The sequence below is a fragment of the Xiphophorus couchianus genome, chromosome 5, assembly GCF_001444195.1.
Source record: "Xiphophorus couchianus chromosome 5, X_couchianus-1.0, whole genome shotgun sequence".
Taxonomy (NCBI): Eukaryota; Metazoa; Chordata; class Actinopteri; order Cyprinodontiformes; family Poeciliidae; genus Xiphophorus; species Xiphophorus couchianus.
Genome location: NC_040232.1, coordinates 4,019,154 through 4,304,668, shown reverse-complemented (window position 1 = coordinate 4,304,668; position 285,515 = coordinate 4,019,154). Strand labels below are relative to the sequence as shown.

The window sequence follows — 285,515 nt, the reverse complement described above, 5'->3', positions numbered from 1 at the left end:
AAGTCGAGGCAATCTCTAAGCTTTCTTTTAACAAAGAGCTGCATTGTCAACGTTTTTTTTTAACTCTGCAGGAATAGCACAACCTGATAATTAAAGTCCCAGACATGGACGAATTACAGCCTAATCTCTCAGACACAATTAAACTGAGACGACCATTCAGAACGATTTCAGTTTATAATTAGGCTGGAAATTTGTGTTTTCAGTTTAAAAAGCCAAACGTCATTTTAGCTCCAGGTTAATTTCACTGTATTACAATCAAACTATTGTTATGTTTACTGTTTCATATCAATTTATTTATCTTGCTAGTTAAGTATTTTTGATAAATTAAGTTAATAAAAAAAGTTCTTCATGTCGGGATTTTTTACTTTTTATTGAGTTTAACTGGTTTTAACTTCTCAACAACAAATAAGATCTATATCTATATTTTCTATATTTTCTTTTGCTTTATATCAGAAAAGATAAAATTCAAACAGTCATTTGGTGATGATGCAATGATCAGGTCAAATTGTTACATATTTAGCTTAACTTTCATTGTTATGATGCTGAAATTACTAGTTTTACTTTATTTATACTGATTTAATCACCAGTATTTTTATTATATTCTTGTCATTAATTTAAAATTATTTAATCAATTCCAATATTAATTTGATCTATATTAATACCTAGCTTATTATACAATAATTAGTTTTTATTTTAACACATTTTATTATCACTATATGAAAGTTAATATTATTATTTTTCTTTATATAAATTTTATAATTCTGTTTAATTTTCTTGAATATTTTTGTAGGGGACTTTAAGAAAATCATGGCTGATTAATTTATCATTGTTTTACTAATCTATTTTTTATTATTAAGATTTTATATTATTTAAGTTTTAATATTTATATTTATTACTAATCCTAATGTTACATTTATTTAATCAGTGTTTAGTAATTTGTCATTTTTCTATTAATATTCTATTATTTTATTTTAAGAAAACAAGGAAAGAGATTTAAAGCTTTGCATACTCACATTTTTATTTATATTTTAAGGAAAAAGGAGAATTTCTTTCTCTAATATTTTGTCATAGTTACATAATTAGGTAGTAAACTGACCTTTTTGTAAAGAGAGTCCGTGACTCGGGTCACATCTTTCCTCTTGGTGACGTTTCTGCTGCACTGACTCACCCTCTCCTGCCTGCAGGTTCTGACTCAGCTGTTTCTAACTCACCAGGAAACTTTCCCCCTCTGTTAGCTCAAAGCTAAGTCAGCTGGAAACGTTTGTCCGTGCTGTCGGCACGGCCGCTTTGCCAAAACTCCAGCAGGTGTTCTGCATAAATCTGAGGGCTGTTTAAGAATATCTGCAACATGATATTTAATTACTGGACGGACATTTACTGGCAGTCTCTCTCGGCTTTTAATGTCATTAACAGATTGGCTGCCATACAAGCAGACGCATAAAAAAAGCATAGATTTACTGGCTGCTATCATGTTAAGCACGAACAGTTGTTCAAATTCAATTCCAGTATGAGATTCTCACCACGACTATTTATATACCACAGTTTCTGGCATCAGGATATTTACAAATTAAGAATATAAATCAGGTTTATTTAGCACATTTCAGGAACAAGGCAGCTCAAACACTACAAAAACATAAAACCTTACCAAGTACTTTTGATCTAGTTTCTGGTGCAAATATCTTATTACACTTGGTATTGAATCAATAACAAAACTAACTTAGAAGTAACTTTTCAGCAAGAAATAGCTGCTTGTTTTGAGTCAATTATTTCTTAATATTGATGAAAAAGTTCTAGTTCTATTGGCAGATTATTTCACTTATAACATGGGGAAAATGTCTTGTCATAAGTGAAATAATCTGCCAATATGGAATATACTTTTTCATCAATATCAAGGAATTATTGACTCAAAACAAGCTAAGTTAGTTTTGTGTTATTTCAAACGCACTAAAATATTTTCACTAGAAACTGGACCAAAATTACTTGATAAGATTTTGTGTTTTTGCAGGATAGTTCTTTCTTTACATCATAAAAATAATAAAACGTCATATACACACCATAAAGTCAACAATTGTGAAAACGGATGACAAGCATTGGATTCTGTCAAATGCTACCATTAAAATCATAAATACACATCAAAATGTTGTTCAATGTTCCAGTTATTATGGTTCCAAAGCAACTAACCAGGTGGGTGTTTCGTCTTGATTTAAAGGAACTCTGTGTTTCGGCTGTTTTGCAGTTTTCTGGAAGTTTGTTCCAGATTTGTGGAGCATAGAAGCTGAATTATTTTTAGTTAAAACATGAAAATTGTCTTGTTATAAGTGAAATAATCCAATATAACTTGTACTTTTTCATCAATATTAAGGACTTATTTCCTAAATCATCCTGAAAAGTTACTGGTAAGCTGGTTTAGTCTATAAATACTTAAGATTTTGTGTTTTTACAGTGCTTCCATTGCATACAGTGTGAATGTATTACTATGTTTCCATTTGAGAGTACAGTACACTACAGGTATAAGCAGGTTGATGAGTCAAAAATACTCGTGTGTTTATTGTAAATGTTTAGAAGCCAAAAAAGATCATAATGTCAGAGTTAAATCTTGGCACCAAGCTCAGTCTGGGTGCTACAAATGTCCTCTAAGGTTTAACACTTGTCGCCTGTTGCCTCCTGTTTTAAATAGATCTTATTATTAATCATCTCATCACTTTTAAAACGTGAGGAGGTCAGATTTACAGATGATTGACCACATTACTGAAACGTTTCTGCCTGGCAGATCTCTTGGCGTTAACATCAAGGCTTCAGTCAACACTGGTGATCCATTAAACCACTTTCTGTTGTTTTAACCTGCTACAGTTTGAGTCGCGGCTATTTTAAGGTTGTTGCCCTGGAAAGGTTCTGGCTCTGACATAATCAGTAAAATCCGCTAACTCTGGAGAAACGTTTTTAACTTTTACGTCTGAATCCAACCTTTATTGACTGTATTTCATCATTTGAATTTGCACATAGATAACAGTCTCAGAAGTTCCTTATCTGGTTATGAGACCACCGGGTTTCTTTAGATCTTCTTCACTGTCTTTGTTTGCAGATTTCAATATGCCAGAAGTCATTTTGCAGAGCTTCACCTGACTAACCTTCAATTGTTCGCTGTCTCCATTATTATCTGTTCTGTTATCGGCGCTGCAGACATGGCCGCCTGCCAAGCCGTGCTATCACTGTCAACACCGCTGTTTATGGAGGCTTTTTGTCCATATCTCTGTATGTTGAGGGACATGTACTCCAGGACAGGCAGACATTAAGGCAGTGAGGAAGTTAAGGACCATTTCTAATAATTTTATATACGTAATATTTGACATTTTCATATATGAGCTAAAAAAAATCTAACAATAAACTCAAAAAATAAACATAATTCTAATGTTTGAGTTTAGTGGAGATCAGATAAAATCAAAAAGTAGTTTTCTGTCTACTTTGGAAAGCTGGAAAGAAACTCTTCAGAGTTTGCAATTCTTATATTTTTGTTATTGATCCAATACCAAGTAAATACAATACTTGGTATCACCAATATCAATACCAAAACCAATAGTTACTATTTAAGTATGACATGTAATCAAACTTCCTACCTTAAGGTTTTTTGGTGGTTTTTCCTTTAAATTATTTTGTTAAAACTTAAGACAGAATTTATATAAAGTTTACAGGAATCTACAAAATATTTTAATAATATCTTTAGATAATAAAACTGAAACAATTGAAAAACAAAACAAATTTTCGTGTATTGATTCTAAATTTAAAAAGTGCAAAAAATTATAATTCGAGAGCAAATCAAAGCAAGATTGTTTTATATAAAATTTAGAGAGGGAATCTGAAACGGAAGTATTGATATTTTTACACTCGTGTCGATGCGATAATCAGTATTGATATTTTTAAATGATTTTCTCACTTCTAGCAGTTAGCTTGACTAATAATGTAGAATAGCGGAGCTGCTGTTTGACAGAGATACCAAAATGAAATAGCAAGCAGAAATTGAGAAAATATTTTTGGTAGCTGAAATAAATAAAAGGTGCTTTTAATGGGGAAAAACTATTACTATCATGTGTTGTGAAACTAACTAAAACATACTGAAATTATAGATGTAATATTCTTTGTTTTTGTGTTTTTGAATCTGTTTTTCAGCCTTCTGAACTGATGTAAAATCATTTTACACAAGCAGTTTACGTCAAATTACGGCGCTCCATACTCCTGCTGGCGGCAAAATGGCAACCGCAAAAGTTGGGAGAAAACGCTAGAGTCAGTTGGTTATTCAACAATAATTGAATAAATTTCTTGAAAATTATATCTTCTGCTGAGTATTCATGACCCAATCGGTGCATAGATAATCACAATGCAATCGTTTTACTTTTGTGAATTTTAATTCTGCACCTAAAAATTAAGTATGAAGAAACAAAAACTACCACTATAACTAATAACTAAACAATATTTAAGTAATAATAACTAATAAAATTTAGCAAGCACACTTTAAAACCTAATTAAAACTAAATGAACTAGATAAGCAAAAAAATCACAACGAAATAAAACTAAACTTTAAAAAAAGCCTAAAACTAATGTTACGCTGCCTCAACGCCAGGATGCATCAAGCGGTTTTGGATGGATGTGAACGTAGTTAAATGTATTATTTATTTTCCTCTGAGCAGAACAAATCCTGTTAATTAATGTTTGTGTTGTGTAACTATTTTCTGAAGCTGGTGCCAGGGTTGTTTTTGTTTTCCTGAGTATAGAAACCTGCTCTCACAGGACCTCCTTAAGCTGAGCTGAAGTTAACACTGGATCACGCAGGGCTCGAACTCGGGCCTCCGGGAGGGTTCAGTGTTGCTCACTGACCTGTTGTGACCATTTGTTTTTGCAGCATTAACTCTCCCCACTTGCTTTCTTTGCAGTAACCACCTCTCTCCTGTCCACTGCAGACCAGATGTGGTGAAGTAAGTCGTCTTTTGCACATAAATTCAATGAAAACATGCAACATATTGCTGTAAATTTAATCATTTTTTAACCGTCTCTTTTTTCTTCCCAGGAGTTTTCTGGATCAGACCATCCGCTCAGCAGTGGAGCAGCATCTTTTTGACGGGACAAATCAGCTTTCGGTGACTTGTGACTTGACCTCGCGACCTTCGAGCCTGACGAGAACGCCAACCGCGCGACAGAGACGTCGACAGCAGAGGGAGCAGCAGGCAGAAGGCCTCAGGCAAAGAAACCGGTACAATCTGCCACTCTGATCCTTCCAGCATGAAATTAGCTTTCATTTCAGTAACATAATTACTTCTGTGCTTTATGTACAGTTCTGTAGAAAAGTATTTTCATTCTTACAGATCAAACTAAATTTATTTTCAACAGCTATGAGTAAACTCAAATAAGTAGTTTTGACTTTTTTTTTTAAGAAAAATTATATCCAATCTGTGTTTTTGTTGCCTGTACACCACTGGTGTCAAACTCAAGGCTCGTGGGCCAAATCTGGACAGCCATAACAGTTTATGTGGCCTTCTAGATACTAAGATGGCAAATAAAGTAAACTTTAATCTAACATTTGTATGCTTAAATATTATTGTATCAGTCAAATAAAATCTTCATTTATATAAGATCAAACTACATCGGTGTGAAAAAATGCTCAAATTTGTTACATTTTAAGAAGTACTAATTGAAATTTTAGCAGATTGATAATTAATTGGTAGTTTTATTAACACATTGTACCACAACTGGCCCCTTCCGGACATTCATGATCTTAATGTGGCCCACAACGAAGTTTGACTCGTCACTTTTAGCATTAAAAATCAGTAGCGGCTGGTGCTAAAAAAACTGAGGGGGGCGCACACAAACAAACAAATGAAAAACAAACAAAACAAATCTTAAAAAATAGCACTATTTGAACATGAATTTTGCCCTCCTTTCCTTCTGCCCTGCAAATTTCTCAATTACATTCTTGTTAAAGTCAGTCATCTCTGTGACTAGTCTTTTCTCCATTGACAACATGGCCAATGCATTCAGCCTGTCCTGAGTCATTGAGTTTCTCAGAAAAGTCTTGATTCTTTTCAGAGTTGAAAAGCACCTTTCAGCTATGCTAAGTTTCCCCCAAAAAACTTAGCTTCATTGCATTGTCTAGGTGGCTGCGGCTGTTTTCGTGTCGTTTGCATTTTTCTGAAAGATGTTTTAAGTTTCTTACCCCAGTTGTTGTCCACATTGCCTCCGTGCCAGAACTTTGAAATAGCAAACACGGAAAGCAGTAAAATGCATTGCTTAATGCAAACGTAACCGTGAATCGACCTAACGAACTGCAGCTGCGCTAATGAGTCGAATCGGGGATTGTCCAATCACACAATGTTTTAAAAAAAATTAGCCAGTACTGACGCTCTACCAGTAATGACACAACAGAATGGGTGTGTCCGGGACGCAGAGCGCTGCGCCCTGTGGAAAAACCTTAAACAACCAATTAAAAGTCAGCCTCAGATCACCTGCTTGCCAAAAGTTGATGCGCCTACATACACACTCATTAGGACGGCGCCCTGCACATAGGAAGTGTGCACAATGTGAGCAATTAGAATTATGTATTTACTATTTTAATAAATTCTAACATGTCTATTGGACACACAGTATGAATAAATACATTTCTAAGTATTTTGCAGTTCAGAATAGAAATCATTTATTATCTAAACAATTTAAAGGGGGCGGCGCCCAAGCGCCCCCTACTGGCCAGCCGTCACTGTTAAAAATCCAACATTAGCTCCCTAAAAAACAGTTTCATTATTTCATTCACCCCCTATTACAGCATAGTAAGATTATATTAGGGACATGAATTCGTCATGTAAAAAAACTCCAAACGTTCTCTAAAACTGATCTCCACTCATAAATACTCTGTCAATGTGATAACCAAACAATTTGGTATTTCATCTATAAACTCAAGGCTCGTGGGCCAAATCTGGACAGCCATAACAGTTTATGTGGCCTTCTAGATACTAAGATGGCAAATAAAGTAAACTTTAATCTAACATTTGTATGCTTAAATATTATTGTATCAGTCAAATAAAATCTTCATTTATATAAGATCAAACTACATCGGTGTGAAAAAATGCTCAAATTTGTTACATTTTAAGAAGTACTAATTGAAATTTTAGCAGATTGATAATTAATTGGTAGTTTTATTAACACATTGTACCACAACTGGCCCCTTCCGGACATTCATGATCTTAATGTGGCCCACAACGAAGTTTGACTCGTCACTTTTAGCATTAAAAATCAGTAGCGGCTGGTGCTAAAAAAACTGAGGGGGGCGCACACAAACAAACAAATGAAAAACAAACAAAACAAATCTTAAAAAATAGCACTATTTGAACATGAATTTTGCCCTCCTTTCCTTCTGCCCTGCAAATTTCTCAATTACATTCTTGTTAAAGTCAGTCATCTCTGTGACTAGTCTTTTCTCCATTGACAACATGGCCAATGCATTCAGCCTGTCCTGAGTCATTGAGTTTCTCAGAAAAGTCTTGATTCTTTTCAGAGTTGAAAAGCACCTTTCAGCTATGCTAAGTTTCCCCCAAAAAACTTAGCTTCATTGCATTGTCTAGGTGGCTGCGGCTGTTTTCGTGTCGTTTGCATTTTTCTGAAAGATGTTTTAAGTTTCTTACCCCAGTTGTTGTCCACATTGCCTCCGTGCCAGAACTTTGAAATAGCAAACACGGAAAGCAGTAAAATGCATTGCTTAATGCAAACGTAACCGTGAATCGACCTAACGAACTGCAGCTGCGCTAATGAGTCGAATCGGGGATTGTCCAATCACACAATGTTTTAAAAAAAATTAGCCAGTACTGACGCTCTACCAGTAATGACACAACAGAATGGGTGTGTCCGGGACGCAGAGCGCTGCGCCCTGTGGAAAAACCTTAAACAACCAATTAAAAGTCAGCCTCAGATCACCTGCTTGCCAAAAGTTGATGCGCCTACATACACACTCATTAGGACGGCGCCCTGCACATAGGAAGTGTGCACAATGTGAGCAATTAGAATTATGTATTTACTATTTTAATAAATTCTAACATGTCTATTGGACACACAGTATGAATAAATACATTTCTAAGTATTTTGCAGTTCAGAATAGAAATCATTTATTATCTAAACAATTTAAAGGGGGCGGCGCCCAAGCGCCCCCTACTGGCCAGCCGTCACTGTTAAAAATCCAACATTAGCTCCCTAAAAAACAGTTTCATTATTTCATTCACCCCCTATTACAGCATAGTAAGATTATATTAGGGACATGAATTCGTCATGTAAAAAAACACCAAACGTTCTCTAAAACTGATCTCCACTCATAAATACTCTGTCAATGTGATAACCAAACAATTTGGTATTTCATCTATATAATATGTAACCACATGACAGCGAAACCTTGAAGGCATATTAAATATTTTTCTCTCGCTTTGGCACAACCTGGAGAACCTGCAAGCTCCATGCAGAGAGACTCCAGGCCAGGATTTGAATCCAATGCCTTCATTCTGCCTCCTTTAATTTTAACTGTTTTTATGTATTTGCTTGGAAATCTAAGATTCCTGCCCTTACTCGAATTACAACATTCAAAAAAATCTAAAACTAGTACGAAACAAAAGTGAACTCAAGTAAACAGTAAATGCATCACAAGATAAAGTCCCAAACTTTAATCCCAAGCGATTAAGACATTTTTCCCAATAAGGTTAACTTAATACTTAATGATTACTTATTACTTCCTTGTACGGGTTAGGATATGTATATGGACTATTTCATTACATTCTTTGCACAAAATCATTCTTAGATAATGAGATTTTAGTCTGACTAGTTTGAGTTCATTTCAGAATAAGATGTTTTAGGTCCTCTGTCACTTTAAAACCAAATAAGTTGTTTACACAAAAGGCTGAAAACTAATGCACAATTATATAACTGTACATCTCTGAAAAGCAAAAGTAGAGCCTCCTGTACAATCAACAGGAGGGCAGGCAGTGGTTTTTGGATGGCAAGTCAACAACAAAACACTTGTCTTTTCCAGCAGCCATTGTACAATGCAGACAGCGATACAACTAGTTGATGAGACATGCCAGAGCTCAACTTAGGTTGCTAGGTGACAGGGTGGAGATGCTAGGTAACGGTGCAGCGTGACTTAACAAACGAAAGGTTTTTGAAAAGGCTCTTTTTCCAGACACCAAAAAAACTTTAACTTATTGCCAAAAAACGACTGGCTATTTTTTATCGTTATTAGTAGAAGCAGTTGAGATCAAAATGAAAGTAAAAAAAATAAATAAATAAAAAAACGTGCAAAACGTGAATTTTGCATAGTAGGTCCCCTAAAACTCTTTAGTTCTATTTTTTATTAGCAAAAACTGACCTCGGAGCTTCTGTTGTCTGTTTTCACCAGCAGAAGGACAGTATAAAATGTTCCTCTGTGTGGCAAGAGACTTTATCCAGTCAAAACAACTGGAATCACACCAGTAAGAAGCTAATCCTTGTTGATGTCTGAGTGATCGCTGACATGTGGATTAGAGGAGTGAAGCAGAAAGTGTCATTAAGATTAAATATACTGTAAATAGAATTAGCACAAAGCTACACAGCAAATTATCTGCTTGAGAGAGTATAAGTAAGCCACCAGGATGACCTTGGTGTTTGTTTTTCATCCGACATCGAGCTGAAAAAAAAAAAACAGGAAGGAGTCAGATGGAAGGCAGATGTCTAATGTCGTAATTCTTTTCGGTTTGATTTTTTTCCATCCGGGAGCAGAGCTGCATCCACCAGAGCCGACACCAACAAGGAGAACATCCCGTCGAGCAGCGGCAGCAGTTCAGGGAGCGCCGGGGAGGAGCCAACCAGCGGCGTGGAGTCGCAGGGCGGCCAGAGCGGCCGGGCCGCCCGGACCTCCAGGAAGTCCAAACACTGCCCGACTCTGGTACAACTCACTGACAACCAGCCTGACCACGCGGTGAGTCACGCCTCGTCTCTGTTTGGAGCTTATAGGAAGATACCGCGCAGTGATGTTAATGTCAGTATAATGAGGCTCAAATTATTTCGTTCTATTTTAACAGTTTCAAGAGCAAGTCATGTTCTCCACTAATGCACCAGTAATGAAGAAGCATTTTACTTTCACCCTGTCATCCTTTTTTCTGCAGAGCAAATAATTGTCAGGTCTTGTTAGTGAGAATCATTACTGGAGGCAAGCTGGTAAATGACAGGAAGTTGTTTAATGGTTTTTCAACCACTGCACAGCATCATGTAATATCCAGCAGACAGTACTAATTGTTCATTTTTCCCCTAGGTAAAGTAGTTCACATTTAGGGAGCGATAAGTGCTCAATTAGAAATTATCCACTTCAAGAGTATCACAAAAGGAAATTATTCAAGTTTTATTCTATGTCGTGTTTCTAACATGAAGGTGGAAAATGTATTATCTTTGAATTAATTATGTTTTTCTCCCAAAAAAAAAACATTAAAAAAGAACATTTAAATAAAATGGCTGCATTAGTGTGCAGATCCTTCAACTTACATAATTTTTTGTTTAACATAAGCCTGGGACTTGAACACATTGATTTCAATTAATTAATTACATAGATTAATCAATAAATTGCTTTGTTTTGTTTCCTTCTACAAACAAAACAGAACAAGCGGAACCTTTGCATTTGCATGTTTCTGGTAAGACTTTAAATCTACCGCACAAGCAACATCCACAAACAACAAAGCCGCTTCTCTTGGCCCACTAAGGGTTAATTTCTGCTTCAGAAAACGATCTGATTGGACGCTGGAAAAGGTTATTGTTGCGTTCAGTTTGTGCTAAAAAGAGTTAGCTTAGCAGTGAAGCAAATCAAGCTCAAAAAGCATCTTTAAGGTTTTATTGGCCTTTATTTGATAGTGAATTGAGGTGAAAGACCTTAATGAGAGAAGGGAGAAGACATGCAGCAAAGGTCACCAGGCAGAGTCGAACCAGCAACCGCCGTGTAAAGGACTAAGGCCTCCAAATGTGGGTTATGGCGCATCATGTCCTGTGCCACCACAGCACCCACAGTCCACATTTCTAAAGAGTTAAATCATTGGAATCTTGAAACACTGGAAAGCTGAATGGATAGAATAGCACTTAGCACCAACCTGATAGCCGTAAAAAAGAACTTTTGAATGGAAAATGTTGCTTGTTTTGTCAGTTTGTGGTTTTCAATTCAAATGCAATTGACTCGTTACAAACCTGCAGTTAACTTTATTAAAAATTTAATTATGTTCCACCACTTGGTCAACTATCTTCTAATTCTACGCATCATGCCAGTTGCTATAAAAAGACTCTGAACCGTATGTTAGCAGTAACACGATGGCCATTTTACGGTCGAACATATTTACATGCATATTTCAAAGATAAAATTATTCACGATTGAACTGCATGATATGCTGTTTGACTGACTCACTGATTTATTTAGCTTCATACACAAGGAATAGGAGTAAAGAGACAATCAGATCACAGTTATTTTTTCTCCCTGCATGCCAATAAGTTACATAACAGCACAGATGACACATGATAGCACCACAGGTTCTAGGTTAGACATGATCTGTGTTAGCTGGTGTGAACAGCTTTCTTTGAGAATGACAGCGTTTTAAGTAAAAAGTTGCAAAAGCTCAACAGCAGCTTTATAATTTTTTAACTTTGTTTTGATTCTGCAGCAAAAAAACATCGGGAAATCTAGCTAGCTAAAGAGCTAGCTAGATGCCATTTAGTGAATTGATTTACTAAAATAAATTATCAGAATCTGGCTGAGTGTATGAATAGCATTGGCTTAACTTTACCTACAGGCCAGCTAGCTTGCAACCTAGATTAGCTAAATAAAACAAAAAACATAACAGGAAAGATAGCAGAGATGGTGTCCAACTAAAATAGCCATGATAGTATAAAGTAACCTAGATAGCCAACATAGCTTATAGACTATATAGCTGAGATAGCACATAGTGTAGGTAGCCAAAATAACCCAACATGATTGCTTATATAGCCAAGATAGCTTTAACCTAGATAGCCAAAATAGACATAATAGACATGCAGCAGAGATAAGTGAGCTAGCTTGTGGCCTAGATAAGCAGGATAGTTTAAAATCTAGACAGTTGGGAAAGTTCAAAAAGCTGGGATCGGCAAGTTAGCTTATAGCCTAAGTGAGTATGGACAGCTTATAACTAAGACACCCTACAGGCAAGATCTCCAACAAAGCCTGCTGAGTTTACAGTCAAGATAACTCATAAAACTAGATAGTGAGTTAGCCTAGGTAGCCTAGCTAGCAACATTCCCTACATAGCCTTCCTAACCGAGATGCTTACAGCAAGAACCTATAGCATGGTTAGCCAAGGCATTCCAGAGCAGAGATAAGAAAATGTTATTATACTTAGCTAATATATCAAAGTGTAATAATCTATCAGCATTTTTTATTTGACAGCATCTGAGAGTTTTCCAACACCAATTCACACAAGCATTAACTTCAATACTTAACTAATAATGCATACTAGCTAATTTATATTGTTATTCCTTCTTTAGCTTAGCATATACAAGAATCATACTTTTATATCTGTTAGGTTTGTTTTGATTTAAAACGACCGTAACATATTGGCTGTTGTGAGACGTATCAACTTTACTGAACCTAAAAGTGTAAGAAATGGTTAACATTAGTTTTATTTTTTTCTTATTCGTCTTCTTCAAATTGCTTCTTCTTGGTAACTAGGGACTATTTTAGGTCACGTCCATACTGAGAGAATTTTAGGTGTGTCCACAAAGGTTTTTGGTCATTTAGGTTGACCAAAAACAATCTTTTTGAACCCGGGTAAAAGAGCCTATAAATTTCGAATCGGCAGTTTCATGTTTCCATGTTGTCATGCGAGCCGCATTTATTTTTAAACAATGAGGTTTAAAAATAGCTCCATTTGTCTCTCTATAACAAACGTGGCACATTTTGGTGGTTTTTTTGTATTGTTCTGTGGCGATGTTACAGCGCCACCAATTGGCCTGGCATACTTACAACAGAATTTGTGAACCGAAGAGAATAATTCAGCGGACCGTGTTTATTTTTTATTTTTTTATCATGTCTTATTATCAATGACTAACAATCATTGAGACAATCATAAGTCAGGTTTTATCAAAATAAACATGGTGGGTCGGAAGAACGGACTTAGAAACTTTTCTAGCTTGATTTTTACCATTTGCTCCATGTTAGCATCAAAATTATGAATAAGATTTGTTGATTAAATAATTTTAGTTCTAAATGGGTTTAATTTTTTGCAGATTAAAGAATGTTTTGGTGAAAGACCTGGAGAAACCCACATGGACCCACTTCATAAAGGGTAAACCCAAATCTCAACTCTTTTGTACACAGTTTGTCAAACCTGTTAACCAGGTGATGGTTTCTCACTGATAAGTTACCTGCTCAGAATGACAACCGTGTTTTTATCTAATGAGATGCTTTGACACTTGACCTGATAAGAACAGAGATACATGTGAATGTATTTACTGCCTGGGGTTTCCTGAGGTTTTTAGGCTAAAGTGCACAGGAGTGCACGAAGACCCCAATGATGAGTAAAAACATTGGACTTGGTGTTCCCTCGCCCGGACGCGGGTCACCGGGGCCCCACTCTGGAGCCAGGCCTGGAGGGGGGGCACGATGGCGAGCGTCTGGTGGCCGGGCTTTTACCCATGGAGCCCGGCCGGGCTCAGCCCGAAGAGGAAACATGGGCCCCCCCTCCCATGGGCCCACCACCCGTGGGAGGGGCCAAAGGGGTCGGGTGCACTGTGTGATGGGTGGCGGCCAAGGGAGGGGACCCTGGCGGTCCGATCCTCGGTTGCAGAAACTGGCTCTTGGGACGTGGAATGTCACCTCTCTGGTGGGGAAGGAGCCGGAGCTAGTGCGTGAGGTCGAGAGGTTCCGGCTAGAAATAGTCGGTCTCACCTCGACGCATGGCTCTGGTTCTGGAACCAGTCTCCTTGAGAGGGGCTGGACATACTTCCACTCTGGAGTTGCCCAGGGAGAGAGACGTCGGGCAGGAGTGGGCATACTTGTTGCTCCCCATCTCGGCGCCTGTACGTTGGGGTTTACCCCGGTGAACGAGAGGGTAGCATCCCTCCGCCTACGGGTGGGGGGACGGGTCCTGACTGTCGTTTGAACGACAGTTCAGATTACCCACCCTTTTTGGAGTCCTTAGAGGGGGTACTGGAGAGTGCTCCTCCTGGGGACTCCCTTGTTCTGCTGGGGGACTTCAACGCTCAGGTGGGCAACGACAGTGAGACTGGAGGGGCGTGGTTGGGAGGAACGGCCCGCCCGACCTGAACTCGAGCGGTGTTCTGTTGCTGGACTTCTGTGCTCGCCATGGATTGTCCATAACGAACACCATGTTCAAGCATAAGGGTGTCCATATGTGCACTTGGCACCAGGACACCCTAGGCCGCAGTTCGATGATCGACTTTGTCATCGTTTCATCGGATCTGCGGCCGTATGTCTTGGACACTCGGGTGAAGAGAGGTGCGGAGCTGTCCACTGACCACTACCTGGTGGTGAGTTGGCTCCGGTGGTGGGGGCGAAAGCCGGTCAGACCTGGCAGGCCCAAACGTGTTGTGAGGGTCTGCTGGGAACGTCTGGCGGAATCCCCTGTGAGACGGAGCTTTAACTCCCATCTCCGGCAAAACTTCGAACACGTCCCGGGGGAGGTGGGGGACATGGAGTCTGAGTGGACCGTGTTCCGTGCCTCCATTGTCGAGGCGGCCGATCGGAGCTGTGGCCGCAAGGTTGTCGGTGCCTGTCGCGGCGGCAACCCTCGAACCCGTTGGTGGACACCTTCGGTGAGGGATGCCGTCAGGCTGAAGAAGGAGTCCTATCGGGCCTTTTTGGCCTGTGGGACTCCGGAAGCAGCTGATGGGTACCGGCGGGCGAAGCGGCATGCGGCTCGGGCGGTTGCTGAGGCAAAAACTCGGGCGTGGGAGGAGTTTGGAGAGGCCATGGAGAAAGACTTCCGCACGGCTTCGAGGCGATTCTGGTCCACCATCCGGCGTCTCGGGGGGGGAAGCGGTGCAGCACAAACACTGTTTATAGTGGGGATGGTGTGCTGCTGACCTCTACTCGGGACGTTGTGGGTCGGTGGGCAGAGTACTTCGAAGACCTCCTCAATCCCACCAACATGCCTTCCACTGAGGAAGCGGAGCCTGGGGACTCTGGGTTGGGCTCTCCAATCTCTGGGGGAGAGGTCGCCGAGGTGGTTAAAAAGCTCCTCGGTGGCAAGGCCCCGGGGGTGGATGAGATCCGCCCGGAGTTCCTTAAGGCTCTGGATGTTGTAGGGTTGTGTTGGTTGACGCGACTCTGCAATATTGCATGGACATCGGGGGCAGTTCCCCTGGATTGGCAGACTGGGGTGGTGGTCCCCCTGTTCAAAAAGGGGGACCGGAGGGTGTGCTCCAATTATAGAGGGGTCACACTCTTAAGCCTCCCTGGCAAGGTCTATTCAGGGGTCCTGGAGAGGAGGGTCCGTCGGATAGTCGAACCTCGGATTCAGGAAAAGCAGTGTGGTTTTCGTCCTGGTCGTGGAACACTGGACCAGCTCTACACCCTCGGCAGGGTCCTGGAGGGTGCATGGGAGTTCGCCCAACCAGTCTACATGTGTTTTGTGGACTTGGAGAAGGCGTTCGACCGTGTCCCTCGGGGAGCCCTGTGGGGGGTTCTCCGGGAGTATGGGGTACCGGGCCCTTTGATACGGGCTGTCAGGTCCCTGTATGACCGGTGTCAGAGTCTGGTCCGCATTGCCGGCAGTAAGTCGGGCTCGTTTCCGGTGAGAGTTGGACTCTGCCAGGGCTGCCCTTTGTCACCGATTCTGTTCATCACTTTTATGGACAGAATTTCTAGGCGCAGCCAAGGTGTTGAGGGGATCCGATTTGGTGGCCTTAGGATCTCATCTCTGCTTTTCGCAGACGATGTGGTCCTTTTGGCTTCATCAGATCGTGATCTGCAGCTCTCGCTCGAGCGGTTCGCAGCCGAGTGTGAAGCGGCCGGGATGGGGATCAGTGCCTCCAAATCCGAGGCCATGGTCTTGAGCCGGAAAAGGGTAGAGTGCCTTCTCCGGGTCAGGGGGGGTGTCCTGCCCCAAGTGGAGGAATTTAAGTATCTCGGGATCTTGTTCACGAATGGGGGAAGAAGGGAGCGGGAGATCGACAGGCGGATTGGCGCAGCGTCTGCTGTCAAGCGGGCGCTGTACCGGTCCGTCGTGGTGAAGAGAGAGCTGAGCCAAAAAGCGAAGCTCTCGATTTACCGGTCGATCTACGTTCCCACCCTCATCTATGGTCATGAGCTTTGGGTCATGACCGAAAGAACGAGATCGCGGATACAAGCGGCCGAAATGGGTTTTCTCCGTAGGGTGGCTGGGCTCTCCCTTAGAGATAGGGTGAGAAGCTCAGTCATCCGGGAGGGACTCAGGGTAGAGCCGCTGCTCCTTCACATCGAGAGGAGCCAGTTGAGGTGGCTTGGGCATCTGGTCAGGATGCCTCCTGGACGCCTCCCTGGTGAGGTGTTCCGGGCACGTCCCACCGGGAGGAGGCCCCGGGGAAGACCCAGGACACGCTGGAGAGACTATGTCTCTCGGCTGGCCTGGGAACGCCTCGGGATTCCCCCGGAAGAGCTAGAAGAAGTGGCTGGGGAGAGGGAAGTCTGGGCCTCCCTTCTGAAGCTGCTACCCCCGCGACCCGATCTCGGATAAGCGGAAGAAGATGGATGGATGGATGGATGGATGCACAGGAGTTTATTGTTCACATCCAGAGATTTAACCTTTGCTGAAACGGTTTTCCTATCGCCCTCACCAGGAATGAGATTTTAAGGAAAGACGAGCCTGGATCTGCTTCACAGGTTGGTTCTTTTGCTCTTAACTTTATTCAACTTTCTTGTTGAAAATGTAAAAACTAGTGTCTTAAAATGCACAGCGAGTAATACAGACAAGAACATTTACTGTGGAATAAAAGAAGGTCTCAAAAAATTAGAAATGTGTGTAGCCGAATAACAAAAAGTCCCCAAAAAGGCAGAATAATGTTGTGTGGTACAGTTCGTTCTCAGGATCCAACCAGCAAAGAATCAACATGTGACAATTTAAAGAATAAAAGGTCATGCAGGTTCAGGTGAGAATGACTGGAGATGAGGGTGGAGAAACACTAGTCAAGCAGAAACAGTGAATGAATGAAATCCAAGACACGGTTGAAAGTGTCATTCTGAAGATTCAAGAGTTTTTTCCAAGAAGTTGATATTAAAAACAAAATGTGTTTGATAATCGGCGGATTAATTTAGAGTATTTAGAAAGACAGAAGGCGCATAAGGAAGAGTTTACAACTCTTTTGCTATACATAAACATACACTGATCTGAAGATTACCGTATTTTATTCTCTATAAGTCACACTTTTTTCATAGTTTGGCTGGAACTTCATCTTGTATTCAGAAGCAACTTGTACGTGTTTATTTTTCCTAGGATAAAGTGCACAGGATTGTCGTGCATTTTCATTATACGTACGTGAACTAGTTGAATAAGTTGTTGACATGAGAATACCCTATTTCATTTTTTGCACTTTGTTTATTTAGAAACAATTCACAAACATTGTTCTGTTTCTAAATATGTTATATGTTAGTATTTTGAAGACACAAATTAACTAAATTTTGTCCTCAGTGTTCACAAAATAATTCAAAGAAAAAACAAAACACAAAAATACCTAAAGGTCAGAAATTTTATGATATACTTAAAATAATATGTATTGGTATCTGCAGTACCAATACATATTACCAAAATATAGCCACTACCAAAATATGCAGGCACTGTTTCCTAGCAACCCCAGAAGAGTTCCGCCTATCATCTAGCAACCAGCACATGCAGCTGGTTTTATTGTTACATTTGCTGCACAGTGGCTACAGGAAAAGTGTTTTATTGTTGATTTACTACTCCGAAGGAACTTGTTGCTTTCCTGTTGCTTGTGCAGAAGGCTCTACTACTGCTTTTCAAAGATGCACAGTTGTATAATTGCGCATCTGTTTGCAGCCATTCAAAATTGGAAGAACTGATTAGACTAAAATCTCATTATCTAAGAATCATTTTGTGCACAAAATATAATGAATATGACTTATCCTAAGTCATGCTATGCTGTTTGAGGAAGCATAGTAGGTCACCTTTAAGTGGCTGTTTGTTGTTGCCAAAGGCGTGTGGGTCTGAGGAGCTAAGCGGCCACCTTCTCCATCTGCCTGTGTCCAGTTTTAATCCAGACTGACACCGTTGAACGGAGCCAAGCGCTGCTCGGCTCGTTCAGTGAGTCGTTTTTCCAGGCAGATGGATCTTAGCGGCAGGTCAGGCAGCAGCTCGACCACCACGCCCACACGCTGCCTCCGAGCCGCCATCTGGATCTCTGACAGAGGGCCGGGCCTCCTCTCTCCCAGCTCCTCATAAACGACCCATTTTCAACACAAGCCGTGACATTTATCTGCTCCCATCAGGGTGGCTTTTTCTGCTTACTGATGCTGCAGTTGTATATTTTCTTTAATTCAAAGTATTTTGTATGACCTCGTAGAAATCATAAGTAAACTAATTCATTACTTGCATCATTATGTCTAGCTGGTCACAAAAACACTATCAAATTTTAATTAACAATAAAATATACAGAGTAACATCCTACAACACCAGTAAGATTAAACTGTTTGTAGGATTATGTAAAAATTATGGATTTGATCTGCATGAAGCCTTAAATTATTGTGTGGGCTGACGTTATTTGGATGCCTAAGCTTCCTTTTTTCCACCGTTTGCACAAACAGTTCTTAATCTTTAAACACACAAACAGCTGTTGTGTAGCTTTTGTTTCACTACATCGATGTCAGTAAACGGATCCTGAACAACAGCAAACATGTTGTACTTGCAATGCCAGAAAACCGATAGTGGGAAGTGATAGCAGCGCTGCTCACGTGTGCGTCAAAACAAAAAGTCATGAGGATATTATTTCAGCAACGTACACTGACTGGCAAATTCATTCATGCTTTTTTTTATTTTGCAGATTTCTTTACAGATTAATTCTCATTTTTTTCTAACCTGGTGCGGCTATCTCCGATTCTCTTTGTATTAAACTGTAAAAAGTAAATCTGGCAAGTCATACTGATAAACCGTTTATCGTCAGATTTTAGGGAGCCTTTTTAGGTTTCTGGTAACAATTTATGGTTTTTGACTAATCTAGTGTGAATGCACTTGAAAGTCTTCTACAATTTTATATTTTGTCAAGTTATACCCTAAATTTCAGTGTGATATATAAGGATTTTATGCAATATGTCTTCAAAAGCTTTGCATAACTTTATTTAGTTTTATTTCATCAGCTTTAACTAGCCTTCTTATCCCTATTAAAGTTACATTATGTAATTTTTATTTTTTTAAAATCATTTTTTACATATTTGTTAAAATTATCTTTATATTGTGACAGTATAAAACGGATAATATGTGAAAAAAATCTCGCTCGTTTGCCTTCTCCCAGTGTTCCCAGTCCTAACTGCAGAAATACACCAGTCAGAAACAACCAATCAGAGCCAGGAGGAGGGTCTTACCGCTGTCAATCACTCTCCTGCTAGGAGAACCTGCTACCTGAACTCAATTTGATTATTTGTAATAAATTAACTCAGTTTTTTAAGTTTGATCACCTGTTTTCTTTTTTCAGTGTACAAAAACAAGCCTCTTCTTTCATTTCCAATAATAAGCAACCAGATGGCTTTGTTATTGATTATTCAGCATTATTTCAGTGGCTGGGTGAGGCACAATGAACGTCATGAATTTAATGATCAAAAAGCTAAAAACAAGTTATTTAAGTCTTAGTCTCAGAGTAATGAATCCCTGGAATGTTTTGTGGAAGAGGTTCACTAAATAATATTCACCCAGTATCAATATTTCAAGATTTGATTTCAGTTCTGCTTTAAACGTTGGTCTCATCTAACCCAGACATTTTCTTCCCTGCTGTTTCCTGTGCCTGCATGTCTTATTGCAAAATGAAAACGGGACGCTTAAAAACTTCCATGCAAATGCAAACCACAATTTTCAGGTTTTTCATTGGTAAGCAATTTCAAATCCATGTTTTCCTTCCACTACAAGTATGCACATTAACCCCCAGTGAAATACAATCAAATTTGTGGATGTAACATGACAAAATGTGGAAAAGTTTAAGGTGCAAGGATACTTCTGAGAGGCATTGCATGTGTGCTATGTTTCTGTAGGAAAATGAAACATGAAAATGTGAGAATATGAGATAAGTGTCTGCAGGCGCAGTCAGGTGGCAGTTTGGGTGCATCAGGTCAACGGCTGGTCCCCTCAAAGATACCAAGACAAGAATGAGCGCTTCTTATTTTTGCCACGTCAGCAAAATTCCTGTTAAATTTCACCACGTTTCTGTTTGTAGAGTTTGCACATGTAAACTCGCAGCTTAATCATTTACTAATACGTCCCCTCAACATACACACACACACACACACACACACATGCACAAATCTCTCTCTTTCTTTCTCTCTCTCTCTTCTGTCAGTTTAAGCTGTATTTTCTTCATCAGCTTTATCTCTGCTGATGATGTAACGCTGGCTCTGGAGGGCGAACACATGGTGGAGTTTGGTGGGTGTGTGTAGGCGTGTGCGGGTGCAAGTGTGTGTGTGTATCTAAATTATATCAGGATGATGTGAGGTGTAACATCTGCGCTGGAGTTAATCCACGGCGGCTCTCTCCAGAGCGCACATCGGGCCGGTTTGTGTTTACGTCGCTGATCCTTCACAGCAGCTCTTCTTCTACTATTTATTATCAGTGGAATGATTCGTCAGTCTACGGGATTTACAGGATAACGTAATCAAGTAAAAGTGAGCCGTCAGTCCACAGCTTTTATCTGCTTAATGAGTCATTTGTTTCTGTAAGGACAGAAAAACGGCTCACTGGTCAGATTTTCTGGCCATAAAAGGCGTTAATGCTTGTGTGTAAGGACATTATGCGATAATCTGATTTAAAATGCATCTAACCGTTGAATTCGTCCAATAGAAAACCCAATAAGTGTGAAGAAGATGGAGGCAATGAATAAAATGCAACGTTAGTGATGAGAGAAAAAAAACACAAAGTGTCTGAAAGAGGAGAAATGAGAGAAGCAACATTCAAGAAGCATGTAAGCAGTAAAATAACAGCAAAATGAGAAAAAACAATTACTTCTTTTAAAAAGAGTGCAATTATTGCAAATATTATTGTAAAAAACAGGTTGCTTTTGCAAAATGTTTCTGCTGTTTAGTTTGAGACTGAAACCTCCAAACACTAAAGTAAAAAACGGTTTTTTACTTCATCAAGACATTTACACAAATATTAAATATAAAAATGTAGATTATGATCTAATGTCTTACATTTGAAACAAAAAATTATACTTTTTTTCTATGCATCTAAAAATATTGTAACACATTGATTATTACACTTATAATATTAATTATGATATTTTAAAATATTGTATAGTTATTTCTCCTTGGAAACCTGGAGTAGATGAATTACTTTACTTTCCATTGTTTTCAATGGAGAAACATGTTTCTAAAGGCAAATTTTCAAGATACAAACTCCCTGTTTGAATTTATCAAATGAAGCTCAGAGGCTTCATTGAAAATTTTGTTTATGCTCCCTGCTTAATTTATATAAACTGAATTTAACTGAATTTCATTCTTACTTTCATATCTGTGAAATAAGAAGAATAAGGAAACATTTTATGGACTTTGAAACTCAACAGACAAACCGCAACTCAGCAAGTTCTAGTTTCAGCGTATGAAGGAATAATTATCCATCTTTGCTAAAAAAAAAAACAAAAAAACTCGCAGATTAACTTTTAAACATTAATCTCACTTCATACTACATCCTGTTTGGACATAAACAAGCTAAAAATAAAGAAATGACTAATGTCAGGTGTCTGCTGGGAAGAAACTCTCTTTAAAGAACATCTGACATTAAAAGATAAAACAAAAAAGTAACAACATATTGTAAACACAATCAATCAATCAATCAAATTTTATTTGTATAGCTTTCAGCAACACAGCATTTCAAAGTGCTTTACATCATAAAAACACAAAAATACAAAGTCATAGAACACACAGCCAACAACATTACATTTTGCACATCAGATTATTGATTAATGTTTCATGATTAGGTTTCAAAGGCAACTCTAAACAGCAGAGTTTTTAATCTAGATTTAAAGGAACTCAGAGTTTCATCTGTTTTCTGGAGGTTTGTTCCAGATTTGTGGTGCATAGAAGCTGAATGCTTTAAAAACTGAAGAAATGATCATTTTTAAAACAACAGTATGACCTGAACATGTAAAGTCCAACCAACCCAACAGCTAAGTGATTAAATTATAGATGAATAGTCGTTAAACAGATCACTGCTCCGTTAATCAACAGGTGAAACATGATCAGGTTTAAGGAATGTGTGAATGGTTTTGATAAGGTTTCCTTTTTGACCGGGCATTCATCTTAGACTCAATCAAAAAGTGATGGCATCTATTTAATTGCATCAAAAGATGCTAACAGATAATACAAATTTACTCAACTGACTGCTGTAGTCTCTTTTTAACATTAAAATGGAAAAAAAACCTGCTGTTGTCTAAGGAACATCTCTAATAGTTAACCAGGCTGATGGTTGTTATGGTCCAATTTGATCAGGCAGAGGAAAATAAAAACTTTACCAGATGTTCTTTGATTTAAGTGAGAAGTGGTGTTGTTAGATTGTGTTTTAACAAAACAGGTTTCATAGAAGCAAAACGTCCAAGATTTAACAGCTCTGAAAGTGACAAAATATTAGCAATAACATTTTTTATTAAAGTTTTCATGTAGTTTCCCAATTAAAATACGAATTGTTTATTTAATGCATCTTACCAGGGAGAAGATGAGGAATTCACAGTAATATTTGTGCTTTAAACTGGGGAGAAAAAGCTAATTTTGGCCCCTCAGGATTTTTGACTCAGGGATTTTGGCGTAATTTGGGGTCTAATAGTTGTTAACATAACCACCTGTACAAAAGCCACAGTGCTGTTTTTCCCACCAGGTGAGCTGGAACAAGATGAACAGTGTTTATTCAAATTACCTGAGTGTGTCTTTTGATAAGGCGATACTGATTGTTGACAGAGCGAGTTCAGTTTGTGCTTGTACAGGACGAAAGGAGGGGATCCTGACCGTAACACCACGTGGGGGAAATGTTACAGTTAATCTGTCCCAGTCTGCACGTTCACACAAGGCCTGCAGTTCCACTTTGTATGCTGTATGATTCACATCACAGTTATTTCCCATGCAACAGCTGAGGAGACGTGATAAGTGCCTGGTTCTGGCCCTGTGCCCCACACCGCAGCAACTACTGATGCTAATCATTCTGCTCTGCCATTATGGGTCAGAACATTTGGGTAACATTACCAAAACATGTCCTGTAAACCAATCAGTTTGGTTTGTTTTGACCTGCTTTTCTGTAACCACAAGGGATTTTATACTAAAACTATATGGTTTCCTCGCCACATTATTACTGTTTTTAATAAGCAAATTGAGATTTGAAGACAATCTAAAATAATATTCCAGATTCAAAAGCATTCTGCAGCAAACGTGGAAAAAAATAAGAGAGGCGTGCAGATGCAGGGAGGAGGTTTTCATGCTTTGAGGAGAGCGTTTCCACGGTAGCTGCGTTATGGAGGGAAAGCAGAAATCATCCAGTCAGCCTACGTGTAACAGATCACATTCTCTGTGCCTTTTCGTGTCCTCTTCTCTCGCCCCTCCTCCATCTTTCTCCCCAGCGTCCCTCCGCCCGTCCCTGCAGAAACAAACAAGCCCACGACTTCTACCTTTATGGCAAACTGTTGTGTCATATAATTAAAGCGCGCCCTTTTCAGACGTAAACAAAAACTGCATCCCTCGTTGTCTACTGAGGCGTAGAAACTTCTAGAACCTATTCAATAAATTAGAATAATTTTGAAACGTTCATTTATTTCAGTAAATCATTAAATAAAAAAACATTAGATAGTGTGGAGAAGAAAAACAGAATTATTTATTCTCAACAATAGATAGATAGATAGATAGATCTATCTATCTATCTATAGATCTATCTATAGATCTATCTATCTAGATAGATAGATCAATCTATATCTAGATAGATAGATAGATAGATAGATACTGTTTTATAATGGCTTTTCACTTTAAAAACTGTTTTCAAGCCTTAATTTCTGCCAATGATGATTTTCAGCTTACAGCCAATTTGAGTAGAATACAACATTAGAATAATAAAATAAAATAAAGTGTGTCTAATACCTCCTGAAATGTTATTTTCAAACGGTACATTTAATCTAACATGAGCTTTCTATGTTGACGTGTATTATATTTCATCTCGGCTTGCCATACATATGGGAGCAAAGGAAAACTATTACGGCGAAGGAGGAGATAACGGGTCGAATAAAAGGCGGGGCTAAGTCAGTGCTGTCCAATCAGAGCTAGGGACGCTCCAGCGGGCGTACGTTTTCACGTTTTCCCCAGCAGCCAATCAGATTGGAGGACCAGCCCCTCTCTGAAGGGCGGGGCCTCACCGAGTCTAGGCTCAACTTAAAGAGTCCCCCCCCCTCCGCCAGGCTGCAAGTTGTTGTTGTTGTTGGACTGAGGACGCGTTGCTTTTACTCTCATGGTTGTTCAGACGTTAAGGATGAAGATCCAGGAGTCGCCCGCCGCCTGTGACGCGGGGAGGATCGGAGGCGGGGAGATGCGCGCCTCGGAACCGGACCGAGAGGACGTTCCGCGGCTGGACCTGACAGCTCTGACCGAGGACAGCAGCTGGGGAGGTGAGCGCTGCACGCCTCATTCTTCACTCACACGCTGCTTCCGAATGTAAACACGCTTTAATTAATGACGTCCATTTGGATTTGCACAGACATTCTGCTGCAACTGCGCCTCCACTGCTGAATTAATCATAAGAAAAATCCTCTTAAAGTCTCCAGTCACCTTGTTCGCGTCGGACCAGTCTCCTTTCCTGCAGGATTTTTGCAGCTGAATTTGGTTTAAACACTTTAATATTGCATTTCTTGTTTGTTTGTTTCTGGGGTTTTTAGCTAGTTGTGATGCAAACCGCCTGCAGCTGTAATTTCCAACCAGAATCGATTGATAGTGGTGACCTTATTGAAGTAGTCATAATTGGGTTGCATTTAGAAGAATAGTCGATCTTTTTTTTTTTTACTCATGTGTTGGTAAATAATATAAGTTAAGGCATCAGAGAGGAGCAGTGACCCGTAGTCATTTCACGATAATATTTTTGCTGGAGGATAATTATTGCAATATAAATGATAATATTGTTGTTTGGAGACAATTTTCTAGTAGTTTAGTAGTAACAGCATGTAATAACAAGATGCATTCTCAAAGATGAATAAAGTTGAAATTCTAATGACTATTTAACTCTGGAACCGGGAGATATTTTAAATATCCTAAATAAATCAACAAAAACAACTGAAACAACAAATAAATGTTTGGTTTTTTTAAGTCTCTATAAACAAAATTGCCCTAAAAAGGCCTACTTTCATTATCCAGATTTTGGTAGAAAGAAAGAGAAAAATATTAAAACGATAAATAATGAAAACGGAAATGATTGATTTTGTTTTAATTTAGGATGAAATGAGTTATTGCCTATTGTGACAGGCCCGGTAAAGCGTTGCGTCACTCACACACCTCCTCATTATTTCCTCCGAGTGATCTTGAATTTCTTGTTTCTCTGTTCTCCTCTGTGCAAAAAAAAGGAAACAACTCACACTTTGTCTTGTGCTACTGATTGTTAAGATAGGAGGAACCTGCAACACACCCAAACTTTCCAGTTTTGTTTTTTGATCATAGTGCCACGCATTTGCACAGATGAATGAAGAAAGTAAACAAACGTGCAGAGTACATATCAGAGAACACGCTGTCCTGAAACCGTCCTTTTGTTCCGGTTTTGCTCCAAACCGGCGCAGTTTCCTGTTTGATGTGATGAAAACTGTGCAGCAGAATAAAACGTGTCAGCTGCAGCATGCGTGCCTCATGCCCGTGGAGCCCCCTAGTGGTCAAAGATTGCATTTGGAAAAATACTGGCGCTCTGAGAAGGAGAGGAAGAGAGAGAGAGGTTGTTGTTGCCATGCAGCCAGCCCTCCTCCTTCCCTGCACACATGGAGGACGGATGTGGTTTCTCTCCAGAGCTGCAGAACATGATAGGAAAACATTCAGTTGTGATGTTAGTATAAGATGACCGCCATTTTTATTCACCGTTATATCGTCCCAAAAGATTCAGGTGAGGTCAGAATATTTGCAGAAAGCTAAATTTGTCTTTGCTGTAAGTGAGAGAAACACTCATCTGAGCGGTGGGCAGCAACATGTGGGGGCAGGGCGCATCACTTAAAGAACAGATTTTCATGCTGTGGAGTTAAACAGCCTGGAAATCAGAATGGAAGAAGAAGAAAGTGTAGAAAAATTATCTTCTTCCTTGCCTCCAACCGTCTTTCCTTTTGTCCTTCATCCTTCATTTGTCTTTCCTTCCTTCCCTTTTAGTTATCCTCTTTCCTTTCTTTTTTGTATCCTTTCTTCTGTGTCTTCCAAGCTTTTTTTGTCTTTCCTTCATTCAGTTTCTCATCTTTTTTCTTCCATCCTACCTTACGTCCTTCCTTCATCCTTTTCCTCTTTACCTGGTCTTTCTTTCCCTCCTTTTCCTGCCCTGTGTTCATTATACTTTATTGCTTCCCTCCTGTCTTGCTGTTTTCCTTCCATCCATCCATCAATCCATCCATCCATCCATCCATCCATCCATCCATCCATCCAGTCAGTACCCCTGGAGGAACCGGTCCATGTATTTTTCAGGTCCGGCTCGGTTCTGTTGGTACATTTTGTGCTGAACACAGAATATTCCGTTTCCACAGACACACTGATTGACTCCAGTTATTCTCCAGCATTGACGCCCTAAAGAGGATTTATGTTGCTATATTCAGATAATAAAGCCATTCTGCAGAAACGGGCCTGTGGACGTGGATCTGTGACCTTTGCCCCCGCCCGCTGCGGTCCGCTGTGACCTGATATTCTCTGCTGGCAGGAAGTGACGCAGTTGCGTTCACTTTCACTCCTTCACCTTCTGCTTTCTGTCTCTGTTCCTGTAGATTCCCCCTTTCCTAACTCCTGTTTCCTCGATTTCAAAAGCGTTTTCCACGCTGCTCGTTGCGACGGTAAGTCCTGTCCGCATCGGAGTGGCTAATATGTCAAAGTAATTAAAAAGGAGAGAATGAAGCAGCTGTCTGTCTTGACCTTTTCCTTCTGCATGGCGACATGCTTGAGCGCTCCGGAACATAACCACCGAGTATCTGGGCGCAGCGGCGCACAGGCCGGTGTTTTGTTTCATTAATCTAGTTAATCCACAGCCATCAGTGTTCAGTTGATTTAAAGGATTAATTTAAAATGCCATGGAGCCTTAGCGGCGGGCTGACCGGAGCCTGGAAAGAAAAACATGGATGTGGTGGAGTTTAAAAACCCTCTGACGCGCCGCAGGGTCGCCGCTGGATGAGCTGAGCGACCCGAGCCGCCATAGCGCCGCTGTGCAGATAAAAATTTTAAAAAGGAGTACTTTTCTGCCAAAAAAAACCCCACAAAATTTGAGATTAATCTCAGAAATTTCAAAAACTTCCAAAAGTTTAGCATTTTTGACTTTTGGAGCTCAGAATTTTATTATATTTTTTCTAGAAAATTTCTGAGATTAATCTCAAAAAAGTTGAAAATTTGTGAGAAAATACTTTCAGAAATTTTGTGATTAATCTGTTCTTGAATATTTTTACTTTCATTAATATAACATCTTGTGATTTGGCATCCATGAGGTTTTTGAAACGACTCGTTTTCCAGATTCCTAAAAATATGAACTTTTTACCAAACAACAGCTGGATGGTTTTTTAAGCGCTTGGGTTTCTTTTAGAAGCAGTAGAAACCAAAATGTAAATTACTCAAACTATTTGATGCAGAGAACTGGTTGCAGAGAAGATCGCTCTTTTAACTGCATGTTCATGTCTGTTTGTGCCTGCACATGGAAACGGCCGTTTATTAACCATTAATTACTCAAAAATAGTCCATATAGTTTTTCTTTCCTCCTTACTTAAAGTTTCTGTCATGTTTGTATTTTAGAAAAGGAATGAAAAGTCATGTTTGACCTGTTTGGCACATAAGTTTGTGATGCTTTTTCACAAACAAAATTTCATGGAAACGTCGTAAAATTAACTTTGTATTGTAGCAGAAACACTTTAATGCTAAAGATGGCGCATGAACTGCCTACTGAAATTGCAGTGGAACGCCAAACTCATTGCGTGGGAATGCAAAACCTTGGCAAGCTAACGCCAAAGACAAAATCCCCGTAAATCCCCTACGGGGCTCCATAAAGGACAAAAACCTGCAGGGTTCTGGAGCTGGAATCTGAGCTAACTCTCCTCCAGTTTGGCCCAAATGTTCCCCCAGCGTAGAAAAACATGCAAACCGGCCGCGCACCGTCGGCTTGTTTTCATTCCCCGCGTCGCTCGGTTTGTTCGGTACGTTTCCACGGTATCCGCCGAGTCTCTGCAGCTTCAGCACTAACATTTCCCAAACAGCCTGATATTTTCCCCAGCTTGTGTGTCTTGTCTTTTTCTCATGCACACACACCTGAACAGATGCAAGTTTTTGTCTGTGGAAACTGGATAAACACAAGCTCATCACAAAGGCTCCCAGCGGGGATTGCGGCCTGACATTATCCCGCAGAGATCTGCTCTCTTATTAATAGCTCTGGCATCGTCAGGGGTGTTCCTCTGCAGACATAATTATTACCAGAGCGGCGGCAGCAGCCGGGGGGACTGCGCAGAGTCAGGGTGGGTGTGGTTTACCCACACTTTCACAACAACATCAAACCCCAGAGGAAAATTTTCTTTACTGCTGTGGTCGGAGGAATTTTACTCCCTCAGAAAAGATCCAAATTTTGCTTCAAATTAGCTTTTTTTTACATTTAAACTTGGAGTTTAGTTCAAAATACTACTATTATTTTGAAAAGTCTAACTAATTCCTCTCATTTTAGAGGAAAATTGCTTTGCAGCAACAAATGCAACTCTGTGAAATTTGGTGTTTTCCTCTCCTAAAGTCATGTAAACAATTTAATAATTCATTTAAAAAAATGCATGATGTGTGTTAGCATAGCTGGTCACTAAGGGGAGGCTGACCGTTTTTCACCATTTTGTGATTGAAATAGTTGGTTTAAAGTCAAATTAACATATTAGGTGTCATTTTTACATTTTTTTATGTAAAGTTGCATAGAGAATTAAAAGTTCTTGTTTTCGCATTTGTATAGAAAGTACCAAATTATTCATTTTCTACCTTTTTAAAATCACCACTATGACTTTGAAACAAATTAAACGGTATAAATTCAGCCTTTATTGACCCGTGGATCCCTCTGTGTGCAGATTAAATCGGATCCTGCGTGTTTTAACTGCACCTCCAGCTCGTTGTCTTCGCGCTGCACGTTTTGACCCAACAGTCTGTTGTCGTTTCTCCTCAGAGCCGATCCTGGCGTGCCCCCTGCAAAGGGAGAGCATGGACCGCGAGGAAGCCCGGCTGTCCCCCCACGCCAGCGGCCGCCTGATCCGCCAGCTGCTGGAGGAGGACAGCGACCCCATGGTGTCGCCCCGATTCTACGCCTACGGTCACAGCCAGCAGTACCTGGACGACACCGAAGTGCCGCCTTCGCCGCCAAACGCTCACTCCTTCATCAGGTGCGCCCACGTTCTTTCCGTTTTTTTCTTCCTGTCTGCATGTGGGGCAAAAAGGAGAAAAAGTTTGAGTTAAACGTTTTGTGTTGTCTCTTCAGTCGCAGGCGGAGCTCATCCCTCGGCTCCTGCGACGACGAGAGAGAGGAGCTGACCTCCGCCCAGCTCACTAAGAGGATTCATGTTCTCAAGAAGAAGATCCAGAGATTTGAGGAGAAGTTTGAAGACGACAGGAAATACAGGGTATTTACAGCAGCTGTTATAAAATAAGCCCTGATTCACTCTGATTATTACTAGAAAAGCTCATTATTTTCTGTATTCCAGCCTTCACACAGTGATAAAGCTGCAAACCCAGAAGTGCTGAGATGGCTCAACGAACTGGCCAGACTACGGAAAGAGCTAAAAGGTAAAAAAAAAAAAAAAAATCAATCACTATTTTCTCAAACTTTTCTTTCATACCTGATCCGATTTTCACATTTTGTCGTTCTTTCTTTTCTAAAAAAAATAATTACAAACCACAGAAAATATTTTCAAAAGTGTATAATGGAGTATTGGGGCAAGGCAACGAGAATCTTTATTAAATTACATGAATATAATCATAATATTAGCAAAATAAAGACTAACTTTTTCAAGAAGAATATATTAAAGTCATCAATTAATTTTGTGTTGGAGTTATTATAAAATTGCTACTTCTAATATTACGACTTTATTCTTGTTTTTATTCTCATATTACTTGTAACATTATGACTTCAGCTTTGTAAAAGGTAAAACAATACTTGTCCGACTCTTATATTTTCTTGTAGAGTTGACCTGAATTCAAAGTAAAAATAAAAAGAAATTGTAAAATATGTTTGTCAAACAAGATGGCACAAAGTGATAATCTTTTCAGGTGTTCAGGTTTCCTTCTACTTTCACGGTAAATAAAGTAACTTTAGTTACTCTAAAGTGAAACTTTTTTGCTCCCAAATCTGCTTTTAGTTGCTGTATTAGAATTTGGCTAAAAACAGGAAGAGTTTTCAAACTAAAACCGACCAAGTTCCTGTTTTTATTTCCGAGAATAGACAAAATATTGTTTTAACTTTCTTCAATTAAGACCAAAAATCATAAGCAAACTGGAAGCATTTAATTTAAAAGGGAAAAACAATTCAGTACATTTATGTCCGTGTTTAAAAAAAATAAACATTTAAGTCGTATCAGATGTTTTTCTATATCGGAAGTGAAAGAATTGGATCGGTGCATCGCTGTAGATTTACCCCGACGTGTTTCTGCAGAGCGGAAGCTGATGAAGTCGGAGGAAGACCTCCCGCCGGTGACCCGCCAGCGCAGCAACACGCTGCCCAAAAGCTTCGGCTCCCAGCTGGACAAGAAGCCGCAGCAGGAGAAGGCGCCCAAGCCGCCGGTGGAGAGCACTCTGGAGTCCGTCCTGAAGAAGCTGCAAGAGAAGAGACAGGAGGTGAACCGGCCCGAGGACATCAAGGTAAAAACAAAAACCTGCTGAACAAAAGGATCCAGAGGTCCAAATTAAAGCAAACGTTGACGTTCCTCCTGTTCTCCTGCTGCAGGATATGACACGGGATCAGATCGGAGCGGAGAAAGTCGCCCTGCAGAAAGCGCTGCTGCATTATGAGAGCATCCACGGCCGACCGGTGAGTCTGCGGCAGCTTCGCCTCCGCAAATATCAACCAGATTCACCAGGTTTTTGAGTTATAAACAATTGAAAAGCAGAAAAAATTATACAGTGGAGACGAAAATGATGCATTCAGCAAACAGGTCAGAGTTCAGTTCCAAAACGATTCGTCTCCTTCTGGGAGGGAGGGAAATGAAAAGAGTTAAAAGTGAGAAAAAACTCGTAATAATACGAGAAATATGTAAAGATACGCGACAAAAAAGTAACAAAAAGGAGAAAACAGTCTCTACCATAATTCAAGAGTAAATTAAATCAATTAAAACTAAAGTGGCACTTTTAAATTAAAATCTACTCTAAATGTTAGATTAAACACAAAGTGATCATCATTTCAAAGCTTTCAGATTTTCTTCAATTTTCAAGGTGAACAGTATCATTGACTTGTTGATTTGAGTTTTTTAAAATGATATTTTTTGAGACTTTTTGAGCTATAATAGTGCAAATAGCCTCCATGTCGTTTTTTGTGCTCTTCCTGCTGCGATTTACTAAGCAAGAAATGCTTTTCTTGCTTCAGGTGACCAAGAGCGAGAGGCAAATCATGAAGCCGCTGTACGACAGATACCGCCTGGTGAAGCAGATCCTCTGCAGAGCCTCCACCATCCCCGTCATCGTAAGTACCGCATCCTAATTCCCTCGCGCCACACGTTCGGCACGTCCGCAGCGCTTAATCCCGGACGGCGCCTTGCTGCGAGAACACGCGGCGGTCACGCCACAGACCTGTTGTTGCCCTCTCAAGACTTTAAGTCCAGACTTAGCAGATCAAAGGATCACAGACGGGATCCTTCACAGAAACGTCACAGCAAGGAGGGGCTGGATTATTCTACGAAACAAAGCAGACAAAATTATTAGGAGTAAATTTCAGCCAAAAAAGCCTGGAAAAAAAATTTTATTAATTAAATTTCAGAGTTTGAAAAGTCTGAAATTTGCCAAAAAATCTGGAATTTTTGAAAAAAGAAAGAGAAAATTTCTGAGTTTCAAAAGTTTAACGTTTTCAATCAATATAAAATGTTTTGACGTATAAACTGATAAGATTTATTTCAACAAAGTGGATAACCAAAACTACACTGGTGTACTAGAAGAGAAGGAGTAAATTGCCGCTAAAGAATCTCAGACATTTTCTAGAAAAAAACTTGGAAATTTGAAAAGTCCAAAATTTGCCAGAAAATTTTTTTTCAAGAATTTGAGGGGAAAAATTCAAACATTTTTGACTTTGGAAATTCTGAAATTTCAGAAGTTTTTTTTTCCAAGTTTTTTTTCTAGAAAATTTCTGATTTTTTTTTGGCAGACATTTACCATTTACATTTACCACTCCTTTTTCATTTCTTTTCTATCTACAGTGACCTTAATACTCCATCGTATAAAATTAGTGCTTTTATTGCATATGCTCATTGTTTACATGCATGTGTTAATTCCACGCAATGACATTTAATTTAAAAAGACATGCAGGCGCCGGGGTGCGCCTCCTCCTCCGTGTGGCCGTGCTGTAGATGCATCCTGGTGTGGTTAATTCCTCCCTTCTTGACCGTCACCACAGGGCTCCCCCTCCAGCAAGCGCAGAGGGCCCCTCCTTCAGCCCATAATCGAGGGTGAAACCGCTCTCTTCTTCGACGACATCAAGGTGAAGAGCTGCTGCTGTTGTTGCTGTTTCCCTCAGACCCCTCATCCTTCTTATTTGCAACCATTTCCCCCTCTGATGGAGCTAGTTGGTGCCTGTTGATTGGGCAGCTGCCTGCTTCCTGCCTCAGCATCAGTACAGCTGTTAAATTAAATCAGCAGCTGTTGATGTTTAAAACACCGTGTCGCGTGGATGCTCCTTTATGTTGGGTGATGAGAAACTTAAACAATGTTCTCCTCTTCCATTTGTCAACACTAATGGGTGTAAGCAGTGATTTAAGTACTAACCCTGCACGACCCTCTGTGACTAAACCCCCCAATCCGGTTTGGTTTTAACCCTTTGTGCTGCTCGTCTTCTGCTGCTCTTTTTTATTAATCCTGTCCTGTCCTCTACTTTCTGTCAGGAGGAGGAGGACGGCTCGGAGGACGACGGAGATACAAAGACTCAGTTCACAGAAAACATTCAGCCTGAGCTCAGCGTTTTCAGCTTCATGGACGAGGAAGTGGACGGTTTCATTTCTCCCGTGGACGAACTTTCACCCTCCAAAACCACGGCAGACATGGGGCTGTCCAACCTGCACTCGGCCACCATGTAAGTACATGAAGAAGAAAAACACGCCCTCTTGTGTTCTGTGGTGTTCAGAGCTTATCAGACTTTTTGAAACTGAATAAATAACAGTTAATGAAGCAAGGTTAAGATCTATTGCAGTCAATGGCTACGTATTTTAAGCAGTATTTATGTTACAACTGGTTATTCTAACATGGGTTAGTTAGCCTCAGCGCTAAACAAGCTAATAAATTGCTATTCAGTGTAACAGTTACTCAAGCTTTTCAAAACTCACAGCTAGCTAATCATGCTGGTAGCTATTTGGACTAACAACTGCTAAAGTTAATAGCTACTCAAACAAATAGCTACTTAGGCTAACAGCTGCCCAACCTGCCAGTAGCTCAGGCTAATGGCACGCAAGCTAACAGCTACACAAGCAAACAGCTACTGAAGGCAAGAGTTAGTTAAGCTAGCATCTACTCAAATTACTGATGCTAACAACAGCTAGTCATAGTGTTTAGCTTCAGATCTGAACAAGCTAACAGTAACATAAATTAACTGCTATTCAGAGTAATAGTTACTCAAGCTTTTCAAAACTAATTAGGCTGATTGCTATTTGGATTTACAATCACTAAGGACAACACATACTTAAACAAATGGCTGCTTAAGCTAACAGCTACACAAAGAAACGGTTAGTTAAGCTAACATCTCAAATTACTCATGCTAACATGAATTAGTTATTGAGCTTAGCCTCTCAGCTAATCAATAGATTAGTTAGTCATTCTAAAACTACTTAAGCTAATGGCTATTTTAGCTCGCAGCTATTCTGATTAACAGGTAATGGCTACTGAAGCCATTACCTGGCTTCAGTAATGGCTTCATTACTGAAGCCATTAGTAATGATGGCTTCCTGTTAACCAGGAAGCCATCATTCCTGGTTAACGTTGCAGGTAGCAACTCTGACATCATAACCTGTTAATCAGCCATTACCTGTGTGTAATAACACAAGGAGCTAGAGTCTATAGAAGTTAACTTCTATAGGCTAACAGCAATAGAAATGAATTGCTACTTAGGCTAATACCTACTCCTCAGCCAAACATCCAAACTTTTATTGTTCTGCTTTCTGTTTACTATAAAGAAAAACAAAAAAATAAACTATTTGTGGGATTAGGTCAGATGTTTAATTTAAATGTTTTGTTTTTCCTCTCGATCGCAGGCAGGAACTTGTGGAGCAACTTCAAGAGACAAGAGAGGAAAAGAAAAGGATCCGCAAGAACCTGAAGGAGTTTGAGGACCAATTCTTCAGACAAAATGGAAGGTATGAAGGAGCCATGTTTAAGCGTCTACTCCTTCATGTTGGAGCTTCTCTCCAGATTCATTTGCTGATTTTTACTGTCTTGTTTTTTCACAGAACTGTCCAGAAGGAGGACCGCTCCCCGCTTGCAGACGAATATCACGAATACAAACACGTGAAGGCCAAACTGCGACTGCTGGAAGTTCTCATCAGCAAGAGAGACTCGACTAAGCTCATCTGAGTTGATGTGGATTTTTTTTAAAAAACTGTATTGAGACTGGTGCTCAGTTTCCTGTGATTCAAACATCTCTTGTCTGTTGGACTAAACTGGGAACAAACTGCTGCTCTGGGAACACAAAGCCACCCGTTTCGTCATCAGAACTCAACTTTGAAGCAAGAACTTTCTTCAGACGAAGCAGCACACGCACAAATAAACCTAAATCACTGATAATTTATTTCTATCAATTTGAAAGTTTTAAGAGAATTTATTTCCTATGTTAAACTGTAGAAATTGTTAAAGTTAAATCCTAATATTATTTAGAAGAAATTAGTCATGAAATTGTTATTTTTGAAGGATTTTGTGATGAAGATGTGTATTTATGCGTATTTTTCTAAGGGAGATGTTACTGTTTGTATCAGTTTTCATCAAAATGAATAGCTTCTGTTATTTCAGTTTTGGCCACCATGTTCTGTCTGAAATAATCTTTTAGTTTTGCATCTTTAGAAGTTTAATAATCAAGCACTTGCTCACTACAACCCTCACAGGCACCAATCTCATCCAATCAAAATTGCCCATTTTTGTGACCACTTCCAGACTTTTGTGGGATTTTATGTTCATGCTTCTTACTTTATGCCAGATAAGCTGATCTGTAAGTCACTGTTTGGTGTTTTCTGTTCAAAGCAGACCAGGCCGGGCCAGAACACGGCCGCCCGTTTGTTTCTCTGTAAATACAGATCACGAAGTTTGTTTACGTTTCTGTGAGCGAGTACTTTTCTCCTTTCCTTCTCCAAAATGGATGATTACCTGCGTGAATTTTGTTTTCACTTAGTGTAAACACTGGCCAGGCTTAACAAATCCTGAGTGTGTACATTTTAGTACATAAAATTGTATTTTGTATATAATATGAATTAAATCATATTTTTACGGAGATTGGGTTGCCTTTGTGCTTTGTTTTTTGTTGTTTTGCATAAAATAAGGTTGAGCTTAAGTTTCAGAGATCAAGAGGCAGATGAAGAGAAACGTTTTTTAGAAATTACATTCTATAAAGTGCCATACAAGGTTCGATTTAAATTACTCGTTATTTGAAATAAAAGTGTTTAAAATTATGGAAAATGAAAGGAAACAATGTTTTCCAACAGTGTCAGACTTACAACAGCGTATTAGGACCAAGGGGGTGGAGAGAAGAGTCTTACTGCTGTATGCGCTGTTCAACTTCTGAGTTTCAACTTTTGAAACTCCGAAATTTCTGAGTTTCCTCTAAAGAATTTATGACAATGTCAACTTTTCTCAAAAGTGTCGTCTCAAATTTTTTACTTTCTCTCACAAAGACCAAGAAAATATCTAGATTTCAAAAATCATAAAATTTAAACTTGTGGGAATTTTTTGAAACTCAGAATAAGCGTTTTAAAACGTTTGGAGATCCGAAGTTTCCTCATTTTTCTAGAAAAAAGATCTCAGATTAATTTCCTAGAAAAATATCAAATTCCTAAAAATAAGGAAAAGTAAAACTTTCTAGAAAAAAATGCAATTTTTGAATTTCAAAAGTCAAATTTCAACTTTTGAAACTTTTTTACATTTCCTAGTTTTTCTAAAAGATTTCTGAGATTTTAGCAGAAATTTGCTCCTTATTTCTATCCACAATGGCCTCAATACGGCAGTGTACTACAACTTTGTATTTGGGCCTTTGGAGATAGAAAAAAAAAGTGAAAAATCTGCTAGAATAAAAACGACATTTTTGAGATGATCAGAACATTGAGAAAACAAATCAAGGAAATTTCTGAGTTTGGAAAAAAAGCAATGCTAGAAAAAAAATGAATCTCAAATTTAGATCTTTTTTGTAGCATTTTTTTAATTTATTTTTTAAACTCAGAAATTTCCTTGATTTTTTTTCCTCAATGTTCTGACAATCTCTAAAATGTCTGCTGAGCTCAGGCTGAATGTTTTCTGTGAAATGAGTCTTTGTGTCTCTGTCATCCTCGGATGTTTCTTTTGTTTTTTTTAGAAAACCTTTGGAAAACCACCTGGAGTTTCAAAAGTTGAAAATTCACAAGAAAATTACTGACCTAAAAAAATTAATATTAATCTTGGAAAGATTATATTTTCAACTTTTGAAACTCAAATTTTCATTTGATTTTAAATTTAGATTTTAAATTCTCAACTTTTCAAGAAATTAAAAAAAGAAATCACAAATATTTCTGATCTTTCATCTGAAAGAAACTTCATTCTTTTTCTAAAAATCTTTTGGACAGAAATGTAATTTTTTTCCCTCTATAATGATAAGCCATTATACAAAACAGGTTTCAGGAAAGAAACATGTTTGAACCAGATTTGTTAAAAAACGACTGAAAAACAGCCATGAACTCCTACAGCATCTTTTCCAATATATTTTATTTCAAACCGTGGCTTGAACAGAGCGCTTCCTGTAGATTTCAGACAAATCACATCCTCTGTAAGCACAATAAAAGGTGCAGAAAAGTCAAGGGCTGCACAAACCTTTGCATAGGACTAAAGTCTGTAGGAAAACCAGCCTGAACGGAGGAAATGACAACCTGTCGAATGTGAGAACATGCAGCGTCAGCAGAACAGCTTCAGGCGCTTCATAGGTAAACCCAGAGACTCTTTTACATCACAACTTTTCTGATTCAAGTTATTGCTGAGCGGATCAAGTGGCTCTACTTTGAGATTGTTAAGATATGCAAGACGACTCCACTCACTTCACACCAAGAGGTCGGACCTCAGGAATAAATGGATATCAGAGCAAGCTCTACAACAAATTTATATATATATTTATATATGCCAAGTACTCAGTATGCATACATCATTAAAATATGTATTTATTCAATTAGCAGCAAATTAGCTGCTGCTAACCTATAATACAGTAGCTAATAATTACACGTACTAATGCTAAGATCTGATTATTTTTCCATTATGTGACATTTTTGGGAAATACTTCAAAAGTTGCCTTGAACATGAAGTAATTTTTTTTTTTCAATCCTCAGAATTACTGGGAACTGGAGCGAAAATATCGAGTTCATTCATCACTGCAACGCATGAGAGCGAGTCGTCGCTGGAATCTGTTTCACCCAACAACATGCACACAGACAACAACCAGGGACTGAAAGTCAGCTTCATGTCCTTACGTAAAGAAGGCAGCGCCGTTAAATGCGAGTTAAAATGCGTCGGATGAGCGATGAGCGGCCAGAGACTCCTTCCTTTTCCCCAGAAGGAAATCCTGCTGTTCGGACTTTAAAGGATCAGCGTGACTGTCGCCCTCCCAAAGATCAGGGCTTTTTTTTTAGATTTGATTCAAAGTCCTGTTTGCACACATTTATACATGTTCATCAAAATATAAAAACACTCCATTTCATAAATTAAAACAACAAAAACAAATATAGTGTCTCAAGGTGAGTCTTTAGAGGTGAAAAATATAATTTAAGGAATAGAAAATACACGACTTTGCAAAAGGAAACAAAATAATTCAGAAAAAAAATTCAACTGGTACTGATTCTTCTGAGCTCACTCTGGAAATACAATAAATTTTATTATTTTTGATCTACTTTCTAGTGCAAATATCTTAACACACATGAAATAAGACAAAACTAATTTGCAGAGAACATTTTAGAAAGATATAGGAGCTTATTTCAAGTCAATATTTCTTAATATTGCTGAAAACTTTCTGGTTCGATGGTTAAAATCTAATTGAAAGTCTTCAGGAGCCAAAATTATCTTTCTTCTCCCCAATTAAAAAAGCAAAACTAGCATTACTGTAAATTCTTTATTCTTTATCTGCACAACAATAAATGAAACGTGTAAAATTTAGATTAAAACAGACACTAGTATGAGGTTTGCCTTAATGTTTACACTGATTTAACTTGTTGAGACAATTATTTTCTGTTTTGTCGACCTATAAAATGTTTTGGGTTTTTACCTCCAGGAAATAAAAAAAATTAAATTTTCTTCTAGAGCATTCGCTGTGATTGTAAAATATAATGGAAGGGTGTGCCCAAGTTTCTGAGTATAAACAAATAAAAGAAAACTGTAAGTAGATATAAACTTGCCTTATTACAAAAAGTGTGCATCTATGCACGAGAACCAGATTTGTACTATTCTTGAACTTCAATTATGGCCAAACAAAATTATTCCAAGAACCAGAAATGGCCCTCGGGCCGCACTTTGGACACATCTGCATTATAACGTGGAAAAAATGTCTTCTTATAGGTAAATTTATCTAGAACTTTTCAATCAATATTAAGGAATTATTAACTTAAAACAAGCTCCTATATCTTTCTGAAAAGTTACTTGTAAGTTAGCTTTGTCTTTTTCAAGTGAACTCAGACATTTCCACTAGAAACTAGACAAAAAATACTTGGTAAGATTTTGTGTCTTTTTTTTTTTTTTTTTGTGCAAATTTCAGGAAGCAATCTCTTTATCTGAATGACTTATTTCCAAATATCAACGTCGGCTGATCAAACCTTTATAGTTTCAAACATTTTCCAGCCGTAAAACCGATATAAAAACATCATTTATACAGATAGACCTTTGTAGATTTAAGATATTAATCAACATGGAGTGCGTCCAGCATCCTCCTGCTGATACTCGCGTTAAAGTGCGTGAAAGCCCCCGGAGGAGCGGCGGCGCCTCAGACCAGGCTGAAGCCCTCGTACTGCTCCACGGCCTGAGTCAGGCGGCGGCGCAGCGTCTCTTTGGTCTGGTAGCGCGGCATGTCCAGCAGGTTGTAGCAGGTGTGAGCCACGGGCAGGTAGTGTTCCTCCGCCGTGGTGGACTGGATGACGATGCGGAGGCTCTCCATGCCGTGGATGGGGATGCGGTCGCTTCCCGTCAGGAACACTGGAAGAGGAGAACGACGCTTCAATTCAACACCGACAGATCCAAAACATATTACTGAACGAGCAGTTTTATGTGTTTTAATGCCATTTTATAGCTGAATAAAGTAACTATGTTACCTCTAGTTGTTATACATCAAATATCACTTGAAAGAAATTCGACTTTGTAATTTATCGCCTTGAATTGGGTCTCTGTCTCTCCTGCTCTTTCTGAAACTCCGCCTTCAGGAAGTCATCACAACATGGCTCCTCTATTAACCCTTGAATAATGTTTTAACCAGCATTACTCTGAGCTCTTTAATGAGCTCAGCAGTTCCACCAGGTGTTTGCTAATTCATGCTGGCTAGTCTGAAGGGGCAGGGGGAGAGCTGCTCTGTGAGACAGAAGCTCTGAAACTTCGAAACTACAGATCTGAGGAGGAGCTGTGCCTCAAAGGCGGGGCTAGGTCCACCCAGGCATTTTCCACAGCTAAATGGTTGCCATAGAGATTAAAGGATTTCTCAAACATGCATGAAAGAATCAAGGCAACACTCCTGGTTTGTTTTGATGAGGGAATAAATTCATAACACAAAGTAAATCTCAAAAAAGGCGGTTTTACATGACTTTAAGATCTACAATGGAGGTTATTTCTGTCTAAAAATTACATTTAGGGTGTTTTCACACCGGATAGAGGGGAAATTGCAAAATTTGTTATATTTTCCACGGCTGCAGTTGACTTTCACACTGCATTGTGTAAAACAGAACAAACTTTTGAAAAACGTGTTCCCCTCCTAGCCTGTGGGGGCGCTGCAGCAAAAACCATTGAAGGAAACGACGTGAAAACTTCTGAAATAGAAGCAGAGCACAACTTCCTTCTTTACAAAATGTAAACAGGTGTCAGATTTTAGTGGTTGTAGTATTTCTCTTTAGTCTTTAGTTAAAGACCGGGAGACATTTTTCCTACTTTTTTAATGATTTTTAAACATATCTGTGGTTTCATTTCTGTAATTGCATTTTTTTTTTTTTACATTTGTTTGGTAGATTGCTGGGTTTTTTCTTCTGTTTTCTGCGATTGCAGCTGCAAAAATTTGGCTGAATGGTTATAATTTTTTATGATTTTATGTCGAGTGCAGGACAAATTAAACTGCAAAAACAGCCAAGAGGTCTACAGTAAAATTATTTTAAAACAGATTTTAAAGTGTTTTACCTGAAAAGAAGGCACATTCATACAAAAACATCAACATGGGATGAAACAAAAAGCCTGCAGTCGTGTATTTATATCCTCCAGCAGCCATCCAGCATGAACCAATGAAAAATTTAAATGCTTACATAAGAACTGCTTCTTCTTCTCCAGCGGGAATTCGTGGAAAACCTCCCAGAAAAGTCGGACTGTCGGGTGAGTGGCGGTATACTCCCCTTTGTAAACAGCGTTCTGTAAAGAGACAGGAGAAGAAGAAGAAAACATCTCACTTTGTATTCATGGAAACCTGAATGTGTCATGTTAGATTCTCTCCTCAGTCAAAAGATCAGAGTGAGGTTTCTTCCTCCCTACATAAATATAAGATTTATAGCATTATGTTGAAAGCTTGACAGCTAAAACTAATGGTAGTCATCGCCAGCGAGGGCGGGATCTTATGCGCATGATGTCACGTTGCTACGTATCTATAGCCATTAGAAATACTTTTTTTAGTTGCTTTAATCAAATTTTTTTTTAGATTTCACCCATAAAATGCTCCAGTGTAAATCAAATGGCAATAACATATAGAAGTGAATCACTTCCACCTGTTTCTAAAACCAAACTGGGTTTTGTTTCTAATTTTAAATGATGAATCTGGGTCAGACCAGAACCAGTCGGCAGACGTGTTCAGGCTGTCTTAATGACTGTTATGACTGGTGCCGTAAAGTTAATTATGCAAACATAAGTGTGCAGGTGCCCGTCCCTGATTGGCTCCCAGAAGACGCCAGAGACGTCCAATTGGTGGCTTCCTGGAGGTGACGGATATAAAAGCTGCAGACCTGGACTTCCTGCCATCCATCCTCAGCTCATCTCAAACAGCCACTCAGTTTGTCTGTTAACACCTTGTAAAGTTCTTGGAGTTGTGGGAATGAGCTGCCATTTATGTTTCCTTAGTTTTCTCATGTTTTTCTTCATTAGGGAGGTAAGCTTTTGTCATTTGGTTTATTTACTTTCAATTAGGTAAGTTGGGTAATATTCAGATAGTTTCCATTTATTTGTCGTTTTCGGCATTATAGCTCACTCTGAAGCCATATGCTCCAATTCTTGTAACATATCAATCAAAAATACATCTTTTTAAAATAAATAACATTATAAAATGCTCAACTTCGTGTGTGTCGGCTGCTTGGGATCTGAAGAGGATGGATCCTTCATGTTGCGATCTGGTATCACTAGACAGGTCGTAACACTGACCTTTTCCAGCTCCTCCCAGTTGTAATTGTTGTTCCCGACCACCATGGCCATCAGCTCAGAGGGCTGGAACAGCAACAGGATCTCCCCTCCGCACACTTTCAGGAAGCCGGCGGAGAAGGCCGAGTACTGTTCGCTCACCGAGTCGGAGAACACGTAGCGCAGGTAGGCCTCCACAAACTCCTTCCTGAAACACAATCAGGGCGAGTCGTTCAGCTGCCTGAAGCTTCTGCTTCACAGTAACAGAGCGTTTACAAACCATAAACGCTCTGTTCCTCCGTCATGGTGTCTGTATCTGGGTGTTCATATTGTTTTCATAGTTTTCTGCAGAAGAACATTAATAATAAGCTCAAGGTGAAGCTGTTTACATCTGAGTGGCGTTCTTTAAGCAGATTAAATCTGTAATCTGTTAGGCTGAAACACTGCATTAAATTCAATGTTTACCTGCGACTCTCTAAACTCAAGTCGTAAGACCTCGGAGTAAAACGGCCAGACTAAGATTAAGAGAATAAAGTCAAAATTAGCTAAAGATGCAAAATTACCAGAAGTCGTAAAATTTTAAGGAAAAAAGTTGTTTTAATGAGGAAAAAAAAAAACTTTGAGTTATTAAGATCTGACATGACCAGTTCTCATAATATTACCACTTTATTTTGGTAAGTACATAAATACGGTGGTTTGATTCTTCTAAATATAATTGAAAAGACCTAATGCCAATAATAATTTGATAATATGACTGTTGTCCCATTAGTTCAACTTGATTCTTCTATTATTTTTGATTCTATTCTTGAAATATTGCGACTATTCTCACAATATGATAACTCCGTCCTTGTATTATTGCCACTATCTTACATTATAACCAATATTCTCACATTATTTTGACTATAGTGGTTTTATTCAGACTATTCTCAAATTATTCTGATTAACCTCGCAATATTACAACTGTATTTTTGTATTATTACAACTTCTCTCGCATTATTTCAACTCTATTGTTCTTATTCCTACTATTATTACGACAACCCTTGTATTATTATGACTAGTCTTGTAATAATATTCTTGTAATTTCAAAATTTCAAAAACCAACATTCTTAGTCTGGCCATTGTGAAACTAGCAGCGGTTTGAGTCGAAATGACAGAGAGAAGTGGACCTTTCACTTCTGAATGATGTAAAACGAAATAAAATAAAGTTTTGGAGTGGCCTAGCCAAAGTCCAATTCTGTATTGTGACACATCATTCATACTGAATATGGGGCAATTATTATTCACACAGATGATCCAGGTAGGTTTGGATAGATTTTTTCTAATAATAAATAAAATATTTTAGAAGTTCTTTTTGTATTTACTCAGGTTATTTTTCTCCAAAAGTAAGATTCGTTTTATCAGAAACATTGAAATCTGTGAAAAAAAAGCATAAATAGAAGAAAACAACATTTTTACAGCGCTTTTACTTCTTAAACCTGAAAAGCTTGAGCTAACGTCTCCTTCTGTTCAAACTAATAAAAAAATCTCTGACAAAGACTCAGGGATATTTTTGAAGAGGTCACAGTGACCCTAACGTTCGATTCAATTGTTCCTGAGTTTAACACTCAGCGGCTTCACATCATAGGAGAAAATGTCACTGTGACCCATCAGAGACGAAAAAGTAATGTTTTTATTTAACTGCATTGGAGATAATTTTAAAAAATATATTCTTGATATGATATGAAACAGAGCTTCTAATTTTAAAACGGACTGAACTGAATTCATGCATAACTAAAAATTATGTTATCTTTTTTCAAAATGTTAGGTAACGTTTGTGGCTCTGGCTGGACTAAGAAGAAAAAGGTATTTCTGACAACTGAAAGCAAAAGCATGCAGGTTGCCAGATGGACCATATGGACTGTTTGGGCTGAAATATTAATATTTATTTATTAATAAAGCTGTTAGTTAGCAGAGTTGTGAAACCTGTTGTTTTTGTCCACAGCGATGCTCTCTCCTCCAGGAATCAGCTCCTTGACTTCTGTCATCCCGTAGTTTTCCCTGGTGATCTACGATGGAAAGCAACATTGATTCATCATCAATGAATTTGAGAATACTCTGACCTACACAGAACCCGTATAGTGATTTCGAGGTAGAATGTAATCAGAAAATAAAAGGGAGGTAATGATCGATCCCTGAGGAACACCACAACTAAGTTAAGCTACTAAGAGTGTCAACAATTGTCTGTGGCAGCAGCAACAAACCCAAACATGTCTGCTACACCTCTAACCCACAGAACTAAATCAGCCAACACAAAAACAAGAAAGTAATTCTCTTGTCTAAAAAAAATCTTAAAGCTGTATTTTATACATTCATGCTCACATAAATGCATGCCTACACACATAAATACATAAAATGCATGTATAAAATGCCTACTTCTTTCACTAAAGTATTTTGTATAAATTGACTGTTGCAAAATCAAAGACAACTGTATTTTACACAACAGAGAGAAATTTAAAAAAAACATAATTATTCTTTTTCCAATACCAAAATCAGCTAAAATATTTATGAGAAGTTACACACAGCAAAGCTGAGAAGAAACGTCTCTTCTACGTCTCCTCCTTCATAGTCTAGAAGTTGCTGAAGACTCCTGGAAAACAGAAAAATAGTTATTAAGGACAAAAAAAAGAAAACAAACACAGGCCATGAAACATATAAATAACAATTTAACATGTGGCTGATTATAACCAACAGTAGCAAGCAGGATATAACGCAAAGGGAGTGTGCTCTTTAGTTTTCCTGCGAGCAACACGTAGGAGATTTATTTCCAAAACACAGGAGACACGGAAAGAGGTCAAACAGTCTGACAACAAAGAGGCTAATTAGCAAAATGGGACGGATGTTTATTCCTACTGAGGTCATCATGAGCAGGAACTGCAGCTGCTGTGCCGCATTGATTCTGGAACATTTCCACCATCTACGTCCTCCAAAATGACGTTTCTGTGGCGCTGAAGGCTGTGCAGGTCTTCTCCACGCAGATAACGTCAAAATCAATAGTTATATGAGGAGAATTATGCTCTACAGAAACACAGACATCAGTCCTCCCAGAGCAACATCCACTTTCTTACTTTAATATAAATAAAGAAATGAATGTACGCATCTGTAACATGGTTTTATTTTAACAATATTTAGGTGTGAAGTTTTGTCAAAATGTGTTTTTTCTTTGAATTTATTTTGTTTAGTCAAGAAGTTGTTTGATTGGTGTATCAAGTTCTGCTCTTGACGGTTGCATAGCAACCACCAACCGTCAGCTCCTCCACCTTTTTTCTGTTGCCGTTGGTAACTGTGGTATGTATTGGGATCAGTTCTGCGTTTTTCTTTACAAGTATTATATTTTGACATATATATTAGATAAATTTAATCATATACAGTGCGCCATGTGAAATTTTGTAATGTTTTGTGTATGTTTATATCTCGTTTTAATATTGTGCATTTTAGCTATGTTTAATTTTACAACTCTCATCTGCTGCTACCTGCGGTTAACTGCTTATGTGGAGCCACTGCTCAGTTTAGGGTTATTTATTGTATTTTTTTTATAATATGGGGCAGAAGCTAAATACAGTGAACCCAAGTGAGTCTGTCGTGAAATCAACTTACTGGTACCGAGACACAGAAGTTTTACACAATAAGCCGGGACTGTCGAACCATTTTCATTTTCATTATGAAGATCATGTTCTCAAAGGGCTGATTGTTCCAGAATATATTGAAAAAACCTATTAAACTGTTAAAATATTAATAAAGTACTTCTTAAAATAAAATAATATTGAGCATATTCTCACACTGATCAGTTTGCAATTGTTTTTGTTATTTTTTGCAATACACAGAATTTGTGGTGCTAACTTAGAAATATTTGCATTTCTGGATAACAGTACGTGTAACTTTTTGACACTCACCCTGGGATAGCGATATGAAATACTGCATCACTTAAAGTTAGCATCACTTGAACCCGATGTTTTTGACCATTTTTGTGGGAAATTTACAATGAACTCACAATAAAAAAATAAAAGCATCTCAGGATCTCTGGATAAATTTTCAAAATATCGGAGACAAAAACAGCAAAAAGCTAAAAATTGCTCTAATATTTAACCACAGATCTGTTATCTGAAAGGCTCTATTCATGTGTTTCTGTGGAGTCTAGATGGCCACATTTGGCCCCCGTGCCTTGAGTTTGACACGTGTAACAAACCGTGTACAGTGGGAGCTGTGTCTCGGTTTGAAGCATAAAAAGTGGAGCGAACCTGGCTTCTGTTGGCGAGAGCTCTTTGAAATCGTCCAGTGAAGGCGTCACGTCCAGCAGCTTCTTGTAGAGCGCCAGAGGAAAGTGCAGATCCACCACAGTGGAGTTATAGATGGCCAGACCGCAGACGATCCCGATCAGATGAAACCAGTTCTGCTCCACAAAACACTGGGAATGCAAACACATTTACACAATACTGAAGCTCACAGACTTGTTTTCAGCTGAACGAATGTGAGAAAAACAAAACATCTGGAAACTTCCTCTTATTTCACATCATCAGATTTGAAATGTTTTTCTTTTTCCATATTTCTGTCTGAACACTAGAAAACCTGTCAGAATTGATTCAAATTTAAATCAGTCAGTTGGAGAGTGAATTTATTGTATTGTTTATCATTTATGGTGATAAATTTCTTCTGATAATAATTCTGATTTATAGTTGTCATAATAAATTCCCGTTGAAAAACAAAAAACAGCTGCCGTAATGTCAGGATTGTTAGTTATTATGTTTCCCACCGTTTGTTCAATGAAAGCATAAAAAAAATATATGATTCAATGTTAGGTTGGAATATATGGGCTTAAAGGTTTTGTTACATTATTTTGTGGTACTATTGTGATAAAATACAAAAGTGACGATATGAACTACTTATTGCTCCTTTATTTTAGGTAACCGTACGGCTGTTACTGCATGTTGCAGCAATTTCAGCCCCACAAACCCAAATACTGCCCTTCAGAAACATTCCCATTTTAAATACATTTTTTAGGGCACCTGTCACATAAAGCAGTGCGATTTGAATCACTAAACTGCACATGGTAGCTTCACAGCTTTACCTCAAGATCTAATAAGGGTCAAAGTTCAGGGACATGTTCCCTCATGGAGGCGCTTGTTTTGTTCCCACAGATCACCTCAAATAACAGCAAACATCTGCCTGCATCAAGGTTATTATAGTTAAATAAAACAAGCAAAATAATGAAAACTGAAATTCAGAAAACATTTTTGTTAACTGAAATAAATAAAAACGGTTATTAATAGGGGGAAAACTATAACTAACTGGAACTATATTGTGTGTTTATAAACTTAATTGAGACATACTAAAATTATAGACATGATATTTTTAATTTTTGTGCTCATGAATCCATTTATTAGTCTTTCGAACTGATGTGAAAAGGATTTTTCTTCCACCTCCACACCTCAAACAAGCAGTTTATGTCAGCTGTGGGCAAAACGTGGAAATCCTTTCTCCTACTGGTGGCAAAATGGTGACAGCAAAAGTTTGGAGAAAATCTCAGTCAGTTGCTTATTCAACTGAATAAATTTTTTTTTTATTGTATCTTCTGTACAGTTTTGTCTACCTACACAATGTATTCACAATACAATACTTTGACATTTTTTAATTCTGCACCTAAAAATTAACCAAAAAATGAAGAAAAAAACTAATACACACTAAACAATATTTGACTAATAACAACTGAAAAAACTAGCAGACACACTCTAAAAAATAACTGAATTAGACAAACAGAAAGACAAAATGAAATAAAACTACAATGAAAACCTAAAACTATTATAAACCTGGCATGTATGAATCATTTCAAGGATCAACAAAAGTTTAAAGCTGCAAAAATTGAACATAAAGTCTAAAAACGAATTCAACTTTATTCTGTCCACTCGATCCACCTGGCCTTGTTGTAACGCAAATTATAAAACTTTTATATATTATAAAACGTGAATTACAACAGAAAAGGCGGAGTGTGACTAACCCACACAGCCGTGGTAAACCCTCTGCTGTCATTTTAATCTAAAGTCCAAAGTTTGCATGTGTGTAAAATCAGGTTGATTCCTGCTTACTTTGTCAGAGAACCACAGCAGGTTGGAGTCTTTATAATGAGTGAACATCCCATAAACAGGATCCAGAAGCTCCTTTAGCAGCAGCAGGAAGAACTCTTTAGTTACGCCGCCTGCGTCTACGGCTTCCTCGCCATCAAAGATCACCTGGAGGGAGCAGATAATGAAAGAAAGTGCATGTAGAAAGGGTTGCTACACACTTTCTATGTATTAATTCAACACTTCAATTTTCAGTTTTCTCTTTAAACAAGTACAGCTTTAAAAATTTGGAACATTGTGAAAAAGTTTAGTTTTTGGCTCTGCAGGAAATGGCCCTTGTAAAAAAAATTTAAAACATTATTTTTATTTTCTTTTGTTACATAATACAGAACAAAAAAAGAACATGCACATAGAAAAGGAACAGAACAGTGACAGGTGACTTCTTAATACAATTTTAAGGTGTTTAGTTATTCTAAAGGTTTCTAAATAATGTCCATTTTTCCTGCAGTTCTTCACCGTTTGATTGTTGTTGTCTTAGAATGCATGTAAAACAATTTAATGTAATTTGACCGATTATTTTAGTAATTGATTATTCTGACGATTAATTAAGTGATGGAAAAAAAATTGGTTCACTGTGTAGATTTTTCATTGAATCACTTAAGCGTAATTTATACAACACCTGAAATACATGATACAAATAAACAAATGATTCAGTTACTTTTTCAGTGAATGCCAAAAAAATGTCTAACATAAATTTTTTTTTTCTTTTATTAAACTTGAATTTGGTGAAGCTAAAACGCCACTTGGGTAGAAAATATTCACAGCAATAGAAAGGTTTTTATTTATCGGAAATGCAAAATGTATCGATTCTTTGGTACAATTTTGGTGTAATTACTGCTCTAAGTATGTTGTTCTTTCAGTAATTTGCCTGTTTTAATCTGTATACTCCATTTAACAATTAATAAAATACTTCATTAGCTAATGATTATTTCAATAATTGATTAATTGTTTCCACCCAACTTACAGTTAATGAAAGAGCAAAATTAAGTGTCTCAGAAGATTAGAACGTACTGAAAAGGCTGTAGTATATTCACAGAAAGTTGAGTGGAGGGAAAAAGTGCCATAGGAAAAAATGCAATAAGAACAGTGATAGCAGAAGACTGGAGAGAAATTCTGTCAAGAATTTAAAATTGTCATGAATCTGTATGAGTTTCACTTTCTGAAATGAATTGACAAAAAATATCGGACTTTTCCATGATGTTCTAATTTCTGAAGCTGTATTTGTACTTTGGGAAAACACAGAAGTAAATAAGGAAGGATCAAAATGAAGACTGGAAGCAACTTTTAAACAATCAAATGTTGAACAAAGTCTGCTAAAAAGGAACATTTTCCAAACTTATTCCCGTATTTTTATACCACTGAGATGCAAGAATCAGGGATCTGCTCACCTTGAGGGGCTTCTTGAGATCCACATCAGAGTACATGGTGAGCTCTCGCAGCGTGTCACTGACTAAATGGTTCCTGCGCACATGCAGCACCAGATATGGGTTCCTAGCGAGGTGGGGCTCCAGCGTGAGCAGCATGAAGACGTTGTGCAGATTTGCACCGCTGACGGCCATCTTGGCAAAAGAAGAGATGAATAATTAGAACAGCAGATTGGAAAACAGACCTGCACTAAAGTATTAAGTTGTTTTTTTTCTCTCATTGAATTTCAAAGCAGATAAAGATTCTTTCTCCCAACTAATTTTCTTCATTTTATACAAACCTGTAAGAGTGTGACTATAAAGGCTGAGTTATGGATGCACTTTTAGAGGTTTGCAGTCAAACTGATGTGACCCCATATATATTTATGAACAAAGAATAGCATGTGGTGTGTGTGCATTTACATCTCAAACTCGCTCGATGTGTGTTCAGACAACGCTTGGCTCTGTGTGTGTGCTTGTAACTTAACAAATTAATGTAAATGAAACATCAACCAGCAAAGCAAAACATTACTAAACAAATCAGAAGGATTTAGGAAAACAAAGTAAACTTAATTCAATAACCTTCTGAATTTTGTATCTTAATAATATTTAGTTAAACATACAAATATGCTGACTCAACACTGTCGATTGTAAGTAATACGTTTTTAATTTAGTTTACCTATAAATGTGACAAGCATTACATGGCTTGTCTTCTGTAATTACATTTTTAACTGAAACAGAAAAAAAACCCATTTATTTAACTTTGCATGTTTGCTGTTTTAAAGGAAAGGCTTCTATTTTCTGGGCTTGGTTAACAAATTTATTCTCAGTATAAGATGATGATTTGGGTCGCTTTCTTTCAAAACACTATATTCAGCCAAGTTGGCTTTTCAGTAAAAGTCTGAGCAGACGTGGCTCTAATTACTAAAAAAGACGAAGACTCTCTGTTGTACTTAACATTTTCCATTGCAATAAATATTTGTAATAATTTTGCCATGATTACAAATAAAAAATCTATCTGCTTCAGCCAAATTTGGACGGGTCAAATTTGCATCTTTTGAATTACAGTTTGGCGGCCACACAAATCAATCCAAGGGCCAAAAATGGCCCCCGAGCCACACTTTGGAGACCCCTGGATTAAGTATTGTCAGTAATGTCTTTGAATAAAATTAAATTTTCTAGTCATATTTCCAAATTCCTGTCAACTTTTAAGATTTAACACAAAACCACGTACTGCCCTAGCTTAGCAAGTTTTCTGGGGGACAACCCGTCATAAAAAAGTCTGATTATTTGGTGCTTGAAAACTTTTGCACAGACTTAAGAGGCTCTTACCTGCATTTGCAGTTCAGCATCTGTTTGCAGCATTGTCGTCTTGGCTTGGGCGTTCAGGATGAACGGGAAGGCACAGAGGTTCACTGAGGGAAAGTCGTTCTGCTGGGATCACAACATTCACAGCGTTACAAACCCAGCATGAACACGACTGATTTAAGGTTTTTAATGTTCAAAATCAAAATACCTGTGAGGGGGAGGAGCCCATTTTCTAAGAATCGAAATAAAACGGGACAGAAAAATGTCAGGATTATGCATACTTTGCGAATAATCTGCGTCAGACAACACAGAAATGCGACGCTGCGCTCACAATCTCAGCTTTAGTCAGAAACCATTTGAGGTAGTCCTCCTGGATGTCCACCAGGCTGCTGATGTCTGGGATATAAAAGCGACTGTACTCCACATGATTCGCCCTTAAGTTTACCTGGCAACACAAAACGGGTCTGGGCCTCAGAGCGGTAAAACATTTTCTCCTCAGCTCAGGCAGAACGTAGGACAATAAATCAACAACAATATACAATCACAGAAGACATATGATCAATATCAATAGATGGAAGACAGAATATTCAATAATGTAATACTATATACTTTTAGATGATCATATTGTATTATGACTTTATTACCAAATAATAACATTTTTCATTACAATCTCCTCTTTTGATTGTAAGAAAATATGTAACATTTTATTAATCACATCAAATTTGATCTGATTCAAATATTTCTTATGGTTTGCAGCAATTCCTTTGGGATTTTTTATGTCAGAAACTTTTCTATTTGTTCAACTTGTATTTATATTTTTTAAATGAAAAACAGAACACATAAATTATGATGAAAAATTTAAGATGAATATTTTTTGGGACTCTGGGATTCTTTTCCCTCATCAGCCGATCCGTACCTTGTGGAGTTTCTCCAGCAGCTGCAGCGTGGCCAGGAAGTAGTTATCGTAGAAGACGGGCACCAGGATCGTCTTGCCGCCCGTCAGCATGAACACAACGATGTGTTTGTACATGTCAACCATTCTGGTGAAGAAGCTGCCGTCCATAAAGCACCACCAGTTATCTACGGGAAGAAAAGATGACCAAAAAGCAGGAACACACTTCAGCTTTGCCCGTTAAAGCCGTTCAAATGACTTCACAGATTACCCTAAAAGAAATTTGGGATTATTTGGTCGCAGTGTGTGCATGGAAATATGATACCCAATACTTTGCTGGGGTTGGCGTCTAGTCGGAGAATAGCCATTGCCAGGGGAATAGTGAGACGGATGTAGTTCTTGGAGTCCTGCAGGGCAGGGTACTCGGACAAGATGAGGTAGATCCTCATGGCCTCAACGTCCGGTGGCGAGCGGGGTAGTTGGGGGATCAGCAGGCTCTCAAAACTCTTGGAGGCCTCAAAAACACACATTTATTACTTTTAATTTATAAATCAGACTTTTAAAAAGCTGCAGAGGGAACAGGAAACACTTTTAAGGCAGCAGGACTTTAATGGTTCTGGACTTTTGCCTCTTACCACTGATTGCAAAGTCATCTTGACATCATTCAAACAATCCCCAACCTACAATTACTAAACCATAACCGGCAGTGATGAGTCAGAGCTGCCGTTTCTTTTTTAAGAGCGGCGGCAGAACTTGATCCAAAAACAAACTCTATACACATGCAGAGGAACCCTGGGAATGATGCGCTACATAGAAATGGTTCTTCTCCAGCTTCCAGTAGGGAAACAGGAAAACTTCTACCTCCAGAAATCAGTGAGTGAAACATTAATGGATGCACAAGCTGAAACAATTAATTGGATCAATTGATTATTGAAATAATCTTCAACTCATCAAGTAATTGATTAACTGTTAACTGGAGTGTACAGACTCAAAATAAGGCAAATTACTGAAACAACATAGTAATAAAGTAAAAAAAACCAAAACTGTACAAATATACATTTTGCATTAAATGTAAACTTTAATAGACAAAAAAAATATTGAAAGTCACTAAAACATTTAAATACAAACTTATAATAGCCTGTGCAGAGAATTAAATGTGTATTTCATTATTTCATGATTCCTGAAGTGAATAATTTTATCTGTCAAACTTACCAATGAAAGTCAAACATTCAACTAAACCTTTATATCTTTTACTGTACATTTAGTTCATAACTTTATTATGTATTTTTATGTAACTTTGTTCCTTTTGGCCCTCCATAACATTTAGACACTGTTAAGTGGAACATTTTTCTGGGCATTTCCTTGTCAAGGGAATTATTTTCTTGTAAATAAGTCGACTTTTTAATTAAAATTCTGCTTTTGTACAAACCAAACAACCTCAATGACAGACAAAGGAATTTTAGGGTGACATCATCACCAGATAATCAAACTGAGATCAATGTGATCCAACAGAAAAACAAACATTTTTTATTCAGTCAATTATTTAAAGCTGCATGTTGATCTGTGGTTTATTACCTGTTCCAGGAGTCCAGAGAAGGCCGGTTTGCAGAGAACCTCAAACAGCGTTCTGACCGAGTTCAGATCAATACCCGGGATCTTTGGGTTGGTCTTGAAGTGAGTGTCATCACTGCGAAGACAAAAACAGAAACAACTGATACCACTGTAATTCAGAAGCAATTTTTCAAGAAAAGAAAAACAGAAAAGCTGTTGAAACTATAAACAAAAGGATGTAATTTAATATATTTGTCACCTGAGAGTTAAGTTCCCTAAATGTTTCTGCAGTTAGATTTTTAAATTCTTAATAAGTATAATAAAATAAAAAGCAACCAAAACTTTCTACTTGACAGTGGAGAAGCCATTTACAGTAAAAACCTTCTAAACGCGTTCAGAGTAAAGGTTGAATTTATCCTCAACACATCAGATGTCATCCTGTTGAGACCAAACACAAAGCAGATGCAGCAACAGCAGCAATCCGGGTCGGACCAACAAGCCACGACTTAACGACTCTCCGTTTAACGAGGAAACACCAGCAGGTCAGGCTGCCAAATACCACAAAAAGGCTGTTTTTCTCCACAACGTCACTCTAATGACGTAATTTTCAACTTATTGGGGCCGCTGTAGAAAGAAAAAAAAGGAGGATAAAATTTCTGCCAAAATCTTGAGAAATTAATCTATGAAATTTTCTAGAAAAAACTTGGAAATTTCTCAGTTTTAATGTAGACAAAAAATCCACTTTTGAAACTCCAAGGTTTTTCTTTAAAAAATTCTGAGATTAATCTAAAAAATTCAAACTTTTCAAGCTCAGAAATTTCCACCTTTTTATAAGAAAAGTTCTCAGATTAATCTACAATTTTTGAGCTTCTTTTCATGCAAATCTTTTACTTTTGAAGCTCAGAAACTCTTTTGTTTTTTCTAGAAAATTTCTGAGATTGATCTTGCAAATTTTCCAATTTTGAACAAAGAAATTTCCATGTTTTTCTAAAAAAGATTCTCAGATTAATCTCTAAATTTCTTTGGTTTTTGGCATAAATTTACTCCTTTTTTTCTAAGTACAATGGCCTTATTAAACCATCACAGTAATAGGACTTTTTTTTAAAATAAGGAGTGAATTAAAAGTGCCAGGTGAAAAATTGGGCAAACTCTTAGCCAATAAATGAACAGCTTTAAAGCAAATTCTGGGTAAAACTAATACAATAATAAGAAGGCTGAAGGGTTTCACAGATAGTGCTATTTGAAGTTCTACTCTTCTGAATCCCCTGCAGGTAATACCATAATGTATTCTTTTCCTCACAATTTAGATTTTCCAAAACTTTGCAATTAACCTTCAGAAAGTTGAGTGATGTACCAACTACCAAAAACAGAGTATTAATAATAAAATTGTTAAAGAATGCAAAATTTGTGAAATAATTAAGTGTAGATGAGCCGGATGTGTGAAGCAACCGGCTGGTGTCCATCTTTTATAAACCAGCTGTGAATCAGCAGAGAAACCCGACCTGTAATCCCTGCAGAGTATTGTTGGCCTCATGAACCCGCAGAGGTCTGCTTTCCACCCTGCTGACCTCCTGAGCTCTTTCCCAGAACTTGATAAGTAAACTGCTGGTAGGTCAGCCTTAGAGAACCATGACCTCCACTCAGGTTCACAGGGAAGAAGGAGCACAAATCGTCCTCGAACTAAACCAGATAACATCTTTCCCCGACTACATTCTCACTTTTTCTTTGCTGAATAAGGTTCTGTAAGAGGAGTAAAAGTATGCAGTGTTCAGTCCAATGAACAGCTGTTTTGTTTACACATAATAAGAAGAAATGCATTGACCCCAGTGATCTGTGGGGAAGCAGAACGTAGCGTTTCAGGTTCTAATTTAGCTTGCAACACAGAAACAAACAGCATAAATAACTCTCACATCTAAGGGCAATGTAGAAACCAATAAACCTAAAAGTTATGGTTTGAGACTGTGGGAGTGAACTTGTGTACTTGTGCACCCACAAGTGCTTGAAGAGAACATAAAAACTTGAGATTCGAACCCAAAACCTCCTTATCTTTCTCAATAAACAATAAATCAATTAATTGCATTTAAACAAGCTCGGTTTATCATTTCTCTCTTTCTACCAAAAACTGGATGATAAAATCTTCAATCTGTTACTTTGGTCTCATCTAGCTTATCTTTTTAATATAAAATTTTGCTTGCACAGACTTACTGATCCCTTTTATTTGTCATTTCTGTTGTTTTGCTCATTTATTTTGGATATATATAAAATGCTTTCCAGTTCCAGTGTTTATTTATCTTTGAGGAGGTATACCTTTGTATTACTTTAAAATGGTCTGAAAACAACAATATTATCATTTATCACAATAACTTCTGGGACAATTTATCAGCAGTGCCACCAATCGAAATCCAATTTGGTGAGATTCTTCACTAACCGTATTTGTAAGGAAACACATGTTAAAGTAATAATGTAGTTTTTATTTATCAGTTTAAAAGGATTTTACAGTAGTAAACAAGTGGAAGAAGCTATTATATGTTTGCAATAATGCACCTCCTAAAAACATAACGGACTTTAATTAGGGCACTTAGAAACGAGTAAAGTGAGTAAAGCGGTGAAGAGCAGCAGGGAATACCAGCAGATTCAGCCCAATCTAAAAGCTATTTTTATACAAATAAAGAAACAGCAATGAAACTAATCTCTGTTTAATATAAGATAAAATAACTTGAGTTTGGAATAAATACTTTGTCAATTTAGTAACTAACATGTAATTCTTCCAACATGGACAAGAAACTGGATGGAACACCTCAGCATAAAAACTTTCAACTGCAAATAAAAGTATTTGCTTTTTAATTTATCTGATGTAGGACCGTTGAGTTTTATATAAACATCAAGAAAATCTGTACCGAATTTAACTCTATTCTATTCTTGCTGTAAGAATCTTGAGATTATGAAGATATTCATATGCAGTAAAGTGAAGCGAGTGTTTGTCTTTTATAAAAAGTGGTAAACTGAGTCGCCTTGTTCCAGATAAAGTTAGTTTACCTTTGGTCCAGGAAGCTGGCGTTCCAACAGGCTGTGGAGGAGAGCTGGATCACAATGTCACTGCAGAAACAGACAAATACGCTTTTTTAAATGATGTGTACAAAAAAAACTACAATTTAGTCAAATCACAAATAAAATGTTTCTTTTTTATAAGGAGATTTGCAACCTTTACAACCTAAGGATTAACTTTTATTCTCAGGCCATCCAAAAACAACTCGCTTAGTCACAAATGTCAAACAACTTTTTTGAATAAATAAATAAATGAAAGAGAGCTTCTAATTTAAGATAAATGCCTACTTTCTGACATTTGTTATCATTTTAAAGAACCATCATTTATTTCTATTTTTAGGATTTAAAATAAAGATGAATATAACATTTAGCAAAAAGAAAATAGCAAGAGCAACCTGACAAAGAAAGTCACTGTGAACTAAGAGCTCTGCAAAAGAGCTTTAACTGCCACTGCTTTTGATAGTCATGCTTTTAGTATTTTATGCCTTGGTGTTTTAAAAACTGAAATCTATTTCCCTGGTTGAATTCAAATGTTGATACTTGTAAACGATGCTGCTATACTGACAAAGACTGTAGATCTCAACAAGTTTTTTATTGTAAATCTAGTTACAGATTATTATTTCTGTGGGACGGAAAGTTATGTAAAAAATAAAAATAAACAAAAGCACATAGATTCCAACATAAACACATGAAAAACAGATCTAAAGAACGTATTGTTTGCCCTTAACGTCCTTCTTTGTGGAAACTGAATGCAAATATTGCAGGAATAAAACTTAAAAAATGCAAAACATGCCTTTGTTATTTAATATAAATTAAAATATAAGTTGGCTGCACTTTTAAGAAATTTTCAAGCAGTTAGCCGTTCATATTCCCACTTACTTTGCAACAGCAGAGTCTGTGCTGTACATCATTTTTAATCTCCATGAGTTTAACTGTTCGTAGTTGATCGGGGCGAGGCTTTTACTGACATTAACCACTCTGAAGTCCTCTGTGGCAGCAGAACTCTGCCGAGAACAAGAAGAAGAAAAACCGTATTAAACACAACAAAAGGGAAACAGGAGCCTGATGAGCTCTAACCAGGTAACAGTGAAAATATCTGATCATTTTTTCAAAGAACATACTGCATAGTTCATGCAAATGACAAAGTTAAGTCATAGAGACTACTACCACCTTGTGGTGAAACACTGAACATAAAAATGTTCACTGAGGAAAAGGAGACCCACTCCTGTCTGAAAAGCTTAAATAGGATGCATCTAAACTTGGTTATAAAAACATATTGTCATATTTCAGGACCAACATACATTTTTTCAATGTTTTTGAGGGCTCTCAAGAAATGTATTATCTGCACTACCATGTTTATACATAATGGTGTGAAATATTTATGGCCTTAAATACAAACAGAAACCGGACTGTTTTGTCTGCACAGTAACCAACATACTGATAATACAGTATATTGTAAGTTCATCATGGAATTCATTAAATTGTGTGAGTGAATAAACAAAATAAACTGAAAGTGTTCAGCTTTAGTTTTTTTTTTTTTATGTCTGCCAAAATCTGCAGATTATTTTATTAAATCAAATTAATAACCAGCCAAATTTCTCCTATGTGTGATTTTATCCAGAATAATTAGTTAAAAAGTTTGGGGGGGGGGGTTCTGGGTGTCTAAGCCAAATGAATAAGAATGTGTTTCACTGAAGATTCTGCTTGGTTGTGTATCACCATCTGAACTTCATCCACCCACCAAATCTATAGAACTGAAGTAACCTTTTAGACCCACAAACCCAGTTGCTCTGATTATTTATAGAAAACATCACTGCTGTTATGTTCTACACGGCTCAATAATACAAAATATTCTTTGGACACAGTTGTTGAGGGAAAGGTTGGTGCCGACACCTGAATAAAAATAAGCTAGAGCTGAAATTCAAACATTTCCTTTTTCTGAATGAGAATATTTATCACAAACGATCATTTGCGCTTTTAAATGCCTGGATAGGACACCGGACTGCTGGATCTCCAACTGTCTGTTCTCAGATGTTTCTTCTGACTTTATTCTCCTCACTGGACAAACTGCGATTTATATCTTAGTCTTTTGAACTCACATTTGAGCAACAAGAAGTATAAACATCATGAAACATGCTTTTTATGTTACACAGGATTGAACCAACTCACAGTATCAATAATTACAGATGAAAGAGTTATTTTTTGAAGAAACAAGTTTGAGGAGAAATGAGATCTGAAATGGCATACCTGTTCATTGGAGTACAATAAGAAACTGTGGTCTCCTCCACATATGATTTTTACAACTGTATATTGCTTTGAATCTGATGGAAAAAAGAAACAAAAGAGAAACTTAACATTTGATAAGAGTGATTCAAACTACTAAAATAAACCAAAATTAAATCTGATGAGTTTCTTTAAAGGTTTGTCCATTTAAAAAAATATATTTTCTTGAGTCTCAAATCTTCCAGAAATCATTCTTTGCAAACAATGTGATATTTTTAGTTCATTTCAGATAAATCAAACAGGCAAAGGGAGGCTTTGTTTGTGTAGTAACAATTTCCTCAAAACGAAAGACTGTTTAGCAAACAGTTTGGAAATCTGTCTTTGTAAACAACCCATATCAGAAAAGTCGAGGTGAAAGTAAATTAGAGAAGTCAGCGTTTCCATTCAACCTGAATGTTAAAAAATAAAACTTTTTTACTACTTTAAAGGCCTTCAGAAAACCTAGAGAACTATTGATAGAAACAACTTTAGAGCTTCTTGTAAAACTATTTGTTTGGAAGGAAAATATACTGCAAAGAAATTAGGAACAAATCCAGACTTAAAGTGTTTGCAAAAGAAAAAGAAAAGAAGTGGATTTTCTCTTCACTTTCCTCGTCGCTATGGCAACCATCCGTAAGCACACGAAAGTGTTCAGCAGAGCAGTTTGTCTGAGAATAGAGACAAACCTCGTGTTTTCTCACCTCTTCTCTGCAGGTTTCCAGTCAGGAAACTGGACTTGACGGGAAACGGGCTTCTTGAATCCCCCAGGATTCCCGTGCCCAGCTGGCCGTGGCTGTTGCAGCCGAATGCATAAACCATGCTAGACGACGGGACTAAGGCCAGAGTGTGGTGCCTGAACAAAAGAATTTAAATATCAGCTTCAATATTCAGAAAAAGAAAAAGAAAATCCCTTAAGAGGTGACAGAAAATCCCTTAAGAAAATCCCCTAAGATGTAAAGCAGTTGAAACGCTTTACATACTAATAGAATGCTAGTAAAACCACTGTGATTACTAACGTAAATTATCATTACAAATAATGATGCAATGATATTAAAATTTTGGCAAATATCAAAATCCAATGTTAGCACATCCATACTTGTAATAATAAATGACCAAGCCTGTCAAAATGTAAAATCACAGATAACTAGATGGAAAACTACTCGTTATTTCTGGTCTATGTTTGTTATTATTTATTTCTGCTCTACAATCAACGATGTTTGCTTATTTGTTTGTGTATCGCAAGACATCTTTAACCAATATTCACACATTATCACACATTTTTCTATAAATGTGCTGCCCTAAACATAAGTAGAAATCTATAAAAGCTTATATGAGATAATTCACAATAATTAAAAAAAATCTAAAGTTAAATTTTCTTTGGCTATAGTGTTCTTTAGTAAAGTTTTATTGTGAGGTGTCTATTATTTCATAATAATAGACAATAATAGACACAATAAATAATTAAAACAAATCTACTTAAACAGTAAAATAAGCAATCCTAAAGAAGATTTAATTTATAATTATTGTTTTATTTTTTGTGTAGATGTACAGAGTGGTGGAAGACTCTGTGGTGGAAGCTAGCCGGTGTTACGGCTAGCTTGGAGCTAGCTTGAAGCCAGTTCACAGCGCCACCCAGTACGGTTGGATGATTCTAATCATTTATCAGGGTCAGATTTCTCTGTTGCTGATTTTTCTTGAGATGGACACTGAGAAGTTTGGGAAACACGTATAATGACAATATAAGCTGAACAGCTTAATCTCTGGTTGTTCTGTCTGGTGGCAACAGATTTACACTCATAACTGATGAAAACCCTGAAGTGGTTTTAAACTGACAGTACCTGCCACAGGCGATCTGGGAAACCTCAGTGCCCATCAGCTCCAGAACCCGCCTCGGTAGAAGCTCAATGTTGGTGGAGCCGTGACCCAGCTGACCCCATGAGCCGTCGCCAAACGTAAACAGGCCTCCGTCCTGCCAAGAACAGAATGAACAGAAAGAACAGATTTTTTTTATTGCTGTTTGAAAAACACAGAAATCCTGAACTAGACTATTTAGTCAAAGTCTGTGAGTGAGTGAGTGAGTGAGTGAGTGAGTGAGTGAGTGAGTGAGTGAGTGAGTGAGTGAGTGAGTGAGTGAGTGAGTGAGTGAGTGAGTGAGTGAGTGAGGGAGGGAGGGAGGGAGGGAGGGAGGGAGGGATGGAAGGTTGGATGGATGGATGGTTGGATGGATGGATAGATGGATGGATGGATGGTTGGATGGATGGACAGATGGTTTAGACAAAGTCTAAGTCTGGGAACCAAAGTATTTCATTTTCGCCATTTCTCTTCTTTTATTTGTGAAACATTTGAGTTTCTGGACATGTGAGGGATTTTATACCTTTGTGAGGGCAGCGGTGTGCTCATCTCCACAGCTGATATAAACAACTTTTTGTGATCTCAGAAACTTGATGTGACACGGGACGGCTCGATCTGGAGAAACGGTACAGTTGTGAAAAGTTAGCAGACAGCAGAAAAGGAAATCAAAGGAAGAGAAATCTGATTCTCCATCTTAGCTTCAGGACCAAAAACACTCCACTGTCTGGTTCACTCATCTGTTTTCATCAATGGCTTTTTGTAACCAGCTGATTAATACCTTGTTTGTCATTCAGTCCAAGTTGCCCCGCCCTGTTTTTGCCCCATCCGAAGACGGCTCCCGACAGGGAGAGGGCAAAACTGTGGTCTCCTCCAGCAGTTATCTGAGCCAGAGGAATCCCTGCCAGGGACTTTAGGGGATGAGGCGTCAGTTTGCTTGGCTCTCCTTTACCCAGACCCAGCTGGCCGCTGGTGTTCTGACCCCAAGTGAACAGCTGACCATCTGATGAGGAAAACACAACAATTTCATCAATGTAAACATTAAGGCAGGACTTTAACGCATTCATTTTCATTAATTAGTTACACAGATACGTACAAATGTTCCAGCCTGAACTTTTTTGTTTGCGTGTTTCTGGTACTCCAGGAAATCGGACGCACAAGCGACATCTGCTAACAGCAGCGATGGATGACAAAGCCACTTCGCTTGGGAGTTAATTTCTGCTTCTAAGAAGAATCTGATTGGATGCTGGAAAAGGCTATTGTTGTGTTCAGGTTGTGCTAAAAAGAATTAGCCGACTGAAGCTACTCAAGCCTAAAAGAGCATCTCAATGCTAAACATGTAGCAGCAGCGCATGTTTAGCGCATGGACGCTAACGTGGATGCTAATGCTAACGTTAGCGTCCACAGTCCACATTTCTAAAGAAGTTCCTTTGCACCATTCTGATGGTTAAATAACCTAAATTACAGATTCAAAACATTAAAAAATTTTGGTTTTTTAGCTCATATCTTATTAAATTATTAAATGATTTAGCAGTAGAAAGAGCTTTTGAATTAAAAATGTTGCTTATTTTGTCAATATAGGGCTTAGATTAAAATGTGATTAATTGCAATTAATGAATTACACAACCTGCAATTAATTCAATTAAATTTTTTGTCAAGTCCTACTAGCAGAAAACATTAAAACAACTAATTTATACAGTTATGGTGCAAGAGAACATATATTCTACTTTATAGAATATCATAAAAAATAATGTAGCTTTTGCTAGTTTCTAAAGTTATCAGTGTCCAAAAACACCAAATACCAAACCTTTTTATTCCTGAACTGCTCTAAAGCTCCCACCACATTTATGCCAAGGCCTGGGCTTTGACTGGGCCATTACCAAAACATTCATTCGTGTCTTTTTCAGCCATTTTGTTGTGGATTTGCTGTGTTTTGACAACTTAAGCTGTTTTTGCTGATATGCTGTTTGGTTTTCTGGTCAAATTCAAATCCCAACATTACATCATGCAAATCTCTCTCTTTGTCGATGACACCATCAATAATTTGGAAATTACTCTGACAAATGTGCTAAAAATACATTTGGGAGGTAATTTGACAACAAGCAGTAGGAATATGCAGGTTTTGCTGCTATGGAGACACATTTTTTCCCACCTCTAGAAAGTGCGATACAGTGCTGGTTCCCACACATCACTTGGGAGATGCTGTGGTCACAAAGCCTTTTGACCAACCTGGAACAAACAAGGACAAAAATACAATTCATATCTTTTGCTTCATATTTTTTTTTTAAGAGTGAAAATAAAGGCAAGTGAAAGAATGTCAGTAAAACAATTCAACACTAAAAATAGGGGTGTTAAAAGATGAAATAACTCAAAACCCAAATCAATAAAAACACACAAATAAAGCAGTAACAACTAAGTGCAAAGTAAAAATTTCCAAATGAAGAAGGAATTGTTCAACTCTATAACCAGTGTTCACATCCTTTCTGTTATTTGCACAGTTTTATTGTCACTTATTGTAAATAATCCCTTTTAAAGCACAAATACACTTGCAACGTTTTGTACATTTTTTAAAATTATCCTACTAATTTGCACATTTCTATAGTATGAAATATTATTTTTAAGAGCTAAGCAGTATTTTATGTTTAAATTTTGCCTTTTTGTACAGTATGAGATTCTAAATAATGATTTTTATATATTTATCTTTGCGTGAATCTACATGCTTCAATTACCTGTCACTTTGCTGCTGTTACACCAGAATTTCCTCACTACATGACGATGAACAGATGTTTCTGTTCTACTCTTTGTGTCCTTTACAAGATATTCTCTTAAATAGAAAGATTTAAACTGTAAATTTGAGCTTTTAAACAGCTCAAAATTAGGTTGTTTTTTTTAAAGATTTCTGATATTAAACAACAAAATGATTAAGTTAATGTACATTTCAGTTATTACAGCTAAAAACAAGAAACCAGACCCAAAACCAGGGTGTAGTGATGGACTCGGACCTGAACTTTCAGAGACACATAAAGACAGTTACAAAGTCAGTTTATAAGTTACTGAACAGTTTAGCTAGCACCACAATGCATTAAAGATCTTCTATTGTATCAACCTCTCAGACCATTTAGGTCTGTTGGTTCTGGTTCTGCTCTGCATCCCCAGAACCAAAACCAAACATGGAGAACCAGCATTCAGCTTCTATGCAATACAAATCTAGAACAAACTTACAGAAAACTGCAAAACACTGGTTAGAGTTGGTTTTGAACCTTAATAAAACCAATCATCAAATCATTGACGGTTTTGGTGACGGCACGCATCAAAGTCCAATGTTTGTTCCTGGTTTTCTGAATCATTAGCTGTATGGGTTTTTCTGTTTTTATGATGGAAGGCACTTTGAACTGCCACGTTGATGAAATGTTCTATAAAACAAACTTGATTAATTGATTGATTGATTTTTGTTTTGCAGAAGCTTCAGTCTGTCACTGATGTGCCACCGGGTCACCTCGGGATTCGAACGGCCGCCTCCACTGTCCCCAGGCCGAGCTGCCCGCCTTCTCCGGCTCCCCATGCAAACACCTGACCCTGCTCACTGATGGCCATCGAATGCGCCCGGCCACACGACACCATCGTTATCTTCTGGGTATCCAGAGCCCCAACCAGCTCTGTGGGGAGAACAGAGTCTCATCAGACTATAAGCAACCTACAGTCATGGTCTGGGCACTACTTATATGATTACATTCTGAAATTGTGGCTTAGGTTTTTTTTTATTCAGTAATTGAAAAAAATTTAAAAAGCAAAATATTCCTAATTAGCTGTGATGGAGGAGCCGTCACAAGCAGGGGCTTAGTTATGAGTCCGTGTCAGCATGCGAGCACACGCACACGCATACATGCACAATCGCTAACTTACTTTTTTTTGCAGCTTATACTGGCGCGGTTCATCGTGGGTGCAAATGCGGTGTTCCTGCTTCAGTTAACATATCCATCCTAACTTATTATTTTCAGATTCAAACATTTTCCCGGGTCTATTTTCAAGGAGGGACATCACTACGTCACATGATGACGTAGTGATGTCATCGGAACGTACTGTTTTCTATTAAATTGAATGTTGTATTGTTGATCACAAGTTTATTTATTTATATATTTTCTCTCTTTTTTCCCTTGGTATTTATTACTTTGTTTAATTTAAGAGTTTACTTGAGTTAGAAGTAATTATTAATTGTTTTTGCTTGTTTGGTCTTTCTGTGGGCCGAGCTTGTGGCTTTAAGCAGGGCTCTACGCCACAGGGAGTCAGTCTGTGGCTAGACTCCTCAGAAGTCACACTGAAGGTGATGGACTCTTGCATTTAGAGACTCTTGCAACAGGTACTGCTGTTAGTCTGTTTTTTAACCTGCCTTGAACGTACTTTGTACATGTTCTGCACCTCTTCGATTTGTTCACCTGAAGAAAAGCTTAATAAATTTCACTAAAGTGATCTACGGCCTTGGCCAGCCATTTATGTTTGACCAAGTCATAATAGAACCCCGTCACATTAGTGTTGGCCTACATAGACTTAAAATTTTGTCTATCTTATGAGCTAATGTGATAACAATAAAAATGATTTTAAAAATGATTTAATATTTCTTTTTTAGGTAATTGTATGGCAGTCACAGCAATGCAGCAGTCAGCTCCTCTGCTTTCTCCCAGCGCTATCTAGAAACAATCAATCAGGGCCAGGAGACGTAGCGCTGTCAATCATGCTCATGTGCGTTAAAGCTAGCTAGCATAGCCACCAATGACAGCAGATAAATTGTTTTTCCTCGAACAGTAAGTTGTTTCTCCACAATTACCACATTTAGCAGCGTGTCCACCGTGATGATTGACAGCGCTAAGACCCACCTTCTGACTGATTGGTTGCTTTTGACTGGGAGCGGTGAATTTCTTCAAATGGCAATAGTAGCTCAGAGAGGACGTGGAGGAGATCAATCTTTAGACAGATTATCTGTTCATATTTTGATTTCACGACATGGTGACAGTTTTAAAAATAAATCTTTTTATAAAAGCTACATTCTGCAGCTTTAAAGAAACTCAAGAACTGTGAAATCAGAAGTCCTGTGAAATCTCTTCAGTGTAAACAAAGAATTACAAAAGTTAAAAAGACAAAAATTTAACACTATAAATTCCATACAGTTAAAGTCTTTGGAAAATGTAGAAGTATTTTAATTTGAACTTGAAGAACAATAAATAGACATGCTAAATCCTCCCAAACAAACCAAAACGTTAAGCCTGTCCAACAGCCCTTTTGGGCTCCCTCATAAACCCAACCCATGTGAGGAATTTAGAAATCCTGCTGCTAGAAGATTGTTCTATAAAAACTATGATGGATGCATTTAAACTGTTCCAGAGCGTTGCTATTCACTCAGAAGTAGAAGCAGGACGTTCAGGAAATGAGAAGAAAAGCAGAACAGATAATTACAAGCAGTTACTCTGTGTTTCCTGTGTGGTTTTCAGCTGCAGACTTTAACAAAGACGTTTAGCAGAAATGGATGAATCCTAAATATGTAATAGCTTCTGATGTTCAAAAAGAAATTTTGTGTAATTTATAATGATAATAATGTACTACTATTATAATACAGCCTACCACTCTAGTTTCTGCAGTAGATAGGAAAGCTTTCACTGATTCCAGCCTGGATTGCCTAAGAGGCTCTCCGACATGCCTGTACACATAGTGCTTCAGGGTTCCTTCACAGTTTTCATGGAAATTTCCAAACTTTCTCAGTAGTCTGCAGCACTAACTAAAGTCTACTGCGAGTTTGGGTGTGGCTTTAAATACACCTACATTCCCAGGAGGTAAATTATATATGAAAGAATTTTTTAGTTTGCACCACACACTTTCATCCATGACTAGGCCTAGTTGTCCACAAATTTTGCAGGACTAAAGATTTTCCCAGACGTTATTACGGTAAACAATAATGTTGTTGTTTTGAGACCATTTTCATGTAACATGATGATCATGGCATAGTAATGCAAGTACACCGTCTCAAACTTTAACTCCTAACAAACATTTAACAATGGAACTTTTTAAATATCCAAAAATTAACAAAACAACAAATAAAGTGAATTATGAACTTTCTGTAAACAAAATTGTCCTTCAAAAAAAGGACCAGTTGAGACCAAACTGAAGACTTAGGTAATCCAGATTTTGGTAGAAATAAAGGGGAAAAAAGAAAGCTGATAAATCGTTCAAATGGAGATTATTGAGCTTGTTTTAAGTTATTATGCAATTAATTGATTTACAGTTTATTGTGACAGGCTCATGAATAAATAAAAATCTTTGCTTCTCTCCATGTTTTCCCACATTCTTCAGATTGCTTTGCTGCCTCTCCACAGTTTCTCTCTGCAGGATGATGCACCTTAAAGCACTGAAGCTGCAGAACAAAAGCTTACCTGGGGACGTCCCATCTCTGTTGTGGCCCAGCTGTCCGCAACTGTTGGAGCCACACGTGTAAACGCTGCCGTCGTGCAGCAGGAACAGCGTGTGCTGCCCTCCGCACACGACCTCCTTCAGTCCCCGCCCGCTGAACACATGGCAGCTCCTGGGCTCAAACGCGGGGTTCCTCTCCGCGCCGATGCCCAGCTGCCCATCCCTGGCGTTCCCCCAGCACAGCATGCTGAAGAAAGGAGAGGAAATGAGCAGCAGTCTGAAGAGGCGTAGAGAGCGAGGGCCAGATGGAGGGAGACGATTCTGTTGAAGCCTCAGATCAGCCCCGCTTTCTCCTCTTCATGTAAACTCCAACCCTGGGAAAACAGCAGGAACGACTCATCATCTTCAGTGAAATATCGCCTGCTAGTTAACGACGGCTCTTCAGCTAGAAAGCAGGGATTTGATTTAGGAATGCTTGTTGATAGAATAAAGCAAGTAGAGAGACTGAACATCAGTTTTAAATGAATGAAACCAGAATGAATCATGATTTCAACCCCATTTCTACATTGTCACCAGATGTTTAGTTAAAAGCTCTTAATGTCATAATGTTCAGTTGTTGTGACTGTTTATTGTTTATTAGCAAATATTGGGGATAGAAACATCAATGCAAAATACAAGAGCTTTACTTCTAGTTTCTATTGCAAATATAGGAGCTTGTTTTAAGTCAATAATTCCCTAATAATTCAATTAATCAATAATTCCCTAATGTTGATGGTAAATTATTTCACTTATAATATATATAGGCCTGTCATGATAACAAATTTTGCTCAACGATCAATTGTCTCAAAAATTATTGCGATAAACGATAATATTGTTTGAAGACCTTTTTACACTGATTTAATGGAAATGATGTAATAATGCATGCGATTTCCTGCCAAAGTTAGGTACACTTTATTTTCAAAAGAACACTAAACACTGGAACTGATAAACAAAATAAACAAAACAACCAAAAACAAAAATAAAATGGATTCTCAGTCTCCATTAACAAAAAATGTACTTGAATAAAAACTAAACAACATAAAGCCAAAGTGGAAATAAATACTGCATTCAACCAAAAGAGTGCAGATTATGAAGTCTGTATATTATGTTGCCCTTCAGTAATAATTAGATTTAAATAGAGAAAATGGGCACATCGACTACCTGATGCAATAGTTCACACTACATGATTTTTTGCCCTTATTTTTCCCCTTAAGACAATGTTAGAACGCCGGCCGTTCTAAGATGATCGCTTACGATTTCGTAACCGATCATCCTGTAGTGTTTGGTGTGTTACGGTAGACCAGGGGGCTCAGTACGTCGATCTCGGGAAGGTTTTCAGTTGATCTCGGCAGCAGGTGACAAACTGAACGCCGCCAGGACGATGAGACCAGAACTTCCTCTTCTGACGCGCTTATCAAAATATTCACTAAGATCCTAAACGTTTGTAGCTTCATTAAAGAATTATAATAATAAAAAAAAACTGTTAAAATTTATATTCTCAGTAATTATTGTTTCAACAAGGTGTTGCGCAATTCAGTGCGTTTCAGTTCCATTAAAAAAAAGGCGACAAAGACCGACTGACTAGCAGAGCAGGAGTTGCATTAGCTAATCAACCATCGCTGTGATCAGGGGGCTGATTAATAATCGACAAATAAATATCAAGCCTGGAAACTTGACTGGATTTTTTTTGTTTTTACTTGACTGGACGTAATCGCTGCTCCGCTTGCAGGGCGCAGGCGGTTGCCACGGCAACGGGTGTGCTTAACGAGAGAGAGTAAAACGGTAGGAGAATCTCACTGAAGAAGAAATATACTGCATTAGGTTTTCTATCACTTTATTGTTTCTGCTATAACTGATGTATATTTGCATATAAAATAAGTCAATAGAGTTTAATTTACAATTTTTATGTCTTCGTGTCATGAGGTAGATCTCAGCCGGCTGGTGAGAGAAAAAGTAGATCTTGGTATCAAAAAGTTTGAGCACCCTGCGGTAGATCATCGTCGTTGCCGCTCCTATCTAAATCAGGGGTTTTCCCCGACTGGGAGCTTAACGCAGCCTGTTCAATGTGACAGGTAGCCAATCAGAAAGCAGGATTCTCCTCCGCGCTTTCTCAGTGGAAATTACGGAGGGGAATCCCAAACAGCTGATACGGCGCAACCCAAAGTCCAGCAAAACAACATTAATGTTTATTCAACATTTCGTGCAAAGAATATAGAAATGACAAGGGGAGGAGTTGGAGCGAAATTGCTACCGCAGTTGCAACCCGGTAACTTTTCAGCTGTTCTTCGTTAACGTGACGTAAATAGGTTCTAATGATTTTCATTCAGTCAGGACTGACTCTAGCCACATGCATTGCAGGTAGATTGTAGTAAAGCATTGATTAATGCCTGGTTTTAAAATTAGTTAACTGAACTTGTAGCCATTATTTTGTGCCCATTGTTGGACACCACATGACAGGACCCAACCCGATCGAACCGTTATACCTAGGATTTCTGTCGGCTAATGTGTGGCCTGTCAGGTTTTAAAAATGGGCCGACTATCAACTCTAAGATCGTGTCGTGTGCGCTGGGCATTACACTAAGGAAATGGGGAAGGGAAGAGTCAGTGGAGAGCACCGGAGTTGAGCCTTTTTTCATTCAGTGTCATTAACAGAAAGAGAAAAAGGCCGGAAGAGACGATAATGCCGATAATTAAAATGACGTCGATAGTTTTAATTTATCGTACGATTAATTGATTTATCGTTTATGGCAACAGGCCTAAATATAGAAAAAATATATTGTTATTGATGAAAATATAGTAGAAATAATACTTTTTAAAGTCAATATTAGATAATTACTGACTTCAAACAAGTTTCTATATCTTGCTGAGAAGTTACTTGTAAGACAGTTTTGTCTTGTTTCAAGTGGATTAAGATACTTGCACTAGAAACTGGACCAAAAATACTTTGTAAGATATTGTGTTTTTACAGTGTACACAAAACTAGAAGTGCATCAATTGTAATTATCTGGCTGAATACAATGTTCACATTCTTGCAGAGGTAGGTAAGTATCAGCCGATCTCCCAGAATGAAGGAAATCTGGGCCATTTATTTTCCTTGGTGCTGGTTGGCTGTACTCCCAACAGTGTCTATGACTGGATGACTGAGGGTGTGCTTCTGTATTGTCCTAAAATAGTTTCCACTGAGAATATATTTAGTGTTTGAGGCAATTGTAGGAATAACTGTAGTTTTTTTTTAAATAAAAGCACTTAAATAATTTATTACATGTTATATCTTTTGGTTTTGACTCTTTGTATACAATAAAACTTTTTTTTTACTCAATCACACAATGAAAACTTGGTTCTGGGAGTTTCCTAAAGCAAACAGTGTAGCTTTCTGCTCATATCTACTGTAATTTAAGATATGAAATTATGGATTCTGATAGGTTTAATGGCATGAATGATTTGTTAACCAACCAAAACAAATGCAAAATTTTTATTCTTTTGATATAAAGAAAATTTCTGGAGGCATTTTGGCTAACTTTTTGGTAACCAATCATTGAGATTATCAAAATATACCAAAAACAGAAGCTACATTTCCTGGCGCAACCGTCACGGGTTCAATTCCCTGCATGTGCTCCACTTCCTGAAAAGCTATGTAGTAAGTGCCAAAAAAATCTTTTAAAAAATTATCAAAAAAATAAATGAGAGATCAATTTCTCTGTAATTTTCAACATGATTTAAATGCTTTGATTTCACATTTAACTGCATTAAAATCGATCCATAAAAAATAGCAACTGCCACTAGTTTCAGTTATATTCTTATAGAAACCGTCCTCAAAAAACAAGCCTCTCCAACATCAATCTGTGTCTCAGTTCATGTTTATTAAGTCAAAGGATTATCAGAAAACTCCGCTCGGCTAGCTGCTAACTTTAGCTCTTTTCCTGTGCATTATAACCCCTCCAACTCTCAGTCATAACAGATTTTACGCTAACAAATAAATTATAAACAACTATATTATACTATAATGACTATAATGAACTATAATGAACACATGCTTATGCCCACCGATATCGCTTTATTTTAGTAGTAAAACCTCAAACAGAACCAGCTAAAAAAAACAGCTAACTGAGCTGCGAGCTACAGCCGCGCTGGAAACCAGCACAAATCTTAATATCGCTTCTGTTTGAAACGTCACCTGGACGGTTGCTATGGGAAAAATAATGTTTTTTAAATCGCACAATCGGTGGTCTCACCTTGACAAATGCATGTTGAGGAAGGGGCGTTTGGCTTCTGGTGTGCAGCTCAGAAAACAAACGAGGAAGTGCTATAGCTGCTTACGTCACCAAACGCCTCAGAGGTAGGAATGATGTGATTGGTCCGCTGAACCGGAAGTTCAAGTGTTATTAAAAACTGAAATCTTGTGGCCCGTATATTGATTTCAATTCTGCTTTACTCAAATTCAAAAACAGTTTTATTTGTCACGTAGCGAGATTATATGTTGTTATATAATCCGAGAAGTGATGCCTTCTTTTTTGGGACTTGGGGTCATAGTTCAGGTATTATTTTATTTAATTTTTTTAATGCTAATTTGCTGCTCCCCGTTGTAAAAACAGGGTGGGTAATGTTTCCACAGTTACTCATTGAAGCAACCAAAATATGTCACAGATATTTGTAATATTTTATTTTATTCAAAATGCTGCTTCATAAATTGTAATTAAAGCTCCAAACTAGGATGTGTACTACTTGCTAAATATTACATTTGTGTTGTGAATTTAAGAAAAAAGTTTATAACACTTAAAATATATTAACCACTAACTACTGCACTCCATATAGTATGACTATTTCACACAATGATACTGCCATGACTATATTTGCAATATATTTTGCAGCACACTAGAAGCAATTGGGGCTTAGCTACGTCCCCCCAATAGGTATTGGGAATATCAGTCCAACAGTGTGCAACAGATTTAGGACCCATATGGGTCCCACTTTTTACCCAAAGTCTTCTCTCGCTCAACATACTGTGGATATAAAATGCCACATTCTGCAGAAAGTTTTCAAAGCAGAACAATGTCAATGTGAAAAAGCTTCAGTCAGGAGGCGGGTACAAAAGACAAGCCATTAGATGTACAATGGAAAATAGTGAAGATAATTACAACGTATGGGACAACAGAGCAGGATTTTGCTTCAAAGTAGAAGAAAACACCAAAAAGAAACTGGGCAAGAGGTCTGCAGCAACAAAAACACATAGCAATGTCTGGAAAGTACTGACTGCATATTACAAAAGTTTCCTATAGACATCATGCATAATCTATGAAGTACGGTGTCATGACATAATACTAGTAAATATGACCACAAATAAGTGTTGGAACGTAGACCAACCAGTAAACCAATAGCCAAGCTCTCTTTTCACTGCAACAGACTGCTACATAACTGCAGACATCCCTGTCCTCCCTATATAAAGTGACTATGTTAGTGACTAACCCAGGACTGCCTTACAGTACCAACAAATGTGCCACTTTAATTCAAAATAGACATTTCTTAAATTAATGCACTTAAATCACATCTTAAATATATCAAAACGTTTTCAGAATGAGATTATGCTACTGCAGTAGAAGATGACTAACTTCTACACATTTTAACTGAGCGGTTTCAAGAAATTTGAGGAACTTGACAAAAAGCCTCAAAACCACAGGGTAGTTTTGCATAGTAAAACGAAAATGCAGAAACAAGTTTGGTTTGGTTTAACCTTAAATTCCTGCAGGGTAAAAGGAGAACTAAGGCAAACAGTAAACTCTCAAATTACATAAAAAGGTATTTAGGCAGTTCTGGATAGTAAATACAGGGAGCTGGTCCACATTGGGACTGCTAACAAACTCAAAATAGAGTCAGGTAAATAAAGATACATACACAGGACAACCTTTTGCTGTCACATAAACTCAATTATTTATTCACTCATGCTACAAAGCCCCATTTGTTGACTTTCTGCAACATACACCAGACGCGGCCTTTTGATTTGTGGATGCCCGTTGCAGTCATAACTTGATGGACCAATCGGAAGCGCTGTTTGCGGGGCGTGAGACGAACTAAAAGCTGATTGGTGCGGTCACATCAGAGAGGCTTTGTTTGATAATACCGAGAAGAGGGCGGAGGTGGTTTTTCACTCTGTTTTCATTCAGTCGCTCGTTTGGAAGTAAACGCAGGGATTCGACACTACAGTTATATTTTTAAATAAATCCAAGGTATGACTTTTTAATACACAATACGAGACTTTAAGTAGTGGTGTTATTATGTTTTTATAAACTGCGTATCTCAAGCTAAAGTTAGCCACGTAGCTTGTTCGCTAAGCTAGCTAACTCGCAAGACTAAAAATGACGACAGATCCTTTTTATTGACGCACCTCACTATTGTAGTTGATTTTATTTGCTGTTATATTAAGGGCATTATAATTTTATCAAAGGCATGAAATAATACTATTACGTAGTAATCAGGCAACGTTTATACTGCAAATAATAGCAGCTAGCGAGAGAACAAAGTTAGCTACAACGAAGTCAGCTTCTGATTCGACGCTTAAGTAAAGAGGTATTTAAGGAATTTCGGCTCCGGTTGAAAAGCTAAAATATCTAAAATGTTAAAACTTGGACTCAACAATTCCACACTTACGGAAGGTTCACTGGAAAAACGTTTAGGTTTCGCGGTGCTTTAGTTCTCTTCGCGAAAGCTAAAACAAAGTAGAAATTTCATAAAATACATATTCGTAAAACTTAATCTTCTGATTAGGTTTTACGAATATAGTTTTTATCAATCTTCAGTGGGGTTTGTCCAGTTTTGAGTTATTTGGCGATATTAAATGGTTAAGTACAGCTGAAAACATCGTATTTGACAGCAGTTTGTCATATCTGTATGTTATTGCATCATTTTGAGGCGTTCATTTACAAGTGGTGAATTTAAATTTAGACTATTTAGTTTGCACGTGGTAATGTTTTCCCACTAATATTAAGAGTCTTTCTTGTGTTAATTGTAATCAGTATAACTACACTCAGATATAAATGTAAAAGAAATCATGTTCATCATTCACATTTATATAGTACACTCTAATACTACAAATAAGTGGAGGTGCAACTTGCCCTGCCTCAATGTATAGGAAGTTGAGAAAGCATCTGATAAAAATTAAGACGCATAGACTGGTGCTGTTTAATAAGTTTCTGTCAGTTGGCACATTCATATCAGGAGTTTTTACTTTACTAAGTATTGTTTTTTCCTGCTCCACTGGTTGCTTTGGGTTAAAGGAGCTGCTGAGTGTATATTTTAAATTTACACAAGCAAGCATACTTTCTGGAAAAGTAAATAACCCTAAATCAACAACATCAGTTCATAATTTTTACCACTGACTGCTGCTCCGGTCATTTAAAGTTGTTGGGTTTTTGTGGCTGCAGAAATGTTTTGCTCTGAGTCAATTATTTACCTTTTCTCTGCTCACAGGCAGGTATTTGTGTTTCCTTTTTGACCTTGCTTTCATTCCCATATTTTACTCTATTTTTGCTCCAGATAGTAAAAACAAGATTGAGTTTCCGTCTTTAGCAGAAGTAGTTTCTTGGATAAAATCTTGTTTTTGTTTTTTTTTTGTAGATATGCACCAATACACTTTTATTCACTTCTGATACTGATATAGATATCTGAGGTTTAGTATCATCCAACTCTGATCTGATGCAGAAAAACTGAGCTGATTATACTTGAAATGTGTCTTTTTTTAAAACACATACATAAATGTACTGAAATACAAGTTTATTTGATAACTCTACACCAGTAAAGCACACTTCCATCCACCATACCTTCACAATTTTGGACAAACATATAAAAACAACTTTAACTTGTTCAGTCAGTGCAATTTAGAATATAACAGCCAATGTAAAGCAAATAATAAAGAAACTGAAACTGACAAAAAGTAAAAAGTTGTTTGACTACTTCGGGCTGCACTGTGGCGCAGTTGGTAAAACTGTTATCTACAACTTTTAGATGTGCCTCTGCTGCACCACACCTGAATAGAACAACTGGGTCGTTAGCAAGGCTCTGGAGAACTAATCTAAATGAAGAGGAGGTAATTAAGCCATTTCATTCCAGTGTTTTGTACCTGTGGCTCATCTAAAAACTGAAGCACACCGGCCCTTGAGGACTGGAGTTTGATACTTGTGTCTTGCAGCAAGAAGGTCCTGGGTTCGATTCCCAGCCCAGAGTCTTTCTGCATGGAGTTTGCATGTTCTCCCTGTGCATGCGTGGGTTCTCTCTGGGTACTCCGGCTTCCTCCCACAGTCCAAAAACATGACAGTCAGGTTAATTGGTCTCTCTAAATTCTCCCTAGGTGTGAGTGTGTGTGCATGGATGTTTGTCCTGTCTGTCTCTGTGTTGCCCTGCGACAGACTGGCAACCTGTCCAGGGTGAACCCGCCTCTCGCCCGAAACGTTCGCTGGAGATAAGCACCAGCACCCCTCCCGATCCCACTAGGGACAAGGGTGTAAGAAAATAGATGGATGGTAGACTACTTTGGTCAAACATGTAGCAAACCTTTCAAATGGTTCAGAAAGTACAGTTAGGAATTCTAAATAATGGAAAGTAAATAAAGCATCACATCTCTCACAAAGCGTAGAATTAGACTGAATAGATCTGTCCTTAGGGATCTGGAACATTGTCACAATACCTGTTCTAGAATTTTATTTTCAATTTGGAACCTATACAGATATTGGATATTTTTTTGTAAAGATCTGCACATTTGTGACTTGACAGATTTTATATACTTGTATTTTCCTAAATTGGTAGCAAAGTGCACATGCTACATCTTTCAATAACATTGCCAGATGAAACAGTTTTATTTTTAATTGTGCAAAATGTTATACCGATGATATTAACATTTCAGTTAATTTACAGCCCTAATAAGATTTTTATGTCCTTTTCATTCCTGTTTCTCTTCAGTTTTTGAACGTTGTGAACACCTCCACCCCTCCTCCTTCCTCTGTGAGTATCTGCAGGGTGATGTCGGCTTCCTGTCTTGTGCGCCTGATCAGGTGCAGCGGTTCTAACATTGGTCGCAGTGGTTTGCTACAGAAGGCTTTCGATCCCCTGCCCTTTCAGCTCGATAGCCACAAAACAAAGTTACCATTGTTCTGCAGACAAGTTTATGGACCTTCTGGGAGGCAATACAGCAACACGCGCTTCGATCCAGACGGCAGCGGCCGCCTTACAACCTGGGACTCCTTTGGGATTTGGGATGATCGCATCGACGAGCCCATTATGCTCCCCCCTAGCATTCGCTACGGCAAACCCATTCCCAAAGTTAGCCTATCTAAGATAGGGTGTGCATCTCTGATCGGCCAACGCAAGGAGAATGAGGACCGGTTCCAGGTCTCCCAGTTGAATGAAAACACCCTGTACTTTGCTGTGTTTGACGGCCACGGCGGCTCAGAAGCAGCCGACTTCTGCGAAAAATACATGAAGAAATTCATCCAGTAAGGGAATCGTACATATAGACACGTTGCATGTTATAGTCTATATCTGGAAATCTTTTCACATGCACACAACGCTGGAGGGCAAAAAGGTGATTCTTTTACCGGCCATCCATAGCTGTGGTGCCTTTGTAGAACAATCCCTTTAACTAAATGAAACCTGGAGATGCAGGTATTAATCATTTAGTACAATGCGCCACAGCAAAGGGAAAATAGCGAAAACATTGAAGAACATCTCAAAACCACTGATATTCTTTTTTCTCATTCGCTTTGTCAGCTACACCACACACAGGCTGGTTGCCATAGCAACTGACAACAACACCAACACATTTGTCAGGATTCAACACCAAAAAACATGCAAAGAACAGAACATTCAGTCCATTATAAACATAGTATTATGTTTTTAAGCTTGATGTTTATCTTGAGATTATTAATAAGTGATTGCTGTGGTAGTTTAGCCAACGCTGCTCTCTTAGCTAATCTAACACGGCGGTGGTTGATTTACTGATTTAAACAACTACTCTACTGATGATTTTTAGCGCATTATATTCATAACTTAACAGCTAAAACCAACGGTAGTCGTCGTCAGTGAGCAGTTTTTTGCCCTCCAGTAGGGAGTTGCAGGTGGGATCTCGCACTGCAACGTATAGTTTTACACCCAAATATCATTGGAAATAATCGAGGAATTAAAATTTTTGGTGATAATATTTCTAATCTTTTTTCAGGGACATTCTGGCAGAAGACAACAATCTGGAATCGGCTTTAAAGAAAGCTTTCCTAGAAGTAGACAAAGCTTTGGCAAAGCACTTGCACTTCTATCCAAATGGTAGGTACTGTTATTTGAATATCCCTTTAACTATTTTTTGTACACTGTATTAAAACACATGTATTGATTTTTAAACATAGATTGTGCTTTTTTCCTCCTCCTGTATTTAAACCAAATGTACCTGTTCTACATATTTGATGAGGTTTTAGATTTTAATTAGAGGTCTGTCTTTCCTAATTTTTATTTAATAACAAACAAGCTATAAAAAGAAGAAACAGGCGAAATTCAGTAAATATCAAATAATTCAAATATGCATATAGGCAGCAACTTAAAGGAAAACCTAGGTAGTTAAATTGATGGACATTAAAAATGATGATCTAATTAGCTTGATAAGTAATTGCATGTTAATCTATTGCTGCAGTCACTAGATAATAACATTTTAAAGATTTTAAAAAGTGAGAATTTTAAAACAGTTTTTACTCTCCATCATACAAACGACCTGCAAAGCTTTGTGCAAATTTTGTTTAAAATAAATGTTTATTTTCTCTTAATTTATCTGATTTTCAGGATTAGTTGGTATTCATCCGATCCTCAGCAAGTCTTGAATAAATGCAAAGAAAGTTAAACAGCAGAACATAAAATATTTAATTTTTGTTCCTGGGAAGAAACTAAATCAAAACGCAGAGCACAGTGTTGAAAATGGCAGTCGCTGCAGATGAAATCAGTTTAATTAAATGATCATTAGTGCTTGTGAGTCTATCTGTGAAAGCAGATCATGGATGTTTTTCTTGACAATTTTTAAGGTAATTAATTTTCCATTCTATTGGATAATGGGAAAAATATTTAAGATGTTGCAGCAAATTTGCCTTCAGGTTGAAGAATCAATTAGAAAACGATTTTAGGGATGCAGATGATTATTTTTGTAATTGATTACTCTGGCGATTAATCAAGTAATCAGTCATACATATTCATAGTGGCTAAAATGCAATAAAAAGGCATTAATTGAAAGCTGAAACTTTGCCACTTGATTTCCAGGTAGAATATATTTACAGACAATGAAGGGTTTTTTTTATCTTAAACGCGAAATGTAAAAATATTTTGTACAGTTTTGGTTTAAATCCTGCCCTGAGTATGTTTTTCTTTCATTGAATTGTCTTTTTCGAGTCTGTATACTCCAGTTAACAATTGAATCAATTACTAAATTAGTTGACGATTATTTCAATTAGCAGTTCATCTCGATTAAAACAAATGAAGAGATTTAAAAATATGGGCTGCACCAAAAAGCCTCCAATATGATTGAATAGCTACAGTTTCCAAAGCTGCAGCTGAGCCAATCATCAACTATAGATCAAAATATTGTGTGATCAGATGAGGCTCGGCCCAAAATCATGAACAAGATGATGATCCGTGATAAAGTGGTAAACAACAGCTAACTAATAACTTTTAAAAAGTATTTTATCATTAAAGCTGCCGTATGAAACTGTCATCATGTTAGTAACAATATGTTATGAAACAGATAATCTGTGAAAAAAAATCGAGCTTCTCTGTTTTCTCACAGTGCTAGCTAGAAACAAGCAGAGCTAGGAGGCGAATCTTAGTGCTGTCAATCATTCTTGTGTACATGTCGCTCTTCCCCTGTTGCCTCTCTAATAGCAGGATCTGTAGTGAATGCGAAGGCTAGTTGGCTAACTTCATGTTCACTAACTTCATGAACAGTGCCATTTGTCTACTGATGATGGCAGATAAATGGTTTTTCTTCCATTGGCACATTAAGCAGCACGAACGTAAGTGCGATTGACAGTGCTAAGACCCGCCTCCTGGCTCTGATTGGTTGTTTTCGGTGCTTTTCTTCAGACAGCAATAGCAGCTTATGGAGGAGGGTTTTTCCCCCACATATTATCTGTCTCTCATTATATTGACACGACTTGGTGACTGATTAGAAAAAATAAAAACTTGCATACAGCAGCTTTGAGATGTATTTAAACGTTTCACCCACTTTCTGGATACTGGTTTATTTTTCTTTCTATCCTGGAAAAGAAAAAACAAACAATTGTGTTTAAGTTTTACCAGACTTTATTTTATTTTGTTTTGTCTTCTGGCTTTATTATTTATCTTGTAGGACTTTATTATTTCTTTTTAATGTACAAAGCATCAAATGTAAAATTAAATAAATAAATAAAAAATTTCAATGTAAATTTGACCAGATACTGATTTTTTTTTTTCCAATCTGTCAAATAATCCAGTGCAAGAAAACAACAGACTTTCTCTTGAAACACTAAATTGCACATTTGCCGCATGAAGTTAGTTTTTCTCAGTTACTATTCAGTTTGAGAGAGAGATTATATCTTACAGTGAAAGCCAGTAAACGTGTTATGTGGCCTGATTTGGGCCACGCTGTGTGAAATGTCCCAATATGCCTGTGTGTGTGTGTGCATGTTATCTACGGCAGCTGCTGACCCAGCTCAGAGCTGGAGGCCCTTGGTACCAGTGTGGATGACGAGAGGATAGATATTGAAGGAGAGTCCAGCGGGTCCTAAATCCTGGACTACTGGAAGGTTCCCTATCTTTCTCTAAATCCTCTTTCTTTCTCTTCTCTTACCAAGTGTATGCTTCCTGTGAGACAATGCATCTGTTTGACCAGCTGTACGACATGTTCGGTAGCTCATTAGTGAAAGACCTTCAATAAATGCAGCATGTTTAACACACTGTGCACTCCACATTTAAAGACGCTGCTGGTAAAAACATGCAGGAGCAAAATATGAGCTGGTAGGGTAGAAGTTTTACCACATTTTCATTTAAAAATCTAAATTTTTCAATAAATTGATGATGTCACGCTATACCAACATGAGTATTTGAATTAATTGGAAGTGTTTGTGGTTAAAATTCTCAGTTCTGTAAAATTTTTACAACGTGGATCGATGAGCCGTAGCAAAAGTCTCATAATTAAGCTTTTTTTGAGCAAAAGAAACATGAAAATAAGCAAAACAAACAAACTGACAGCCATATTTCAAAAGTTTCCACCTAATTGGACGAGGACAAAACAGCTTTAGGGAGGTTGTTAAAATTTGCACAACTTTTTGAAACATTTGGTGGGTTTTTATCAAAATTTTATTAACATGGCTGTCGTGTGGCAGAAAAAAACCCTCAAAACCTGTACAGTTTCATAAAATGTGCCCCTTTACTCATTAGATAATTTTGAAATGTCTAGAATCTGTCGAATGTGACATCATCAATGATTAACAGTCATCAGATTGAAAATTTTATATATGCTGTATATACACTTGTTATAGAAAGAATTCACTTTCTTGAATGTTTTCCCCTTTTTGCTTCTTTTACAAATCAGTTGTGATCAAGAAAATGTGACTTTTTTGGACAAACCCTTTTGACTTTAAGGGTCTGAATATTTACATAACCAGTTATTTTATGTTACATATTTTTATTTAATTGTGATTATTTGGTAGAAATTAGTTTTCACTTTGACATTAAAAGGATCTTTTCTTTTTCTTGTATTTTATTCAGTCAAAAAAGCCAAATTTTGTTGATCGTGACTGATTTGCACAAGCAATAAAGGAGTAAAACATCCAAGAGGGGATAACTCTGTAATGGGAAACGTATGTGAGTTTTGGAAATCCCAATTAAAGTTTGAATCTCTACATATTTTCCATCACCTTATTATTATTGTTGTAGAGAAATTTGTGAGAAACATAAAAAAAATGGCATTACAGAAAAACCTAAGGAAAAATAGATTAAAATGAAATTTAAAATGTGACTACTTTGTGATGATTTTAAGTTGTTTCTGTAAAAGATGAAATTTTACCAGGGGTGCCGGTAACTGTGGAGGGCGCTGTGAGATATTATTATTTAGCAGATTTCAATAGTTTTCCCTTAAGGAATTAGACATCACTGCTGTTTATTTGCACTTTTTTTGTTTTTCAGATTAAATGCCTATAAAAGGAGTTGATGTGTACCTTTTTATACTTAATAATAATTTAATAATTCCTGCAGAAAATAGACATTTAAGGTTAGCTTGTTTGTTATTATACAAGTCTGGACTCTTAATAAATATGTTGTGTGCCATTTGTTTTTAAGGTTTATTTTTGCTATGACTCTTACTCTGGATCTCAACTTTGTGCTGCAGCAGTTCTACCTGCATGTGTGATTTACATCCTGTTTACTGTGTAAACCGTAGTTTTTTCTGAGTCTAAAACAACCTCAGCCCGTTTGTTTACGTTCTGCTCTGTGGATGTGCGACACGCCATGTGACTGTTGACCTTCTGTGTGTTTCTGAATCGGCTCGTTCTGCCTCCGACGGTTCCTGCTTTGTCTTTGTAGGGCCGGGAACGAACGCGGGAACCACCGCCACCGTGGCGCTGCTGAGGGACGGCATCGAGCTGGTGGTGGCCAGCGTGGGGGACAGTCGCGCCATGTTGTGCCGCAAAGGCAAGGCTCTTAAGCTGACTGTTGACCACACACCTGAAAGAAGGGATGAGAAGGAGAGGTAAGACTTGCTGGATGATAAATTATCCCAGACGTCATTGCGATACACGGTAATATTTGTTGTTTTGAGAGTATTTTCGAGTAATATAATGGAAATAATGCAAGAACACGTTCTCAAACATCCGTAAACTTTAAATTCTGATGAACGTTTAACACTGGAACTGGAAAACATTTTGGGTATCCAAAATAAATAAAACAACAAATCAATAAGTTCATTCAGTCAATTTAACTAATTTCATCATTAATAAACAAACACATTCTCTTATAACACTTCCTCTACATGAGTGGCAAAGGAGCAGGAAAAAGAAAATGTATGTAGAAACTTTCCTCTTTTCCAATAATTACAAATATTTTTCATGTCCACATACTTTAAATGCAAACATTATTCTCCTCATTGTTAACTCAAAAGCGTTTAAGACTTGATCTTTTTTTCTTATAAAGTATTTTGAATTGGTTTAAAGTAGAGCATTTTCATCCGAAATATTCCATAATTTTACTCCACGATGCACCAAAATGGACATTAGCTTTAAAATATTACGCACAGTTTAACTTTTGAAATCCAGTTATTTCTCTCATTTGAGCTTAAGGCAAAAGGTTTTTGTAAATTAATAGGCAATAATGTATTTCTAGCTTTAAACATAATTATGGTAATACATTTTTTTAAGTTAAACAAATCACTTAATTTCAAGATGTGACTGAATAAAAAAATATTTGTATGTTCTCTAGCATTCACCTTATATAGAGCTTACTATATAAGGTGAATGCTTTTATATGTGTTGTTCCATACTATACAATAAGTCATATATGGAGCAAAATTAATTATGAAGTCTGTAAATAAAATTGTCCTTAAAAGAAAATGACTAACTGACACCAAAGCAGCAGACTTGAAACCTTTTTTCATCCAGTTTTTGGCAGAAAGAGCTGCCATGATGGCTTTCATTTTCCTATAACCACAATGGTCTGAGAGACAAATGCGTTTAACAATAGTAAGTCACTGTTGCCAACTTTGCGATTTTTAATGCTGTATTTAGTAGAGACCTTTTGTGTTTACATCAGGATAAAGAAAAGCGGGGGTTACATCACCTGGAACAGTCTGGGGCAGCCCAACGTCAACGGCCGGCTGGCGATGACACGCAGCATCGGAGACTTTGATCTGAAGAAGATGGGAGTCATTGCTGAGCCAGAAACCAAAAGACTCACAGTAAGTTTAAAACCGGTTTGTTGAAACCAGAACACAAGTTTATTTGACCCGTTTTCTTTCACATATAGACGTGCTGTAGCCTGACGTTGCCCAGCTCCTTCTGGTGGGCAGAAAACTGTGCACGGATGATGACTATCATTGATTTTGGCTAACAAGTTGTCAACAAGACATGCTAAATATTAATGTACATGTGATATATTAACAAAAAAAAAGGGAAGCAGAGTTTTACTACCAATCATCAACACTACGATAATTAGATAACAATGTCAGAAAAAGTTTTAATTTTTAAAAAAAAAGCACGCGAGAGGTAAGTAGGTCAGTTATGCTAGCTTGACTTTGACAACCTTGACACGTAGACGTGCTGTGGAGTGCGGTGCGTTTCAGTTCAGTGAAAGAAACTTATATGTAAGTTGACCCACACACAAACCTTCTGACATTGTCAGTAGGGCATGTGTTTAAATGAGCTAATCAAGCACTGCTGTTGTTAGAAAAATTATCTAAGTTCATTTACTTGTGAGTTTATTTGAAAGGTTATGTTTTCATATTATTTTGTGTGTTGTTTGCTTGACTACTTTTCTCTTGTGGTATATTATTAACTGTTTCTTGGGTGTTTGCTCGGGGGTTGGAAACGTTTACACATTCCTGTGTTATCAGCTGCTTTGGTCATTAGCTGCCTGTGTTATCAGCTGCCTGTGAAACCGATTGGTAACGGTCAGCCTCCTGCCTTGTAAGGGCATGTCCACAGAAGGTTCCAGAACATCCTGTAGTAAAGGTCTTTGGTCCATTCTTTGTGTGACTGTGTGAAAAAGCCCAGCCTCCTTCCTTGTAATCATAATAAAAGGCAGTTGGGGACTGAGAGCCGGCGGAGTTGATCACAGACAGTGTTTGATTCTCCGCGTCTGGCTCTGCTCCCCTCTTCTGCAGAAAAGCAATTTGTGTTTTTGGTTGATTCCTTGCAGGTTAGGAACTAAAATAGACCCAACAGCTGTGTTCAGACGATGACTTATCAATAATCGCAAAGTAAACATCAAGCCTGAAAACATAAAACTGTTACCGACTGAATGTTCTGTTCTTTGTGTGGGAAATGTTTGGGTGTCAAATCCTGACACATTAGTAGAGCTATTGTTAGTCAGTTGCCACGGCAACAAGTCTGTGTGTAGCGTAGCCAACGCGAAGAGCGAGAGAGAAAAAAAAAATGGTTTAGATTTTTTTTACGTCTTTTCTGTGTTATTGTTCCCTTTGCTCTGATGCACTGCACTGAATTAATCATACCTACATCTCTAGATTTCATTTGTCAACAAAATTGTTTTATTTTGATGGTTTGTGACAGAATCGCCTTTTGCCCTCCAGTGTTATACACATGGAAATTTCTGGATGTAAACAATAATATGCAACGTATCTGTAGGTAACGACAAGTTGACCTTAAGTCTTATTAAAGTGTTTCCTGGCCAAACTGCTGAAGTGTGTTTCCGTTTTCTGCAGCTGCATCATGTCCATGACTCCTTTCTGGCTCTGACCACAGACGGCATCAACTTCATCATGAACAGCCAGGAGATCTGCAACGTCATCAACCAGTGTCACGACCCCAAAGAGGCAGCGCAGAGAATATCTGACCAGGTGAGAAATACTTCAAACTTGGAAAGAAATCCTCCTGAATGGTTTTGCATTTTATCTGCAAGCCTTAGGATGTTTTATTAGGATTTCATGTTATCGACAAACACAAAGATGAATATAACGTAGAAGTGAGGGAATAGGAAGTGTGTAAATGCAACTCAGAGCACATTTGAAGGAAAAAGGTTTTTAATTAGGGCTCGATTACATCTTTAATCAAACTCTAGTTTATTTGGCGGAGAGTCCGGTTCGTTTTCGGAGGTTTGAATTTGCAATCAGACCAAAAACACAAACTCTGGTCCGCCTACAAACCCATTTCTTGGTTGAGTTGAAATGAACTCTGCGGCGGTTCGAATCCAAACGTTTCACATCTAGTTGACCGATCGTCCAAAAGCAGGAAGTGGACTGCAGCGCAGGGCATTGTGGGTAAATAAAAAAACCAAAAAAAAACATGCTAGGCTGATGCTAGAGGGAGAAATAACTTCTGGTCTTTTGCTAAAGATAAAGAGAAATCAATAATCTTCTGAGACTCGAATATTTTATTGAACCCAAAGGGTAATTAAATGTTGTTGTAACTCATATTAATTAAAATTCTTGTAGATTGTTGATGGTGATAGCTGTTGGAGGAAGGATCTGCTGTCGCCGACTGTATTACAGTGAATTTGAAGAAGCCTCTGACTAAAGACAGTCTCGCAAACAGGATTGTCCGTAATTTACTTGATTTTATGTCTTTGCATTATTAACCATCACATTTGGAAATGACTAAAAACTAAAACTAAAATTGCTGCCAAAAACAACAATGCTCCCAAGCTGGAATTTCTTTCTAATATTTAAAATTTGCTCCATGGGGGAAAAAAAGTACTGAATTACGACTTGATGGAGGTCTGTTACACTTTTTTATTTAATTATTTTTTATGTATTTTATTTATTTGAATAATCAACACTTGAATATATGTAAATTGATTTATAGTTACACATAAGATAAGAGATAACATAAGATAAATCTTTATTGTCATTGTCACAAGAACAATGAAATATAAAAAGTGCCATCAGTCAGTGCATATGCTTAAAAACAAAAAATAACTGTCTCACAATTCACACACAATGTAAGAAATAACAAATAACTGGTAAAAAAAAACAAAAAAATTGTAATAGTAGTAAAAAAATTGTTTTTCAGTATTTATTTTCCAGTTTGTTGCAAAATTCACTGTTGTGTCTTTGTGCACTATCAATTAAGTACGTTTGAGTAATTTATCTAATGAAACTGTTAAAGAAGACCTTTGATATATGACTTACAAAACCAGCATTTACAATTTCTTTCTTATTTAATCTCTGTTCTCGTCTGTGTCAGGCTCTTCACTACGGTACGGAGGACAACAGCACAATCATCGTAGTGCCTTTTGGCGCCTGGGGGAAACACAAGAGTTCAGACGTCAGTTTCTCCTTCAGCAGGAGCTTCGTGTCCAGCGGCCGCTGGGCGTAGCCTGACGCCGCCCGCATCGACGAGCTGCTTCCTGCAGACTTCGCTAACATGTGCAATACAGGCTGTGCTCCCTGGATGAATACAGAGTTCAGTTTGTCCTGATGTTTTTAGAGCAGCTCGATGTGCAGTTCCCATGGAAACCGGGGCTGCGAGTTCATGATGTGCACTAGATATGAAGTAATCCCTTGTTATATAAGGTTTTGTACACAAATAATGCAGCAACGTTGTGGTGCTAAAAACAAAGAAATATTTGAACGACGGGAAGAAAGTCATCAGCAAATTTGTAGTTATGATGGACTATAAAACATGGGAAAGTCCAGCACTTAAACTTTGATGCTTGATAATCAGTGGAATAAATTCTAACCAACTTATAAACACTTGAAAAGAAAGATTTAACAATATAACATCTTGTCCATCGGTTTGCTAAGTGTCTCGTTTTAAACAAGGAGACTTCATACACAAAACTGTGACCTTAAACCTTCAATTAACCACCTTCTGGAGCTTTTAAATATAATTTTTCTGTTTATGTCCAAATTCCTAACTTAAAATACTTTGGAGCTAATTACCACCAGCAGCATTGCAACACACAAAACCTTGCCAACTTAATTTAACTAGTTTCTAGAGCAAATATCTTAGTAAACTTAAAATAAGATAAAACTAACTTACAAGTAACTTTTCAGCAAAGAATAGGAGCCTTTTAAAGTCAATAATTCCTTAATATTGATGAAAAAGTAACAGTTCCACTTGCAGATTATTTTACCAGGTACAATATATTTTTCCCATGTTTGAGGGAAATAATCTGCCAGAGGAACTAGCACTTCTTCATCAATATTACAGAACTATTGACTTAAAACAAGCTCTTATATGCTGCTGAAAAGTTACTTGTAAATTAGTTTTATTTCTTCCAAGTGTACTTCGATATTTGCACTAGAAACTAGACAAAAATACTTTGTAAGATTTGTTGTTTTTGCAGTGTGTCGATACTATTTGATCGTATGAAAGCCAAGATTTCTACAGTAAATTGGGATGCATTAATTAAAACAAACAAGCAAAAAAAACCACAATCCTTATCATTGAGGTCTGTTTTTTCTTTCTAAGGAATATAACAAACATATTTTTTAAAACATTAGCATAAAAAATGAATAAAATATGCTGCAGGTTTGTTGGCCAAAAATAAAAGTTTAAAATCCGACGAAAAACAAATAATTCCTATTTTCCGTGCATGTTGTTTAATGATGCATTTAAGGACTTAAAAATAGTGTGAATTTCTGGTTTTACTCCATTCATCAAAGAGTAAAATTATCAGTTTTCTTTCCATATTCTTCTAGTCTTCATTTTGAGCCGGTCAAAGGGAAATCGTCTGATTTTGTTGACAATCTGATTGGTTGTTGGCTCCAGTTTAACCAGTATGAGTTTAAAAAAAGCCTCCCGTTGTTTAAAAGTTCAAATTTCTTCAAATTTCCTACAGTCCAACTTGAAGAATGCACTGAGAAGGCTTTGTAGTTTCAATCCTCCTTAAATGTTTGCAGAACATTAAGATTTTGCTTGTTTTGCTGTTAAAATGTGTAAGTTTAGATTCGTTTTTAAGGGTCCAAGCTTCTAATTTTAAGGATTTTATCAACAAATTCATCTGACCTGTCCACAACTGCAAAAATTCACATTTTAATGATATTTGTGTCACCAAACCGTCACTGAAAACATCACTTATCACCATTCTGGAGATTATAGTTGGAGAAAATTAAAAGTTGCTGCACATTCCTACAAAGATGTGTTTAGGGTACAGGAATATATAGTTTCTATGTTTTGTAAATAGTTATATTTATGTACCTCTGTAAGACTGATCATATATATTAAATAAATGTCATATTTATCTTGGATCCCACATATCTGAATATTTCACATGTGCAGGTTCTGTCTCGGAACAAAATGGCTGTTCAGCTGGGAAAAAAGCTGTATAATGAAACCTGCCTCACTAATTAGTCAGTAGAAGAAGACTTGAACTAAAACGGTTGGATCATTTGGTGAACGGTTTTCTTCATGTTCTATGTACGCAGGATGTCTGTAAATACTATCTTTACGTGATGAGGCTGCGATTTGTTGTTAAATATGTGATTTATTGTATTTCCAGTAACCTCCACCCACAGCCTTGAGTTGTCTCCTGCAGTATGTTCAGTGTTTTACTGTCTGGTATTAAACCCTGAGTAGATTCCTCATCATAACTGGGAACTAAATGTGACGCATCGACGACACGGTTACTGTGATTGTTTTGTTTTATCTTTTTTATTATTATGATTTTTGCTCCAACTTCCAACTACTTGTCAATCATTAAAAAACTAAATGAAAAAAGTTTTATTTTCTGTTCTGTTCTGGTTGATTAAGAGACGCTCCATGAACTATTACCTAGCAACCCCAGCAGAGTTCCGCCCGTTACCTAGCAACGAAAGTGGCGCTCCAGCACATTTGGTTAGCTAGTTTTACAGAGTAGGAGACAAAATCTACCGGTTTCTTGTTAAATAGTGCGGCCAGTTTGTTCACCTATTTATTTTATCTAGAGTTTTTACGCTAAATGTTTCAGACGACCTTGTAAGCACAGTAAGCTTTTGTAAATTTTGTTTTCTAGTATATAGTCTCCTTCTCACCCTTAATTAATGCATAATTAACAGTTAATGATTTATAAAGTGTTTATAGATGAAAGGGTAACCTTTTATAAACTATTAGCCTTTTTGTAATGTAGTGACTAAACTAACTTACAAAAAAATTTTCATCAAGAATTGAGTCTTGTTTTATGTCAATAAAATAAAAAAATTTGTTCCACTGGCAGATTATTTCATTCATAAAAATACATTTTTCCATAATTTGCCAGTGGAACTAGTACTTTTTCATCCATATTAAGGAATTAATGACTTAAGCTCTGATATGTTGCTGAAAAGTTACTTGTAAATTAGTTTTGTCTTATTTCAAGTGTGCTGAGATATTTTCACTAGAAATGGGACCAAAAATACTCTAAAATTTTGTGTTTCTATACTTTCCCAAAGCATCAGGTTGGTTTGGCGTTTGCCCCTTAATAAATAAATTGGAAATAGCTTCTTTATATTTACTCAGGTTCCCTTTATGAATCGAAACGGTTAGATAAGTGGAAAAAAGCAAAACAGTGACATGTTTGATAAAAGAATAAGAATAAAAAGTTGCAGTGAATCGTTATGAAAAGTGAAAGTTTGAGCATCCAGCTGAAGGGAGCTAAAGGGTTACTCCCCCATGCAGGGTGGTGGGGGTCGCAGTTAAACCTGTCGGCCCCTAATGAGTTGATGTTATTCAGCCCGAACTCTTCCTCTCAGTCTGCAGCCGCCATCGCTCCTCTTCATCAATTGGTGAGTAGCTGAAAAAATAAACCTCTTACTTCTCCAGCAGCATTGTGGCGCTGATCATTTTCCTCAGGTTTCACAAACCAACGCCTGATTTGGAAAAAAAGATACTTAGATGTATTGTGAGGTGATTTTATTTACTGTATTATTGTAGAAAACTGTGACCGTTTTCTACAATAATATGTTTTATTAATGTATTTTCATTCATCAAAACCCTTGTTCTGTTTTCCCATCTTCTTAAAATACATTTGAATTCCTTGCAGAAATACAGAAATCCTCACAGATAAGGAAATAAAAAGAAATGAGGATGTTTTGTATGTTAAATAAGAACTGAGGGCTAATTGCTTTATATGTTTGCTCATTTGAAGGAGTTTAATTTCAGCTGCATTTATAACAGAGTGATGCCAAAACATGCCTAATAGGAGCATGTTTTTAATTATTCAATTATCAGGTTATGTTCCTGTCAGTAAAGAAAGTTTCCCTGACGGAAAAACAATGCAAATCTCTGAAAATATATTTTACATTTCAAAGTATCTCAAAGAAAGGTATAAGAGTAACTTTTCTCCACATTTTTAGATAAAATAAGCCTGGTTATCTTAAAATGAAAACTTAATATCTTGTGTTACAGGAAATGACTAAGAAGAAAGTTATTCATTTTTATAGAAATCAAAATTCCTCAAAAATAATCCAGATGTTGAGTCAGTTTAAAAAGTTTTATTAATTTAGTTATTCATCACTTCTTTGAATTAACTGTGCAGGTCTCTAATAATATGAAATTGATATGTTAATAATAATTTAACATAATAAATTATTATTATTATTACTAAATAGTAATACTGTTTAGGGAATAAACAGTAACAGAGCAGTCGAAAAAATAAAGGAAAAGGGAAAAATTAATCCCAAATTATAATGAAAAACATACAAGTGAAAGAAGACAAGAGAACAATAAAATGAAACAAAAACAATGATAAAAGTAAATTGTTAGATTAAGGCAAAAATAATGAGAACATATAAAAATTAAGTGAAAAAACAGAAGTGAAGTGAATAAATTAAGAAATAAAAAGAAAATGTGGGGAAATTTTAAAACATTTGTACTTTCTCCAGTATAATTTAGATAAAAACTTTATTTATTTGCTTCTTCATTTGGAACATTTTAAATATTGTATCTGACTAAATAAAGTCTAAAAGAACAAAAACAATTAAAATATGCACAAAAACATTGAATCGACTTGATCAAGATGATTCTGAGGTATTAATGTTTTGCAGCTTTTGTGTCATTTCGTTTTTGTATTTTAGGTGGAAATATCATTAAATAACTTCTTAATATTAATAATGATGATGAATTTAAAATCTAAAGTGGCATCTTCACACACCTATTTGATAACTTTAGTGTGACACAGATCAATAAACTGCCAATAAACTGTTTTCCACTCACAATCTTTAGTTTATACCATTTATGATTCTGACATCAGAAATCTTTGACTTATATTTCATTACCAGGTGATAAATCAAAAGTCTCTTTGCATTTTCAGGGTTCTTGGTTCTGTTCGGACTGATGGAGGGCGCCGGTCACATCAACATTGCGATGATAGAAGATATCGGCACCAATGGGACGTCGCCATCAAAGACGAGTCCGGACTTTAACAGAACCAACCAGGCTTGTGGTTCCACTGTCAGCTTCCACAGCATCCAGTATAAAGTCCAAATGAGGAGCGGCTTCTTCTGCAAAGCCAAACCAAACCCAAAGGAGGTTCTGACGGACCTCAAGTAAGTTTGTTTATTAAATTAAATCATCATCAGAATGGTAAAGTAGGAACAAAGCTTTTTTTGCTTTGTTTTTAGTCAATACATCCATAGTTTAGTTTAAATTTGTGACATTTCAGGTTTTTTTCAGTCATGTGTTTGTTAGCATATTTGGCAACATTTTATTTGAACCGTTTTAATGCAAAGCTGACAGTTTTAATGAAACTTTTAATGCAACTTTGCTTTAAAAGTGTCGTTATTTAGAGAATAATTATTATTCTCTAAATAATAACGACTGCAAAATCCCAATCCTGCAATTGGGATTATTTAATAATCATTAAATAACAATGATTATTATTTAGAGAATAATCATTACTCAGTAAACAATGACACTTTTAAAACAAAATTGCATTAAAAGTTGCATTAATGGTCAACTTTGAGTTAAAAGTATGAACTTTTCATTATTTTTTACATAAAAACTTTTCAAGCTGACATTTTTAATGCAGCTTTGCTTTAAAAATGTTATTATTTAGTGAATGATGGAAAGTTGACACTTTTTATTCACTTTTAATCCAACTTTTAATGCAACTATTCTTTGAAAGTTTTATTATGTACCAAATAATGCAAGGTTGACACTTTTAATGGACTTTTAATGCAACGTTGCATTAAAAGTGTCATTATTTACTGAATGACACTTTGTGACATAAACATTCATGAAGACGTCTTCGTGTTTATGACAATATCATGTCAGTCTTATGCACACAACTCCAAATAAAGTGTTACCAAATATCTAACAGTAGATATTTTTCGTAAACCGTTGAGGTCACAGGAGTCGTCTTTCTGTTAGTCTGTCAAATTCGGGAGAAAAATTTCAGCTAATTATTTCTGACTAGACGTAGCAGCGTATTTTAATAACCCTTTCAAGTCAGAGAAATTATGGAGAACTTTAAGAACATTGTTCATGTCAATTCTGCAGGATTTGGCTCATTGTGTTGCTGAACAATAGTGAATGGACTCTTACAGTGGTTCCTCTCAGATGGTATTAACGGTTACTGACATTTCCCATGGAAGAATGAATAATTTCATAAGTGTTTTGACCTCCACCTGCCTCTCTGTTAATTATATTATATTAAGCATGGGTTCTTGCATATAATCTCTCTAATGCAGTAAAGAGCAGACTGCCAGGGAAACGAATTAAACAGCATCACGTGATTCATCTCCGGAGTTTGATTCAGCCTTATTTTTCTTTTTGTTTCACTGATTCTTTGTGACTTTTCTTTAAGAGCTTCAAAGGATTTGCTCTAGACTTTCTTCCCCCTCGATTGTTGCTCAGTAGGTTTTGCTTCCACCTTTCATGAGATATTGTTGCTTTTTGTAATCTTGAAAAAATGCCTCAATGGAGATTATTTATCTGCTTGTGAAGTTTCAGCAAAATGAATGAATCTACTTCTGTTAGTCGCTGTTAGAGTGTTTTTTATTTCATTTTCTTCCACCTGTTTGTTTGTGTTTCAGTGGGATTATGAGGCCTGGCTTAAATGCTATTCTTGGACCAACTGGAAGTGGAAAATCTTCGTAAGCATTGATCGCTACTCTACGTTTAAAACGTTTACAGCAACTCTGAAAGGTGTCCTGGCAAAAGTCAGGTTTATTTTAGCTCATCAATATGGATTAAGAATAAAATCTCAGGTTGTTTCATACAAAGTCTGACATTCCAGTTTTAATTACTTTTTTCCTCGCTTTCTTTTGTTAAAAAGAAATTTGAAATGGCAGAAAATATTTTGAAAAAATTGCTTTTATTTTAATTTAACTGACCTGAATTCAATGTCCAAATAAATACAAGCTGTAAAACATCTAAGGTTATAAAACAAGATGGTGAGCAATCTGATATCACTGAACTAAGGAAGCCCAAAGAGTGCAACAGTGAAAAAAACTATTAAAATCTTTCAATTTCTACACCAAATGTTTAGTAAAACGTGTGATATTAACATGTTATAACAATACATACTTTTCCTAAAGTTTTTTGGATATTCTGGCCGGGAGAAAAGATCCTTTGGGTTTATTAGGGGAAGTTCTTATCGACGAAGCGCCACAGCCTCCAAACTTCAAGTGTCTCTCTGGCTATGTGGTCCAGGTGAGTTAATCAAACACCTGCGCTTGCTTGTAAACTCAAAATAAACTTGGTGTTTATCGCTATGTGGATGATGGTGTCTTGTTTCTAGGAAGATGTAGTCATGGGGACTCTCACCGTGAGGCAGAATCTAAGTTTCTCTGCAGCGCTTCGGCTTCCCGCCTCTGTGCCACAACGTGAGAAAGAAGCTCGAGTCGATCATCTTCTTAGGGAGCTGTGTCTCACCAAAGTGGCCGACGCTAAGGTAGAACATCAGAACCTCCTCAAATGAGTTATTAAAGCTGCAGAATGTAACTTTTAATTTTTTAAAAATAGATGTTTTTTACATATCTGTTGAAAATATCTCCATGTTGTGACGTCACCTTCCTAAAATAATGGCCTAAATCAAGTCACCACCTCTTTTTTCCAAACAATGATTTAGGCAAAAAAGAAGAAGAAAGGATGCCATTATTTTAGGAAGGCGCTGATAAAACACAGATAATTTGTGAAAAGATTGATCTCTTCCAGCTACTATTATTGTCTGAAGAACTGCATCGCTCCCAACCAAAAGTAACCAATCAGAGCCAGGAGGAGGATCTTAGCGCTGTCAATCATCCTGATGAACGCACTGTTAAATGTGCGAATGGTGGAGAAACAACTTACGGTTACTGGAAAACCATTTTCCCACCACCATCAGTGGAAAGAGCAGCGTAAACATGATTGATAGCGCTAAGACCCGCCTCCTGGATCTCATTGGTTGCTTCTAGTTAACATTGGGAGAAGTGGAAGAAGGCAGAGGAGCTTGATATTTTCAAAGATTATCTTTCTCATACTGTCACCATGTCGGGATAGTTTCAACAAATATGTAAAAATAATTTTTTATAAAAGTTGCAGACTGCAGTTTTAAGTGTTAATCTGTTTTTGCAGGTGGGCTCACAGCTGACCCGGGGAATCTCAGGAGGTGAGAGAAAGAGAACCAGCATTGGGATGGAGCTGATCATCGATCCTGCGGTTCTGTTTCTGGACGAACCGACCACAGGACTCGACGCCAGCACAGCCAACTCTGTCCTGCTGCTGCTCAAAAGGTGAACAAACCCACGTCTCCATTAATCACAGAACTGCGCAAACTGGAATTACAAAAAACATATTCTAGTCATAAAATTTTGACACATTTGGCAAAAAAATATGGCTGTTAAATAAGTAGATTTTAACTTATTTAACAATTCATAAAGCAAATAAGCTGCTTTATGAATTGTTTGTTAGCTGACGTAAACTGCTTGTGTCGAGGCTGGCGGGGAGGGAAATAAATATCACATCGAAAGGCTACTAAATATATTCATAAACACAAAAACAAAAGATATTATATCTATAATTTCAGTATGTTTTAATTAGTTTTATAATGCAGTTCCAATTAGTAATAGTTTTCCCCATTAATTGCTGTTTTTATTTATTTCAGTTAATAATAATGTTTTCTCAGTTTCAGTTATTTTGTTAGTTTTCGTTAACTATAAAAACATTGGTTGTACATTGTCACTGTAACGGTAAACTTTGAAATTTGACGCCTTGATATTGGGCCTCTGTCTCTTTAAGCAGGGCAGATGTCACTGTCAGCAGCGGGGTGGAGGAAGGGGTGGTCCCGTCAGACCGTCAGTTCCCGAAACCACCCAAAATAAGTTTGAGTAAAAAGCTTGTAAAATGACCCCGTTTGTTGAGACCGTGGGAGGGTTAAGAAACTCCTGCTCTTTCTGCCGTCAGCACATCATCACAACAACGTTCACTTTTACAAACTACTGAAGTAGTTTTTATATCAGGATGCCACTATGTGTGTTTGCTTCTGTTTATGGGAATGGAGAGTAATATGCTTGTGTTTATATTGCAGTGTGTGTTTACTGTGTGTACTCAGGATGGCCAGTCATGGTCGAACTATAATCATGTCCATCCACCAGCCGCGCTACTCCATCTACCGGCTGTTTGACACCCTGACTCTGTTGGTTGGTGGGAGAATGGTGTACCATGGACCAGCCTCCAACGCTTTGGACTACTTTACCAACATTGGTGACAATAGCTGCAATTCCATTACTAATCTTTGTCTATATTCTGATGATGTAAAAAAAAAAAAAAAAAAAAAAAATCAGAATTTTTCAATTCTGGTGTTTCCATTAAATGAGAAATTAAATGAAAATCACAAGTGATTAAGCTTGTTCACGTGATAAGTCATTAAAAATCATATTACATGATTTTTTAAAATATTCATAATTCAGCCATGCCGCTAGAGCTCATCTTCTACCAGCCAATCAGAGGAGACGTCGCCGTCTTATTCAGCCGTTGGAGCAACAAGCCCCGCCTACTTGGAAGACGGCTACGTATGCGCCATTTTGGGGAAATTGTAGTCACCTATTTTACAGAAGAGTTATGGATCAAACATGTTGGAATGAGACACAACTTTTTATGAACTGTGTGACGCTGTAAGAGCTCTGGTGGATCCAGGTGTCCCAAAAAAAAAAACAGTCAACATCCTACTACTTCCTGTCGTTTTCTTTGGCGTTTCCGCCAGTAGTAACATCCAGCTGTTGATCATGTGACTCGTGTTTCCATCGCTGTTTTGCAAAATACATCCACTTCGATACCCCCCAAAAAAACATTTAATGTAGTGCAATTTATTTTAAAATCCAAAATCTTGAGTCTTTTCTTGTTGTGTTTCCATTAAGCAAATTTATTTTCGTAATTTTAATTTGTGCGATTTTATAGTTAGTTGAAATGCAGCTAGTGATCTTGATGGAATCTCATCATATCTTTGTGGATTTGTTGCTGTTTTTGATTGATTCTATTGGGTTTGTTTTAATGTTGCAGGCTATCCATGTGAGCCTCACAACAACCCAGCCGACTTTTTCCTGGATGTCATAAATGGAGACTTCACGAAGCCAACAAAAGTTCACGACACAGCAGGTAAATTCATGTGAAAAAAACTTTATGTCTATGACAGCTGTCATTTTTAAGGACTTTCTTTTTGTATCCGTTCCTCTGTCAATAGTGAGCCAGAACTAATTACAGTCTTATTGTGAGTGTCTGTTTAAAAAATTCAGAGCAAAATGAAAACATCAGATTAAGGACAAATATCTCCAGGAGATGGATTATGTCTGAAAGACGACTCTTTAAGAAATCATTATTTTCCAAGTTTGTTAACAAAAACAAGAAATTTGACTTTGGTTCCACTTTTCTCCCAATAAAGATATTCAAAATGTAGATATATGTAGAAAATGGTGTCTTCATCTGCTGTGATGCAGTCTGATTCTGACTCTCGTCAGGAGATATTTTCAATACTTCAAAGCTTTTTTGCCTTGTGTACTCATGAATAGATCTGACTTTTGAGGAACTTGGTTCTACCAGGCAGAACATCGAGGAACGCCTTGTAGAAGAGTTCAAGAACAGCAGCTACTCTAGCGAAACACGAGCCGAGTTAAGGCGTATTCTCCAAACCAAGGAATGCGCATCACAGATGAAGCCTTGCAGCATCACCTACCACACCTCCTTCCTTCACCAACTCCAATGGGTTTTTCAGAGAACCTTCCAGAACCTCATGTTGACTCCACAAACGTCTGTGGCACAGGTGAACCTATTGGTGAACCTATTGATTCATAGTAATCTTCTCATTTTTGTTTTTAAAACACCTTTAAAGAAAAAGAGTGCATAATGTGTTTATCTCTTTTTATATCGTAATAATAAACTATGGGTTTTTCAGAGAAAGTTAGTTAGTCAAAGTTAGTTTTAAAAAAAACAGCAATAATTTGGGCTATTTAGTCTGTCAAGAAAGCAATAAAATGGAAATTAATTTTTCAAAGTATTCATTAATTAATTAATGTAAGTCTCAAATTAAATATTGAATTAAAAAGCAAAATATTTATTTTACAAACTTAATATTTATGCCTAAGCTATATTTGAAGCTAAATATTTAGCATCATGGTTAGCAAGCTAAATATTTCGTTTGAAGCTAAATTTTTGGTTTACAAATTACATAAATAGCTTCAAAAAATATTTAGCTTGCTAACTAAATATTTCATTTGATCTTCAAAGAAAATATTTAGCTAGAAAGGTAATTATTTTTGTTTGGAGGTAAATATGTGATTTAAAACCAAAAATATTTAGCTTCACATATTTAGCTCAGAGCTAAGTATTTAGCTAACATGCAGATTCTCTTAGGATGAGCTATTTAGGGGCAAAACAGATGTTTATCTTTGGATTTACAACTTCGGTGACTGCGTCAGCTCACTAGCATAAGCGCAAGTTTCAGGTTCGCACGACCCCGCTTTTATTTTGATAGCCCACTTCCTGTTATCGACAAACTTTCAGCTAAGAGGTGAATATTTAGCTTCAAGCTAATTATTTAATTCGCCAATAAAATATTTAGTTTGAAGATAAATGTTTAGTTTAGCTTGCAAGTTAAATCTATAGTTTGGAGCTAAATATTTAGCTTGCTAATTAAAATTTAGTTTGAAATTGTGACATTTATAAATACTTGAATAATGTAATGAAAATATGACTGAAAAATGAGCCCCCATTTTTCTCATTAACATTTTTATTGCTCTCGTTAGTCATTCTAGGGCAGTGAATTGCTGATAAAAGTCTCCTCACTTTAAGAATTATTAACAGCTAATTGGCCCTAAAGGAGTCAAAATAATCCCACCAGAGGTGCTCCAGGAGGCATGGGTGCTCTAATCGGCTTTGGCGACTGTTGTGACCCTGCTCCTGCCTCTTTGGGCTTGGATCTGAAGTGATATCATATCAGGCAAAAGCCCCTTTGGCCCGGATCTGGGAGTCGTCACATGATGGTGCCATGACCCGTCGCTCTACGCCGCCCTTGATTCCACATGAGGGACTGAGGAGAATGAGGTCAAAAAGCCTCAACCTCACTGACTTATCCGCTCACCCTGGGAACCTCTCGGTCCTGTCATGACCCGTAACTTGTTAGGCTTAAACTTGTATTGCTGTTAGCTCTTTTTGGTCATCTTTTACTCATTCTACACTTAAATTTAAATACCAGACAAAAGTAATCTGAGTAATTACAAAACACAGTTTTCAGGTGATTTAATTTATTATTGGAAAAATACTATCTGAACGAACCTTGCCCTATATAAAGCAGCTATACCCCTCACTTCTAAAGTTATGAATAAATTGATCGCTTTGATTTTTGGCTCAAATTCACTGGCCACATCCAAGCCTGATTACTTTTAGAGCAAGAAATAACTTGAAAAGAACCCGTCTGACAAGATGAAGTAGGATCAAATTGACACATTGATTTTACAGAATTATAAAGAAAACCAAATGAAAGTCTTTTAAATATTTTGACCTGGAAGCAGATATAAACCAACTGCTAAATCTTTAAAGCCTCCAGAAAAACCCTGTCTACAGAAATAACCTTCACTCTAGAACAGGTTCGGATGAATAGAACATTTAGCTTCCCCTAAACTAATTATTCTGTATAAATTATAAAACGCTAACTTACTTGACTGTTTGGTAAACGTTGAGTTGAATAAAGTTTTACATCTGTGTTGAGGTTTTGGTTATCAGCTGTTAAGAATTCAAACAATATATTCATGCTCTTATTTTGAAGTCAGTTTATGTAGGAGTTCTATTTCCTCTCTTCTTTTTCCTGTAGCCTACAGGCAGTAGTAGTGTGATAGTAAACAGTTTAGAATCTACTGATGTCCTCTCAATATTCAGCTAATGTAAACAAAATATAATTTTGTAATTGCGGTGTTTCCATCAAAGCAACTCAATTAAAATCAGACGAGTAAGTTTGTTCTGCAATAAGTCATTAAAAAAACATACCATGTCATGATCCTCCAACTACTTCCTGTTGTCTTCTTCGTGGTTTGTCCAGTAGTAGCAGCCGGCTGTTGATCATATGATTCCCGTGATGGAAAAATGTTTCCATTCCAAATTTTGATACGGCCAAAAAAATAAATAAGTAAAAATAATTTTAAAAAAAACACCTCACCATAGTGCCAAAATGTTATTGAATTTATTTTTGAAATATCAAATTATGCAATTATGTGGTCAATGGAAACGCAGCTAAAGATGCTCAGTTAGTTTCAGGTTGGTTGAAATTAGCGCTTTAGCATTAGCTTCCACTACTTACTATGTTGCCATTGTGTTCATGATCCAACAATAAGAAAGACTGACTGGACAAAATAGCACTGACTGTAGAGAGTTCTAAGACCAAAACCACTTCTGAGAAACATAAAGATCTGTTTCATATTTCCCAGAAGACACCATGATGGTCACAGAACTTTAGCGGAAATATTCTGTGGACTCCTGAGACAAAAGTGGGACTTTCTGGAAGGTCTTGGTCTCATCTGGTGTAAAACTAACACATGATGTTCTTTCAGAACAGTCATGTTCTGGGGCTTTTCTGCTTTCAGTAGCTGATGGAACCATGGATTTTGGTCTCTTTCTGTTTTCAGGTGGGAGTCAACATTTTTCTTGCCCTCGTTGTAGGAGCCATTTTCTTTGCAGTCCAAGATGATCAGAGTGGTCTTCAAAACAGGTCAGAAAAGCACATAACTTCAAGAGAGTCTGCAGAGAATCAGGTTTAGACTTTCCTCACGATTCCTATTTACAGAGACTCTTCACAGTCACACTCAGACATGCAGAAAAGGCAGTTCATGGAGAGGATTCACTCTGGATTTATAGTAACTGTTTTGCACCAGATATGTTAAATCAGCAAATAAGTATTTAAAACTGCAGTTGCAATAAACACAAGACATATAAATAATGTAATACTTGTTTAAAGTTTTCACATATGGTTTTTGACTCTGATAAAGTAGAAATGTCCAAGTTAGTTTCTAATTGTGACATCCCATTTGGTGCCCCCTTGTGGTCACAGCACATTATTTTCTGCAAATTTAATAGATTTAAAAGATTAAAACTGCAAACAATGCTACAAAATATGTAACGAAATATTAAATTTTATATTATTTTTCTCACTTCTATTTACTATTGATTTACTATTGAATAATTATAGCATTCATTTTGAATAAATGCTGATTTTTTAAATTTTAATAGGCAATGAGTTCTGTTGCGGAAAATTTATCTAATGTTGAATATACTATTGGATAAAAATATTCCACCACAATCCCTTTTTTTGATAAGAAAATATGCAATTTTTAAAAATATTCCATCAAATGTTATTTTATCTTCAGAGTTAAGGTTTTGAGCAGCAGGAAGTCTCTTTCTGTCTTTTTCTCATCAGAAACTTTTCCATTTCTTGCTAGAGGAGCAAAAATAACTTGATAACTTTTACCAGCAGCCAATCAGAAAAGACGAGCATGGCTAATAAAGTTTTCTTGAATTTCCTCTCTGTGGGGCAATAAAGGCTACTTCTATTTTCTGTCTCTATCTTCAATAGGTTATTTTAACTTTTATTTTATAATAATAACTGAGAAATAGATTACATTCATAAAAAAATATTTTCCATTTTCTTCCTCATCTTTCCCCCGATCCTAGCGCTTCCTGGCGGCCCTCACTATGAAAAACTCTGACCTAGACAATAAAACCTTTGGAAAAGTATAGAGATTTGTTCCAGAAAGAGATCCGTTCTGGTTTGTTGTTCCCTGCAGGATGGGCGCGCTCTTCTTCATCACGACCAACCAGTGTTTCAGCACCGTGTCTGCAGCCGAGCTCTTCATCACAGAGAGGAACCTGTTTGTGTATGTCGTCCTGCAGGAAGACAAAATGTCTGTGGCTGAAAGTTTTGGACTCTTAAAATCTGCCATCTTGTCACAGGCATGAGTACATCAGTGGCTACTACAGAGTATCTGTGTACTTCCTATCTAAAATCCTCTGTGACCTCGCCATGCGAACCGTCACCTCTGTTATCTTCAGCGCCGTCGTCTACTTTTTGATTGGTAAAAATGTTCTTGATCAGCAGATCCCTGTTGTTTCTGAAGGAAAACTTAGACGATGTCCTGTCTCCTCAGGGCTGAAGTCCACAGTGGAAGCTTTTCTCATCTTCACGTTCACAGTGACCCTGGTGGCCTACACGGCCACAGCCATGACCATGGCCATCTCAGCCGATCAGAGCGTCGTCGCTCTCGCCAACATCTTCATGACCATAACGTTTGTCTTCATGATGGTGAGAATACTGTCAATGTTTGATTAAAACAAGCCACTGTTTAACCACTTTCCTGAAAATTTGAGGGCTGGAACTAAGAAATATTTTAGTAATTGATTATTGACCATTAATCATACGTATATTCGGGTAAAAACTTGCACATTCTACATATTTTTAATTTTATCACTTATGCTTATTTATGCATAATGTAACTCAATCCCTTTAAAAATAAAAAACACTTTCCTGAAAACTTTAGGGCTGCAACTAACGATTGTTTTAGCGTTTGATTAATCAGTTATTCTGACGATTAATCACATTTTAAAAATGGCACATTGAACATATTTTTCATTTAACCACTTGAGCCATTTTTATAAAGTACTAGAAATACATCAATAGATGCACATACAATAACTAAATTCTTTAAAAAAACACTTTCCTGAAAGTTTTAGGGCCGCATCTAATGATTATTTTGGTAATTGATTAATCCATTATTTTTGACAATTAGTCGGATACAAAATGGCACATTCCACATATTTTTCAATAAAACAATTAAAACTTTTTCTACCTGGTCTGCAGGTACCAAGTTGTGTCCAAATTGGGCCGTTACTATTTTATAGAACTCTGTCAGGATTTGGGTGACTTATTGAGAAAATGAGGATATTTTAGAGGAGCTTCAGCCTGTCTGCTGTGGAAAAGCGTCCTGAAAGTCTCTGCATGTTGATCTGTGTTTGCAGATTTTCTCCGGTCTGCTGGTGAACCTTCCCAGCGTTGTGGACTGGCTGGCTTGGCTGAAGTACTTCAGCATTCCTCGATACGGCTTCGCAGTAAGTGTGAACAGAGGAAACCCAATTTTAAACATTTTCATGTTTGACACGTTTACTAAGTGTAGTGTTGCTCAGAGTTAATCAGAGTGAAGTACACACGTTATATAATCATGTTAATATATCGCTGTATAGAGAAACTGTCAATCATTTGCATATTTTGCTAAATATTTAAATATATTTCATGAATATATATTGTATAATACATGTATCATATATGTAATGTGTAAACACATACATGAGCTATGCTTATGTAGAAAAATATAAACACTATATATTTTCCAATATAATGCAATGTTTTTGTTTTGTATAGGCAGTTACATCTCAACTGTGAGACAGAAATCTAAGATTAAATCTGGAAAATTACCTTGTATGATTTTTAATAATTAATTTAGTTTTGGGGGGTTTTTTGCTAGAAATAAATGCTTGATACAATTCTGGTTCTGGTTTTCATACACTCCTTCATACAGATGTTCATCAGCTGTGTTTCCATTTACCATAAAACTGTGTAAATTGGAATTACGGAAATAAGTTAGCTTTTAAGGAAGCAAGCCAATTTTGAAAAACAAAATAACACCTTGTTTTTAGATTAAATGTTTTGGCGCTAGAATGAAATGGTTTTTCAGCCGTGTTGAAATGTATTTCACAAAACTGCAATGGCAGCAATTTTTTAGCGTCACGAGTCACATGATTGACAGCCAGATGTTACTACTGGCAGAAACGAGAAAGAAAGGAAGGAAGGAAGAACGAAAGAAAGACAACAGGAAGTAGTAGGAGAATGATGGTTTGTTTATGTTTTCTTTATTTTCCACCAGAGCTCTCACAGTTCATAAAAAGTTTTATATCATTCTAACGTGTTGAATCCATAGCTCTTCTGTAAAATCACCATCTACAATTTCCCCAAAACGCCACAATAATGGCCGCTCCCAAGTAAGCAGGACTTGTTGCTCCAGCCCCTGAATAAGCCACAGACATCTCCTCTGATTGGCTGATAAATGAAAGCTCAAGTAACTGTTTACATCCATCGCCACCATGATTTTTAATAAGTGAACAAACGTATTTTAATTTCATTTCTTATATAACGCAAACACCGCAGTTGCAAAATGGTGTTTCTTCAACATTAGAAGAATATTGTCTAAGATTTGCTCACATTTGTAATGAAAACTCAGCCAGTTTCCAGTACAAGGAGCTCCCACAGTTAGAGCTTCCCTCAGTTCATGTCTAACTGAGGGAAGGAGGTTGTTGAGCAAAATCTTATGTTCAACTACAACAGAAAAAATAAAAAATAAAAATCAGGAAGGAGCCAAACCCCTTTTCACACCTCTGTATGATATATAAGTGTGTTTGAGGTTTTTTTTTCTTGAGTTTTCTTTTTTCTTGATATCAATGTCATCCACATTCAGGCCTTGAAGATCAACGAGTTTGTGGGTTTGAATTTCTGCGAGGAGCCGCCGATCCGGAACGCCAACATGTCTGCAACAACGGCGGGCTGCGGTGTGAGCGCAGCGGGCCAGATGTGAGTAAACCTTCCTGCATCACGAATCCATCAAGGATTACTGATCCTTCCTGGATCACAAATCCTCTTCTGATCTAGTTACCAAGCAGAGCTGTGTTCCTCCAGGTGTACAGGTGAGCAGTACCTGGACTACCTGGGGATAGAGTACAGCTCCTGGGGATTGTGGGAAAACCACGTGGCGTTGACTGTTATGATGGTCGTGTTCCTCTTCGTCGCCTACCTGAAACTGCGCTACATCAGGAAGTTCACCTGAATTAATCTGTAACATTTTAAGATTTATACTCTCTTATATGTGAGCATCCCTTTCCCATAAAGAAACGATAAATAAAATGCTTGGCTCTGTCCGAATGTCTGGAAAGCTAGAAATTACATCTAAAGAGAATAATGTGTCAACATGGAGGAAAACTACTCATAATTTAAACTAAACAAACACTGCTGGATTTCACTCTGACCAGCAGATTCTGGAAAATCGTAGATTTTAGGAGATCTGCATTTTTTCTGGCTATAAAGTTCTGTGAAAAAATATTTGCATCCTTTTCTGCTTCTGATTTTTTTATGTTGCAGTTTTTCTTTTTAAGATAATCAATTGAATAATGACAGAGTGTTATGAAAAAAATGTAACTCTTAGAGTTGCTTTTGAACCATAATAAATGGGACATTGACCAACATATTTGATGTGTATTGATGATTTTGATGATGGAACTCCATAAAATGTAATGTTACTGGTTTCTCTAATTAGTGACTGTATTGTGTTTTTATGACTTTTATTTTTGTGTTTTATGATGTAAAGCACTTTGAACTGCCTTGTTGCTATAAAAATAAACTTGATTGATTGACTGATTGAAATCACAAGAATAAAGCCATGATACTGGACGAGAATGAAGTGATATTATAAGAATAAAGTCATAACATTACGAGCATAAAGTCGTAATAATACGAAAGTAAAGTCGTATGACAAATCCATCACATAAAGGCGATGAAAAATGATATGATTAGCTTTCTAACTCCAGTTTGAATCATTCCAAAGAAATAAAAGTTATGAGCTTGTTGAACATGAATAAAAATCAGATTTTTTTTTCTTATTAAGATTTATTTGGCAATACAGATTAAAAACAAAAAGATTGTCAATCAAGAGAGATTTTAAGGCAATAAAAATAAATGCACAGGCTTCCTGTGAACACTGTTCGCACTCCAAGTTGAAGTTTGTTTTAAGTTACAATATGTATCATAATGAAATCATAAGCTGATTAACTCAAAGCTTAGGTGATGAGCAGAGGCTGAGTAAATATGACATGTTGTGTAACTGTGATGTGTGGCCGCAGCATTAAAAAGCAGGTGGGTATTTTCCATACACAGAATATGCCAGCAGTTAAACTTCATCATCTTCTCTCATCAGGATAAAGCTTTTTGATTGGACAAATTCTGTCTCTAGCAAATTAAACACCTTCAGGAGCAAATTTTCTCTGAAAACTCTCCATGTTTTTTTTGTTGTTTTTTTTTACTATTCCAGGAGTTTTCCCAGTAGTGTCTTTCCGGATCGGGGTAATTCTGAACTTGTCGGGTGTTTAGACGTGGACGGCTCCGTTTGAGCTGACATCGAGGCCGTCCACGGACAGGGAGGATGGAGGACGGGCCCGCGGGCCGACCGGAGTGTGGCTGACCTGTGAACCCAAGTCGTCTGACTCCCAGCGCTCCAGCTCCTCCCTCACCAGTCGCTCCGTCTGCTCCCTGTGGACGTCCGTGTCGCGGCCCAAACGCTCGTCCTGATAGGAAAATTCCGTTAAGTATGGCTGAAATGATTAATCAAATGAATCATGATTAATTGACTATTGGAATAATTGTCTGTAATAATTAGCCTGTAAATATATTCTAAACAGAACTCGTCAAGTGGCAGTTTTAGCTTCACCTGGTTCAATTTCTGTAAAAAAAAAAAAGTCTATTGAGTAGAGCTAAGACGATTAATCATGATTAATTGTTTATTGAAATAATCGTCGATTAATTGTTAACTGCATAGACTCAGAAAAAGGACATTTGCTGAAAGAACAACACACATAGAGCTGTAAAAAGAGGAGCTGAATTGTTTATTTACTTGTATATTTACATTATTTTTAACATTTTACAAAATAGGATTAAGTGATTAAATAAAAAAATCTGCAGAATGTGCCAGTTTAAAAAAAATCAAATTACTTAATAAATTAATTACAAAAATAATCATTTACTGCAGCTCTACTATGACGTTGTACATTTTCTGTTCAAAGCTCCCATTTGTACCCGATCTAAGACATTTATACGTTTCAGGAAAATAAATTAAAAGCCGAACTTAAAGTTTACAAAACAACCAAGTAAGGTAGTGCTTCAGAATTTATCCAAAAAAATAATTTAAGGGAAGCTAAGAGTGCAAAATGTTTACAGAGTTAGCAAAAATGCTCAAATGAAAGCAAAAAAATGTAGTTCCGCTATCAACGCATTAGCATAAGATTTGTTTGTCAAAAGGTTTGTTTTTTGGGGCTATTTTTCTAAAATGAGGAGCCTGAAGTATCCAACATAATCTGGGGCTTCTCACCTCCATGACTCCGTCCAGCAGCCGGCCCAACACGTCTTTTCTTTTCAGCTTAGCTCGCTCCATTCCCTCCAGCTTCACTATGACGGCGTCGATCTTCGACACGATGCTGCCGATGGAGTGCTCCATCCGGTCCACTCGCCTCACCAGACTGGCACAAAGAAAACAGAGACGTCTAGAAAACCCAAAGGATCCAGATTCCGTTTGTGTTTTTATGAAACGGCATCAAGACTCTGACGTAATCAAATGGTTTTAGTTTTAGGAAACACGCTTGTCACCATTATCACTATCAATACCAATCAATAAAGGAGTACCTCAGGGCTCCGTTGTTGGATAACTCCGACTTGGTCAAATCATCTCCTCATATCCACCTGTATTACATTTCTATGTTGATGACACAAATCTATTTCAACTCTAAAGACTGATTTAAAGCCTGAATGTGTGCAACTCTTCTTTAAAACTCTTTGATCTGGTTCCAAAAGGACTGAGAATCTTTTAGAAACAGGCAGGCGATCCTTCTGTCGAAGCCTTGCTTTCATCTCTGGTTTGTCTTCTGATTCTTCACTAAATTCAAGTTTTTTCCCCCCAAAAACCAACTCTGGATCCCCTCATGAATGCCTTCTTTAGGGTTGAAACGATTAATCAGATTTATCATGATGAATCAATTAGTGAAATAATCATCAACTAATTTTCTAATCGATTCATCATTAACCGGAGTATAAAGCCATTTGCTTAAAGAACAATGTCACTCAGAGCAGTGTTTAAGCCAGCGGGAGGACTGATGTGCATACACTTGAAGCTCTTCGTTTGAGACGCCGCCTGAGCTGCTGCCGCGCCGACGGGAACTGTGACCCGAGTCTTCGTCATCGTCCTCCTCCGAGTCGTCCTGCGTGCGAGGGAAGCTGCGCCCGCTGCTGGGTCGGGTCAGCGAATTTCGCTCCAGCTCCAAGTCCTCCTAGCATATGAGCAGAAACACACTGAGCGTCTGCATGACAAAAACACAAAATCTTACCAGGTACTTTTGGTCTAGTTTCTGCTGCAAATACACTTGAAATGAGGCAAAACTAACTTACCAGTAACTGTTCAGTAACATATAGGAACTTGTCTTAAGTCAAGTAATTTCTTAATGTTGATGAAAAACTACTGGTACTATGGCAGATTATTTCACTTATATCATGGGAAAAATATCTTGTTATAAACTAAATAATCTCCCAACGGAACAAGAATTTTTTCATCAATACAAAGAATTATTTACTTAAGCCTAGCTTGCTGAAAAGTTACTTGTTAGTTTTTTTCTAATTTCAAGTGTAATAAGATATTTGCACTTGAAACTAGACCAAAACTACTTGATAAGATTTTGTGTTTATGCAGTGTGTTTTTGTTTTTCCTCATCCCAAAGGAAGGAGTCGTGCGCTTCATCACTCACTCTCTCTTTCTCCAAGTCGTCTCTCATCTGCTGGTGTTCGTGCTCCGTCAGCTCCGGGTCGCCGTCCTGATCGTATTTAGCAAAGATGGCCTGAATCTCTGCGTCTGTGTGGCCTTTTCTGAACCAGATAAAAACACAGAACACGAGTGACAAGCTGTATGCATGCAGAACCTAGCGTCACTGATGTGAGGTTCTCAGTCACCCTTTCAGATCCTGACGCAGCTCATCAAAGTTCATTTTACTGCTCGCTTGTTGCAAACCACTGGAGATTTCGTCCACCGGCGTTTTCTTCAGTCTTAACTTCATCAAAGCTTTGTTGCAGCCCTGCAGGGAGGAAACAAACTGAATTACATCTTTAAATAAGATGTAATTCTACAAAAATAACCTACAAGTTTTTTTGTAGTTTGTAACTTTCCATTAACCTCACCGGTTCCTTTTCATCTTCAGTGTCCCACTTATTCAGCATTTCAGTCATTAGCCTTCCATTGACCATAGAATTGCACAAATTGGAATTATGAAATTAAATTTGCTTAATGGAAGCACGTCAATTTTGAAAAGACTCACATTTTTTGGCGCTAATATGAAGTGGTTCTTCGGATGCATTAAAATGATTGAATTCTGCAAAACTGCAATGGAAATTTTTTTCACATCACACGAGTCACATGTGTAACAGTCACATGTAGTAATAGGATGTTTCTACTGGTGGAAATGACAAAGAAGATGACAGGAAGTAGTTGGGGGATCATGGCACAGAATGTTTTTTAATGACTTATTATATTCACGTGTAAATTTAATTGCATTTCTTACTTAATGAAAACACTGCAATCATAAAATTAGGTTTTTTCCAACATTAGCGGAATATCAACAAAGTTATGCACACATTTGTAGAGGAAATGCAGATAATGTTCTCATTATCTATGTCACTCTGTGTCGTATTTAGTTTATTAGTATTGTTGCAAAGGTCTTGCCATATCTGTTAATTCCTTTGTATGTATTATTTTTTCAGTAATTCTTTTACCTTTCCATACACAAGTAAAAAAACAAAACAAACAAAAACCCACAATTCTGAAAAAACAAAAGACAAACATCATGATAAAACTAATACAAAGATACTGTATCTTGCATTTGTGCTAGAAACAGGTACTTAAAATAAAACATTCCTTTAAATAATGAAATAAATGTGTGTTTTCCTTTGATACCTTCTTGATGAGGTCAGTCATTTCCATCTCACACCTCTGCTGGGACATGTCTGCCTTCACCTCAGAGTAGGTGTCATTGATGATAGCCAGGAACATGTTCTGTACGGACAAAAATGTTTTGGTTTTGCCGCTCTTACAGTAATATGTTAAAGCCATGGGTAACCTTCACTTACCATTAATATAAAGAAAATAAAGAAGACAAATGTTGTAAAGTAAACAGGTCCGAGCACTGGGTTTGACTCTTCAATCTCTGAGAAGCCAAAGTCTCCCAGAATGATGCGGAACTGAGTGAATCTACGCAAAACACAAAACATCACACCTTAATAAAACATAAACATATCTCAAATGAAATGTAGGCTGGATTTGTGAGATGAAACTGTTTTTCTTACACGCTGGCTTGGAAAGTGCTGAAATCATTGACTTGTGTCCCAAACACCAAGTAGGCGAGCTGAGCATACGCCAGGAAGATGATGAAGAACATGATGGCGAACCCTGTGAGGTCTTTGGCGCAGCGGGACATGGTGGTGGACAGCTGACTCATGGTCTTATTGAAGTTGATGAACTTAAACAGCTGGTGGAGGTGAAGAACGTGACGTTAGAATAAGAAAAGCACTGATCAACCTTTTTCACTTCCGATACCGATATCTGTGGTTTGGTATATCAGTCAATACAGATCCAATACAGAAAAACAGTGTTGAATTAATCTAAAGTGTTTCTGTTTTTAATGCAGACGTAAATGTACTGACTTACAAATTTATTTGATAACTCTGTACACTTAAATAAACAAATAACTTAAGTTTGGTCAAACATGTAAAAACAAAACAACTTTAATTTGTTCAGACAAAAACAGCCGATCTAAAATAAATAATAAAGAAAATGGCAAAAACAACAGGTTTTTGGTCAAACAAGTAAAATATAAACTGCAACAAAAAAATTTCCAAAAGGTGCAGAAAATGCAATTAGGTACTCTAATTAAAATAAATCAGACGCGCAGCATAAAAATTTATTCAAAATTCCTAGTCCTAAGAATCTGAAATAATTAAAAATGCCCAAAAATCATTTTTAGTCTGCTTTTTTTTTTTTTTGTAAATTTATATTTTGAATAGTTATTTTTAATTTTAAAAAAGTCAGGCAGCTAAGCTGGCCTCAGAATTCAAATTTGAGAATTTTATGCACAAACCTATTTTTGTTTAAATATAAACTGATGGAATTTGATGCAGTATGGATCCTTATAAAAAATTTTAAATAAATGTTTGATTAGTTTACACTGTATTTCTTCTAGTCTCATAATTTAAACAAAATCTCTGGACTGAACAGAAAAACTGGTTATTTGATCAAATCATGACCCTAAAAATTGGACACACATTGTCACTGATACTCAATCCCTCACATTTTTTAACAATAAATATGGGGACTGGTACAGATACTAACATCAAATCAAGTGTATTTTCAGTTAATATGGACATTTTTAGAGTAAAACTGAATTGCAGGAGGAGGATTTGTACCTTGACCCAAGAGAAAAACACAATAACAGCTGCCAGGTTGTTGAACTGGACCTGGAGGCTGGCCAGAGGCTCAAAGCTGGGATGAGCTGTGTAGTTCTCCAACAGCCCACTCAGCAAGTTTCGGGCCATGGCTGTTCTGGTTATGTTCATAATAATAGCCACAACGCTCAACTACAATGAAAATAAAATAATAAAATCGCATTAATATGATTTCAACTGGATTCATTTCTAAGATGAACCTTTGATACGCACCACTACGATCAGAACGTCAAGACAGTTCCACATGCTCTTGAAGTAGTGCAGCCGGTGGATGTGGACTTCCAGCACTTCCTCCACAACGTAATAGAGGATGAAGAGGCAGAAGGCCACCTCACACATGCCCACAAAGTAGTCCCAGCTGGACACGTATCGGATCAGACGCACCGTCTGGAAGTGCCAGGAGGTCACAGCCCCTCCGGTAGCCGGGAACTCCACCAGCAACCTGATGGACCCGGACATTCAGGTTCATTTCATGTTGGATAATTCTAGACACACTGCAAAACCATCTATTGAGCTTCTATATGTTACTGAACATTTATTTGTAAGTTAGTTTTATCTTATTTCATGTATACTAATATACTTGCACTAGTCTAGACCATCAATACTTGGTAAGATTTTGTGTTTTTGCAGTGTAGATACAAATAAACTTGATTGACTGATTGATTGACAGGCCTGGACATTATGACTGAAAAACTTATCATGAAATAAGCATTTCACATCAGTCGATATTGTTAATTGTTGATTATTTTTTCTGTTGGAGATATCTGAATTTCTACCAGACTGGTGGCATGACCCTTCCTGTTTGATCCAGTTTTCATTCCACGCTATTGTTTTTTTATTTTTAAGCAGGTATGAGGCACAGTGGTGAAACCTGAAACTGCTGCTGCGCAAGTTACCCAACAGGTTGTGGCTTGGTAACCAAAGAATGAGGGAGTTGCTTGGCAACCAAAGAATGAGTGAGTTGCTAGGTAACCAAAGAATAAGGGAGTTAGTTGATGCCACCAACTTTGCTTACCTCGCTTTAGTCGTTAAGCAAAGTCTGCCTACATCTCCCAGAATGCTGCGCAGTTCTGGATCAAAGTTCAGTGAATATTCCATATACTGAATACTGAATATACTATTGGAAGTATTATCTATTTATACTGATCATGTGTCTATCATGATATATATTGCCATTGATTTATTGTACAGCCCTACTTCTATACAGATACAAATATAACGCAACCTAAGAGTGCAACTCTAAACATTTTTATAATATGTAGATTTTAGCATAAATTCCCTTTAATGGGGTTCATTTTTACAGGGTTTCTGTAGGTTTCACCAACTCAAACTTAAGACTTTTTAACACCTTTTTAAGAGCACTATGAATGCAATTTAAGACCTGTATTCATGCAGTCTGATAGCACTTTGTATGATGCATTCATTGATTGGAAAAAGGATTACATATTTGCATTTCTGACCGACAAGTCACCTGTCTGGAGCACTCAAGCTGAAAATCGGGGAATTCTGATCAGTTTTCTCTGTGTATCTCTAGTTCAGACTGATGACTGTTACCTGCCAATGCAGAATAGATTTATATTTCCATTGTAGACTGAGAAGTCAAGGAAGACGGCTCTGGTGCCTCTGTCCAGCCATAGGTGGTCTTTCAGGAACTGCAGACGGTTGGATGACTCCTCTTTTGTTTGAGACAAGTCCAGGTAGTAGCCTCCACCTCCATACTTAGACACCTGCCCCCAGTGACTGCTGCTATTCATCTCACTCTCTGTGGTGTACATCCACCTGTCACACATCCAGAAAAAAAAATATTTAGGACACAGTCATGCATTCAAAAGTCTAAATTTGCACAAATTTTTAATTTTAGTGCAGTATTTTGCATTAACTAACGCTGTTCCATTCTTTGGACCAAAGGGGGCGGTGTCCTCGTTGCTGGGGGTGTATATGTTATAGCAGTCCTGGACCTCGTCCCTCAGGTCCTCGTGGACAGAACAGGACTCATTGCGGACCTTGACCTGCCGGAGCCGCGGTACGCCGAGGAGGAGATTCTCATAGAAGATGAAGCTCTGATTCTCTGGCAGGCTGTTGTTGTTGTACCAAACGTCCCAGTACATCCCACCAAGGAAGGGCCCCTGTGTGAACTGGAAGGGCAAAATCCCAGTTTTTAATGCACACTGTGTCAGAAAGGGTAGTTTAGATACATAACTTGGTGGAAAAATATTTACTTATTTATTAAATTACTTTAAAAAATAAAAATGAAATGTAAAATATAAAGATAATTCAATGAAATAAAATTTTAAATAGAAAAAAAAATTTAATTATAACAAATAAACACAAATATCTATAAAAATAACATGTAAAATAAGATGAAAACATAAAAAAATGGAAAATGATTTCAGTAAAAAAAAGACAATTTTCAAAAATTTTAAAACATTTATTTATTTAATCAGAAGAATAAATTAAAAAAATATAAAAAATTAAAACAACAAAATAAAAAATTCAAATAGGGAAAAATATGTGATTATTTAATTTAAAAATTCAATATAAAAAACATTAATTTTATTGTAAAAAAGAAAGAAAATATAAAATAAAAAGATAAAACACCATTTCAAACATAATGGAAAAGGATTGATTTATTTAATTATATAAAATTCAAAAATAATGACAAATTTAAATAAAATATAAGATAACAAGATAAAAAAAATTAAATATCATTTTAAAAACTTGAAAAAACATTTACTTAATTATAAAGAGTAGAAAAAATAAAAACTGTAAAATAAAATAAATTAAAAAGATTAATTAAATTTTTTTTTAAGATTTTGAAAATACATTCCAGAGTATGGAGAAACATTTATTTATTGCGTTATTAAAAAATAAAGATGTAAAGAAATGAAAATAAAATAAATGATTTTAAAAAAACCTTCCAGAAGTCCTCCATGGTGGAGAGGCTCCTAAATGTAGTTTGGTCCCCAGGAGACAGCGGCGTGTCCAGGAATAGCTGAGACATAACTTTGGTGTAATAGTACATGTTGGAGTTCACCATCCCATACGTCACTGCAGAGCACAATCCAGACAAACAGCAATGATGGCACAAGTTAGCATGTTGTTAATCACGTTAGCTTTACACACCGGGAATTAAAACACAGGACATTTTCTTCCAGTTTTAGGTTTTTATGTTTTCGGACGGAACAAAAACAAAACATGAAAAACATCAGGGAAGAAAATTATGTGGCAATATTTAACAAGTGTCATATCATGCAAAGGCAAGTACTGAAGGAATGTAAACTTCTGATTCTGAAGATGTCAGTTAATAAATCTAAAATAAACTCTCTCTCTCAGTTTTGTTGCATTTAGTAAATATGAATAATTTTGGTAATTCTAATTGACTTAAAACGAGAGAAGTTATTCTGAATTAACTTCAGACAGGGAGAAAAAATGGTGTTTGTGTCTCTTTATTTGCTGCATGTAAAGTTCTGGTTTCAAACTGAGTAAAATCTCGAATCTAAGCTTTGATGCAGTGAGAGTCTGACAGCAGCGTTCAGAGTCGGAGAAAACTAAATGGTCCAGTTCATTTCCTGATCCACCCAAAACCACAGAGTGAGACTTTTTCACTGCAGTAAAAAGAAAAAAAACGAACATTAGCATTATCTTTTTATTCACACGTTATTCACCAATGATATTTTTCCCCATCTAATAACTAAGTACTTTGGTTTTTGCACTGTTGTTGAAATTGAATCCCCCTGAAAAACGTTGGAAACTGGATAAATTCCTGCCAAACTAATTAGAGTAACAGCTGGAAAAATGTTGGGGGTTTTTCAGCTTCAGGGGCAGAGCCAGAGTTTAAGAAGCCTAAGAGAGGAATCTCTGCAGCAAAGTTTGAAATTTGAAAGATTGTGTTTTGTTTACTTACAAACGCAAACAGTGATGAGGAAGCCAACATATGTGAGCATTTCCCTCAAGACGTTTCTGAGGTAGCGTTCTCTGCTGCTGTCGCTGTCCTCCATCAGCTCAGTTCCCCACAGAACTGCAGAGGAGATGATTAAAACGTACATCACCACATTAACAGAGAATAATATACAATATGTTCTGCTTTAACATATTATTGTAAAGCTCCAGGTTTCCAAAAATGTGATTATTACACCACAGATTTGGCATTTTACTCTCAACACACCTAAAGTAAATCACTATTGGCACCTTGGTAAAATAAAACTTTTGTCTGACAAAGACTAACGAAAAAACAACTGAAACTGAGAAAACATTTTCGTTAACTGAAATAAATAAAATATGCAATTAATGGGAAAGAACTACCTAACTGGAACTATATCATGCATTTAGAAAACTAACTAAAACATACTGAAATTGTAGATGTAATATTCTTTGTTTTTGTTTACTATTTATTAGCCTTGTGAGCTGATGTGAAAGTTATTTTATTTTTTTCCCCGCACAAGCCATTTACATCGCTGTCGGCAAAAAAAATGGCAACAGCAAAAGTTGGTATAAAACACCAGAGTCAGTTGGTTGTTCAACAATAACTAAATATACTAACTAATAAATACTAGCAAACACACTCTAATTAAAACTAACTGAATGAGGTGGATTAGCAATGCTTGCTAACAGTTGATGTTGTCAACTAGAACATTTGACTTATTGTCTCTGCTTCCTGGATATTGAGCTGTTAGCATGTTGTGACAGTAATTAGACTGCCATACAGTAGTCTTTAGTCAGAGGCCTCTGGATTCATTGCAACACTGACTGCTACTGGACATTCTTCCTACCAACAGCATCACCATCCAGATACTTGGATGAAATACGTTATGCCAAAATTTAATTTCCCTTTGGGGAAAATAAACTATTTTTGAATTGAATTGAATTTGAATATTCCAACTTAAAAGACTTGAAATGTTTCTGTAATGTGCCTTGAGATGACAATTGAGATGACATTTATATTTAATGCTATATAAATTAACTGAATTGAATTGAACTGTCAAAATACCAGAGGAAACATACAAAAAGTTGTTTAGCAACTAAAAGAAATTTATTTGCTGTAACACCAACAAAGAATTTTTGATTAAATACTTGGAATGGTGTAAATATTCTTTACAAGCCATTTTTATTACAATATAATAAAATGCATGCTCCTTTTACATTCTTCTGTTATATTTTCAGACATGCCTGTCTCCTTTCTTTTTATAAATAAACTTGTTGGTTAAATAAAAAATTAATTTAATGTAAGAAAATGCAATGGCAAATAACAATGGAGCCTCAGGTTGCGTCATAAAAAACACTTACAATAAGAGATAATGATTGACATTTCTGATGTTTTAAACTGTAGTATGCATGTTAAAATAACAAGAAGATCCTTAAAATGTTTATTTTTATTATCTTTATAAACTTTAAATCTCATTTTCAACAGCTTAAACATTTTTAAGCTGCAGAAAATGTTACTTTTTTTAAAAAGTTCATCATGACTTACTTCTGATTTTCTGCAGAATCTGCTTCAGACAGCTGCGGTGCTCATGTCTGTCCTGCTGCCGGGCGTTGATGGTTGGGGTCGGGGTCGGGTAGAGTCCTCCTCGGGGGATCTGGGCGCTGCTGCCCCCGCGGTTGTAGCTGCTGCTGCTGCCGCTGGAGGCCGTGGACACCGACCTTCTCCCGGGACTCGCTTGAGGCCAGTCCGCCTCCATGATCTCTTCCTCCGGCTCGAACACCGGGTTGTCGCGGCTCCACGCCTGCCTGGACTGTGGAGACGGGGTGCCTATCACCCCTCCGAGACCCAGGTCTTGGTGCTGGATGTTCTCCATCTCTATCCCCTCGCTGGAGTCCGGTCCTTGGGCCGACCTGCCGGACTGGCTCTGGGGTCTGACTCGAGACGAACTCATGGTGGTCCGGTTATCTGCTCCGAACGGTTCCGACCATCGGAAAGTGAACGGTTATCCCCCAAAACGAGGATAAAAATCTAAAACTACAAGGACTGATAGATTAGGAGTATCTGACATAAAATTAAGGAATTTATCTATAAAATATACCGATTCTTAGACGAGTTTAAGTAAAGACTTTACATCGCTGCTGGTCCAGTAAGAACCGTTTGAAAACTTTCTTCAACCCAGTCTCAGAGAAACAATATATTTGGTTTAAAATAGTTCCCAAAAAGTGGATAAAGTAGTTTAAAAGAACCGCGAAACTGGTCCCAATAATTAAAACGTCGTGTTTAAGTGAAAAAGCGGAGATGGTTTTTCTTGTCCGGGGACAGCCATCTTGTTCTTCTTGGACTGTTCCCCCAAAATTTCTCCTCTGTTTTTCCGCCTCTCCTTCGTCCCGGACTCAGATTTCACATGAAGTCATGGCGTCGAAGAGGAGGATGGAAAAACTCTCAGCGGAAAAGCCTTTTTAAATATATTATCCGTTTAAAACATCTGGAATTAATAACTACAGTATTGTATGATTATTTATCCCGTCTATGAACGTTGAGCTGTTTTTTTTGGATCTTGCGGGCCAAAATACTGTTGAAAAAAAGGAATACAAATCAAATGCATTTACATTCTTCCGGATTTTATTGTATAAGTTTAAAACTACTTTAAAACTTGATAGAAATACATCCTTAACATCTGTTTTGGTTAGGCGTTGCCCTGGTAACAGGCTCATTTTAATGTTAAAGCAGTGGTGTTCAAACTTTCAATTGAAATTCAGTTCATTTCAAAAATAATTTTAAAATTAAATATCAAAACTCATTTCATTGACATATCTTCAAAGAGCCATTGTGGGTAGTGATGCTGAGGAAAGGAAAGACTTCCAGTAGCAGTCAGTCTTGCAATGAATCTGCAGAGGCCTCTGACTGAAGACTGTTTCTCTTTCCAATTTGCTCTTTTTGTTGACGTTTGTTCAGCTTTCTTTCTGGGCTAAAGACATTACATGTTTGGACAATTGTTCCTTATGTTTTTGAATGATGTATATGTCTTTGCTACTACTTTTTTGTACTTTTCAGATAGTTGTTAGGATGCGTAACTATGGCAATGAGGTCTGTTTTTGCTTTTTACAACTGGGGGGCAGTTGAAAGCTCAAATAATACCTAGACTTTAACACCAAATCCCATCAGAGTTAAAAAGGGGGGTTCATATAAGAGGAGAGAGAAAAGGATGAAGTTCGAACCATCTCTTCCATCTTACTCCATCATCTCTCTGCCTGGCTTTCTAATCATGACAGTCATGAGACCATCATGCAGCAACAGTCTTCAGCCAGAGACCTCTTCAGATTCATTGCAACACTGACTGCTACTGGAGAGCCTTCCTATCCACAGCATCACCATCCTAAACGACTCTGAAGATACTTGAGCGATTTGTGTTACAACAACATTTAGATACCCTTTGGGATAAATAAAATATTTTTGAATTGAACTGAATGTCAATTTTACATTAGATTAAAATGTACTTATTTATGACATTGTTTATGCTCAGCAGCTGTATTTTTTGACAGCATTGGCAACCTATAATTTGTTTTTATACCATTTTTAGTGGTTTTCATGGCATGAATTCCCCTAAATTCCCACTGCTTTTTTTGTTTGTTTGTCTTTAAATGAAATAGAGCGGCTCATCTTGACTGAAAGTAAAATCTGATGCGCTGAAAACATAGTCAGTGCATAGCCAGTTTTTTTCCCCACAGTTGGGGGAGAAAAATATTTTTTACAGCATTGGCAACCTATATAGTTGTTTTTGTACCATTTCACTGGTTTTCATGGCATTAATTCAAGTAAATTCCTGTTGTTTCTGGTTTAAACAAAGTGTGAAAAAGAATGTTGACTTGATGCTAGTGATTTTTTATCCCAAAGATTCATCACAAAGTTTATGAGGCTAGAAAAAGTATCAAGAAGCATGGATGTTGTTTCCATTAAATCCACTGGGAAAGGTTTGGCTGCAAATCTAACAAAATTTGTAAATCCTAATCTAATGTAAGGGCTATATTTATTTTCTGTGAATTTTATTTTTGTTCATTGCTTTTAAATTTCTGTAAACTTCATTTCTTGCTCCTTGCGTCTGTTTATTTTATAGTTTTAAAAATTCACCTGCACTAGATGTGCAGATTTCCTCAGTTCTTTCTTGAAACAGGTTCTGCTGATTAGTCATCCTTCCAGGTATTTCTGTTTCTTAGTCGCTCCAGTTCTTCAGTATAACCTGATTCTTGTTTTCATGCCTGGTTTCTTTTTGCCGATAAACTAGAAGGTGGTTGCTGAGTTCTTCAGAGAAATTAATTTGGCTGCACTTTTTCTGGAGTCAACCATTTTTTGCTGTAAGTTGTTTACTTCTCTGATGCTCATTCTTGTCTTAGCTCTGAATCTGTGAGTTTGATTTTCTTCACATGACCTTCTGACTTTTCTATAGCTCACCGAAACATCTTCATTAGATTATTAGGTTAAGATTGGAACTTTGATTTGGCCATTACAAATAATTACCTTTGATCTCAGACATTCTTTGATTAAACTACTTATCTATCCGTGCTCCTGTTTAAATCCAGTTTGCAGAATAACACACCACCATCTTTCTCACTCCTGTTGCTGTTTACTGATGGTCAACTGACCGAAAACATATATTATACTTTCCCCTTACTGACTGAATAGCAAAAAAGACGTACTGTAATATGTCAACAACCGGCAACTAAATTTAATATTTATTTTATGTGTTGGTGGAATTCTATATATCACAATACAAATAAAACAGTGTTACAGATAACTTTACTAGAATTGCAATAATAGTTCATATAGTTGTTAACTTTTTGTTTTTACACTCATATGCTGTAGTATTTTATTCATAATTGTCATGCTGTCACAATCTCACACTCACCCATGTATGGAAGAAATATAGTCTTACTAGAATCAGCAGTATGATAATCTTAACTGGGGGTATTATGTATTTTCCAGGCACATATATTGTCATTTTATAGCACAATCAATTAGCTATGTTACCTTCAGTTTTTATGTAAAAAAAAGAAAGTTGTATCTTTAAGACGCTTTTACTCTTTCTGAGACTCCACCTTCAGCACATCACAACGATGTTCATCCGTTATGCTGTTATTAAGATAGGATGGGATAGGATTAAACTTTACTATCCACCAAAGTGCACATTTTTCTTTCGCTCTCCAACCATAAAATAAAACACTTTCATACACAATATCAACAATTTGTTCATAAAATAAAACACTTTGCAGGTAGATGTTGTCCTTTAGTTTGGTTAAGAATGATATTTATTTATCTTCCAGTTCTAGTGTTAAGTGTCCTATACAAAATTAAAGTTTATTGGTCTTTTAGAGGGCAAACTTGCATTGTTTTGCCATTATCAATATATCACTTGAAAATGGTCTCAAAATAATATTATCATTTATTCTCAATAATGACTGGGACAATTTATTATCCAATAAAATTTATCACTGTGACATGCCTAGTACTTCCTCCCAGCAGCTGTTAGATTCTATAATTATCACTGCTTTCAACAAACTGTTGTTTGCACAGTTCTTCAATTTTTTGCAAATATTTTATTATTCTTTTGATGCACAATTATAGAAGCACATTTTGTAAGTTTTTCGATAGTCCTACTCAAGATGCCCATTCATTTGAATCAGAGTAAGACATTTTTAATAACAGCAAAGTATTCGTTTCCTTATAGGTACTGTCAATTCACCCTTACTGTACAGTCTGCTATTCTTAGTTTCTGTTTTGATTTTTTTTTTTCTTCATGTACACATTCATGCTTGTCTTTACTGCTACCACTTTACTGCTGGCACATCTGAACTTCCACATGGAGGGACATTATTCTATTCTATTCTATTCTATTCTATTCTATTCTATTCTATGTCCTTTATCAGGAAAGAGAGAAAACGTTCCTGGAGAAAGTTTTTCATGGGCAGGGCTAATCGTTTAACGTCACATTTTATACCGCCTAGTGTAAGCAGCCCATTGGCTGAATCAGTGCACCGGGGTTCCCAGGTCCAGATTGCAGGGGTAAAAAAATAAACGGAACGTATCACTTTAAAAATCTGCAATCTGTGGTTCAGTAGGGACCACACTGGCACTCAGAGAGCAGTGTGGGAAATATTGAATATTTCGCCTGGGATACTTTGTATTTCAGAGCAGTTTACAGCCGGTTACTTGTACTTATTTATTATATTTACTTCTGTCTGCATAGATAGGTCCCTCAAAAGGTAAGTTAGCTCTGCTACAGGACGACCCGGCGAGCTAGCAGTGTTAACTAGCTTAATGTTAGCTGCATTGTCTGGTCCAAATCACAACTGCTCGATTACTAACAGCTATCGTTCGAAGTTTAAAAGTCAGTGTGTTACTGTTTATATGAAACGCATAATTATGTATTTATATGGGCATTTTGAGTAGCTTTGTCAGTCTGCCTTCCTTTGTTGTCTTCAAGCAAGATAGCGTACAACTTGTTCCATTGTGGCGTTTCGTGTAAAGAGCACATATTTGATGCCGTTTTTCAGTGTTATTTTGCGAACCTTTAAAGTTTAAAGTTTAACCCTTCCTTTGACTATAAAAAATACCCACCGTTGGAGGAAATGCGACGACGCCACAAGTTGGCGAGCGCCAGTGTTAGCTTGCCAAGTAGCAACCTCAGAGTTGCTGTTGTTTCGACAGTGAAAAGGCCGATTTATTAGCACCAACAGTTTCCCTGTATGCCATCTGGATGATGTAGGGTTACCACGCAGTGTTGCCACTCTTCACCTGAAATCTCTCCTACCTGAGGACACTCGTGAAAGACGTGAATCTGTCACGTCATGTCGTCTGTGAACATGCGACAAATGTGCGAGATGTGCCAAAGTGTTGTCAGGCGAATACATGAAAGGCCTCAAGCACCAGGCCATTTATTTATACATAAAAATGCTGCACAGGTGTGTGACGCAGCTTTAAAAACGATGTTTTAATTATAGTACAGATCGTTGTACCTACTTAAGAACATGAACGACTGCACAGGTCGCTTCCTCTTTTCATCTACAGCCGGTTTCCCCTCTTTGTCTTCTAGCCTGAATCTGATGGCGCAGTTCAATGATGGCTAACATGTTAGCCACTGTGAAGAAATTTTACGTGACCGTTCAGTTTTGGATGTTTAAATTATGTTCTATTTGATTTTTCTCATCTTTTTATTCAGTAAGCTTCCAGTTATTGTAATGCAGGGTTGATTTATAGTCAGAATTATAATTGTACCTGTCTCTCAAAAGTTATGACCTGTAAGCCCTAAATTAAATTGTCTACAAATGACATATAAACTTTAGAATCTTGCTATATAGCTTTTAAGGTGTATTAAAATTTAATATTTTAGGGGGTCAGCTTTTCTTTCAAAGCCATTAGTACTGGAAAACAATTCTTAGATTCCACTACCTATTTGGTAAATTAGGTCACAGACAAAAAGGAAAAAAGTGAAAGTGTTTTTGTTGGAAGAAAACACCTGATGTGATCCTTTACTGGCTGGAAAATGTATTCCTGTTATCCCAGACACAACTGAGAAAGCTTTCATGATGTAGATTCACAAAGATTTATTATTCTATATTGCGTGTTCATTTAAACTGTAGTACCAACAACTCTTATCGGATGTTGTCAATTGACTTGCCATTAAGTTATAGCTAGTAAAATTTATCAGTTATTTATTTTGAAGGTCATTGTTTTTCGTTAAATGCTACAAGTTGACAGTTGACATGTAATTTTTTTAATGTTATAGTATGAAACTGTAAATGATGCATGCTTAATAGCTATTTTGATTTAAATTGGGTCAGATGTTGTTGCCTGTATGTGGTATTACAGGTAAAACCTGGTTTAAAAACGAAAACAGAACCGGACAAAAAAATATTTTTCTTATTAATAGGACACATCTGGAATACCCGATCCTGTACTTTCTTTTGCTAGATGGGCAAACACACCCTTGTTGATGGTTTGCTTGATGTAGATTAATTCACCTGAAAGTTCAATTATAAACAGACCTTGATTAAAAACGAGTTTTCTGTTTTTCCAGCTGCTCTGGGTTACTTCACTCTTTCATTTCAAGTTACCATTTTTCTCACATTTTACTGCTGGTTTGTCCCCTGTATCCAATAGTGAATTAATGTTTATCTTGGTATTGGTTAAAATGTTCAGGATTGACAAGTGATTCATTTTTTTTAGATTACATGTTCTGCATAATATTATGAACATTTAATGTTGCCATAATCTCTATTGTGATGACTATACAGGTTGAGATAAACCCATATTTTCCTCGTTTTTTTCCAACACCAATGTTTCTACGACTCTCTGAACTTTAGAATCTAGACCAGGTTCTCTAACCAGCCACATATAACATTTTTGTCCAGAGTAAATGCTTAATGAATGAAAAATCGAATATTGTGGAGCCATTTCCTGTATGGAGAAACATTTTATTGGTGTCCCAGTACCACCAATAAAAACCCAGCCCCTCTGTCTAGCATCTAGCTACAACTTAAATTGTTTTTGAAACATTCAGAATGTGAATAATCAAATCCAAGTTTTTCAGACCAGAACATCAAAGTCTACTGTAATGAATCTTTTTCACTGGACAGCAATTAAATTTTGCTCCTTTTTTTCTGTTTCAGCACTTAATATTGTTTACCAAAGAAATGGTGATGGAGAAGCCAAGTCCCCTGCTTGTAGGGCGGGAGTTTGTGAGGCAGTATTACACACTTTTGAACAAGGCACCCGATTTTCTGCACAGGTAATTGCTTCAATGTAATGTGTGAGTTTTTGTGAACATGTACTCCATAAGTGTTGTGTATACTCTTAACTGTTTGTCATTAGGTTTTATGGGAGGAACTCTTCATACGTTCATGGAGGAATTGATCCAAGTGGGAAGCTGGCAGAGGCTGTGTATGGGCAAGCGGTAAGAACCACAGTCCAGTGATTTTATTTTAAAGTGCTTGATGCATTGAGATTTGGCTTTGGGAAATGTTATTCTACGTTTGAATAATGAACACTATGCTAAAAAAACTTATTACTATTAAATGAATTGTTGTGAACAGAATATTCTCAGCATTCTCTGGCATTGAATGATAATGTTTTTAGTAGCCATTTTGTCTCAATTTTTTTTTTCTTCTCTTTATGCGGTTTTAGGAAATCCACAAGAAGGTCATGTCATTGCAGTTCAGTGAATGCCACACAAAAATCAGGCATGTTGACGCTCACGCCACGCTGAGTGATGGAGTCGTGGTGCAGGTGCTTGGAGAATTGTCCAACAACGGCCAACCGATGAGGAAATTCATGCAAACATTCGTACTTGCTCCAGAGGTGAGTGGCTCAATCATACAGGACAATTTACATGTTCAAGACTGAGTTGAAAGAGTGATTATAGATTACTTGCAGTCATTACTGATGATAAAATAACATGGAAACCTCAAATTAGATATAAAATAAAGCCAAACATGTCCTGGCTTGTTCCCTAGTTTGAACTTATTTGAGTTATTGTGCAACAATACAGAGCTTGATTTCAATCATTAATAACATTGCAATAATAGTAATTGATAAGTGTGGTTATTTGGATTATACAAATACCCTATTCATAAAATCTAAACTGTTAATATTTGCTGACATAGTGAAATATCAGTTATCTTGCTGAAAGCCAAAAATAATTTAATTCAAAAGCTTTCCTTAAAAAAGGAAAGTGTTTATTATTTAAGGAAAAATGTGAATTTAAAAGTTCAAAAATCATAACTACAAGACATAGATTTTATGTCAGGCAATCAACCAGTGTCCAAACAAACAGTTTAAAATGTCATTTAAGAGGCGTGCCGCGGTGATGTAGCGGTTAGCGCGACCCGTATTTGAATGCCTTCAGTCCTCGACGCGGCCGTCGCGGGTTCGACTCCCGGACCCGACGACATTTGCTGCATGTCTTCCTCCCTCTCCTTCCCCATTTCCTGTCAGCCTACTGTCGTATAAGGGACACTAGAGCCCACAAAAAAGACCCCCTGGAGAGGTTAAAAAAAAAGAAATGTCATTTAAGATGACCCTCACTGAGTATCAATATGAGAAGTAATTACTTATTACTGCTTTTATCAATGTATTGTAACTATTGAAACTGTCAGTTATTATTGTAGTATTGTATATTGATTTAGAAAGATTTTAACATATTAAAAATGATGCTTGCTTATTCTGGCATGCAAATATGAATACATTAATTATAGGTATGGACATAGAAAATACTAAGAATGTTAAAACCAAGTTGATGTGAATAGTAGTTTATTGGATGATGCTAAAGATATGAGGGGTGAGTGTAAAAATAAGTTCATACTTCTACCCTCTCATTTGAACATGTCAATACACCTTGCTATTGTTCCTCTTTTGTTTGTGTTTGTTTTAAATTTATTTTCTTTGTATATAACTTGGTTTGTTTTTTTATTACTCTATGTTCAGTAAAGTCAAGCTCAAGAGATTATTTCCCGAGATCGCTTGCTTAACCAAACAAATTCCGAAAAATATTTTCTGTTGCTAGGGTTCAGTGGCGAACAAGTTCTACGTCCACAACGACATCTTCTGCTATGAGGACGAAGTCTTTGGAGACTCCGAGGCTGAGCTTGATGAAGGTAAAGTTGTTTTGAATGATTATTGCATGATGGAAAATTAATTTACATCCGTACAATGTTTATAAAAGTGAATAAATAAAAACATCCAGTCATTGATTCATTTTCTTTGACTCATCTAGAATCAGAGGAAGAGGTTGAGGAGGAGCCGGAGGAGAGGCAGGCGTCCCCCGAGCCGCTTCAGGAAAGTCCCAACAGCACCACCTACTATGAAGCTCACCCTGTTGCGTAAGAAAGTACCATATATCTGAGCAACTAAAGTTGCCAACTCTACCATTATTTATTCAATTAGCTACAGGAACAAGTCTTAAAGTCATTATGAGAGTCAGAGTGGAAGAAGATTGTTTTTTTTTTTTCTTTGTTTTCTGGTTAAGAAATATTTATTTTCCTTTATTCCATTTTATAATTCAGTTTAAATATTTAACACCAGTGTAAATATAATTTCAAGGTACTACAATGACAAAGTAGTCAAATTTATATAGAATCTAAAATGAATTCATATCCAGTTGTCTCTTAATTCAGTCTAAATTATAATTTCGAAATAATTGATACGTTAATACTTATTGGTACAAGGTGGTTTAAAGAAGCCTTGTATTGGGTTTTTGTCTCTTCAAATCAGCTATAACTATTGATTATTTCAAGTCAAAATTTATCCAAAAGGGAAATTAAATGTTGTGCTAACTCATATCATCCAAGTATTTTTAACGATATGCTGTGGGTACGAAGGGCCTCCAGTAGCAGTCAGTCTCACAACACACCTAACAAGGCCTCTGACTGTATACTGTTGCTGTCTGACAGTCTCATTATGCTAATAGCTCATTTTCTGGGCAGCAGAGACGATCTTCCACAGTAACATGTCCTTGATGACAATGTCTGTTGTAGTGAATTACTGCTATTCCACCTCATTTGCTTTTGCTGCTCCTCTTTATTGATAATATCCTTAATATTGGCATCGTTGCTGCTATTTTTTATTTATTTTTTAAGATTTGGTGCCATTCAGGACAAACATTGGGAAAGCATGGCTGCTGCTCTATTTAATGACAACTTGACAGAGTTTTAAATGAATGAACACTTAATGCAACAGGATGGATCTAGAAACACTTTCCACAGCTTTCAGACGCAGGTCTCCAGTCAATAAGGGGAACATTTTGTAACAAATCTGACTGGAATGATTCACTCAGTTAATGTGGCGTTGAAAGAGAGAGGAAATGTGCAGCATTAGCTGCTCCCTGAGAGGCCAATCATTTGCATGGAAAACTAGTTTACCAGCCTGATGAATACCAGCTAGGTTTAATTATGGCAGGTCTGTCTGCAGGAACTTTACAGCAGAAATTAAAATTTAGTATTGGGTTAATAATCATTCTACAAAAATATGTGGTAATAAATATGATTGATGTGGTTAGAATGTAGTTTTCATTTGTTTATTTGAGAGTAAATGGTGAATATTTGTAATTAAACTTATTGGCCAGTATATAGGACACATCTCGATTGGCCAATCAGATGGCTGCAGCTTAAAACATTTAGGCATCTAGACGTGATGAAGACGACTTATAAGGTTCAAATTATCAGAATAAGGAAAGTTAAGCGGCTTTCAATGTGGCTTAGTGGTGGCAGATGGGCTGTTTTTTCAGAATAAAAGCACCAAGGGGCCATGTAGGAATTTCTTTTCTGTTGCGTTTCCTCGCAATAAATTAACAAATATACCCTGATCTAAATGTCAATTTGAAATTGCAAATATCTTTTAAGAGCCTCAGTGGAAATGTGTTTATACATTCTTAACTCTTTGGTGCAAAAAACTGATTGAAAATGGATGTATTAGTGTATGTTCAAGATATTGACATACACAGAATATTCTTAAAAAAAAACCTTATATGAGCCATCAGGCGCATTATTAAGAAAGAATGCCAAATCTATCACAAAGGAAACGCAAAACCTTTGCAAGATAACTCAAGAAAAAGCCACCTTTGTCCCACAATGGACTCTGTATAAAAGCACCACAAAGATGTATGTATTAAAAATGTCTTACTGATGTCTGAGGAGAAGGTTCAAACAGGCTATGAAACCAATCTGGCTGTCATTGCTGTGAGTTTGGAACAGGAAGCTGAGGCCACATTTCACACAAGCTCATAAAAATTAAACAAAAACAGGTTGGAAGAATGTTGCCTGGGCGGATGAGCCTCGATTTCAGTTTCAGATTTCAGGAATTCAATTCTTTAATTACGGCACTTATAGTGGCAGGATGTTGGAGCAGCTCTGATTTATTCCTTCATTTGAGGCGATGCATGTTTGGACAATTATTCCCTTTCGTTTTGGATGCCGTGCGTTTACCTTCTGAAATTTGAACAGTTGCTGTGATGCGTTAAGGCGACAACAAAGTGGGAGCAGCTGATTAGCATCTCGAAAGTTAAAGAAAATGCCTGAAACTCAAAATGATTGACCAGAGTTTAAAAAGAGGCTTCATGGATGTAGAGAGAGGAAGAGGAAGTTCAGTCCATCTCTTCTATGCATCATAACGGCAAGGCTCTTATCCCCTACTCCAACATCTCTCTCTACTCCACTTTCTAACCTCATGGCCAGACAAAGGTTTAAAGAAAAAGGACGTATTAATTTACAAGTTTTTTATTTTTGTTGTTTTTTATACAAATTCCCAGATTGCAGTTATGCCTTTTTTTCCATGTTGGAGATCAATGATAAATATTGAAGGGCAATTTTGCATAAAGAGATTTCATAATTCATTGTATTTATTGTTTCAGTTGTTTGGAGGATTTTATTTTATTTATTGTTTTTGTTTTTTGTTCTTTTAGATATTTAATACGTTGTCCAGTTTCAATGTTATACGTTATCTTTATATAGGTTGGAAATGGTCTCAAAATGACAATATTATGGTAATTTCAAGTTTTTGTCAAAACGTTTGATTGTTATAGACAACGTCCACAAAGACTGTTTGAAGATACTTGGATGATATGAGTTATAATATTCAATTTATGATATTTCTTGGGGGGGACTTGGGATTTTTAGTTTTAAAATATATTTTTGACAATTTTGACTATTTGACCACTTTCTGAATTGTTCCCTGTAGTAATGGTGTGGAGGAGCCCATGGAGGAGCCAGCACCAGAACCGGAACCAGAACCTGAGCAGGAGCCAAAGGTCGAGGAGGTTAAACCTGAGGTAGAAGAAAAGGCGATAGAAGAAATGGAGGAGAAGACGCCTTCACCGGCACCAGTGGAGTCTCCACCGAACGCTCAGGAGCCCGCCAAGGTTGGTTGATTTGCCTCATTCAAACCGCACCACATCAGAATTTACTGGGATTTACTGTAAATGTTATGTCTTCCTAAGCAAATATTTAAAAAAATACAAATCTAATTAATCAGTTGTATGTAGGTCTGAAAGGATTAATTGTGATTAATCAATTATTGGAATGGTTAACTAATTATTAACTGACATATACAGACCAACAGTCGGTCATCTGGTGGGGAAAACAAAACCCTATTAAGAACAGTAGTTAAGCCAAAGCTACAAAAAATATACACATTTTAAATTTAAAGAGGTAGTATTATGTAAGATTGATATTTTTTAGCTTTACATCATGCTATAATGCTTTTCCTTCATCAAAAACATACTTGAAGTGTTGCCTTGATTCTTTCATACATGTTGGAGAAATCCTTTAATATCCATGGCATCTATTCAGCTGTGCAAAACACCTGGACTTAGCTCTGCCTTTGAGGCATAACTCCTCCCCTGAGCAGCAGATTACAAGTTAACAAGCTTCCACTTCCCAGAACAACCCCTTAACTTACTCACTCAGCTCCTTCAAACTGGCCAGCAGCAATTAGCAAACACCTGGTGGAACTATGTATCTGCTGAGCTCATTATAGGAGGTACTTCCCAGTGAAACGCTGGTTTAAAAAAAAACGGGGGAATGGGGAGTTTCAGAAAGAGCAGGAGTTTTTAAAGAGACAGAAGTCCAACTTCAAGGCTTCAAATGTCAAGTTTCTTCTGTCATATTTGATATATACAGCATTTTTATAACAACTGAAGGTAACGTAGTTACTAGACTGTGCTACAAAATGGCACTATAACAGATAACACTGCCCCTTTAAGGTAAAAACACCTTTTCTATAATTATGTTTTAACCAAAACCCTTAAGGTGGAATAGTTTAACTTCACCCAGTTCAGATTCAATAAAGGAATGTTGTTGCATTTTAGACAATAAAATGTTTATTTTCTTATTTTATAAAAGAAATGTAATTAATTTTTTCATCTGTTAATGTATTTTTAATCTAGTATTGAAAAGGCTTAAGTAGTTAAATGAAAAACTTGTAGAATATCTCTTTTTTTAAATCCAGTTGATCGATTACTAAAATAATCGTTACTTGCAGCTGAGAAGAAGGACTTCTAGTTTACAAGAAAGCGTTGAGGAAACATCCTTGTTTTTTCATTAGTCTCATTCAGGAGTTAAACTACATTTCTCGAGGGCCAGGATCCTGCATACTTGAATTAAATGGCGACACTGCCTTACTAGCATGCAGTTCAGCGCTACATAGTTCTGCTAACTAGACAGTATTACAGCCAGGTGTGCTGAAGCAAAGACATGTCTAACAGTTGCAGGACACCAACCCTGGAAAAATGGAGTTTTAGACCACTGGTATAATTATAATGTAGTGAATTTATACCGACGTTACGATGTAACAGCTGAGCTGAACGGTCCAGCAGTTGAAGTTGTGTTACGGCGCATGGTTGGTGCAGCCTTAACGATGCGTCGTTGCATTTATTGCAGCCGTTCTCCTGGGCTTCGGTGACCAGTAAAAACCTGCCTCCTTCTGGCACAGTCACCTCCTCTGGACACTCTCCACATGTTCTTAAAGCTACAAGCTCACAGGTAAACATCTGGCCCAGAGTCTTGTTAATCATTGTAAAACTAGATTTGCTATTTTCTGTTTTTTTTTGTTGTTTGTTTTTTTGTTTTTCTGTACAAAAGGGTGGCGTGTGGAGCCGTGTTCATGTCAACCCAGCATTTATCATTTGATCAAAAATTATGATTATCTCCTGGATTTGGTTTTGATAGAGCTGAAGATTAAAGTAAATAATTTAGATTGTCACTAAGGGTTTGTATGTTTAAATAGCTTACCCTGGTCATCTAAATTGATTAAAAAGAACCCTTGCTGAAGTCGGATCAATTATAGATTTAGCAATTTAGTGACAAAAGACTGTTTTCTTTTTTCTTTTCAATTTGATACAGTGGCAGTAAAAAGTATTTACCCACTTGGATGTTTGTGCAACTTAATCATGATTAACACAATTTGGCGTTTTTGATCAAATTGACAAAATCTGTCTTTCAGGTCAAAGAGAACTGATTTTCCACAAAATAATAATTAAATATAAATATTTAGCATAAAATTAGTGACTGCATAAATATTCGCCTCCTTTTAAGTGACAGATCTAATTCAGCAGAGGTCCAGCCAATTGGTGGTACTTGTCTCACAAAGGAGAACATAATCATGTGGTGTTGTTTGGGGTTTGTTTTTTTTTTTTTTTGTAAATTTGGTGAATTTGATATTATGTTTATCACAAAATAAATTGTCATTTAGAAAAAAGTTAAATGAATAAAATTTAGGCATTTTTTATCTGTCTTGTGTATGGAAGGGTTGAAAATGACTCAAGAAAATAAACTTATTGCATCTGTTTAGATGCTACAAAAGAACCATTTTAGTTGAGTCAATCACACAACTGTGGAGACAAAAATCAAGGAAATCTCTTCGTAGATTTAAAATCCCCAAGCATAGCCTGATCTTTATCTTTAAATGAAAGTTGGTAATGTCATGTTTATTTATTTTAACGTTATGTTTGTTCAGCCCCGGGTTGAAGCCAAGCAGGAGACGCAGGCAACTCCTCTCCGCCCCAGAGACCAACGGACCCGTGACAGACCGACCTTCACCCAACGAGGTCCCCGACCCGGTAATGACCTCTCTACCCACTTCCTTTCTCTTCCTCTCTATTTCTTCTTTTCACTATCCGCACGTCTCTGTCACTATCAGACGGTGTTCCATCTTCAGAGTCACAAACGGGGAAACCACACCTAAGTTTTGTCAACAAAGGTATAGAAATCCGCTGCTTGCTCTGCTTTTATCTGACTTCACACCATTTACACTGCAAAAAAACTAAGTCTAAAGTATTTTTCTCTAGTTTCTAATACAAATACTGTAGAAAACTTGAAATAAGACAAACTAACTTACAAGTCATTTTTCAGTAAGAAATTTGAGCTTGGTTTAAGTCAATAATTCCTAAATATTAATGAAAAAGTACTAGTTCCACAGGCAGATTGTTTCACTTATAACATGGGAAAAATGTCTTGTTATAAGTGAAGTAATCTGGCAGTCAAATAAAATTAATACCAAGAAATTATACTTAAAATTAGTTCTTATTTCTTGCTGAAAAGTTAATTGTAAGTTAGTGTATTAAGATGTTTCCACTAGAATCTAGACAAAAATACTCGGTAAGACTGTGTTTTTTGCAGTGTATAAAGAGGATTAGTTTGTGACGAGGATGATTTGCTGAGTTGCAGGTGGAAGAGATGTTGAATCTGGAGACATGGACGGCAGACGGATCGTGCGGTACCCTGACAGCCATCAGCTTTTTGTCGGCAACCTCCCGCACGACATCGACGAGGCCGAGCTCAAAGAGTTCTTCATGAGTACGCTTATTTTTATCCTCCTCATCCTCAGTTTCTGTAGCGCTCATCCGGCACTTCCGACTGAAACATTTTGGTCTGTCTTGTCGTAGCGTATGGCAACGTGGTGGAGCTGCGAATCAACACCAAGGGGGTCGGTGGAAAGCTGCCCAACTTTGGATTTGTGGTCTTTGACGACTCTGATCCTGTGCAGAGAATCCTGGGGGCCAAGGTAGAAGGGGCATGTATCAACATTTCATTACCCACTTTCATTTGGTGGTGGTGTGGTGACATATTTAAGTAGCTGAACTCTTCGTTGTCTCTTCATATCCATTACCTGTTAGTGTTTGTGTGTAGATTATTCACTGCTTTCATACTGAATGTTGTGCTTGAATCATTTGTGAACTTTGCTGTTTCCAGATTTTATTTCATTTTTCACTGCTACAGCTGTCCCTAAAACCAGTTCAAGAGAAGAAGAAAACTAGGGGTGCACTGATTCCAGTTTTCTGGCAGATTGCCAATTACTGATCTTTAAAAAGCCCGACCTGCCAATACTGAGTTTGGCAGATAACACTTTTTTGTTTGAAATGTTGCTAACCATGGCAAGAAAGATACTTAGTTGGCAACAGTGGGATGACTATAGTTAACTGCAAATGTGCAGACATGACCCAGTGGGCCGGTCCGTCAGTCAGACTCTCACTGAGGAGCAGAAGATTTTTAGACCTTTGCTGATGTAGAGAAGATCGGCTTCACATGTCAGTATTGGCCGACCACCGATCTCCCAAAAATAAGGAAATCGGAGCAGATAAATTTGGTGCACCCTTTAATAAACATCACAAAGCAGCATAAGCCGTTATAAACCACTGTTGCCAAGCAAAATCAATGTCAGTTTGCATAGTTTTTGTCCGGTTCTCCCACTAACAGTGAAGTTTAAATTTCTAGAAAACATTTTGTGGTTCTCAAAACTTCAGATTAAAGCCTGAAATTTTAATGTGAAGGATTGGTTCCTTAGACTAGGTTCACACAGCAGGTGTTGATGCTCTATTGTGATTTTTTTTTTTCTTCTCCTTAGTACTTCTAATTAAATGAAACCTGAATCGGACTTCTGTGTGAACAGCTTACAACCTCAAAGCGACCCGAATACACAGAAGAATGTAGACGTCACACAGCAGCACACGGTTTACAGAAGTAATGATGGACGCCTTGGTCTATGGACTCGCTTTAAAGTCTATTCAGAAAGGGAGCTGACAGTATTGTTGCATGATCATAAGACAAAGAAAGTTAATAAAAATAAAACACGAATAATAGAAATAGCCTTTTGTGGACCTTTGACTTCAACTTCTGTTTGGATGTGAAGTCGCAATAGAAACATTTGTTTCTATTATAAATGTGAGCAAATCTTTTTTCATATTACAATAATGTCCAAAAAACACATTTTTGCAATTGCTGAGTTTCTATCAAATAAGAAATTAAGTTGAAGACATGTGAATAAGTTTGTTCACACAATAAGCTACTGTCACATTTTCATATTTATAATGTTCAGCCGTTGTTTATATCCAGATTTACAGGGTTTGGCTTATCCTGATTAATACTTTCATGTAGAAAAATGCATTCTCAAAGATGAATAAACTTTAAATTCTAATGTACGTTTAAAACTGGAACTGGAAGACATGTCAAATATATAAAATAAACAAAATAGAAACAAAAAATAAAATAACTTATGAAGTGTCTGTAAACAAAATTCTTAATTTAAAAAAGAAAGAATAGTTGAACCAAAGCATCAGATTCAAGACTTCTGTCGTCCAGTTTTTGGTAGAAAAAACGATAAATCATCCAAATGAAAATGATTGAATTTGTTTTATCATGCAATAAGTTGATTTATTGTGACTGTCCTAGACAGAAATCGGCTTTCTTTTGGGGGGGGGAGTTGGATCTGAGTCGCATTTGCCTGCTGTGTGAACAAAAGCGCCACATTTGGGCCTTGAAGATTTGCATCTCCTGTAATAAGATTTAGTGATGCAGCTTAAACTGAGTTTGAGACCAACCTGTGTGCAAACCCAGTTCCAGTGTAGTGACTGCCCCCCTCTTTCTGCAGCCCATCATGTTTCGAGGTGAGGTGCGTCTGAACGTGGAGGAGAAGAAGACGAGGGCCGTGCGCGAGCGGGAGACCCGAGGCGGAGACGACCGTCGGGACATGCGGCGCAGCGACCGGGGCCCGGGAGGTCCGCGAGGCATCGTGGGACCCGGAATGATGCGCGACGGGAGGGGCCCGCCGCCCCGAGGCGGCATGGCCCCCAAACCCAGCATGGGTCCCGGAAGAGGCTCTGGCGGGCAAGGGGAGAATCGCTTCACCCCACAGCGCCGCTGAGAAGAGCGCCACCTGTAGGGTGGAAGTAGTATCGTGTTCCTCATCCTCAGCCGTACTCATAAATGTATAAAGTATATATTTGGTGGTGTATTCTTTTTCTTTTGGCTTTTTTTTCCTCTTCTTGCTTTGGAATGTGACAGTCTGTCAGCCACTTTGTGAAATAGACAAAACAAGCAAACAGAAAAAAAAAATTGTTCGCTGATTAGTTGTGAGCTGAGCATCCTTTTTGGGGGGTATTTCAAGAGTTCAAACTTGAATTTGTCAATTTGTGAATAAAGGCAACCCAAGCAGGACTAATCTGCCACATTTAGGAGGGACTGATGAGACTTTTAATCTACAGCAGTGCAGCCCATCACTTTCAGAGATTATAAACCTTGACTTAAACTTGAGGTGTTGATTCATGAAATTCCTCAATTGCACATTTTATATTGTAGTTTTCTGCCCATTGTCGAGGAATAGTGAGGTGCAGAATTGGTTGCAGTTTCAGAGGAAAAGCCTTTCATCGTTTCCTGTTTTCAGAGAAATAGAGGCCACTGCTACAGAATTGCATAATGCACTAAAGGTACTTCTGTCTCGTTATGTTGTCGTTCTCGTTGGACTGCGGCTGGAGAGAAGCGAAACAGCCTGGCTGCTGTGACCGATGTATTTCTCCAATGTTTGACCCAAAACTACTCTGCAGTCGCTGCTGGATGGACAAGCAAATCTACAACATTATTTTTATTTATTTTTTTGTCATTTGTAAATTAAGTTCATTCTGGACTTGCCCTTTTACCAAATGAGTGAGTGGGGCAGGGAGGACAGAGGAGCAACAGATTGATGATGGCGGCTTGCTGTTTATATTTTGATTCCAGCTTTTTGTTTTTCTTGACTGCAAATCGGGGATGAGCGAAACCTTTCCTCCCTTTCTGTCATGAGTGCGGAGTAACCGAATAAATGTACAGCAAAAATCACGGTTTACTGTATGCTTTGCTTTTCTGTGTATAATTTTTATTTTCTCTCGACTCAATTTTAATGAAAAGTTAAAAAGCATGATGGTGCCTTCTAGTTCACCTTTTCAAGTCTTACTGAAGAGCAAAGCAGTTCGGGGTGAAAAGAGCTGCTCCTTTTTGAACTATTCTCTGCTGGGAGCAGAAGGAAATAACAGTATTCATAGAATATGCCTTCTTCAGGGGCAGATTTCACTCTTTCTGTACTGTTCGACTAAGATGATCTGCTGTGAGCTTTGTACATTTTTCTTTGCTGTAATTTGTATTCTTTTGGGTTTTGTAGAGACAACCGGTGCCTGCAGTTTTGTTAAATGGTTAGTAAATGCATCTAAGGAACTTTCTCCCCTCTCCCAACAACAAAAGGTACAGTAACAACGGTGACGATGAAATGTTTAATCCCTGGTTTACCAGATCGGGCTCGACGTGGGCTTGGTTTACTGTTAAACCTTTTAATTTTTGCACCTCATGGCAGCACTTTGGATAATCCTTGGACTCACAAGTTTCCCAACAATTTTGTACCTGCAGCCTTCAGTCGAGTAAATAATTGTGGACATTTTTCTATTGTCAATGCATTTGTATTTTCATATGCTGATCATTCACTGTGCTCATTTGTAGTCGTTTTGTGTTTTGTTTTTCCTGCTTACGGCCAAATTCGTCAGCGCTACGCTCATCTGAACGGGATCAATTTATTGCTTTTGAATCATCCAGTAGGGAGGGAAGACTTCGGTTTCCGATGGGGAAAGGAAGACGTGAGCGTTTAATTTCTTTATGTTTTTGTGATTATTTTGTGTTGCACTGAAATGGAAAAGTTAAATGATGTAGCATTTTTCTTTTCTTTTTTTTTTTTCTTATTCTTTGACAAATATACTTTGGTCTTCCTCGTCTGGCTGGTGTTGCACTAATTCTAAGGTTCTTGGGACAATCTGAACAACAGGACTTTCAAGAAAATTTCTCCAGCAATGGAAAAGGCAAAATGCGGAAATGATTGCTCTCACTTGTGGCATAACTCTCAATATTTGAAGTGGCTGTAAGCTAATTGAACTTTACATCTGTCATTAGATCACAACTTTCAACTGATTTGATTTTACAGCTGTCAATTTTACAGCTGGACTTGTTTAAACTCTCATAATAGCTTACAGATGTGGCTGTAAGCTAATTGGATTTTACATCTGTCATAGTTGCTCACAGCCGTTTCTGTAAGCTGATCAGACTTTACAGGTGTAAATTTTACAGACAACTGTACTTATTCAACTTACTGTTGCTTACAGCCATGGCTGTAACACAGTCACACTCAGTCATTGGTTTAAGCTAATTGGCTTGTACGTCTGTCATAGTAGCTTAAAACCATGGTTGTAAGCTAATTGGACTTTACAGCTGTCAGTTTTACAGCTGGACATGTTGCAGTTGTCACAACAGGCTTTAAGCTAATTGGACTTTACAGTTGTCATCATAGCAGCGTCCAATCATGGCTGTTAGCATTACAGCAGTGGTCCATGAGGAGAGAGGGTGAAGAAGAGCCATCATGCTTTCAGAACAATACATATTACTAATGGAAAAGTTGTTAAAAGTTCCAGTCTGTAGATTTCCCAGATTATTCTTTTGTGTCCAAATCCAGTCCAAGATAAAAGTGAATCTGAATTTATAACCCCTTAATTAAAACGAACCATTCCAGCCCTTTCTGAGTGAAAATAGAAATGCCTTGCCGGCATTAGCAGTTGTGGTGAACAGCTGGCTGCCATCATAGTTTTACTGTATTTACCCTTTAACTTTCATTCTAGTGCAAGTGGAGAGTCTTTTGTTGTTTTTAGTTTAGATTTTCATTTATTTTCCCGCTTTTGCAATCCCGAATGTGTTGGATTTAAATACAATAAACTACTGATAACAGCTCTGCTCACATTGTCGTGTTTACAGCTAATTTAGAGGTGGTGCTGAAGTTTTAAAAATTAAATGAGTGAGTGACATCTGCAGGTCGTACAATGTTAAAATGTTTCTTTTTTTTTCTCCTTCTTGTGATGTAATAAATGTATTTGATTCGCCTGTATGAAAGATACACAGCATTCCTAAATTTTATGCTTACTTTGCCTTTTTTCACATTATAACCACAAACTTCAAAGCATTTTGTTGGGCTTTCATGTGATAAACAGTTTATAATTGTGAAGAAAAATGATACCTTGTTTTCTTTTATAGCAATTAAAAATGTAAAAATCTGAAAAATGTGGCGTGCATTTGTATTCTGAAGTCTTTTGCAGACTTGACAAGTTTTAATCAGTTCTTCTGATAAAAAGCATCCTAAGAACAAAGAGTACAGCCAGGTTGATGTTTATAATTTGTATTTATCAAATAAAATGAATAGAATTTTGTGGTTGTAATGTTCTGGATGCCTTTGCAAGGTTTGTCCCATCAGTCATCCTGTGTCACATCTTAGATCCAGGATTGCTGTGAACTCTGAGATAATGTATACAAATCAGTTAAAAACATACTTTATTGATCCCAGTGAAATTAAATGTAACCAATTTTATCCAAGATTTTTTTTTTAAGTTGAAGAACTTGGAAGGATCTCCTGCAGCAGTCTGTATTCCAGGGAGTCTGAAGAAGCTTCTGACTGAAGAAGCTCTGTTGTAGAACAGTCTCATGAAGAGGTTGCTCAGGGTTTTCTTGATTTTATAAAGAATCTTTTATACTTATAGAAGATCTGCAATACCTTTAAAGGAGGCAGAACATATTAATAAAACTACCTGTTAAACTTTTAAAATCTGAATAAATATGTGCGTCTGTATTTGTTGAAAACATCTTGAAATTCAATATTAAGCATCTTTTCACATAAATGTAAATTGGCCAGATACAAATAAAACTACGATTACTTGACTGATAAAATAATATTCTAAGATTTTGATTAAAGTATGATTAATCTATGGCCTACCTGAATAATTTGTGCATGTTGTTAGGACTGTTATTTTGCATATGATTGTGATTGTGAGCGGGAATAAAACTACCAATAGGCATTTCGTTCCATATAACACAGTAAACCTTTTATGGATGCAAAAGCAAGAACCCCCCACTTGCTGACTTTGTGTTTCTGTGGTTGATATGATGTAAAGCACTTTGAAATGCCTTGCTGCTGAAATGTGCTATACAAATAAAATTTGATTGATTGATATGAAGAGTTAGGGTAAACCATTGTGATAAATATCAGTTCCTAAAATAGAAACGACAGAATGTTAAGATATGACATTTATGTCTTCTGGTATCTTTTTCTGAACTTAAAACCCAAATTTCACTATCATTGGTAAAATAATTGCGTTTGTTTATTCGTCCACTTTTAAATGCTTCACTGGACCTGCATCTAAACAAAAGTTCTGATATTATCTCATTGTTTAGTGCTGGAACGTGATGCAAGATTCATAGTCAGTTTTATTTGCATGGGAGTTAAGATGCTGTCTGAAATTAGTAACTCTACTTTCTTGGCAATTTCTTTCTACTAATTTAGAAAACAATTAGTCTGACCTGAGGAGTTATTAGGGAAACAAAAGTTTCTCAACCAGTGTCATTAGACGCTAACGGAGAAATAATTTTAATTTGGATCATTACAAATTTTGTTACTGGTTCACTTCACAATATTCGTTAGGACTGGTAAGAAAATTAGTTCAATACCAGCACTAATGTTTTCTGGAGAGGCTTTACTCTTTGATCATATTATAAATGAATGGGAGTTGGTTTAAAATATTTATTTCATAGCATATAAGTCAAAAGAAACAATATTAACTCTAAAGATTGCAATACTTTTTAAAACCAATCCAGGTAGGAATAGCTTTTTAAAAATTGATGAGTGTACTGGCCCTTTAAATAATTAGCTCCTTCAGCCTCTGATCCGCCACGTATCGCCACGTCTGCGCGCATGCGCACTAGCCTCATTTGTGTTCCGGGGCTCGGTCAGTAAAGGAAATTCGACCAAAGCCCTTCTTTTCTCGTTTTTATAAACGCTTTCTTGTCACTGAGGCACAAGGTTCTTCCTTTAAACACTTAGAAACGTTGGATATTTAATATTCAGGATGAATTTCTTCAGGGGAGTGATGGGAGGGCAGACTGCCGGGCCGCAACCGTCAGGAGCGGAGACGGTAGGGATGCTAATCAATTAGCTGCTTGTCCGGTCTGTGGCTCATACATTTCACCTAAAGTAAAAACACATTGCTCAATAATGTATGCACACTAACGTACACTTGTCTTTTAATGTTAATCTCCATTTATTTTTCCTTATAGCGTTTAAATTACTTATGAGAGACAGACCTTTCTGAATCAGAAAGCTAGCCATGCTAAATAGCTAAGATAGCAAATCTGTCAGTTAGCTGTTGATGGGTGAAATTTACCTGCTAACTGACTTCAAACTGTTTAAAGCTGTGTCGAAGAAAATGGCCAAAAGAAGTTTCCTATCACCAGTGTTTAATTTCTAATTCTTCATCCAAAATTCATTTGAATCAAAAACTGTATGACCAGCAGGAAAAACGTTACTAAGAACTTTGATCAGATGGATCAACTGGTAATTCCGCTTTGTAAACCTAAAAACATAACCAGCAGCTTGTTCCCTGCGGGTCTACAGCAAAGTATTGATGTGTGTTGCTACCATAGTCTGTTCAAAGTACTGAAACTTTTTGCTCTACATGTGCTTCTGATTTCAAAACCAATAATTGTTTGCGATATCTACCATAATTATCATGTAATTATCAGATTTTATTTACAGAGCGCTTCTCATACGAACAAGGGTATAAATTCTAAACAGAATTTAGTCAAATAATAAATAGTTGTAAACACAGAGGTGGGAGCTAGCAATCTAAATCTATAAACAAGATTTAACAAAAATAGTAAATATAATTAAATAAGAGTGTATTTCTTGAAGTTCTTAAGGCTTAGACTAAGAAAATACACCCATACTTTATCAACTGGGTCCAAAAGTTATTTAAATATAACACCAATACCCAAAACTACACTGTTGTAGAAGAAATTCATTTATTTCACAAATCATTAGATGTTGTTTTTTTCTCCCTGTGACCAGATTCAGAAACTGTGTGACCGGGTCGCCTCCTCAACACTACTAGAAGACCGCAGAGATGCCGTCCGAGCACTTAAGTCCCTCTCAAAGGTAAAAATAAAGAAAGAGATGGTTATCTTTCTGAAAGGTACGACGGAGTACTATTTCCAGAAACTGAAATTTTGACCTTTTTGCAGAAATATCGCATGGAAGTTGGCACACAGGCGATGGATCACTTGATAAACATTCTGCACACCGACAGGTATGCAAAGGTTCTGCAATATTACCATGCATTTCAAAATGACAGATTTTGCAGGAGGGAGGAAATAAGTGTTTGATCCAAGCTGCCTTTTTTAAGGTTGTTCACACAAAACCAAGCAGTCTCAATCTGTAGGGTAGATTCATTTTAATGTGGAGAATGATTGTCAAATGGCCTGTACTTGTATAGTGTTTTATCAAGTCCACAGGCCTCCAAAGTGCTTCACGCTACATTCAGTCATTCACACGCTGATGGTGGCAAGCTACTGGATAGTAGCTGCCCCAGCTAGGCTTCCTTTTTGCTCTTCTTTTCCCATTTTGAACCTTATTTAGTAAAAAAAAAAAAAAATTCTGCTGACCAAACAATGATTTTACCTACAGGCTCTTTGTAGGTTAAATGTTGACCTATAGAAAGCCTGCTTCTGGAGTTTTAGTGCAGTGTGTTGCAGCAGTTGTTTATATTTGCTTGTTTTCACAATTTAGAAATGAAATGCATTTAGTAAATGATGTTGCTCTTTTAAATTCAACAGATCAGACTCAGAAATCCTGGGATATGCTTTGGACACACTCTACAATGTAATCAGCAATGATGAGGAGGAAGAACAAGGTACTACTGGTTTTATCTCATCAAATGAGGCATAAATTACTGCAAAGTTTTACTATTAAAATAGGAGAATATTGTTCCTCCTCAGTGTTTGGCAGCTGCAGATTCAGTTTTATGTTTGCATGTGTAAAAGTGTTGAGTTGGACCACATTCAGTCTGCATCCTCTCCACCATATATGGATCGTGACTGCGTCATGTAAAGACTCGTGTCTCTCTCTTCTCTTTCATGTGTTAACCCTACAGATGAATCAGAAGGTAAAAATCTTTTACTGTGCATGATGCAAACACTTTTAACCACCAACTCCTGCCAGTTATACATGCTCCTTTTTATTTGGATGTGGAAGGGAGTTCATTATTATTTTTGTTGGGTTTTTTTTTTTACACTTTGAGCATCCTAAAAAAACATTTGAATTACTCGGATGTGTTTTTATGGCATGTCTTCATGAGAATCTGTCAGCTGTGGCTTAAATTAAAAGCATTTCCTCCCTCTCATCCTTCCCTCTCTGTCACAGGAAACCATGTTATTATGTTTGTTCATTACTGAAATAAAGGCAACTTTGCTGTTGATAAATTACTAAAAACATAACCAAGTTTGCTAAAATCCAGGAAGGTGTTTGAGTTGCAACACCAATGCTTTGCTAACCCCACAGTTCTCTCTGCTGAATCTTTCCTCAAAGTTCTCAGTCTTTCTTTGTTTTTCCCAGTAAATGCTTATATTTTATGTAGTTTATATTTTATTTATTCTCTGGCTTTGTCAAGTATTTACTTTTTCAGATCATCTACGTTCTAAATATGTTTCCATTTTTAAGTTATTAAAATCTGTGGATTTACAGGCGCTCCTTGATTGGCTGCTTTCTAAAGACCAGCCAATAGCATGTGAAGTAGCGTTGCACCTAAATATTTTAACTTCCCAAACTACATTTTTTCAGGTACGCTCTACTTACCTGAAAAAAAATCCATGAATAACTTCATTACATTCCTTAGAAAAAAATCAGCGAATACTGAACCTTGTAAAGTTGCTAGTACAGTGGAGTGTAAATTTCGTCCCGTATCGTCTTGGCTCAGCCACACAGTTTATGACAGATCAGCACAGATCAGAACTGATATAGTTGTTCATAATTGTGGAAGAAACCTTTTTTACGATGCATTTCCATCATGAAACCCGCAAAGACGAGCTGCTTTTTATAAACTACCACCATATTCCTTAAAGATGGGAGCTTCCAGAAAGTGTGCTTCCTGTTGGAGTATTTAAATAAAATCTTATGTGAGATGGTGAATTTCCTTTTGCCAGATGAAAACGCTCAGAAGCAGGCCGACGACCTTGGAACCCAATTCACAGAGAAATTCATCCAGGACCCAGAGCACATAACCCTGCTCCTCACCCTGCTGGAGGTACTGCAGTAGCAACACACCGGCCATGTCTGAGCTGCAGAGGTGTCTGCACTTCAGTGCACTGATTTTATTGTTTTTTTTTGTTTGTTTTTTTTTGTTTGTTTTAAAGGAGTTTGACTTCCATGTGCGCTGGCCCGCGGTAAAGCTGCTTACTGCTCTCCTAAAGAGCCAGGGTGTCCAGGTGCAGGGGATTATTCTCGTCAGCCCGATGGGTGAGTTTCCTCCCAATGCTTCATGCTTTCTCTCCCTTTAGGTGTCACTCTTATGTTAACAAATTCCTCCTTATTTCACTTTGATTATGGCGATTAATCAATCGCCATAAGTATTTTGCCGATTAATAGATTGGTCTGGCGATTAATTGGATTCAAAAAAGGCATATACTACAGATTTTTTTTATTTAACCACGCAAGCCTTTTTTATACAGTAATAGAGGTGCATTAAAAGATGCAAATTAATAATTCAATACCTTTTTAAATAAGAAAACAAACATTTTAATACTGAAAATGGAATACCATGCCATTCCTTTAGTAAATAGGAACTGTGTGAAGCTAAAACTGTGCCACTCGAGGATGTTTTGCTAAAACATATTTGCAGACAAAGATGATTTTATCTTAAATGTGCAGTTTTGGATTAATTACTGCTCTAGATATGTTTTTCCACCAAATTGCTGATTTTGGGTTTGTTTTTTCCAGTAAGTGATTAATCATATCCATCCATCCATCCATCCATTTTCTGTTCACCCTTGTCCCTAATGGGGTCGGGAGGGTAATTAATCATAGATTGCTAAATTAGTTGACGATTATTTCAATAATCGATTCATCACAATTAATCCTTTTAATTGTTTCAGCTTTACTTGAAAGATGTTTTTTCATTCATATTTGATTGAGAAATACATTTATTTCCTTTCATAGGTGTTTCCAGGCTAATGGACCTTTTGGCAGACTCAAGGGAAGTAATTCGTAATGATGTGAGTATATTTGTGAAGTTCTTCAGAAAGTGGATGTCTGAACTGATCTGCGACAGACGCTAAATGTTGTTTGCTTTCCGTTTCCTACAGGGCTTATTGCTGCTTCAGCAGCTGACCAAAGGCAACGCAGCCATTCAGAAGATCGTGGCGTTTGAGAACGCCTTCGAGCGTCTGCTGGATATCATCACAGAAGAAGGCAGCAGTGATGGAGGTGAAAAGACCCCTGAACAGTTAAAGTTGGTTTTTGTTCCATATAATGACATATTTACAGGAGAAATACATCATTGGTAGGCACAAGTAGACATATGCAAAAATGAATGTTTCATGGTGACTTGTTCTCTGCTTTCACCAGTAATGTCTCACAAACATTTAGGAGAGGGATCTTTGAATTATAATAATAATAAAAATCGTTCCTCTACAACTTCAATTAAAAGCAACCATTTAAAAACTTGAGATTTATTTTGACTCACTGATGAAATCTACTTGCATTTAGGGCTGCAGCCAACTATAATTTTATTAATCATTTACTCTATTGATTATTCTGTTGGTTAATCTGATAAAAAATGATGACATTCTGAAGATTTTGTATTTACCACCTAGACTTATTTTATATCTTGGATGTTATCCTTTTATTTGTTTTTATAGATCAATCTTGAGCATAAGAATTTGGCTTTTTTCACCAAGATAGTTTACAAAAATAAACAATTTAAAGGGACAGCATATTGTTCTTCCAATGAGCATCAGTTTTATATTTTAAAATGGTTTTGCTTTTTGCACACATTCAAACCAGCATCTAGTGATTTTCAATGGATGTTTTTTGTTTTACTCTGGTTCTGAATCAGTAATTCAAGGATTTGCCAGTGTTGTAAACACACCAAACAATTTAGCAAAGAACCAATTTTAAATTGTATTTTTGGGCACAATTTGTGTAGCTAAATCTTTAAAATCTCACCAAATTGACTCATGCTAATTTTACAGCTGGAAATGAGGGGGCGAATGTCAAACAGGAAATTAGAATTTTCCTCAGAAAGCCCAGAAACTGTTGATAATACAACTTAAAGCCAGACATCTTGGAGGCTCCTCGTCATTTCCTGATCTGTTGGCGTCTCTGTGTCCAGGCATCGTGGTTGAGGATTGTTTGCTGTTGCTTCTGAACCTGCTGAAGAACAACAGCTCCAACCAGAACTTTTTCAAGGAGGGTTCCTACATCCAGAGGATGAAGCCGTGGTTCGAAGTCGGGGACGATAACTCCGGCTGGTCAGCACAGAAAGTCACAAACCTCCACCTCATGTTGCAGGTAGCACACAAACTGTTACTTTTAATCTAAATTAGCAACCAGATTAGATTTAGCAGCAAGTATGACTGTTTTTTTGTTGTATTTTTTTTTTTTAACATTACTCCAGTTGGTGCGAGTGATGGTGTCACCTGTGAACTCACCTGGAGCCACAGCCAGCTGTCAGAAGTGCATGTATCAGTGTGGCCTGTTGCAGCAGCTGTGTACCATCCTCATGGCAACCGGTGTCCCTGCTGACATCCTCACAGAGGTAATAATCCCAACAGGATTCTCAGATTATACCTTCATAACCCCACCTGGCAAAACTATGTGACATTTATCATGTTGTGACAAGGCCTGCAAAGAAAAATTACTTTAGTAACTGATTTCAAATATTTCTAAAGTAGCACAACAAAATCTGTGTTTTTGATTGTAAAAATATCACAAAAATAGTTGCAAAATCCTGGAGGGACAGATGGATGGTGATAAATTATAATATTGTTTTTCGACCATTTTCTATTAATTTATTGGTAATGGCATGTTAATGTAAGTACACCCTCTCAAAGACCAATAAACTTTCATATTGTAAAGAACACTTACTGTATGACTGGAGCTGGAAGGTATTTTAAATATTTAAAATACAACACAACCAAAAACGATAACTTAAATGGGAGAAAAAACCTACTTAAAACCAAAACCATAAATAAAATTAATTACAAACAAAATTATTCTTCAAGAAATATTAATCATCAATATTTTAATTTAATATGCGATTAATTGATTAATTGCGACAGTCTTAACTGTGCTTTGATATTTTGTGTCTGTAGATGTGCAAGGTTGCAGCTATAACTAGTTCTGTTTATTCTAGGCTGTGAATGCACATGCTTGCCACACTTTTCAGATCCAAGTTGGTCCTTTGCATCAAATCCCAATAAAATACCTTGAATTTTCCATTAATAACATGACTGAAATGTGAAGACGTTCCAAAATGTTTCCAAGTTCTGATTCGTCTGTTTTTCCTCCCAGACAATAAACACAGTTTCAGAGGTCATCAGGGGGTCACAGGTCAACCAGGACTACTTTACTTCTGTCAACGCCCCGTCGAACCCTCCGAGGTAAACGCGGCCGCCATGTTTTGAAGCTTCCACCCACTCCTGACTGGTTTTCCTTCATGGATGTGTTGGGATGTTTGGGTTTCAGGCCGGCCATCGTGGTTCTGCTTATGTCCATGGTGAACGAGAGGCAGCCGTTCGTGCTGCGCTGCGCCGTCCTCTACTGCTTCCAGTGTTTCCTTTACAAGAACCAGAAAGGTCAGGGGGAGATTGTCGCAACCCTGCTGCCCTCCACCATTGACGGTATGTTTCCTGTTCACATCCTTTATGGGTTGACTTATTCTTTGTGTTTGGTATGTTTAGTAAACAATTATGATACAAGCAAAAAACATTAAATTTGATCAAATGCCATCATAGAACAAATACATGAAAAATGTTGATCAATGTTCCATTTACTGCCAATCAAAGGCAGCTTCAACCAGGTGTGTTTTAGCCTCAATTTAAAGGATCTCAGTGTTTCAGCTGTTTTACAGTTTTCTGGAAGTTCGTTCCAAATGTATTTGTATAGGATATTTTAGCAACACGGCAGTTCAGTGTATTGAACTGCAGTTTTTTGGCTGGTTCCTGATTACTGATCTTTAACAATCCTAACCTGCCGATTCCCATTTTGGTCGATACCATTTTTTTGTCTGAAATGCTGCAAAATATAACAAGCAAGTTGCAGAGTTGGCATAGGTGGGGTGACTGTCATTAACAGATGAGACCTGGTGGGCCGGTCTGTCAGTCAAGCCTCTCTAAAGACAGAGCAGAAAAGGACAGTGGTTTATTGTCTGACTTTTTCTGAAGTAGATATGATTGGTGAAGAAGATCGGCTTCACATGTAAATACAGACCATCACTGATCTCCCAAAATTAAGGAAATCAAAGGCCGATGAATTGGTGCACTACTAGTTCAAAGTCCTTTACATCATAAAAACATGAAACATTTTAAACACATCATATAGTCAACAATTGAGAAAAGCCAGTAACACACGTTACATTTAGTCAAATGCTGTTGTTAAAATCATCAATACTTTGGTAAAAGACCAAAGATCCATTTTTCCCGCTATCGCCAGACTCTTGAGTTTGTTTTGGTTGTATTTACCTAGAATTCCCTGCGCTTTAGTCCGTTTCCTGTTTTTCAAGCTGTCTCCGGTCCACTTGTATTCACATATGCATTCAAAGTTCACCAAAGTTCACTTCAGCCAAACTGAGATTGAGGGTTTAAAGGCTAACCAGAATTAATATTTTTGGTCGATTGGGGATTCACACCCCCCCATCTGAACCAGACTTCCAAGACAAACAGACTGGAGTTTGAGTAAAGTGGACCAAACAGGGCTGGTGTTTGGGTGAACGCACCCTTACTCATTCTTCCTCTTTGTTTCCTGCAGCTAACTCCATCTCAGCGGGCCAGCTGCTGTGCGGCGGCCTTTTCTCGGCGGACTCTCTATCTAACTGGTGTGCGGCCGTGGCTGTGGCTCACACGCTGCAGGACAACCTGACCCAGAAGGAGCAGCTGCTCAGGGTGCAGCTCGCCACCAGCCTGGGCAAGCCGCCTGTCTCGCTGCTGCAGCAGTGCACCAACATTCTGTCTCAGGTAGAGAACGCCTCCTGCCTTCGCCTCTTTCAGGCTGGGTGCTTCTGGGTAGCGTAGCTGTAACTCTGAAATACAAAGCTCAATGAAGTTGTGGTTTTTCAGGGTGATAAGATCGTCCGGCGGGTGAGTAAAGTGCCTCTGTAGTGTGTATGTGTGTGTTTTTGAATCTTTGGGTGGTCGTTTTTGGCTTGGCCGAACAGTAGGGGTCTCTGTGTCCCACATGTTGGTGAAACTTGCTTCCCTTTAACCTTTTAGCGCCCTGCTTTGCCCCTAATGTAAAGCCTCGGTAGTGTAACAGACATTTTGGTTGCATCGACTGACCACAGAAACGCACAGAGAACGGCAAGAGAGGTAGAGAGGAGAGCAACAGAAACGGCTTCTGGTGGTTGTTGTCGTCCTGATAGCTGAATTGAAAGGACGCCGATTCCGTCCTCATGCGAACGTAGAGCAATCCTCCATCAATCATTCCAGGCCGTTTTTCACCAACTGACCAATTGGCGGTCCCAATTTGCCCAGAAGTAGATGGGCCGCTTATCTGAAGGAGCTGACCTAAAATAACTTTGCTAGTGTTTATCATAGCAAACACGCTGCGGTTAGAGACAATTCGAGGAAAATAGTAGGAAATCATGGCCAATTAGAGGGCGGATTGCCATTTCTTACGTTTCAAAAACCCAAACGGAGTCTGGAATAACACCAGAAATGGATCAAGGCCTGTATCCGACCTCATGTCCAATTGAATGAAGCTGTGATGAACAGCAACTACCACATGTTCATCCGAATGAAGGTAACTGGGAGTAGACATCCATTTATTTATTTTTTGTCTTGGCGACACTTATTGATAGCCAAATCAAAGATTAATAAGCGAAGGTAGTTATGCTTGATTTTATGTGTGTAGATTCCAATGTTATCTCTATGGCAGCATGTATACGTGCTGCAGTAACTGCGGTATTTACATTTAAGCACCGTTTTATGCTACAGATTATTTTTGAGCATTTTCCTGAAGGCAGATTTTCACAAGCCAGTTTTATTTGAGTCATTACTCACCCGTTTTGTAAAATGTACGCATTTTACACGTACATCCAATGAGGCTTTATGTCCCTCATCATTTTTCCTCTTTGGCTTTATCATTGATTTCTCCGTTATTTCCCGATAATAACATTATAGACCTGATATATGACTTTTTTTTAACAATTATTTTCTTGGGCGCCACCTTTGCCTCAGTGTTGACTGATAAGGCAAAAAATACTCAAAATGTCTTTGGTAACACATTAAGATCCACTATCTCTGCTACTACAACACTGTTTGTTGGGGGTTTGCTTTACTTTCTCATGGGGGCGGAGCCGGCATCATGTCAATTGTCTCTGTGCTACCAGCTCTGAGGAAGTTTGTGCTGTGGCTAATCTGGGGTCTTTTCCTCTTCAGGTTAGGAGCTTTTACTGTTATTGTTCTTAATCATTTAAGTCTTTAGATTCCAATAGGGTCCAACAGAACATTTGTGGGAGGAAGCGCTTCTCTTCATTAACTTGATTATGACTGTTATGCAACTTAGTTTGATAGTAAATTTTTATGTTGTTGACTTTACTTGAACTCCAAATAGTTCAGCAGGTAACCAAACAAAGCTGGTGTATAAACAAGAGGTCTCACTTTCACATAAACTGTATGTCTTTGTCTCTGATGCATTTTTGGTTAAAACCAACCGATTTTATTCTGAGAAACACGATGGTTCAAAAAGTCAGATTAGCTGCAATATTAGCTGACCGTTCTGACTGCAGACACTTTGAAAATAATTGGACACATATCAGAATTAATACCACTATGGAAGTGGCACAAATCTTTCTCTTTTTTTGTGGTGAAAAGAGCAGCATTGGGTCATTCAAACTGCCGTGACAAAAACTTATTTTGGATGGATTTGCGTAACCTTGATTCTGTAAATTAAAAAAACAAACAAACAATATTTTGCTGCTATTTTGATGGAAAATAAAAGTTAATTCTGATCGTCCACATAAAATAAACTGATTTGAGTTTTTGGCCTTTAAACTTGGAACACGTTATAGTTTGCTTATTTGATTCTTGTTTTCATTTTTCTGTTTCCTCATTTTTTGCATTTCGTCACATTTGGAGACAAAAGCTGAGAAGGTGACTTTTCTGAGTTGTTGTATTACTAAAAGCAGATAAGTTTTATTTTTCCCTCTGCTCTTCCGTTGCTCAGATTTTCGTTAAACACGCTCTTTTACCATTGTTTTCAAGCAGGAAACATGTTTCTCCTCGTCTTAAGCATGCCTGGGCGTTTTTAATGCATCAGGATGCAGCTTATACAACATTTTTTATTTTTACATCACAGCACCTTTTTCACTACGGCTTCTTTTCTGCTTAAAATTTACTACTTTTTAGGGGAAACTGATTTTAATGGGATTGAATTTATTTTTTTCTGAAAAGCATATTTAGTTGATTTTGTTTTGCATGTTTTGCTACAAATTAAGCAATTAAACATTCAGCTTTAATTTGCAAAACAATTAAATTTTGAATTTGTGATCCTTTTTGAACTAGTTTTACCCTGTAGGCCTGCATGCTAACCTGTTTTAACAAGTTTAACCATATTAACAGTGGATGCCTTTTGAAGCATTGCTTTAATACATTAACCCAACCCAAACTGAAAAAAACCCCCCAAAAAACCTTTTTGTTCATTTAGTCACATTGGTTTTACCTTCTTTATGTCAGGATAATAAATTGGATAAAATTTTCTTTTTTTTTTTAAATATATACTTTTTTTCTTGTTTTTGAGGCTTATTTTGCTACTTGTCCATTTTTAAAGAAATATATCCGACTACTACTTGAAAACCTTCAATTTTGTCACATTTCCTTTTTTTTTTAAAAACGATGGCGGGGTTCTTCGGCAGCTCACTGATATTTGTAAACGTTTGTTTCCTCTTTCTCTCTTTCTGCAGGGCAGCAAAGTACAGACCAGAGTGGGACTTCTCATGCTGCTCTGCACGTGGATCAGCAACTGTCCCATCGCTGTCACACACTTCCTGCACAACCAGGATAATGTTCCCTTCGTATCCTTCATTTCAAACCTCTGAGGCGCCTTTGCTTCTTTACACACGGATCTGCTGCTCAGTCTGTGGCATGTTAGGTTCATCCTGGACAGGTTGCTTTGGTTTTCACCCTTAATAAGTGCCAATTTTAAAAGTCTCAGTCTTTCTTTTAGTTAAAATCATAAATCTGTGGGTATTATCTAAGCCTAGGAATGTAAAAAAAATTGGTAGCAACCCTGATTCTACAAAATTATATTTATAAAAAGCTATCAGTCATTATCTTCCGCTGGACTGGAAGAGTTTAGCAGGAAGAATGGAGGAAAAATGCCCAGTTTTCACTTTGACACTAAAGGAGATTGTTTTGTAATTTTTTATTAGAAAACAAAATTCTGGTGCTAATGATTGATTTATATAATCAATAAAAAGAGTAAAACATTGAGGGAGGTGAATACTTTTTATAGTCACTGTAAAATAACAGGGATTGTTGAAACATGACTGGTAGTGTTCATGCAGAGCTTCTGAATTAGGAAAAATGTATCTGTTAATCCAAGTAGGGCTGAAACAATCTGATCAATCATGATGAATCAATTACTGAAATAACCGTTAACTAATTTAGTAACCCAGACTCTAAAAAGGCCATTTGCTGAAAGAAAACGTATTCAGAGAAGTAATTAAGCCAAAATTGTACAAAAATATTTACACATTTTGTATTTAAGATGTAAAAAAAACCTAATCAGAAATCTTCAAGTGGCAGTTTTAGCTTCACCTGGTTCAATTTCTGTAAAAAAAAAAAACTTTAAAGAATCTCCTGTTAAGCACCTTTTGCTATCCATTTATTAATCTGTTCATCCCAAATGAATCACCAGATTATTCCTACACTGTATTAATGTTAAGTCAAGCAGAAATGACTGAACCTTTCACACGTTGATGTTAGAAGTATTTCATTTGCTGCAGATGAATCCTTTGCTACAAATCATCAAGCATAAAGGAATGCTGTTGTTGCATTTTAGGCAGTAAAATGTTTATTGTATTTAAATAGGAATTTAAGTCATTTGGATTTTTTAATATATTTCTAATAATGTATAAAAAGTCTTATGTAGTAAAATGAAAAAAACTGCAGGATATACCAGATTTTAAAATCTAATTAATGGTCAGAATACTTGATAAAATAATTCTTTGCAGCATTAATTTCTACAAGAAAATACATTTTAATAGACTTAACGGAGACCTGGCTGCATAAATGATGTCAAAGCTTCACTTGTTGCTCTTAAAAAATAAAAACAAACAGAAAATGCCTCCAAAATACTTAACATGGACAAATTATCCAAAGTTATGCAAGAATAAGTTTCATTTCTGTCAAATTTCCCCGTTAACCTGCGGCAGAGCTCATCCTGAGGATGATGGTTGGTCCTTGACGTTGGGGCTCCTGTAGCTGACGGCTCAGATCTCAGAGAATCTGGGAGAAGACGAGCGGCTCGTCCAGGGTCTCTGCGCTCTCCTGCTTGGGATCTGCATCTATTATAACGACAACTCACTGGAAAACTACACCAAGTAAGTGTCCCTGTGTCAGAGAACGAACACGATAAGCTGTCTTCTTAGGAAGACCGAATGCAAATGTTATCTTTTCCATGTCTATTGTCGGCTATTGACAGTCCAGAAAGTTACTGGTTAGCAAGTTTGTCCCATTTTAACTTGTAATTGACTATCCCTGATGTAAATATTCAACTAAACTCCATCCACACTTAGAAGATAAATTATCCCAGACATTATAGCGATAAACAATAATATTGTTGTTTTGAGACCATAATGTAATGGAATAAAAATACATGAAGACATTCTCAAAGGTCAATAAACTTTTAAATTCTAATGAACATTTACACTGCAAAAACACAAAATCTTACCAAGTATTTTTGGCTGAAAAGTTATTTGGAAATTAGTTTTATCTCCAGTGTAGTAAAATATTTGCAGTAGAAACTAGACCAAAAATAACCTGGTAAGGTTTTTTTGTTTTTGCAGTGGAAATGGAAGACATTTAAAAATATCCCAAATAAATAAACAAAACAGATAAAACAACTAAAATGAATAATGAAGTCTTTGTAAACAAAATTGCCCTTCAAAATAAGTAGCCAGTTGAGACCAAAGCACCAGACTGAAGTGTTTTATCATCCAGTTTTTGGTAGAAAGAGAAAAAACTATAAATGATAAATGCAGATAGAAATTACCGAATTTGTTTTAATTCATCATGCAATTAATGAATTTCTTATTTCAACAGGCCTCCTACACTAAAGATTGGATAGAAAAAGTACCACGTCCCGAGCACAGACTGAGTTTATAATAGATCAGCGTCAAGAGGCTTTATAAAAGACAGTCTGAAAACTGGTGTGTTCCTTTAAAACAATCTTTTCAGAGTTTTCATTTTCTTGTTCAGGGAAAAGCTAAAGCAGCTGATCGAGAAGCGCATCGGGAAGGAGAACTTTGTGGAGAAGCTCGGCTCCATCACCAAACATGAGCTGTATTCGCGGGCGGCGCTGAAGCCGCAGCCCATTTTCCCGTCTCCCGAACAGATGCTGTTCGACCACGAGTTCACCAGGCTGGTCAAAGAGCTGGAAGGTCCATCCTCACTACAGATAGGCTCTTGTGGAAGGTTTTTAATTCAACCAGACATAGAAGAGATGCAGTGTTCTCTTTCTGCTGCACACAGGTCTGATAACCAAAGCTGTCCACAAGTCCAGTGAGGAGGAGAAGAAGGAAGAAGAGGTGAAGAAGACGTTGGAGCAACATGATAACATTGTAACTCAGTACAAAGAGTTGATCAGAGAACAGGTAACTCCTGACGCAGAAATCTATAAATAATTCACTGCAAAAATACAAAATCTTACCAAGTAATTTTGGTCTAGTTTCTTAGCACACTTTAAATAAGACAAAACTAAGTTATAAATTACTTTTCAGCTAGAAATAGGAGCTTGGTTTAAGTCAATAATTCCGTATATTTGAGAAAAAAATACTTAAAAGTACTTGTTCCATTGGTAGATTATTTCACTTTTGGGAAAAATGTTTTGCTATAAGTGAAATAATCAGCCATTGGAACTACAACTTCATCAATATCAAGTAATTATTGACTTCAAGCTCCTATAGGCCGTTTGCATGTTATTGTTTACATCCGGAAACGTTGCGTATGCTCACAGCACTGGAGGGCAAGAAGACGATTCTTTTCCCATCCGTAGCCGCGCTGCTGCAGGAGAACAATCCCATTAACAAGATGAAGCTTGGAAATGTAAATATTATTAATTTAGTGCAGTACGCCACAACAAAGGGAAAATTAACGCAGAAAAACCATTGGAAGAACAACTCAAAACTGAACCGAAACACACCGAATTCCACATCACGTCTACATGTTAAGGTTGTCAAAGTCAAGCTAGCACAAATGACCCACTTCCTTCTCCCTCACTATTTTTTTCTTAAAACCTTTTCCTATTAGCTAGTTGGCATTATGTTAATAAGTAGCAAAGCACTGGATCCCTTTTTCTTTTATATATTAGACGTAAATTTAATATTTAACGTGTTGACAACGCAACAGCTCGATGCAGTGCTATTCATCGTTAGCCAGCAGCGTTTTGCCCTCCAGCAGCGAGCTGGGGCCGGGATCTTGCACTTGTGATGTCACGCTGCCAGGGATCTATATCTTGCTGAAAAGTTACTTGTAAGTTAATTTTGTCTTATTTCAACTGTACTAAAATATTTTCACTAGAAACTAGATGAAAAATACTTGGTAAGATTTATTGTTTTTGTTTCAGATATTTTCTCTTTGCCAGCATGTTGAGTCTCTTTGTGTTTGATCAGGACGTTCAGATTCAGGAGCTGAAGGAGAAAGTTTCATCGATGACGACTCAGACTGAACAGCTGCAGGCTACAGTCAGTCAGCAGCAGTCTCAGATTCAGCAGCACAAAGACCAGTACAACATCCTGAAACTCAAGCTAGGTGGGTCCGTCTGTTGGTGTCTAAATGAATGTTGAGGAGGATGATGGTCTGTCTCTACCTGGCAGCGATTTTATTCAGAATTAGTTTAATTCATGCTCCTGAACATAAAATCAAAATTTTCATCTAAAGGAACATAATTTGATAGTTTTTGGTCTTTGTGTTCAGGTAAGGAAAACCAGAGTCAGTCTAGCCAGGGGGACACTCAGGTGAACGGGCTGCAGACGGAGGAGCTTGCTCAGCTCAGGGAGGAGCTGGAGGAGCTCCGCAGGCAACAGAAGCTCCTGCAGACGCAGCTCAGCGAGAAAGATGTGCAAATCGACAGCCTGGTCAGTAGCATGGAGATGCTCAGCTGTTCTAATGACTTTAATTTTTACTTTTTGCGTCCTCTGTTTGTGTTATTTCATTACACCATTAGCAGTAACTGATGTCATTGTGAGGATCTAACACCTTTAGCAGTGGCTGTCAACGTTATCAGGCTAACGCCATTAGCTATGGCCATTAGCTAGAGTTAACGCAAAATCAAAACAAATTGGAAGGTAATGAGTGTGTGTTTAAGTGATACTGAAGCATTCTTTAAGTCCCCATTTTAAATTATGAGAGAAAATGCTTTGATCCCGATGCTAACCGTAAACGCTTTGAGTTAGAAACTGGAGCTTCAAACTATTGGATTGCCATTTCCAAGCAGCAGCTCCACAAATGCTGGATTTTTCAGCTGAATCTCTCCTCTTTTTCTGTTTGGTCCTCCTCAATTTCTATGTCTCCTTCTCATTTCTGCTTTTCCTTTATTTCTGTCTGAAGGAAATTCATTATCAGAAATGACTGCTCTGACTGGACGGAGCTAGCGCCGTAGCACCTAGCATACGCCATCTATACAGAATGAATTTCAGTCTAAACACAAAGACTATTTTTTATTTATAAAAACTAAATAGCCTACAGTAGTTTTTACTGTACTGTTTTTACTGAAATTTTAATGTTAAAACTAATCATGGATCCTTTAAAAGCTGTACCAGCAACTAGGCAACAGTAATTCGTTTAAAATAGGATTTACATAATTTCCCAACCTGGATGTGTATTAAAAAGAAACATCTTTACATTTGCATCAGATTATTTGTGTACAGCTCTGCATGTAGAGTTAACATGATTTTTAAATGTTTTTTTGTGTGTCTAATACAGAAGTCAGCAGCACAAGCAGCCGAGGGTCCAGCAGGATCAGACAACACCGAGATTCTCCAGGTGGGATTCATGACCTCAACTTTAACCTCTCCCCAAACTTCAGCTTTACTTTAGAAAGAAAAACTTAATCTGAGGAAGTGAAAGACGCTTTTATGAACTTTCTTTCTTTATCTTATCCACACTAGTTGCAGTTCCCTGCATTTAATTGTCTTCTGGTTGAAACATTCAACAAAAACAACTGAAAATACATAACACAGATTCATCACATACGTTCAAAATAAACTAAAGTTCAAAACAAACGAATAATACTGTCATGAAAACCATTCTACGAAAGGACATTTACTTCCATATGTTAAGAAACACCAATACGGGAAAAACGCACAACATAAGATTAATAAGTCATTCAGTATCATTGGTAAGCAATTAATCAATCACATTATAGCAATTAATCAATCACATTATAAATATACATGAAGAATGAAACTGAATAATTTTGAATTACTGAGTTACGTCATTTAATTTCCTTTTAGGATCAATAAAGTATTTTGGAATTGAATTTGACATTTTCTGAAGTGAAATTTTGTTTAGACAGACTTCGTACTCCATTTTATTCATGTTTTTGTTTGTTTTATTTTGGGTGTTTAAAATATTTTCCTGTTCCAGTGTTTAAATGTTCTTTACAAAATTAAAGTTTATGAGTCTTTGAGAGGCAAATTTGCATGATTATACCATTATTTATATATTCCTTTTAAAAATCACGACAACAATATTATTGTTTTTCACAATAATCACTGGAACAATTTATCATCATAAAATTTATCATCGTGACAGGCCTAATAGTTGTTTTTTTTCTAAATACTTTCTTAAAGGTGTTTGAAAATCTTTCTGATGTATCTCTAACACATTTTCAGTAAATTATTCCATCTACAGAAAATTTGATTGAACTTCTGGAAATATAAATCTACCTTTGATTGTATGTCTAGTTTGATAGTCATATACACTAGTACTACAAAACAAATTACAATATATAATCTTTGACTATTTTGAGCTTATGTTTCTTTTGAGTGACGTTTTAAAAATAAACCTGAGTTTTGTTTTTATTTCTGTGTTGCAGGAACTGGAGGGATTGAAGAACCAGGTTCAGACCCATTTGGCAGAAATCAGCCACCTGAAGGCTGAGAGGCAGGAGCTGCTGAGGAGAGCGGAGGCAGGGGTAAAGGTCATTAAAAATTATAATGATGTGATGTTTAGGATGCAAAAACACCAAATCACCAAAAGTATTTCTGTCTAGACTCTAGTGCAAATATCTTAACATACTTTAAATAAGACAAAACTAACTTGCAAGTAACTTTTCAACCAGATATAGGAGCTGGTTGTAAGTAAACAATACTTGAATATTGATTAAAAGTTTCCACTCATAGTAAGACATTTTTCACAGTGGATTCAGTGGAACTAGTACTTTTTAATTAACATTCAAGGATTATTTACTTAAAATACTCTCTCATTTCTTGCTAAAAAGTTACTTTTAAATTAGTTTGATCTTATTCCAAATATAATAAGATATTTACACTAAAAACTAGACAGAAATACTTTTGCTGTTGGAGTGTTAATCCCAGATGTTTAATTTCTGGTGTCGTCTTTCAGCCCTCTGACACAGCGCCCCCTAGTGACAGCTCCTCAGACGCAGCCAAGGCAGAACTGGAGAACCGACTGGCGGCTCAGACAGCGGAGATGGAGCGGCTGAAGGTGTGACGATCGGATCGTTTTCTTTCTCTCCGTATAAATCAGCCGCTGCGTCTCTCCTACCGTCACTCTCTCTCTTTTTCTCTCTCGTCCTTGGTGTTTATTCAGGAAAGTCGATCAGGACTGGAGCAGCAGCTGGCGGCGGCCACCAGCACGGCGGCCATCTTGCAGACGGAGAAGTCCAAGCTGCAGACGGAAGTCCAGGAGTCCAAGAAGGAGCAGGACGACCTGCTGATGCTGCTGGCGGACCAGGACCAGAAGATCCACAGCCTCAAGCAGAAACTCAAAGACCTGGGAGAGATGGTACGAAAACATTCACTGGAGGTCAAACAAGGTCAAAAAAACGTCACTGTCTATCAAACAGGGTCAAACCTTTACTTTGATCCTTCCTCTCTGCCTTCCTATTTTCATTCCTTCCTTCCCTTCCTTGATTCCTTTCTCCTCCTCTCCTCATTTTCTTCCTTTCCATTCTTCCTTCCTCCATTCCTTACATGTTTTCTTGGTTTTTGTCTCTTTTTTCTTTCCTTCCCTCTTTTTGTTAGTTTCTTTCCTAGTTTTGTTAGTTCCTTCTTCACTTCCCTTTGTTGATTCCTTCTTTTTTCCTTCCTTAGTTTGTTTCTTCCCTCCCTTTCTTCCTTCCTTTACATCCTTCCTTGTTTTTGTTCCTCCCTCCTTTCCTTCCTGTCTTCCTTAGTCCCTTCTTTCCTTTTTTGTCTTTCTTCCCTTTGTTCCTCCCTTCTTTCCTTCTGTCATTCCTTCCTTTCTTTTCTCTTCCTCTTTAATCCTTTGATCATTCTCTGTATTTTAAACCTAAAAATCTGAAATTTGAGTTTATCAGATTAAATTTAAACTTCACCCATTCTAAAGTCAAATCAAATTTATTTAGGCCACATTTCAGATAAAAATTAAAACAAAATACAAACACAGTAAACAACCATCATCCCGTTTTAATTTTCTGAGAAGTTTCTCCATCAGCGTCTTTAACCAGAAACATGAATCTCTGTCACGGCCTCCCAGGGGTCAGAGGTCGCCGTCTGACTCGGCTCTGTTCTGTCTGTTTGCTCTAGTTAGACTGTGGCCCTTCCCTTACAGGTGGAAGATGAAGACGACCTGCGGGACCAGACCTCCGACGAAGACGACGAAGACGAGGATTAGAGAGGAAACACTACAGAGAGAAGAAGAAGAGACTTCCTGCCTTAGAACCGAAGGACCGGCTTCGCGCTCGCCGATCCGGTTTCTCCTCCCGGCCGCCATGTTGTCTTCGTTTCCCCGCGTGTTGAGTTTCTGGACGTTTCTGTGTTCAAGCTGAGGTTCTTCTCAGAGGTTTAAGCTCGTCAGCGCGTTCATCTCCACAATGTTCTCCCGTCGGTATTTTATTTTATTCTGCTGTTCTACGTTTTCTAATCACAAAACCGAGTCTAGGTTGATTTTAAGATCATTAAAGTGGAAAATCGGCTGTGGAGGATTTTGGAAAGTAGCACATTTCACCTGGATGTCCTCCTCGACGGCTGAACCGCTCTACGATATGCTGCAAAACACTGAAAAACATGTAAAGACCGCAGAAAATAAGACGTATTTTTTCAACTTTTTGTGCAGTTCTGGCATCCAGCTTCTGTATGATACTGTGTAACTTATCAATTTAAGAGCCACATTGAAATGAATTAATAATCTATCTGTATGCCGTATGGAAAAATATTTGTAGATAAATTAAATTTTACTAAATCTACAACCCAAGACTTTTTGTGGGTTTTGTTTTTTTTCACTGACTTTTCTGGGAAGGTAAATTTATTTACAAGGCACCTTTACAGAAAATTAGAATAGAAAAATTCTTATTAGTTGCATTTCCATTACAAACATCCTCAAGACTTTGTCAATAAACATAATTTACTTTAAATAAGAAACGCAATTAAAGCCACTTTTACGGTAGTCAGAAGTAAAAATGCATTTGGTGAAAAGTTTAGTCAAGTACTGAGTAACTCAAAGACCTGGGAGAGACGGTACGAAAACTTAAATGATCAATTATTTAGTATTTATAAATTACATAATCAACAGACCAACATATGAAATTAAGTAGAAATTTAGGTATTCCAAGGACCAAAATAACAATAATTCATATAAAAAATAATAAAATCAGACGAATTTTTTCTCAATTAGTTGCTTTCAATAAAAAAACTTATGAAACACTAATAAAAACATCAAGTGTGTCTGAGTCTGGTGAATTTTTGGTTACAACATGTTTGTTTTTTATTCAGTGGGCAGAAAATCCAGAACTTTTACTCAAGTAAGAGTAGAGATACTTTATAATAAAATTACACAAGTTAAAGTAAGAAGTACAGAGTAGTAAAAATACTCCTAAGTTTTTGTTTTTTCCCAAAACAATGTTGCTCAAGTAAACCAGTAACTGGTTAATACCCCGCTCTTCCGGTAGTTTATTACAAAGACACAACTTCTTCCCATTTTGTCACTTAAATCTACTAAAAACATCAAATATAAACAGAAAATATGGCTTGAGCTGCAACAAGATGGTTCCCAAAGAGGTTTTAAATACATGCTTGGTATAAAGAAAGTAATGCCACAATACTAGAAAATTGGTATGTTATGTTTAACTCTGTTGAATACAGTCACAAAATCCAGCAAACCAGCAGTTAATACTTTATTAAATCAGAAATTAATGTTTTTATGTCAATATTAAAAACTGCAACAGAATGCCCCTTAAATTTAAAATATTTTACTTAAAAGGCGTCTTTTCTAGATTAATTCTGTAATTGCGTTATTTGGTCAGAAGGGGGCGTCAAATATCCTGACATCCCCAAAACACCCAACATGACTTCATATGTTGTTCACAATAATATGAACGTTCAAAACAACACTAATGATAAACTGGTTCCACCTACAGTTAAGAGTCAAACATCCTGGCTCTACATTACGTCATCGTCACGTGACCGTCTCCGTCCATTCAGGTCTCTGATTAAAAGGTGAACCAGCTGGAAGGTACAATATTATCCATGCAAATAATGTGACTCGACACGTCTCCGCTCTGTTCTGCACACGTCAGCATTTCATCACCGATCGGCTGAACGTGAAAGATCCAGATCCCATTCATTAAAACGGAACCAGTTCACAACACACTGAATAAAATAAACACATCCATAGCCACTTTTATAGAATCAAATTCTAACTAATCACAGTCTGATTAATTTAAGATCCAAAACAATGGATCGATCAGCCGACTGCAGTCGAGTCGAGGTGTAAATTTTGCAACAATCACTGTTTTCTGTTGACTTGTCTCGGTTTGATGGAAGTCGCAACATTTGTTATATTTTAGCTATTGCGTTCACTTTCACAAACCTAGCTAATTGAAATAACCTGCTGCCCTCCCCGCCTGTGGTGGCGCTGCACCAAGAACTGCTCAAGGAAACAACACAAAAAGAAGACACTGAGCGCATCTTCCTCCTTCACAAAATGGAAAGAAAAATGGAGTATGTCTGAGTTTAGCGATTGTAGGATTTCTCTTTTGTCCTTGGTACAAGAGCAGAAGCGATTTCTCTCTCTAGCGCTAGGCTAGCGCGTTTGTTTTGGTTGTATTTACCCAGAATGCTGTTCGCTTTCTGGCCGCCTCCTCCTTTTGGAGTGGTTTCCGGTCCGCTTGGCGTTACCAGAGTTCACTTAAACCGATCTGAGACTGAGGTTTGTAGGCGGACCAGAGTCCACTTGCACATTCACACCTCCCTAAACGAACCGGACTTTATAGGCAATGATTAAACTGGGCTGGTGTGAATAAACTGTATAGCCTCATGAAGGGCCTTATGTAGGCTAAAGGTCTAGATCTTAACACTGGGGCGGGCAGGGGCGTGACAAGGTTTTAAGGACAAGGGGGGCTTAGGCCCCAGGAGATGCAGGTCAGAGAAGAAGACTAAGAAGTAAATCTTCACTTGTTATAGTGTATAAGCTCATTTTAGCACTGCAGCACAGCTAGCTCCAAAAGGAAGTAACAAAAGCAGTTTTTTTCTAAATGTAAAACTGTGACTGTGCAAAAAAATATTTCTCTCATCTAGTATTTTAAAATTACTGTGGGGGGCTATGAGTGTGAAACTAACTACTATTACTCCCTCGACCTGATTTTGGAGGAACATAAGACGATGGATGGATGGTTTCTAATCATCATTTGTTTATTATGCAAAGGCATATTTAAATAAATTGTTCCACCTGGTTCCTTATTTTGCAACAATCACTGTTTTCTGTTGACTGTCCGGTGCGCTCGGTTTGATCGAAGTTGCAACAATTCACAATTGACCAAAAAGTTATGAATTTTCTGAAATGTAACTCTTTTTGAGTCAGTTTGAGTTGTTCTTACCTTTGGACCCATTGGAAATATAGCTTTGACACTGACTGAGCATTATTTTTAGCCCTTTGTACAAAATTAACGATTCAAGAAAGTAGCTTTCCCCCACTCATATTTCAATTTTTGGGAAATTTTGTGGAAAACAGCCAAACATAGTGTCCTAAAAAATAATCTTGTCAAAAGGATGCAGACTGTTCTATTTAGTTTAAATGTACATAAAGAGGGTGGGGAATGGACAAAATAACAAAATAAATTCATCACAAAATGCACAACCTGGCAAAACTTAGGCTATTTGCATCAACACAACCAAAGTTATGCAAAAATAAAAAATAACAGAAAGAACAGGAGGCCCAGCAGGGTTAGGAGCGCCCCTGAACCCAGAGAGTTTAGGGTCGCACCTGGACCTTTGTTAAACTCGCTCAGTAATCAAGCCGACACACCCGTTTCAGCTCTCATCAACCAAAAACTCACTAATGGAGTCAAAATAATTCACCACTTTCCCTGATAATTACCTTTTTTAATCACTTTATTCATTTTTTGACGTATTTTTAAGATGAAACGTGTTTGTTTTTCTTGCAGAATGGACTTTATTCCATTTATAGCAGCTGTTTCTAATCCTAATTTCCTGGAGTTGCACCTGATGCCCTCGCCCCTCCCTCCTCTTCCTCCTGCCGTCGTCGCATCATCCTCCTCCTCTTCCTCTCCGGACTCCAGCAGTCTGTCAGGACGCCGAACCGTCCTGTCTTCCAGTTTCTGCAGATTTTTAGTTGTTTTTCCCCCCCAGTTTTCCAGACAGACTTGTGGGTCTCACAAGGTGAAGCCGGACATTGTGACTTTTCCAGCGGCCGCCATGCAGCTGCCACCGATGATCTAACGACGCCGCAAAGTGCCACCGGATCCGAGTCCAGCAGCGCCAGCAGAGTCCTCTTCCAGGAGAAACCAACACATGACCGTCTCAAAGGTGTGTTCGCTGAGGTTTTTATTTATATTTCTGTCATTTAAAGTTGCAGATGTGTTTCTGTGGAGGGATTATTTCTGGAGCTTTGCAGAGTCTGAGCTGCAGAGCTGCCATGCGGCTGCGGGAATAACAGGCTTTAACATCAGGATGAGTGTTTTTAACCTTCACACTGTTGCACGGTGGATGAACGCGGTCAGTCATGCTGGTGCATCATCGACAAAATAAAGTAAATGTATAATTCAAGGGTCTATTTTCTGTAAAACTTTCTTTTTTTGTTGGAGCTAATGAAAAATGTATCTGAAAATTAGAGTTAAAAAATAATTTTCACAGCAGAATTGTTTTGCCCAGTTTCAGCGATGTGATTAAGCTGATTAATGTAAAGTTAAGTGGAAGAAAAAAGTGTGAGGGTAAAAAGTGTGAAAGTGACACACTTTCACATATCCTCAGGTAACTGTACCTGTGTGACTTCATCAGATCCAGTCATCAGTTTTAAGGATATTAACAAAACGTACACACATTTGCTGCGTTTCCACGACAAATGAGCGTAAATCTTTATCTGTATTTTGCTAATCAAAAAAAATAAACACAATTTTGCGATTGCTGTGTTTCCAGTAAATGAAGAACTCAATTAAAATCACACATGAAAAAGTTTGTTTACATGAAAAGTCATTAAAAAACATGCAGCACCACCACGGTTCTCCTACTTCCTGTTGACATCTTCTTTGTGGTTTCCACCAGGAGTAACATCCGGTTGTTGGTCAGGTTGTTCGTTGGTGTGTGTGTGTGTGTGTGTGGAAGAAGTGTTTTTCCATTGCAATTCTGCAAAGTAAACCAATTTTAGATACGGTCAACCACCTCATCCTAGAGTCAAAACGTTTTTATATTAAAAAAGAGTTTTTATTTTAATTGCTGTTTCCATTCAGCAAATTTATTTTCAAAATGTCAAATTGTGCAACTAAATGGTCAATGGAAACGCAGCGCATTCAGTTCGGTTCATAGATTTTTTAAATTGCCGTGGTCTGACCTAAGTGTCTCTAATCTACTGAGAACCTGAATATTTGTTTTAATTTGTTTTATAAGGCCATTTCCACTGAAAATGATGAACACTTGGATTTTTTTTCCTTTTCTGCATAATACATTTCCACAAGAAATGATCAAACTGGCACATCAGGTTCAACGTCTGCAGTTTTTCAGTTGCAGATGAAATGTTTTTGTTTTATTGTTGCATGCGTTTAAAGGTTAAGTATTAAATGTGTGACAGTTTTGGAAATTAAAGCAACTCTACTGTTGGACTGTGCAACTGTTTTAAACCAAGTACTTTAGACTTTGACAGCTTTGACTCTCCTGGGCATTGATTTTTAAAAATTTTTTTAGTTAGTTTTTTTCTCTTGATTTTTCTTGTCTTTAAGCTGTCCTGGTATTTTCTCATATTTGGCTGCCCAGATTAGACTGAAAGTTTGCAAAAAAGAGGCTGAACGCCAAAGAAAATCAGGAAAGAACTTCAGAAAGTCGGCTTGAAAGTAGAAAGACATGCAGTCACGTAGATCTCCTGTACTCACAAAAATGCACATTAACTGGTTAATATTGACATTTTTTAATCTATCTTACAGCTTAAACAGTCAGAAATATCAACATGTTGGTCATGGGGAATAAAAATCTGCATCATCAGTGTCTCTGCTCATAAACAGTTACAATTCCTGGGTTACAGTAAGCCGTATGTGGCTGAACTTTGACCCCCCACTGGGTCACTGTATGCTTCCCATCCATTGTTTCACTCTGCGGTCTGAATGTAAACAAACTGGAGACAATAGACAAAACCAGTGGAAAGATCTGTGCTTAATGAGCCGAGTGTAACGGTGCTCAGCCACAATTTAAAGACGATTTGCTCGTCTTCTGCTCTCTTTCTGCAATTCACCATGGAAAAATGTACATACCGTGATATTTTCAGGGTTAACTCTTTGTAATTTACATTTTTAGAATCTTTGGCAAAATACTTCTGCAGTATTTTATATTTACTTGCAGCATATTTGAGGTTAGGCTTACGCTAGCTCCTGTGGTAACAATAAGATGGTTTCCTATGACGACGTTTTACAGCCAATGTAGACGGAAAGGAGGAATTTTTTGTCAAATTAAAAATTGTGGGATTAATCTCAGAAATTTTCTATAAAAACATGGAAGGTTCTGAGCTTTAAAAGTTGAAAACATGCAGGAAAAAAACTCAAATGTTTGAGATTAATCTAAGAATTTCAAAGTTTTCCAGCAAATTGTCGACTTTTGGAGCTCAGAAATTTCCTTGTTCAAAACAATGTTGATCATTTTCTTTTCTTTTCTTTTTTTTTTTTTAAGCAAATTTTCAACTTTAGGAGCTCAAACTTGTTTTTTTTTATTTAGAAAATTCCTGCAGATTAATTTCATTGGATTTTTTTCTAGCAAATTTTCCACTTTTCAAGCTCAAAGGTCCATATTTTTCTGGAATATTTCTAAGACTAATCCTAATTTCTAAGTTTTTTTTGTTTTGTTTTTTTTTCACAAATTTTTGGAACTCAGAAATATCCTTGTTTTTGTAGAAAATTATGAGATTAATCTAAAGTTTTAAGTTTTTTATTTTTTTTATTTTAGATTTTTCAAAAAGTTTAGATTTTCCAAGATCAGAAATATATTTTTTGTCTTTTCTGTCTGCAGCGGTTCTAACACACAGTCGTAGTTTCCACTGTTGATGCATATTAAGGTATATTTGGTGTGTGAACTATTGAAATGGGAAGTTATAAAAGTTTTTGGAGGGAGTTAAAATTATTCACGCATCTTTAGTTGCTCCCACTCAGAACACCGGCTTTACAATTTATTTGAATCTCTTGCTCAGGTTTTGAGTTTTTAAGAAGTTTTATTAATTGCAAAAATGTGCACAAGTGAGGAAACTTTAGAAGGCATTAGCATAGAAATTAAGAAATGGATGCTGCCTGCATTAATTGGTGAGCAGGTTTTAAGTCAGGAGGTGGAACAAGAGGTCGGTTGCTGCTCAGTTGTGGTCGAATGCAAATTTTCACGCCGGCCAGAACAAAGACAAACTTCAGTGTGTTTCACTGTGTTTATGATAAACCAACAGGTTTGAAACGTGATCAGCTCAGATGTTCTCCATCCAGTCTGACCGGCAGGAAGGGACAAAAAGCTGGCAGTATTAATTAACATTGACTTTTTCTTTTTTAGCGTTACTTAATTTTTTTAATGTTATTTCCTCAACAAAAACAAACCTGGAGTGTTTCATTGATTCTTTCATGCATTTTTGAGAAGTCCTTTAATCTCCATGGCAACCATTTAGCTGGGCAAAACGCTGGGTTGGACCTAGCTCCGCCTTCGAGGTGCAGCTCCTCCCGCACTCTGCTCCTTCAGACTAGCCAGCAGCAATTAGCAAACACCTGGTGGAACTGCTGAGCTTATAACGGCTAAACGAGGCAAAAACGTAATGAAAGGGTTAATAGAGGAGTGACGATGTGATGACTTCCTGAAGGCGGAGTTTCAGAAAGGGCAGAAGGTTTTAAAGAGACAGAGGCCCAATTTCAAGGCATTAAATCAGGAAGTAAAATTTCTTTAAAATAATATTTGATATATTCAGTTTTTTTTAAACTGAAGGTAATATAATTATTTAATTATGCTATAAAATGGCAGTATGTGCCTGGAAAACAAAGTTTATGCTGCCCTTTAAGACTTTCATTTGTAATTTCTTCAAAATGTGGTTCTGCTACGTATCAAGTTATTGAACATAAATGCCTGCCACACTTTCCAGATTATCTATGAATCAGAATTTGAATCTTATACAACATTTTTACACCCAGTTTACAATAATTCACTCCTTTTGTTTATTATGTAGAATCCTGGCTACGTTTTCCTGGTCTTACTGCGTTTAAATGCAGAAAACTTGCAGTCGGTGTAAATACTTTAGCGTGGCGCTGTAGTCCTCGGGGGTCTATTATCCTCCTGCCTTTTATTATCCAACCTGAGCAGCTCTGAGTAACTCGAATCATTATATAGTTCAGGAGGTGTCGGGCCAACACTTTCTGTCCAAGTTGGCGCAACACCAGAACTCCCGACTGTCTGCCAAACACTAATGGCCTGGCTGCTTATCTCCGCTGCTCTGAATAACCCGAATATTAAACTGTTTTCCAGGAAGTCTTGTGGTGAAAGAGGAGTTTTTGTAGAATTTCTAATAAAATCTTGTTGCACTGCTACGTTACGTCGTAAAACATCAACTTGCAATTCTGGCACGCCATCATACACATTCCTCAGATTCCCAGTCTCTGTCCAGTCGGTGATCTGGGCGGTTTGCTATGTTCAGGATCGTTTCTTCAGAATGCCAGATCGAATGTTTTCTCTTTTGACGTGAAAAGGAAGTTTTTATCTTATCTTGACTTCTGTCCGTCACTCAGATCATTTATTCACCTGATGGCTCCTATAATAGCTACAGGAATGCTGCTGAGCGAATATTCAGCTGCGGCCTTGAGACGCTGAAACGTGTCTGTCAGGCTGATGTGAAGTTAAATCATCGATCGGCCGGTGATCAGCTGGTCAAATGCAGAAAAATCTGATTGATTATGGATTGCAGAATAAAAAATTAAGTGATATTTTGTTATTTAGCCTGAAGAAAAGTGTTAGGGATAATCATATTTTCATCATTTCATTCATGTGTTAAACTAAATATTTAATTCACCATCTAAATATTTAAATAATTGGCAAGAAAGCAAGACATTTATTTTGAAGTTAAATGTTTTGTTTGGTTGCTAGTATTGGTTCTTAGCCAATATTAGCAACCAAATATTGACTTGGTAAATATTTAGCTGAATATTCCAACCAACATGTTGCTAATACATGTTGGTCAGTAAAATATTTAGCTACATATTTAGCAACCAGGCTAAACACTTAGCACGGTTGCTAAATATTGCCAACACGTGCTGGTTAGCAAAAATATTTATCAATATATTTAGCAACTAAGCTGAACAAAATATTTATCTAACAAAAGCATTTAGCTCCGAGGTACAGTAGATACTTTGACTACTTTTTACTTCTCATACTCATTTCAAAACTTGTACTTTTCTACTTTTATTTCAGTAAAACAGTTCAACTTGTACTCTTAACTTTGCTACGGTATTTTTTCATACAAATATCTGTATTTCTGCTTACGTAGAGAATGTGAGTTCTTTTCCACTCGCATTGTTTTTAACGTCTCAGTTGTTTTATTGCATCTGTCTTGTCGTCTTTTAAAGTGATTTGGATCAATAAATCTTCAGGAATTTGTCTCGGATACATAAAGCAATAAAGGAGAACCGATTTATGTAATCAGGATGAGGTCGGATTGCGTTCAAATAAAAGAAACGTAGATTTTTATTACCTGAGCATCAGATTTATTATCCCTCACATTAAAGCGCTTGTTTGGTTTAGCGAGTTGCAGCAGGGCTCTGATTATGAGGTCATCCGTGTTGCGCAGCGATCGACGGGGAAATGATCATTTAATTGCGTTCAGAGCCTCGGCACGCCTCGCTACACCACACAAACCCGACGGGGATCGGTTCAGCGAACAAACTGACCCGCAGCCGGAGGTCAGGTCAAATCGGACGCAGCAGCGGCCGGACAGCGTCCCGGGGAAACCCTTCAGTTTGCAACGACGGCACTATTCCCACAATTAACCCGGTTTTTAAATGGGACGATATTCCAATTATGATGTTTGCACAACAGGGAGCAGCATTGGCTTCATGCCTGAACTGTTCAGAGTCGAACTGCTCGGTCAGACAGACAAAAGCTGGAGGAGGCCATGAGGTTTTGACGCGTTTCACAGCAAAGTCAAATGAATCTTTATTGACTGCAAGTTTTTCCTTACAGCCTGCGTGTGTTTGAATTGTAGTGCAGATTTAATTAGAAACTGCCTGCAGGTGAATGAGGTAATCTCATGTTTCTGCGTTGCCTTGGTTTCCCAGACTTCCACAGCCTCATGTCGATAAAAGACACAGAGATGAGAATTACTGGAGTAACTTTTTGATAAAGTTTACTTTTAGGAGTACTGTACTTTTTACTTCAGTAATATTATTATGAACTATTGGTACTCTTTTGTGTAAAATTTCTGGATTCTCAATCCAACACAAGTAACTTCAGTGAAGAAAGAGTAATCGTTATTTAACCCTCAGACCTCTTATACCAACTTTGTTCTTCTGATATTTTCAATTCGCAAAATCTGTTGGGCCATTTGGTACAACTAAAAAAAAAAATAAAAACTTTAAAAAAAAGATTTCTGATCTCCAAAACTAAAAAATTTGCAAAAAAAAACCTCTGAAATTTTGTACTTTTAAAAATTCCTGACCTTGGAAAGTCAAGAAAAAAAACCTCAGAACTTTTTAGATTAATCTCAAACTTTCAAGAAATTTTCTGTTTGAAAACAGAAATTTGACTTTAGGGTCAGAAATGTGAAAATCTTTGACCCTAAAGTAAAATATTTACCAGAAAAAAAATCTAAAGTTGAGATGAATCTTAAATTTGGGAAAAATTAAATGTCTGAACTCAAAAAGTTGAAAACTTACTAAAATAGTTTTTAGAAATTTTGAGTTTGAAATTAATCTCAGATTTTTTTCAAGGAAAAATGAGATTTCTGAGCTAGAAAAGTCAGAAAAAAAACCCAAATTTTTTTTTAGATTAATTTCAGAAATGTTCTAGAAAAAACAGGAACATTTCTCTGAGACTGACTTGTCAAAATTGTCAAGAAGAAACTCAGAAGATTTTCAGATTTAACTCAGAAATTTTGACCGTGACCTTACTGAGGTAAAGTTTACGTTTGAAACTCAGAAATAAATTTTTTCCAGCAGCACATCAGTGTTTGGATGCATCTGGACTTTTCTTATAGATGAGAAGCTGCTTGCAGTTTAATCTTGTCAAATTAGTCATTTCATTTTTTAATGTGAATAAAGTTGTTTTTTTTAGCCAATATGCTGATGGATGTAAAGGATGATTTCTTTAATATCCTGACGATGGACTGAAATCCTAAAATGCTGTTGCGTAACGACCGGATTTGCACGCGACCTTTGAACCTGGTTATTTTCCTGAAAACAGATTTTTGTCAATAAACGGCTCCATGCCTCTGCAGGCCTCATCGTCTGGATTAACAACCTTTTAACACCGAGACTCGCCGGAGTTTCATGACCAGCCTTTGGTTTTCGGCACCGCCCTGCAGCGGGTTGGTTCTGACGTGACGTCTGCCCGACCGTCTGAGGATAATCTGCGGCCGCGCCCACGTGGGCTTAGATGGAGGGATTACTTTAAAAATGGATCTGAGCAGAAAGCCGGCGTCCTCTGGTGAATCAAACGTCTTTAAATCTGATTTGATCAGATTTTAAATCTTTCATGCATTTTGTGTGTTTTTTTTATTTACTTCAATCTGTTTGTAGTTTTTCTTCCTTCCTTTTTGTCCAGCGTCTGTTAATTCACAGTTTAACATAAAATGCATCAACAAATGAATGTTACAGCTGCAGGAATAAATATAAAAATGGGGGAAAATCCCTGAAGAGGAATGTATTGCGTAGGAATGGGTTCTTGACTAGCCGCCAAAAATGTCTCTTAATTTAGGAAAATTGCTCCATTTACACCCTATAATTCTCCAAGCCAACAAATGTGTATAAAAATTTTGAACCATAAACTTTACATGAGTGAGATGCAAATTAATGTGTGAAAGTCAATCCTTTTAGTTTTCATACTGAAGTTATTTGTCCTTAACAGTTACAGTAAGAAAATCACAGCTTGGTGAAAAAGATGAGGAATATTTCAAATTCGAAGTCGGCAGAAATCAATAAAAAATAGCTTAAATTGCTGATTCCTACAAAATATTTAAAGATTCGTGCTGAAGTGCCCCCAGACGTGGCGACAGCTGTGAACATGTTGTTTGTGTCTTAATTATGCAGCAGAGTCTGATCCATTATTAATGAGTGTTGGTGTTCAACCTGCTCCACTGTTGTTTTAACTTATTGATTGTTTACCTGCAGCGATGATGGCTGAAAAACCCTCAGACCAAATGTTGGACCGGTCCTGTTGGACTTTGGTGGGTTTTTTAATTTACTACAGAAAATCAGAAACTGATCAGAAAAGTTTCGCAGGTTTTATGTTCATGCTTGTTAACGGACCGACCCAGAGGATTGGGTTAAAATCAGAAGTTTATTCTGGCAACACTGCAACTCTGCAGCTAAAATAAAAGATTTGATATTGTTTGAATACTTTAATTAAAACTCTGCTGTCTAACTTCTGCAGTTTATGATCTCATAAAATGACATAGTGTCTAATGAAAGATGCTGGAAGCTAAATGAGCAGAACGAGAGCCAAAAAATATTAAATAATGTAAAAAGTTTAACATTTCTCTTATAAGAAAGGGAAACTTTTATATATATATCCATTGCTAGAGGTGGGTAGGGTAACCAGAAATTTTACTTAAGTAAAAAGTAGCCGTCCAAGAAATTACCAAAAAAATATTTGGTAAAAAATCTACTTAAAGACTCAGTAACTGATCAGAACGGCAATCATTTCATATTTAAAAATGGCATCACCAGACAGACCAAAATATAAAGTTATGTGGAAATTTTGGTATTTTAAGAACCGCAATGACAATATTTCATTTTTAGAACAAGATCTTGTATCATATTGCAAAGGTTTGTCTTATTTGAAGTGTACTAGGATATTTGTAGTAGCAACTAGACCACATTGAAGCTGCGAGCAGCATTAGAGGCCGCTTGGATGACGTCAGACAATGATGACAAAGGACCGTCAGGGATCCAACCAGGATCACTCGTGCCAAGTTTGGTGCCAATTGACCTTTTTATGTGAAAGTTATAGCGTTTCGTTTGTTTTTGCGAGTACACCAAGTTCGCCGCTCTGCCACGCCCCCTAAACGTGTACGAAAAGTCTGTTTTTTCAATAACTTTTAAAGCCCCATGCCTTAACTGCATTCTGACCAAGAATGAAGCCGATCGGTCGAAATCTCTAGGAGGAGTTCGTCAAAGTTCGACGTGAGTAAAAGTGAAAAATAGCCAAAATTTGACCTTTGACCCAAAATGGCCGCCTCCCTGTGCATTTTAGGGGGGACCTCCAAGAGACGTTTTTTCTTGATTCTGGGGGCTCTACCTACGCACTGAGTTTCAGATCTCTTCAACCTACGGTTTCCCCTATCTCACGTTAGGGGGCGCTGTAGAGCAGTTTGGCCACGCCCATGTGCGATTCCACCAGAATCCAAAACCTTTCCTCAGGGGACAATTTTGGGTCAAGTTTGGTGAGTTTTTGAATATGATGAAGCCTCCAAAAGGCCACGTAAAGTGGCAAAAAAAAAAAAGATGATTGAGAAACCTTGCGATTTCAATAGTCCCTGCGCCGCCAGCGCTTCGTTGCTCGGGCCTAATAAATAAACGGTATGAAAACAATAGACCTTCGCAGCGCTTCGTTGCTCGGGCCTAATAAATAAACGGTATGAAAACAATAGGCCTTCGCAGCGCTTCGTTGCTCGGGCCTAATTACTTGGTAGGATTTTGTGTTTTTAAGCGAATAATGGGCAGAGAGGATGGTTTTGAAGAGATGTCAATGATTCATGTTGTTTGTTTAGCTGATTTTGCTTCGTTGAATCAGATTTTATTTTTGCGAAGGCCTGAATTAAACCTGTGTGCGGAAGTCTCTGCATGTTAATGCGGTTAAATAATGGGAGCGTTCTGCTGTGTGCTGTTTATATAAAAGCTAAGCTAATCCCCTCGAGTTCCTCACCTTGACTACAGTCGCTACTTATGACCCACTGATATGGTTTTAGACCAGCGGGAGAAACTCTCTGGATAATTACTAATTCATCAGGTTTTCTGTCATTTATTATGCATATGTTGGAGCCGGTTATGTCTGCAGTAAAAACAGCTGAGCTAAATTTATACCCACAGACCTAATTCCTTCCTGCAGCAGCATGATTTTATTTATTTTTTTACCTTTTTCTCTGATGCTGGATATTTTTATCGTTTTGTGCAGAGCGCCGTCGCTGTCAGGGGAGCAGCTTTATGCAGACGTGATTAACTCGAGATTACAGAAACCCAGCCATTATTGTTCTCTCTCTGGAGCAAAGAAGTGACGCGATCTGGAAAATCTTATCGCAAGCTTTTCTCCTTAACTTGGTTTATTCTGCACACCACATAAGAAACGATTAATTGGGAACAAAATAATGTATATTAGTCTATCTGGGTCAGATTTACACACATCAGTGAAGAATTTTGATGTTTAGCATAAAAAAAACATTTATTTGTCCATAAACTGGGAAATTCAAAGAAATTCAACTAGAAAGCAGCTAGAAATTGGTAATGATAATAAAAATATACAGTTATATACAATTATGTTGTGAAAAACCCAACTACTTTACAAGAATGTGGAAAATGGGAGTAGAGAAAGCTCACCGTTTATTGGGACAGTGATTAAATTGTAATAACTTCAGGGAGGAAGGACCTATTTTATCACTACTTTGTGAACCAAGGATGCAGAACTTTGTCACTTCTATGGTGCTTTTTAAGCTTTCTATTCTTAAAGATTCACATTTTGCACTTTCTTATGCTTCCATTTGAGTTTCTACTGCTGCTAAAAACAGCCAAAGCGCTTAAAAAAACAATTTTTTGGAAAACGAGCCATTTCAAAATCCTAACAGTCACATTCAACAGACGCTGCACTGCAAGCTAACTATTTATTTTGGAGCTAAGAACTTGACTTCCTAATAAAATATTTAATTTAAAACTGAATATTTATCTTCCCAAATAAATGATGAGCTAGGTGGCTAGCTAAATAGTCTGAAACTAAATATTTAGCTTTCTAGCTATTTTAGTTTGGAGCCAAGTAGTTAGCTTCCTCATGAAATATCTTGCTTCAAACTAAATATTTAGTCTGCACCTAAATATCTAGCTGTCAAAATATTTAGTTGAGAACCAGTTTGCAAACTAAATACTTAACTTTCTAACTGAATAATTAGCTAGCTAAATAGCTTAAACTAAATATTAAGCATTCTTTCCATTTTAGTTTGGAGCTAGTTAGCTTCCTAAATAAATATATTGCTTCAAACCAAATATTTAGTCTGCTAAATACTTAATATTTAGTCTGAAAAAACTCAACAATTTAAAATAGACATTTGGCTTTCTAACTAAATAATTAGCTATCTTACTAGTCTGAAACTAAATAGTTAACATGTCAACATGTAGTTTGGAGCTAAATATGTGGCTTCTAAATATTTAGTTTGTGAACTAAATATTTAGCTTGCTAAATAAATATTTACTTTAAAACTTAAATTTATCAATAACATGATTTTTCTTATGAAACAGGCTATATAACGCAACTTATTTCTTATCTATTTTTCACAAACTTTACAGATGGAAACTCCGAGTAAATGTTTGAGTTTATTTTAATTTTTTTGTGTTTTATCCATTTCCTCCCAGGCAGGTAGATCTTGTTTCCATGAATCATGTTTTTGCACTCAGCAGCGTATTATTTCTGTATTACAGAAACTCTGACGACACGTCCGTCCGTCTGTCTGCTTCCTCCTGAAAACAAAACGTATTTTACAAGCAGCAGCATTCCTAAGCAACGGATGGTTTGGTTGGAGACGGATTTCTACAAGTCGTCATCACCCAAATGTTCCCAGGTTTAGACTTCTGGAGAAAAAACGTCACGATTTCAGATTTTTATCAGTGGAAGGCTCTTGACTCATGCATAGATTTTGCTTTTGGTTTCAGCTGTTGCAGTTTGAGAAAAGGTGACGATGGCTTGGTTTTTGTTTTGTTTTGTTTTTTTACTCATCAGGATATTTGAGATTATAAAGCAGCAAAATAGAGAAAATAAAAAAAATGTACATATCCAGTAGAACGTTTTTGGGGTTAAATGGGAGATTTTACAAACTGAAGATGCAGCTGATGAGCAGGCAGAGAAAAGAAAGGAAAGGTGATGATGGGTTGTTGTCTCATATGTGTGTTTTTTTTAAATAAAGTTTATTTGTGTAGAAAATGTCAGAAACAAGGCAGTTCAAAGTGTTTTACACCATAAAACAAAGAAAATCATAACCAATTATGAAACAAGCAAACATTTAGATTTTGTCCAGAACCATCATGAAACAAAAACACATCAAATATTTTGATCAATATTTAATTTATGTTTTAAAAACAACTCTAAGCAGCTGGGTCTTGATTTAAAGGAACTCGGTGTTTCGGCTGTTTTGCAGTTTTCAGGAAGTTTGTTCCAGATTTGTGGTGCACAGAAGCTGAATGCTGCTTCTCTGTGTTTGGTTCTGGTTCTGGATGCAGAGCAGAACCAGAACCAGAAGACCTGAGAGGTCTGGAACGTTGATACAACAGCAGCAGATCTTTAATGTATTCTGGTCCTAAATCATTCAGTGATTTATGAACCAACAGTTTTTAAAGTTTATTCTCAGAGGAAGGACTGAAGAACTGGGTGATGTTCACTAGCTTCCTGGTTTTAGTCAGAATGCCAGCAGCAGCATTCTGGATCATGTCTTTTTTTTTTTGTTTATTTTTTTTATAACAGACCTGTGAAGAAAGAAGCTGTGTTTCCATTGGCTAGATAATTGTGGAATTTGACATTTTGAAAAATAAGTGCTTAATGGAGACATGCCAATTAAAGAAACAACAATCCTAAATTTTCGACAAAAGGTGTTTGTGCTAGCATCGGCTGATTGGCTGATAGATGAGCACTGAATTAACGGTTTACATCTGTTGCTGCCAGGATTTTTAATAACTTATTGTGTGAGCAAACTTATTCACAAATGACTTTGTTTCTTATTTAATGAAAACACCGGATCTGTTTTGCAGATTTTTTGTTTTGTTTGTCTTTACATTAGCTGAATACTGACAAAGATTTCCACACATTTGTAAAGGAAGCACAGCTAATACTGCAATATTCAAAGATAAACCCTGGATGAGTTCCTGTGTTGTTGGGACATTGAACCTCTAATCCTGGAAATGTTCTTCAGGTGACAGAAGGCCGACTTTGTAACGGTTTTTATGTGGCTCTGAAGGTTCAGGTCAGAGTTCATCATTACTCCCAGATTTCTGGCTTGATCTCTAGTTTCCATCTGAAATAACTGAAGCTGATTTAATCTAATGCGGTTCCTTTGAGAGCTGTCATTTTGAAATTTCATTGTTTTCTTGTGCAATAACAATAAATGACTAATTCCATCAGTTTTTGACGTGTTGTTGCTTGTCGAACTCTTCAGATGCAGATCTGTGTTTCATGCTGGTAAAATGCTGCTTTGCTTTCCGTTCCTGTTTGGCCTGAAACCATGTTTCAGCTTTAAAGGGAGTCGAGTCGATTTCTGGCTCTGGTGTGCGTCTCGTTTTGACTTTTTAAAGTCTCCTCTGGTGTTTGGGTTTATTGGCTGCCACAGTTGATGTAATCAGGTGGGTGAAGGTGTGATGATGATGATGAAGAATGAGAATGCGTTTCAAAGGAAATGAATCAAACGTGACGGAACAAAGTGTGCTGCACGGACACGCAGACATGTGAGTCATGTTGAATGTAAGCTGAGAGTGAGATCTACAGTTAAGCATTTGTTTTAAGCGTCCATATCATGAAATATTTTGACCATAAAATATCCGATCAGGTGATCTGCTTCCCTCATGTCTACGGATTTGCATCTCGACTCGCTTCAGTGAACAGTGGAAGAGCAGAAAGTTTACCCAGAGTTCGTCCGTCTGCTTCCTCCTAAAACCTAAACATATTTTACGAGCAGCAGCGTTCCCATCCAGCTGGTTTGTGTGTCGGAAACGGATTTGATAACTGACCTGTTTTCAGGTTTTACGCGACTGGAGCAAAACGGTCTCCGTCTCTTGAGTCATGCGTAGATTTTGTTTATGGTTTCTGATGATGTAATTCATAAAGAAGTGATGATCTCTTCGTTTTTCGTGTGCAGGCTTGCTTGCTCAATGCGACTGAAAATATTTCATCAAAAATACTATTGCTATTGTGTGTTTTCTTGGTTTGTGTGACAACCGATCTCAGATTTCCTCTTTTGTTTCAGGGGGAATTTGTTCTGTTCTGTTCAGGCTTAGAGGAAATTTAGCTAAATTTGTCCAGTAAAAAAGGGAAAACGGATCATGAAGCACAGTACAACCTTCTGACCTCAACTGTAAAAAGTACATTTGATGAAACTTTGTAAGTTTCTTAACATTTAATTTTGCCTAACACTTATTTGCTCAATTAGGTTCTTGAGGGGAAATAATCCTCTAAATGTGTCCTACTTTCCTTTTAGTTTTGTTTTTTTTGCCATTTTTAATGAAGAGATGAAAACATTTGGACTAACTACAACCATGACAACCACCAGACACATTTTCTCACCTTACAAAACCCTGAAACTGATATTTTAAGTATTGATGCAGCGCTGTGGAACTAGAAGCATTTTTATAGAATGATTTCAGACGCTCTGAAAACGTAACTCTTTAACCTTTCCTGTTTCTTAAAGCGAATAATTTCAGAAAGTGTTTGTCTCTTTGACTTCTTTCCTTATTTTTAATCGCACTCCACATGTTCACTTTGAGAAAATGCAAATAACTCTTTATTGTAAACATATGAAAATATTACAATACATTTGTTTTGCCTGGAGGGGAAACAAAAGAAATGAGCCTTGATCCCCTCCAGGCGGGACTCACACCTCGGTTTGGGAACTGTTAACATTATGACATAATGTCCACAAAACATTCCCAGAACTGATCAGAACGTGTAAATCGTTTAATAACCTCAAGGTTAGGTGGTTGTTTATGTAAGCCGTCAGAATAAATCACATGTTTTCCATATCCTCTGCTCAGGTTTGCGCTGTTTGCTTCTGGACGGGTGCGGCTCCTGATTTGCACAGTGGTGCAATAAAACCACAGCTCAGGTAAAACCATGCAAATGTATGTTAAACAGAAAAAAGCACGCTGCCCTGCAAACTCTCAGTAACGTCAAATTAGAAAAACTGTCTCAGCCTCGTAAAATTCACGTTTTTCATGGAGCTTCCTGTGTAAACTGCAGCAGCTTCACCTGCTGACCGCTGCACCTGTTCAGATAAACGTGTATTTGAACGGCGGCGCGTTGTTTGCGCTGACGGACCGCAGAGCGCGTGCAGAACAAAAGGAGAAGCAGAGCTGAAACCCGACGGCCTCGAGGGGAAACCAGGTGCTGCCCAGTCAAAACACGGACACGACTGAAGGACGCCGTCAAAATCTCCGTCCTGCTTTCTCCCAGAGAAGAGAAGAGAACTGGATCTCCAGGATCAAACAGTTTTATTCGTAATATCGTCTTATTTTAAATCATTTCGAGGGTGAAGCTTGCAAAACGTCTGCATTAAGTAAATAACCGCAGTATGTTCTAGCAGAAAAATGTATAAAGTATTACATTCCTCGCAATAAATTATTAAAAACACCCTTTATTATAACTATATGAAAATGGTTATAATAAAGTCTATTTTATTCAGTAACGACGATAAAAGTTTGAAAAAAAATTGAAGTTCTAAATACTTTTAAAGAACCTCAGTGAAAACATGTTTATATGTTACCTCCGATTAAAAATCAGCTGATTACGTTTGTGTAAAGTTGAGACTGCATGAAAACGGCCTTTTTTTTACCGCGTGAAAATAACTCCAAAATCAAATTCAAGATGCCGCATTGACATTATTGCAAGAGAACGCGAAATAAATAAAAAAATCCCCACACCACAGGGGGTTCTGTACGTTTAAGTGCCATTTGTAAAAATTTAACAAACCGAAGAGGAAATAAGTGGATTAAAGTTGCTTAAAATCCTCTTCTGCACTTAATATAACAAATAAGACACTAAAGAACTAATGGTAGAACTGTAAACAACCAAAAAGCAAGAAGGGGCGCACAGCGCTGCCGCGACGCATAACATATCATGTTCTTTTCTATTTGTCGTAGAATAAAGTTGTCATTCACAGAAAAGAACTGTTCAAAGGAATCTAATCATTTGTGAATGTCTCATCAATAGTTGGAAGCTTATGGGACTCCTGACCCGTTTTTATCGGTAATGATACCCAGATTGGTTCTGGATGGAAAAAAAACATTGGCCATAAATTCTTGTCTGCTCAGATAATTTATCATCTATTTATTTGAACCTTTGACTGAACGCTTCTGTTTCCTGGTTGAAAGCTCGGGCGTGTTTATTGGATGTTGTGATTTTAAAAATGAGTCAAACTGATAGCGGAGGCCACTTTCTGTCTTATCTCAGAGACGCTTTATGACCGACGGACTTTGTATGTTTTTATGTGAAATTTGTTGTTATTTTCAGCTCGCATGCTCTTCTTTTCTTCCGTTTTTGCAGCGTGTGTGTGTTTCTGTAAAGCTCCTGATGCAACTGGTCCTCAGTTTGTTGGTCGTCTGCTGCTGTGCTGACGGCAGCTGGGCGGGAATGATGCGCCGTCGTTGCTAGGCCGCATGCTGTTTGCAAACACTGAGGCATAAATGTGAAATGGAAGCTGAGTTGGCAACGCAGTGCATGTACTGGATCAGAACCTGTCAGAACATGGCCGGGTCTGGACTAACGACTAATAACACAATCGGTTTGGCATTTATTGCATTCCAAGAGGATAGAAATGTTGAATATAAGGAGACTGAACTGGGAACAAATAAAAGTATACTTCATTTTGTTCATGAACGCAAGTACAAACATAAAATTTTCAGTTTCTATTAGAGCTTCTAGATCAATCCAATCACTGAGTTACCATCCTGCAGCTTTTAGATGCATTAAAGGTGACCTATTATTCATCATTGAACAGGTTATAATAGATCTGTGGCTTATAAAAATCATGTTCATTACAGTTTTTGCACAAAATATTCTTAGATAATGAGATTTCAGTCTCCTCGGTTCTGTCCTTGTTGAGCCGTTTCAGGACGTCTTGTCACTTTAAATTCACATAAGCTGCTGCTGGCTAAACATTTACACTTGTGCATGAAAAAAGCTGCAATCAGATGTGCATTAATACAACTGTACATCTTTGAAAAGCAGATGTGGAGCCTCCTGCATAACCAACAGGAATGCAGAAAATGGTTTCTGGATAGTGAGTCAACAACAAAACACTCGTCTTTTCCAGCAGCCATTGTACGGCACATACAGAGGTAAAACCAGTCGACCAAACATCCTGGTATGCTACTTGAGTTGCTAGATAACTGGCTTGGCTTGGCTGGGGTTGCTAGGTAACGGTGCAGTGTGACTGAACAATCCGAATGTTTTTGAATCAACTCATTTTCCAGACACCAAAATACATGAACTTATTGCCAAAAAACCCTCTGGGTGGTTTGTTTTCTTTTGATTTGTTTTAAAGCATCTCGCCTTTATTCAGAAGCAGTTCAGACCCAAATGGAAGCATAAAAATGGGTAAAATGTGAATTTTGCATAATGGGTCCGCTTTAAATGAATAGTTGGCTACCAGACCTCTGCAGAGCTGGATGATGCATCCGGAGGACTTGGGCGCTTCTGTTGGGTCGAAAACTTTTGTGATCTTCATTAGGCCCGTCACAATAACAAGTTCTCCTGGACATTTAATTGCCCCAGACGTTACATTTGCGATAAACTGTAATATTATTGTTTTTGAGACCATTTTTATGTAATATAATGGTAATGACATAATAATGCAAGTATGCCCTTCCAGAGACCAATAAGCTTAACATTGTAATAAACATTTAACCCTGGAACTGGAAGACATATAATCATCCAAAAAAAACCACAACAAACGACAAAGTGAATTATGAAGTCCCTGTAAATTAAATTGTCCTTTAGAAAAACACTGGTTGAAACCAAAACACCAGATTAAGTTTTATCACCTAGTTTTTGGTAGAAAGAGAGAAAAATCATGCAAATGGGAATTATTGATCTCATTTTGACTTATCATTTTTATTTATTGCTTATTGGCCTAATCTTCATTGATATTTAGCTTTAGCTGCTTCTCCACTTTATTTCATTTCCATTTACTCTGTGCAAACGTCCCGGTACCAAATAAAGTCCAAATAAAACCATCTTTTCTCTGCAACAAACAGTTCAAACCTTTTACTTTATAATAAAATGCAGACACATTTGATCAAAACTAAAGCAGCTGCGTTGTTTGACAGACTTGCTTCTTATTTTCACATTCCCAGCAGCAGCTGCAGCCGTCGCGCCAAAGCGAACGGACTCGTTATGTAACGGCGCGTTAGCTTTAGCGGCTAACCAGGTCGATACGAGTGAGTGGGAGAGCTGGATGTTGACGTGCTGCCTGACAAAGAGGATCAATGATCGCTGCGGCACAAACGTGACCTCCTGCACGCCAACAGAGGCCCAGATCGGCTTCAGCTAGTTACATTCACTTGAGTGATTGTTTTTGGAAAACTGTACTTTCAGTTCTTAATACACTGTACTTTTTACTTTTGAGTAATTTTATTATGAAGTATTTCTACTCTTAAGTAAAATTTCTTGATTTTTCTGCCCACCAAATGAAACGTGTTTTAACCAAAGATGTGCCCGCAGTGTCTGTTAAAGTTTCATACATTTTTTTATTGAAAGAAACTGTTATTTTTTTGTTACTTGTATGAATTATTGTCTTTTTCATCCTTAAAGTACCAAACATTTCCACTTAAATTTATATTTTGGTCCATCTGATGATGTAATTTTACTCAGTAAAATTTCAGTTACTCAGTAATTGAGCAGAATATTCACCAAATCCATTTTTCTCAAGTAATTTTTTGGATGACTACTTTTTACTTTTACTTGAGTAAAAGCTTGTGAAATACTGGCGTTAAATTTTTGGATTCTCTGGTGGTCTCCATTGGAAATATTCAGACCAAAATTCTCCCAAATGCAGGAAAATCTTCTGAAAATAATGCAAAATATCCGAAAACACAAAGATTTTTTTTCGCAGCCTTTCAGTCATTATTATTTGTAAGCTTTGCTTGTTGCTGGTAGCTGGAAGGCGACTGTATGAGGATTTGTTTACAAGTTTATCTTGCAGATAGAAACATGATATGGGAGACGTTTCACCAAACAAGTCCCTGACAGACGTTTACAGATGTTCCCTCAGGACATGAGAAACAAACAGGCTGAAACTGAACACAGATGTTCAGGTTTACAGGTATTTACTTTTACATCCCAGGTGATCTGTCTGGAAATGCTGTGAGAAATTTTTCCGATGGAAGGACATTTCTGCAAACCTTTTCTGTAGTTACCATCTTACAGCAGCCTCTCAAGCCTGAGCCCCGGATTCAGACCGAACAACAAGTCGATCCGGACTGAATCAAAAGAGTAAAAAAAAACAAAAGGTGGAATAAACATGTTGCAGCGTGAAGTCACACACGCAAGATCCCGCCTTCATTTCTCTGCTGGAGGCCAAAAGCCGCTGGCCGCCACCGACTACTACTGCTTTTAGCTGTTAAGTTATCAACGTGGCGTGCTAAATCTTAAATCTATAATTTATTATATAATAGGAAAAGGGACGGAGTGCTTTGCTACTAATCGTCAACTCTGTGACAAGTAGATAAGATCAGGAAATGGTTTTAGTTTTAAAAAACGGTGAGGTAAGTGGGTCAGTTATGCTAGCTTGACTTTGACAACCTTAGCATGTAGATGTGCTGCAGAATTCAGTCTTTTTTTTATTTTTAAAGTTGACCTCTCTGACACCAACTCTGACAGATCATCAGTAGAGCAGGTGTTTAAATTAACTAATCAACCACCGCTGTGTTCAGACGATCATCTATTTCATAAACATCAAGCCTGAAAACAGAAAACTGTAACCGTCTGAATGTTCTGCCGTTTGTGTGGGAAATGTTTCCCTGTTTTTTTTTTTTTTGTGTGTGTTGAATCCTGATGTGCTAGTGAAGCTGTTGTCAGTCAGTTGCTATGGCAACAGGTCTCTGTATGGCTTAGCTGACATAGTGATAATTTTTTTTTGTTAGCTACTCCAGTAAGGTTAAATTGAACTGCAATCATAAAACTTGTACGGTGTAAGCTAATTATAAATGGTGCTAATGGTAGCGGGTATGTTGCACACGGAGTAGCTTAGGAATGAAGAGTCATGTTGGTGCGCGGGCCCCAAATGAAAATCAGCTAAGGGCCTCAAAAAAACTTTGGGCAGCCCTGCCATTAATCTCTTCAGCCTGGTTATAACTAAATGCACAAAAGATAAAGGGGGTTTGAATATTTTAGCAAAACTAAAGTTTGTATTTATTTATTTTTTTTACCTTTTTAACACAGAAGAGATGAAACATCTCAACGTTTTTTACTCAAATATTTCACACAAGGGAATGTTTGATTTTTGTGCAACAAGAGCAAAGAGGAATGTCTGCCTCTTTCTTTCTTTCTTTTTCTCTTTTCTCTCCTTTTTTCTCTCAATTTCTCCCTCTCTCTCTCTCCCTCAGATTAGGTAAATGGTTGAGTAAACTCTGCGGCGGAGTGACGGAGTGTGATTACCTGCTGCTCCTCTCAGTCGCCTCCCTCTCTGGGAGTGTACATATCCTGCTCACTCCCTTTGCTTGTTCACACATGCACTCTGCCTCCCGCTGCACACACACACACACACCCACACACACACGCTGACCTTCTCTCCTGGTTTTAACCTGGACTAACGGGGGAGTTTTTTTTACTGGAGAGTCTGAGTTTTTGGCAGCAGCGTCGATCCGTTAGCCGAGCCGCTGCCAGTCGTTTAGTTTTCATTTTGATTTTGCTGCTTGGACAATCGGAGTGAGTTTTTCTAACCTCAGGACGCGCCGCTGCTTCTCCGGTCGCTGACGACTCGCTCGGCAGGGTGAGTGCTGCAGGAAATTCATCTTTCACTCTTCAGACCTTTTTAATCTGAGTGTTGTCTCCGTTTTTATTTATTTTCCCTCAGGATTAAAAATTTAGAGCATATCTGAAATGAGCTGAAGGCTTCATTTTTATTCTTTTTAGATTCAACTTCTATTTTCAGTTTTTTTTTTATGATAAATAACAAAAATATGAAGCCTAGACTAAATGACCTTATGATCAAACAACTTGGTCAAGTCAGCGGCTGTTTCCTTCACTGCAAAAACACAGTTTGGTTTAGTTTCTACTGCAAATATCTTGGTAAATTTGAAATAAAATAAAACTGAATTAGAAGTAACTTTTCAGCAAGATATAGGAACTTGTTTAAGTCATGAATTCCATAATATACTGATGAAAAAGTGACAGATTATTTCGCTTATAACATGGGAAAAATTGGCAGATGTTAAATAATCTGCCAATTGATCTAGTACTTCATCAGTTTTAAGGAATTATTGGCTTAAAACAAGCTCATATGTTGCTGAAAGGTTAATTTTATCTTATTTCAAGTGTACTACGATATTTGCACTAGAAACTAGACTAAAATTACCTGCTAAAATTTTGTGTTTTTGCAGTGTTCAAAATGCAGGCGGTGGTTTAGACGAGGTGTGCACCGATTTATCAGCCAGCTGATTTATCGGCGCCGATTTCCTTCATTTTGGGAGATTGTTGATCAGCTGATTCTTACATGTGAAGCCGATCGTATCTCCCTCAGCAAAGGTCTAAAAATCAACCACTGTCCTCTTCTGCTCTGCCTGTTTTAGAGGTTTGACTGATGGACCGGCCCATCAGTTCATGTCTGCACGTTGCAGTTAAGTGACCAAGTCAGCGACTTCCTTAGCTTCCTTTAGCAGCAAAAAAAAAATTATCGGCCAAAATCGGAATCAGAAAGCATTTTAAAGATTGATGATCAGCAATTGGCCAGAAAACTGTAATCAGTGCATCACTAGTTTGAACTGCTGTCATTTTTTCGTGATCAGGAATTGGCTAATTTCTCCAACTCGCCTCCATCTGTTGTCGGGTGTCTGAGTTGGTTTTTTTTTCACGTCTTGTTGACTTTCGGTAAAACAGCTTCAGTGGAATCGCTTTCATAAACATCAGTGATGAGATTCAGCAGCTAATGGCCTGAAAGCTTGTGCAGAGACGGCTAATGGAGGAGTAAACTCATGATCTGCACTTTAGACCTTTAAGATCCAGAGAGACGTTTTTACCTTCAGTCCAACTGAATAAAACACGTTTAGGATCGCTGCTATCTTACCCGTTAAAAAACGATAAATATGAAAACCTGTTTTTGTTTTTTGATATTTAGTTATTTATCTTTTTAGTTAAGGGCCACTGCGAAAAAACGACAGTTTGCAGATGATTTCTGATTCCTCGTTCTCCTTTGTTCATTTGAATTATTTTTAAAATCCCAACCACAAAGCATCTGATTTCTGAAGATTCCTGCTTTCTGATTTGCAAAAAATCTTTAATTTAGCTCTGATTTCAATGTCACAGAAAGTCCAGCTGTCACTGAAGTTTTCAAATGTAGGGCTGCCCCTCCTCCACATGTTGCTGAGCACTGCAGGTCAGCTAAACTAAAAGATTACGATTACACTAAGCTAGCAGTGGTTGACTGCAGGCTGCACCGGAGCAGATAGCCCAACTAAGTCATCTTTAAACTCCCAAAAAGGCAGATTTTTTTGCTCTGTCAAGACTTCTACTAAATATTTCCCCTCCCACACCTGTTGCTGCATACTGACAGTTGGCTCCAGTTTGGTTAAAAGAAAATGTGACTGGGAGAGAAAAGCTTTTTGTTCTGATAATATTTGAATAAGTTAAGAAAATTTATGACCGAATAGGGCAAAGATTTCTTTTTATAAAATTATGAAGAAGTCATGACAAAGGATCAATATTACCAGACGAGAGACATAAAAGTACAAGAAAAAAAAACTTTGATAGTTAATATCTGACTTACTTTGATACTTTATTCTTGCAATATTATAACAAATTTCCATGTATAATCACGACTTTACTCTTATATTATTCCGCCATACAAACGACTTATTTGTCTGGTATTATGACTTCATCTTGTAGAATTACAACTTTATTCTTTTATATTTCGACTTACTGTCATACAACTTCATGCTCGTATTTCTATAAGTCTGTTCTTGTATTACAACTTTATTTTCATATTTTTTCTCGAATTATGATTTTATTGTCATAATTTAATGATCTTTTCTTAACTCGGCCCTAATGCTATGTTGTAACAAATTAGATTCTCTTCCCCCTGAAGTGTTGGTCAAACATGGTGCTAACGTTGAGTGGGGCGATTTCCACATCACTCAGGACGTGAATGACGAGTCGCTGCTGTGCTACAAGTCGCTGGGAGTAAAACAGAGCAAAGTCGCTGGCGATCTTCAAACATTCATAGGCGTGTTTCTTTGAGTTAGATAAGAGAAGTGGGGCAACTTAAAAATGGACTCAGTTTCCTGAAAATAGATGTTTGCAGATGGTGGATGAGGGTTAAAAACGCGTTGAAAAGGTGGGAAGCTGTTAATCGAACATAAATAAAAGCTTGAAATGAGGAAGTTTGTGTCCCTGCTGTGCGCCCACTCATCCTCCTCAGATCCTCCACGCCCCGTCCAGCAGACGGCTGCGCTCGCTAATCATTACCCTGCTTTGTCTTGTCAGTAAATCACTCTGCTGTAAAACAGCCAGAAGAGAGAGAGACATAAAAGTACAAGAAAACAAATCTTTGATAATTAATATGACACGTCTTATTTTGACTTTCTTTGATACTTTAGTCTTGCAATATTACAACTAATTTTCATGTATAATCATGACTTTACTCTTATATTATTCCACCATACGTACGACTTATTTGACTGGTATTATGACTTCATCTTGTAGAATTACGACTTTATTCTTTTATCTGCGACGAGCCGACCTGAAGAAATGGAGCATAAATGCAGGAAGGCAGAGGACCTGAGAGTGGAGTTAATCTGCGTTTCCAGGGGTTTTATTGAAACAGAAAGTGGGATTTCTGCGATTGTTTTGTGCATGCCTGAGCTTTAAGATGTTTTCTGTCGGGTACATGCAGACATTTAACCCGTCTCATCCCCTCAAATGTGTTCCCTGCTGTAATGAAGCAGCTTGGGATTATCGCCTGTTATCCTATTACCGCTCAGTTTGTAAGCTGTCAGGTGTGGACGACATCAGGCAGTGGCAGCCATTCATACCTGTGTGCAGATACGCCACGACATGCGTTCACACCTGTGCATTCCTCGTCTTGGATTTCACCCTGAGAGTTGGGAAAACATCCCACCTCCACTCAGGAGGGGCACAGCCACAGCGGCGCTTTAGGGCCAATTGAGGAATTGTACATTTCTGCCAAAAACTTAGGAAAAAAACAAGAAAATTTGTGAGTTTGAAAATTTGCTAGAAAAAAATCTGAAGATTTTGAGATTAATCTCAAAATTTTCTAGAGAAACAAGGAGGTTTCTAATTTTGAAAAGTTGAAAATGTACAAGAAATCTCAGAAATTTTGGAGAAAAAACATGAAAATATGAATTTGAAAAGATGAAAATGTGCTAGAAAACAACTAAGAATTTGAGAATAATCTCAGAAATGTATATTTTCTAGATCATTTCTGAGTTTGAAAACTCAAATGTCGAGGTTAATCTCGGAAATCTTTTAGCAAAAAATGTGGAGAGTTCAGAGTTTGAAGTTGTCAATTGTTAGAAAAAAATAATTTTCAGATTAATCTTGGAAATTCTTTGAGGAAAAAGTTGGAAATTTGAGTTTGAAAAGTCAAAAACTGTTGAGAAAAAATTCTCAGATATTTTTTTTGAGAAAATACTTTCTAGAACATCTGAGTTTTCTAATTTTATTTATTTATTTTTTTAGAAAATGTCCTTACTTTATTCTAGAAAAATTAGTAGGTTTACTCCTCTTGTTTCTCTCTTTAATGGCCCTAATATGCCGTCATAACATGGCTCCTGTCACGAGTTTCAGGAACGTTTCCTGCAGACGGCTGTATGGACGAATTGATGCTGTTTGGACTTTGGCTTTAAAGGTTTTGATTGTACTTTCAGATCTGCAATAGACCAGAATAGAAAACCCTTCTGCTCTAAGATCGCTGTTTTTCAGCCATGTTGAAACACACAAGTCACAATACAAACTGCTGGATGTTACTACTGGCAGAAACGCCGCAGAAGAAAACTGGAAGTGGTAGGAAAATGATGTTTTTATTATTATTATTCAGGCAATGTGCTGCTGGCTTCTCCACCAATTGTGTCATTCAAAAGTGTTTAATGTACAATTTACTCAAAATGCTGCATATGTGCATTTTTTTTGTCAGCATTGGCAGAGTATAGACAAAGTTTTACACATTTTTGTAAAGTTACCTTTGATTGCTGAGATTTAAAGTTAGTTCTTCAACCTGATAGATCATGGGGTGTACTTACTTTTTCCATTGGAACAAACAAAGATGGGAAAGATGGCGTTCTTTCTTAACGCCTGTACTTTGTTGACTGAGTCTGGAATCCTAATCAAGACCTCTTTCACAGATTTTAGGAACGTTTTACTAAAATCAGTTTGTTTTAAAGTATTTTTTCACCATTCTGTAAATCCACTGTTTTCAGTTCAGTTTTACGACTGCATGCTGTGGTTTTTTTACAGCCCCGTAACACGACTAAAATACATTTCCCTCCGGCAGAGCGGACAGCGTCTCCGTTTCTTCAGAGAAACTCTTGGGAATAAAACAAATTTTCTGCTGTCACCGAGCGCGCCTCGCCGGCGTTTGATCAGCAAGACGTCGGTGTATAAATAGGCAGGATGGTGTTTTGGTCGTCAGCAGCGGCCTGGACCTGCAGCTGCCAATGGCCTGATTTCAACCACGAGACGATCGGCTTCTGCTCCTGTAAGCCTCAGCAGGACATGACTGCTGATTAGAGCAGATCTGACCCGATGCAGCAAACTGAGCGTTTATCTGACACGGATCATCAGATGGAGCCGTCCAGAACAGAATCTGGAGATGCTAAATGTGTTAGCTTAGCTTCAGTGTTGGTTCCCTCCATCAGGGTTTGTTAGTTAGGCTGGAGCGCAGCAGATGGAAATATGTGACCATTTCATGATTTTTCTGCCTGATATTTTCTTTCATCCTCCAAAGTTGAGTTGAAGTTGTTACTTTATTGATTAATAATCTAGTTAATCTGTGTTTATAGCAGATTATTGGCTAATGAAGCTCCATATGTTTATATAAGATGATGAAGGATTTCTGTAAAGACGTTTCCCTTATTCTGTCCGTCCAATCGTTCATTGGATGGACAGAATTTGGTTGGTTGTTTGTTCATCCATCCACCTGGTTGTTTATCCATCCATCCATTTTGTCATCCATGCATCCATCCGTCCACTTGTTATTACATCTATTTGTCTATTTGGTTGGATGTTCATTCATCTATCCATCCATCCGGTTGTCCATGCATCCATTTCGTTCATCTATTCATCCGTCCATTAATTCATTCACCTGTCCGTCCATTTGATCATCTGTTCATTCATCCATCTGTGCATCCTTCAACTTGGTTCTTTGTTTATTCATCCATCATCTACCCTCTATTCATAAAATAACCCTTGTCATCCGTTCATCCTTCATGGCAGTTTCATGGTTTCACTTTGAACTGGGATCTCACTGGTTTTTAACCAGTTAAACTGGACTCTGAACCCTTTCAGATCCAAATTCCAACTTCATAAGCAAACAACGGTTCTCCGTTTTAAATCTCTGTTTCTGGTGGAAATGACCTTTCCTCCTCCTCTGATGGATCAGTCTGCTTTAACTCAGCTTTTTATTAGGCAGGAATCTTCATTTCTGTACATTTATTATTTTAAATAATGAGGATTTTCTTGCCAAAGTCTTTCTGTAATTGTTTAAAATGGTCAATAGAGTTCTCAGATCAGCATCTGTACAAGCAGAAGGCTGTTTTTATTCCAGCGCTGTGTATGCTGAGGGGAACAGAAGAGATGCCACACCCATCAAAAACAAAGATGTGAAAGATGCATCACTTTTAACCATTTAAATTTATTCTGCCAACACAATAGCTGCTCATCCGTTGAGCTTAGCAGCCATTTCACGCCTGAAGTAAATGAGAAGAAGTCCAAATAACCTTAAAGACCTGGAGAAGAATCCATCAGAACAACTTCTGAAGATTACACAATCTGGCCAAAATGTAGAGATTATTTTAGACTTTTTGATCAAACTAAATGTGATAAGAATGTTACTTAAGCTTTTATTTTATAAAACCAAGCCAGATTCATAACCCTCATGAGATCAAAAATGTTTGCTGCTGTTCATCAACAGTTTTATCTGTGTTTATGTCGGTGCTGCCGGTCCGGTTGTGTTTGCAGCGGTTGATTGTGTTAAAGCTGCAGGTTTAGCCGACAGGAACGTTCTTGTGCAGCTCTCTGTCAGGTATGGAGGCGTAGCGTTAGCGGTTAGCTCGTTTTGACGCCCTCAGGCCAGAAGGTGAGAAGTTGGAAACCTAAACTGAGACATGAAGTCACGACTGCGTCTCTTTTCCTTTAACTGGACTCCTTCCTGTTGGTACCACCAGCATCAGGCTAACCTTTATTAATTTGGCCATCATCAGAGTCACTCATTAGAATTAGGTCGTAGTTTTATGTTGGATCTGTCTGAAAACAGAAACTTGTGATGAGTTCACACCTTGTGTTGTCTGTTTCTGCAGCAGGTTGTTTTTTTTAAGCCGTAGCATCTCGTTAGTGTCGGCCTCCACCCTTTATTCATAAGTAATGAGCTTGCAGCAGGCAGCTGAGCAGACATGCCGGCTGGCCGAGGCTCGTCCCGGTGGACCGCAGCCTCTTATCTCTCTCTGTAACGACATATGCATCGACCAGCAAGTCGAGGAAATGGGCTAAAAAGAGATTCAGGATTCAGGAAGGCTTTTTCTGCCATGATGGTTTAAGTGTTGAGTTATTTGTTTGATTGCAAATGATCTGAAGTATACGGAAGAGGATTAGGGCCACCGAAAAAATAAAAAAAATAATTCTGACTTTAATCTCAGAATTATTATTTTTATTTTTTCGGTGGCATTAATCCTCTTCCGTAGAAGTAAAACAAGATTACCCCAAAATTTATACATTTTTAGAATCACATTATTTGTAATTAAAATTATTTAATTTATTTATTTTAAAAATATTTTTTTTATATTTCAGATTATTTTACATTTAAAATCAGTTGAAGAAATTCCTAATTCTTCTTTCTGAACCATTTAAATTCAGGTTTGTTGCAGTTTATTTTACCAAACTAGCCAACCTATTATTTTTGTCAGCTTCTTGATTTATTTTACATTTTCTGTTTGACTCCTAATTGCAATGTTAGGACAACTAACTGATTAGTTGTTTTTTAAACATGTTTAGTAAATGAGTAGTAAACCATATTTTTAAAGATTTAATTTAATCAATAAATTGATTTATCAGTCAGTCATAGATGTACTTATTTTTTGTTCAATTCCTGAACATTTTCATTCTTTACTGATGTAATTGACTAAAAAAATTCAGAAAAAGATATTTAACTTGGTTAAATTGAATCCTTTCTTTAGAATTGAGTATTTTCCTAAATTCCATCTAAAGCAATAAATTATCCAACATCTATTGTCAGAATCTCTTAGTAAGAGTTCAAACTTTAATAAATGGCACGTTTGAATTTGTGGTGAATGTCTTTGTAGACGCCTGGTTTAGTTGTGTTTACCAGAGAAGCAGACGCGGCGCCTTTTCTCCTTCGCTGACCTCCATGTTTCTCCTTCCTCTTCCTCCTCTCAGATGACATGGCGTCCTCAGTACCGCAGCTCCAAGTTTCGCCACGTGTTCGGGAAAGCTGCCACTAAGGAGAACTGCTTCGATGGCGTGCCGATCACACGCAGCGTCCAGGACAACCACTTCTGCGCAGTCAACCCTCGCTTCGTCGCCGTCATCACGGAGTGCGCCGGGGGCGGAGCCTTCCTGGTTCTGTCGGTCCATCATGTGAGTTTGCGCTGATTTTCCAGGGAAGTACAAGTCATGGAACACGATGAATTTAATCACAGTATTGATGCAGTCTTCAATAAATGCTGGAGGTTTGTTTGAGAATAAATTTTAGAAGATGGCCTTTATGGGACAGTGGCATGGAGATAGTTGGGCATTAACTGGTTGCATTTACTCAAGTAGCTTTTTTTTTTTTAAAGTACTTTTATTAGCATTTTTACCATGCTGTACGTATGACCTTTTCTTGAGTAATATATCACTACTCTTACTTGAGTAATATTTCTAGATTTTCTTCCCACTTTGAGTAACTTCACTGAATCAAGACCAAACATACTTTAACCAAAAACTTACAAGACACAAACACATTCTGCAATTTTTTTTAAATAAGTTTTTTAATGAAAGAAACTGATTTGGAAAAATCTTTATTTTGCTTGTGATTTGTTTATGTGAATTATTTTCATTTTGGTCTTTTAAAAATACAAAATTGCAAGCGCTAAGCCGTTATCACATAGTGACAGTTTAAAGTAAAACGTTTCTATGAAAGTTTTATGCGCCACTGTGGGATGCACAGTTGCCTTGCAGCAAGAAGGTCCTGGAGTTTGCATGTTCTCCCTGTGCATGGTGGGTTCTCTCCGGGTACTCCGGCTTCCTCCCACAGTTCAAAAACATGACTGTCAGGTTAATTAGTCTCTATAAATTGGCCCCAGGTGTGTGCATGGTTGGTTGTCCTTCTGTCTCTGTGATGGACTGGCGACCTGTTCAGGGTGACCACGCCTCTCGCCCCAAGCGTTCGATGGACATGGGCACCAGCACCCCTCCCGACCTCCACTTGGGACCAGAGTGTACAGAAAATGGATGGATGGATGAAAGTTGTATACCACAGCTTTAAAGAAATACTCTCTATGTGACATTAGACTATGTGACATAATTTATCAATTTATATTCAAAAATGTGGAAAAACCATATTCCCCATGTGATTATATTCCCCAGATGCCTGTCGTAGCTGGAGGCAATGGAGTTCAAAATGTATTTTTAATCATTAACTAACTCCCCTTTTGTGTTGAGATATTTTATGATCAGTTTGATCAGCGTTTTTATCGACGACTCTTTGTAGAAGAGAAGAGGTGGAGCTCCTCTCAGGTTAGGTTGTGGCCCCTTTTGCACTTTTTTCCCAGCGAGATTCATCATTCATTATTACAAAATATCAAGAAAAAAAAACTGAGATAACTTGGGGAGTTTTCGATTTATCTCCAGATTAGAGGGATTTATGGTGCTGAGCTCTTCTTTCTTTCTTCCTGTCAGTTTGCACCAGCCTCCTGGCACGGCTCACAGTTGCATAGGAGCTCAGGAATGACTTATCTCATCTCTCGACCCTCCCTAATGTCTCGAGGAGGTGAAACTTTCTCTCTTCACCATCCGTGCGATCAGTGTGCAGATAGAAACAAACATGTAAGCCACATAAACTGATCATCTGAAGGCTGACTCTACCTGCTGGGGTCCAGGGAACGCTCTGTTCCCACATAAATACCAGTTTCAGACTCTCAGTTTGATCTGATATGAAGGGAGATGTCAAAAAGTTTTGTTTTGGTGTCAAAACAGGAATCCATGTGATCAGTCTGACACCTTCATTCTTCCTGTGCATCAAGCTGACTGGCTTTTCAGTTATAATTATCTTATTTTTTTATTTTAATTTCTCCCAAAAGGATTTTTGGATGATTTATGTGCAATAAGGCAGCAGGAAGCCGTGTTACGTGTCTGGATCTGTCAAGTCTGGTGAAGTCTAATAAATGCCTTGCAGGAACATTAATCTGGGCAATGCTGCATGGAGCTTACAATACATTTTTTTTTTAAAAACCTGGCAGATGTTTTAGAGTTGGAAAGGAGTTTTTTCTTTTACCTGCGTTTACCTCCAAACCAAACCGTATATCTGTGTGAACATGTGTGAGATTTCTCTGGAGGTGCAAACAGAAAAGAAAATCCACAAATCAAAACATGGATCGTTGTTGGGTTGTGGAAAAACTGGCTGAATTTGGTAACATAATCCAAAACTGGCCATCTATTACTAAATGTCATGAATGCGTCACTGTGCAGATTAGCTGCTTTGACTTTGACCTGTTTCTGAATTTAAACTAATTTGTCAAATCAAACTTTGCAAACCAGATCAGACTCTTACAGATGTCAGGTGTTTCTTCTGTTTGACGTACTCAGCACAGAAACTTGTGTGTAAAAGTTAAATTAGTTTTATTGCCACAACTATGTGAAATAATCCAACATTTTTAAAAGGGAAATCGCCATATTTGAGTTAGTTATTTTTGTTATAAATTAAATTACATATATTCAGATTGGACCTTGTGTATGAAATGATTCAGATAGCCACTGATTAATGGCATCCAGTCTCTGGCTTTGCAGCAATCTCTCCTCCAAAAACCAAGGAATTACAGGAATCTCATGACTCTTGTTGTTTTTCATAGAAAGAGGGAATTTCCAGTTTTTGTGCATTTCATGAACAGAAACTAGTTTACCTTACAGTATTTGACTTGAAGATTAATAATCAAAGCCATTCAAGGACTTCAATTATTAAATCAAAGTCCTTGATTGGCTGACAAATTGAGATTTATCCAATTCCAGCTGTCTTTTTTTCATTTAATCAATCAATCAAGTTTATTTGTATAACACATTTGGCTTTAGGGTTAGGATTATGGTTAGTCGGAGACGACTAAAACATCTGAAACTTTCGCACAGTGCTGTAACATGGAGCAGGAAGTGGCTCAGCAGATTAGTTTACATTACACAGGCTCACATGGAAATCAACCTTGTTCTGCGCTTTGCATTGTGGGGCTTTATTAGCTCGTGTTACCTTTGGACACAAACACTCAGACTCCTGATTGCTGCTTATCCATGAGGGATATTATTGATTTTCTTCACAAGAGAGTAAATAACAATCATTTCCAGACTGACGGGGTGTTTTTTTTGTGTGTTTGTGTTTTGCCAGACAGGTAAAGTGGACCCTCACCACCCTCGAGTGTCGGGCCACAGAGGAAACGTTCTGGACATCAAATGGAATCCGTTTAACGATTACTGCATCGCCTCCTGCTCCGAGGACACCACGGTGTGTGAACTGGCCTAGTCCAATCAGACCCATATGTCTGGGAAACCAACTGGATCTTTATGCAATTTGGCTTTTCATCCACACTCAGTTTAATATCACTGAATAGAGCAGTTCATGTTATACTTCGTTGTAAAATCACAGGTGTTTATACTTGAACACCTGTAATTTTATGTCAAAATATATTCTTTAGTCAAAATACAGACTTTCATTTCACTAGACGTTCTCTTAAAAAAGATTTATTTTACAGAAAGTTAGAACTAATGCACAAAAATAACTTGTATGGTGAGCAACTCTGAAATTCAATGCCAGCTGTTGTTATATTTAATGCTAGTGAAAAAATTTTGAAGAACAGGTTAAACAACATTTTAGTAAATTGTGAACAATGTAAGCTGGTTGTGTTTAACTATAATCATTAGTTGCAGCTTGAGGTTCAGAAAAAAATCGATTTCATAGAAAATCGGAAATCCTAATTCTGGGAACTCTGAATCGATTCAAAATGCTCAAATCAATTTTAAAATACATTTAAGTTGTGTGTCTTATTTGCAGCTACAATGCATTTTGCATTGAACGTCCTTTCAGCCACTGTATGTATTTTGAATATTTCTTTGATATTTTTTATTTACAAAAAAGCCACGCAGCTAAGCTAACAGAATTTTATCTATCAGATATTATCTTTTGCTTGAATATAAACTGATGGAAAATAATTGTCTTAAATAAATTTTCTATTTATTTACACTCTTTTCCGCTTGTCAGTCACACAATTTAAACAAAATCTCTAAACCATTTGAATAGAAAAATCGGTTTCTGTATTAAAATTTGTTTCTGAATCGAATTGTGGCACTAAAATCCGAATTACTAGACAATACAAGATTTAGCTTTGTGCTACACTGCCCCCTATGGGTCTGGCATGTTTAAAACAACGCTCACTGGAGTAATTCAGCAGGTTTGTGCTGATGAACATTTCTTAAATGAATCCCGTGTGTACAGTACTTTTTTAAGCAATGTGTTATTTGTTTTTATAAATGATATTTGTTTTTATAAATGAGGCCTCCGTGAGACTGAAAGGACATGTTACTGCATTCCTGGAATATGAGCATGTCGCTGTAGGGAGATGATTTTATTGCCTCGCTTGTTAAGCCGAGGCGGCCCAGAACAAAGCCCTGCAGAGGAAGAGGCATCCATGAACTTTGCCTCAGGTCAGAGTCTTTTTACCCTCTGCTAAAGGTTCTCCGGTTATTTATCGTCATTTATGTGCGTGCAGGTGAAAGTTTGGGAAATCCCGCCTCACGGCGTGCTGAAGACCCTGACGGTGCCGTGGAAAGAGCTGCAGGGTCACAGCCGCAGGGTGGGCGTCATCGAGTGGCATCCGACGGCTAACAACATCCTCTTCAGCACAGCCTACGACTACCAGGTAACAAAACGCCGTCCGAGGCGATAAGGATAACAAAAAGCTGATTGTGAAATATATTACAGAACGTTTATAACAACGCAGCCAAACAGGTTTCAGGAATTAGATCTTTAAGGTGATTGTTGCCGGGTGACTTTATGAGGACTCAGTGTTCCTGGCTGGAAAAACTGGAGTTTTAATGTGTTTTTAAAATGAATAAAGGAAAAAAAAACATTATTTTGTAATTCAATTCCTTATCTGGCTGTTTCATTCATCTATCCATCCATCCCTTCCAGCCTCCCTTCCTTTTAAGAGTTTATCTCCCATAAACTTGAAAGTTTGTATTTAATCTGTAAAACTTTAAAGTCCTGAGAGAACAGTGGAGACTGAGAAACAACCGTGTGTGTAACTATCCAGCACTATTCTCTGACGTTTCTGAGCAGGTCGGATCGGAGATAAATACTTTTATCTGGATTTCTGAAATTCTTTGGAGAAAACACATTGTTTCAGCTTTTAGTCCAGATAACAAAGCGAAGTTCAAATAAAACGCGGTCCAGCATGTTCCTTCCAGCTAAGTCACCTTTAGTGCAACTCTTTTAAGCTTTGGCACGACTGCATCTCATCTTCTGACACAAACTCAGGCATGTGAAGATATTTCTCTTCACTTTAGGTTTTAACTTGTACTGACTGGCTTTCTGCCTAACCTTAATTTAGATCAATTAAATACTTGGTTTTATCTGAACCACAGAGAATCAGCTCTTCCCTTTAGCGTTGTAGCCTCTAAACTGTGTAAAAAAACGGTACTAAACACATCAATAATTTTTATTATGAATGCATCACATATCTGCATTCACAACCAATGTTATTTTTTAACATATTGTTCCATAAAGATGGGCTGACATTGACAACTGAAAAAAACCCAGGCGATTTAGTCAGAGTGTTCAGACTTTTTGTATTTGCTGGTGTACATCGGAAACTGGGTGTTGAAGTGTAACTAATCCCACCTGCAGATATATTTCAGCAGCAAAAAGTGACTTGCAACTTTTCTTTCCTGTTATTGTGTCTGAACCTGGAGCTGTGACATAAACATCAACCTTTACTCTTGTGACCAATAGGAAAATTAAGCTGCAGTAGCCTTTGTTCGACCCAAAGAGGGCAGCACTGAGACAATTTTTTAATTTTTAGGCAAAATATTGTAGAATTAAACAAGTTTACTAAAACAATGTCCCAATTTCTCCAGAAACATAAAGAAAGATTTTTCTAATGAATGTGCATCTATTCCTCCAGGTGATGATCTGGAACCTGGACTCTCCAGAGCAGGTGATAAAGAACCCCGTCCGGACCATCAAGCACCACACAGACGTCGTCTTGTCCATGTCTTTCAACACGGATGGGAGCCTCCTGGCCACCACCTGCAGGGACAGGAAGATCCGGCTGATGGAGGCGCGCTCAGGGAATATGCTGCAGGTAAAATATTATTCATTTAGCATTTTTAAAAGGTCTTTACTGTACAAAACATCTATGAAAATAATGGAATGTGAAAGTGGACCGGGGTGGCTCTGCTCCGTATTTCATACAGCTTCATGTCATCAGTATAGACTGATGATGACATAACCACTCTCAGTTTTCACTAAATCCTGTTTGATTAAACTTCCTTCCTCGATGCATCCACAGCGCCGCGTTAAACATTTCAAACAATCAGCCTCCTCCCCAGATTTCACTGAGGTTTATGAAATTTGGTGCAGACCTGTAATCTCTCGAAACAACTGCTTTGGGTCCAATTCAGCATTTCTGGGGAGTGACGTAGAGAGGGCCATGCAAGTGTCATGTTAAATCTTTTTGCTCCTTAAATGTAGAAAATACACATTTTTTAGAAGTCTCTGAGACAAGAAGAAGAGCCTAAAATTATTTCAGAAAAGCCGCATCATTTCAGCCCAGTTTCAACCAGCCACAGCAGACACTATCAGAACCGCTTTGTATCCTTTTTCTGCAGCCGCTCCTCCTGTGTCGGATCTGATCGGTTTCCTACGATCTACTCATGTACCCGACATTTCCCTACACAGAGGAGGGGAAATCCCACACCTTATTTGAATTATCTCTTGCTCTTTCCCACCACTGGCGGTATCTTTCACTCGTTTCTCTCACACCCGTTGTAAATGGTTCTTCTGAGCAGGTTTGTTTGGCTGCAGAATATTTTTTTTAACGTGTAGAACTATGGCTCTTTATTTTGCTGTGTGGTGACCTCACAGCTGAGCCAAAGCGGGAGATTCCCCTCCTTTCTTTTCCCTTCCTCCCAGCAGTTTCAGCACCACGCGGCCAAAACTGACACCTTTTGTCCTGGGCCGGATCCCAACTCGGCGCCACAGACCTCGGGCTCACCAGCAGGAGTCAAATAGATATTAGTTGTTTTTTTACATAAGCCGTATTGTTCTGAATGTTGGTGTCGATTGAAAAAGAACTTTCTCATTTTACTTTGAAATTAAGGAATTTTTAGTGTGTTTTTGACTAAAACTGGGCTTTATATTCAGATCTGCCTAAATGCCTATTTTAATAGTCCAAACAACAAATATACCTAAATATGCATTAAGACACACAGTGGAGACCATTTTAGCATTACAGCAGAAGCTAGCATCCTCAGTCTTCCTTATTTCCACTCTTGATGGTTCAGTCAATCAACGCCAAGGAAAATAAATGCCGCTCCTGGATTGGCTGCTTTGCAAACACCAGCAAACAGCAAACAGCGTTTCAAGTAGCGTTGCAGGAATTTCAGCTTCCCAAGCTCTGGAGTTGCGTTCAACAGAAAAATCCATGACTACTGAACCACGAACAGGCAAAGGTCCACTGTCACGCAGTTTTGCAAGCTGTGCAAACCAAACTGTTTGCACAATTGTGATTTTTAAAAACTGGCTGCATAAAGCTGATTCTTATCATTTCAAAATACCTAGACTTGGGACTCTTTATCACTAACCTGTTCCAGTTTCTTCATCCGTATCAAATAAAAATAATAAAGATGGTAAGGTTTCACAGAGAGGAAACTGTATTTTAGCTGCATGAAGGCGATTCCTAAAAAAGCCAAAAGCCGAGTGCTGCAAGCAGCTGCAGGATTATGCATCTAAATTCATGGATTTTGTATCATATTTCAAATACATGTGATTATTTTCAAGGACTGGGCAAACAAGTGATCTAAAAGAAGCAACCAAAGTCTAAAGGATTGAAAGAAAGTGTTGCTTTGACACAAACAAAGATATAAGCTTTGGCTTAAGAGTTTTGCACCGTGCTGTCTCTATTTAAATATATAAAAATATGTATAAATGTAAAGTAATGACATTGAGTTTTAAATGCAACTGAATTTCCTACTTTTGATTTACCCTGAGCTTTGTGTTTATTTGCAGGAAGGAAGCTGCAAGACACACAAAGCCAGTAAGGTGCTGATTTTAGGAAACATGAAGATGATCTTCACATCAGGCACGTCACGCTACAACAGTCGACAGATTGTCCTGTGGGATCAGGTGAGTGAAACTGAAATGGTACAAAAATAAATCAAACATTAATGCAGAACATGCACTTTTTTCTCTTCTAATAATAAACTCTCTGGGATCTAGATTTATTTAGCATTTTTCTTCTGAAGATGCAGATTTAGTTTGTTTTAAAATCCTTAATGTGGAGCTGCTGTGTTAAACACAACTCTGCCATCTAGTGGCCAAACTAATGCTGTGCACAGGCAAAGTGTGGATTAGGGATTGAGCTCTTTGTTTTTAATTCCATGGATTAAATTGGTCGTGTTTTGATATCAGAGTGGATTTTCCTGTCTGTTTACATGACTTTCATGTTGGGTTTTTTTAATCGATATTTTAATCTTTGTTGGTTTCCAGGACGACCTGTCGACGCCTTTATTGGAGGAGAACCTGGATGGCTCCTCAGGTCTTCTGTTCCCATTCTACGATCCTGACACACACATGCTCTACCTTGCTGGGAAGGTAAGACTCATAAATCCAGACAAAAATCACATCTAGTGTTAAATTCCTTAAAAAGTTGCAAGTTTTCTGTTGTTTTTAGGGGGACGGAAGCATCAGGTACTATGAGATCAGCTCAGAAAAACCGTACATCCAGTACCTGATGGAGTACCGCTCACACACGCCTCAGAAAGGAATGGGTAAGGAACACATTCCAACTTCTCAAGCCTCGCAGTTTCCAGGCGGTGTTGACTCTTTGGCACCTGTAAGCAAAGCTGCTGTGCAAATGAAGCTGCTTATTTGAATAACCAAATCAGGTCGTGCTGTAAACAGGCTCACGTTGGGAGACGTAAATCTTTACCAGTAAACTGTCAGAGTTCGCTGCCAAGCATAAGGATATTTATTAAATTCACCTTTGACAGGTGGTTGGAAAAGAAAAAACATTGCTTGGTCCAATAAGAGTCATATTGGGTGCCATCGTTTGTTACAAAGTAAAAGATTATCAGCAATAATTGGCTTTATTTAGCAGGTTGAAAAACATATGGATGGAAAATGGAGGAAGTAAATATTTTAAAAATGTTTTTTCAAAACTAAATATTTAATTCACAAGCTAAATATTTAAACTTCAAATTCAATATTTAGTTAAGTGCCAAGTAAAGATGAAAGTTGACAAATTGTAATGTTTACTGATTTTCTCAATTGTTGAGTGTGTGGTGTCTTGTATGATTTTGTGAATTTGAATTTTTATGATATCACTTCGAACTGCCTTGTGCTGAAATCTGCTACACAAATAAACTTGATCGATTATTTCTTTCCCAACTAAATGTTTGTCTGAGCTAAATATTTATTTTTCAAATTAAATACTTAGGTTGCTTGCTAAATATTTAGCAAGCAAGCTAAATATGCATATAAGTAACTGAATTCCTTTATTTTTAAAAATTAAGCATTTTATTCCCTAAAATGGAATAATAACAACGGATTCCTTTAGTGAATGTAGCAAAGGATGCATCTTCAACTAAATAAAATACTTCTAACAAATACTTAATATCAGTACAGTGTAAGGCTGATCTGTTGATTATTTTTTGGTTAACTGATTAATAATTGAATAGAAAAAGGTGCTAAACATGAGCAAAATGTATATATTTTGTATAGTATTGGTTTAATTACTTCTCAGTGTGTTCTTTCAGCAAATGGCCTTTTTTCTGTATATTCCAGTTAACAATTAATCGATTACAAAATTAGTTGATTATTTCAATCATCAATTCATCATGATTGATCGCTTCAGCACTAATCTAAATTAATGAGCAGATGTTATTGGGAGTAAAGCTGCTGTCCTGAATTTGTTAGTGTTTTTGTTGTTCTGCAGGTGTGATGCCTAAGAGAGGCCTGGATGTCAGCTCATGTGAGGTTTTCAGGTTCTACAAAGTGGTGACAGTCAAGAGTCTCATTGAGCCCGTTTCCATGATTGTACCCCGCAGGGTGAGAGCGCTCAGATTTACACAGACCTCAAATGCATCACATAAATTATCAGAGAAACATCCGTGTTTTGGGTTTCATTTATTCTGCCTGTTTTGTTGTTTTAGTCTGAGTCGTACCAGGAAGACATCTATCCGATGACGGCAAGTAACAGACCAGCTCTGACTGCAGACGAGTGGCTCAGTGGGGTCGATAAAGGTCAGCCTCATTCTTATTCAGCTAATTATCTAATCAGATCAATGCTCATAGTTCTCCTGGTCTTAACCGTTTAGGCCCGATTCTCATGTCTCTGAAGCCCGGGAGTGAACTGATGGAGCCTCCGTCAGAGACGAAGGCGCTGGCCAACTCGGTGGACGCTCGCAGGTCCCGGAGCCGGCCGGGGGTGCTGCAGCTCTCCTACATTCAGGACCAACAGGAAGCCAAAGAAACGAGCGACCAGGTTGAAGACGACCGCAGTCAAATGCCTGTGATCAACGGGGAGGACCTGGCACTTTGCTCGCCTCCCAGGACAGAAAGCGAGGTGCGTTTAATATCCAAACACACTTAGAACCAGCCTGAAAACACATAGTTATACTTCACTTTACATTTCTAAATGTTGAGCATTCATCTGCACCGATTATAGTTTTTGTAGTGCTGTACAGCTAATCTCGTAAAAAATGTGATTATTATAAAAATAGTTTTTCTCTTATTCGTGATGAGTCCACCAGAGGGCACATTAAGGAGTAAATGTACCTTACAATCCCATCAGTCCAGTACACAGTTTTCTACAGAATCTTCAAACTAAATCATAATAAATAATGTTAATTAAGGGAATTATGACATTGTCTGGGAAAACAAGTTCTCTTATAGCAAGTAGTAAGAGTATTTAAGCTACACTAAGAAAATTAAGAAGTATAAAGTCCTAAAATTGAGAATAGTCATTTGAGAATAAAGTTATAATTTTGAGAATAAAGTGATATTATGAGAATAGTCTTATGACTAATATAAAAATATGAGAATGGTCATATTGTAAGGAGTATACATAATATATCATGACTATTCTTGTAATACTACGAATTCATTCTCGTTCAACGTTCTCGTAATATCACATAATTTTATGACTTTCTTGTCATTTTTTCCTTAGGATAAACTTAATACTCTGTTGCCTAATTAATATAAAGAATAAATGTTATGCTTTGTAAACCTACATTTTCAGAATGACATGGAAGTATTTAACATTTTGTAGCGCATGCAGAAATGATACAGGTGTCAGTGCTAAAACAGAAGTCATGCTAGCAACTTTAGCATAACTTCCACTATGCTGGCAGTTTTAGCATAACGTCCGTTTTAGCATCACATGTTGGCATAACTTTTGCTGTGGCTTTTTTGCCTTTTGTTGACACTTGATTTACTCGAAATCTTTCAACTTCAGATATTCACTTCATTCCCACTGTGGGTAAAACATCCTTTCCCCTCGTGTTTTCTGTGTACCTGCAGCTGCGTCTGAAGTTCCTGAAGCAGCAGGAGGAGATCCGGCGGCTGAGGGAGCTCCTCAACCAGAGGGAGGTGCGCGTCAAGCAGCTCGAGCTGGAGATTAAGAACATCAAGAACTCCCAGACGCAGAGCTAACTTTTACGAGCGTCCCGGTTTCCCCACGGCGCTGAGCGGGACACTCCGGCTCAGATCTCGGAATCAGAAAGGCCTCGTTCTTTAAAACTTCCTGGCTCTCCCGAGACTCAAACCTCGACTTGCAGCCAACACTTGGTGCACATATTCTTTGTTTGTGTACATAAACTTTTTACCTTTGCCCCGTTTCTTTTATACACTTCACTGCTATGCAAGTTTACTGTAATATTTTTAGCTTTTTTTTAACAGATGTTTGAGCCTGAGCCGAAAACGCTGAATTTATTTTTTGTGCTTGATTTAAAAAACTTTTCTCCTGTATTTAAACTGCTGTAAGTGAATGAATGTGAAAGAGCTAAACGAATGACCTGCCTGTTGAACCCGAGCTCTGCCTTTCTATAAGCCGCAGATCGCTTTATTCCAGCTTTTATTTTGAAATCGTCTGGAAGCAGATTCATTTTAATGTGTACACAAAATCTGAAACTGATGCCATGTATGAGTTTTAACCCTAATTTTTATATTTATTTCAAAATGTGGGCAGGGAATACACATTTTAATCAGGAATTTGAATCCCCGGATGTGATTTATTTGGCAAATATATGAAGATGAAAATGAACCAAATGCTGTTTTTATTTTTTTGCTGTGAAAAAGTTAATGACTTATGATTGTCTCCTTTCATTTTTGCTTGGTATCTTTTTTATTTTGAGAGTTTTAAGGTAAAACACTAAATCTGCAAAGAACAATAAGCTCCTGATGAGGTTTAAGTAAGATTAGCAGGGATGTCTCAATCATGATTTTCTGCTTACAGCCAATGAAAACACAAATTTTTAGGATTAGAAAATTACATCAGACCAATTAAAAAACAATTTTAATACAGAAATGTGAGCTAAAACTGCTTAATATAATTTTAAATGTAATTTAAGATTTTAATCTAGTAAATGAGGAATACATAATCTGCTCTAATTTATTTAATATACCGTAACTATATTTTTTGTCATCCTTGGTAATTTTCTTACATGTTTTAAGACACTGGATTGCAGCAAATTCATACAAAACAAATATTCTAAGTTTGTCTGGTTTTAACTGATTTTTATTCAAGGAATTGATTACTAAATGGCACCAAACAAAAGTTTTAAACCACAAAAATAAGAGTAATAAAATGATTTTTCCTGTAATCTTTTTTAAATTTGTTAGACTTTGGTTGCTTTTAACTAATTTTATGTCCTGTTTATTCCGACCCATTTATTGATTTAAATTCTCAGGTTCAACCTTTTTTAGGACACTCAATGCAATACTTGATTATCCATGCAGGCTATAAGAAGACTGTTTCTCTCTTTATTTTCATGCAGAGAATCATGTATGGTCAGCAAAGGGTTACATGTGCTGCTAAACTCAACGAATGAGCCAGTGTCCCGTCAGCACATAGCAGGATGTTGCAACAAAACAGTTAAAATGTGATCTTTATCCTCTGTGGCCAACATTTTTGTTTTAATGAATCAGTTTATATCTTGAATAATCCGTCACGTTTTGCTGGATTCTTGTGTCCCATTTCATGGACAAAACCTTCACACTCGTCTGCTTCGATTGATTTTATGGCTCTGACAAACAATTCCTACATATTGTCATAATCTCATACTTTTCCGCAATTTACGGTGTTTTTGCAGCCCTTTCTTAAAGTACACTTGTAAAAAGTTAACATATTAGGCTCTTTCTCAGCATGAAAATGACCAAAATGCTAAACTTTTATTTATAAATATGTTAACTCTGTTACATTCCGTTTGAAAGTGATACATTTTTGTCTTCTTATTTGGTACAGCCCCCTTACTTTTTATACCCTTTTTTTACGTTTAAGAGAAAATCTAAGGCTAAAAATTGGAGGTAACTCGCTACCTAGCTACTTTTGCTGCACTTAGCGCCGTTGTTTGCGCATGCGCACTGACAAGTGCTAGGAAAGTCCCTTGGTTATAATGGCGGCTGGTAAACGAGTAAAGAAAACACCAACTGGTAAGGCCGCTGACGGGACAAATGAAGGGCTAATGTCTATTTTTTTATATCATGCGATTTACCCACACCATCTTTGATCATCTAGTAGATCTCAATCACCTCTGGTTTAGTATCATCAGCAGGACTTGAAGAATGCCGAGAAGCCATAGAAAAGGACGTTTATCGGCCACTTGCCACACTGATGTCAGCTTAGCCTGACCAACGCCTTTCCATGCACTCCCGCTCCCTGAATGGTTGCTATGGCAGATTAAAGGATTTGTCCAAGATGCACGAGATAATCAAAGTAACTTCAGGTATGTTTCTGGTCAGGGAATAACATTGATTTAATGCTTTTAAAAATATCATTTGAATTACACCCCCACCTTTTAAAAATGTATTTAAACGCTTTTCTATCTTTTCATTCAATAACATTGAATGAAAACTGATCCTATCTGTAATCTTTTTAATTTTAAAGACAGCAGAAAAGTAAAGCAGGGAGCAAGAAAAGCCAAAAATGTTAACATTTTATTTACAAAGTTGTTTTTTTGTCATACAGAAAGTAAAAATGTAGCTACAACCTTGATTTGTGCAACAGGCCACCACACTAAAAACCATGGCCTGCTGGTTGCACAGCTGCTATAGCAATAATTTTATTGGGAAAAAATAACAGAAAAAAAATAGGGAAATAATAAACCCAACAACAACAAAAAAAAAATAGAAGGAAAAAAATTAATCCAACAAAATATTAAAAACACAGACCCAAAACTAGATACCAGTCCCAAAGTCCTCACACGGGAATACATAAAGAGGGATGGACAGTGGAAATGTGGAATGCTGAGTGGTCGGCTGCCTGAGAACCTCTAGGGTTGCGGGTGGGAGCGAAGTGGGGGCGTTAGGTGGCTCTCAGTTCCTTGGTGTGGGAGGAAGGAGAAGAAGAAAAAAAAATTAAAGATGGGGATTGTGGAAGGGGGCAGCTCCACTCGGCCCACCCGTCGGTACAGTCTTGCTCGTAAAAAGAGCGCAGTGCTGGGGGGAGGAACAGGAAGGGCAAGTTGACACGGTTTAAAAAGGCGGTGCGAGTTGTTGGAGGGTGGACGTTCGGGTTTGTGAGGGGGTCAAAGAGGGAAAAACTCGGTAGGCTCTTGTTTTCAGTTTAATCGTCATCTTCGTCATCCTCATCGTCGTCTTCGTCCTCCGCATCTCGCTTTCTCTTCTGGCCTTTCCCGGCGTCTGCTTCTGGGTTGAACATACACAGAACAAAAACTTCATCAAACTAATGCAAAAAAAACTATAATTAATTATGCAAAAAAATCTGCCTAAACCAATTCCTGTGGTCATATACTAGGATTATGGCCACATGTTTGCGTATATATTCCATATTCAGGCAACACTCTGTTCTTAATTAGCGCCCTCTACTGTTCAAACTGTGTCACACCAGGAGAGTAAAGTTTTATAATTTTGTAGAAGTCATCCACTGGGGTTTGGTAAAACTTTATATTTTGCATAAAGTGAAGACAAACTGAATTCCATAAACAAAACTTTCCAATGGGCGGAGCCAATAGACACCGGGGGCGTGGTCACGTTAATATGCGTTTCTTGGCTCCAGTTTTTTGTTTTTTTTTTCTTTTCAGAATTTGATTATTGAAAGAAAATCCTCTTTGCCTTTCAGAAACAATCTAGACTTGGGATTTCCCAAAACACAAATTAAATATTTCCAGCTCTTTGACGTACATCATTTATTAAGAGTAATTAATTAATATTATCAGTTTATCTGCAATTTCAGATGTTATTTTCTATTTTAAATCCAGATAGGAAGAAGAGCTTCTGTTAGGTTCAGACTAAAATTTGGAATATATTTAGAATATAAAAGAGTTTTGTTTCGATTAGTAAATATTTATTAAAACTCATGTTTGCTTAATGCAGATTTTATCATCCATCTGTGTAAATAGGAGCTTTAAATAGATACTCACCCTCTTCGTCTTCATCCTCATCTTCATCCTCATCCTCCACCTCTCCATCCTGACCGAACTCGTCGTCCTTCATCAAAAACATTTACAAGTTAAAAAAAAAAAAAAAAAAGCAGCACACTTTATGTAAACAATCCATCAGGATTGTTTGGGTTTTCTTACCTCCTCTTCACCACTAACTTCCTCGTCATCCTCTTCTCCTTCTACTTCCTCTTCATCTTCCTCATCATCATCCTCCTCGTCAAAGTCTTCCTCCTCCCCATCTTCGTCTTCCTCCTCCTCTCCCTCTGTAAAAATAAAACAAAAGAAATAAGTAAAACTCAGATTCTCCAAAACCTGATTTTTCCCTTCAGTCAGTGAATGCACCATGCAGTAGCAAACAAAAAACATCTGCCACATAAAAAAAAAAAGTACAAGATGTTTTTATAACTTCTCCCTTATTTTGAATGTAATTTTTCTGTAATTAAACAACCAATGGTCACGTTAAAGATATTAGCAGGAGTAAAGATGCAGGTTCATCCCTTTTCCATATAATGTCCAATGATGGCTTATTTTATTTACAAAATTAAAATATTTTATCCCCTTTTAATTAAATGATTAACATGACAAATCTGAGATTTATAAAAGCTCATTTTGTACATACTGACCTTCAGTATCATTCTGCATGCAGTAATACTGTATTACAGAATAAATGCTGTCGGTGCTAAATTTCAACCGGCCCCCAAGTGGAAAGCAGGGGAAAACCCCCCGAAACCTTCTGGGAAATCTAGATTAAAGATTTTCCTCATCTATTGAATGCAACTCTGTAAAACAGAGACGTTATATACTTTTATTTTATTTTTTTCGATGACCAAGACCAAACTGCCTTCAAGCTTTATGTCTGCACAGATGCATAAAGTTATTCTGTCATTTTATAAACAGGCAACATTTTCTACATCTGAGCTGAATAAATGTTTTCCAAACAAAAAGTTCATATTTAAAAACAGTTTCTACAAGTTTCAGATATATTCATAGAAAAAACAATATTTAGGCAAATTACCTTAAGCTGTTTTCACTTAACTTTAGGTAGGATAAATATAATTGTCAATTTAAGCTGGAGTAGATGCAATGTAGTTTCAGAGGCAATCTTAATAAATAAAACAATCTTCAGGCTCTCCATCAGTTCTACTAAAATTTAAGAAGTATGTATAAACAGAAAAAAAGTCACTTTGACTATATGGTAGACATTCCTACAGAAATAGATATGGAAACAAAAATGGGATTGACGATCATAAGATTAGATGGATGTTATAAGTAAATGGGATGTGGAGAAACGTCTGGAACAGAAATGTTTTCTAGACTGCAGAGAAATCCTGGCTGATCTATCAAGTTTGAAAAATAAGAGCGTTTCATATATAAAGTTTTAATTCACACTAAATATCATAAATTATATGCCTAAAGTAAATATAGGATATATATTTTATTTTGGCTGATTTTTTTAGCTAATTTTGTGTTGATGTCAACAATCCATGTTTTTTTCTATCTTGTTTATGTTTCTGGAATGGAAGGATGTTGGTCATGTGGTATTTGTTTGGTCATGTGAGTCAGTGATGCAGCACAGGATTGTGGGTATCTAACTGAAGCAGAGAAACAATGTCAGCAACATATAAGATATTGCTACATTTTGGTAGCGATATCTACCGAAATGTAGCGATATTTTCAATCGCTACATTTACCGATATTTATATTGGCCAATAAAGAAGTCCGATATAAATATCGGACTTCTTTATTGGCCCAAATATTTATATCAGCGCATTCCTATGCAACACCTTTGTGTTTTAATTTCTTTCTATCTTAATTGCATCCCATTTGACTCTTCAACAATGATGATCATCAGATAAGCAAGTTATTAAGCTGACAAAAAAAATATTTCCAAACTGGAGCCTGTAACAGCCACTACCAAGTGTGTGTTCACACCAGCCCTGTTTAATCCGCTTCAATTAAACTCCAGTCTATTTGTCTACAAAGTCCGGTTTGTTTGGGAAGATTTGAACCCGAAATCGAAACTCCGCCGCCGACCAAAACAGCAAACACTAGTCCGCCTAAAAACCAAAGATTTGGTTCAGTTTAAGTGAACTCTAGTTTGATTGGAATATGTATATATATATATATATATATATATGTGAATGCCAAGCAGACCGGAAACTGCTTCAATTAGGAAGTGGACTATAGTGCAGTGCATTTTGGGTAAATACAACCAAAACAAACATGCGTTTCTATCACTAGCGCTTTTTTACCAATGACAAATCCTACAGCCACTAAAATCTGACGCTACTCCATTTTTGTTCATATTTTGTGAAGAAGGAAGTTGGAAGCCACGTGATCAACAGCTGGAAATTACTACTGGCGAAAAAGACAGAGATGACAGGAAGTGGTAGGAAGATGATGGCACAGCATATTTTTTAAATGACTTATCGTGTGAGCAAACTTATTCACATGTGACTTTAATTGTATTTTTTTTAATGTTAGCAAAATATCGACAAAGTTTTTGGCACATTTGAAATGGAAACACAGCTACAGTCTTCTTCAGAGGTTTGCATATTTCCTTCAGTGGTTCCTGGTGCAGCGCCCCTATGGGCGAGGAGTGGAGCAGCTTTTTCAAACGGTTTGGTTTGTTTGACACAGTGCAGTGTGAAAGCAAACCGCATCGACTGAAAATGTAGCAGTATTGCAATTTTGGTCCCCAAACAAACCGAGTCTACCGAACTATCCGGTGCCAAAACACCATAAGAGACTCGAACTTTGTTTGAACACAAATTTTAAAACTTCATACCTTCGTCCTCGTCATCATCCACGCCGTCTCCGTCCACCTCTCCGTCAGAGTCGGAGGCTTCCCTGTCCTCCATGTCGTAGCCATCCAGGTAGGTGAGCTGAGGCAGCAGCTTGAAGACGCTCTCTCTGTAGTCGTTCAGGTTCGTTACTTCACAGTTGAACAGGTCCAAACTCTTCAGGTTTTCCAGCTTTTTCTGCAGACACAGGACACAAATCAAAACAATAAGTTTATAAACATGTAATGTGAAATGTGTAGAGTGGAGTAAAGCTCTATGCGAACAGAAACATACCAACGGTTCCAACGTGCTGATGTCTTTCAATTTGTTTCCGCTGAGGTTTAGATGTGTGAGGTTAGGGAGTTTCTCTGCTAAAACGTCGAGGCCGCCACTGATTCTGTTGTCACTCAACTCCAGCTGGAAGGTAAGCAGACGGAGACGTCAACACCAGCTGGCGGCCAATCTCACGTTAAGGAGCTGCGATGGTGAAATCTTACCTTTTTCAGTTTCGCTAGTTTAGGCAGGTTGGACACTGAGATTAGGCCGACATTTATCAAACTGAGGAATTCAAGGTTGACGAACTCGGCTGTGAGGCCTTCGATTTTCCCTTCAACCGACCGACAATTATCGAGGACGAGTTCTCGTACCTGAAATTAGATTTTTAAAAATTTTATTAATCAATTTTATTACTGAATTCTACCAAAGTCAATCATTAGGAATAAAAAAAAAGAGATTTAAGAGTAAAACATTAATTTACATGTTTTTGTTATTAAATAGTGAAGCATTACAGACTAACACATCCAACATCTAATATAATGCAGTTCGCATCACTCAGGTGACTTGTCTTTATTTTTTAAAAAAGAAAGAAATATTAAAAAGGCCAGATATGTCTAAGCAAGATATATTGTTAAGCCACAAAGACTCAAAATACAACAAATTAAATGTTTAATTTTTACCATAATTTCTATTTTAGATGCCAGAATATGTTGGCATAAAAACATGTTTACGGTCAAATCATTCAATGCAGGTAGTTACTCAACAAGCCCACAGCTTGACACCTCCACCACTGTGCATGGTAGTTGGTATATAGCATTTCTGTGTTGCAGAGACGCACTGATTGCAGTTTTTTGGCCGATCATTGTTTTTTCACCATGTTGTTTCATTATTCAACAACATAACTGAGGCCTGTAGAGTCTGAGGTAAAGCTCCTGGGTTTTTGGCAATTTCTGTGAGCTCACTGTAGATTGATGAACTTCAAATAGTTTGGAAAAACATTTTGGCCCTTCCCAGATCGAGGGGCAGCAACTCCTTCTCTACATTTGCTGCTGACATTTCTCCACTTTGCCAACACACAGATCTATTCCCTCTAGACCAGAAACTAACAAAATTGCTGCTTTTATAGAAGGTAGTCGCACTAAAGATGATTAAAGTCAAATCTATTTGATAATAAGCAACTGATTGCCAATTCTCTATCCAAGCCTATAGAAATAGGATGCAGTTTTAGTTGTAAAATTTGATTTTTACTTGAATGTTGTACAAAATTTCTAACCTACATCCGACTATTGAATCTAATTCATTTGTTCATTTAAATTGATATAAATTTGACCCATTATTGATTCTATATTGCATTGTGTTTCTGTGTTTGTAATGATGTAAAGCACTTTGAAATGTCTTGCTGCTGAAATGTGCTATACAAATAAAATTTGATTGATTGATTGATTTGTCAGGTAAAGTGTTAATCTTGATGCCACATTTTAATGTTTTATTTAGTCTTGATTAGATGTAATTTAGTTTTAGTCACAATTTAGCCATCTGTAGTAATTTCAGTTAATTCTTGAAAGAAAATTACAGAAATGATCAAGAAATAACCTTTCAAAGCAGAGAAATGCATTTTTCCATACACCGGAATTAGATCTGACTGACAGTTTTCATTCATTTATGCCTTGTTTGGGGGGAAAAAGATTGAAAAAAGTATGGTTACATTGTTTGTTTATAAAATAACCCCGTAATAAAGTGCCTAAAGATTAACTGTCACTAAATAAGCTTAATTTATTCATTCTATTAATCTAATTGTTTTTTTAATATAAAAACTTTTTAATGGCATCTTCAAATTTGATTATTGAACAATAATAATGTGGGATCTTTTGAAGTTTTTAACATCTGAGAACAGATTTAATTATTTTTTTGTCTTGGGAGGACCCAGATTTACTTATTTGTTTCACTATAATTTTCAATCATCAAGACATGCACTTTTCAACGTATTTTGCTTTCACAATAGGATATGGATAAAGCTTAAAAACATGTTTTTGTTCATGAAATACTTTTCAAAGCGGCCTACAGACAGGGTAGATGAGAATTAAAAAAAAAAAAAAAAAAACAAAACTTTATTCATGTGTAGTTCATTATTCTTTCAGGGACATTTTGTAACGTTAAATATGAGAAAAACAACTCCAAAGGCGGAGTTTGACTGAGTCAGCTTGAACTCACACTGGTTGCGCAATTAAATGTTGGACAAAAACAATGAAAAGCAGGACTAGCAGAGGGGAAAAACGTCGAAATGAATGGCGTTTCTGGTACTAAAAGGACTTTTTGTGAGTGTCCTTCACCAAGCCGACACAGATAACCGTCTGCTTTCTTAAAACCCAAGCAGAGCAAAGCAGTAGCTTGCTATGGCTTCGCTAATGCAGCCACTAATGACAAATGCAATGATTTTTGTAAGCTAGCTGGCTACAGCTAGCCATTGCCCCCTTTTATAAACGCTGCGGAGCGGCAGAGCAGCTGCTACAGACCGCCCGCCATTAGACAGCACCACAGCAACGGAAAAGGACTGCCAACACACCCCAGAAAAGATTCACCCCTTTTCGATAAAACCAGCTTTGAATAAGAGGGTAAAAGTGGAATATTCATCGTCGTCGAGTGAACGACCGAGGTTGTTTAACGACTCGCTTTGAGGTAGAAGTTGCGAAGGAGAGAGAACGGAAAATTAGTGAGGAAAAAAAAAACAAAGATGGAGACGGTTCCTTTCTGCCAGGGCTTCAAAGACGACAGAGCGACAACATGGCGACTCCAAAGCTACAGTATGCAGCTCTCCCAACACTTCAATGGCGGAAAGGGATGTTTAGAACGACTTATTACAGATATTTAAACCTCAAAACAACACTTTTTATGTCTGAAAAATGTCTTTAGTGCAAGCGTGGCTTGAGTCGAAACGCCGACCGTTGAGTTTTTCGGTTGCCCACGCATGAAACGCGGAGCACCGGATCTCCGTGTCACGCAGACAGGCTGACTCGGTCTATGGGGCGGCCACCAAGCCAACACGTCAAATTTGATTAGCTGCGTACGCGAAGTTTAGCTTTAATATTCATCGACACAACAGCTAATCGTGTAATTTTAAGTGTATGAGTGGATAAAATTATACTGTCTTTGGGTAATGTAGAAAAGGGGCAATATGGCGACCACTGAAGTTCGCTTCCGAATTGTAGTTTCGTTGAGTAAAGGGCTGTTTCACTGCTTTAGATGTAACCTGGAATAGTACATTTGATGGCCTAAAAATATAGCTGGCAATCTTTGAAGCTTTTATTCCATTTGCGAAATAAAAATTATTTACCTTTATCAGAAATAGAGCGTCAACCCTGTTTAAGTATTGTATTCTTTGATCAATAGGTAAATTAAACAATTTTAAATGGGGGGGGGGCGATTTTTGAAATTTCACAAATTGAATACAGGTTTCAGATGTTATAAGATTTGTTAAGAATCCATATCTAGATAGCCAGCCATAGTTTAAATCAATCTAAGTTCTATTTTTGGATGTGAACATGATGTGGTCTGCCCTACACAGCAAGAAAATAAGCCATGTGCATAATCGTCTCACAATCTATATGCAAGACCTAAAAACAAATTTGTATGTTTAAAGCCTGTTAAAACATATCCATTTGATTCATATTTAAAAATCAAAATGCAATTTTTCTCAATTCAGATTTCAAAGATGATGTGCTTTAAATTTTCCTTAAATGTAAGAAACTCCAGTGTAATTTAAATTGATACAGTCAGATTAACAAGAGTGTAATGTAAATTAAATGTGAAAACAAGAAAGCACTGATGAATGATTGCAGCTTCATAGGTCAAAAGATCAGTTTCAACGAGTCTGGCTTTTGTGTGGAATAATCTAATCTATGTTTGACTTGAAATGTTTTGGTTTTTAATCTAAAAACTCTCTGAGATGGTCTACATGCCAAAAATGTAAAACTGAATCTGCGTTTCAGGGTTTCATATACTAGTCTGTTGTTCTAATGCTTCAAACTAATTTCAAAGATTATGTGAAATAAGCTTTATACTGCCCTTGTTTGTGTTTTCTCAAATGAATTACTTCCAAGTATGCTATAACATCCTAAACTATCTTTACAAGATTTTTAATCCATTTGTACAATGGATTAATAAACAATCCATTGTAGAACTGATTAATTTAACTCATGCAGTTTGTAAAATGGATCCCATCCTGAATGTACATGTATAAAAATACATTGAGTTTTTAACAAATCATGAATTCTGTTTAGTGTGGAATAATTCAACCCAGGTTTGGTTAAAATTAGCATTTTAGATTGAAAACTAAAACTCATCCAATGTGGCCTTAACTGAAGTGAAATGGCCCTTTACGAGAGGGATCTCCGAATCACGAGCGAACTTCGGCGTTGTGGTAATATGGCGGGAACAAATTCCTAAGTTAGCTGGCTGGGTTGCGAATAATGGCAGCGCCTGATTCCATTTAAAACACGGGCAGTTTTCTGAGTCTCGCGGCGAAATACAGTTTGTGTGACCACAAAAGCCTGTAACATGAGTTGATTTTGTAGATTTACGTTAAAGCATAGTAACGGCGTAAGCTTTTTTAACGCATGTTTAATAAAAATCAGAAATAGGAGTGGTTATGTATTTGGTATAAACTGTATTTACTGTGTGAGGAGAGTATCATTCCACAGTCGAGGTATAAGTGGGTTTTTTTGTTATTTTCGCTGGTTAAATGTAACATTAAGTGCCGCGACTCTCGATTTCGCCGATAATTAAACTCGTTTTAAACATCCAGGCTCCTGAAATCTGAATTAATGTGTGCTTAAAGAGCGCCGATTTCTTTCTCTCTCTCTTTTTTAGCAGTTGAGCTAGCAGCAAACATGGCTTCCGACGAGTGTATAAAATACAGCGCCGTGTGCATGCCAAACGGCGGCGGAGGAAGCAGCAGAAATAAGTTTACAGATTGTGCTTAGAGCCGTGTGTGTGCAGCGGCGACCGAAGAGGCTGCGAAACGGTTAAAGCACTGCAATAATAATGTCAGCAAACTGGGGGGGAACCGCCGTTTCAAAGTGACCATTGAATCAAGCTTTTCTCGTCTCGTTGCCCCCCTGAATAATACGCCCAATCCGCAACAGTATCGAGGGATTAATGCTTGTTATGCGACTGTTTTTACTCTCTGCTACAAAGGAGAAAACACAGCCTGAAAACCCATGTGGTCACCATTAGCGAGGGGCTAGCCAGAAAACTAAAGGGTTGGTTTTAAAAAAAGCACGACTCACATCAGACGGTGTCCTGTTTCTTAGCTCCAAGTGGATCCTCTTTTTCATGTCCATCTTTTCCCCCCGTGGAAGTGAAACTTTTTCCTCTCTCTCGGGTTCTGCTGGGATCTTCAGTCCAAAACGGCAGAGATGCCCCTTATGGAGGGAGAATATAGGGCTGTGTAATGAAGTGAGCCGAACGCTAAGTTAGTCGGAGAGAAGGGGAAACCATGGAGGGAAACGGGACTGAAACAAAATATATGCTCAACAGCGCCCCCTCCGCTCCGAACCGCCCATCGCCTCTGAAAGGGGCAATGCAGTCAGAAAACATGACGCGGCCCCCATGAAATGGATCTCTGGTGCAGCTGGTTTCTGCGAAGAAGTTCAAATGTCTAAATAATAAAGAATTATTTTAAAGATACCAACCAGATGCTTCTGTCAAATAAATCAGAGGAAACTTTAGATGTAGTTTGTCACATGTAAAATGCTCTGTATTCTGTTTTGTCTACTGTTTTTGTGGTGAAAACACTTTTTAATAGAAATAAAATCTACCAATTCAACAAAAAGCTCCTCCGTGTGTGCATGTTTCCAGTGACATCATTTAATTTGCTAAATTCCAACTTAAAGGCTTTTAAAAGTCTTAATTGTCTCCAGATTTTCCAAAATGGGCCTCAAATTACATTTAATTCTGCCTCTTACTTGGAAATCGAATCATTCCTTGTTTTTTTCATAGATTTTCTAAATGTAAACTTTTTCGTTTACATTTTATTTTTAAAGAAGCACTCATTCGTTTGTTCTAAGACTTGTTCTTGTTATAGTTACATTGTATTGAAACTACAAGGCCTTTTAACCCTTGGAATAATTCTTCTTCTGACTTTTTGTAGTTTGGTTCGGGCTTTTTATGTGATAGAGCAGCTTAATTCCTGCATGTCTTCCCTTCTCTCTCTTTCCTTCTTCACGTCGTGCTACTGATGAATAAATACTGCAAGTGCCAAAAATATTTTCTGTTATTGTTCTGTAAAGCACTTCTAAGTTGCCTGTTTAGTGCAAACCACGTTTGCACTAAATGTTTTAGTGGTAAACGTTTGCACTAAAATGTTTTGGTGCAAAAACGCTTTAGTTTGTGCTTTTTTATGTTGTTCACCGGGTATGACTTGATGATTAGTTGGTACGAAAAAATTGTTTACAACATTAAAAAGACCTAAAATGTACAAAATAGCAATGAGTAAATAGTCAGGGTTCTTTTTGGTCAATTTTTATCTCTTTTTTTTCATCTTGACTTACCTTTTTAATCAAATTAATCCTTTAAAGACATTTATTTATATTCTTTTTGTAGTGTCTACTATGTCAGCCTATTTTCTTGATTCTGGTGCCTCTTGTGATGTCATCAATCCAAATGCACTCAATCAAAGCCAATAGAGATTATTTTCCTCAATGCTCTTTAAAAAACACTGTAATTTTCACAGAATCCAAATACTTCACAAATCAACTTTGTTTTTATTCTATCAGTATATTTTTTATTAGATTGCAACCATATTTTGTTATCCCTTAGTGGGAAATATTTTTTCACTCTATTGTAAGATATGAATTAGTGAAAAAAGACCGAACATTATTTACAGTTTTACAAGTTAAAACAATTTGTATTTGAAAAACATACATAAAAAATATCCAAAGATGTGACACTCTATGGTAAAGTTGATTACACTAATTGTGTTTTGTTGTTAAACACAATTTAATCAAGATAAAATCTACCATTTCAGAAATTGTTAGATTTCTGCCACCACAAACCATGTGGTAAAACTCAGTCCAACTTAAAATCTGTTGTGAAATCATGCTTTGTCTGAAAACGCATCCAAATTTTCTGCAAAAATACGTCTCTTCTTCTCAGCTGGGACACATGGCTCGGGAGGAGGTGTGCATTTGGTTTGGAGTAAAGAGAGCATTGTGCATATATAAGGAGGGCTTGGCACCCCTCCGTCAACCCAACACCTTCACTTCCTCTGAAGTCCTAAACACTGCAGAATACTTCTAAATGTGACTATTGGTGTTTTTTTTTAATTAAAAGAAATATATCTCTAAAAATCTGGATTTTAACATATTTATTAGATGTTTTCAAAGCTGTTAGTGGAAATCCTTTCTAGATGCTACAACTGCAGCCTGTAGATGGCGCTGTGGTATCATTTGGTCTTTACACAGACATTCCTCAGTTTTAGGAGCTGAGGGTGGCTGACTGTCCTTCCTGCTTTCTGGCTTGAGTAATTTGGAGGCCCATGCATACCTGGAAGGAGTTTATCTCAGCTAAAAGATTTTAGGATTTCATCTGAAGACATTTAAAGACATGAAAATACAGAAAAATACTTATATTTTCCTTTCAATCAACCAGATCTTAGAAGTTATCTTGAGTAGTAATCCAAAACACTTTTCACCAATGTATCCAGAAGTGACCGCGTCACCCTTGTGCTTTTATGACTGACCTAATTCAACAGAGATCCAGTCAAATGGTGCTATTGGTGTCACAATGAGGGCAATGGAGATCACATCTCTATTAATTGTGATATAAAGACATTTATATCTGGAAGATCCATTCTCTGGTTCAGTTATTACAGCTAGAAACTAGAAATCAGGCCTGAAATCTGAGTGTAGTGATGGACTCAGACCTGAACCTTCAGTCACATGAAGACAGTTAAAAAGTCAGGCTTCTATCACCTGAAGAACATTTCCAGGATTACAGGACTATTCTCCCAGCAAGATTTAAAGAAACTCATCAAAGTTTTTATCTTTAGTCTCATTGATTACTGCAACAGTGTCTTCACAAGTCTGCCTAAAACAACAATCAGACAAATTAAATATCTTATACAAATAAACCTGACTGACTGATTCATTAATCAGTATTTCTGGCTGCCATTCCAGCATGAAAATTAAAGAACATTCCAATATTCTATCATATTCAACACTAAACATGTCACTTAAATACATTACAAACAGTTTGAGCCTAATACTGATTCTTGTGGTATCTCAGAACTTACATTCAATAATAATGACATATGATCACTTATTTATACAAACAGTTGATGGTTTTAACTTTTTAACCAGTTTAAAACTGTGTTATGATTAATGTTAAGCTTTCTTTAAATCAAAGAAAACTGAATTTTTTTCTAAATGCACAGTGATTGTTGTTTTCATGTGTTGTGGCCAAAGTCTCCAGTAACACAGAAAAAGTCGCTAGATTTGTCAGTTTTTTGATAAAAGTCATCAGAGGAGTCTGAAAAAGTTGCTAAATATGGTGATAAAGAGGCTAAGTTGGCAGCAGTGCTTTCCCTGGTCCTGACCACACACCCCACGCGTAGCCACGCCCCTCTATGTCATGTGACCCCTCCCACTTTGGTGGAATTTTTCACATTTTGTCTGGGGCGAGTTACGCTTTCACATGGGGGTTAGTTACACTTTAAAAAGCAGCATGACACACACCACACTATAAAAAATAAAAATAAAACCTGGAAATTTTTGACTTTTGAAACTTAGCAATTTAAAAAAAACATTCTAGGAAATTCCTGAGATTAATCTCAAAATTTCTTAGTTTTGTTTGGTGGAAATTTAGTCATTTTCTTCTAACTATAATGACTTTAATACAAAACTGATGAGTTAGAAAGCAGTTTTTAAGGTGTGAACCAACTTGAGATACATTGTTTTGGACTCCCAAGTGACCACAAATAAAATAAAATAAAATAAAATAAAATAAAATAAAATAAAATAAAATAAAATAAAATAAAATAAAATAAAATTAAATTAAATTAAATTAAATTAAATTAAATTAAATTAAATTAAATTTGTTTTATTTAGTTTCAGTTTATTTATTCATTTAGTTTCTATAATTATTTTATTGTTTTTTTTACTTTAAAAAGTTTTCAAATTAGAATTCAGCCTTTCAGGAGCAGAAAAAGGCTCCTATTTACTAAGTTTGTGAACGAAAACAAGAAATTTGACTGTTTTGTGGCTTTTCTATAGAAAGAAAACAACAAAGTCCACAAGTCTTCTAGAACCATTTTTGACAGATGAGACCAAAATATGGTCAAATAAAATGAAGCTGGGTCAACCACACCTGCATGTATTGGCTGACAAAGACAGGAATCCAGTTGACACAATGGCCCAGTCAAAGCCCAGATCTCAACCTGATTGAAATAAGGTGCTGTGAATTTAAGAAAACCACTTTTACAAAAAAAAAAGTGTCCATACTCCTCCACCGACTGATAATGTCAAAGAGAAAACCCCTCTTGAATCGAGGGGTTTACTTATTTACCTAAACATTCCCTAAACAGCTGAGACGTTCAGGGTCATTTAATCTGTTCGTTTGGTTTTATTTTCTCCTCTGAGTGGCTCGAACACACACATGGGGACTCAATATGCTGAGAGCAGATTGAGAACACTCCCAACTGAGCGCGCTCCTTCTGCGCGATAAGGAGGGGATGAACCCTGAAGGGTGGGATCTCTCATCTCACTTTGTTTGGTTCCGGCTGAAACACCTGCAGGGAGGCTTTATGGGGAGCTGTTCTGATTATGCATGATTTTGGAGAAACATTTTGAGGAGAAATGTGAACAAAATTCAAACTTTATAACCGACTAATTCAGCAGGTTGCATTGAAGCGTTTTCACCGTTCACACACTGACCGCCTCCCTCCCCTTTCCAAACACACAACTTTCTCTTGCTTTACAGTTTTTTTTCTCCCTCTGACAGCTGAGTGCCAACTCCTCCAGCTTTACAAACACGATAAGGCCCAAGCTGCAAGAACTCTCCCAGCTCTGAGTAATGGTTAACCAGATAATTCATCTGGAGGAGGAGGGGTGGGAGGCAATAGACAACACAGTTTTTTTTTCTGTTCTCTGCTCTGTTTGCTTGCGCGCCTTTACAGTTGAATTCATTCATATCTGCAGCCAGAATGGAGGAGACGTCGCAACAGGAGAATTTACAAGAAGTGGAGAATAAAAACCAACTTGAGGAGGAAGGTATTAGTTCTGCTTCTTTTTTTATTTATTTATTTGCATTTGATCTGACAGAGTCATAACAAGCTGGAGATGCAGTTTATGTTTTTGGGGAATTATTTTAAAGTCAAGGATTGTTCACACATTGCAAAAATATACAATTTTACAAAGTATTTTTGCTCTAGACTCTAGTACAAATATCTTAGTAGACTAGAAGCAAGACAAAGCTAACTGAAAAATAACTTTTCAGCTTATTTTAAGTAAACAATATCATAATATTGATGAAAAATGATGAGTTCCACCGGCAGATAATTTCACTTATAGCAAGACATGTTTCCCATATTATAAGTGAAATAATTGGCCAATGAAACTAGTATTTTCCATCAATATTAAGGAATTATTAAAGCAAACTCCTATTTAAAAATTTTTTTTGTCTTATTTCCAGTGTACTAAGATATTTGCTTTAGAAACTAGATGCAAAATACTAGGTAAGATTTTTGCAGTGTAAGAGTGATCAGTGTGCAGCCACAGAGGAATAATCCTACAACAGAAACCAGGTCTTTCTGTTACTATATGTGTAATAGTTGCAGATTAGTCCATATTTAAGGTTATGGTAATGTTTTTTGGTATAAATTTGTTTCAGGCGGGATCCGGCGGCGACTGAGAGACAGGGAGCTTCTCAGGAAGAGAAAAGCCGAAGCAGAAGAGAAGGAAACTAACCAGTGGGTTTTTGGGTAAATTTCTTTGAAGACAAACCCTGTCAGCAAAAATACAAGTTTAAATGCTTATGCAGAATATTTAAGGTCAAAGTAGACGTTAAAGTTTCTTTACAGTGCATGGCGGTAACACTATCAGCTCTAGCTGCTTATCTCTCGTCTCGTTTATGTTGAATATGGAGCAAGAGGAAAGCAAAGGTTGCTCTGGTGGGTCTATGACGCCCCAGATCACAGCCAGGGACTTTGTACTATTAGCTTAGCAAATGCATCACACCGCCCTGTGTCAGCTAGCTTAACAATTAGCTGGACTCTTTCAGGGTGGAGAGCCAGAGGAAAAGGTCAAGAGGCGAGAACAAGAGTGGGACCAAGAGGAGAGGGAGGCCTCGGAAGACCGACCCTGTCCTGCAGTTCCCAGTGATTCAGGATGAGACTGCAGAGGCCAACTCGGGTCAAATACTGACCTCTCAGACTGGCGTCCCAGCTGTGGAGTCACAACAAGCTCCAGATGTAGATGCACCTGCTCCTGTGTCAGTCCGAAACTCACTTTTTGAGAAGCTAGAGGTAGATTTTGCTCCAGTTCCTGCCCAGTATTCAGCTCCAGATGTGCAGGTTCCAATACAAAATCCCTATGCCGCTTCAGTCCCAGTACAAGCTCAATACGCAGCTCCAGAACCAGTACAAGATCCCCATGCTGTGTCAGTCCCAATACAAGCTTCCTATTCTGCTCCAGTCCCAGTAAAACCTCAATATTCTGTCCCGGTCCCAGTAAAAGCTCCCTATGCCGCTCCGGAACCAATACAAGTTCCCTATGCTGCTTCAGTCCCAGTAAAAGCCTCCTACATGGTACCAATCCCAGTTCAACCTCCTGATGATGACCCATTTGAAGTTCAAACCTCCGATGATGTCCCAGTTCAATTTCCAGATGCTTCTCCAGTCCGAGCTCCATCCCAGGACGTTCCAGCTCCTCCCCAGGTGGAGGCGCTCTACCCAGAGTCTCCAGACAGTGAGACCCCAGACCAGGTTCTGATAGAAGACTTGGGCCCGGATGATGAAGAGGACGTCTCTCCTTCAGAAAACGACAGAGCAGATGAAGGTAGGAATGTCCTGATGATGCTCTCATTGAAGCTGCAGTATGTAACTTTTATTAAAAATATATATATTTTTGTTATTTATACCATATTGTGACAAAATGGTATGAGACAGATAATCTGTGAAAAACTCGAACTCCTCTGCTTTCTCACAGTGCTAATTAGAAACAACCAATCAGAGCCAGGAGGCGGGTCTTAGTGCTGTCAATCACCTTCTTTTGTTATCTGCCAAGCTGCAGTTAGCATAGCCTGTTGTGAATGCTAAGATTAATTAACTTACCCACTGATGACGGCTAAGAAATGCTTTTTCTGTAACTGTAAGTTGTTTCCCCACCATTAGCACATTCAGCAACTAGTAAATGAGATTGATTGACAGCACTAAGACCCTCCCCCTGGCTCTCATTGGTTGTTTTTTGCCAGGAGCAGTACATTTCTTCAGTAATAGTAGCACAAGGAGGAGCTGGATCTTTTCACAGATTATCTATCTCCTATTATGCCAACATTTTGGCAGTTTTAACAAATTTGTAAAATAAAAAAAACATACATTTTTAAAAATAAAAGTTACTTACTGCAGCTTTTATTACATTTTTTTAACTTCATTTTTTATATTTTTTCAGTTTTTAAAGAATACACACAATAAATTCCCGGACCCCAACTAATAAAAGTTCAGAGCATATAGTTGGATAAAGACAAAATAAATAATAATAAAAAGTGAAACCCAGTGTGAGACGTTCAAATAAACAATTGTTGCCAAGTCCAGGCAGAGTTTCCATTTTTTCCCCGCAATTCTTATCAGTAACAAAATGTCAGTTTAACCAGCTTTAGCCGTTTTTTTTAACCGTTTTATTTGTGTGACTCTTCCAGGTTTAGATGAAACTCCACTGATGAACACGGTCGACCAAAACAAAATATACTCTGTCCCAACGCTGTCCAGCCCTCCTCTGCCTCAAGAATACCTGCCAGGGAATCAGATATAAACTTTCCCCATCAAATGTTGCTTCAGTCCAGATCAAGAAAACCCAGATCCCTTTTTTTCTTGTTTAAGGTCTCACTGTGTGTCTCAAGTTTATTTTGGTTAGTGTGCTTTTCTTATTGCAGAGAGACAATTGTTATTGCTCATGTGGAAAAAAAATGCTTGAATGCAAACCATACCTGCATTGGTTATTTATTCTGAAATGTGCTTCACTGCAAACTAATACAAATTTGTCTTTTATTTTTTTGTACTTCGCATTGAGTAAAGAGCAAAATTTTACTTTCATTATCTAATGAAAGAATAACTTGTAATTGTATGTGTAATAGTGGATTGTCTTTCATTTAATTTTGTAAAAACAATTTAATAAAATTCCCTGCTTACATCATGAAAAGCTGGTCCTTATTATCATCTGAGACAGAAAATCATGTAAATATTGATGAATTATATTTTTATTTTCAGGTTCGTCAAGTTAAAGTGAAGTTAAAAAATTTGAACTTACACTTTTTTGCTCACTAACTTGACAGGAAAGAGTGTGGAGAGTCAAAGTAAACGACCCATTGTCTGCTCCACTACCTGAGTCACACAGTTCCGCAATAATTACAAATTTAAATCTAGAACAGAACAAAACTTTTAAAAAATTGGTACTTTAAGAGAAAAATAAGGGTTTTCTGGGGCATCTTTGTTTCTGTTGTTGTACATAATGAGGTAGAGGGTTTGGTAATAAATAACACAAAGATCTAATGAATGACCTGCAGTGGGTAATCTCTAAACGACAGCTCACACCTTTCTGACTGTTGTGATGTAAAAAAATCACATCGTTATAAATCTTTTTAAAACGTTTTCCACCATTAGAGTCACATAGAGACACATAGACTCCTTGACTTAGAATATAATGCAGAATGAGGTTTGCATGTCAAAATAAAAGTATTTTGAAAATAGCAACCATTAAACAGGTGTAAAACATATTCTTATTAAGTCATTAAGCTCATATTTCTGTATTATTTTTGTTGTTGTGATGTAATATTTTAATCTTAAATGTTGTGTTTTCATCAGCTGTAAACAGAACATTGTCATAATTAGCCTGAAAAAAGTTTGAAAACACCGACCCATGTGTAATTAATCTATATAACATGCTGCAGATATGGTTATATAACCATATTCTGGTTATATAAATGTGCTGACCCCTTGGACTAACGCTTTATTCTGTTATTATAGTGAATCTGATTACCCTGAAACCTGAACATACGCTTCAGCTGTCCTGGTAGCATTTACTGGACATCTGCATCCTTTATCTAAAGTCATTGTTTGCAGAGAGGTTACTGAAGGATCTCAATAAAGGTATCAGTCAGAAAGAGAAAACACACAAATCACTGTATTATAGATACATACTATTGCACTGTGAATACAGTTACTGAATAGACTTATAATATGTTACAAAAACAGACATTTTCTACAAAACTGACAAAAATTAGATGAGACAAACTGCTTGGGAAGATTTCCAAAAACTGCTTTTTTGAGAAAGCTTTTTAGAGAATGTCTTCTGGACTGATGAAACAGCAATGCATGGTGATGGCAGCAGCATGCTGTGGGATTACTACTTCATATAGAACTTTTGGTGGTTGACGTACATTCAGTATACAATATATATCTATGCTTATTCTCTGAACAGTGTGAGCGATTGAAACAAATCATTTGTTTGTGTACAGAATGTTTTTAGTCAGAAGCTTCTTCAAATTCGCTGTAATACAGACTGCTACAGGAGAGCTTTCCTGCCAACAGCTATCACCATCTGCAAGAAACTTTTGAAGAACTTGAATATATATGAGTTACAACAACATTTAATTTTCCTTTTGGATCAATGAAGTATTTTGAATTTGAATGATCTTGGTCAATTAAGTTGAATCTGATTCCAGTCAGGTTTGACCAATAAAATGCAGATTTGATTTTTTTTTTTTTTTTTTTGTATCTCGTGAGTGCAGTTAAATTAACAAGATAATTGGTTCACCAGAAGAAAATATAGGCTAGGGTCTTGAAATAGCCTAGCCAAAGTTCATAAATAGATCTGCTATAGCTGTGGAAGACTGAACCTGTTGTGTTAGGGTTAAAGGCCATATGTCATCCTCTGCCCCTCTAACATGTGGGGTGCCACAGAGCTCAGTTCTAACCCTCCTTCTTTTTTGCTTTTATATTTGCGTCTACTGAAGTAATTAAAATGACTTTTTTTATAACATCAAGCTTCCAAGGCCATTTTTTTTTTATCTTTTCACCTGCCTTTCTGCTGCCACCTGCTGTTAGAAGCGTGAATGTGTAAACAACCTAAATCCACTCAATTATTTTCTACCATGGCCGCAAAATGTTAGTTAATGATAATAAAGCGGTTATTATTCTGTTTCACGCTCTGTACATGCTCAACTGGGCGCTTTAATGCCTCGTGTAAGCTGTTTGTTTTTCACTGTAAATAGCCTTTGTTGGCCAACAATAAAATCCAACACGTGCTTTCTCCACGCCGACGTCGAGCTGCGTCCTCCGTCATGACGTCCGGACGACGGTTTGCTCATATGGGGTTTTGCTACTATCGTTATTAGCTACAGGTTAACCTGGTAAAACCTGTTTTCTCTCGTTGTTTCCTCTTCGTTTCGGCAAAAATGAGTCCGCTGTGTGAACACTGCGGGGAGAACATGAAGAAGATACATCAACAAGTTTCTGTTATGCGGAAAGAAATAAAAAATCTGAGGTATGTTTAACGTTAAAAAGACCAAGCTGAAGTTAGCATCCGATTGGGCTGCTGGTTAAAGGGCTGTTTCACTAAATCTGAACTTTATTTGATTTGACATAGTTACTAAATGATAGTGGGCAAAAAAACAAACCTCAGGCTGATCTTACCTGAATTGGATTATTTCAGGATAAATTATTCCTAAAAATGAGCCTTGTGGAATTGATTTTCTTTAGTTTATTTCACTGCATTGTTTTATTGATAATTTGGTTTATCATGAACTGCATTTTAAATAATTTCTGTCAGTTGCACAGCAATTTATTCCATGTTTGAGTAGATTAACTATTGGTATTTTCAAGCCTCCCCTCTTCTAAGGTGGTAAAAATGCGTTCTTTTTATGTTTTCAATAATAATAATAATAATATATGTAATTTGTATAGCACTTTTCAAAACACTCAAAAAGAACACTAAGTACTTCAAGCAAAATTATAAAAGGGAAAAATTCAAATATGTAGCATGTTAAAAAAACAGGTCACAGGTTGAGGCAAAATGTATTTTTAGTAATGTTTATTCAAATCTAAAGTATTTTAGATTTTGAACTAAGGTATTCTATATTCCTTAAAAGTAGTGAAATAGCCCTTTAACCAGAATGTGAAGGTGGGAGGTAAGATGTCTCCAGTTTTTTACTCCTCTGTCTCCATTAATAACCTTTTTTTCTTCCATCTTTTCCTAAACAGACAGACGCTGGACGGGGCTGTCAGAGCGCATCGCAAACAACTGATGTCGATTCAGGCTGCTGTGTCAAAGGCTGACTTTTCTGGCCACAGTAAAAAAGATTGCACATCTTCGTTATCAGCGCCAGACGCATTAGAACAAGGTGGATATACTATTTATATTTAATACACATAAACTGCACAACATGGTGTCATAATCAGCTGTTAGGACTGAAAACAAAATGAACTGTCATTGACAGAACTTCAAAATGCCTGAAAAACTTTGATCAAAATAACTTTTACTTTTGCACTAATTAGATGAACGTTTCTAAGATTAAATTAAATTACTTCAGTCATTTTTACAGCTAAAGTTGTCAAACAGTCAAAATTAAGATGTGTAACCTTGACAACAGTGGGTTATTTTTAAAACAAACCATCTCTTCTATCCACCATAACTGGAAAAGATCATATCCCTGACTCCAAAGTCTCCCTGCCCAGCTTTCTGACCATACAGGCAGACAGAAATTTAAAGAGGAACAGCAAAAGCAAATGAGGTGGATTAGCCAACAACTGATGATGTCATCCAAGACATGTTACTGTGGATTATGTTCTCTGCTGCCTGAAAATCCAGCTGTTAGCATGTCATGACTGCTGTACAGTCTTCAGTCAGTGGTCTTTTCAGACTCGTTGCAAGACTGACTGCTACTGGAGATCCTTCCTGCCACAGCATCACCTTCCACAAAAAGTCTTTTAAGTTACTTGGATGATATAAGTTACACAGTTTAATTCCTCTTTGAGAAAAATAAAGTATTATTTAATTGAACTGAAAATGATGACGTCCAACCAAAACTCCCACATGATTATTAAAATGATGAGAATCCAGGATAATTTCAGTGTCTTAAGAACTAACCTGGTCTTCATACAATCCAAACCTTCCACTGAGTTAGGTTAGATGTAAACAAAAAAACATGTGCTCCGTTTACCTCTCCTGTTTCAATTAAACTGCCTGCTTTTAAAATATTTTAACCACACTTTGCAGGAAACATCCAGACTGTGCCGATCGGTTACATCAGCTCCTGTTTTTCCGTGAAGAACGGGACGCCCAGGCAGCCGACTATCTGCGGCCCGTCACGGGCTCAGCTGCGAATCCAGCAGAGCGTTTTCAACAACCCTGAGCATGCGCTGGTGGGCCTCGGGCAGTACTCGCACGTCTGGTACGTCACGCATATACTGCACATATCTCCAGGATTCCTTTAACCTGTCAAGCTTAGAAAAGCCTCGAGTGGATTTTGTCCTGCTCATCATCTCCTGGCCTACTGATAAACACTTGTTTTATTTTTTTATTTCATAAACTACAGGAAAGAACTGCTAATTCTAACAAAATTAAATCTAAATATCCAATATAGGTTCAAAGTTATTGACATTTTCTTATGGAGTCCCCCAAGGCCGAATGCTTGACCTCTTATTCTTTTGTTGTTGTGCTTTGGAAATAAATGAATGAAACTGATTCTAGGAGATTCGTATCATAGTTTATTCAGGAAGATTCAAAGTTGTTGTTGATGTTAGTTTGAGATGCAAAATTAGCATCAGTAGGAGGAAAACGCTGTAAGGTTCTCTATCTGCCCCAGGGTTGGTTCAGACACTCGATACTAAAACTAGTGACATGATGGGCTTTTCAGCTCAGTTCCTTTGTTCTCCACAATAAATTGAATGAAAATAAACATTATTGCAGATGAAGTCCAAATTAGGATGTCTGCACAACCTTAAAAAGTCTTAAATTCATGTATATAAAATTAAGGCCTTAAATTGTTTTAAGTTTATTGAAAAAAACAAAACAACAACTTTGCCCTTAAATGTCTTAATCACAGGTCTTAAATTTTGTTGTGGTGTGACTATTTCTGTTAAGTTTTTCTTTTTTCTCTTGGAACCCAACATACCATTAACTGGCTGCTAATATCATTAAAATATGATGTTTTCCCTACTTTTTCTACTATTTTTGAAACTTGGAAGTGGATGCTTCATTCTGTATCTTTGTTGATAACATTCAATCTTTACAGGATTATTTTCCTTTTCCATAAAAACGGACATCAGAGTTACAAAGCCAAGGTGAAACCTCCCAGGCTGAACGGTCAGAGAGTCGGAGTTTACTCGACACGAAGTCCACACCGACCAAACTCCCTTGGACTGACACTGGCCAAGCTGGATAAAATTCAAGGTATGAAGCCATTTTGCATCAGATGGATGTAGACATGTTGCAGTGGGACTTCACTGGGAGTGAAAAATCCCGCCCCTCTATCCCCTGCTGGAGGGCAAAAAGCTGTTCGCTGGCAATGACTAGCAGTAGTTTTAGCTGTTATGTTGTCAACATAGTGCACTAAATAATTAATGTACACATGATGCTACAGATTATCATCATTAGGTCAACTAGATTCAGTATTTTTAGATACTGAATCTAGTTGACCTGTAACACTAAAATACAGGTCAGGAAAAAGCTTTAAATGAAAAAATAAATGGCGAGAGAGAGAGAGAAGGGGAAGTAATAGGTCAGTTTGCTAGCTTGACTTTGTCCTGGTCAAGGTTTCACTTTGACCAGTTTTGTTTTTCTGTCGTGGCAGTGCAGTTATGGATGGCATGTAAAAGAATCGACTTTTTGCCTTCTAGCGTTGTACGTGAAATTTCCGCATGTAAACAATAACATGCAATGGGTTTATAGTTCTTGTAATGTGCGGCGTTTTGAGGAAATCCTAAAATATTTTATTTGTTTTCTAGGTGACACGCTGCATCTCTCAGATATTGATATGATTGCCGGCACTCCCGTCCTGGACATTAAACCGTACATCCCAGAATACGACTCTCTCAACACGAGGACGCGGCTGGAATCAAACCCAGATCTACAGACTGTGTCTGAAGAGAAGGAGGTGAACATCTCAAGCTTTCATCTAGAAGACAAAACAGATGAGATTCTTCACCTGAGACAGAAATCGGAAGCAGGTGTTTGTTTAACGCCGCCACCGACTCAGTTTTTTCTACCCAAAGAAGCTGTTAGTTTGCTGAAAGAAGTGGAGTCTTATGTAAACGAAGCAGATCTGGCACCACCTGACTGTGAGGACAAAAACAAAGTGTTAGACTGTGGAAAAGCCGAACCAGCAGCAGAAATCGTGCACCGGCCCAATTATGGCAGTGAAACCATCGCCGACTGGATCAGAGAGCCTCCGGTTTCCAGTCTGGATGTGCGTTTCACCCCTGAAGCTCAGAAACAACTGGAGGCGTTCCTTCCTGCACATTCATCTGGTAAGACAACTGGTAAAAGTTGATGTCCTCCACAAGAGGGCGCTGTTGTTTCTGATTTGTTTAAAAACAGAAATCTCCAAACGTTTTGTTACATGGGCCAAAATTGTCAAGTAAAAAGTATTCACAAGCAAAAGATAAAATAAAAAACTAAATTAAATCTAGCAAAGAAAGTTGTCAAATTTTTTAATTAGAGATGTTATTTATGATAGATTCAAAATGTAAAAAGGATTTTGCTGTATTAAAAGAAAGGCTTCTGTTTTTTCATGCTTCTTCAGGCTCATTCGAACAAATTTATTCTCAGTTGTAAGAGAGATTCAGGTCATTTTCTTTCAAAACGCTTGCTGTATTTAGCCAATTTTAATCAGTTAGTTAAAGCTAATTTGGATGCAGCAAAGTTGGATTTTCAGTAAAAGTCCCTCGATAAACACGATTCTACTTACTATTAGAGCCTGGTTATAAAAAGACAAATACTTTGAATTATGCTTAACATTTTCCATTGCAAGAAAATCATATTAGCAATAATTTTACCATGATTGAAAAAAAGTTTAATAAACAAATTTGTATCATTCTTGAATTGCAGTTGAGTGCCACAAAATATCAGTCTAAGGGACACAAATGGCCCAAAGGCCGCATTTTGGACCCCCTGTTTTAAAACAATGTCTCTTTTAACAGAACCGTCTGAGTGCGACAGACCCAGGTTTAGGTTTCTGCGCAGTCCAGAGGAGGCCGGCGCCGCCATCAGGGCTGTGCTGTCAGCAGACCCCAGGTCAGTTTACAGGAGAACCCGATGCAAAGACAGACTCTTCTTCTTCTCTCTGGACACGGCGGACGTCACCTGCTGGTTTGGACAGGGGTTCGCTGAGGTTCTGGAGGTCCGACCTGTGGGACCACCTGGACCTGAAGATCAGTGTCAGTAAAACAATAAACTGCCTGTTAAATTCTCCTCACTGCAGTGTCTATGTGAAGACAAAATTATTCATTTTATTTTATTTTTTTCTCATGTTAGATGAATAATAAATGGCTTGAAAGATGTTTTTCTTTGTAAAAATGTATTATCTTTACAAATGGTTGTGTTCAAATGCACAACATATAGAACACATTTATTGGCACTCAAGGTGAAGATAAAAATATATAAAAATAATACTTTATTGCAAAGAATACACACACACACACACGTCCAACGTATATCTTGAGTAGAAAAAAATACTATTATAGTCAGTATTTATATTAGTACAAAAGACCATCCATATTGCTATCACCACTACTTTGCTTATTAGCTGTAATGTTTTTACAAGAGCAAGAAATTTATTTTGTAATGTCAGACTCAGTTTATTTTTTTTAAATGCCTTTATGCAGGTATGAATATACTTTTCATTAAATCAATATTTCTGCATTAAAATTATTTTGTATTTGTGTGATGTAATATTACAACATTGAATGTTGTATTGTAATTACCTGGAAACATGAAGTCATAATTCAGATTAATATTTTCTTGAAAATTTCCGTTTGATTGTAATTAATCCATACAGTGTGTTTCAGTTAATGAATTGTTACTGAAGTAAACAGTAAAACGCTAATTCATTGAATGTATCTGTATATAAAAAATAGGTCAGTATGACTCAATCCAGTAAACATTATTCGGGTAAAAAAATATTTTAGAAAACAGCTCCCTGTTGTAGTTGCATTTCCTTCCTCTGGGTGGCGGCATTACATAAAAGCAGGGCTTGTGGGTCAGAAGAAGAGAAGCGACCAATCAGCGCCGAGTTTGTGTTTTTGAATCGGTCTGTTTTGAACGTAACGCGGTTGATGTCAGTTCGGGGAGAACAGCTTTATTCATCAGATTTGAAACCTTGGTTCAAGTTGGCTGTTTAAGTCTGGAAGGTAAAGTATTTTAAGACTATATATCGCTCGTGTTTTAAATAATTGCAGTTAAATATTCCTTGTAGTTTAATTGGTTGTTCGTTAACTGACTCCGTTACAAGAAAACCAACTTCAGCTAACGTACGTTTTCCATAACTTAGACGTGTTTTAATGCTCTCTGAACGTCTTTAGCTGCTTTATACTCTACTATTATTGTTCTAAACACCTCAATAATCTAAAGATATCACACTAGGAATACGTGTTATAGCATTTAGTAAGTGTTTAACAGGTTCTGATTATCTGCCTGATCAGAAGCTAGCTTAGGGTTAGGTTTAAGATTTCAAGATTTCTGTGTAAATAATGAACAAACCTACGCCTGCTAAACAATGTAAATAAACACAGTAAATATGGTAAAACATAAACATATAATAGTATCAGAGGCCGGTGTTGTTTATTAAAACATTAAATGCTAATATTTAATATGAGCACTAAGCCAGCAACAGACTAAAAATAAGTAAATAGTGACTTAATTAATAAACATTCAGATAAGCGCATATAAAAGTAATGGATAATGAGAAAACAAATTTGCACAGTAAATCGAAGTCTTAGATTTACTCTTCTATTCACTCCTAAATGTAAAACATTTGAATTCAGATAATTATAATTGGTCTAATGCTATTTAAGATAACATTTGATAATTAGAAAAAATTGGATATGATGTGACTGAATTGATTTTTCCTTTATAAATAACCGTGTCATATTTTGTGAGGTTGTACTGTTAAAAATAAAATAAACTGAGCTGAATTTACTTGTCTTTATGATGAAAAAGCATATGGCGGTAGTGGGAAATAAAAACTCCCTTTTAGAAGGAATTAATGTTGAGCAGAACCTGGCTCAGTTGAGTTTTAAGAGGACTTGGACACAAAAATCACAGAAGCACTGGCCTTCATGGGAGTATTTACACTTTAAACGAAAATACACTTTTACCGTGAAAAGAAAGAACTGGGGTAATGGCAGCAGCTGTTAAATGGCTTGTTGTAGGAGTGAACCACGACTAAACAGAGAAGCATTAAGCAGTATTGCAGCTGCAATGGAATTCTTTGGTGTATTACGTGATTGAGAATTGATTGGGGATGTAAAAAATAGATTATTATTGTTTTAAATTTGCAGCTGAAGAGGTTGTTTATGTGAACTCCGGATTGATCTTTGTGAGAGGATGTCACAGTCCAGCATAGAAGACTGGGTAAGTCTTCTTCTGCGCACAGTGCGAGATTATTGCTGAGTTTGGTATCTGATGATGATCCACTAAACATTTGTTGATGGTAGTCTTCCAGTAGAAGAGGCGAGCGTACTCCTCTGAGAAGCCTGGAAAATGAGACTCCTTCATCGAGGATCAGGTCAAAGCCACAATTCAGCGGTGACACAGTGAAAGCTGGCATGGTGAGTTTATACAAACTTTCAAAAATATTGACTTTTAGGTTTTTTTTATTTGTGAGGTGATGTTTGGAAAGTTACACAGCCCAAAATTCCTAGATGATAAGATAGAAAATGGAGTTCATTTTTCAAAATCATAATTTCTGTGTTATTTATATTTATAAATGTAAGTAACACACTAAATATTTAATTAGCAAGCTAAATATTTATCTTCAGCTTAAAGATTTAGCTTTAAAGTAAATATTCAGTTAGCAAGTTAAATATTAAATTTGCCACTAAATTTAGATTCATGTAATTAGCAAGCTAAATACTGAGTTTCAAACTAACTACTTAATTGTCAAGCTAAATATTTAGCTTTCTAATATTTAGCCTGCTAATTACATATTTCGTCTTCATTTATAGACAAACGAATGGCATGGTGGAAATACTACTTTGAAAAAAGGACCCCCATTTTTTCCCATAACAGGCCACAGAGCTCAAATTATTGATGTGATTTTTAACAGTGTAATTTTTGCAAACGGCTCTATTGTTACTCATTACTAAATCTCTTCCACAGGCTGACATTCATCTCTGTGACACGCAGACCCAGTTGGGCACTGTGACCATTCCTGTTTCCATGGATACTACCCAGTCTGTGTGTGGACTTGAAGATGTCGTATTCAAAACCTTTATTTGTTCCGGAGGTGAAGTTGAGATTTCAGACTCTTCAGATGGTGGAGGACAGAGTTTGATTTTGCCTAAACATGTGACTACTTTTACTCTTACCGCCGAAGCGGAAGATTCAGTCGCTTCACCCAGCAGGATGGAGCAACCCTGCGGTGAGCATGTGGAGCATCCATATTGCAACTGCAGCGTCGAACAGCCGGATTCTCCAATCGCCTGTGAAGCCGCTGAGGAAAAATATTTAGCGTGGAAGTCGTTCGCCTGTGATGGAGGTGATGTTAAAGTTTCAGACTCCACTGGATTAAAGGAGGAGACGGTTCCTCTGCCCCTGGATGACCACTGGGGTCCAGCACAAGACGACGGCACAAACTCAGCCGACTGCACCCTGCTGCTTCCAGCGGAGCATGTCGATCATCTCTACTGCAGCAGTGGAAATGATGATATCTCTACAGCGCAGAGATCAGAAAACCCCGATGATCCAACTCTGAAGCTGCTGAACTGCAGCGGTGGCGAGGTAGAAATCCCAGCGGACGCTGATGTTGCAGATAAGACTATTCCTCTTTCTCACACCTGTTCTGGCTGCAACCTTAGCATGGATCTGAGTGTGTTAGCCAGTGATTATGACCTGGAAAACGGTAAAGATCACTTAGATCATCCCTACTGCAATGTAAAATACAACTCCTCGCTTTCGCCAGAGGAGGTGAACACTATTCCGGACCTACAACCGTGCAGCGCTGAAATAAACTTGGTGCTACCTAATGGGCAGGATGAGAACTTTGATTGGAAATCAGGTGAATCCCAGGTGTCTGAGAAGATGTTGACTTCGCCTAAAGAGAATTACAACAAAGAACAAACGAACGACCGTCTGAAGAATGGAGAAGTTGTGTTTGATGCTAATCTACCACCTGAGACTAACGCATCATTAGTTGCGTCCGACTGCAGCCACCTTGACGCTTCGGCAGAAACTCTACCACAGCAGCAGCAGCTGGATTCCAGATCCCACTCCGAGGCAAAGGACAGCGCTCTGGGTTCTTTGGGTCTCTGTAACTCTGCAGAAAAAGCTACTCCTGCATCTCCTGCTATCTTAAAAGTCCTGTCGGAGTGTCCATCAGTTGCCTCCGCCCTGCAGTTTCTCAGCCCCATCATGAAAAGAGCGTCTCTGTCCGTGCTGAAGCGCTCATTGGTATCGGGTCAGGACATGTTTCTACCTGACGATTCTGCTCTGGAGGATGAGAAAAGCCTTTTGGCTCCTGTTAATGTTGAGTCCATGGGGTTGTTAGCAGAGCAGCTTGAAAGCCCAATGCCCCACCCTCTGCTTAACTCCACGGTTGTAAGTTCAAAGCCACAGGAGGTTTCTGGGAAGAAAGCGCAGCCGAAAACGGCGCCGCTGATTCCTGATGGCCAGTTTCAGCAGCAGCTTCAGCAGATGGCCGAGTTCCTCATGATGGCATGTGGAAAAATGAGCGTCGCTCCTCCTGCTGCCTTCATGGCCCCCTCAGACAGAGCGGATCCTGCACAGTGCCACAGCGTCTGTGTGGGCACCAGTCCACTGAAGATGGTGGACCACAGTCTGAACACGTCGGGAATATTTGTGAAAAAGAGGGAATTCTCTGTGACCGATTCCTGCACAGCGACCGAACCACTCATCTGGAAGTGAGTGATGTCTCTTTCTTTTTCTTTCCAACTTTTTTCAAACGTTCTTCTCTTTCCTTCATTTGTTTCTTCTGTCGACCTTTCTTTCTTTTGAAGTTTCTTTTCTTCTTTCTTTCAAACTTCTTTTCATATTTAGAAACGGTGAATTTAAACCTGTTCAATTGATTCTTATCCTTAAACGTAATTGTGTTTATAATCAACCTAGTCTTCAAAAAAAAAAAAAAAAACGATTCTCCAAAAGTTACAGATTAATGCCCATGATGGATGGATAACTAATGGGTGAATAGATTGATGGATAGCTGTAGAAAAATGACAGAAATTTGGCCTAAGATAGAGATCTGCATCCTACTGGCCACCACAGTAATGCTTGTTGATGATGTAATCAGCTGGTATCCAAACAGAGCAAGAGGGAAACAGAAAGGCAGGGAACGTAACCAGAGGTCATTTAACAGGCAGGTTCAAAAAAACGTAAACAAAACAATTACAAACATTGCATACAATTTACATCTGCAAAAACTGCAAAAAAATCAGTTTTTTTGTTTTGTTTCTGTTGTAAGATTTATACAAATCATATTGCAATACATATCGTTACCGCCACCCATCAGAATGTATGTTGTGATATGAATTTTATGCCATCGCTAGATGTAAAGTTCTCTGGTGTGGTTTCAGTTTACCTCCAGGCAGCCTGGAGAGCCTCCCCCGGCCGGAGCTGGAGCAGAGGCTGACGTCCAGCATGATCATGGTGGAGGCGCTGGTCCAGCAGCTGGCTGCAGCCAGGGCGCACCGCCGCCCCTCTTCGGGCCCGGCTCCTTCGGACCTGAGAGAGAAGCTGGTTCAGACGGACCACACTGAGCTCAGTCAGGTAAAAACACTGAAGGGATAATAACTAGGGATGCAAGTTATCCATTGACGAGTGATTGAGCTTATCGATTAACTAACAACTAATTGATAAGCAGCCATTTTCTTAAAAAGCTGAGTTTTCTCTTCCATGAAGAGGGCCGACTGTCTTTCTATAATAATGGCAAAATTTTTCTTAATATGCTGGATTTAAAAGAAAAAAAAAAAGGCATTGTGTAACTTAAGGAGCTTGTCGGGTGATTATATTTCAAAACATATAACAGTAGATATGTTTATGTGTGCATCTCACACCTGACCCTCATATGTGCAGATAGGAAAAAAATTGAATAAAGTTTTACCTAAAATCTTGGAAATTTTGAGATTAATCTCAGGAATGTAGAAAAAACTTGGACATTTTTGAGGTTGAAAAGTCAGAAATTTGCAAGATAAAACTCAGAAATTTTGAGATTAATTTCAGAAATTGTTTTGGGGGAAAAATATGAAAATTTCTGTGTGTGAAGTCAAAAATTTGCAAGAAGAAAAACTCAGAAATTTAGAGATTCATTTTACATTTCTTAGAAAAAAATTGCAAATTTTCTGAGCTCGTACATATGAAAATTTTTCAAATTTTGGAATTTTGACTTTTCGAGCTCAAAAATGTCCAATTTCTTTCTAGAAGACTTCTGAGATCAATCTCAAATTTTTTAGATTTTTCTGGCAAATCTATCCCTCCTTTTATTCTATTTTTAATTTACAATGGCCCTAATGTGGTGCTGTATACACCAAACTCAGTTTGGACCATTTACGGGTCTGGTATAGCACTGCCATCTTTGTTTTTGTATCAACTGGCTCCACTTCAGGATGACCAGCAGCACCCTCTGCTGGATGGTGGCTAAACTGCAACACTGAAAGAAGATCTAAGTGGACTTTATAAGTTAATCAATTGGAACTCATTTTAATCAAATAAACCATTAATTTGCATCCCTCATTAACTTGTTTAGATTTTTTTCTGATAAACTTTAATATTTTCATTCCTTGTTCAGACTGCGATGTACAGAGATCTCTACATGGAGGCTCTGAGCCGGATAACTGAGCTGGAGCTTGATGGAAATTCCCTGCAGAATCTCGTCCAGGCTATGCAGGAGATGAGAGCTGCTATGGTGAGACAAACCACAGATATCACCTCAACATTTAAACTGCTGTCAGTGTTCGTACGGGTGCTTGAAATCCTTGAAAATGTTTGAAATTCAGTAAAATAAGATAATTTAATAGTCTTTATTAGTCAGCAAGGCAGTAGTACAACAATAAAAACAAATGCTTCAAAAAGACAATGACCATATATACATAAAAGGAACATCAATACAGAAAGTGAAAAATGCATAAAAACACAAACATCTTACAAAAGTGAGGTTTTTTTCAAGGTTTGGAAAGAGCTTGTTTTCTGTATAAAGTCCTTGAAAGTGCTTGATATTCAAACTGCTCAGTTTTGTAGTAAAATGCAATCTAATGCTTGATTGAAAGCTTAAATTTGGAAAACATTGCTTATAGTTTAAATCAGATATTCTCATACACCTAATTAAAAGACAAGCATTTTTTTATGACTTACGAAGTTAAATCAAACTGAACTTTTCTTATTTTAGGTTAGTTAGAATTACCAAAATTATTTCTGTTTTCTAAATAAAAAATTACAAAACATTTTTTATTTTATTTTTGAATATTTATTATTCCTAATGACTCAATAACTTATTGATCTGTGTAATTTAAATAAATATTTACTTATATTTCATACCTAGAAAAAACTTTATTAAAATTGCAGATTTTTTTTTGTTAGATTAGTGTTTTGTCTTCATAAAAGTGGCTCATAATCATAAAAGGATGTAATGTTTTAGTTTTCCTTCTCCTCGATGTAGAAAACATCACAAGACACTATTAATAATAGTAATAAATGACATGATAGTGAATTGAAACTGTTTTTTTAAAAGGTTATTTGCATTGTTTTTATCTCAAAGTGTGTTGCTGGAAAAGTTTGAAATCCTACCTTGAAAAGTGCTTGAATTTTATTGAAAAGTGCTTGAATTTTATTGAAAAGTGTTTGAATCCCGATCTGTGTTTAGAGATAAAAATGTTTTTAAACCTGTTGGACTTTCTCTGCAGTCTTCCTTGAGCAGCGACACAGATGTAGCTCTGTCCAACATGAAGAAAATGGGCGAAACCATCAGGGAGGACCATCAGAACCTGGCGTCCCACGTATGTAAATTTATATCTTTCAGCTGATTGAATATGTGTAATAATTAATCCAACTTTGTTGTGCTGTTCTGCAGTACGAGCTCATGAAGTCCCTGTTCGAGAAATCAAAGGAAACTCAGAGGAGAATCCTGGAGAAAGTGAAAGAAGTTCTTCAGCAGAGGAACAGCATGGAGGCTCGGATGGAAGAAGCCTTCGCGGCCAAGGAGGCAGTAAGGAAAATACAAGATCAATATCTCATATTAATTAGAACTAAAGTATTAATTGTAATTTATCAATAACAAAAGTATACAGAGTCAAGAAAAGGCCATTTTCTCAAAGAACACCACACTCAGAGCAGCAATTATATCAAAACTGTACAAAAGTATATATTTTGCATTTAACATGAAAAAAAACTCTTAAAGTGGTAGAGGTTTTAGCTTTCTACAATAAAAGGCTCTTATTAAGCAAATTCTTCTGTCTAATTATTAATTAATTAATCCAAAAAATGCTTGCAGTTAATTGATTTATTACTTTTAGCAACTGGCCTCTTCTAAAGGCAAAATTGTTTCTATTTTGACAAGCTACTCCCATCCAAACCTTTTAAATATATTTCAATTAGTAATATAAAGTTTATAACAGTGTGAAAGTAGAGGTATTTTTAAATATGACCTAATTATAAAATAAATCGGATAAATAAATTGAAATAAGAACGGGTATGTACATGGAAATAAAAAGAAAAATCAGGGATAATTCACCTAACTGATTAAGTCAGTGCTTCAATAAAAAAACAAGGAACAACTCAAGACTTTTGCACCTGCAGAAAATGTAGTTATTTTCTACCTTTGTACTGTTAACTGTAGGCCTGTCATAACAAATTTTTCTACACAATAAATTGTCCCAGAAGTTATTGCGATAAATGATATATTATTGTTTTGAGGCTATTTTAAAATAGTATAATAGTAATCGCATATTATAATAATAATAATAATAATGTAAGGACACATTTTCAAAGATCAATATAACTTAAATTATAGTGAACATTTAGCACTGGAATTGGAAAATATTTTAAATATCCAAAAATAAATAAAATAAAATGAATACTTAGTCTCTGTAAACAAAATTATCTTTCAAAAAAAGATTTAGTTAAACCAAGAGAGTGAAGACTTTTATTGGTAGGAAAAAAGATCATGCAAATGGAAATTATTGAGGTTGTTTTAATATATCATGTGGTTAAACGATTTATGGTGTTGTACTTTTACAACATGTGTGTCTGTTTGCAGGCTTTCAGTGCGATGGATCAGCTGAGGACGCACTGCGCCTCTGAAGTCTCAGCTCTGGAGAAATGTGTCGGATCTCAGGAGGAGCTGCTAGCGGCTCTGAACCAAACCTACCCGGATCAGGTAAACAAACCAGTCAAAATGAGTAGAGGTGCAGAAAAAAAATGTATTCTATAAAAAATTGCAAATCAATGGCACAGATCACTTCCGGTTCAGACTTGTGGGAACTATGTATATCGGTCATTTAAGTTACAGACATTTATTCTTAAACATACTTTTCTTTTAAGATAAACTGATGGAATTTGATTCTCCAAAATGGAACCTTCTAGAATTGTTTTAAATAAATGTTTTATTTGTTAACACTCTATTGGTTTCTGCATTTAAAAATCGTTTCTGAATCAAATTGTGACGCTAAAAATTGTAATCGAATAAAATTGTTTGACGCTGAAAGATTTGCATGTCTAAAAATGGCCTCCTTCTGTAAGAATCGCCTCTTCTGATCCTAATCTGCATCGTGTTGCTTCCTCATCTCCTGCAGGTTGCTCTGAACCGGACCTGCCAGGAAACTCTGAGCTCGGCCTCTGATCTTCTGTCCCGAACTGCAGAGGATCACTCCAGCCTGATGCAAGAGGTACGCTCAGCGGAGAAACTAAAACGTTTCTCTGTTTCCAGCAGGGTTAACTAAAACCAACCAAGTAACAAAAACTTCGCTGGTTATGATTTTTGCAGTTCATAAATAAAAACTGTGATTAATGGGGAAAAACTATAACTGTGACTAATTCAAACTAAAACATACTGAAATTATAAATATAAAACTTTTGCTTTCGTGTTAACCTATTTATTAGCCTTTTAAACTGATGTGAAATAGATTTTTTTTTATTTTTATGAAAAACTAAAACTACTACTATAAATAAAAAAGGCTACATTGAAACTAAGCAATATTTAACTAATAAAAACTGAATAAAGCCAGCTGTACTAGAACAAAACGTCTCAACGAATTAAAACTGAACTATAACATTTTACCCTCACACCCTGGTTTTCTGTCTGGCAGCTTTGCAGCGTGCGGAGCCTCCTGCAGAAAACGGCCCCGACGCTCCTTCAGCTGAACGAGCGAGCCGCCGCCGCGCTGAGGGAGAGGGACGAGCATCGGACGGCGAGAGAGCGAGCCGCCGAAGAGAGAGAGCAGGTCGGATGAAACAGGCTGGATTAGGCAGTTTAATCTGAGATGGAGCAGATTATTGGAGGTTAAGCGTGTACTTTGGGGAAAAGTGGCTGCCTAGTTGGTTTCATTTGTTTTTTTGTCTGTGCTTGTGTCCATTCGTCTTTTTACTGTTTCGTTTGTTAGTCCTTTAATTCTTCTGTCCTTTTTGTTTGTCCATCCCTCTTTTCATCTGTGTTTTTGTCTTTTCGTTTGTTCTATTTGCTTGTCTGTTCGTTTATACATCCTTTATCTTTTGTCCTTTTGTCTGTCTTTCATTTCATTCATCATTTTTCATTTTCTTTCTCCCTTCATTGTGTTTTACATCTTCTGTATCCTTCGTTCCTTACATACGTAGTGAAGTGTTAAGTTTTGTGTTTCATTTTAAAATTGGACTGATCGGCCTGATAACTCGGATAGTTTCATTCTGAAATCTTGACAATAAAAATTTGTGTTTTAATTTAAATCAGTTCTGTTTGGCGGTTTAGCTTGTTGAAACTAAAAGCGTCGCCTCCAACGATCCTCTGTTCTACAGATTGAAGACGAGCTGAAGGAAACTCACCTGAACCTTCAAACCGCCTCGCAGCAGATCAGCGACTTAAATCTGCAGATCACCATCTTGACATCAGGTGGCGTTTAATTCTCTCCACGCTGTTTTTCTGCCTCTCTGAGCGTTTCAGACGTTTTAGTTTCTGTTTTGGTAAATTTCAGAGATGGGCGTCCTGCGGCAGAAACTAACGGCGGGAGAGGAGGAGTCTGCTCAGCTGGAGAGGAAGGTGACGGAGCTGTCGGCGACCATTTCCTCCACGCTGGCGTCCTACGCCTTCCTGGAGCAGGCGCTCGCCGCCGAGACCGCCAAGTAGGATCCAGGGGTCAGAGGTCAGAATATCTGGTGATGACTTGAAACCTTTGCTTAAACGCAGCATGCGGGTCTTTTTGTTTCTGCAGCCTGCAGCAGACCTGGAAAGACTTGCATGGAGCCAACGAAAGAGCAAATCAGTAAGCGCCGACTTTGATTTGACTTTAGAAGTTTCAACAATTTGAGAGAATTTATAGAAACTAAAAGATTGTAGAGGAAGAAGGCTTTTCAGATTTCCAGACTTCATTTCCCATCTCTTGTTTCTTTCTTTTATTCACTCCTTTCAGATCCTTTATTGCTTCTTTTTAAATCCTTCCTTTCTCCTTTCCTTCCTTCCTTGGTTTTTTCAAATCCTTCATTCCTTCTTTCTTATCTTCCTTTTTTGCAGATCCTTCCACTCTTCTTTCCTTCCTTTCATTAAGTTTTTCAGTAAATTTCTTCCTGCTGTGTGTTTTCTCTCCTGTTCTCCTCCAGACTGCAGGCGTCTCTGTCGGGTTCAGAGCAGCGGGTCGGTGAACTGGACCGGGCGCTGGCTGAGAGCGACCTGCAGCTTGGTCAGCTCCAGAACCTTTCCCAGTCTCAGACGGTTCAGATCCAGCAGCTGCAGGAAGTCTGCACCGAGCTGGGCGGCGTGCGGGAAATGAATGAGGTCAGCTGGAAACCAGTCATGTTTTAGTGACACTTTTATTTTGAAATTTATTTAATCAGCTTAAATTCCAAAAACTGTTTTGTTTTTTTTGTTTTTTTTTTTGTTCTGTTGTCCAACCAACAATCACTTTTTGCACAAACTGCAGAAATACAAAATATTTACTAAAAACCTGCAAAATTGCTAATTAAGACTTTTAAAGATGCTTCTCAGTGTCCGGTGTTCACTGGTTGTAAAAAATAACATTTATGTAATAAAGTGTGAATTTTCACTGCAGAGTTTCACCGAAGAAAGAAAGAACATAGAACAATCTGCAGTGTGTTTATGTTAATGGAGCCACAAACATCACAGGAATTGATATAATCAGCTGGTGTTGGTGTGACCAGCAAACGAGTAAACAATCTTTTGAAGGTGTTGCCTTGGCTGTAGGTACAATCATCCTTTTCTGGCTTCTCATTACTTCATTTACCAATTTTATGGTAAATATTATATTTACCAATTGTATTACTTTTGTAAGGTGTTCTTATACCCTGGTTGCTACAGTGTTTGTAAAATGTTAAGTTTTACAAATTATGGAGTGGGCTTCTTACAACAGTTTCAAACTCCTAGCTCCAAAAAGCTGCGTGTATTCAGAATACCATGCTTTAAAGGGGACGAATTCTACTTCTTCTAAAAACATCCTAATAAAATATGTAGTTTTTGGCAATATATTAATGTTTTTTGGTGTCTGGAAAAAGAGCTATTTCAAAAACCTTCAGGATGTAACGTCACAAATTAGCAGGCACAGCCCGTTACCTAGCAAGCCCAGCAGAGCTTCAGCAGGTTTAGTCAACTGGCTTTACTGCTATATGCACTGTACGATGGCTGCTGGAAAAGACAAGTGTTTTGTTGTGGACTTGCCATCCAGAAACCAGTTGTTGCATTCTTGTTGATTGTGTAGAAGGTTCCGCTTTTGCTTTTCAAAGATCTATGGATGTATGTTCACACCCCGCGCTTCATCTCAGCCATTTTTATTTCAGTTCCTGCAGATGGAGAATGAGCTGGCGAGGGAGCAGGTGGCCGAGAGCGAGCGGATGCTCAGGAGCAACCTGCAGGCGCTTCGGGAGAGAAACATTGAGTGCGAAGACTTGAAATCAGAAGTGTGCAAACTTCAGTAAGTTTGTTTTATTTCTGTGTGTGTTGGGATCTTTTAACCATCCAGCTAGTTAAGATTCTCTCATTATTCATGCAGGTTTAATTCGATCTGTGTTTGTTTTTTTAAAGGCTTGAGAATCAGAGCCTGAGTGACGAGTTGGAAACGTCCCGATGCGCAGCCGGCGCCGCTCGCATGGAGCTGCAGGAGAAGATGGCTGAGGCGGTCACTGAGATCACCATCCTGCATCACACGCTGCGCGGTCTGACCACAGAGCTGCAGGTTTCCCTTAGCAACCAGGTAATGAAACCTGAAGCATAAAGACAAAAAAAAGCCATTTGCTAAGAGAATAACACACTTAGAGCAGCTATGAAGACAAAACTGTACAAAAAATATAAACATTTTGCATTTAATATAAACTAAATATGTTCTACCCATTTTTAGCTTTGGCTGGTTCAAATCCTGTAACAAAATCTCATGTGTAGCACATTTTTCTGTCGATTATTAATCAATTTAATCCAAAAACTAATAAACACATCAGAGCCCTACTCTGTATTGAGTTTAAATGGAGGATAAATTACGGAGTTCTTCACATTATTGAAATTATTTTTTTAGCTGCAATTGCATCCTTTGCTACAAATGATCTCTAAAGGAATATTTTTGCATTTTAGGCAATTAAATGTTTATTTTCATATGTATTATTTATTAATTTGCATATTTTAATGTATTTCTAACATTGCTCAAATTCTTGAGAAGCACTGACCAAGACCATTAAAAGGACAAATGGTCATGAAGAAGGTCAGTTATTGCTTCCCTGAGAGTTTCTGTTAATCTGAGGTTGTAAATGCGGCGTGTTGAGAGTTTTAAGCACATTTCTATGCTTAACTATTTTGTTTTCAGAGGGAAGAACACCAAAAGCAGAAAGAGTCGGCCATGTTCTCCGGTGCGGCGCGCCATCAGACGTCCAGCTCCTTCGTCGACAGCGTCATGGTGGCTTTAACGGCCGAGAAGGAGGAAGACGTCAGAACAGACTCGACTTTAGGTGAAAACCTTTTAACTAATATGAGTTTATTTGTTTGTTTATCTGGATCCCCATTAACCGTTGCCGTGACAATTGCTACTCCTCCTGGGGTCCATGTTATTAAAAGAACAAACAAACATTTATTACAAAAACAGTGACACACATTTAATATAGCATTGGTAATGAATATTAATTCATGAATGTACAATGATAAAATTTTTTATGATAAAATTATTAAAGACTCTTTTAAAAGCTCCAGCATTCGTTATATTTGAAACAAATGAAGGAAGTGAGTTCCAGGTTTTTATTCCATGTTGAATGGCTGAAACAGTCTTAAGGAATGCCTTGTATTAAAATAGTATATAATTTGGCTAAATAAAAATTGAACATTTGGTTGTTTGCTACAACATCATTTATTTTCCCTTTGGGATCTAAAATATATATTTTTAATTGAATTAAACTTTTGTTTGTTTTCATCACTGGACAATTATTCAAAAAATATCAAAAGTTTGAGAAGAAATTCATAATAACATTTAATCTTTATCCATGTATTTTACTTTCAAATGATAATAAAAAAAGATTGATTCTGCTTCACATGCTGGTTAAAAATGTTGATTTGAGTCTGATTGGTGATCTTTGTTTCCCCTCAGATGCATCAGAGCCACAGAGTGACGCGTTTTTCAGCGAGACGAGTGCCTTCACCCGCGTCGCAGCTCTCAACCCAAAGACGATCTCGGAGCCAGTCCAGGATGAAGAGGAGGATGAGGAGGAGCAGAGCAGCATGGCGGAGCTCCTCTCCGGCCTCAGCAGAACCGTCGCAGAGCTCATCAGCACGCTGCAGCAGGCTCAGCGCTGCAGAGACGCGCAGCTGCAGGAGCTGCACAGCACCATGTAGGTGGTCGATACGAGGCAGCAGATGGGATCTGATTTGTCTGGATTTAATGCATAAATACTTTTATTACTTATAGTTTCTGTTTAAAATTATAGAGTGGTAAAGGAAAAAATGTCTGACATGATTTCCCACCAGCCGTCCAACAGCAGAAAAGTCAGCAAAAACTTTTCGGATGTTAAGATCCACGTTGTTTGTTTTAATTGTTCCACACATAAATGTTTTAGCTTACCAAACTATTTTCAATATGTGTTATATATTTAATTGGAACGTTAGGGGTAAAAGTTTGCCTAATTTTTGGGAGATCGGAGATTGGTCGATACTTAAATGTGAAGGCAATCTTGTCTAACTTGGCAACAACAACTTGGTTTTAAGATTTTTTATTCTTCCCCCTCTAATGTTTTCATGCTGTTCCAGCGGTGGCCTGCAGATGGAGCTGCAGACCTCAAGCAGCAGGCATCAAGCTGAAGTCCTTGAGTTGAAGCAGGAGTTGCGGTGCCTCAGCAGCCTGGTGGAGAGAGGAAAACAGGCTCTGCAGCACAAAGCTCAGGTCTGGACTCCTGATGTTTCTGCATCTGTTGTCGGGTTGAGATTCAATCTGACGAGTTTAAATGTTTTTTTTATTTCTTTCTCTGTACATAGGAAGAGAAAACTCTGACGAAGCTGATGGAAGACGTCCAAGAGGCCCAGGAGATTTTAAGAAAACACAAGAGCGACAATAATGTATAATTTAAAACCCAGATATGAGCTTTAAGGAAACATTATTGTTCAGTTTTGATGTTTTAAATTTCCCCTTCAGGAGTTGCGAAGGGAGGCGGCTGAGCTGCGTCGTGCCCTGGAGCAGTCCAGAGTGGAGTCCCAGTTCCTGCGGGAGGAGCTGAGGAGAACCGGCGACCCGGCGGCGGCCCCAGCTCACCACATGGAGGAGAAGATCCAGCTGCTGAAGGAGGTCAGTTCCGCTGCTTGCTGATTACAGTGGGTAAAATAAGCATTGATCACTATTTTCCAACATATTTCTGACATGCAATTTTCACCAGCTGTTGCTAACAACCATAGAAAAAAAACAAAACCTAATAAATTCAGAAATTAAGATATGTGTAATAATGTGAAATGAATTCAAAATGCCTACTGATATTTAATTCTTTGTACAAAAGCCTTTGTAGCTTCAAGACCTCCTCTTGCGATTTTTGCCTATTTTTCCACAAAACATCCTTTAAATCTCAGATTTTTAGTTCTTTCCATAGATTTTCAATTGGATGATTCGAACAGATTTATTTTCTTTGAAGCCAGTTGGATTTTCTCGGCTTTGCGTTCTGGATTATTGTCTTGCTGAAATGTCCACCCTCATTTCATTTTCATCGTTCTGGTAGATGCTAGCAGTTTTTTGTTTTTTTTTCTCTCATTCTTTATTCATCGTCCCTTGAATTTTTAAAAAAGTGTTTCAGTACCATGTGCAGAAAAACAGCCTCCCATCATGATGTTCCCATCTCCAAACTTTACTGTTGAACAGCTGCATGAGATACATTCACAATTCAGCCATGGTGGCGCAAACGCTCATCAACTACTGTATAAGCCAATCAGATGTGGGAGTTGCTACGTAAGCAGCGTTTTGGGGAAATTGTAGTCTGTGTTTTTGCAGAGGCGTTATGATGATGTCACACACTTTTTAACTGTGTGATGCTGGGAGAATCTGGTGGAGCTAGCTAAACATTGTCCAAAAAACAAATAAATAAAAAAACCCCCATCATCCTCCTACCACGGTCTGTCGTCTTCTTTTGCGTTTCCATCAGTAGTAACATCTGGCAGAGTTCTTGGGTTGATCACATGACTCGCATAAAAAAATGTTTCCATTGCAGTTTTTTTTTCAAAATTATCCTGTTTCCATTAAGCAGATTTATTTTTGTAATTTCAAGTTTGTGGTTAATGAAAACGATGGATAGATTTCAACTTATTTGTTTTTGTTTCTCTCTATGTATGGATTACTTGGGTTTCTACCTGGTGAAAAATTTCATACCAATAACACTTTCGGAGATATGTTTATTATGAAAAGTTGTGGCACATTCAATACTTGTTTTATCTGTAGAGTCATCGATTTGTGATTGTTGATATTTTTGTCCACCAGGTGGAGAAGCTTAAGGCCAGTCTACAGGAAGCAGAGCAGGCCAAATTTAAACTCCTGGAGAGAGCCAAGCGGCATGTGAGTGCTGATCATATCTGTGGGCTCACTGTGATTTCTGTCCACACACCTGTGTGGGAAAATATTAGACAGTCATCGTGTTTATTATCATCACATCTCTTTTAGCAAATCGTCCATCAGACCAACCAGCAGAAGTCTGAGAATGAGCTCCAGATTTTAAACCACATGATCAATAAAGTCAGAGAGGTGAGGCATTTATTCTGTTGTAGTTCATATTTGTGATTTAATCTTTTTTAACGTTTGATGGACGTGTTTTTATTTCCTCACAGACTCTCCTCTCGCTGCCAGAAGTGGTGAAACGTTGCGAACAGCTGCAGCGGCTGGTGGATTACATCGGCTGAAGCGTTTCTGGTTGTCGACACGTGTTTAGATTATTTATGTTTTTTGTGTTCATTGACTTGTTTTTAATCTTTAGAATGATTAAAATATCTTAACATGTCATTTCTTTTGTCAATAAATGAAATATCAACAATATTAACATTACATTAACAATCTTGATATTTTCTCTTGCATTTCATTAAACTTTTCTGGTTCTAAAAAAATAAAACACTTTCTGGGAACTTTACTGTTGAAATGCTGGTATCCAAAGTGTGGCCCAGTGGCCATTTTGTGGCACCTGGCATGATTCTTTGCAACCCTTGTCCACAATTCAACATTAGTTGATAATTATTCATCTTATATCAAGCACATTTCTGCTTTTATTTTTAGTATTTGTGTTGGTATCCAATGGCCTGGACTCAATTGAAAAGTTGTTTGTAATGTCAACGTTTTTATGTTTCTCTCTCTCTCTCTCGCTATATATATATATATTCAAAAGTAGAATTGGGATGTATCAATTTAATATGCAGAATAAGAGAGTTTTAAGAAAAAGAGGGATTGTATCATCATGTTATTGTAGGCTAGAATACATACAAGTATAAAAATTACTAAATTATCTTTTGAAAACAAGTAATAAGAGAAATAATTATGTAGGCATTGCACTAATCAATTTAAGGTCCCTTGAAAAAACGATGAAAATCTGGACATTAATCTGTGAAAGCCCCTGACGGTTTGATCACTTTACACTGTAAATGTAAAATCTACATTACGATTATACAGCGAGGTTTTGAAAATACAGCTCTTTGCCGCAAACATAAATGTTTCTGGAACAAATATAGAATTTGTCAGGTTACTACGTTGTTGTAGTGGGAAGTTTAAATGCACCGTTTCATTGCGGGATATTTACCGGCTGGAGGTGAAAGGTCGCAGGCTGGAAAACGGGACCAATAATGACTTCGACCGGGTAAGTAGCTTTTGAATCATATTTTCATTGAACTTTTGTGTCTGTTAGTTGACAAAAATGTATTTTATGTGGTTATATCGAGCTTCTATCTTTTTTAGTTTTTTTTTGCTAAAGTTGACTTCTGTTAGCTTTAGCTAAACTAGCATCTTGTGCAAAGCAAGTGGTTTTTAGTTCCGTTTTGACGTTTGTGTTTCATCCAAAATATGCCGATGGTTACATTATTAGCTAACACTAATGTTAGTGCTGACATTGGGGTTAATTTATTTATTTTTCAGTCATTTTTGGTGACAGTCTTAAACTGGCATGTTCCATGCATAACTCTGGCATAATGTGTCAGGCGACCTAAAAGGGTTAAAGTTTAAGGAATTCATGTGGTCCAAACTTAATCCAACACAGCTCCTAGTCCTACTCGACCCACTTATTTGATTCAGCTGTGCTGAAGCTGAGACACATCTAAACATCTGTATGTGTTTCCACACTAGATAGTTCTGTAGATTTAGTTTGATTAGGGGCAAAGGTTAACAATATTTGTTACATTATTAGCTGGTGCAGTTCGCTTTCACACTGCACTGTATGAAATGAACCAAATCCTTGGAAAAACCTTTACTCCTCCTCACTTGTGGCAGTGCTGCACCAAGAACTACTGAAGGAAACTACACAAAAACCTCAGAAGAACTCACTGAGCACAACTTCTTTCTTCATGACAGGCAAGGAAAAATGCAGTAGCATCAGATTTTAGCATAGGCATAAATCCCAGGGGGTTTGGGGGAGTCCGGACCCCTGCAATGTTGGAAAAGTCTAGAATTGTCTCCCCACCAAAAAAAAATCATTGAAGAAACATTTGCATTTAAATAATATCAATATGAAAAGGCATAAGAAACAAAGAACGAAATAAATCTGCCATTTATCTCAGAAAAAAAAGAATGAATTTTTAGGTCCCCCCCTTACCCATAGTAGAACAAAGATTCAGTCCAAAGTGTAGGAGAAGCAACAGGGTACAGGCTCGGCAGAGCCACTCAAGTGAGGAGTTAGCTGTTAGCTGTTAGCTGTGGCTCTGCAGCACAAACATAAAGCCCTCCAGTAAGTAAATACTTAAAGCAAAAGACATGCAAACCTTTTATTTAGTTTCACTGCTCAATAAGAAGAAACACATTAACAATAAAGATCAGACTGCGTGTGTTTGTTTTGGTTGTATTTACCCAGAATATCCTGCACTATAGTTTGTTTCCTGTTTTTGGTGCGGTCTCCGGTTCGCACGGCGTTCACCTACGCATTTGAACCGCACTAGAGTTCATTTAAACTGAACCGTGACCGAAGATTGTAAACGGACTCGTGTTCGATTGCATATTCATACCTTCCCAAATGAACCAAACTTTTTAGACAAACTAGACTTGGATTCAGGTGAACCAAACCAAACGACTCTGAAGTTGCACTCTAACCCTTGACGACTGGAGTTTGACACCTGTGCAGTTGAGTAAACAAACTATTAAACAATGGTGACCTTTCTTTTTTGTAAAGCAGACACCTTTTCAAAATCATTTGATATTCCTCTTAGATAACTTTGGTTGAAAAGGTAGAGACAGTGATGATAAGAAGCAGGGAGGCGATACATCTGCCTCGTGTGTTTACATTTGGTTCTCCCGCCCAACAAATAGACTTCATGTTCTCAAAAGTAAAAAAAACTCAACAGATTCGCACCTTTAGAACTAAAGGTGCGAAAAGAAAACGTCCTCAAAAAACGTTACAAGCTGATTTGAAAAAAATAAAACTCTCCAGACAACCCTGAGCATCGTCGTTGTGCTCCAACTGACCTGAATCAAATTAGACGTATATCTCTGCAGATTCCTGGTATCGACTCATTAACTTGTGGATATAAAAGTTTCAGGATGGGAGCCCTGCATGACTGAACTTCAAAAAAAGTTGCATAAAATGAGTAAGAACAACTTTCACTCCCATCGTTTTTATATGCAAATAAGCAACAGAAACCCTGGTTGGGCCCAACTGGCTGATAGCTTTTTATTATCTAGCTTTGTGGCCTCCAGGCAGCCACCGCCCTGGGCAGAGAGCCATATTGCTCACGTTAAATACACCACTGCAGACGTAAATAATTTAATTTGTGGTCAACACCAAGCGACGGTTTCCAGACATGTGATGCATCATGGATTAAACAACATAATTAACATTTAATATGATTCACATCGTGGATTTGCATGAAACTTTGTAGTCTAATTTTCCAGGTAAGTTGCTTTTCTGACTGACAAAATGCTTCTTCAGCTGCATCATAACACTTTCTCTCCTTCCTTTTCTTCTTACACAACAGCTTTCTGCAACAAGAATCATTTACATATGATTGTCCACATTCACTGGTTTGAATATGGCCAAAATTATACCAAGAACTTACAATGCATGTCACACTCAACTTTTCTAAAACAGAAATATTAAATATAATCAGGTTTTTAATTTGTAACATCATCTAAATGCCCCCAAAATCCTTTTTAAACAGTTGCTTCCAAGCTTTTCAGTTTAGACCCACAAAAAAATCCAAATATCAATTTGAAACATAGAATATTAAAAGCGGAGATGTAATGCTTATAGATTAAATTTTCATCATATTTCTACTTTCTACACCTCTCTACTTCTGATTTTTATGTACTATTACTCTTAAAGTAATAAATAACGGCAAAATTATTCACACATTTCCTTGTTTTATCATGTTGTAACCAGAACCATGTGGGTTTCATATTATAGCCAAACACAGGTGGCACAAAATTTTAAGTGAAAGAAAAAGAGTAAATGCTTTCTAACATTTTTCTAAGTAAAACCTGAATCGTGTTGGGTGCTTTTGCATTCCCGTCCCGCATGAATCAACAACTTTCCGTGCAGTTAAAGCTGCGAGTGTTTTTGGGGGAATGTCTGCCAGCTTTTGGATGTCTTGCAACTGAATGTTTTATCCATTCTTCTTTGCAAATAAAATAAAATCAATCAATCTCATGCAGTTTAAAACAAAAAGTGTCTGAAGTTTGAAAACTTTGCCATAGATTCCAAGTCCAAGTGCAATCGGCTGCACTACACTTTAGCTAGGGGTGTCAGAGTAAATGGGGTAAAAGGAAAGTGCATTCCACATTTACAGATTTTATTTGTGCTTTTTGTTGTTTTTTTGCAAACTGCATTAATTTACCTACATTTGCATAGATGTCAGAAAATCCCTTTTAAGTTTGTTTGTAATGTGACAAAATCTAGGAATTAAATATGTCAACATGTTTTGCCAGAGAGCATGAATAAAAATGCTCTTTAAGTGTCTAAAACATGAAGTAACTTCATTTTTTTAAACTTTGCATGGTTGTTTAACTCATTCGTCTGTCAGGTTTTTTTGTTTTTTCTCCCCTGCATGTAGATTTCTGTGGAAGTTTGTAAAGGTGTAGTTAATCAGTAGGTAAATATTTGCTCAGGTTGGATGATTGCTCTGCTCAAGCCTTCTCCCAATATTGTTACACGGTGTCTACTATGTACAGTTACAGGTTTTATTGGTTTTCTAGTTGTGCAACTGGGTAATTTCAGGTTTAGTTACATTTAATGAGTGAAATTATTGCAGCTTGTCGTGTTCCTCCTTTCCAACTAATAATTGTAACAGAAAAACCCATAAAAAGAATATAGAAACATATATATTATCTTAATAAGATAAGATATATCTTATCATATCCAAAAATCATAAAATCTCACATTTAGAGGTAAATAAACAAAGCATTTAGGCAACAAAGCTGGTTTAATGGACGATAATGAAGCGTTTCCCTGCGAGTCTCGTCTTGTCAAATCCTCAGACTCTGGAAGAGTTTTCTGAGCTCTGTGTTGGTTTTGCAGGATGAAATATCAAGTTACTAAGTCAATTCATTTTCTTGATTAGTGAAGTGAAGTGCTAAGCTGATGTCTGGTCATGATAAAGTGGAGTCCGGTCACAGTGAGTGGTAAAGCTGCGGCTCCAGACGACACTTCAAACCAGCTGAGCTGAGACACTGAAGGAGGCAACACAAAAAAATAATGCTTCTCTCTATTTAATTTGGTAGTTGGGATATGGATAAATTATTGTAATTTACTACTTTATAAGTATTTGCTATAAGAAGTATTTTCCACCCTTTACATAATAAAAACTGAATAATTGTTTTGTTTGAGAACGATTTAAGTGCAATGGTTTACCAGTAATCAAATGTTTTTTATTCATGAAGAAAAAGTGCTCTATCAGTTTATTTACAAAAAAGCAAACAAAATATACATTTTTGTTTAAAAAAAAAACAAAAAACAATGACATGCACACTTTCTTTCTGCAATTTATCCTCTGCAAACAAACCTGTTAGTGTAAAGCCAGTAACCATGAAGCACAATAATTTATATGAACTTAACAAATTCTGTTTTTGAAGCTCGGCAGGCTTGTCCGGGTTTTATCCGTTCACATTGTGACAAGAAAAAGGAACATTTGAGTGAAAACCTATAGAATGAGAAGATGGGCTTTTAAAATAAAAGCAAGAAAAAAAATCACATTTATCATCTCAGTCTGCTCAGTTTAGAGAAAACAAGTCATGTTTGTGCTCTTGAATGTCACTTTCTGATTGGAGCCAACGTTGAGGTTCAGCTTCTCAGATCGCGGGAACAAACCGGTCCATGGTCCCGGGATACGACGGGTGTCTCAGGTAGCTCCCGCTGTTGGTAACCGCACCTGCCGCCACGCTGTTGTACTGGGAGAAAGAGCCGAGCTGCACTGGAGACGCCCGGCCGTAATGGTCCACTGTCTCTGCAGAGCCATGGGCCGCGGCGTGGATCCGGCCTGCCGAAGCGTAACCCGGGCTGTGACCCTGTCCGTAGGAACCCTGGTGGGCGTGGTGGTGCGGGTGGCCGTTCGGGCCAGAGTAGGTGAACCCGGGGTGTGTTGCGGAGCGGGATGGCACCGCTCCCCCGCATGGCTGACCCTGGAACCCTGGCGTTCCCAAGCTGCAGGCGGCGGACCCATTCGGCAGCCCCTCCGGACTGAAGCTGCGGCCCGGCTGCTGCATCATCTCCGCGCCCTGACCCGCCAGCATGCCTGCTGACGCCGGATGTCCGATGATGTTATTGATGCTAAACATGCGGGTCTGGCCGTGTGCAAATCCAGGCGGCGATGATGAGGGGTAGTAGGCGGCGGAGGGCAGCTGCTGGCCGTACGCAGGGTTGACCGCCATGTTGGGGTACATGGAACCGGAGTATGCCGCTGACCTGGTGATCTGGACCGGGGAGAAAACTGGCGTCTCTTGGACATACGCGGCGTAGGTGCTGAGGTCGCAGCGCTTGAACCTCTTCCTGCGCCTCAGAAAGCTGCCACTCTCAAACATGTCCTCCGCGTTGGGGTCCAGCGCCCAGTAGTTGCCCTTCCCGGGTCGCCCGGGTTCCCGCGGGATCTTGATGAAGCAGTCGTTCAGCGTCAGGTTGTGGCGGATGGAGTTCTGCCACTTCTTGGAGTTGTCTCTGTAGAAGGGGAACCGCTCGGTGATGAACTTGTAGATCCCCCCCAGCGTCAACTTGCGGTCGGGGGAGTTGGCGATGGCCATGGAGATGAGAGCGATGTAGCTGTACGGCGGTTTCCCCCTCTGCAGAGGTCTCTTCCTCCTCCTGCCGCGCGGCTGCTGATCCTCTGTCTGCGGGGAAGGGTTGGAGGACGGCAAGCCGGAGTCCGCCGGAGACTCTTTCTCCACTTTCACCACCGGCATTATCATTGCAAAACCCCCAACAAGTGATTCTCAAGAAGTCCTCCTTAAGAGCAAGGAACCAAATTATTTCTGGGGCAGGGGAAACCAGACATCTGCCAAAAAATCTTCAAAAAAAACAAACAAAAAGCCTACTGTCTCTGAGTCCAAATCCAGCAGATCTTCCCCTGGAAGACGAGTAAATTTCGTCTGTTAAAAGATGAGAGCGACTTGTTTTCCTGGCTCGCTGTCAGCTGCAGTGAGAGGTGAGCTGTGAGAGTGCCATTTGCTTTAAGGTGTGAGAAAGAATGAGTCACTTAGTTACCTGGAGAGCATTTTACCTGTAGGGCCACGCCCCCCGGAACATCACATGCTCCCTGCATACCTGAGCTTCAGGTTCATGAGGGTCTGTTGGTCACGTTTGCCAAGAGTCTGCATGCTTTTTTTGAGTATTTTCTTTTATTAATTGGTTTTACTTTTTCTTCTAGCTCTGTCTGAAAAGTGTGGCGTGTATTTTTTATTCGAGTCGTTACTTTGTTGTGCGTCTCTTTAGAAATAAAGAGACAAAATGTTTCACCCTTTCATTGGCTCAATCTCAGTCAGATCAGATGGAGAGCAACTTTGATGAGTAATTTTAAAGCCTTGGGATTGATTCTTGTTCATATTTAGATCTGGACTTTTACTAGGCCATTCTAACCTGAATATACTTCGATTTAAACTGTTCCATTTTTGTTCTGTCTGTGTGTTTAAAGTGGTTGTTCTGTTGCTTTTAACAGGTTTTCCTAACAGGATTGTCCAGCATGATGCTGCCACCACTATGAGGGCATGGAAGGTTTCCAGTGTGCACAGAGGGACAAACATCAGGTAAGATGAGTCGTTATAGTTTTGAAGTTATAACGAGATTTAAAACGAGCAACTTTCTCGTTATAACAAGATGCTAAATCCATTAATATGAGAAACTTTCTTGTTTTATGAAGAGTCTTAGCTCATTAAAACACGAAGCCTTCACGTTATAACAGGATAAAACGAGAAACTTTCACATTAAGATTTAAAACTAAAAACTTTCATGTTATAACGTGATTTAAAACTCAATAAAACAAGAAATTTCTGGATTAATTGATAAAAGTTTTATGTCTTGTTTTAACAAGAAAGTTTCTCAACAGTTTCTTGTTTTAACGAACCACATTTTTATATAAAATTTTCTTCCAGATGACACTTAAAAATCTGAAGAACTGTTTCTGATTTACTCTTACAGTCTTTCTTTTTAAAATGAGAAGATATTTTGGTTTTAATAAGATGTACATCTCATTATGACATGTTCTATATCCCATTATAAGGTGAAAGTTTATCGTTATAACCAGATGTTGCTCCTGAATTTATTTAAAGGTTATGGAAGTTTGGTTGAGAAATTTTTTTGTGAAAAGTTAGTTTTAGAAATTTTTTTTTGTTATTATTTTTTAGTTTGCAGAATTTGCACACAGCTGTGTTTTTTCTGATTGCGTCACAAATTCTGTAACAGTTTATAAATTTCCAGCTTTTAGCAGCCTTTTTTATACACGTTTACCTGCAAATCACCAGTTATTCTGTCAGCTTTTAAGTTAAATTACCCCAAACTGTCTAAAGCAAATATAGTTTCCTCTTTATATTCAAATGTTCGCTTCAAAGCCAACCTCAGTTTATTTAGAAATCTCTAAAATGCTCCACGTTGTTTGGACGTTTAACTCTAAAACACCTCTTTAGTGGTAACTTAACCAATGAGTTGTTTTTCTATCGTGCTTCCTTGTTTGTTTTGTGCCAGTGGTTGGACAAGCCAGCTGTGTTAAGAGATGTAAATGCTCTGCAGACAAAGGCCCTCCAGTGATTTCAGCATGCAAAATATAGACCATCATCATAAAGCCTGGACGCAACTTGAAAGAACGAGGGGAAAAAAAGCAACACTTTGCATGGAAATCACCCTGTGGAGCTGGATCACATCATTTTTAATGCATTCAAACATCAGAGTGATAAATTATTTTGTCCTGAATTTTGTAGGTTTAAACCTGTAAACTGACAGTGTTGATATGAAGTCCTTAGGTTCACTGGCTTAATCTCTAAACCAAACACAGCAGCAAAGTCCTGCTGTTCAGCACCAGGCCGGGTTAAGCTGCAGGCTTGTGTCAGAGCCGGAGCGTCGCGGACGGGAAAAGCTAAGGTTTGCTTAGACAAGCAGGCCGATGAAAGGTTTAGTCCTGCGGGAAGAGCTGCGGATGTGGCGATCCTCGACTGGAGCTAAATGGAGGCTAAGGTGTGGTACGTGGTGAAAAACGGAGCTTCTTAGGGTTAACACGAGGATTTACAAGCCAGTTTAAATGTACTCTTTGTCCTCTTTTAGGTCAAAGGAAGTCAAAATGCATTATTTAATTTAAATAATCCCAGTTTAATCTATTTATAAATAAAAATCATACAGGACTTATTGATGTTTATCTTAATCTTCAACTTAATCCTTATCATAATTAGTTTTAGCTCAGAGAATGTTGCCGTAGCATTTGATTAGTTTGTTCTAAACAATATTGTTATAAAGAATCTTAAAGCAAGTATTTGCACATCTCATTGGATGATTTTTGATGTAATTTTGAAGAATTCTGCAAATTTCTGAGATTAAGGTTTATGTGAGATTTTATGAAAAAGAAACCCCACCAGGAATTGGTTGTGTAATAAATAATTACATTTATTATTTATTAGTGGTAAGACTCGATAAAATATTTTTTAATCGAATTAATTGCAGGTATTAATTGCCTTTTAATCAAACTAAGCAACATTTTTAATTCAAAATCATCTACTAGCTAAATTATTGAATAAATAAACATGCAAAGACAAAAATAAACAGATTTATTGTTTTTAATCTGTTATTTAGGTTACTCAAGCCTCAGACTGGATCAAAGTGCTGGACTGCTAACTTTAGCATTGGGGACGTCTGTTGCTACATGCTTAGCATTGAGATGCTATTTTAATCTCAGATTTCATCACTGATAGGCTAACTCCTTTTAGCTGAACTTCACCACAACAACAGTCTTTTCCAGCGTTGAATCATATCGTTTTTAGCAGCAGACATTAACCCTCAGTGTCGTCCATCGCTGCTGTTTGCAGATGTTGCTTGTGCATCAGATTTACTGGCGTACCAGAAACGCAAAAATAAAGGTTCTGCTTGGAACTTTAGTATGTTCAAAACATAAATCAAGTGATTAATTGAAACATTTTAACACATGAAAGTTTCTCGTTTTATATCTCAGTTTAATGTCAAAGTTTCTTGTAATTAATGAAGCAAAATCAACAAGTTAAAGTCTCGGCCCTATTATTTATCAAACTAATGTCAACACAAAGCAAACAGAAGAAAAACATTCTAAAAATTGTTCCTAATTCTGATATCTTTGCTAATTAAGGATCTAACCTTATTCTAAAGTTTATCAGTCTTTCAGGAGGTTAAGAAAATGGTTTTACAACCTTTAATGCTGAGCTCTGAAACATAATGACTGAAAAGGGAGTGTAGGAGGAATTTTCTGAGCACTTCAGGGCCATAAAACATTCATATGTTGAAGTGAAGTAAAATGTTGTGACTAATTTAAGGGCATTTTCAAAGACCTCAGGGAAATTAAGTTACATGAGTGTTAAAGGTCAGATCTAAGGGGTTTTACATTCATTATTTTATTACTTTCACCTAGAATCTCATACTAAATGAAAATTCAGTTTGGATCAAACTTATTCATATACTTATACATATACTCATATACTAAACTTATTCATTTAAAGAGGAAATGAAGGAACAGTTTATACAAAAAGTACAAAATTCACCCTGTTTTATTTACTTTTTATCAAAAAATGACACATTGAACAAATTCTTTATCATTGAAAAACACTTAATAAATGGCAACACAGCAAGCAGGAACGTCTCGCAATTTCTGAGCAATGTTTTACATGTGATTATTTATCTTTGGTGATAAGTTCCAAGTTTGCTTTCCAAGTGGAAGGTCTACTTGTCATCACCCTAATCTTTAGCTCAGGCCGCTCCAAAATGTTCCAGTCAGGCTAAATATATTATATCTGCCATGTTTAGATGTTAATCATTATTGGGCTGAAATGATTAATTATGATTAATCAGTTATGGAAATAATAGTCAACTAATTCATAACTGGAGGACACAGACTCCATCCATCCATCCATCCATTTTCTGTTCACCCTTTGTCCCTAATGGGGTCGGGAGGGTTGCTGGTGCCCATCTCCAGCTACGTTCCAGGCGAGAGGCGGGGTACACCCCGGACAGGTCGCCAGTCTGTCGCAGGGCAACACAGAGACATACAGGACAAACAACCATTCACACACACACTCACACCTAGGGAGAATTTAGAGAAACCAATTGACCTGACAGTCATGTTTTTGGACTGTGGGAGGAAGCCGGAGTACCCGGAGAGAACCCACGCATGCACAGGGAGAACATGCAAACTCCATGCAGAAAGACCCCGGCCGGGAATCGAACCCAGGACCTTCTTGCTGCAAGGCAACAGTGCTACCAACTGCGCCACTGTGCAGCCTGGACACAGACTCAATAAAGACAATTTAGTGAAGGAACAACACACTACCAGCAGTAATTAAACCAAATCTGTATGAAAAATATCAATTTAAGATATAAAAAAAACCTTCTTTGTAAATATTTTCTACCCAAAACTTCTCAAGTGTCAGTTTATCTTCACCTGGTTCAAATTCTGTAAAAAACCAAAGGAAACTCCTCATATTTAGCAACATTTGCTGTCCAATTATTAATTGGTTAATCCAAAAAGTAACCACCAGATTAGCCTTACAGTGAATTGATGCTAAGTCGAGCAGAAAGAGCTGAGCGTTTCTCACGTTGATGTTACAAGGATTGTTTTTAGCTGCTAAAAATGATCAAGCGTTCACTAAAGATAAGCTGTCATTGCATCTTAGGCAATAAAATGTTTTTCTTAAAAAAAACCCCATTAAATTATATGTTCATTTGCATTTTTGGATATTTTCAATATTGTATAAAATAAGCTTATGTGGTTAAATAAAAAATCTTCAGTGCTAAGTTTTTTTGGTCTGATTAGTCAATTAATTGTCAGGCCTGAATCGTTTTGGCTACAAAATTATTATTCATTGCCAAAATGCTTGTTTTATAATGTTGCCCATAAAATGTGACTTCTGTGATGACACTTTAAAACAATTTTAAGCTACGCTGTCAACATGTTCACACTCTGTCCATAAACCCAAACAGCAAATTGCTATCAAGACTGAACCTATTCTACATCATCAGTAAGTGAACAGTCACTTTTTACTCATAAATAGACCAAACTTAATACTTTGCTGATTTTGGAAAATGTCAGTCAGGTGCACAAAGATTTAACAGAAAAAGTGAAAACAAATTTCCAAAATACAATAAAACTTTGTTGACTCTCACGTGTCATATTTATTGCTGATAATGCCAAAATGTATAAAAGCCTTAAAATACATTTTTATTGCAGAAGCATTTTCCACAAGCATAAAATCTGAAGAAAGAAGTTGGAGGAAAATATCTCAGATTAAGAGATTAAAATAAATACATTTTATTATTTCTGCATTTTATATGTTAAAGTTCCTTGTAAACTTTCTTAACTCGGAATCACCAATTTTCTTTTTTTCATCATTTTATTCCCTTCCTCAGGAATAAACTTGAGATGACTTGCATCTTTATGGTTCATTTGGCTACTCTTTCATAGACAATAACTTTAATTACCATGTCTTATATGTAAAGTTATTATTCATTGTCAAAGATTTTGAGAACAAAGAAGCTGATGAGTGCTAAAAATGCTGATGATGCACAGGGGGTTAATAAAAATTTACAATCCCAAGATTGAGTGCTTCAGCCCTGCCTTTGACAGGCGTGATGGACAGGTATTTCAGTTTGCAGCAGACCTCACCCTTCAGCTAATACTGCTTCTTATGCTCGGCGGTAATGAACAATCAGTGGTGAGTAATTTCTCAGGTGCCTGTTGTTACTGGAGCGCCGGATTAAAGCTGCGATCCTGACTTGGCCGCGTTACAGTTGGTGTTTGTTCATGTGCTGTTTTATCTCCGTGCGGCTTAGAGATACACCGTGTGCTGCTGGAGGCTGACTACTTTCAACATTTGTTGTCAAGAATGCTTTTAATGTGCAGATATGCATCAAGTTTTGTGTTCTTCATTCGAAACATCAAATCCGAATATATCAATCTCATCGATAGACTCGCTGAATATATTCCGGGGGTCTGCAGAATGGAGAACCCTGCAACCATGCGCTACTGCAGCTGTGAGAGTTCTCCACCTTGCAGCCACAAAGCCGTGCAACGAAGCAAATGACGGCTGGAGGCTGAAAGAGGTCGCAGCGGAGGCAAATGAAGGGCCCTCCACTTTGTGTTCCACCTGTAGGGTGGCTGGCGAGAAACAGCTCTCTCAAAACAAAGACAAACAAATGAGACATTTGAATTTGAACACTTAAATTTAACCATTCAGGCACTGCAGCTCTACAGGTGGTTGTAAGCCGAAAGCTGACAGGCAAACACATAAAACACAACTGAACCAGTAAATGTGGTGGATAGAGTAGGAATTCAAACTTTATTTGTTAATTTTTTTTCCTGGTTTTGATTCAGTGTTATTGGTGTTTTATCATCAGACATTGAATAATAATAAAATAAATATTTCAGAAATATACTGTTTTAGAAAACTAAGATTATTTAACTTATTCAAATGTCTGTTAAACAAATTGATATAAAACCTCAGAAAGTCTGATGTAAAATTTTATTTCGGTTTGTTCCGCATTAGTCGAACTCCAGGCCATTTGTCTAGAAAATCCAGTTTGTTTGGGCAGATGTCAATACGTAATAAAACTAATGCAGACTAAAAAAACCGAACTCTGGTCCTCCTATAAACCAAGGCCTTGGCTGGGCTGAAGTGAACTCTGATGCGGCTCGACTGCATGTGAACGCCAAGCGGATCGAAGACCGTTCCAATAGTGGACTATATATCCCATTTCTCCTAGAGGAAGAAATGGCTGGTGGTCTTTTACCAACGATAAAATAAATCCTACAACTGCTAAAAATCTCAGGTCTCTCCTCCATTTTGGTTTACAGTGTGTGAAGACAGAAGATGCATTCAGTGTCTTCTGCGGTTTTTGTGTCGTTTCCTTCAGGGGTTCTTAGTGCAGTGCCCCCACAGGCGAGGAGGGAAATAGGTTTCTCAAAGGGTTTGGTTTGTTTGACTCTGTGCAATGTGAAAGAAAACCTCAAAATGTTACAACGATCGAACAGAGCCTACCAGACTGTCAGGCATGAAAACAATTTAAGTGTTTTCAGCACTTTTTCTGGTACATTTAATAACCTTCTGACACCTGCTTTATGGGGACCAAAGCGATGAATAATATCAATTAATATTTGGTTAGGGTTAGAGATATACTGGTAATCATTCAGTTTAGGTATAAATGTAGATTTTAAATTGAACTGAAGTACATTAAAAGTCACAATATTGGTAAAAATACAAACTTTGCACCTTGTAAGCCCAAAGCCCAGTTCTAATATGGTGGACGTCCTTTTGTATGGTTCTAGGTTAGACGTGAATTAAGTTCTGGTGAAGGTTAAGCATATATGCAGTTAATAAAATTAATTTAAGTCAATACAAAGTCCTCAGTTGGATAGACATACAAACTTGTGGGCGTGTGAGTGTGTGTGTGTGATAGACATAGTGAATCCACTGTTGGAAAAAGTGAAGGCATCTTGTTTGCATTACCAGCTGCAGGGGCTTGGTGGGGATGCAAAGTCCTGACGGTTGAGTTGCTCCAAACCCGGGCCAGTTTACATAACTGAAGCAGTTCACTTCCCCGGGAGCCTGCCGTTAAATCGCTGCCAGCTCGCGTGAGAATCTGAAAAGCATGAATCTATGGAAGAATAAACGCATTCAGCACAGGAAACATGTGGGAAAAAGACCATTTGCTTTAAAAAGGAAGTTGGAATGAAAAGATTTGACTGGTGTCATTGGTCCCATTAGATATCGTTGGAGTAAAAGCCAAAAATACCTTAATGGAAATACTTACTCTTGGTTAAAAACCTACATCTTGTTACTTTTTACATTGTTATTTTACTCTTTAAAGTTGGGGTTTGAAGTAAAATTATTATTCAACGAGAAAAAAGCAACTAATTAATGACAAGACAACTGAGATTGATGGTGGGTGTTTCTTCGAAGCCTTTGAGGTAAAAGAAAACTAAATAATAGGAAGAAAATGCCTTTCTAATTCTAAGGATTTGTAGTCAATTCCCTCAGTTTAATGGATTTACAGTAACATTTGTGACTAAGCCTAACAGGCCCAGCAGCACACCACTATTAAAGTAACCCTCTGCAACATCTGACTGCATTAGTCAATGACATCAATAGTTTTGACCACATATAAATCACAAACTAATGTTGATAGGTTTATTTTAAAAATGTCTTCTACTGGAAGCATGAAAACAGCTTGAAAAAAACTGTTTTATTTAACTTTTTCGTGTTGCTTTGTTAACAGTTTCTGGGCAGCATTGTGTTACCCAGTAGCCCAAGCAGATAGTTTTCTAAATCAAGGCCAATGTTTATGTGCACAGCCTACAACACAACTGACAGCCCGTGCACATTTTTGTTTGTTTCTAAAAAACGAAACAAAAATAAACCAAGACAGATTTGTCAAAAACTAAATTTCTATTAATTTCATGAAGACATTCATTTTATTGTAGCCTGCCAAAGGCAAAAATAATTTAACAGGAAGTTAAGTCTTATTTGTCAATACGGGAAGATCCCTTCACTGACCTCCCAAGATGCATTGCAAGTCTTTTTGTTTTTAAGCATGGCAGTGAAGCTGAATGCATGAATGACGAGTACATGCTTGTTGTCCAATCAGAATAGCTGTACTTTATTACGTGCACTTTGCCGGACATTTCAGCATATTTGTTGAAGTGTAAAGGAAGTTATTTTTGTCTGAAAACAAGAACAGAAGGAAATGGTTGCACAAGCTAACTTTTTGGAAAGTTGAGGTTTCCTTGTCTCAGTGAAGGTCAGAGTTTATGAATCAGCAATACAAAGAGATGAATGGTGAAATTAAAGTATAAAATGCACATAAGATGTACTGTAAATAATGTCGCCATGTTAACTCACTTCCAAGGTAACTGGAAGGCAGTAAAATTTCTGACAGATACAGGAAATCCTTCCTGCCACATGCCATCTCACTGTACAATAAAAGCTAAATCATTGTTCTGCACTAATCAGTCCAATTTTGCACAACTGCACTGTGGCACACTTGCTGTACACATATTTACATATACATACTGTTTCTGCATTTTTGAATCTTTGCAAGGACTGCTCTAAGCTGCTTTTTATATTGACAGCATGTTATATTTTATTTTTATTTTTATGTTGTCTACAATTGCTACTCGGTGGTGGTTGTTGTGTGTCTTGTCTCTATGCTGCTGTAACTGCGAAATAATTTCCCTGCTGGGATGAATAAAGTAATTCTATTCTATTCTAAACCAATAACAGACATTAAATTTTGTCAAGTATCATTGTCAAAATCATCAATACACATCAAATATGTTGGTCAATGTTCCATTTATTACGGTTTAAAAATAAAGGATTATAATATTTTATAATAATAAAAAAAACTTAAAACAGCAGGTTTCCTTGGTTTTTGTCAAATTACTTTAACATGCCTTAGAAATGTACGCATTTTTTCTACAATCTTAGCCTAGATATTTTATAAAGCGCTTTTTACAGACAAAGTCACAACAAAAATCAGCAGGAATTTATACAACAAATCTTTCTTAATCTCAACATTCCTAATCTCAATGGTAAAAACTCCAACATGCTGCATTGGAGGACTCAAACTAGCAAAATGGACAATTGTTGTTTACATAGTATACAAAAAAAAAACCTCTTTAAAAGTGTACTACCTCCACAAGAAACCAATGACCATCCAGTCAGCTGTAGGGAAAGCAAAAATATTTGTCAAAGCTGGAAGAGGAGCAGGCTAATCTTAGGGAGTCGACGCGAAGCAGAAAGACCTCAAACAAGATAATTACCCTTCACTTCATTTACTCTTTATTTTTAGGTTTCAGCTGTTGATTTTTTCTTAAAATCATCAAAGTTTTCTTATCGTTATCACTGTTGGATTCAGTTGTGGATTTGGTTTGCTGTTTATGAGTCAGCCGGTCTGACTCACCCATCGCCTGATAGCGACTGTATCTCTCTTCTATACTGTAACACAGCTCACAATTGAAGTCATGCATCGTTGCATATGTCAGAGCATCTGTGTCAGTTGGCGCTCTGTTAGGATCTATGTCAACACCTCATAGATGTCTCAGCCTGCACAGAAACCAGGCGGCCACAACTGAGCTTTTTTACCCATGCCTGCACCTGAAAAGAACCTCACTTGCACAATAGGTTTGCATGTTAGACTGGTTGTAGAAGTCTAGCACCATCCTTATTTTGTTCTACTTCATTACCGCGGATTCATTTCTGTCTTCTGGTGTCTGCTGTCTGACTATGAGGCAGAGAGAGGAGTTAAAGAGGGAGGCAGAGGAGCTTGTGTTGTTTCTAAATTCAACACTTGTGGCTTTGAAAAAAGTGTTTCCCATGAAGCTTGAACTGTCTTGTCTCTTTGAGTGGTGATACAGCTCATTCTGTGTGTGGGCGCGCAATGGCACGCAACTCATTTGGCAAAGCTATGTAATTTGAAAAAAAAAAAAGGCTTTACTTTCTTCTGATCTCTGGAGAAAAAGTAATATTTATGAACAAAGTTTAGTATTTGGCAAGTGGAAAGAAGTTAGCAAAGTTTTTTTTTCTGATCAACGTTGAATTTTCATGTGTGCTTGGTATTAAACAGCTGCTACCAATTAGCTTAGGCTAGCGAAAAGACTAAAAACTTGCTATCCGTGTGACAAGAAAGATTAACACTTAGGATTTCACATTCAATAGCTTCATTATTAATTTAAAATTATTATTGTAAGAATAGTCTCCATTTTAAATCAAGAAAGTAGTTTGTTAAATATGACATCACTACCAGCAGTTAGCTTAGGTTAGCATAAAGATTAAAAACTCGCTGTTCTTGTGGGAAGAAGGATTAGCACCAAGGACTTAATATGCTCAAATATTTAATAGTTTGATTAAGAGATTAAACTGGAATTATTGTGAAAAAAGTCTCCCTTTTTTGAGCTAGTAAGTAGTATAAATATGAGACCGCTACCAGCAGTTAGCTTTGGTTAACAAAAAGACTAAAAAATTGCTATCCATGTTGGAAGAAGCCTTGGTAATCAATGCTAGCAACATTTAGCTTTGCTTAGCACACACATTGAATTTTTACTGTTGGTTCTCTTTGTGTTTGAAGATAAGATTTTCCTAGTTCATTGTCAGAAATACAAGAATGCTCCCTAAATGCCAAAGGCTAGCTGGAAAATCAGAGCATCAATTAGCCCTGAGTTTATTATCCAGTATGGTGGCTAACTGTAGGGAAGGTTGCTGGTAAAATAAAAAAATATATATTAAGAGTTCTGACATTAAATGTTGGAAGAAAAATTACTCTTATGATTCCAGCTTATTAAAGTTTCACTGACGTAAGCTACTACTCTCGTTTTTTGGCAAGTGTGAATTTCCCACCAACAGTTATCTTAGCTTAGCATAAAAATGAAAAACTTAATCTACTCCTTTGTGAAAAAAATCTGCCTTTTAGGCTTAGCACCTTTAAAATTCGGTACATTTAGTTTCTGTCTTAAACCCAGTCTTTTAGCATACAGTGTTTAGCCCATTTCGTCTCTATTTAAGTCCTAATTGGCTCACTTGCTGTGAATAATGTAGACACATGCATCACCTAACACGTTTTACAAGCTGCCCATCTAATTTGCTCCACAAAGGCTCAGTGTACATACACGTGGGTGTAAATGTACACAAGGATTCAGTGAAAGATTACCTCGATGGTTAGAAAGTGCAGCCTCATCAATCTAATGCTACAGCTTATTCCCATTAGTGGGAACTTTTAGCACTATTGATCTTTGCAAACACCTTAAATTGTTTGAATAATTTTCAGCGTTTCATGTAAATTAACAATTTTACCCACAACATCAACACATGAATATATGATGTTTATGTTTAAACTTGATCCTTGTTTATTTTTCATTATGTTGGTTATTGCTTAACTTAAATAAATCTTTAAATCTTGGCTCTAGAAATGTAAAGTTTGAATTTTGTTGCACATTTTGGAAAATAGAAAAGTCAGAGCAGTGGGTAAAGCATTTTATAATATTGGAATAATGCATACAAAATATATATTTTTAAAACCTCTATGACACATTTTGGAGCACTAAAATTGAATTTGATCCTGTTTGAAAGTGCTTATCTCATTTTATGATAGGGAAAACATTACTTGTAAATTATTTAGTTATCAGATCTGAGACATGCTACACCAGCATACAGTGATAGCATCTAGAGAACATTGGCAACGGATTTAGATCTTTTAAAACTCTTAAAAATAGCTTAGTAATGGCGTATTTTCATATGTTGTTTTATGCTGTTTTTAGACACAGTGAAGAACAAAATACTGTTCTTAGTTTTGCCTGTTAGATTCTTTGTTGCTGCTGGGGTTGAACATCTGCTCTTTGGATAAAACTCCCTACTATAATACCATTATGACATGAAGTTAGAGAGTTTATGTTGTGTCTTTATGATTAATTATGGATCTTTCCCCAATTGTCCTGAAAGAAATTCTAAAAGACATGATCCAGTTAATGAGTTTTAATGTTTCACCTGTGATCCCAAAAACAAAAATCTTGCTTTTTGTTTAGATTTTCCATACTGGAGGAATTAAGCTTGCTATTTCTATTTTTTTTTAGTTTTTACTGTTTAGATGAACATTCTCTTTTAGTCTCACCAACAAGAAGCGATAGAATTGCTAACCTGTGCTTGAAGGGTTAGATGAGTTTAACCTGATTTATCAGCTGACATCTCATGCCAGTCATATCTGAGCGACGCACCCTGCCACCTACATTAATGGGCAGGTCATTCTTCTCGTCTCATATCTTAACTTTGAGTGTTCAGTGGTGCAAAGCGAGGCCTTTGTGTGCTGCTGCTGACAAGCTTTCACCGCCACCTAAATCCTCTGATTCCTAAGCAGGAAGACGCAGGTATTCATCAGGCTTCCAGTGATATCCTTGAGCACAGCGCCGTGTTTTCTCAGCTGTCAAACACCTGACAAGTCCTTTTAGGCCTGGCAGATGAAGCACTCGTGAAAAAAAGACCCTGGCTCTGAGGATTGGCATTATATCATGTTTTCTACATGAAGAGATGAATGACTTTTCAGCATTTAGTGTTTGGAAACAGCAAGTAGATTGGTTGAAAAGAAAAAGGACTGCAAGCACCAAATCAGATCCTGCTATGCCAGTTTGTACAAGCTAACATAGCTTTTAGACGTTTTGTTGGGCTACTTAAACAGTTTGTGCTTACTACATCGACCTATTGATGTATTTAGCAATTACTGCAACTCCTTTTTGCTTTTAAATGTATTTCATGAAGAACGCACACTTCTAACTCCCATAGTTGAGTCCCGATACCAACGTTAAGAATGACCCAGGGCTTCCTCTACATGTAATTGATAGTGTTGCCTTCCATGCAAAATAAAAGCTGCCACTCCTTCAGAATTAAGTTTTTTAAATATATGTTTAAAAAATGCAAAGAATATCATATTTCATATGCTGCTGCCTGTCTGGCTACGAAGCTGGCTACTGTTTGCTGCTCTGTTCTCAAACTAGAGGCAGCAGTCTGAAGTAGAGGGAGAGAAAAGGAGAAAGAAATGAAGATTAAGGTGAATGCATCTCTAGTTTAACCCTGCAAAAATGACCCAAATGTTAATAATGTCTGTTGCATTTGAATGACACCAACAACCTAGTTAATTAATATACTGTAGTTTGACCCTTATGCATAATGTTTCAGATATGTTTTTTATACTTCCATTTGGGATTTTACTGCTTCCAAAAACAACCCAAGTGCTTAACAAAACCTGCTCAGCCGTTTTTTGGCAATAAGTTAATCTTTTTGGTGTTTTGAAACAAAAATGCCTTGTTTCAAAAACCTCCAGAATGTAACGTCACAAATCAGCAGGTACTGTGCCGTTACCTAGCAACCCCAGCAAAGCCCAGCTAGTTACTGTTAGGTAAATTGTATATATTATTATCAAATATTTGTTGTTTCATGCGCCTTTATAATGTTCTTGTCTTATATGCCTTTATTTGTTTCATCTTAGCATAAAGAAAGTTTCTGTGTTGTTGAATTACTTTGATTCCTTTCTCAGAAGGCCTCTCTGAGGAAGAGCAGAGAATCTGTTTTCAATTATCGCTCAGCAGAAACCTCTGCATCCTTGACCTGTTAGCTATAAAACTGTTGCCATGAAGACGTACAACTTGCTCTGTGTTAGCAACCCCAGCAGATCTAACAGGTTTGGTCAGCAGGTTTTACTTCTGTTTGCACTGTACAATGCTGCTGGAAAAAAACAAGTGTTTTGTTGTTGACTTACCATACAGAAATCACTTGCTGTAATTTTGTTGTTTGTGCAGAAGACTCCACTTCTGCTTTTCAAAAGTGAAAAGATTGTTTAATGCACATCTTTTCGCAGACATTTTTACATCAGAGTGTAAACGTTCAGTTGGGGGCATGGCCAGCAACAACCTATTTGCATTTAAAGTGACAGTAGACGCCAAAACAGCTCGTTTTGAAAGGAGCCCATAATAGGCAGAAGTGAGCAGACTAAAACCTCATTACCTAAGAATGATATTGTTGAAAAGATGAAATGAACATGTTTGCATGGCCCATAGACCTATCCTAAACTGTTCAAGGAAACATAATGGGTCATCTTTAAAAAAATTCTAGTGGAAACCCTGGTAACCAGTGCAGAAAAATCTAGACAGATTTATGTGTCATTGTGTCACATTTTGACACCAGATCAAAAGGTTCTGTGGAGAGAAATGAAAACACATTACAACTAAAAAAGAATGAGAATCAACTTGATTTGCCAAGTTTGTGCTCAAAACAGTAAATTTGAATTCACTTCCGATTTGTTCTCACTGAGAATATTTAAAATATAAATATATAAGAAGGGAAAATTTAGTTTTTGGTAAATGTGTATATATAAACTGCTTTTAAAGACCAAACCAAGTTTGAATTGGTGCAAACAAGCATGGTATCCATCTGGGTTGAGAGTTCACAAAGGAAACAGCCTGAGGGAAGAAACAGTCTCTGTGGTGGCGGCTTTTTGCAAGTAGAGCGCTGCAGCGCCAACCTGGCGGTAAACCTGGGGTCAGCAACCTTTGCAACCCAAAGGTCCATTTTTCCCTTCAGTCCAGCTAAAACAAATTTGTTTACAGACACAAAAGTGATGTGACTCTTTGAAACAAAACATCTTGTTTTTATAAATCATACAAAAGGAAGTTTGTTTAGATTGTTAAATAAAAGAACTACAACTTTATTGTTTTTAGCCTTGTCAAGAAAATCCGAGCTCATCCCACTTCCCCATGCTGGAGATTTTAGTTTAACAGTAATAATAAATAAAGTTATCTTTAAAATGAATCACTCAAGTGATATCAAGGCCCAACAGTAGACTTAAGTGTCAATAAAATAAATCTAGTTGTGTGTGTTGTTTTTGTCTCATGCAAACTTTGCTTTAATTCTACTTTTTTCTATCTAATCATAAAAAATCATAGTCAGTCAGAGAGAGTCATTAAACAGGAAAAGCAGGTTTCCTGGAAAAAGAGGAAGTTTCCAGCCTGCAGATTTATAAAAATAGTTGAGACTATTTTAAAGCATGAAAGTTTTAAAAAATTAAATCTAAACATTTTGAGTAATTTGATAAGATTCAAAGTAAAATACTTATATTAATATTGATTTACTTGTAATAATACTTACACTTATATTTGTGAGAACACTTATAACAGGGGTGTCAAAGTCAAATGGACGGAGGGCCAAATAAAAAATTTAGCTACAAGCCGAGGGCCGGACTGATCGAATGTTCATTGAAATTTTTTTAAATGACGCATATAGTCTAGTGAACCTAATTGAACCTACTGAAAACCTAACAAATATATTCCAATATGATCAGATAAATAAAGCAACATTTTCTTATGGCTCTGTCAGTAATCTTTAATTTTCAACAGACACAACTGAAATATTTTTAAAATATAATTGGATTGAAATACAATAAAATAAAGTGCAAAAATCTATTAATCAAAAACAGCACTTTCATCAAGGAGAAGTAACATGCAGTGAAAACAAATATTAAACTTTAACTTTTAAACTTGAACTGAGTAAAAACTCTAAATATGTGATTGCACAGTAATGTTCACTTGTTTGAGGTTGAGGGTGATACTTGGTGGTGTCCCATCTTTTCCACAAGTTCATCAATGTTCGGAAATCGGAAATCCGAACAAATCGGAAATCCTCAGAATTGAGTGAAGGTGTTCAGCAGTAAGTCGACTTCTGTGTGATGTTTTGTTCAGGTTCATCAAAGAAAACAGTTGTCCCTTCTACACGTGTCGCCGGCGACACATCTAAATTTGCAGTACCGTAATTCCGCCACACGTAGCGCTAAGTGGAAAAGTTCCAACGGTTTCTGAAAGGGGAGACGTTGCACTTTCCAGCAAGTATCGGGTTAATACTGTAACTTCGCAGCTGCAGCTGCAGAGAGTGTAATTAATCCGGGGGGCACTCCTTTAATAGATGGTATATTTCGGCAATAACTTGGTGGATATTGAAAGTTCCGGTTGTTATGGATACATGGGTAAGTACATCATCTCACAGAACATTTAAAGAACTACTTACAGTTCAAATAAGGAAGGTATTTTTTTTTCAGACGGGGTGCCGGCTTACTGCGGTCTGCGGGCCGGTTCTAATAATAAATCAAGATCATTCCAGGGGCCGTAAAAAACCTTCTCGCGGGCCGGATGTGGCCCGCGGGCCTTGACTCTGACATATGTGACTTATAAGAAAAACAAGCAAATGTAACTTTGGTATCAAATAATTAGAATAATAGATTATTCTTGGTTTCATTTCAGAAAACATCTGTAATAACTCACATTAAGATCATAATAAGAGTAACTAATAAGTAATGGTTATAAAATCATAAATGAATGATAGATCAGAGAAGCTGAAGAAAATAAATGTGATATAAGTTATGGTTATAAAATTATAAATGAATGCTAAATCAGAGAAGCTAAAGAAAATAAATGTGATATAAATGTGATTTTGACATTGAACTTGAAATGGTGTAAAAGGTTATAAAACTGCAATTAAACATCACTGATATGTTGGAGGTAGATGGTAGGTGAAAGGTGACAGGCTAAGGGAAACAGGGGAACTAACAGGAGAGCAGAGATGATCAGCACCTTATATGGAAACAGGAGGTTGAGCAGCCCTGAGACATTGGCACAGACATCATGACATGATGTCTCTTAAGACAGTGACGGATATGAGATCATCTGTCTAAGCAGACAGATGAACCCTATATAAGGTGGGTGCAAAAGAGGAACCTTTCGTTGGATCCTCCGGGCAGCTTCGAGCCAAGATCGAGATGGACAAAGAACTCTGCAGCTGAAGAAGAGTCGGAGCCACGGAGCCGACGACTGTCCTGCACATGGAGACCAACCCGTCTGGCCCACAATCTGTGGCTTCGAATCACACTTCTCTCATCGGCTGGGTTCAGACCCCAAAGACAAAGATGAAGACAAAGACAAAGGCAAAGACAAAGAAGGAGAACTGGTGCCTTTTTTCCTGCCAGCACCAAGTCCTGTGTGACCTCAGCATCCATGCGGAGAGGAGGCTCATCAGACCTGCGGAGATCCTGGCCTTCATCGATCGGCGTCTTCCTCCTGTTGCAACACCTTCTTCATCATCAAGCCAGGTCTGGGGTTCGAAACGCCAGGCTCCGTCCGTCTCTCTCAAAGGTTCCCTGTTTTAGTTCTCAGTATCAGCAGTAGGGAAAGATAGACTAGATGATTGATTTTACTTATTTGATTATTTCTGCTACTGAATTAAGCTGTACTGACCCTTGCAAAAATGCCTTACTAATAAAATATTTAGCATAAAGAAAATCTAAAAGATGTTGTGGACATTCAGTTAATGAGTCACCTTAAGGTTCTTTGATGGTTGTAAAATAGCTGTGATGTTTGATTCTGGAGAGGAAAAAGTGGAAAATGTTTTTAGGTTGCTGGTAGCCCATATGTAAAACATCATCCTTGGGACTCGCCCGAGTCACTAAAACCTACCTGGTTCAATAACAAATGCAAGTTGCAAAATAGAGAACGAGCGACCGTTAACAGGTGTGCTCTGTGAAACTAGTTGGCTGTAGGCTGCTCAGTCTGGCTAATTCACAGGGGGAAGAAGGGTGGGACACCTGGATGTAGGCCGTCAGATAACCAGGCGAATCGTTTCTCGAAACCAGCTTAAACAGAGTTTACTTCAGTTCTGGACAGGGTAAATCCCAGCAGATTTAGGAAACTCAACGGACCCGTTAGACGGAGAGCTGGTAGCACATCTCCCCTCTCAGAAGAGGAAGTACGAGAGTGAGAGAGTAGAGACAGAAAGGAGGGGGGGGGGCGGGGGTGTTGCGCAACAACAGCCTTTGTACATTTTCTTTAATGGGACATTTAAAATTAGATAGAAAATGAATATTAAAAAATAGATTGACAAAAACATTTACTTCATAAAAAAAGAATATTCCTCACACTATTGGTGTCATTCTTTGTGCCAGTACTACGCACATTAATTACATCTAGGAGACAAACCTTTAATACTAGCCTTTTTAAATTAACTTTACATTTTCTATGTTTTAGCAATCTTAGCCAAAACTATTAAACCACGTGTGGCTGGTTGCAGACATCTGGTTTAAACAGTTTGTATCCAGGATGTGTAGGATGTGCAAATTGGATGAAAGTCATCTGAGAATAGAACCCTGAGGAACCCCTTATGTTATCTTTGCTCCTTATGATTCAGAATTAGCAGATTAAATGTAAACAAACTGTGTTCCAGCTTTGAAGACAGATGGTTCAACAATAGAGCGTAACCACACAGGGAGTCACCGCTGTATGTCAATATTAAAATGAAAAGCTTTTGAAGACATTGTCAAGTTAAACAGGATACGCAGAGTTGTGATCTTAGTTGGTGTTTACAGATGGCTGTTCATGAATTTAATTTAATTTAATTGGTTAAACTTAGTTTATGGTGGCGTAACACTGAAACTTAAGCAAGTTTTTTCCCTTATCCTGGTGATCTCTCACAATGTGCCAATTGCAACTTGACAGATTTACCTTTGATAGCTTCAGATAAAACGTTTATTATTAGCTATTTTTAGCTTGGGTTTCACTGTCTGTATATTTGTTTACCAGAAGCAAAAGGCACAGATCTTTGAGCATGACCTGACTGCGAGGTATGGACCCTCGAAATGGACACGATGCAGAACAGTCCACTTGTAGGAGAGTGGGAGACGGAGAGTCAAGTTTATTTGTGTTGCCCATTTCAGCAACAATGCAGATCAAAGTTCTTTACATCATAAAAACAAAGTAACAAACATTACATTTTATGAAATGCCGTCATCAAAATCATCACTTTATTACTAATCAAAGGCAGCGCTGAGCGGGTGGGTTTTTAGACTTCATTGAAAGGAACTCAGTGTTTCACCAGTTTTGCAGATTTACAGAAGTTTGTTCCAGATTATATCGGTTGGTTCTGGTTCTGGGGACGCAGAGTAGACCAGACGAGAGAGACTGGGCGTTTTGGATCCGAAGCGTACCTGGCGCGGCGCCGTGCAGAGGGAGGCCGCTCTTCTGACTCAGCCGTGCATGCTAACCGGCCAAGTGAGACAGAAAGAGAAATCTTGCTTGGTATGCTGTTTCTTAGTGCCACCTGTGTGTCTGTTGCTGTGGGATTTGTACCTCCTCAATCACTGACACTCATGGATTATCTGTACTTAAGGCAAAAAGTCAATGCAAGCCACATCTTGTGTCCCAGCAATCAGGTGCTCAAACAAAAACCTATCTTCTGCATTGTGGAAAAGAAATACGTCTAAAGATCTGCTACCAGTATAATTGCTGCAATTATCTGGCAAACATTGTTTTCTCTGCAAAACCTCTCACACTTGTAAATTTATTACATTCATGTCATTGCCACCCTGTAGCAGATTGTCTGGTAAACTGGAGCCACTTGTGACATAATTGCGGATTTGTGCTCCTGGCGTTTGGCAGACAGGATGATGAGTGGCCTTTGTGGTTTTGTGAGGAGGTGTTCTGAGTTTGCGTTTGGCACCGGCAGCCAACTACAGGTTAAAGGTGGGTCAACTTCCAAAGGAAACATAACGAATGAGTGAATGAGACAAAGACAAGAATAATAATCTCTATCATAATTCCCTCTATGGTTTCTCTGCCTTTGTAATCAGTGCATGTGGAATTTTGCGCCACTGATACTTTCCTTTTCTTTGTTGAACCTCGCAGGTTACAGTCATTTTTATTCTGCTTTCATGGCATTGTTGGATTTAAATGACCTATTTATTGCTATTAGTGTTTCTTAATGTGGAAATATAAAGAAATGAAAAGCTTCAAACACTTATTTAAACATTAAAGCAAACAAACGGTTTTATTATCACCTTAATTAATTGACCAAAACTGAATTTTTAGGACTTTTTTGTTTGTTCTTTTATACACCAGAAAATGCATAAGTTGGTCAGAAAAACGTTAATTATTCAACCAAAGCTACTTTTTGGTATAATTGTCATAGTAAACTAATATTTAAGTTATTAAATGCGGCCACACATTGGTAAACAATTTCTAAACTGAATTCTTTAGCTGACATTGCCCAATAGCTGTGGTAAATTAAAAAAACTGTAAATAAAAATAAAATTGGAAAAACCCTATTTAAGTTCAGTCTATTTACCATTTAGCTGAGAAATAAAAATGTATTTAATCGGGTCTCAAGCCTTCTATTCCTGACTATTAACACCGTCATCGACCATTTTCTATGTTAAAATTCTTCTTAAAATGTGTGTCATCTTTCTTTCTAAATCTCAACTGTTTTTAAAGATCTGAAATTATAAATAAAGCTGTAGAAATTATATTAGATGGAGGGTTAAATAAGAGAATATATAATATCTATGAAAGCTTATGCATATTTACTCTGCAGATAGAAAACTTTTAACAGTTGGTGAAATATATAATCGGTTTTGAATTTGCCCGTGATATTGGATTAAATGTACTTGTAAAAATATTTGTTGTGAATTTGTGCTATAAATGACTTTCATTTAGATCAAAGCCTCTACGTGGCCCAGTTAAAGTCCAGATGTAAATCCTGTTTAGAATCAGTGTCCAGTCTGAAACACGTGTTCAGATGTTCTTCATCCAGTATGACAGAGCTTGATGCTACTTTACAAAAAACAATGGGCAAAAAAAAATCAGTTGAGGCAAACTGGCGACCCCCATGGGATACGTGTAATTATTTCACTCTATCTTTAATTATTTCAGAATTGGGTGACATAATCACAGGCATTTTTAAACAAATTTATTTTTCTTAAGGACGTTTGATTATTTAAAAAGATAGTGAAAACATAAAGCTACTAGTTAAAATAACAGCAGAACATGCAAATTGGAGAGTAGTAGAAGAAGAAAGTGGGAATTATTTTTTTTCGTATTATAGACGCGTTGTAGAGTGACGTCATGCATGCAAGATCCCGTCCCCGTAACTCTGCTGGAAGGCAAAAAGCTACTCACCAAGGATGACTAGCATTGGTTTTAGGTGTTAAGCTAAGTATGTGTGATGTATAAAAGAAAAAGGGACGTAGTGCTTTGATAATTCTCAACACCACAACAACCAGATAACAAGAATCAGGAAAAAGTTTTAATAAAACAAATGAGGGAGAGGGAAATAGGACAGTTATGCTAACTGGACTTTGACAACCACAACATGTAGACCTGCTGTGGAATTCGTTATGTTTCAGTTAAAAAGCATAAAAAAGGCAACCCACACACCAACTCTGACAGATCATCAGTAGAGCAGGTGTTTAAATTAGCTAATCAACCACCGCTGTGTTAGATTAGCTAATAGTAGCAGTAGCTAACCTACCACAACGATCACTTACTAATAATTGCAAAATAAACATCAAACCTAAAAACAAACTATAACCGACTGAATGTTCTGTTCTTTACACAGGAAATGTTCGCGTGTTTTGTGGTGTTGAATCTTGATACATTAGTGGAGCTGTTGTCAGTCGGTTGCTATGGCAATGGGTTTGTGTGTAGCATAGCCAACTCAGAGGTTGAGAAAAATTAATACGAGGGATGTGCTGTGGTGGCTCAGGGGTTGGGCGCGACCCACGTGTGGAGGCCTTGGTCCTCGGCGCGGCTGTCGCGGGTTCGATTCCCGGCCCGGCGGCATTTCCGCATGTCTTCCCCTTCTCACAAAATTTCCAGATATAATCAGTAACATGCTGCGTGTCTAGATCACAGATTTAGCTAAGAAACGGAAACAGGCTCCAGGTAAGAAAGTGTCTACACATCCCATTTAAAGCGATTCTTTAAGCGCTTTTCACCCTAATTGAGTCAAAGTTTAACAAACAAAAGGTTTTATGAAAGTCTTTGCAGTGCATTTTGGACCCTTTCCATTGAAATTATGATAATTGTTTTGACATTTTCAAAGACTTTCATAAAACCTTTTGAATGTTGCAAAGAAACAACACACGTGACATGACTAAATTTTTTCTACACATTTCAGGTCATGCTCATATTTAATGGGCCATTCATATTTTTGCCTCCCTGCATGTGGGAGAGGTCTTGGCTGCTCACAGGCTCCAGCAGCCTCCCTCTGTCATGCGTGGAGAGGCTTCAGCTGCCATTGTGCTGTTTGAAACGGGATAGGTGTGCCCGTCTCTTGGATTAAAGCAGGAGAATGGACCCAGAAACAGACAGGTTCCACTGCCTATGCCCACTGATACGCCTTCGCATCGGGCCGGGGAAGACGCTCTGTAATGACGCAGCATCTGCAGCGTTACGAATAAAATGAATAAAACTCTTTGATTTGAGCTTGAAAAGACCGAGCAAATGAAATACCTTTTTTTTTTCTTTCATTTATTCTGATTTTCCCTCCTGGCTTTATTAATTTGTTTGTGTATCAGCTTTTTGTTTGGAACACCATTTGAATGGACTGATGGATTTGCACACCAAATGTTGTCCCATTGCGCTGTTTTGCATGCTGTGCGGCTTGGCCTCAGCCTGGCACCATTTGTCATCAAAGCCTTTCTCACTGGTTCTCGCTCACATCTAAAAAAGCCTTTCATAAGCCAGACATCTATGAATAATAGATAGATTATCTGTTTAAATTGTAACTGGTCTGGTGATGTCGACCAATAACTTCCATTTTTGTATTTTCTTTTATTTCAGATCACCAATAACATTATTTTGTCAACGTCAAAGCAAATCTGTCAGCCAGAACATTTACTCTTGAGATTTTCATACTTAGTAATGATAAAATGACAAATTTTATTGGCCATTTATGTGATAGACCAAAATTATGTGGTACATAATTTTAAAGTGGGAGAAATTTTGGTGATTTAGCATATAGAAAGAAATGGTGTTGATTTTTCAGTCATTTTTCCAGATTATTCATTAATTTATAAAGATCACAGTTTCAAAGTAAATATTAAGTTATCAAGCTAAATATTTAGTTTGTGAATAAATGTTCACAAACTAAATATTTAGTTATGAAGATGAATATTTAGATTGTGAACTAAATATTTAGACCGAAACTAAATATTTAGTTAGGAAACTAAATAGTTAGCAAACTTTACAAATTAGTTTACAAAATCTAAATTTATTTCTTAAAGTTAAAAACTTAGTTAGCCAACTAAATATTTAGCTTCGAAGTAAATATTTAGTTAGCGAACTAAATATTTAGTTTCAAGCTATTTATTTAGTTTGCAAGTTTTACAAACTATTTACTTTGAAGGTAAATATTTTTTTGGCAATTCTTTTTGGCAATATTTACATACTAAATATTTTTGTTTGAAGCAAAACATTGGATTTGACAAGCTTAATATTTAGTTAAATAACTAAACATTTCAAAGGAGATATTTAGTTAGCAAGCTAAATGTTTCAATATGCAAATTCACCTTTAAATAAACATAAGTGGACTACCTCATATAACCAAAATAAAACCTGTGCCCTCTGAACTTCTTTACTCTTACTTTTGAATCGCTTCCTGTCGTCTATTTATCGTTTCTTTTCCTGTTCCTGTACAGCATTTGAGCTTAAGGCAAAAATAAAACGGCTTTAAAGGCAAAACAGACATTTACCAACAGATCTACAGCAACAGTAACTGCGTCAGCATTGAAGGATTCAGTCTCACCAGCTGGAGTTTATATAGAAGTTCTCAATACTCAGCTTTTATTTTGATAGTCCAGTGATGTTTATCGCTAAGTGAATTTGCATATTAGCTAAAAATTGTTCTCTGAACGAGATAAATATTTCATTTACAAAATAAATAGCTCAGTGCTAAATTGTTAGCTTGCTCATTATTTGTGGAGCTAAATATTTAGCTTGCTAACTAAATATTTAAAATGGAGGTAGATGTTTATCAAACCTGAGGTTCTCAAATGCCTCAGTTTTAGCTCAATGTTTTTATGCCTTTCATTGTCACATTGGTTTTGATTAAAATACTGTAACATTTGTTTTGTAAATACATGAATATCGCCTCCAGGTTTATTGTAGAAACAAGGTTGGTGTTTTTATTGGGTAACAAAGGGCAACAAATCGAGCCGCAAGAGAAACAATGAAGTATGTAGAACCACAGTAACCAGGCTGGTCCTGGTCATGAAAGTAGGTTTATAGGCTGTGTGAGGAGATTGTTTACTTAGTGCAGTGTTAATAATCTGTGCACTGTGTCTTTCTTCAGGGCCTTGTCCCTGTAGGACAGGGGAGTCAAATGCATTTTCATTTTGGTTCTTATCAAGATAATAAATGTTTTAGAGGGCTGGTTGTGCCAGAACATTTTGTTAAAAGTCATGAACAAACTGTTAAAATATTAGTAAATATTCAATAAGTACTTTTTAAAATTAGACCATTTTGAACATCTTTCTCAAATATTTTGCGATTGTTTTGTGATTTTTTTGCAATTAAAAACAGTTTTTGGTGCTAACTTATAGATATATTGCAATATTTCTGTTACAATATTTGCACTGGGGCGTGGCGTGGTGGCGGAGGCACCACGCCACGCCACAGAGGCACATTCAGAGGCAACGTAGCCTCGACGCGGCTGTCGCGGGTTCGACTCCCGGACCCGACGACGTTTACCGCATGTCTTCCCCCCTCTCCTTCCTTCTTTCCTGTCAGCCTACTTTGAAAAAGGGACACTAGAGCCCACAAAAAGACCCCTTGCGGGGCGATTAAAAAAAACCAAAACAAAAAAAAAACAACATTTGCACTGATGTCTGACGATAAATTAGAATTTATTTCACGCAAGACTGAGGCAGCAGTTTAGTAGAAGTAACAAATGCTGCCACCCACAGGTGGGAGTTAGCATCACTTAAACCCAATGTTTTCACAAGTTTTGCCACAAAAAAAGCAATAAATCTGCAGTTATGCATGAGTCTAAAAAAAGATCTGTTGATTTTGCATGAATTTCTGCAATTGCGGAATTGCGAAAAAGTGGAGGGACTGATTGACATAATTTGCCAGTAAACAGATAAACACTGCTTTGATCTGATTAATAAAATAATATTTACACACTTATCGTTTTATATTAGCACTACACTGTGAAAACACAAAATCTTGCCAAATATTTTGTCTCGTTTCTTGTGCAAATGTCTATGCACACAAAAAAAGACAAAACTAACGTACAAGTAACTTTTCACAATGATATAGAAGCTTGTTTTAAGTCAGTAATTCTTTAATATTGATAAAAGAACTAGTACTAGTTCCACTAGCAGATCATTGCACTTATAACATGGGAAAATGTTTTGTTATAAGTGAAATAATCTTCCAGTGAATCTAGTACTTTATCAACATCAAGATGTTATTGACTGAGAAGAAGCTCCTATATTGCTGAAAAGTTACTTATAAGTTAGTTTTGTCTTTTGTCAAGTGAACTAGATTAGATTTTGTGTTTTTGCAGTGTTCATATGGAGAAGAGAATAACATACAGAAGGCAGACGATTACACAGACAAGAGATTGAAAACATAAAAACTTAAAGACTTTTCACAAAAGTCCCAAACTCGAGTCCCTCTCTCTAGTAAATAATATGATGTTATTCCATCCTGCCTGGCTAAATATAATTTAAAAATTTAAATAACTATTACTCTGCTCTCCTAAATTTCATAAAAATTTCTTAAAACATTCCTTAATTTTTAACATTATTGCTGCCTGTTTGGAACCCAGAAACCCTCATGGTTCCACTAATAACCCGATTTGGTACCTCATCATCGCTAACAATGCACATTTCTTTTCAGCCTCGCCTCCGTCTTCCCGTCTTCGCTGCGGTCTCAGAGCTGCCTGACCTGTCTTACTGCCTCGTTTGTCATCTCCAATCACTTGCTCTTTGAGCGCCTCTGACAGACAGGGGTATTAGCTGCCTCGCTCTGGTGTTGAGAGCCCGGCTTCGCTGCTGAATAGAGAAACTATGTATGAACACCACACAAAAACATGTAGCGGCACACAATGGCACGCTCCCACAACCAGCTGCTCCTCAGTCGGTGTCACTATGAGAGATCTGCAGTTCTGCTGGTATGTTTTATTTCTGCAGAAACTTTAGTTTCTCAGCATGTAGATTTGCTTTTAAAGATTAGCTGTTCAAACATTTATTGTTTATTTTGCAAATTGCTCAAAAATAGCTGTGCTTCCATTGCAAATGTGAGCAAAACTTTGTCAATGTACAGCTAACGTTGAAAACCCCCCCCACAATTTGCAGTTGTGGTGTTTCCATTAAATAAGAAATGCAATTAAAATCTCATGTGTGCAAGTTTTGTCTTGCAATAAGTCATTAAAAAAACATGCTGTACCATCATCCTCCAACTACTTCCTGTCATCGTCTTCTTCGTGGTTTGCACCAGTGGACACATCCGGCAGTTGATCATGTGACTTGTGTGATGCAACAAAATTGTTTCCATTACAGTTTTGTGAAATTACTCAATTTCACAAGGGCCAAAACCCCACCTCATCCGAGCACCAAAACTCTTCAGTTTCATTGAAATTGCTGTGTTTCTATTAAGAATATTTATTTTCGAAATTTAAAATTGCGCAATTTTACAGATACAGATTTGCAGTGCAATTAAATAACTCTGGAGGCTTCATCACACTTTAATGCTTCAAACAAGACCAAAATAACTGGAAGAAGTATAAAATTAATTTTATTAAATTGTTTATTATAGGAACAGGCTTTCTAAAACAATCCAGCCCTGTGTTAAAAAGTAATTGTCCTATTTTTTGACCCACCTTTGCTTGAATTGAGCCACATTGAAGAGTTTCATCAGTCAGAATGAAGTCCAGTTCCTGAAGCAGCAAACAAATCCCACAGCATCACGCTCCCACCACCATGTTTAAATATTGCTGTGATGTTATTGTTGTTTGCACATTGTCAAAAGCTCTTCCTGATCGTCAAGACAAATGTGAGTCTTTGAGTCTTCTTAAACCGCCTGCTCACACTGAGCCAGGTTCTGGTTCTGCTGGAGGTTTCTTCCTGTTGAAGGAGAGTTTTTCCTCTCCACTGTCACTGCATGCATGCTCAGTATGAGGAATTACTGTAAAGTCAACAATGCAGTGCAATTGGTTGTCTGCTGTCACCATGTCCAGGAGTGAATGCTGCAAGTCAATGACTCAGTGCAATCTGAATAAATACCTGAGTTTAATCCACAGTTTGATAACTAGGATTAATTGGATTGTTTGGGTCATCAAATTGAAACTTTTTTCAATTCAATGATGACACTTGTGAATTGATGTTATGTAAATCGACTGAATGCATGGAAAGTGGAATACAAAGACATTGAGGTGTGCCTCTGAAAGAGGGAAAGGTTAGTCTGATCTTTTTGTGTCAGTGGAGCCACAATTAACACACAAAAGAAATGTAGGTTAGATGAGGCAGTCTGTGGACACACCAAGACAAAGGATTCAAAGTGAGAGAGAAACACTAAAATGAGCTAAATGATGTGTCTTCAAAGAGAAACATATTCTGGTCCAGCACTTTCTGGCAAAATAACTAATTCAAGCAAATCTTTAAGCCGTTCAGTGATTTATAAACTAACATCAGTATTTTAAAGTCTGTCCTTTGAGCTACAGGGAGCCAGTGGAAGGACTGTAGTTCTGGGGTGATGTTCTCTATCTTCCTGGTTTTAGTAAAATCACCAACACTAGCGTTTTGGATCTAATTGTTTAGGCCAACCTGTGAAGATAATGTTGCAGTAAACAATGCAACTAAAAATAAACACATGGATGAGTTTCTCCAGAACTTGATGGGACATTAGTCCTTTAATCCTGGAGATGTTCTTCAGATGATAGGAGGCCGACTTTGTAACTGTCTTTATGTGACTGAAGTTCAGGTCAGAGTTCATCACTACGCCCAGATTTCAGGCCTGTTCTCTAGTTTATACCTTTGCTGATTCCTTATTGTTCCTCTTTAGGTTCAAAGATTATAACTTCAGTATAATTTTTTATTAAAGTTTGATGTGAAGCAAAAGTTTCACATCCTTACAGCAACATTTGTCAGAGAGCTAAAGAAAAGTAGCAGGGCTTGTTTTTTACCTCATGCATCCTGCAGAAGTTGTTCATGGTACTGCAAAGCAGAACCAGTCTGAATGCTCTTTATTCTGTGGGTGGACCCAGAGTTTGATCCTTTGAGCAGCCTTGGTGACGGTGTGCAGCATGCCTGCTGCGACTGGTGTGGGTGTTCTGCGGTCTGCTGCAGTCTGGGGGTTTACCAGCACAGAGATGCAGCGTGCCATTCATGCATTAAGAGCTGCTGCTGATTTAAGTGTCAGAAGTGATGGAGTGGCTGCCTGCGCTGCCAGTTTCAGCTTGCCACGGCTGGCCAGCTGAGCTGCGGACCGGGCGCGCAGCATTGCTACCCCTTCCTTCACATGTAAACTGAACGTATCACTGAAGCCAACTTATGCAGATGGGCCAGTCTGACTGGATTTGAAACACCTTCAGAAGATGCATTAAAAACAGCGGTCATAGAGCATGCGGCTCTTAGCGCAGCGTCTGTAAGTCAGAGCGGCGCATCCAGCAGGCCACCCACCAGGAAGGAGCATCTGAGGAATGCTTTTTACTGGATTGCTTTTCTCATCTCCCTCTCGCTCTTTGCCGTCATCCTCCACAGACTTGCAGAGTTTGGCGCTTTAAATCTTATATTAGATGCAGGAGTGTGTGTGTGCAGCCAGGTTGGTGTGCTTTGTTTGCTTGGAGGCAGATTTTCCCCATGAGCTTTGACCACCAGGGTTGTGGCGCTGAGTCAGACGCTGCTGCTTTGACCTTCTTGTTGACAGACAGTTCAGGAAAAAAAAATCACTTTGCTCTGTTGTTTTTCTGAGATTATTTCTCTACTGTTTAAGAAAAATGCTAATCTATTGCTAGCAACATCCATGCATAACTTAATTCAATGTGTTTTACAGTAAAAACAAGAAACAGATAGAATTGATAAAATCTAAGGGTCACATGAAGAGAAACATTAAACATTAAAATGCAAATGTAAAAAGTAACTATAATAACCTATAATGTAATCTTTGATTTTTATGTGAAAGGTGCAGATAAATGTAATGTTTTCAGTCCTGATTTTTGCACATCTCAGGTCGAAAAAACACAATTTCACAATTGCAGTGTTTCCATCAAATAAGAAATTACATTAAAATCAGTTGTGAATAAGTTTGTTCATGCAATAAAGTAAAAATCATCAGTAAAAAATATTGCAGCGATGGATATAAAGGTTAACATTTTTTACACTTTTTATCAAAAAAGATTTTTCTCAAAATTCGGGTTTCCATTAAGCAAATTTATTTTCGCAATTTCAGTTTATGGTTACTGGAAGCGCGTAAGTCCCTGTGGTGCCATTTTGAAGGTAAGAGTCTAAACAGTTTGTGTCCAGGATGTGTGGGGTCTGCAGAGATGTTAGCTGTCCCTTTCTGGACCTTAGAGTTGTCCTGGGTGATTGTTCGTTGCAGGCAACCCACCCAATGATGGACGAACACAGAACAGACTGAATAATGTCTCTGTTGAAGATGACCAGCAGCTCATTTGATAAGTTGTACTTCTGAAGGATGTTAAGTTTCTGCTGCACCTTCACCGATATGTAAATATTCAGTAACCAAAATTAAGCATGAAGCGCTGGTGTGTTCACACATAACTAACTACACAAGTCAAACTTTACCTTTCAGGAAAAAAATCCCGAAGTGCTTCAGCAAAGGAAAGCAGAGTCGTCTGATCTCAGAGAATGAAATTCTCTCATCAGGCCAGATGATGCTTTTTGATTAGGTTTGATGTTTTGGCAAGCAACAGATAACGATTCTGGCAGATCCAGGCGCTGGCAAGGTTTTGTAAACAAGACTGAGCAGGAGACGCCCTTTATCCACAGTATACACCTGCACACACAGTGTAGTGTCAGTACTGTATTTTCAGTTTGCATAAATGTTTGGAGACCCATCTCACACACCCCAGGTCAAACAAACTGAAGGCAGAGTCCATATTTGCTGTGATCAGTTTGTGTGACAGTGAGAATGATAT

At 37.4% G+C, this 285,515-nt stretch overlaps 13 protein-coding genes and 2 long non-coding RNA genes across 41 annotated transcripts in view; 10 read left to right on the top strand and 5 right to left on the bottom strand.

Annotated features, from left to right (window-relative positions):
- Positions 1 to 36,070, top strand: part of fam13a (family with sequence similarity 13 member A) — a 76,251-nt gene extending 40,181 nt beyond the window's left edge. For 3 of the 7 annotated variants that reach the window (XM_028017592.1, XM_028017593.1, XM_028017591.1), the window contains 17 exons: positions 4,926 to 4,967; positions 5,060 to 5,242; positions 9,775 to 9,973; positions 13,288 to 13,346; positions 16,840 to 16,882; positions 24,702 to 24,846; positions 27,172 to 27,237; positions 29,574 to 29,787; positions 29,883 to 30,024; positions 30,106 to 30,187; positions 31,053 to 31,258; positions 31,344 to 31,427; positions 31,980 to 32,075; positions 33,000 to 33,083; positions 33,484 to 33,671; positions 34,843 to 34,944; positions 35,038 to 36,070. In XM_028017592.1, the coding sequence (XP_027873393.1) occupies positions 4,926 to 4,967; positions 5,060 to 5,242; positions 9,775 to 9,973; positions 13,288 to 13,346; positions 16,840 to 16,882; positions 24,702 to 24,846; positions 27,172 to 27,237; positions 29,574 to 29,787; positions 29,883 to 30,024; positions 30,106 to 30,187; positions 31,053 to 31,258; positions 31,344 to 31,427; positions 31,980 to 32,075; positions 33,000 to 33,083; positions 33,484 to 33,671; positions 34,843 to 34,944; positions 35,038 to 35,161 (2,059 nt within the window). In that variant the 3' untranslated portion in view covers positions 35,162 to 36,070. Of the gene's footprint in view, positions 1 to 4,925; positions 4,968 to 5,059; positions 5,243 to 9,774; positions 9,974 to 13,287; positions 13,347 to 16,839; positions 16,883 to 24,701; positions 24,847 to 27,171; positions 27,238 to 29,573; positions 29,788 to 29,882; positions 30,025 to 30,105; positions 30,188 to 31,052; positions 31,259 to 31,343; positions 31,428 to 31,979; positions 32,076 to 32,903; positions 33,084 to 33,483; positions 33,672 to 34,842; positions 34,945 to 35,037 lie in introns of those variants that run through there. The other 4 variants (XM_028017595.1, XM_028017594.1, XM_028017596.1 and 1 more) reach the window with 4 other exon arrangements.
- Positions 36,071 to 37,511: 1,441 nt separating this feature from the next.
- herc3 (HECT and RLD domain containing E3 ubiquitin protein ligase 3) lies at positions 37,512 to 71,593 on the bottom strand. 2 transcript variants are annotated; one of them, XM_028019292.1, is made up of 25 exons: positions 71,496 to 71,593; positions 67,248 to 67,598; positions 64,325 to 64,484; positions 62,981 to 63,057; positions 61,610 to 61,831; positions 61,355 to 61,446; positions 60,819 to 60,949; positions 59,682 to 59,833; positions 58,966 to 59,039; positions 57,598 to 57,722; positions 56,710 to 56,769; positions 53,698 to 53,809; positions 52,448 to 52,637; positions 52,147 to 52,310; positions 51,562 to 51,675; positions 51,439 to 51,462; positions 51,255 to 51,356; positions 49,908 to 50,078; positions 48,484 to 48,627; positions 46,642 to 46,808; positions 44,927 to 44,993; positions 44,330 to 44,412; positions 42,392 to 42,575; positions 41,293 to 41,395; positions 37,512 to 39,988 (listed from the first exon to the last, which is right to left on the bottom strand). In XM_028019292.1, the coding sequence occupies exons 2-25, from the start codon at positions 67,468 to 67,470 to the stop codon at positions 39,780 to 39,782; spliced, it is 3,150 nt and encodes a 1,049-aa protein (XP_027875093.1). In that variant the 5' UTR covers positions 67,471 to 67,598; positions 71,496 to 71,593; the 3' UTR covers positions 37,512 to 39,779. The 2 variants fall into 2 exon arrangements, with proteins under 2 accessions (XP_027875093.1, XP_027875094.1); XM_028019293.1 differs by having other exon boundaries at positions 51,255 to 51,353.
- Positions 69,036 to 86,646, top strand: ppm1kb (protein phosphatase, Mg2+/Mn2+ dependent 1Kb). 3 transcript variants are annotated; one of them, XM_028019296.1, is made up of 8 exons: positions 73,365 to 73,484; positions 75,259 to 75,340; positions 76,210 to 76,742; positions 77,465 to 77,565; positions 81,838 to 82,003; positions 83,059 to 83,203; positions 84,686 to 84,820; positions 86,166 to 86,646. In XM_028019296.1, the coding sequence occupies exons 3-8, from the start codon at positions 76,270 to 76,272 to the stop codon at positions 86,295 to 86,297; spliced, it is 1,152 nt and encodes a 383-aa protein (XP_027875097.1). In that variant the 5' UTR covers positions 73,365 to 73,484; positions 75,259 to 75,340; positions 76,210 to 76,269; the 3' UTR covers positions 86,298 to 86,646. The 3 variants fall into 3 exon arrangements, with proteins under 3 accessions (XP_027875098.1, XP_027875095.1, XP_027875097.1); XM_028019297.1 differs by lacking the exons at positions 73,365 to 73,484; positions 75,259 to 75,340 and adding an exon at positions 69,036 to 69,045; XM_028019294.1 differs by lacking the exon at positions 75,259 to 75,340 and having other exon boundaries at positions 73,354 to 73,484.
- Positions 86,647 to 91,208: 4,562 nt separating this feature from the next.
- abcg2d (ATP binding cassette subfamily G member 2 (JR blood group)) lies at positions 91,209 to 105,392 on the top strand. Its single transcript, XM_028018281.1, has 15 exons — positions 91,209 to 91,426; positions 92,915 to 92,974; positions 93,419 to 93,533; positions 93,622 to 93,774; positions 94,437 to 94,594; positions 95,413 to 95,564; positions 96,360 to 96,455; positions 96,866 to 97,116; positions 99,971 to 100,053; positions 101,126 to 101,215; positions 101,292 to 101,413; positions 101,486 to 101,640; positions 102,354 to 102,443; positions 103,844 to 103,915; positions 104,048 to 105,392. Exons 1-15 carry the CDS (start codon positions 91,215 to 91,217, stop codon positions 104,207 to 104,209), a joined length of 1,971 nt encoding a protein of 656 aa, XP_027874082.1. The 5' UTR covers positions 91,209 to 91,214; the 3' UTR covers positions 104,210 to 105,392.
- pkd2 (polycystic kidney disease 2) lies at positions 105,351 to 116,986 on the bottom strand. Of its 2 annotated transcripts, none has more exons than XM_028018279.1 (15): positions 116,153 to 116,986; positions 114,590 to 114,703; positions 113,600 to 113,733; positions 112,570 to 112,820; positions 112,240 to 112,464; positions 110,899 to 111,127; positions 110,647 to 110,817; positions 109,531 to 109,712; positions 109,315 to 109,435; positions 109,142 to 109,240; positions 108,145 to 108,266; positions 107,943 to 108,060; positions 107,308 to 107,468; positions 106,520 to 106,667; positions 105,351 to 105,719 (listed from the first exon to the last, which is right to left on the bottom strand). In XM_028018279.1, exons 1-15 carry the CDS (start codon positions 116,556 to 116,558, stop codon positions 105,522 to 105,524), a joined length of 2,679 nt encoding a protein of 892 aa, XP_027874080.1. In that variant the 5' UTR covers positions 116,559 to 116,986; the 3' UTR covers positions 105,351 to 105,521. The 2 variants fall into 2 exon arrangements, with proteins under 2 accessions (XP_027874080.1, XP_027874079.1); XM_028018278.1 differs by having other exon boundaries at positions 107,308 to 107,471; positions 116,153 to 116,985.
- Positions 116,987 to 120,684: 3,698 nt separating this feature from the next.
- g3bp2a (G3BP stress granule assembly factor 2a) lies at positions 120,685 to 137,338 on the top strand. Of its 6 annotated transcripts, none has more exons than XM_028017252.1 (13): positions 120,687 to 120,864; positions 123,271 to 123,389; positions 123,473 to 123,554; positions 123,785 to 123,958; positions 125,163 to 125,253; positions 125,373 to 125,478; positions 128,330 to 128,510; positions 130,030 to 130,131; positions 131,105 to 131,207; positions 131,288 to 131,347; positions 131,815 to 131,943; positions 132,033 to 132,151; positions 134,015 to 137,338. In XM_028017252.1, the coding sequence occupies exons 2-13, from the start codon at positions 123,295 to 123,297 to the stop codon at positions 134,285 to 134,287; spliced, it is 1,515 nt and encodes a 504-aa protein (XP_027873053.1). In that variant the 5' UTR covers positions 120,687 to 120,864; positions 123,271 to 123,294; the 3' UTR covers positions 134,288 to 137,338. The 6 variants fall into 6 exon arrangements, with proteins under 6 accessions (XP_027873058.1, XP_027873057.1, XP_027873056.1 ...); XM_028017251.1 differs by having other exon boundaries at positions 132,033 to 132,160; XM_028017256.1 differs by lacking the exon at positions 130,030 to 130,131 and having other exon boundaries at positions 120,686 to 120,864; positions 132,033 to 132,160.
- Positions 137,339 to 139,160: 1,822 nt separating this feature from the next.
- On the top strand, positions 139,161 to 159,141 carry uso1 (USO1 vesicle transport factor). 5 transcript variants are annotated; one of them, XM_028018319.1, is made up of 26 exons: positions 139,161 to 139,388; positions 140,321 to 140,407; positions 140,494 to 140,558; positions 141,085 to 141,161; positions 141,402 to 141,413; positions 142,450 to 142,550; positions 142,660 to 142,762; positions 143,462 to 143,517; positions 143,608 to 143,728; positions 144,636 to 144,814; positions 144,921 to 145,061; positions 145,817 to 145,905; positions 145,991 to 146,145; positions 147,272 to 147,477; positions 147,580 to 147,600; positions 150,423 to 150,533; positions 151,945 to 152,063; positions 152,941 to 153,122; positions 153,214 to 153,335; positions 154,353 to 154,491; positions 154,657 to 154,817; positions 155,665 to 155,724; positions 156,779 to 156,883; positions 157,309 to 157,410; positions 157,516 to 157,710; positions 158,500 to 159,141. In XM_028018319.1, the coding sequence occupies exons 1-26, from the start codon at positions 139,323 to 139,325 to the stop codon at positions 158,560 to 158,562; spliced, it is 2,838 nt and encodes a 945-aa protein (XP_027874120.1). In that variant the 5' UTR covers positions 139,161 to 139,322; the 3' UTR covers positions 158,563 to 159,141. The 5 variants fall into 5 exon arrangements, with proteins under 5 accessions (XP_027874120.1, XP_027874122.1, XP_027874123.1 ...); XM_028018320.1 differs by having other exon boundaries at positions 139,323 to 139,388; positions 156,779 to 156,877; XM_028018321.1 differs by lacking the exon at positions 141,402 to 141,413.
- Positions 159,142 to 162,441: 3,300 nt separating this feature from the next.
- Positions 162,442 to 203,739, top strand: coro2aa (coronin 2Aa). 3 transcript variants are annotated; one of them, XM_028016736.1, is made up of 12 exons: positions 162,442 to 162,710; positions 191,349 to 191,549; positions 194,542 to 194,658; positions 195,920 to 196,069; positions 197,333 to 197,512; positions 199,438 to 199,554; positions 199,918 to 200,022; positions 200,102 to 200,198; positions 201,365 to 201,477; positions 201,582 to 201,672; positions 201,747 to 201,994; positions 202,951 to 203,739. In XM_028016736.1, exons 1-12 carry the CDS (start codon positions 162,696 to 162,698, stop codon positions 203,080 to 203,082), a joined length of 1,566 nt encoding a protein of 521 aa, XP_027872537.1. In that variant the 5' UTR covers positions 162,442 to 162,695; the 3' UTR covers positions 203,083 to 203,739. The 3 variants fall into 3 exon arrangements, with proteins under 3 accessions (XP_027872537.1, XP_027872538.1, XP_027872539.1); XM_028016737.1 differs by lacking the exon at positions 162,442 to 162,710 and adding an exon at positions 183,208 to 183,498; XM_028016738.1 differs by lacking the exon at positions 162,442 to 162,710 and adding an exon at positions 187,602 to 187,745.
- On the bottom strand, positions 190,878 to 191,342 carry LOC114144193 (uncharacterized). Its single transcript, XR_003595431.1, has 2 exons — positions 191,226 to 191,342; positions 190,878 to 191,122 (listed from the first exon to the last, which is right to left on the bottom strand). It is a non-coding gene; the product is annotated as an uncharacterized LOC114144193 (long non-coding RNA).
- A 1,832-nt stretch (positions 203,740 to 205,571) lies between the features above and the next one.
- Positions 205,572 to 215,890, bottom strand: anp32b (acidic (leucine-rich) nuclear phosphoprotein 32 family, member B). Of its 2 annotated transcripts, none has more exons than XM_028016741.1 (7): positions 215,395 to 215,890; positions 210,331 to 210,480; positions 210,128 to 210,250; positions 209,839 to 210,031; positions 207,189 to 207,313; positions 207,030 to 207,096; positions 205,572 to 206,292 (listed from the first exon to the last, which is right to left on the bottom strand). In XM_028016741.1, exons 1-7 carry the CDS (start codon positions 215,446 to 215,448, stop codon positions 206,213 to 206,215), a joined length of 792 nt encoding a protein of 263 aa, XP_027872542.1. In that variant the 5' UTR covers positions 215,449 to 215,890; the 3' UTR covers positions 205,572 to 206,212. The 2 variants fall into 2 exon arrangements, with proteins under 2 accessions (XP_027872542.1, XP_027872540.1); XM_028016739.1 differs by having other exon boundaries at positions 205,575 to 206,295; positions 215,395 to 215,885.
- A 4,312-nt stretch (positions 215,891 to 220,202) lies between these two features.
- hemgn (hemogen) lies at positions 220,203 to 223,507 on the top strand. Of its 2 annotated transcripts, none has more exons than XM_028016145.1 (4): positions 220,203 to 220,374; positions 220,994 to 221,072; positions 221,384 to 222,159; positions 223,019 to 223,507. In XM_028016145.1, exons 1-4 carry the CDS (start codon positions 220,308 to 220,310, stop codon positions 223,129 to 223,131), a joined length of 1,035 nt encoding a protein of 344 aa, XP_027871946.1. In that variant the 5' UTR covers positions 220,203 to 220,307; the 3' UTR covers positions 223,132 to 223,507. The 2 variants fall into 2 exon arrangements, with proteins under 2 accessions (XP_027871946.1, XP_027871945.1); XM_028016144.1 differs by having other exon boundaries at positions 220,204 to 220,374; positions 220,994 to 221,084.
- Positions 223,508 to 225,647: 2,140 nt separating this feature from the next.
- Positions 225,648 to 230,878, top strand: trmo (tRNA methyltransferase O). 2 transcript variants are annotated; one of them, XM_028018802.1, is made up of 6 exons: positions 225,648 to 225,861; positions 226,578 to 226,717; positions 227,593 to 227,767; positions 228,611 to 228,768; positions 229,323 to 229,856; positions 230,517 to 230,878. In XM_028018802.1, exons 1-6 carry the CDS (start codon positions 225,773 to 225,775, stop codon positions 230,759 to 230,761), a joined length of 1,341 nt encoding a protein of 446 aa, XP_027874603.1. In that variant the 5' UTR covers positions 225,648 to 225,772; the 3' UTR covers positions 230,762 to 230,878. The 2 variants fall into 2 exon arrangements, with proteins under 2 accessions (XP_027874603.1, XP_027874604.1); XM_028018803.1 differs by having other exon boundaries at positions 225,649 to 225,861; positions 229,323 to 229,844.
- Positions 230,879 to 231,031: 153 nt separating this feature from the next.
- On the top strand, positions 231,032 to 248,210 carry spag5 (sperm associated antigen 5). 3 transcript variants are annotated; one of them, XM_028018801.1, is made up of 26 exons: positions 231,032 to 231,725; positions 232,875 to 232,947; positions 233,031 to 233,144; positions 233,695 to 234,196; positions 234,251 to 235,454; positions 236,124 to 236,316; positions 237,335 to 237,451; positions 238,446 to 238,538; positions 238,613 to 238,747; positions 239,798 to 239,917; positions 240,333 to 240,425; positions 240,846 to 240,980; positions 241,528 to 241,621; positions 241,704 to 241,851; positions 241,941 to 241,991; positions 242,326 to 242,500; positions 243,517 to 243,650; positions 243,761 to 243,929; positions 244,530 to 244,671; positions 245,301 to 245,541; positions 245,957 to 246,089; positions 246,182 to 246,262; positions 246,339 to 246,488; positions 247,662 to 247,736; positions 247,842 to 247,922; positions 248,006 to 248,210. In XM_028018801.1, exons 2-26 carry the CDS (start codon positions 232,921 to 232,923, stop codon positions 248,075 to 248,077), a joined length of 4,479 nt encoding a protein of 1,492 aa, XP_027874602.1. In that variant the 5' UTR covers positions 231,032 to 231,725; positions 232,875 to 232,920; the 3' UTR covers positions 248,078 to 248,210. The 3 variants fall into 3 exon arrangements, with proteins under 3 accessions (XP_027874602.1, XP_027874601.1, XP_027874600.1); XM_028018800.1 differs by having other exon boundaries at positions 232,881 to 232,947; positions 233,695 to 235,454; XM_028018799.1 differs by having other exon boundaries at positions 233,695 to 235,454.
- Positions 248,211 to 253,527: 5,317 nt separating this feature from the next.
- foxe1 (forkhead box E1) lies at positions 253,528 to 255,042 on the bottom strand. Its single transcript, XM_028016334.1, has 2 exons — positions 254,883 to 255,042; positions 253,528 to 254,793 (listed from the first exon to the last, which is right to left on the bottom strand). The coding sequence occupies exon 2, from the start codon at positions 254,754 to 254,756 to the stop codon at positions 253,647 to 253,649; it is 1,110 nt and encodes a 369-aa protein (XP_027872135.1). The 5' UTR covers positions 254,757 to 254,793; positions 254,883 to 255,042; the 3' UTR covers positions 253,528 to 253,646.
- A 22,030-nt stretch (positions 255,043 to 277,072) lies between these two features.
- On the top strand, positions 277,073 to 277,845 carry LOC114145369 (uncharacterized). The gene is made up of 2 exons (XR_003595671.1): positions 277,073 to 277,294; positions 277,530 to 277,845. It is a non-coding gene; the product is annotated as an uncharacterized LOC114145369 (long non-coding RNA).
- The last annotated feature ends 7,670 nt before the right edge of the window (positions 277,846 to 285,515 follow it).

What these genes read in the sequence shown, in the direction of transcription:
- herc3 (XM_028019292.1), bottom strand. Translation starts at nt 67,470, where the DNA reads ATGCTGTGCTGGGGGAACGCCAGGGATGGGCAGCTGGGCATCGGCGCG. An exon ending in ACACCGCTGCCCTCACAAAG is followed by an intron (nt 60,950 to 61,354) that starts GTATAAAATCCC and finishes TGTTCTTGGCAG; the next exon opens with GACGGAGGCCTGTTTACGTT. An exon ending in ATGCTGAACTGCAAATGCAG is followed by an intron (nt 50,079 to 51,254) that starts GTAAGAGCCTCT and finishes TCTTTTGCCAAG; the next exon opens with ATGGCCGTCAGCGGTGCAAA.
- ppm1kb (XM_028019297.1), top strand. Translation starts at nt 76,270, where the DNA reads ATGTCGGCTTCCTGTCTTGTGCGCCTGATCAGGTGCAGCGGTTCTAAC. An exon ending in TACATGAAGAAATTCATCCA is followed by an intron (nt 76,743 to 77,464) that starts GTAAGGGAATCG and finishes ATCTTTTTTCAG; the next exon opens with GGACATTCTGGCAGAAGACA. An exon ending in CAGAAACCAAAAGACTCACA is followed by an intron (nt 83,204 to 84,685) that starts GTAAGTTTAAAA and finishes CGTTTTCTGCAG; the next exon opens with CTGCATCATGTCCATGACTC.
- abcg2d (XM_028018281.1), top strand. Translation starts at nt 91,215, where the DNA reads ATGGAGGGCGCCGGTCACATCAACATTGCGATGATAGAAGATATCGGC. An exon ending in GGACTACTTTACCAACATTG is followed by an intron (nt 95,565 to 96,359) that starts GTGACAATAGCT and finishes TTAATGTTGCAG; the next exon opens with GCTATCCATGTGAGCCTCAC. An exon ending in AAAAGTTCACGACACAGCAG is followed by an intron (nt 96,456 to 96,865) that starts GTAAATTCATGT and finishes ACTCATGAATAG; the next exon opens with ATCTGACTTTTGAGGAACTT.
- pkd2 (XM_028018278.1), bottom strand. Translation starts at nt 116,558, where the DNA reads ATGAGTTCGTCTCGAGTCAGACCCCAGAGCCAGTCCGGCAGGTCGGCC. An exon ending in CCATGGAGGACTTCTGGAAG is followed by an intron (nt 112,821 to 113,599) that starts GTTTTTTTAAAA and finishes TTGCCCTTCCAG; the next exon opens with TTCACACAGGGGCCCTTCCT. An exon ending in ACGACTTGGAGAAAGAGAGA is followed by an intron (nt 107,472 to 107,942) that starts GTGAGTGATGAA and finishes CTCATATGCTAG; the next exon opens with GAGGACTTGGAGCTGGAGCG.
- g3bp2a (XM_028017251.1), top strand. Translation starts at nt 123,295, where the DNA reads ATGGTGATGGAGAAGCCAAGTCCCCTGCTTGTAGGGCGGGAGTTTGTG. An exon ending in GCACCCGATTTTCTGCACAG is followed by an intron (nt 123,390 to 123,472) that starts GTAATTGCTTCA and finishes GTTTGTCATTAG; the next exon opens with GTTTTATGGGAGGAACTCTT. An exon ending in CGAGGCTGAGCTTGATGAAG is followed by an intron (nt 125,254 to 125,372) that starts GTAAAGTTGTTT and finishes TGACTCATCTAG; the next exon opens with AATCAGAGGAAGAGGTTGAG.
- uso1 (XM_028018319.1), top strand. Translation starts at nt 139,323, where the DNA reads ATGAATTTCTTCAGGGGAGTGATGGGAGGGCAGACTGCCGGGCCGCAA. An exon ending in TCACTGGAAAACTACACCAA is followed by an intron (nt 152,064 to 152,940) that starts GTAAGTGTCCCT and finishes TTTCTTGTTCAG; the next exon opens with GGAAAAGCTAAAGCAGCTGA. An exon ending in TCAAAGACCTGGGAGAGATG is followed by an intron (nt 157,711 to 158,499) that starts GTACGAAAACAT and finishes CTTCCCTTACAG; the next exon opens with GTGGAAGATGAAGACGACCT.
- coro2aa (XM_028016736.1), top strand. An exon ending in AGATTGTCCTGTGGGATCAG is followed by an intron (nt 199,555 to 199,917) that starts GTGAGTGAAACT and finishes GTTGGTTTCCAG; the next exon opens with GACGACCTGTCGACGCCTTT. An exon ending in CTCCCAGGACAGAAAGCGAG is followed by an intron (nt 201,995 to 202,950) that starts GTGCGTTTAATA and finishes GTGTACCTGCAG; the next exon opens with CTGCGTCTGAAGTTCCTGAA.
- anp32b (XM_028016739.1), bottom strand. Translation starts at nt 215,448, where the DNA reads ATGGACATGAAAAAGAGGATCCACTTGGAGCTAAGAAACAGGACACCG. An exon ending in TCAGCACGTTGGAACCGTTG is followed by an intron (nt 210,032 to 210,127) that starts GTATGTTTCTGT and finishes CTGTGTCTGCAG; the next exon opens with AAAAAGCTGGAAAACCTGAA. An exon ending in GGATGATGACGAGGACGAAG is followed by an intron (nt 207,314 to 209,838) that starts GTATGAAGTTTT and finishes TTATTTTTACAG; the next exon opens with AGGGAGAGGAGGAGGAAGAC.
- hemgn (XM_028016144.1), top strand. Translation starts at nt 220,308, where the DNA reads ATGGAGGAGACGTCGCAACAGGAGAATTTACAAGAAGTGGAGAATAAA. An exon ending in ACTAACCAGTGGGTTTTTGG is followed by an intron (nt 221,085 to 221,383) that starts GTAAATTTCTTT and finishes GGACTCTTTCAG; the next exon opens with GGTGGAGAGCCAGAGGAAAA. An exon ending in AAACGACAGAGCAGATGAAG is followed by an intron (nt 222,160 to 223,018) that starts GTAGGAATGTCC and finishes TGACTCTTCCAG; the next exon opens with GTTTAGATGAAACTCCACTG.
- trmo (XM_028018802.1), top strand. Translation starts at nt 225,773, where the DNA reads ATGAGTCCGCTGTGTGAACACTGCGGGGAGAACATGAAGAAGATACAT. An exon ending in AAAGAAATAAAAAATCTGAG is followed by an intron (nt 225,862 to 226,577) that starts GTATGTTTAACG and finishes TTTCCTAAACAG; the next exon opens with ACAGACGCTGGACGGGGCTG. An exon ending in TTCATCTGGTAAGACAACTG is followed by an intron (nt 229,857 to 230,516) that starts GTAAAAGTTGAT and finishes CTCTTTTAACAG; the next exon opens with AACCGTCTGAGTGCGACAGA.
- spag5 (XM_028018800.1), top strand. Translation starts at nt 232,921, where the DNA reads ATGTCACAGTCCAGCATAGAAGACTGG. An exon ending in ACCACACTGAGCTCAGTCAG is followed by an intron (nt 236,317 to 237,334) that starts GTAAAAACACTG and finishes TTCCTTGTTCAG; the next exon opens with ACTGCGATGTACAGAGATCT. An exon ending in AACACAAGAGCGACAATAAT is followed by an intron (nt 246,263 to 246,338) that starts GTATAATTTAAA and finishes TTTCCCCTTCAG; the next exon opens with GAGTTGCGAAGGGAGGCGGC.
- foxe1 (XM_028016334.1), bottom strand. Translation starts at nt 254,756, where the DNA reads ATGATAATGCCGGTGGTGAAAGTGGAGAAAGAGTCTCCGGCGGACTCC.